A 288,358-nucleotide genomic window follows, 5' to 3' on the forward strand; every position below is an offset into this window, starting at 1 on the left:
ATACATATATACACATATATACATGCACGTATATACATATATATATACACACACATATAGATATACAGTTTTCTTTTTTTGTTGTTTGAGACGGAGTCTCACTCTGTCGCTCAGGCTGGCGTGATCTCAGCTCACTGCAATCTCCGCCTCCTGGGTTCAAGTGATTCTCTTCTGCCTCAGCCTCCTGTGTTGCTGAGACTACAGGCACGTGCCACCACACCTGGCTAATTTTTTGTATTTTTAGTAGAGACGGGGTTTCACCATATTGGCCAGGCTGGTCTCAAACTCCTGACCTCAAGTGATCCACCCGCCTCGGCCTCCCAAAGTGCTGGGATTACAGGCATGAGCCACCGTGCCCGGCACACTCATTTTATATATGGGGAAAATGAGGATTGCTAAGATTAAATGATGTGTTGAAATATATACCTTAGCAAGAGCAGGGACTCCTTAAGTTTTCCTCACCTAGGGAGCAAGGACCATATCTTATGCACTGACCTACTTAGTGCTTCATAAAGAGTAGTAACTTTTTTTGAATGGAATGAAAGGCCTTTCCTAATGATAAAAGCCAGCAGCACAAATCACATACGAGACACCCAGAGAAGCAACTCAACAGGGAGGGGACATGGACCAGGGCATTGCTGCATCCACTTTCTGTATATTTACTGATAACCCGCTAGGGTCAGTAAATCTCTCACCAATAATCAAAAAATAAGAACTTCAGGCCAGGCACGGTAGCTCACACTATAATCCCAGCACTTTGGGAGGCTAAAGCGGACGGATCACGAGGTCAGGAGTTCACACGAGGTCAGGAGTTCAAGACCAGCCTGACCAACATGGTGAAACCCTGTCTCTACTAAAAAAAATACAAAAATTATCCGGGTGTGGTGGCGCACGCCTGTAATCCCAACTACTCAGGAGGCTGAGGCAGGAGAATTGCTTAAACCTGGGAGGCAGAGGTTGCAGTGAGCCAAGATCATGCCACTGCACTCCAGCCTGGGCAACAGAGCAAGACTTCATCTCAAAAAAAAAAAAAAAAAAAAAAGAAAGAAAATAAAATAACTTCAAATTCCAACAGGACTATAAACTTTATCTGTGAGCTTAAGTTAGGGAAATGGCTGTCCTAAAATATTTGCACCTCACACTGAAATTCTTCCCTTCCATATACTTTGATATTCTTATTCCTTTATTCAACCATTTGGGAAATATTGATTGAGTGTTTACTATGTGTCAGGCACAATTACAGGCACTTTATCGACCCTCATTCTCTGCCTTCATTCATTCATTCCTCTATAAAGTCACTCATTACTTAACTGTGTGTAAGGCCTGGAATTTTCCTTGTTCTACATTTTTATTGAAATTTCTCTGGGATAATTAGCGAAGAAAGGAAGAAACCTAGGGACAACTTTCCCAGTCAGCTGCAAGAGCCTGTCCTATTGGGGTGTTGGGTTTAAATGCCTATAGCAGTGAAAGGAGCTGTGTCTCAGCTGTGCATTTTACTGGTTGGGTGATGTGGCGAAATCGCTTACCTCCTCAGAGCCTCAGTTTCATACTCTGCAAAACGGGGGTCACACCACTTACTGCATAGGGCTGTGGAGGATCATATGGGAAGGAATTCAACTACAAGCGTCAGCACAGGGCCTGGCATGGCCAAAGCTCTCAGCCCTCCACAGGGTGCTGATGTAAGTTCCCAAGCAGCCTTCTTCCTGCCAACACCAGCAGGCAGGCAGCTCACACAGGCGTCTTGACAGCATCAGGCAGCACATGATCTCCCCTGGTCACCTCAGGAAGGCTTCAAGGCAGGGTTACATTCGGGCAAAGCGAGTCCAATTGCAGCCTTTGTCTTTATCAGCCTGAGCAGCAACACAGTCTTGGGGGACAGGGCAGTGACATTCCAATTCTCTGACGGCACACTCAAGGGAAGGGATTCTTGGAAAGAAATGAGGGTTGCAGGGGGCAGACCCGCTTTGCTGCAGCTTTTTCTGCTTCCCTTGCATTTTCCTTTTGGGGAATTTCCATTTGCATCTCCCTCTGTTTCCAAGGCCTCCTAGGAGAGGAGGAGAGCTGCTTCTGTTTTCTGGCCTTTGTGATTCTGAAGAGCAGCTGAGGCACCAAGGGGTTGGTGGGGTGGGAGGAGTTGTGACTGGGTTCCGGTGCCCCTCCCTGGGTGATCTAATTCTTGTGTCACAGGAAACCCTGACAGGGTAGGGGGAATACATGGCTTCTACCACGTATGGAAGTGGGCAAACATCCAGACATCTAGGATTGTTATGAGTGAATTTTTGGGCTCCCTTCCACCCAGTTCATAGGTTGAAGCCCTAACCTCCAGTATGATGATTAGGAGGTGGGTTGTTTGGGAGGTAATTCTATTTAGATGAAGTTGTAAAGATGGAGCCCCCACGATGGGATTCATGCCTTATGAGAAGAGACTCTAGAGAGAAGTCTGTCTGTCATAAGAGCATACAGTGATAAGATGGCTGTTTGCAAGCCAGAAAGTGGGGCCTCAACAGGAATCAAATCAGCCTGAACCTTGATTTTGGACTTCCAGCATCCAGAATTGTGAGAAATAAATGTCTGTTGTTTAAATACCCAGCGCGAGAAGACTAAGACAAATACTGAGAGCAGAATTTTCAAGAGAAGCAAGGCATTCCTGTCCTTTGAAGTTCCCATCTGTTTTCCAGCTATATAAACACCACAGAGTGCATGCTAAGTATGTTTGCTGTGTGAATGCAAGAACTCTCCTCTGGGAAAAGTCACAAACAAGCTACTTCACCCATTGCCTGACACAAAGGCAGCCTCCCCCTTGAGTAATCTGGGATTGAAAATCAGTTCATTCAGCTATAAGCTCACCCAACAAACACCAAATTCAGCAACTGTGAGTAGTGCACTCTGTCCCTGCCTTTAATAAGTGAACAACGCAACTATCTTCTAGAAGAGTTGATCACTTTGTAATTTTGTAATGGAAACCCACAAAGGAGACCTCCAATAATGAGAACTTCGTCTGTAGCATGGTCTGGGCCACTCATCCCATAGAGCATGAAGCTCTTCAAGGTCTTCAGATTGGCGGTGGGAGAACGTGACTTTGAGCTTTCAGCTTTTTATCTCTCTAAAATGGGACAGAAAATCTCAGCTCTGATATTCTCTGTGGGATTCCAGAACAAATTCCTTTTGTCTTGGTTTCCCCATCTACGAAAAGAAATAGTCACAGCACCTACTACCTCATAGGTTTCTGGTAAGGATGGAATGCGTAATGCCTATGAGGGTGCCTTGCCAAATGTGCTACAGGTGTTGTTTGTGTGTTTTAGGGACAAAAACCCACCTTGAAGCACGCACCCTTCATGGGAATTGCCCTTAACTGATTGGATGACCGCAGGCAAATTAAATGAATTCACAGGGCCTCAGTTTCCTCTTCCATGAGAGGTCATTTTGAGGTCTTTCAAAGGGTTGTGAGAATTAAAAGAAGGGCGCCCAGCACCATGCCCGCCACGCACACAAGAGGTGTTCAATAAGTGGTTCTCTCCCCTGCACCACGTCTGGACCTCATTTCTCCACAGAGTGGGTGGTAGGAATTTTCCAAATCGGCTCGATGTCCCCACTCCATCGCTTCATGCACTGGCCCATGACACACCCACAGTTTGGTCAAGTGCAGATTTGGAGAAACTTGGGGGAGAACGGAACCCAAGGCCCAGCCCCGCGCACGCGCGCCGCGGCCGTCGCCCAGAGCAGCGTCTGCTAGTTACCTTTCACCTACTTCGCCGCGATTCGCTGCGCGGGGTAACTCCAGGTCAGACTCGGGGCCTAGCGCGCTTGCGCGCCGCCCGCCGCGGCTGGGCGTCTGGAGCTTTTATCTTGTGATGGTTTCGGTTCCGCTCTCAAATGGAGGGCGTCAGCTTTGCATACGTGCCCTAATTTCTGGGTCTGGAGCGACATTGGGCCCTCTGAGCTGTCACCCTGGCCCTGACGTCCCATTACCCCTCATTTCTTCCTTCCCCCATCTGTTGTCACGCTCTCCCTTTTCCCACAGCTGGCCCCTATTCAGCTGTGCCGATTGCCCCACATCCCTTCTTCCCGCAAAAGGCAGACGGGAAAGGAGCTCTGTCTGGCCTATTCCAGACAGAGCTCCGCGCTTCGGAGCGGAGCACAAGCCTGCGGAAGAGCCACGTGGGCGCAAACTGTGTTCCCATTCCTGCTGGGGAGGGGCCGGACCTAAAGACTGGGTTTCAAATAAGAAGGCGCACATTTTCTGGTTTTTGTCTTCCAGATGGCTAAGTTGAAGACAGCTGGGGCTGCTGCACGCCTCGGGGTTACTGTCGGGCACCCGGCGGGCGGGGCCGGCGCTGGGGCGGGGGAGGGCTTCCTCGCCCTCAGAAACCACATTCGCAGAAACGCTTTTAACTGTTTGGCAGGGTTTCGAGTTCCCAACCACAGCACCCTCAGTGATGGTTTTCAGAAGACTTTGTTAGCTTCTCTGCTCCAGAGACCCATCCTTCGCTGACATCCCATCGATTTGGGAGCAGGAAAAAACAGATTCCTGCAAAATACCTCTTCTTCCGGTGCCCTATACCCCTCTCTATCTACTTCGGGTCCCTGCAGTCCAGCAACAACCCCGAACGAGTGAAGGGAGGAGACATCGGTTTGTCCAGGCTCTGCCACCGACGGGTGATTTGGGTTAAGTCCGTCTCCAGTGGCATTGTCTTCAACTATAAAACATGAGGGTTAGTCCGAATGATCTCCAAACCCTTCAGCATTTAAGTTAGGTGATGAATCCTAAGATTTTGCAATTCTGTGGTGTCATGTCTCCTCCATTTCAGATAGGGCCCGCAGGGAATGTTGTTAAGGACAACCGCCATCAGTTATAAGTTTGTTCTGTGATTGGACAGTTTGAGGTCTTCTAGATTTCTTTGGCATGACGCATAACTATTTCAAGATACTAACATTTGGGCAGGGAGCGGTGGCTCAGGCCTGTAGTCCTAGCACTTTGGGGGGCCGAGGCGGGCAGATCACTTGAGGTCAGGAGGTAGAGACCAGCCTGGCCAACATGGTGAAACCCCATCTCTACTAAAAATATAAAAATTAGCCGGGCGTGGCGGCACATGCCTGTAATCCCAGCTACTCAGGAGGCTGAGGCAGAAGAATCGCTTGAACCTAGGAGGCGGAGGTTGCAGTGAGCTGAGATCATGCCACTGCACTCCAGCCTGGGCAGCAGAGGGAGACTCCTCAAAAAAAAAAAAAAAAAAAAAAAAAAGATATTAACATTTAAGGTTAAGAATGTAGGTCATTTCCCCAAAGAACTAACAGACTCGAGGGCACACACCCCAAATTTTATTTCTTTGACTCTGCCGTAGCCCCCAGAACAGTGTATAATGTAACCAATTGTTGTGGATTTACTCTTAATGAATAAAATAAAATTTGTGACTAGCAGGGATGGGGTCCTATGCTTTCATTTTAATATGAATAGAGTTTTTTAAAACTCACAGATAAATGTATCACATGAGAAAAAAATACAAAGACTGAACATAGAGCAGCAATGTTAATCTGATAAATCGTAAATGAGTCTATACATTTTAATAGAGATTAGTATAAAGACCTGTAATTAGTTTTTTTAAAAAAACTACCAACATCATTATAAGGAGAATGGAAATAATGTACCAATAAATAAGGAGCTTCCTTATATTTCTACCTTATGTAATCCTCATGGTGATGCTGTGAGTTAAGTGAAAACACAATTATGGTTTCCATTTCACAGAGGAAGAAACTGCAGCTTAGAGAAGTTAAGCATCTTTCCCAAGGTCATGCAGCTAGCATGTGATAGAACTGAATCCAGCTGGGCATAGTGGCTCATGCCTGTAATCCCAGCACTTTGGGAGGCTGAGGCGGGTGGATTGCCTGAGGTCAGGAGTTCGAGACCAGCCTGGCTAACATGGGGAAACCCCGTCTCTACTAAAAATACAAAAAAAATTAGCCAGGCATGATGGCACACGCCTGTAGTCTCAGCTACTTGGGAGGCTGAGGCAGGAGAGTCACTTGAACCCAGGAAGTAGAGGTTGCAGTGAGCTGAGATTGTGTCACTGCACTCCAGCTTGGGCGACAGAGCAAGACTCTGTCAAAAAAACAAACAAACAAACAAACAAACAAACAAAAGCCCTGAATCCAGGGTTCCTAAGGCCAGATGTTCTGCTTTAGGAGAGTGCATTTCAGTAATGTGTTTGTGTGTGTATGTGTTGGGAATGGGGGAAGATAGGGTAGTGGAGAGATCAAATTTGTCTAGAAGTGGGAGAAGACATGGGCATTTGTAAGTACTACTATTACATCTAATGTTTCTTGAATTTTTAATGTTCCAGATACTGGGTTAACATCATGTATGCATTAATTCATTTAATTCTTCTAACAATTTTATGAGATAAATAGTATTGTTGTCTCTTTTAGTGCAATCAATGATATCGTTGATTAAATAAGAGAACTGAGTTGCCTAAATTCTCATAAGAAGTGGTGAAGCAAGATCCACCCTGGGATTGACTCCAGAACTTAAGGGGGACCTTTGTTTTAGGGGTTTCCACTGGCTGAAAACCAGGAAAGAATCAGCAATACAATTTGGGTTCAAGGAGCCAAAGGCACCTCAGATTTCATAACTAGAAATCCAGGGTAAAGAATATAGTGGGTGATTTTGCTCTCCTGTGTTCTGATCAGATCCCACCTGGAAGGCTGGGCTCAGGTCTGGGCATCGTGTATGAAGACATCTACATTAAGATGGCAGCCAGGAGAACAAACAGCTTGGGGTTGTACAAGATGCAATTGGCTCCCTCAGGGAGGAGTTGCACTTGTCTCCTCTAATCTCTGTCATCACCTTGGGATACTTCAGATTCATAAGGCCAAGCACAACATATGAGGCAGTGTGGTGTAATGAAAACAGCGAAGGATTTGGCGTCAGACTGACATGCTCCCATGGTCTTGACTCTGCTCACCCCTTCCCAACTAGATGACCTTGAGTGTATTCTTTAATCTCTCTGGTTCTCAGTTTTCCCAGTTATAAAATTGGGTGGAATCAGACCTACCTTGCAGTACTGCTGTGAAAACTAATTGAGATAATGTGTGTTTAATAACCACCCTTGGCCAGGTGCAGTGGCTCACACCTGTAATCCCAACACTTTGGGAGGCAGAGGCAGGTGAATCATTTGAGGTCGGGAGTTCAAGACCAACCTGGCCAACATGGTGAAACCCCGTTTCTACTAAAAATACAAAAATTAGCCTGGCATAGTGGCTCATGCCTGCAATTCCAGCCACTCAGGAGGCTGAGACACGAGTCTCTAACTCCAAGAAGAAAAAAAAAATCCTCTTTTCCATCTACATACAAACACAAATGAGAATGAGTTTAATTTCTGACCAATAATTTAATGAAGTCCTTAAAAAGGATAATTTTTTAATCTTTAGCAAGGTTTTTGAGTGACAGAAGTAGTGGTCTTTAAAAGTTTAGCCAGGTTTTTCTTTTTTCTTTCTTTCTTTCTTTTTTTTTTTTTTTTTTTTTTTGGAGACAAGGTCTTGCTCTGTTGCCCAGGCTGTTGCACAGTGTTGCACTCATGACTCACTGCATCCTCAACCACCTGGGCTCAAGTAATCCTCCTGTCTCAGCCTCCTGGGTAGCTGGGACCACAGGTGCATGCCACTGCACCTAATTTTTTAATTTTGGTAGAGACAGAGTCTCAATACATTGCTCAGGCTGGTCTCAAACTCCTGACCTCAAATGATCCTCCCACCTCGGCCTCCCAAAGTGTTGGGATTACAAGTGTAAGACACTGCACCCAGCTGGCCAGATTTTTAAACAGCTGGTTAGAGAGAACTTAATGGATTGTTCTGCATTATGGAACAAGAATTTGGAGTCTGGGGCAATCTGGAATGAAGGCGTAAGGAGGAAAGATAGTGGGGGTTATGGTCTGAATGCATGTGTTTTCCCAAAATTAACATGTTTCAACTTAATCTCCAATGCAAGAGTATTAAGACATGGGGTCTTTGGGAAGTGATTAGGTCATGGGGAGAGATCCCTTATGAATGGGATTAGTGCCCTTATAAAAAGGACTAAGGGAGCTTATTTGTCCTTTCCACCATGTTAGGACACAGTGGGAAGGTACCATCTATGAATCAGAAAGTGGGCCCTCATCTGAACATGACCATGCTGGTACCATGATCTTGGACTTCTCAGCCTCCAGAACTGTGAGCAATAAATTTCTATTGTTTATTAATTACCCAGCATAAGATATTTTGGTATAGCAGCCCGAATGGACTGAGATACTAGGAAAAAGGAAGAGAGACAAAGATTAAGGAATTCAGCAGGAGGCCAGATCTTAAAATGTGGACCTGGTCCAAGGCCTTAAAGAATAGATATGACTGATACTGAATTTAAAGTTGACTGGGTTCCGGGAGGTGGAGGTTGTGGTGAGTTGAGATCGCACCATTGCACTCCAGCCTGGGCAACAAGAGTGAAACTCCATCTCAAAAATATGTATATATTTTAAAAAATTGATTGGGTTCTTGTAATGTAAAACCTCCTTTTCTCCAAACTTTAGTAAATGTCACTACATATGTGAATGCCTCGATAAGTTTCGTGTGAATATTAATTTGAGTTAAACATCTGTAAGACACAATGTGAACCACAGCAAAACAATCCCTTATGAGAATAATTCTGAAGAAGCTGGTGTTGGGAGCCTGAGCTAGTCAAGAAATATAAGGAACCCTTTGGAATTCAAAGAACTCTTTGGAAGATTATGTGGTTTACCATAATCCATAGAAAAGGAGGTCTAAACCACTTATCTCCATCTGAGGGGTCAGGATAACTCCAGCTGACATCTGAATTTCAGATGTAAGGAACCTGGCATAGAGTAGGCACTTTTGATCAAAAAGTAGAATTTAAACAATTTAATTGATCTAATCCTTATGGAACTTTTTTTAATGCCAGGAACAGTTCTAAGCACTTTACATATATAGCACTTTTAATCCTCATTCTAACTCTATATGTACTATTATTACCCCACTTGAAAGATGCATACACTGAGTCACAGAGAACGTACCACGGTTAGCAAGTGGTGATACCAAAGTTCAAATACAGGCATTTCTGTGTTCTAACTAATAACTATTCTGGTCTCTGTAACTGTAGCTAGTGTTACTCTGCACTGCCAAGCTGATGCAAGACTCCCTGTCCTCTGGGTGTAGGCACAATTTTAAGCTTATTGACCACTGATTATAGAGGAGGTTCCACCAGGCCAGGAAGTTATCAGGAGGGGAGGAAGTGGAGAAGTAGCTTCAAGCCTGGAGACTTTCTGCCCATGGAGTATGCCCGTTGTGGCCAAGGAAGACATTCTCTATCCTGGCTGTTTGTTCCCTAAGCTAGAAATTATCTCAAGGAGATAGTAATGTGCAAAAAGTGATTGACTTTCCTGGCTGAGATGTCCTGAGGGGGATGGAAGTAAACAGACTTTGAAGGGATGGGATACTTAGGATGGCTGGAAGGCAGACCAGGGGCTCTAAGGGGATACAAGAGAGGGCACTGCAAGGGAACAGTGATGTCACCAGGATACAGGGTCCCCCGAAGCCAAGGGAAGCAGTAGCTTAGTGGCTGGTAGGACTGTGCCACCCTTTTCCACTCCTAGCACTCACCCTCACTCCAGGCAACCTCAGATGGGCTCTTCAGGCTTTTGAGAGATGCCAAGGATCATGGAATTGGCTTGGAGGGAAAAACATTATGGAAACCTAGGAGATGCTTGGCAGAGATGCCCCTGCCCCCGCCCCTCCCCCCACCAAAAAAAAAAAAAAAAAGCTCTTTGCGGGAACTGTGGCCATAGATTGCCATTTGTTGGAAGACCCAAAGAAAGCTAGTATAGTAAAACAGACCCAAGTGTGGAGACTGTTGTTAATTAATTTTTCTAAGCCTCACTTATCTCAAGTATAAAATGAGGATAATGACACCTACCTCACAGGGCTATTTATAAGATAAAATCAGAAAATGCAGGTGAGGATGCTCTGAAACTATAAATACACCACAGAAATGTTATTTGCATTGCTGAGATAAACAGTGTTTGGAACATTGTTCATAATCAGTCAACTCAATTTCCAGCTACATTTTGGTTGTCAAAATCCAATCCCACCCCCAAAGAGAAATCAGTGTCCCCTCATCAAAACAGAAAAGAAAAACACTTCGATTTGTGATTGGCTTTCATCAGCTTATTCCCAACAGATATTCCATAATTTTTTACACTGGATCTTTCCCCTGTGCTGCTAGCTACAAAGAGATTAGATGAGCCATCTGGCTGATGGGGAAAGTGCTCTCTCATCTTTTAAAGTATCTTCCTCATCCATCAAAGGGCTTATCGTGATTGGATGCTTTTCTCATTTGCTCTCTCTTTTCTTCCTCTGGCAAGTCTCTGTGCCTTTCAAATTGTAAATAATTTCCCAGTCAGAGATTACCTTCTCTTGGGCCCTCCTGCACCCACCCCATCAACTGTCCTTTAGCTACTGATGCATTTTTTCCTGTCACATTCTGGCACCCCCAAGCTCCCAAATAAAGATATTTAATAGTCATTCCCGCTCTGTAACAAGAAATCAATATACTAAAGGAAAATATAGATTTTGGGGATGGAACAAAAAGGTTCTAGGAAGCAGAACATCTGTCGCCTACATAAATTGTGCCAAGGCTTCTCATAAATGAGACAGTAAGTTCAAAGTTTCCCCTTTGATCTCTTTCACTTCATAGACATTAAAGGTAAAGGGCTATGACTCCTTGTTTTGTACTCATTTGCTAGATTCAGTTACCAAATACATTTATGAGAAATATAGGAATTAAAAAACCTACAACTTGGAAACATCAGTCATGAATGCAACATCATTAAAAGGCAAGTTAATTATAATCAGAGTGTAAAAACGGTGGGCCTGAGGAAAAGATATTATCCTTTTTAAAGTTGATATAAATGAAGTCTACAAACTGATAAACACTCAAAGCAGTCAATGTAGGCTATTTTATTCTCGAACCTGCTGCTGCTTGGACGTTTACCAAGTCCGCTCTTCCATCCATAACCAGGATTTAATAATAGCTATAATTATTAAATATTTGTTCTGAGCATTGGGCTAGCATCTTATGTACTTTATCTTTTTCAGTCTTCATAATAATATCTTGTGAAGTATCAGCCTTGAAGATGAGGAAGTGGAGGTGATGGGCTGTTAACCACTTTGCCCAAACTCCCCATTCTGATATGGGCTGGCATGTGAACTCAACTTGTCTAACTCCAAAGTTCAGGCTCCGAAGTACTATTCAGGATTCCTTCCCTCATTCCTGACATTGTATCTTCATTCAAATTTCCCCTCCATATTTGGTTTCTGTACTCCTCACTCTAATAAATAACTTTTATAAATATTGCTTTCTTGAACAAAGCCAATAGTTGTAATTATAATAAAAACAACAATATCAGCTATCAATGGAGGGTTTACTGAATGTCTGTCCCTGAGCTGGACCCTCACAAACACAGTTAAATTCAGATTTGAGGAATCCCATACTCACATCTATTCTTCATTATCATCAATGTGCCAGGAAATCAGGGAAGGAAAATGAGAGAAAAGCGAAACAACACTGGACTGAGAATCAAAAGTCCTAGAATTCTTTACTTGCAAAATTAAAATAACAGTCACTTTCTGTTTACTTCACAAAGTAATTGTGAGGCTTAAATTAGATAATGCATTTAATCGTGCTTTGTAAACTGGTCAGATCTCTACAAGATGTTATAGTGAGCTATGTCAGTATTCAGTGTGTGATCTTGGCAAGCCATCATCTCTGAAGCTTGGTTTCATCACGTGAAATGGAAATCATAGTTCCTACCACTCAAGGTTGTTGTGAGGATTAAGGACTGCCTGGTCCACAGGGCAGGGTAATTGAATCTGTATTTCACTGATACTCTTTTAAAGTTTGTTTTCAAGACTGCTTTCTTTCCAAGTGCTTTTCTTTCTCTTGTTCCTAGTTATATTCTGGCAATTTCTTCCACTCTCATCCCTGAGTTGAAGCACTCAGCTTTCTGGCCACCTCTGCATTTGTTACAGGATGGAAAGTCTTGACTGTGAGTTGTCTAGGTTCTTGGCACATTGAACAAAGAATTGAACAAAATGCACAAACAAAGCAACAAAAGAATGAAGCAATGAGAGAAGACAGAAACAATGAAAGTGCAGATTTATTAAAGCAGAAGTTCACTCTCCACAGAGTGGGAGCAAGCTCCAGCAAGTGGCTCTAGAACCCAAACTACAATGTTCTTCTACTTGAGATGGAGTCTCACTCTGTCGCCCAGGCTGGAGTACAATGGTGTGATCTCAGTTCACTGCAACATCCACCTCCCGGTTGAAGCGATTCTCCTGCCTCAGCCTCCTGAGTAGCTGGGATCACAGGTGTGCACCACCACACCAGGCTAATTTCTGGTTTTTTTGCTTTTTTTTTTTTTTTTTTTTTTTGGTAGAGATGGAGTTTCAACATGTTGGCCAGGCTAGTCTCCAACTCCTGGCCTCAAGTGATCCGCCCACCTCAGCCTCCCAAGGTGCTGGGATTACAGGTGTGAGCCACCAAGCATGGCAGGATTGCCATGTTCTTTAGGGTTTTTATTAAACTAAAAGAATTTGGTAACACACCTAGGTGCCCTTTAGAGGCCTCCAATTGATTACACCCTATGAAGAATTGGCCTGTGGCCAATCAGAGGCTGAAGTGAAGACTTGGCCTGTGGTCAATCAGAGGCCAAAGTGGAAACTTCTATCTTGTTATCACAAGAGTGAGGATGTGGCCTGTGTGCTGCCTAATCTTGCCTAGAACTGGCTGCACCAGCTGTTCTTTTGCTCCTGCCTTAACCCTTGGTTACCCTAATTGCCTATTTTCCTGCCTTATGTTCACTTGCTTAAGGAGCCAACTGGCACACAGAAGCCCAACCATCACTTTACCTAGAAGACACCCACACCTCTAGTCTGTGATACCAAACTCCCCAGTTTCTAACTTTTTTCTTTTCTGAGATCTTCTAGCCCCATGCTTGAGATCTGTTACAATCCAGCTTCTGATTTAGCAGGCCTGGGGTTGAGCCTGATTTTGCAGTTCTAGCCAGCTTCCAGGTGATGTCCATACTGCTGGCCCATGAACTACACTTGAGAAGTGAGGATCTAGCTTACATGCTACACTAGAAATCACCTGACCAGCATCTCTCAGCTCCTGTAGTCTTCACAACCATTTACTGGATCTTTTCAACAAGGCTATCATAGGCTCTTAACCCTCTGGACTTGTGTGACAGAAGCCACTAGGCTCCTCCTAATTCCATCTCTTTCTCAATGGTGACAGAGCCTCTTCTGCCCCCATTTTTAGCTAGGCACTTGGCCATCCAGAATAAAACAAAAAGTGTCCTCGTCTTCCGTCCAGCTAGGAATGGCCATGTGACTACACTCTAGATACAAGCAGAAATAGTTTGTGATACTTTTGGAAAGTTTCCTTAAAGGGAGAGAATAGGCCATTTTCTCTCCCTTCCTTCCTGTTGGTTGCAACGGGGTCATGGTGACTGAATCTCAACAGTCATCTAAGGCCAAGAGGTGGGTGTGGCAAGCAGAGCTGTAGTGTGGAGCAAACCTGGCTTCTGCAGACTTCTTTCACACAAGAGGGAAATACGAGGCTTTTTCACTTAAACCGCTGATATTTGGGGTTCTCCATTTCTCACAGTTTAATCCTAACTAATAGATGCTGCTCACTGATGAACTCCCCTCCATGTCTCTGTCCAGCAGAACCAGCTCAAGTGTTCCACCCTCGCCTCTGAGGGGTATGACAATTTCAGCACTCCCCCAGCCTCTACCTGAGTCCTTCCCTCAGCCCCAGGTTTTGTCATTTTCTACAAAACTCTTTTCTCCTCCCAATCCCTGCCTCAGTTCTCCTCTAGGAATCACCTGGTAGCTTTGTTTGAAATACAGACTAGAGTTTCTCTGGTCCTGGGCCTAGCAGGGGTCCAGCAATCTGCATTTATCTGGAGTGATTTTGATGCAGGTAGCTTGTGGACCAAATATTGAGAAACACTCCCCAAAGCTGTTTTTTTTTTTTTTTTTTTTCTTTTTGGCTAATTTATAAAATTATGAAATATTTCAATCATACAGAGAAAAAAAAAAAGAGTAGCATAACAAATACCTTAGTACCTACCACCTAGCTTTGTCAAATTTTACTTATTTCAACTGTTGTAAGCTATGCCACACTACATGAATTAAGAAAAATGTATCTATTGTACTGTTGATGGACATTTGGTTTTTTTTTTTTTTAAACCAAATTTTGGCTATTACAAATAATGCTGGAATTAACATTCTTGAATGTAGCTCCTTGTGCACACTTGAGAACATTTAAAATATACTCCACATGCAGCTTATGCTTGCGTCACAATTATACAAGGCACTTTATATACATTATTCGACTTTGAAGTCTATTTTTTTTTTTTTTTTGAGACGGAGTTCTGTTCTGTCACCCAGGCTCGAGTGCAGTGGCGCAATATTGGCTCGCTACAACCTCTGCCTCCTCGGTTCAAGTGATTCTCCTGCCTCAGCCTCCCAAGTAGCTGGGATTACAGGCATGCACCACCATGCCCAGTTAATTTTGTATTTTTATTGACTTTGAAATTTTATAACAACCTTGAGAGAGGACACAGGAAAAGCCTTATGATCCTTATTTCAGGACAGTAAACAGCAGCTGAAAAACGTGAAGTGTATTTCTCAAAATCAACCTGCAAGAAAATAGAAGAAGCAGGACCTGAAGCCAGGATTATGGGGTCTGGGTCCTCTGCTTCTAGCCCAGCTCTTCTTCCTCTAATTGGTCTAATCACCAATCTACATGTTCTTGCTTGCACCAATACATTCGTGTGTCTCTATCATTCACATTTCAAACAACTAGTATGGTAGACATTGCTGGTTGCCTACCTAATATTTATTTGTCCTTTCTTCATTGTTAGCAGAGCTTTAGTTTTGTTTCAGATGGCAATATGCCTAGTTTTTATTTTTTAAAAAAGAAACATTACTCCCCGTTTCCCACAGTGCTGGGCAGGAGTCGGGGTGGGATGGAAGACTCTGACTCAGGTCTGCCCCTGAAGCTATGAGAAAGTCTGCTGGGAAGTTACCAGAAAGTCTTGTTTTTCTGATGTCTGTGTTGTCGTCCCCTTCCTTCTTAGCGTGTTTCTGCTGCTTTTCATCTGAAACAAGGATGAGAGGCCGGAGGTAGAGCCTCCACCTTGAATCATGAAACTAAAGCCACATGTGGAGTCTGTCAAAGCAAATCAACAGGGTATATCAGTTTGTTAGAGCTGCTGTAATAAAATACCACAGACTGAGTGGTGTAAATGACTCACAGTTCATGGAAGTCCAAGATTGAGGTGTGGGAAAGTTTGGTTTCTCCAGAGGCCTGACACCTTGTCTTACAAATGGTCACCTTTTTGCGGTGTTCTCACATGACTTTTCCTTTTTGTGAACTTTCCCCTGGCATCTCTCTGTGGGTCCAACTGCCCCATTAGATTGGATGGGGGCTCACCCTACCAGCCTCATTTGAATTTAATTACTACTTTAAAGGCCCTATCTCTAAGTAGGTCACTTTCTGAAGTCCTGGGTTTAGGACTTCAGTGTATGAGTTTGGAGGAGAGGGACACAATTCAGCCCGTGACACAGGGAGAACCCGAGTCCTGGGTGGCATCATGGGGCCTCCATACCAGCCTCAGTGCCCACCTGTAAGGCTCTGTGTACATGAGAGAAAGAAACTTGTTTTGGATTACGGCTTCGTAGTCGGGTTTTTGTTCAGGGCAGCCAAATACAATCCCTAACTGATACAAATAATTTCACTTCATTCATTTGTGTTTGCTCCTCTCTTTTTGAGTCCTTTATGAACTGGGGCCGTCTCTTGCATTAGATCAGGTTCTTGGACTATGCTGGTCTGTATATAGGTAATGACAGGTAAGTGTTTTAGGCTAATTAACTAAAATTTCCTCTTTAAGATGGCAAATTCCAGGCAATTTGAGGCCCTCCTAAATCCATTAAGTTGAATGATTCTGATTCTTTGCCACAAGATCATCTAATTTTTACTTTACTTTAATCTGGCTTTCAAAAAGTTTCTCTGGCTAAGAATGCAAGTGAGTTATCACATGTGAAATAATGATTTAAACATTGCCTTCATAAACTTACACAAAGGTCTAAGAGGTCTAAACATCTTTCAATGTTACTTTCAATGTTGCGGCTAACATTGAAAGTAAGATCCAATATAAAAATCACTTACTTCTTTGAAAATTAGGGTTCATTTCTAAGGCTGGAAATTCAAATAATACAGAAAGAGGTTTTGACAGTTCTGCTGAAATGTATCTAAAGAAACTTCTGTTTTGAATAAAGTGAATTATCGTTCATCGATATTTCACTTGAACCTTGTCAGCATCTTCCTGATAATTGCATACTTCTTTTTACGCTTGGCTTTAGGAACGCTGAGCTACCTCGCAGTAGGGCTTTGCTGAAATACTAATAATATGATTGGCATGCATTTTGTGCATATAAAGTACTACCCAAATGCACAAAATAATAATATGGCACTATCTAGGCAAAAACATGCTGTCATGCAACCCTGGAAGAGGCACTGAAGTATTATAAAAATAGTCATCTAGCTATGTTCAACGTACAGCCAAAGTTAAAATTCTAAATGTGTGTTTTGGAGACACCATGAAATCAATTATATTTTCTTTTTTCTTTTTCTTTTCCTTTTGAGATGGAGTCTTGCTCTGTCACCCAGGCAAAAATGCAGTGGCGCGATCTCGACTCACTGCAACCTCTGCCTCCCGGGTTCAAGCCATTCTCCTGCCTCAGCCTCCCGAGTGGCTGTGATTACAGGTGCCCACCACTGTGCCCAGCTAATTTTTGTATTTTCAGTAGAGATTGGGTTTCACTATCTTGGCCAGGCTGGTCTCGAACTCCTGACCTCGTGAACCACCTGCCTTGGCCTCCCTAAGTGCTGGGATTACAGGCTTGAGCCACCACGCCCAGCCAACTACTTTATTTTTAAATTTTAAATTGTTACTTTCTAGTAGTGTATAGTTTTGCCTGTAATTTAAACAATAACTCACTTAGGAGTACCAAGTTCATACTTAATAGTATAGTCATTCATACAGAATCAACTATACTATTATAAACAAATACTTAAAATTAGTATTAACAGTTTATAGATGGGCTGTTATTTACAAAAACAAACGTTAAAACTATTAAAATGGAAACTAGGGCCTGATTTCTCTTCAAATAAAGAATTCTTTGCTTTTCCAGCAACACAGAGTTCTTTTTTTTTTTTTTTTTTTTTGAGACAGGGTCTCACTCTGTCACCCAGGCTGGAGTGCAGTGGCACAGTAGCAGCTCACTACAGCTTTGACCTACCAGGCTCAAGTGCTCTTCCTTCCTCAGCCTCTCAGGTAACTGGGGCTATAGGTGTGCACCACCATGCCTGGCTAACTTTTAAAAAATGCTTAGTAGACATCAGGTCTAGCTACGTTGCCCAGGCTGTTCTCAAATGCCTGAGTTTAAACAATCCTCCCCTGCCTTGGCCTCCCAAAGTGCTGAGAATACATTGCACCTGGCCCAGTTAATTCATTAATTCAACAAATATTTAATGACTATTATATTTCCAGGCATGAGGAAAAGGGACTAAAGAGAGTTGTAGGGATTAAATGGGACAACATATATGAAAACATACTGTATGCTCTTGGTTGCTACTAATGAGAACCAATAACAGAAGGGCCTCAGAGAAATAGGCAGTCTAGAATAAAGATGGAAATAATGCAATAGTCTATTCTGATAAGGGCTTTGAAATGGAAAGTCAGAATTTGGGGACCGATTTCTATAACAGTGGACAAATTACTACAGTGCCTTAGGAAGGTAAGCGAGGCCACAGAAATATGGAAATGTAATGGGATGGAGGATTTGGGATAATGGATCAAAGAAGATGAACTTCCACCATGAAGAGTTTGAGAACCTGCTTGTCCAGTGATCACCAGACCTGATAAAGAGGACTTTAACTGACCATGAAGTGGGAGGGGAAAGATGCCTAGATAAACCTGTTAAACCTGTTACCATGGAGTAGGTATAGTTCAGAGAGAGGAAAAATGGTATGGGAGTTGCCTAGTGAGTCACATGAAAAAAGAAGTGGGATAGGACTTGGAAACAATAGTTTGAGTTTCATACATCCATATGCCAATGGGTGGTACCTAGGTAATAAACAATATGCACTAGAAATTATAACAAAGGACAGTAAATGGAATATTGTAAATAATAGAGTACAGTAAATGGAATATTTTAAAGTCTGTTGAGCTATGGTAGTATGGGAATCAACCTGCTGCGAGTTCCTATTGCATCACATAAGACGGCATCTATGACACTGAATGTGAATTACCTACCGTGGTGCCTAGCACAGAGTGGTTATTATTTGAAACAGAAAAAAAATAGCTATAAAGCCCTTGTAGATTCCTTATCTTCCCATCGCCCTTGCTCCTATCTCAGTACATACACCATAATCTATTCAATTTTGCAAGCCTAGAAACCCAACACTCTCCTATCTTTATGAAGCAAACACCAAGTCTTGTTGCTTCAACCTCATAAACTATTTTGGCATCCCCACATTTTTCTGCCTTCCTGTATCACCACTTTATTATAACACCATCATTTCTGGGGAGCCATTGTTTTAAAACAAAATCCATTCGTGTCACCTTCTACGTAAGACCCATCGCTATTTCCTATCACTCTGGGTAAAAACAAATACAACACTTGGACATAGCCTATAGCACCCAATTGCTCTGGCTGCCACCTGGTTCTCAAGCCTCATCTCTCTGTCATTTTCTGCTCAACTTTGATCTTAAAATATGCCAGGCTCCTTCTCGCCTTAAGTCTTTGCATGTGCTATTGCATTTGCCTAAAACACTTTCCCCTGCCATCTTTGCCTAGTTAATTCCTATTTATCTTTCAGATCCCAGTTTACCTGTTGATTTTCTTTGGCAAAGCCTCTCCTGACCACCTATAGTAAGGCAGTAATCCTATCATATACCTTGAGTATCTTTTGCTTTCCCTCATCATAGTTTATAACTATTTTTTTGTGAAATTATTTTTTATTATTATTATTTTTTGAGACGGAGTCTCGCTCTGTCGCCCAGGCTGGAGGGCAGTGGCGCGATCTCGGCTCACTGCAAGCTCCACCTCCTGGATTCACGCCATTCTCCTGCCTCAGCCTCCCAAATAGCTGGGACTACAGGTGCCCGCCACCACGCCTGGTGAATTTCTTTGTATTTTTAGTAGAGACGGGGTTTCATGGTGTTAGCTAGGATGGTCTCGATCTCCTGACCTCATGATCCGCCCACCTTGGCCTCCCAAAGTGCTGGGATTACAGGCGTGAGCCACATAAAATTATCTTTTCATGGATCTCTCTCCTCCAGACTACAAACAACATTAAGGGCAGGGATCATGCTTGTTTTGCTCACTGTCCTAGCCCTAAGACCTAGCAAAATGCCAGGCAAATGACGAGATTCTCACTGTACGTTCATTAAGTAAACACAGCACCTGTAATCTGTATCTGATTGAAAGATTATATAGTTTACAAAACTACTATAATACTAGACATTGCTAGAGGAGGAGGCTGTGCATGTGTAGGGCCTGGGAGCATACTGGAACTCACTGTACTTTCTGCGGAATTTTGCTGTGAACCTAAAACTGCCCTAAAAAACAGTCTTTTTTTTTTTTTTTTTTTTAGGTGGAGTTTCACTCTTGTTTCCCAGGCTGGAGTGCAGTGACATGATCTCGGCCCAGTGCAACCTCCGCCTCCTGGGTTCAAATGATTCTCCTGCGTCAGCCTCCTGGGTAGCTGGGATTACAGGTGTGTGCCACCAAACCCGGCTAATTTTTGTATTTTTTTTTTAGTAGAGACAGGGTTTTACCATATTGGCCAGGCTGGTCTCAAATGCCTGACCTCAGACAATCTGCCTGTCTCAGCCTCCCAAAGTGCTGAGATTACAGGAGTGAGCCACTGCACCTGGCCCAGAACAATCTATTAAAAATTAAAAAGAAAACTATTATGAAAAATTTATAGAAAATTAGGGAGAGGCCAGGCATGGTGATTCTGGCCCGTAATCCCAGCACTTTGGGAGGCCAAGGCGATGGATCACCAGAGGTCAGGAGTTCGAGACCAGCCTGGCCAACATGGTGAAACCCCCCTGTATTAAAAATACAAAAATTAGCCAGGCGTGGTCACGATTGCCTGTAATCCCAGCTACTTGGGAGGCTGAGGCAGGAGAATCACTTGAACCGGGGAGGGGAAGGTTGCAGTCAGCTGAGAGCTCACCACTGTACTCCAGCCTGGGCGATAGAGCGAGACTCCGTGTCAAAAAAAAAAAAAAAAATTGATAGAATAGTATAATTGATCCTCATGGACCTACTACCTTAGATCTTAATATAATTTGAGTGTTTGAGGAGACTCCTGAAATCATTTCTTTTTAAACTGACTTCAACATGACTGATACCACGAGAATAAAATGATTTACTTACATATCCTGTGCAAGTGATAAATGATAATTCCTTTGCCTTCTGAATTTTAGATTTTTGTGTCCCTGAAGGACCCTAGCACCCTTTCCCAGCTATCTGAGTTCAGTGGAACAGCAGGGCACGTGGCATTGACCACTTCACTATGTTATTTGGATATCAGAGTGCACTGGTCATCTCAAAAGCATTTGAAACCGACATGAAAACCTTAATTCATTTCAATGACCACTTACCCTTACACTTCAGCACTTTTGGACAAAAGCACCGACAATTAGCCACTGTGAGCTATTAAAAAAAAAAATAACGATTTGAAAACAGAATGACTAAGATTTTTACCCAAAGAAATACAGTTCCTTGAATGTTTTGGGCTGCATCCCACCCCCCAGGGTTTTTGTACTTGCTATACCTCTGTCCAGATGATGCTCCTGTCTGGATCTACCAAACCCCCATTTACCCTTCAGATCTCAATTTGAGTGACCCTTTTCCTGGGAAGGCACTGCCAATCCTCCTCCCCGCCCCCAGCCCTCTACATAGATGACCTTCTCTGTGTTCCAGAGTTACTCCTGGCTAACCTCTCACCTGTTTGTCTTCCCAGCTGCCTGTGAGCTATGTGAGAGAAGAACCACTGATCTGTGGGCCTTATAATGTAGGAATTAAGTAACCAGATACAAACTTTGGAACTTGAGGCCTGGATTCAAATATGATCCCAGCACTTACTGGCTTTAGGCACGTTCTTAAATGTGAACCTCAGTTTTGTCATACCTTATGTGAAGATACTAATACCCACATCACAGAGTTGTCATGAGGGTCGTGAGAAATTATGAGTATAAAGCAATTAGAAGAGTGAGTTCCTAGCTTAGAGTTAACACTCAATAAAGATATGCGGAATGAAAGAAAAAGAAAAAGACAGGAAAGAGGAAAAAGAGGAAGGGAGTAGAGGGAATGATTGCCCAGGCAAAAAGTCAACATGAAAAATCCCCGCAACTGAGAGATTCTAATCTTGAAGATTGCTCTTCTCTATTTAGCTATGACCAGATTACAGGAACCCTAACGCTTTGAAGTTCAAAGCATATAGTTTTCAAACTACATGTTTGCACTCAAGACTTTTACAGAGAAAAACACGATTTTCAATTCTTCTAAAGCCACTACCCTGAAGGGGAATGTGTGGGGCTACTTCCTCATTTCTCCTCAGGGGCTGATGGAATTTTCATCTTTCTGCTGTGCTTTTGTATTTGGGGGCTCAGCCATACTTAGATGGCCTCATATTCTTATTTATTTGAAAATTATATTGACTGGCCACCAATGAGTACAGAACATTACAGCTAAAACAAATAATGTGGTCTTTCCACTGCTAGGCACGGTGGCTCACGCCTGTAATCTTAGCACTTTGGGAGGCTGAGGTGGGTGGATCACCTGAAGTCAGGAGTTCAAGACCAGCCTGGCCAACATGGTGAAACTCCATCTCTACTAAAACTACAAAAAATTAGCTGGGCGTGGTGCTGGGTGACTGTGGTCCTAGCTACTCAGGAGGCTGAGGCAGGAGAATCACTTGAACCTGGTTGCAGCTGATATTGTGCCACTGCACTCCAGCCTCAGCAACAAGAGTGAAACTCTGTCTCTAATAATAATAATAATAATAATAATAATAATAATAATAATAATGTGGTCTTTTCAACTTTGCGTGCCTGTGTCACCCAGAGTTCGGCAACATTATGCGTGCATGAAGCAAAGTGGTGTTATTAAGAGATTCAATATGTGTAGCTGTTGGGAATCTCATTGCTGGAATGGTGGCTCTGAATCACAGATACTTTCATTTTTCTCAGAACAGTTCAACTTGCAGCACCTGCTATATGCCCCACGCTCTGACAGACTCTCAGGGAAGTTAAGGCCCAGCTCCTGCCTCAAAGAGCTGACCATCAGCTGCTGGGGATCAGACAATGAGAGAAGTCCAAGTTAAAGAAAGTGCCTCAGGAGAAACACAAGGTGCTTGAGGTTTCAAAGGAGGGAAAGGATATATCAGGTTGGAGATACTAACAAAAGACTTTATTCATTCATCCATGTATATTCAATGAAAATATTTATTGGGTGCCTACTATATACCAGGCACTAAGTTAGCTATCAGGAATAAGATATAAGTAAGCCATTATTCCTAGCCTCAAAGACTTCATAAAAAAGTAGGAGGAACACACATGTAGACAAACAATCATATTCATTAATTAATTCATTTATTCAACATTTAATGGGTATCTATTAAGTCCTAAGCTCAAGAGTGGTGAGAAGAAAGGTCTCTGTGTTAAAGGAACCCACAGTCTAGCTCAGAAGATAGGTGTATAAACAAAACATTTCTTTGTAGAGTAGTGTGTTTGGTGCTGTGACAGGTATGTTAAAAAAAAATTGCAAAGTCGCAAAATGGAGGGTGAAGGGCAATGAACCCTTTCTGGGGTCACAGAAAGCTTCTGCAGAGAACACAATGGAGCAGGTATTACAGGATGAAGGAGCTTTTCAGGTGATTGTAGAGAGGTAGGAGGAAGAGTATCTGAGGCAGGCTGTACCACTGTGGCTGGAATAAGAAGAGTAGAGATGTACCAGAGACAGAGGGTGGCCAAATGGCGCGGGGCTTTAGATCCCTGCAGCTGAAAGAATGGAATGTCAAGGTACAATGACCACTCAGAGGACCAGGTAAACAACTGAGCGCAGGGTGTGGATGGAATGCCAGGGAAAGGTTCGTGGTGGAGTACGTATCTGAGACTTTTAAGTAATGTGCAGAAGAAACAGCATTCCTCAGAATGGACTTTGCAGGTGAAAATAATGGAGAGAAGAAATGTCAGAAAGAGTCAACAACTTGAGTGAAAGCAAAGAAGCAAAAAGCCCACATATATACAATCAGGGAGAGGTGAGAGCCTGCGAAAGTGGCTCTTCAAGTATCTCAGCAAACTCTGTGTTTTTGCCCTGACTCTGCTCATTGTACAACATGGGGGAGGGGTCCTCCTTCCATCCCGTTCTCCTCTTCAAGGGTGACTCTTGGGTACTCAGAATTTTATGAAATCAGGAGACCACACTTGTTTTGTTTGTTCGTTTTTTTGAGATGGAGTCTTACTCTGCTGCCCAGGCTGGAATGCAGTTGTGCGTTTTCGGCTCACTGCAATCTCCGCCTGCCGGGTTCAAGTGATTCTCATGTCTCAGCCTCCTGAGTAAATGGGATCACAGGCCTGCACCACCATGCCAGGCTAATTTTTGTATTTTTAGTACAGACAGGGTTTCACCATGTTGGCCACTCTAGTCTCGAACTCCTGACTTTAGTTGATCCGCCAGCTTCAGTCTCCCAAAGAGCTGGGATTACAGGGGTGTGCCACCGCGCCTGGCCCAACCTTGTTTTTAACGCCTCCAGGTCAACATTGGCTGCTACAGGCTTAAAAGTACTGTGGCAAAAAAAGGGTTCTAGGCTCCAATGCAGAAGTGACCAGGCTGAGCTCCTCCTTCCAGACTACTGACTCACACCAAAGCCCTCTGCCCTAGGTTAGAGGCTGGGGACACCAAAAAGAACCATTCCTGGTGTTTCCTTCTGGGTTTGGAATTGACTGAGAAATAAGACCAGGAGGCAGAGATCAAAGTGTTAGCCTGATTTGTTGATAAAGCTGACTTGGACAGTATGGTTTGACCTGCAGCCAAATGGGTTTTCTGACACATCTTTCCAATCTTTGCTTACCCTGCCAGCTTCCCTGTGCAGGACAAAATGTGCCTGGCCATGCTCACCACAGGGCAGACCAGAATGAAAATCACCTGCGGACAGGCTGGTTGCAGAAAGGACACACAGGTGGGACAAATTTACCAATCAGGCTAGTCTCCCCTTTGTGGTGGAGAGAAGATCAGAAGTTTCTTCATGCTCCTGCCTTTCAGGGAAATGATATGGAAATTCCCTTCTCTCTGTGAAACACAAAAAGCAGGAAATAACTACGGAACATACACACACTAACTTGACAAAACTTCTTTCTTTTGTAAGATTTTAATTTTCTAGCACCTAAGCACTTGGTCACTTACTTAAGTGGGAAGTTTTATTCACTTCAAGTTTGCAAGCTCCTTAAGGTTGGAGAGCATCATTTTGTACTTTTAAAATCTCTCCCTCCTCCCCTGACACAAACTAGGAAGGGAGAAAGGAAGAAAGAAAAGAAGGAAGGAACCAAGAAAGGGAGGGAGGGAAGAATGAACCTGGTAGTGCTTTCAGTGGCTGCCTCCTCAGCTTTTCCCTGACTTCAAATGGCCCCCAGGGTTTCCTGCCCCGACAGCTGGAGTCAGAATTTTTGGCTGCAGGCTCTGGGACCAATTCTGAGGACCACGGCTTCTGGCCTAGTCTCAGGTCACCCTGTATTCTAGTTCCTAGAATGGGGGGCTCCTGCCTCCTGGGATTCCGTGAATTCTGTTTACTCCAACTGGCCCTTTTGGAGATGAAATCCTCTACCAGAACCTTCACTCTTAAGGCAGACTCCTTGTTTCTGGCCTCCTGTGTTGCACATTCGGGCTGGTTCCTGCCCCTGGCAGTGATACTCCAACACCTCTTCCCTCTCTCCAGGCTCCTGCTTCTTGACAAGACCTTCCCCAACAGTCTGTACTGTTCTGAGCAAGTCTGGCTGGTTGTTGAGCCTCTGCTTTCCCTCTCTGATTCGACCTGTTGGATTCCTGGTTCTGATACCAAGAGGCTGACAGCTTTGAACAAACACACTACTAACAAGCATCCAAATTGGGACTGTCATTTGAGTTACCTGAGAAGTTTGCATTACATGCCTAGTCCAGGGATTCTGCTATCTTGGAAGAACGTTTCTGAAATTCCTTTGTTGGAATTTCATGGGATCACAGACCTATAGACACCACCCACCCAGTTCTACTCTACACTTCGTATGTGGTGACACCAAGGCTCTGAAGCTTTGGAACCCACTGAGACAACACGTCCAATTCCAGGCACAGCTGAAACCTATCCTCTGCTTTCCTAAGACGTGACTTTCCTTCAGAGCCACTTTACAAGCCACAGAAATCCTAAGATTTCTTAGGATTCTCCTAAGAATTCATAAGATCTCCTGAATCTATAGCAGTGGTTGTTCATCTTTTTTGAATCATGGAGTCCCTGGGGAAAATCAGTTAAAGCTAAAAACAGGATCCCTCAGTAAAGAACACATACAGCCAGGTGTGGTGGCTCACGCCTGTAATCCCAGCACTTTGGGAGGCAGAGGCAGGTGGATCACTTGAGTTCAGGAGCTCAAGACCAGCCTGGGCAACATGGTGAAACCAGTCTCTACGAAAAATACAAAAAATTAGCCAGACATGGTGGTGCACACCTGTGGTCCCAACTACTTGGGAGACTCAGCTGGGAGGATTGATCCCTTGAGCCTGGGAGGCAGAGGTTGCAGTGAGCCAAGATAACACCACTGCACTCCAACCTGGGTGACAGAGTGAGACCCCCATCTCAAAAATAAATAAATAAACAAATAAATTTTGGCATGTACTAAAAACTTCCACAAACTCCAGGATGAGAACTCCTGCCCTATGTCAGCATACAAACTCCTTCCTCCAAATTTCAAATTTCAGCAGCTATTATGCAGCATGATCATCTTCCTCATACTCCAGACCTCCAGCCAAGTGACTTCTGGCTCTTCCCAGCTATCAGATCCCTAAAGGAACGAGATGTTCCTGTGCTGAGGAGGTCCAAAAGAATGTGCTGTAGATTCAAAAGCCACTTCCACAAGGAGCATTCCAAGGATATTTGAAGAAATCCAGGGTCCCTGGAAAGCACAGCTTCTCCAGATGACCACCTAGAAGAGGGTAGCATCTCTGTGCCTGTGTGGTCGGCTCTTAAATAATCAGTCCCTTTCCCAGGCAAAGCTCATGGGGAGCCTTTGGTGTGATAACTTCTTATATGCTAACACAATAATAGACAATTCCAAAGCTTAGCAGAGAGCTCCCATTAGCAGATACTGCCTTCTCCATTCAGGTTTTTGGAACCACGCCAGGCAGTTATATGTATCTGCCTTCCTGTTCCAAAACTTTGTATAAACATGTACCTCTATTTTCTTTTTTTTTTTTTTTTTTGGTTGGAGGAAGGTGTTGGGGGGCAGATGGAGTCTTGCTCTGTTGCCAGGCTGGAGTGTAGTGGAGCAATCTAAGCTCACTGCAACCTCCACCTCCCAAGTTCAAGCGATTCTCCTGCCTCAGCCTGCCGAGTAGCTGGGACTACAGGCATGGGCCACCACGCCCAGCTAATTTTGTATTTTTAGTAGAGACAGGGTTTCACCATGTTGGCCAGGATGATCTCCATCTCTTGACCTCGTGATCGGCCCGCCTCAGTCTCCCAAACTGCTGGGATTTCAGGTGTGAGCCACCGGGCCCAGCCTACCTCTATTTTCATCTCTACCTCTCCCAACAGACTCTGGGCACAGACATGAAGGTCAGAGACTGGACTATGCATTCATCATTTGTATGTCTATTTGACATGTATCGAAAGGCCACTACATGTTAGCATTTCTAATACAATGGTGAACAAAATAGTGCTGCAGCTTCTCAAGCAAGGCAGGCAGGCCAGGTGTGGTGGTTCACATCTGCAATCCCAGAACTTTGGGAGGCTGAAGCAGGAGGATCACTTGAGCCCAGAAGTTTGAAATCGGCCTGAATAACATAGTGAGACCTCCTCTAAATTTTTTTTTTTTAATTAGCTGGGCATGGTGGTGCATGCCTGTAGTCCCAGCTACTCCAGAGGCTGAGGTGGGAGAAGGATCGCTTGAGCCCAGGAGTCTGAACTTGCAGTGAACTATGATCACACCACTGCACTTCAACCTGGGTGACAGAGGGAGACCCTGTCTCAAAGAAATAAAGAAAAGAAAAAACAGGCAAACAAGCAATCATATAACAAAGTGTGGCTAACCCCATCCTTTGGGAAATACAGAATACTTTTTGGACAGCCTGGTGTCCTTGGGGGAAAGGAACCTTTTAACTTAAGATCTGATGTACATCTTTCCAGGGCCCAGCACAAAGTATGTGCTCAATTTGAAACATTACCCTAGGCAAAATCCTGCGGGCTTGCTGGAGAGGTCACTCACTAAGGGGCAATTGCTAGTCAATTTAAGAGTGATTGTGGTGAGCCAGGGGCTCAGGGCCTGAGCATTCAGAAAGCCAGCTAGCGTCAGGTGCAGCTGGTCACCTCCTTCAGCTCTTTCTGACACATTTGTGAAGTGGTAGGAAAAACAATAGACTTAGAACTCCTGTAGGGTTCAGTCCTGGGGTTCTGCCACTGATTACATTCGTGTGTTCTCACTTGTCCTTTTGTATAATGATGCCACCTTCCAGAGCAAAGGAAGCCATGAAAGCCTGTTGCAAATGTAAGGACATGGAATCTATCTAATCTATCGCCTGGCTGTCTCAATTTGCAGGGGGACGAAGAGGGCAGGGTCAACAATAAGTTTAGAAGAGCTGCCTCGTAGGGCCTGTGCCTCAAGCCTTTTGTTGTCTCGTATGATCTGGATTTGGCAAGGAGGGGGCAGCTTGAATTCCAGGCGGGCTAAAAGGCCTTGGCTGAGAAGGTCTAACGGATTTCACAACACAGTATGGAAAGGCTTCCCACGAAGCGATCGGGGTGGGGGATGGGGAAAGCTGCAATTCTGCAAACTGGGAAAGGGTAGGAGGTGGGAGGTTCCCGAAAGCCCCGATGGAGTAGCGATTAAAACCCTTGATTACTGACACTACTCAGCACCCCCAACCGACCCCCTCCAAATCTCTGCCTTAACCGACTCCCTCCAAATCGCAGCCTACAAGCAATGTTATCATAAACTTGCACCGCAGGCCCTACCTCTGAGCCCAGCCAGCCCTAAGGGATCAGCCAGCCCTTGAAAGGCGCAGGAGGAGCGGCCCCCACCTCCGCCAGCCGCGCATGCGCGCCGCTTACTCTGCGTTCCAACACCTTCTAACACTCATCAACGGTGCCCCGATCCGCAGATTAAAAGAGCCTTCTCCCCTTTTATCCCCGGCTGTACCCCATGCTCAATACACGGCAACTCCAGAGTCCGTAGGCAGCTGTGCAGTGTGGGGGCGGGAGAGGGGGGCAAAGGAAACGAGTCAAGAAGCTCTCGGGCTTGGCTCGAAACTACAACTCCCAGCAGACCCCGCACCGCACCGCCTTCTTGTGGGCGGGTCGAGGGCCCCAGGGGCTTAAAGCGGCGAGATCGCTACGTGTCCGGACGGCTGGGTGCATGCTCCGCGCTCTGTGAGCCGGCGGTGGGAGGATGGAGAGAGCGGTGGCATCTGTCTTTGCCTGTTGTACCTGAACTAGCAAACACCACAGTTGAAATAACCTCTGAGCGCGTTTAGAGGCGTCTCTCAGGTTCAGCAACTTGTTGCCCTTCACAAATTCTGCGTTGTTGGTTTAGCAAATGAGAACCTGAAAAATCGCCTGTATGTTAAATTTCTATCTTTCTTTCTTTCTTCCTTCGTTCTTTCTTTTCTTTTCTTTCCTTCTTTCTTTCTTTTCTTTCTTTTCTTTTCTTTTTTTTTTTTTTTTTGACGCAGTCTCACTCTGTTGCCCAGGCTGGAGTGCAGTGGTGCGATCTTGGCTCACCGCAACCTTTGCATCCCAGATTCAAGAGAGTCTCCTGTCTCAGCCTCCCAAGTAGCTGGTATTACAGGCACTCGCCACTACCGCCCAGCTAATTTTTGTATTTTTAGTAGAGACTGGGTTTCACCATGTCAGCAAGGCTGGTCTTGAACTCCTGACCTCAGGTGATCCACCCACCTTGAGCTCCCACAGTGCAGGGATTACAGGCGTGAGCCACTGCGCCCGGCTGACTTTCTGTAAAAATAAATTATTTTCCCTACCATGTCCAAGCAACACTTTTTTTTCCTAGTTTGCAGGTGTCAGTGGTTGATGTTTACTATCACTTATTTTCCCTAAAGACTCAACACACAAAAAAGAGGGGAGTCTGTTTAAAGAAATTTTGCAGTGAATCATCCTGAAAACTTAAAAGCTTGTTTTGATAAGTTTTATATTTTAATTTTCTAACTTTTGTAACGAAGTGTCTTTAAAATGCAGCACACTTGAAATCCTTTTTTAAAGTGCAGAGTTAAAAATCTGTTTTAAGTGGTATTCTAGTTTTTTAATAGGATGCAGAGAAGTTTAAACTTTAAAGAGGTTTAAGATCTCCTCTTTGCTTCTTGCTCATGATGCAAAACGATGGCTCTTAGAGGGCACGAGGGATAGCTACCTTCCAGAATAGTGCTATTGGCCTGCATGACTATAATGGGTTTCTAGAACGGAGTGGTTTAGACTGTGACTTCTTGCAGTCGCTAGTGAACATCCTCCACATGCTAACGATGAACTCCTTTTGTTTTTGTTTGTTTGTTTGTTTGTTCCAAACAAACACAATTTAAAGGCCTCCAAGGGAGTCATTTGGGAATTTGAATGCAGAATGGTTTAGAGTTGGATTTTTTCTTTGCTTTTGGAGTTAGCTTCAGCCTGCTGTTTTATGACTATGTATGTGTTCAATCTATTTAGTGTGGCATTTATGGATGTCATGAAATTGATCAACTTGGCCGAAAGTTAACAAGATATATAATCTGTTCTTTGTGTGGAGCAGCCCAGCAATAGGCATACTGAAAAATGGAAATAATAGTTGATGTATAGTGATTTTGATCGCTAGAGCAGCTATTGTGCTCTGAACAGACCCCCTATACATTGTGAAACATTAATAGGGAGGAAGCAATACTCCTGATATTTGGTAATATTTAGATTTTTCCTTTTTTTTTTTTTTTTTTTTTTTGAGATACAGTCTTCCCCTGTTGCCCAGGCTGGAGTGCAATGGCGCAATCTTGGCTCACTGCAGCCTCCACTTCCCGGGTTTAAGCGATTCTCCTGCCTCAGCCTCCTGAGTGTCTGGGATTTCAGACATGTGCCACCATCCCCAGCTGATTTTTTGTATCTTTAGTAGAGATGGGGTTTCACCATGTTGGCCAGGCTGGTCTCGAACTCTTGACCCTGTGATCCACTGGCCTTGGCCTTCCAAAGTGCTAGGATTACAAGTGTGATTCTCAAATCTTTTTTTTTTTTTTTTTTTTTTTTTGAGATGGAGTCTCACTCTGTTGCCCAGCCTGGAGTGCAGTGGTGGGATCTCAGCTCACTGCAACCTCTGCCTCCCAGATTCAAGTGATTCTCTCATGCCTCAGCCTTCCAAATAAGTGGGATTACAGGCACGGGCCACCATGCCAGGCTAATTGTTGAAGTTTCACTATTTTGGCCAAACTGGTCTCAAACTCCTGGCCTCAAGTGATCCCCCCACCTTGGCCTCCCAAAGTGTTGGGATTACAGGTGTGAGCCACTGTGCTGGGCCAGAAATTCTCTTTATAATCAGGAATGGAACAAGCTTTCTGGCTACTTGCTTTTCTATTATACATTTAATTTATCGAGTCCTAGCCCCCCACAGTAAGACAAGAAGTCATAAGATATAAGACAATGTTATTGTGTACAGGAAAATTTCAAGATAACTTACAAATTACTAACCCTTTTAAGGGAGAACAGCTGGGAGAAAAAAACTGCAATTATACAATCAATTTTATTTCCACCACCAACAAAGGACCAACATTAATTTGATAAAAGATACCATTTACAGTGGTTAAAAAAAAAAGATATGCAAAAGTTTTACAGAGCAAAATATCAAACTTTATTGAAAATCATAGGCCAGGCAAGGTGGCTCATGCCTATAATCCCAGCACTTTGGGAGGCCAAGGCAGGTGGACCACTTAAGGTCAGGAGTTTGAGACCAGCCTGGCCAATGTGGTGAAACCCCATCTCTACTAAAAATAGAAAAAATTAGCTGGGCATGGTGGTGGGTGCTTGTAATCCCAGCAACTTGGGAGGCTGAGGCAGGAGAATCGCTTGAACCTGGGAGGTGGAGGTTGCAGTGAGCCAAGATTGCGCCACTGCACTTCAGCCTGGGCAACAGAATGAGACTCCGCCTCAAAAAACAAATAAACAAAAATGAGTAAGCACACAAAACTTCTGTACATTAACAATAGAAAACATGAAGGTGAAAAGATAAGGCACAGATTGGAAAGATATTTACAACTCAAAGAGAGACAAAGGATTAGTGTTCAGAACATTTAACATTATAAATCAATAAAACAAAGACAAGTGATACATTTTAATGATACAATATAAAATGAAACAAGACATAACTTGGCAATTCCTGGAAGAGGAAAATTGAATGGCTAATGTGAGAAGATTTTTACCCTCACTGGTAATCATGGAAAAATACTAATTAAAACAACAAAAAGTTGTTTCACACTTATTTGATTGGAAACATTTAAAAGACCAATAATATCAAGTTTTGTCAGCCAGGTGTGGTGGCCTGAATCCCAGCTTTGGGAGGCTGAGGTGGAAGGATGACTTGAGGCTAGGAGTTCAAGAACAGTGGGGCAACGTAGAGAGACCCCAACTCTACGAAGAGAAATGTTTATATATGTAGTGTCAAAGATGCTGAGCCACAGAAAATCTCATCTACTGTTGATGTTAGTGTAACTTGATTCTATTTGGCAATATTATAAAAGTCAAGATTACAAAGCAAGTTCACTCTGGGCATACATTCTAAAGAAGCTCTTGTATATATGCATAAAAGGACATGTCAAAAATATTCATGACAGTTATGATGATGAGAGCCAAAAATAGAAACCAATATAAAATGTCCCTTAAGAGAAGAATGGATAGTTGATTAATTCATTCATTAGAATATTACAAAGCAAATGAAATTACTTATTTTATTTTGTTTTTTGAGACGGAGTCTCACTCTGGCCCAGGCTGGAGTGCAGTGGTGTGATCTCAGCTTACTGCAACCTCTGCCTCCCACGTTCAAGCGATTCTCCTGCCTCAGCCTCCTGAGTAGCTGGGATTACAGGTGTCTGCCATCACACCCGGCTAATTGTTTGTATTTTTAGCAGAGATGGGGTTTCACCATGTTGGCCAGGCTGGTCTTGAACTCCTGACCTCAGGTGATCCACCCGCCTCCGCCTCCCAAAGTGCACGGATTACAGGTGTGAGCCACTGCGCCTGGCCACTTGCAAATGAAATTACAAAGAAAATGAAAATTATAAAGAAAATGAGTAACTGCATTATCAACATGTATAAATCTCAAAAACATAATTTGTGCAAGAGCAAGTTACAGAATGATGTCTACAATGTCAGTATGATACCACATATAAAGACTGGAACATACAAAAGAATTCTAGTGGCCGGGCGCGGTGGCTCAAGCCTGTAATCCCAGCACTTTGGGAGGCCGAGACAGGCGGATCATGAGGTCAGGAGATCGAGACCATCCTGGCTAATACGGTGAAACCCCGTCTCTACTAAAAACTACAAGAAACTAGCCGGGCGAGGTGGCGGCGCCTGTAGTCCCAGCTACTCGGGAGGCTGAGGCAGGAGAATGGCGTGAACCCGGGAGGCGGAGCTTGCAGTGAGCTGAGATCCGGCCACAGCACTCCAGCCTGGGTGAAAAAAAAAAAAAAAAAAGAGCTGTATGTACAAAAGAATTCTAGTTATTGATTATGGACACTTCTATATAGAATATATAAAAAGCTTGTATGGGATTAATAAACACCAAATTCAGGGTAAAGGAAGGAAATAAAATTGGAAGGAACTTCAAACATGTCTGTTACATTTTTTTTTTTTAATTTCTTGAAATTGTCCATCAAAAAGAAAAAAAAGGAAAGAAAAGACTGACCAGTTTGGGGAACTGAAGTTACACTTACATTTTCTTTCTCTTTTTGTTTTTGAAACAGAATTTCTCTCTTGTTGCCCAGGCTGGAGTGTAATGGCGCGATCTCTGCTCACCGCAACCTCTGCCTCCTGGGTTCAAGCGATTCTCCTGCCTCAGCCTCCTGAGTAACTGGGATTACAGGCATTGTGCCACCACGCCTGGCTACTTTTGTATTTTTAGTAAAGACGGGATTTCTCCATCTTTCTTTGGTCAGGCTGGCCTCGAACTCCCAACCTCAGGTGATCTACCTGTCTCGGCCTCCCAAAGTGCTGGGATTATAGGTGTAAGCCACCGTGCCCAGCCACACTTATATTTTCAAATAACTTTCTGAGTTTGTCTTATAATTCAATCCAATGAGCCACCACTCACTACAGGATCTCCTCGGCACTGAGAACTAAAGCAGGTAGGATCTTGCTGACAGTCGTTTGCTCAGCTTTGTGTCTCTACATTCCTGCAACACAGTGGGACTAGTGGAGACAACATGGTTAGCTGACACTAAGGGTCCTAAATTTGGCCAAAAAAATCATTACGCTAGGAGTGGAGCAGGTACAAGGCTGAGAGCATGGCTTTCTACTACAGGTCTATGGTGAATGCAGATAGAAGGTGCAATTGTAAGCACTAAATACGTCTCTCCATTGGCGTCTTCAAATCAAAACGGCAGATTAATCTATTGGAATTATATATACCGGTGAGTTGGCAGTTGAGCCAAATTCTTACATGAGAGTCTCTTCTCTCCCTTGCAGTCAGTTTTCAGTTTTAGAAAAGATACTTTTTGTAGCTTTTTTTTTTATTTAAGGATTGAAACAGCAAGAGATCTATTTAACTAAAAATCCAGTTTTGCTAAAAAGTTTTAACCCTTGTTTTCTTATGATTTTGGTAACACATTGTCACTATAATAATTGGCTATTGAAAAAATGTGTCTTTTTTTTCGTAACAAGAACACATAGGACTTGTTTTCTGGTTTCCACCTTCAACTTTATACCTTGAATCACAGTTCCTCCTGGATTATCAATAATGTGTATGAGAATGCCTTTCCATTTATCAGCAAATAAGGCTTATTAATTAGGAACCCACATTTGCACACTATTCTACTGAGCACCTAATGAGTAGGTTTTATTTTATTTTATTTTATTTTATTTTATTTTATTTTATTTTATTTTATTTTATTTTGAGACGGAGTCTCGCTCTGTCGCCCAGGCTGGAGTGCAGTGGTATGATCTCGGCTCACTGCAGCCTCCGCCTTCTGGCTTCAAGCGATTCTCCTGTCTCAGCCTCCTGGGTAGCTGGGACTACAGGTGCACACCTCCACACCCCGGCTAAGTTTTTTGCATTTTTAGTAGAGACGGGGTTTCACCATGTTGCCCAGGTTGGTCTCGAACTCACGAGCTCAGGCAATCCGCCCACCTTGGCCTCCCAAAGTGCTAGGATTACAGGCGTGAGCCATTGAGCCCGGCCTATGAGTAGGTTTTAAAAAAGACACTGTCCTTACCTCATAGAGCCTAGAATTGTATGAACTTTTCAGTCTTCCTCTTTGGCCATACTGTTTTTGCTAATCATTGTATAACCTCTAAATTGTTGGGACTGTTTGAGGCCAGGACTATAACCCTGTTCATGCCTTGGCTGAAGGTGGTAGGAAAGAGTTTCTCTGTCTTTAGGGAAAGCTTGCTAAGCTTTTGGCCATGGGCAATTGACTTTTCACCTTCTCAGCTGGTTTACACACAAGATTCTCTGTGAGGCAAAAAGCCGGATACAGCCTGCTTCAATTGCCTCGCACCCGCACCCGGAGAAGGGAAAAGTGGTCCCTCTTTACACCATGGTATACAGCTGCAGCAAACAGAAAATATTCAAGGCAGTGTCAGCAGCTAATAACATCCACCCACACACATTAAATTCACTTTATGGGGCTTACTCCCATATGAAGTAATGCCAAAAAACATTGACCTGTATAAACATGATCAAGTTCTAGTATCAGATCACTGGAATAAACAGCAGCAGTTTAGGAAAAAAGAAAAAAAGAAAAATTCTTAGTTAACAGAACTATGATCAACATAGCTTTATGTGAGGGGCTCCATTTCTACCAACAAAGAGAGCGATGGTTTTAAGAGTGAATTTCTCGCTTAAACCTTGTTACTTTAGTTAGTTTATCAGCGTGTAGCCCCGGCTGCTGATCTTTTGGCTAGCAAGGCTTTCCAGGGCAGAGGTTTCAGACCCCCAGGCAGGTGAGAAGGACTTAGGTCTCTCTGAGAAATGATGTGGTAGAGCTTTCTCATTTGAAAGAACAGGAAATCAGGCAACAGAGGTTACTAAGGGTCAGGATGACTCATGCAGCCATATGCATGAGGGCTATATAGGGAGCTGTGAGTATGGAGGTGGGCGGAGCCTGCCAGTAAGAGGCACGCCTCACCACCTTCCCAGAGGACCACTTGAGAGATTGATTTGTTTCTCTACTTTTTGTTGGTGCGACGTGAAATACTGTTAATCGCCAAATGCTGACTATCCACATGGATAGTGGGAATAGTGGGAACCCTTGGGGTGGGGAAAAATTATTTCTTTGGGCTCATTCTCCAATCCAGAGAGCTGGGAAATTAGATGCTTCATAGCCTGGTCATTTCTGATTTCCAAGTACTCTGTCCACATGATATCAAAAAGAACTATTCCTTTTTTTTTATTTTTCTTATTTTCTTGTTTCCAGTCTCCCTCCCTCCCTCCCTCCCTCCCTCCTTTCCTCCCACCCTCCCTCCTTTCCTCCCACCCTCCCTTCCTTCCTTCCTTCCTTCCTTCCTTCCTTCCTTCCTTCCTTCCTTCCTTCCTTCCTTCCTTCCTTCCTTCCTTCCTTCCTTCCTTCCTTCCTTCCTTCCTTCCTTCCTTTTCCTCCATCCATTCATGCAGCCAGCAGCCATCCAATATTTACTGAGTACTTTCCATGGCCAGGTTCCTTAGGCAAGTGACTGTGGTCCAGGAATAGAGAGGGTCGAAGTCTTTTCCAGGGGGGCAGGGACAGAGTGACACAGAGAAGTGAGGGAGCTGACAAGAGGTGGCAACCAGTAGGAGGTGAAGGGTGATGGAGAAGGAGGAGCCAGGGATAACCTCTGACTGGAAGACATTTCCTCCCCATTTTGTATAGATCTATAGTCGCTGCTAGAAACTCTGAAACTTGGGTATCACCAGAAACAAATGAAATGTGAAAGATATTGTTATCTATCTGTCTGTCTGTCTGTCTATCTATCTTAAAATGCTTAGACACACTGCACCAAGGTTCTGCGGGGCAAAATTTTCACTTGATAACTGTCATCAATCAATATGCTATCATCCAGTGATTGTGTACCAGTTTACACATCAAAAGTTATCAGAAGCAAAAATGGCTTAACTGTATAAATGAGCCCTAAAAAAATCATACAGGACAAGCTAGTGAAACAGAACAGAGTCCAGGAGACCAAGTCTAAAGACAGAGAACACTGATGAAATAGAAAATGAATTGGGAATGAGATATGTAAAAATACCCTGGGACTAACTATATAGAAATGCCGAGGATATATCATTCATGAACCTGTAAAAGCATACAAGAAATATTTTTATAACAAAGAACACCTCAGTGCATGATAGTTAACAATGCATGACTGTCTAATAGGAGGATTTCTCTTGATCCACTGTTGGAGATACCTGCTCTAGCATAAGAGCTGTTTACAGGAAAAAGAGGCAGAGCTGAGAGTTGCAGAGAATGTATGCAGGAGGACAATTCAGTATAGATGTCTCTGTGTTGCTGAGTCCAATCACAGAACCGTATGTTGCTCTCTCAAGTGCTTGATTATTGAACTCAGTAAGTACATCTAAGAACGGAATTGTTAATGTTGCTTACAATAAAAAGTGTAAATAATTAAATGCATTAAAACATTGGTAAATCTATTAAAATATGATAGCTTGTGGAGGTGTAAAGCACCAGGGAAGGACAGGGAAGGGTGAGCATTCAGCTGGCTCCCCAGCTGGATACTGGGATACTGGAAGTTACCTTCCATATCCCAGAATGTGACAAAGAGGTCCCAAAGACTGAAACACCAAGGGCAGTTGATGTTTTCGTCTTGAATGTTCTACTTCCTATGGCAGGCGCATATCCTAAAGTAATTTTAGAAAGATTTCTAGTGATAAGAATAAAAGCAAAAGTACATTTGTCTTTAGTGCTAGAAAGGGGGATAGAACTAGCAGGAGTCACCTTAGGTCACTTGAATCGCAATTCAGTAGTCTTCCTTCTTCATCACACAACTTAAAATTTTACTTCATTTGTTTATTTTTAATTTTATTACAGAAAAATTCACTCTTTTTAGTGTGTATTTCCACGTGTTTTGAAACATACATACAATCATGGAATCACCACCAAAATTAAAACGCAGAATTGCTCCACACTTGGAAAAAGCACCTTGTGCTGTCTCTTTGTAGTCAACGCTTCCTCTCACCTTTAAACCCTGGAAACCACTGATGTATTCTCTGACACTTTAGCTTTGCCTTTTCCAGAATAACGTGAAAATGGAATCATGTAGTAATCCAGCATCTTTTAAACTAGGGAATTTAAAACAAAAGCAAGTAAACAAGCAAAAACAAAAACTAGAGCTCCAATTCCCCGAGTATTCTGGTTAAGTAAAATTTACTATGTCAGACACCTCACATCTTCGTAACGCTTCTCAAAATATTTTTCCCGGCCGGGTGCGGTGGCTCATGCCTGTAATCCCAACACTTTGGGAGGCTGAAGCGGGTGGATCACGAGGTCAGGAGATCGAGATCATCCCGGCTGACATGGTGAAACCCTGTCTCTACTAAAAATACAAAAAATTAGCTGGGGGTGGTGGTAGGCACCTGTGGTCCCAGCTACTCGGGAGGCTGAGGCAGGAGAATGGTGTGAACCCAGGAGGTGGAGCTTGCAGTGAACCGAGATGGTGCCACTGTGCTCCAGCCTAGGCGACAGAGTGAGACTCTGTCTCAAAAAAAAAAAAAAAAAAATGTCCCAATCAAAGCAACTTTTGTTTTTCTTTCTCTTGGTCCTTGCCCTCGATTACTTAAGAATTTGAGGAGAAGAGAGGGTAACTGCATTTGTTTCCTGTGTGATCATGACAGTAATTTGGCTGTACAGAGGAGACTTGCTTTGTAATATTTTTTCTGGGAGTGAGGCAATGTTGGTGTTTTTCTAGCAATTTTGTTAAATATAATCTGAACTAGAGAGGAAAACTCACTCCATGGTGTCCAGTTAGAATTTTTCTGAAGGAGAGAAGATAAAAAGGGTGTGGGATGAAGCATAGTTAGGCACATAAAAATTAGAAAAAACTCTAAGGACGCTCATTTGTGATTGTCAGCTTCCTACATAAAGGAATATAAAATTCCTGAAACATGAAATTGCAAGGCATGCGAGGGAAAACCAATGCAGTGTGGATTTGTTTGGATGCACACACAAATTCAACTGCCTGCTTCATTGAGGCAGGCAGACCAGCTCAAGGTGCAGCAGGAGTTAGTTGTTTTACTTTCCGTCACTCTTTCTGTTCTTATCTTCATGATCCAGAGCACATTAAATATAAAAATAAAGACCAGGTGTGGGGGCTCACGCCTGCAATCCCAGCACTTTGGGAGGCCAAGGCGGGCGGATCACCTGAAGTCAGGAGTTCGAGACCAGCCTGGTCAACATGGTGAAACCCCGTCTCTACTAAAAATACAAAAATTAGCCAGGCATGATGGTACATGCCTGTAGTCCCAGCTAGGAAGCTGAGACAGGAAAATCGCTTGAACTCAGGAGGCGGAGGTTACAGTGAGCCGAGATTGCGCCACTGTGCTCCAGCCTGGGCAATGAGAGCGAAACTCCATTTCAAAAAAGAGACAAAATCAATGTTACGAGAGCAAAATTTTACCTTCACTTTCCCTTCACAATTATTGCTTTTAATTAAAAAACAACAAAAAAAAAGGTGGTAGTGGTTGGAAATGTGGGCTTATTTGGTTTCATTCCATAAACTATGGAATTTACATTACATATTGGGGTCAGGGTGGGGTACAATATAATAATATAATATAGGCTGCTGCTGGCCTTTCCCGTCTTACTAGTTAGTATTTATTGTGCATCCACACTGGAATAGGACCGCTGCTGTTTGGCTGCTGCTATCTTGGTGCAATTTCTTTCTAGTATGTCACCTTGCTTTTCCTACCAATTATTAAATCATTTGCATCAACGCCTTGTGTATGTCTGAGGTTTAGGCTCTGCCTTTGTGCTTATCACCAGTATTAAACATAGGAGCAGCAAAGGACACCAAAGGAAACACCACACAAACACAGTGATGGATATAGTGGCATAGCAACCCATGGGGTGCAACACATGGGTTAGAGCCTCATGTTTTCTCAACTTTCAAGTTGTGATAGAATCAGGGCCCTCGCAAGCCATAAACATATATTTTTATCTGCAAATGTATTATATTCAAAGTCTTGCCCAAATCTGTTATGTTTTATTAATAAAAATAAAACTAAATTTAGTTCTGCATGCAATAAAAAAATCATAAAATTGGTGAATTTGATGTTCAGTCTGGCATCAGATGGTGAACAGATGGTCTGTAAACACATAGCACAGGAAACAGCATGGGTTTACTAAGAACAAGCCATGCCAAACTAACCTTGTTTCCTTTCATGATAGAGTTGACACTGAGAGAAGATAGATTTTTTAAAATAGTGTATCTTGATTTCAGTCAGGATAAAATGTTTCCTTGAGACAAGATGGAGTGAACTCAAACTGAATGGTAAGATGACAGATCCAGGTCAGGCGCGGTGGCTCCCGCCTGCAATCCCACACTGGGGGAGGCCATGGCGGGCTGCTCACCTGAGGTCAGGTGTTCGAGACCAGCCTGACCAACATGGAGAAACCCCATCTCTACTAAAAATACAAAAAAGCCAGGAGTGGTGGTGGCAGGTGCTTGTAGTCCCAGCTACTGGTGAGGCTGAGGCAGAAGTATGGCGTGAACCCGGGAGGCGGAGCTTGCAGTGAGCCGAGATTGTGCCACTGCACTCCAGCCTGGGCAACAAGAGTGAAACTCAGTCTAAAAAAAAAGATGACAGATCCATTGCTAATTAAACATTATTAATGGGCCAAATGCAACTTCAAAGGAGGTCTATAATGGCATGCCACAGGGCTCTAAAACTTTGCAGTTTTATCAATAACTCAAATGAAATGTATACATGCCCTTACACAACATTTTGAGGGACAACAAATACAATGAATATCAAGATTATATATATATATGTGTGTGTATGTGTGTGTATATATATATGTATGTGTGTGTGCATATATATATATATATATATTTTTTTTTTTTTTTTTTGAGATGGAGTTTCACTCTTATTGCCCAGGCTGGAGTGCAATGGCACGATCTCAGCTCACTGCAACCTCTGCCTCCCAGGTTCAAGCGATTCTCCTGCCTCAGCCTCTCCCAAGTAGCTGGAATTACAGGCATGTGCCACCACAGCCGGCTACTTTTGTATTTTTTTAGTAGAGATGGGGTTTCACCATGTTGGTCAGGCTGGTCTTGAACTCCTGACCTTGTGATCCACCTGCCTTAGCTTCCCAAGTGCTGGGATTACAGGCGTGAGCCACCACGCCCAGCCTATCTGTATTATTTATTCATTATTGTTATGTGAATTAACTTGAAGAATGCTTACTATTACTGCTAAGTATTTAACCACACCCCATGCCCATGCAGGAAGATAGTGAATAGTGGCCAAAAGGTACTCTAATTAGACTCATGAAATTAAGGAATATTTTTGTCTTGTACCTATTATGTGCCTTTAAGACTATGAAATCTATTTATTCAGTGATTTATTGGAATACCAAATAATCAAAGATCCCATGTGCTAAAGATTCTAATTTGTGCTAAAATTTTCCCTCAGATGTTCAGCTTTCTCAAATTCCCTGAGGGCTAGAACTTTGCCTTACTCATTCGTGTTTCCCAAGTGTCTAACGCAGTGCCTGACACATATGGGACCTCCAAACGCTTGCTGAATGTGTGAGGAAGGAATTAAAATAATGTACTGTCGGGCACAGTGGCTCATGCCTATAATCCCAGCACTTTGGGAGGCCGAGGTGGGCAGATCACTTGAGGTCAGGAGCTCGAGACCATCCTGGCCAACGTGGAGAAACCCCATCTCTACTAAGAATACAAAAATTAGCCGGGCGTGGTGGTAGGCGCCTGTAATCCCTGCTACTCGGAAGGCTGAAGTAGGAGAATAATTTGAACCTGGGAGGCAGAGGTTGTAGTGAGCTGAGATCAGGCCACTGCACTCCAGCTTGAGTGACAGAGCAAGACTCCACCTTGAAAAATAAAAATAAAATAAAATAATGTACTAACTGTACCCAGAACAGATTTTCCAATTCATTATGGACAACAAAGGAATCTGAATTATCTAATAAGGTGAATAAGTACATATTCATATATATATATATATATATATATATATATATATATATGTGTGTGTGTGTGTATTTACATACTTTTTTATAAACGTGTAAAAGTATATATACTTTTTTTTCTTTCTTCAGGTGGAAACGTCTCCTAGATTGTCACTGAATAAACATTAGCACTAACTATGGCAATCAAATCACATATTGATTGGTGTCGGAGAAAAATTGAACATTTGGCTCTGAGGCAATGTTATTTCTTCCATCTGCAAACACTCTGTCCCCCATCCCTTCTTCATGTATCCTGGAATCCAATTCATAAATAATGATAGAATTCTGCCAAGGGTATTTCTCAGAGGAGTGAAATCTCACTCCCTTTCCTGTGATGCACTGACTCACTAAGCAGCTACCCTTGTGAATTCCAATTAGCAATACTTCTTGCTACATCTGATCCAACTTTCAGACAAATCTAGTCTTCAGGATTCCTATAGCCATTTATAGGTGTGGATAGGAAGCATTCAGATATCCCCAGAGGTACCCGATAACCAACTGATCCATAACTGTCTGGCTTGGGCTTGGCCGGCTTGAAATCTTGACATTGTGGTTCTCCCCAGAGAAGGTGCCTTTTGGATGTGAGATAAAGACAATATGACTAGATAGTGCATGGTGAGGGTGTTTTTCTAGTTTTACCAAAGTGTTAATCTGTACAGCTGCTACCAGCACGCACACACATACACACACACACACACACTCACACACACACACACACACACACACATACAATTAACCACAGATATCCTCATGGGAAATTGTCTTAGGAAAGAATGGAAGCCAGGATTTTATATATAGACCACAGAAGGTTATGGTTAATGTTCTTGGAAGGGAGTTGACAGGCAATATCTATAAGTTAACTCAAGAAAGCAAAGAAAATCCCCAAAGAGCTAAGGGAAGGTTAGGGATTCTGCATTTTATCAGCAATTCATAGCTCTTAAGTTTCATACAGTCTTTAAGGCTCCCCTCTTCATATAGAACAAATGAAATTATTTTATAAATTGTTCCTCAGATTCATATCTGTATATTCTGAGGCCATGAGTTATAGCAGGATGTGATTTTCCTCATTCTGGGCAACTAAGTTCTACAGTTAACGACACTGAAACAAACCTTTAGTCAAATAAAGATTGGCATATTGTTTCTTCTCCCATAAACACTGAATGGTCCAGGAAGGGCCAGGCGCAGTGGCTCATGCCTGTAATCCCAGCACTTTGGGAGGCCAAGGCGGGCGGATCACCCAAGGTCAGGGGTTCAAGACCAGCCTGGCCAAGATGGTGAAACCCCCCATCTCTACTAAAAATACAAAAATTAGCCAGGCATGGTGGTGTGTGCCTGTAATCCCAGCTACTTCGGAGGCTGAGGCAGGAGAATTGCTTGAACCTGGGAGGCAGAGGTTGCAGTGAGCCGAGATTGGACCACTGTACTCCAGCCGGGGCAGTAGAGCAAGACTCCATCTCAAAAAAAAAAAAAAAAAAAAAAAGGTCCAGGAAGCAAAAGCCCACTTTTAGCTATGAAACCTATGTCAATAGCATCTGTTTTTCTTCATATTCCTTCCCCAAATCTCAAAATGGTCTCCATCTTTTCAGTGGAACTCATTCTTCCTCTGAACTTACTTTTCTTTTTTCTTTTACTTTTTTTTTTTTTTTTTTGAGATGGACTCTCGCTGTGTTGCCTAAGCTGAGGTGCAGTGGTAGTCTCGGCTCACTGCAACATCCACCTCCCAGGTTCAAGCAATTCTCCTGCTCAGCCTTCCAAGTAGTTGGGATTATAGGTACACGCCCCCATGCCCGGCTAATTTTTGTATTTTTAGTAGAGACAGGGTTTCACCATGTTGGCCAGGCTGGTCTTGAACTCCTGGCCTCAGGTGATCCACCCGCCTTGGCTTCCCAAAGTGCTGGGATTACAGGCATGAGCCACCATGCCTGGCCTGAACTTACTTTTCTTTTTGTTTTTTGTTTTGTTTTTTTTTGAGATGGAGTCTCACTCTGTCACCCAGGCTGGAATGCAGTGGCACTATCTTGGATCACTGCAACCTCAACCTCCCAGGTTCAAGTGATTCTCGTTCTTCAGCCTCTCAAGTAGCTGGGATTACAGGCACCCACCCCCATGGCTAATTTTTGTATTTTCAGTAGAGACAGGTTTCATCATGTTGGCCAGGCTGGTCTCAAACTCCTGACCTCAGGTGATACACCTGCCTCGGCTTCCCAAAGTGCTGGTATTAAAGGCATGAACCACCACACCCGGCCTGAACTTACTTTCCAAAATCTGAAACCATATTTTATGCTCTTATCCATGTTCTATTCACATTATGTGAACCTGTTACGTGCCAGGTGCTGGATATACGTTAGTTAACTAGCCACTGTCCTTACCTTCAGGAATGTACTAGGAAAACGGAAAGTGCTTCTGCCATGTATGGCCACATAAAAAGACACCCAAACTTAATACTGGAAACAAAAATAATAATTTATTTTGCTCACAAATCTCTAATTTGGGCAGGGCTCATCCCATCAACTCATTCCTGCTCCATGTCTTCTGAGGAAGTTTAAAGGCAGAGGGCTGGGGTCACCGGAAGGCCTGCTCAGTAACCTGTCTGTAGGCTGATGCTGGCTGTCAGCTGAGACCTGGCTGGTGCTGTGGCCACAAGACTGAAACGTAGTCTGTCTGCAGCCTTTCCCCTTCTTCACTGCAGAGTGATCAGGTTCCAAGAGAAACCTGCAGAAAGTGCATGGCTTCCTCTGACCTTGCTTCAAAAGCCACACAGCATCACTCCTGCTGGATTCCATTTCTCATGACAGTGACAAAATCTTACTCATATTCAAGAAGAGGAGAATTAGATTCCACCTCTTCACTGGACAAGTGTCAATATGCAGATGTGTTTTAAAACCACCACAAGAAAGTAGACAATTATCATGCAGTGGGAAAAGTGTTAAGTAGAAAGCGTAAGCAATGGGGTGTGGGTAGAACCTAAGAATAACACTGAACTCAATGGTAGGGGTCAGAGAAATTATATATAATCTAATCTCTGAGAGGTGAGTTGGAATGAGCCAGGAGAATGGGGGCAGCACAGTGAGAAGAGTGGTACTTGTGGAAGAAAGAAAGAACTGAGCAAGTTTACAATAGAGTGAATTTGGTAGAACCAGATGTAGATTACGAGAATGGATGGCAAGGCACGATGCTGGAGAGGGGGTTATGAATGACTTTGTATACCACTGTAGAGGTTTGGACTTTACCTTGCAGGCCATGGAGGAATCATTGAAATATTTTAAGCAAGGGTTGATAGTTATATTTACCTTTTATAAAAAACACTATTGCTATAGTGTAAAGAACTTAGTATGGAGGAGAGTTGGAGGTAAGACTAGCAATAAATGACCAGTTTAAAGACTGTTAGAGTAATCTGGTGAAAGGTGTTGATGAAGTGGGTTAAGGTACTGGCGAGGGGGGTGGAAAGAAAATGGCAAAGTCCGGAGATCTGAACAGTTAAGATTGATTGGACTTAGTGATTACTGATTGGTGGGAGAGGGAGACAGGAGCCAAGGATAGGAACAAGATTTCTGCCTTGAGTAACTGTGTGGTTATTCATAGGGGATGCAAGAAGGGGAATGGTTTTGGGACATGGGATAATGGGATGCTGATGGATCCTGTTTTGAGTTTGGAATGCTTATGGGACATCCAAGTGGAACTGTCCAGTAGGCTATTGGATATCAGTGTTTAGAACTCATATAGGAAGCCTGGCCTTTGAAAAAAGATCTGGGAGTCATCAGCGTGTTGAATTTATAGATGACAATAGAAGAGTTGGGTGGACAGGGGAAAATGAAGCCATGAAGAAACCCTGACGTTCACCAGTATTTGAAGAATGAGGAAAAGGAAGAGGACTCCACAAAATGAGTGATAAAATAAGTTAGAAAAGTCTTTGGAAAACCAGGAAGTGTGGCATCATAGAAGCCAAGGGAAGACTGTTTCAAGAAGAGGAGAAAGGTGACCGGTAATACAGGCTGTAGAGAATTGATGAGGCAGGCTCTTGAGTAACTGAGGCAATTGGACTCCTGACATTCTGTATTCTCCCTTATACTCTCTATAACGTGAATCTCTGGGCAATGGGTGTCCCAAATAACTGTCAAAATCAATGCCGATGTTATCAATGAATAACATGGAATTTTACTGAAGGTTTTGTGGGAGAGATAAAGGGGTAATTGCACACTACTGAAGAAAACTTGATAGAAATATTTTTTTACCCATCTCTGTTCTTTCTCCAAAATTTCTCTTCCTTTATCTCCTTTCTGCCTCTTCTATATGCATACACCCCTTTCTCCAGCTTCCTCAATACCACTACCTCCTAATATTTTATCTCTTTTCTTATTTTGTTCTCTCTCTCTTTTGTACTTTGTTCTAAGGGGTCATTAATAATTAATAATTTATTTATTAACAATAACAATTATATTTAGTAACCCAGAAGTTCATCGCTAACTAGACCAACAACAATTTTAATGTAGTAGTAGGGGTAGAGGGCAGGTTATAGTTGTTGAGAATAAACTAGACTTCTTATTAAACATGTTAGGCCAGGCACGGTGGCTCACGCCTGTAATCCCAGCACTTTGGGAGGCTGAGGTGGGTGGATCACCAGAGGTCAGGAGTTCAAGACCAGCCTGACCAACATGAAGAAACCTCATCTCTACTAAAAATACAAAATTAGCCAGGCGTGGTGGTGTGTGCCTGTAATCCCAGCTACTCGGGAGGCTGAGGCAGGAGAATCGCTTGAACCCAGGAGGTGGAGGTTGTGGTGAACTGAGATCACGCCATTGCACTCTAGCCTAGGCAACAAGAGCAAAACTCCGTCTCGAAAAAAAAAAAGAAAGAAAAGAAAAAAAGTTGGATTAAACATTTATTTTCTTTCCCTCTTCAAATGATAATGGTGGCTTCCATGGAAATGTACTTTTCAGAGCTTCTGCTCTAGAGAGTATAAGTCACCAGTGGCTTTAGCTGCTGCCTCTCTAGATTCACTGCACTTAGGTGAAGCGACACTTTCTGTGAGCTGTTTCTGATAGTGCATGGTGGGACTACTAATGCAAGCCCATTACTGTGAGACACAAGATTCCTCCAGTGAATGATGTTGGCCTGAAGCCTTCCCATTTGCCTGTCAACTTTTCCTTGGAACTGTAAGATAGTCCTAAACTCTTCCTACCCAGTCCTGATTTCTTCCTTTCTCCCTTCTGCAGGCATCCGACCTGCATTGCAGTCAGAGGCTGTCCTGCTTTCCCTTCCCCCAAATACATTTCTTATATATCTAATCCAAACATGGCATCTGCTTTTCAAAAGACTCAAACTAACACAGCAGTACAATTAAAAAGGCAAAAATTCATAAGGAAAAAGAGATAAGATGACCACAAGAGAGATATGTCAACAAAATTCTGGAAGATGAAAAGTTGGTGGATAAAGGTAACAGACTTGGAGAAAAGAAAGGTGGAGACTAGGAGCTGGCAGAGGGGCCAGTCAACAAGAAGGAAGCTGATTTGTGTGGCAGAATCTCCAAAAGACTCAAGAATTAGAGACAGGAAGCCCTGGTGAGCAGCTGAACATAGGAAGAAGATTGGTCAAAAAGTCTGCGTGAAGGGCAATAAATCACCCAGTTTCTCCCTTCATTACAAAAATCCAAATGAATTACTTCTCCCCCTACCCGGTAAAAAGGCCAGAGATGCCCATCTTGGGAATACCAGACCAGGGAGAGGGGGATTAACAGCAAGTATATAAACTGGTAAGAATGACTTCCCCAATTCCTAGTAACTAGCAGCTCTCTCCTTATGAGAGGTTCTCAGAATGTCAATAGCCAAGCTTTTATCTCCCCAGATAGGAGATTAAAGAATTGTTTTTCAGAGAAACTGGTCTATCCCAAATAAAATAACTAGAGATAGCATTATATGGAATCCCCCAAATGCAATCCTAGAGCTAGGTCCAATCATATAGTAAAATCCACCAGTTCATACACTGACCCTCTGAAAGAAACAAATAGACAAACAAAACATAAAAGCAACTCAAGAGAAAAGAGAGTAAGCAAGAAAATGCGAAGATCAGTAATCCAAATGTGATTAAAAGCAACATCCGGAATAAGAGCCAAAGAAAAAAAGTGGGGTGGGGTGGGGTGGGAAATAAGAGGAAGAAGAAGGACAAGGAGATGAAGGAGAAGAAAAGGGGGTATTATCAAATAGAAGAAAATGCTCCAGAATTGAAGTTCATGTTTCCAAAATAAAAGGTCTCACTGAGTGTCCAACACAGTGAATGAAGAATGACCTACACCCAGGCAAACTACTGTGAAATTTCAAAACACTGAATTAAAGAGATTTAAAAATCTTCCAGTGAAAGGAGAAGTAACAAGAAACCAATCATGTGCAAAGCACTTAGAACTGGAATGCCATTTAACATCTCAATAGCAACCCTAGACATTAGAAGACCATGAAGCAGTATCTTTGAAATTCCTAGGGAAACTGCTTTCCAACCTTAAATCCTCTACTCAAACTACCAGTAACATATGAGATTGGAATAAAGATATATAAGATCTTGAAAAATTTATTTCCAATGTTAACTTTCTCAAGAAGCTACTGGAGGATGTGCTCCACGGAAAAGAGAGTAAACCAAGAAAGACTAAGGTTGTTTTCAGGGAGATAGAGAGTGACCCACAACAGGAGAGACTTGAGTCTCTGTAATTAGAGGCCTCCAATAATCAACTTACCACAAGATACATCAGAGTCCCCCATCTGCTACCACTGATTCTTTTCCAACCCTACCTCTTGTCTGGTTCCAGCACTGCAAATTAGAGACCCTAATATTATGTAACTCTTATTGTCTAAATTCCTTTCTACCACTAATTCACTATTATAATAACCTGCAATTATTTCTTTCATTAATTTTTTCATTCACTCATTCACTGAGAGTATACTATAGTACAGTTGAATTTTCACAGAAACTATGGGAAAATAGGTATAGTCAAATTACTGTTGTAAACCATTTAAATCGCTGTTAAAACCAAGCTCTTGTAAGCTCAAAGGAAAAAACTTACCTTGTGTTTCTCTTTGCATTTTTGTTAAGCCTCCTTTTTCCATGAAGTAGTGGAGGCCAAGGTCTAATTTGAAAGAGGAACAGAGAGAGCGTAGGTAGGTAAAGGGATTTCTCCCTCTTTGAATTTTGCATAAAGTATGTGCAGTGTGGGACCCTCTGAATGTTCCAAAGCCCTAAAAAGTAGAAAACAATAAAATATGGCCTCTTTCTTCCAAGGAAATGACCAGGAAGCCAATACTTTTAATTTCCTAAGGTTTATATTTCTGAAATCTTAGCATTATCATTTATGTTCTGTACTTTTAAGTGCAGCATGTCTTTACCTTCAACCTGCTTTGAGTTTTGACAGGCTGAGTTATAGGAGGCCCAATTACTTAGCAATACTGGGGTCTACACATGGGTTTCATCATTTTGATGTGTATTCAAGATACTGTTGGCACTTGCAGGGTAACAGCAGATGCAGATGAAGCTCTGCTTCTCTCACCTCTGCCACCCATGCTCACTGGCAGCAGTTGCAGGCAGTTTCGAGAACATGGGCAGCTTCCCACCTTGCACACCTGCAACTCTGTTTTTCTCTGCCTAGGGGCTTTCTTGGCACCATGAGGAGCTGACAAGGCCTCAAACAGGATCAGTCCAGGAGTGCAGGGGGATTGGCACCTGGGGGGAAATTCACAACCAATGGGAGATGGAAATCAGTGGATACATCCTCAGTCTTCCTCTTCTTTCATGGCATGATGCTTAGCAGAGCTTACCTTGTTTTTGCATGACTTGAACTTGGCCTACCCTGAGAGTGAGTGTCTCCTTAGGTTTTTCTCCCTAGGCACCTCACTCACTCTACCCTAGTCCTGGCTCTGATTCTGAGGCAATTTCCTCATAGTTTCTGGGAGGAGGGTCCTGAGCGGAACCCCAAGAGCCCACAGTTCAATACTCTACTTATTAACATGCCTGTCAGAGTCCATTCAGGCTGCTAAAATAAAATACCAGAGACTGGGTAATTTATAAACTATGTATTGAAAAAATAAATTTTGTACAGTTCTGGAGGCTAGGAAGTTCAAGTTCAAGGTGCTGACAGGTTTAGTTTCTGGTGGGGGCTGCCCTCTGTCCCCAAGATGGTACCTTGAATGCTGCGGTCGTGGGAGGAAGGAACACTGTGTTCTCACGCGGCAGAAGACAGGATAAAAAGGATCAAACTCCCTCTGTCAAGCCCTTTTATAACAGCATTAATCAACTCATGAGGGCAGAGCCTTCATGATCTAAACACTTCCCAAAAGGCTCACCTCCCAACAGTGTTGCATGGGGGATTAAGCTTCCAACACATTAATCTTGGGGAACACATTCAGACCACAGCAACATCCTTTTCTGGTGTTTCTTCTTATCTCACTCTCTGCTTCCTTGCTGGTGCGTCCTTCAAATACAACACCCATACCCAATTCCTTCTCAGCTCCTGCTTCTGGGGGGACCCAAGCTAAGGCAGGCATTGCTTAGAAATGATGCCTACCCCCCCCACACACACACCCCCAACACACACACAAGTGATTTATTTAAGCTTCTTATCCATTTATGATATGATTTCAACAGCTATAGGGACTTATCTTCTTGAAGACAGAGCTAGGACTCAGATACTTCTGGTGCTCAAGTTAGGCAACTACATTCTTCCAAAGGCCTCTTTGTACAAGTTCAAACACATTCGTGTGCACTTTTTCTGTTTTGGTGACTGGGGAAGAAGGCGTTGTTTTTACTGGTGTGTGTGTTTGTGTGTGTGTGTGTGTGTGTGTGTGTGTGTGTATGCAGAGGCATTTGGGGAAGTATGGGGGAGATAAAGAGTATGGAAGGACAGGAAGGCAAGGTCTCACAGCTGAGGGTCTGGTTGTGAGTCCCTGTGGGAATGGCACCAGGGTGAGTAGCTGAGAAGCTGAATTCATGAAAAATTGGGGAGGCTTGCGATACACACAGTCCTGCTTCAGGACCAGCGTGGTCAAAGGCATGTGGCTGATGCAAGCCCTATGCCCTCCTTTCCACTGTGGCCCCAGCCCCAGTCCCCAGGCCATAGGGCTCATTCTGGCTCAGAGACTGGGCAGCAGAAATGTCTGCAGAACTCGATGGCAAATCAGGGAAGACTCAGTGGAGCTGCACTACCTGCAGGGCACAGCAGGTCTAAGAGAGTCTGCATCTTCCATAAGGGGCTGTGGGGCTACAGATAGTGCCTGGGCAGGACAAAGCAGAAGACCGTGGGTAGGGAAGCCTTTGGGAGGGGGATAAATTCTTGAATAAGCAGGTAAAGCTACATAGCTGACAAAGGTTAGGAGATTTTCATAATGCGACCTAATTTTTAGGCACAGGCAGGTGAAACCTGAGCTATTCAACTATGCAATGTTTGCTATAAATATGCTGGCATCTTTATGACTTAATCATCCTGTCTGCAGACTGCCTGGCAGTCAAATGTCCTAGACTCTACCTCTGTCACTGACAATGACCTTGGGCAAATCACTAGACTGCTCCGTGCCTCAGTTTCCCTCACCTTTTGTATGTCCTCTGATATAATCTGGCTGTGTCCCCACCCAAATCTCATCTTGAATAGTAGCTCCCATAATTCCCACATGTTGTTGGAGGGACTCAGTGGGAGATAATTGAATCATGGAGGTGGTTTCCCCCAGACTGTTCTCGTGGTAGTGAATAAGTCTCACAAGATCTACTGGTTTTACAAGGGGAAACCCCTTTCACTTGGTTCTCATTCTCTCTTACCAACACCGTGTAAGACTTAACCTTTGAGGCTGGGTTGCAGTGGCTCACGTCTGTAATCCCAGCGCTTTGGGTGGCTGAGGTAGGTGGATCACGAAGTCAGGAAATGGAGACCATCCTGGCCAACATGGTGAAACCCTGTCTCTACTAAAAATACAAAAATTAGCAGGGTATGGTTGTGGGTGCCTGTAGTCTCAGCTACTCAGGATCCTGAGGCAGGAAAATTGCTTGAACCTGGGAGGCAGAGCTTGCAGTGAGCCGAGATGGCGCCATTGCACTCCAGCCTGGGTGACAGAGCCAGACTCTGTCTCAAAAATAAAATAAAATAAAATAAAATAAAATAAAATAAAATAAAATAAAATAAATAAAACAAAATAAAATAAATAGATGCCTTTGGCCTTCTGCCATGATTGTGAGGCCTCCCCAGCCACATGGAACTGTGAGTCCATTAAATCTCTTTTTCTGTATAAATCACTGAGTCATGGGTATGTCTTTATCAGCAGTGTGAAAACGGACTAATACATGCTCACTGGGCAAGTGAAGCTAAGGCTTTTCCTTTTTTTTTTTTTTTTTAAAAGACAGAGTCTCACTCTATCACCCAGGCTGGAGTGCAGTGGCATGATCTTGGCTCACTGCAACCTCTAACTCCCAGGTTCAAGCGATTCTCATGCCTCAGCTTCCCGAGTAGCTGGAACTACCTCCAGCTAATTTTTGTATTTTTAGCAGAGACGGCATCTCACCATGTTGGCCAGGCTGGTCTCGAACTCCTGGCCTCAAGTGATCCAGCCGCTGTGGCCTCCCAAAGTGCTCAGATTATAGGCGTGAGCCACGGTGCCCAGCCCTAAGGTTCTTTTTAATATTAAGGTGACCAGAATTCTTTCACCAAAAAAGTGCTGCTGGATGCACTGAGGTTTAGAGAATGTCCCATTATTTGGTTCCTGCCCTTAGACTTCAGAAGTGACCTGTGGGTCTGGGATCACCTTTTTCTTTTTTTTTTGAAATGGAGTTTCACTCTTCTCACCAGGCACAATCTTGGCTCACTGCAACCTCTGCCTTCTGGGTTCAAGTGATTCTCCTACCTCAGTCCCCCGAGTAGCTAGGATTACAGGCATGAGCCACCATGCCCAGATAATGTTTTTTTTTTTATTATTACTAGAGATGGGATTTTGCCATGTTGGCCAGGCTGGTCTTGAACTCCTGACATCAGATGATCTACCCTCCTGGACCTCCCAAAGTGCTGGGATTATGGGCGTGAGCCATCATGCCTGGCCAGAAAGAAAATGTTTGTACAGTTGTACGACGTATTTGTTTTAAGCTAAGTGTTATTATGAATGAATCAGGTGGGGTGTAGTGGCTCATGCTTGTAATCCCAGCACTTTGGGAGGCCGAGGATGGAGGATAGCTTGAGTCCAAAGTTTGAGACCAGCCTGAACAACATTGTGAGACCTTGTCTCTACAAAATATAAACAAAATTATCCATGCATGGTGGTACATGCCTATAGTGCTAGCAACTCAGGAGACTGAGGTGAAAGGATTGCTTGAACTCAAGAGGTTGAAGCTGCAATGAGCTATAATTGTACCACTGCATTTCGGCCTAGGTGACCCTGCCTCAAAAAATAATAATAAAGGCTGGGCGTGGTGGCTCACGCCTATAATCCCAGCACTTTGGGAGGCCAAGGTGGGCAGATCAGTTGAAGTCAGGAGTTTGAGACCAGTCTGGCCAACATGGTGAGACCCCATCGCTACTAAAAATACAAAAAATTAGCTGGTCGTGGTGGTGTGTGCCTGTAATCCCAGCTACTCAGGAAGCTCAGGTGGGAGGATTGCTTGAACCTGGGAGGCAGAGGTTGCAGTGAGCCAAGATAGTGCCACTGCATTCCAGCCTGGGCAAAAAATAATAAATAAATACATACATAAATAAATACGTTTGAAAATTTAAAATGTTTATAAAGTTTAAAAGTTACAGTGAGCTAAGATTTAGTATTAAAGAATTTTTTTATAAATGTAGTATAGTGTAACTGTACAGTGTTAATAAAGTCTACAGTAGTGTACAGTGACATCCTAGGCCCTCACATTCACTCACCACTCACTCACTGACTCACCCAGAGCAACTTCCAGCCCTGCAAGCTCCATTCATGGTAAGTGTCCTATACAGGTGTGCCATTTAAAAAATCTTTTAGGCCGGGCGTGGTGGCTCACACCTGTAATTGCAGCACTTTGGGAGGCCGAGGCAGGCGGATCATGAGCTCAGGAGATAGAGACTATCCTGGCTAACATAGTGAAACCCCATCTCCACTAAAAATATAAAAAATTAGCCAGACGTGGTGGTGGGCACCTGTAGTCTCAGCTACTCAGGAGGCTGAGGCAGGAGAATGGCATGAACCCAGGAGGCGGTGCTTGCTGTGAGCTGAGATCACACCACTGCACTCCAGCCTGGGCAACAGAGCAAGACTCCGTCTCAAAAAAAAAAAAAAATCTTTTATACTGTATTCTTATTGTACATTTTCTATGTTTAGATACACAAATACCACTGTATTATGATTGCCTACTGTATTCAGTACAGTAACATGCTATACGGTTATGTAGCCTAGGAACAATAGGCTACATTGTACAGTCTAGGGATGTGGTATACTATACTATCTAGGTTTGTGTAAGTTTATTTTATGATGTTTGCATGATGACAGTCACCTAAGGACTCATAGAATATATTTGTAGTTAAGCAATGCATGACTCTATTGACTCATGAATCCTTACCACAAACCTATGTGGCAATACTATTGTTACCCTCATTTTATAAATGATAAAACTGAGGCACAGAGACAGTAAATAACGTGATCAGGGTCATTCAGCTACTCAGGGGTCAAGGCTGGGATTTAAAACCAGATCACTTGGTTTCAGAGTGTTCACACTTACCTACTACAGTGTCTCAAGAGCGAGGATGTTTTGGTTCACTTGACAAAAGAAGATAGGGACCTTTTTCATTATAAGCCTGTATCAGGCTAAAATAGAAGGGAAGCAGACACAGTGAATCCAGGCCTTCTAGCATGGCTCCTCAGCCCTTTCTGAGCTGGCCTGGGACAGCCTTCCTACCTCACTGATGCCATTTCCTACTGAGCGACTTTCCTGGACTCCAGCCCCAGTAAGTGACTTTGCCTGCACCCACCTTGTTTTGCCTGCTCCCTGTGCTTTTATGCATTTACCCATCCACCCTGGAAAGCTCTTCTAACCTTTGAATGGGTAAAGGCATAAAGGCACGCTGGAGAAATCCTCAGCTCAGGGCTGGGCGCGGTGGCTCACGCCTGTAATCCCAGCACTTTGGGAGGCCGAGATGGGTAGATCACCTGAGGTTGGGAGTTGGAGACCAGCCTGACCAATATGGAGAAACCCCTGTCTCTACTAAAAATACAAAATTAGCTGGGTGTGATGGCGCATGCCTGTAATCCCCCAGCTACTCAGGAGGCTGAGGCAGGAGAATTGCTTGAACCTGGGAGGCAGAGGTTGCAGTGAGCCAAGATTGCACCACTGCACTCCAGCCTGGGCAACAGAAGGATACTCTGTCTCAAAAAAAAAAAAAAAAAAAAAAAAAAAAAAAAAAAAAAAAGAAACCCTCAGCTCAGTTGTGAACTCCTCTATGAAACTTTCTCAGACTTTTCAGGCTGAGTCGTCGCTCATTTTTGCTTCCTCAGTTCCTGGCTTCTACCTTCATCATAGCTTGTTTCATGTAATATTAATTCTTCCTTTCTTTCTCCCTTTTCTAATCTGTGAGCTACTTCAAAGCATGGGTAGGACCTAGCACAGTGTATGGGACATGGGTGGTATCCCATAAGTGTTTACTGAAAAAAATGCCTAAAGCAATTGTTAACATCATCAGATAGATAATTATGGGCATTCAGAGATTCTGTCTTCAAGCTTATATAAAGAACTTTATTTTTAGCTCTAATTATCCTAATAATTTTCTCATTGCTTTCACTTATTGTAGCTTGTGGATAAATTGTTGACTTTTTATAAACATTTCACTATTTGACAATGATGATACTAAAATATGAATTAGGCCGGGCGCGGTGGCTCAAGCCTGTAATCCCAGCACTTTGGGAGGCCGAGATGGGCGGATCACGAGGTCAGGAGATCGAGACCACCCTGGCTAACGTGGTAAAACCCCCGTCTCTACTAAAAAAAAATACAAAAAACTAGCCGGGCGAGGTGGCGGGCGCCTGTAGTCCCAGCTACTCGGGAGGCTGAGGCGAGAATGGCGTAAACCCGGGAGGCGGAGCTTGCAGTGAGCTGAGATCCGGCCACTGCACTTCAGCCCGGGCGACAGAGCGAGACTCCGTCTCAAAAATAAATAAATAAATAAAATAAAATAAAATATGAATTAAGCAACCATTCTAAAGATAATGATGATGATAACATATACGCTGGTAACATCTTTATTTTCAGGCCCAATCATGGAATCCTCTGTTTCCATTCTACTACGTAGGCAAGTATGCAGGTAGAACTTGTGAGAGGATATGGTTTTTGTTTCCATCTTGGATATGACAGGCACTTGGAATTTTTGACATAAATGACGAACATCCGGGATTCTTAAACAATCTTTAAGAATGGAATGCCTTAAAAGCTGGGTGCAGTGGCTCACACTTACAATCCCAGCACTTTGGGAGGCTGAGGCAAGTGGATCACTTGAGGTCAGGAGTTCGAGACCAGCCTGACCAACATGGTGAAACCCCATCTCTACTACAAATACAAAAATTAGCCAGGTGTGGTGGCAGGCGCCTGTAATCCCAGCTACTTGGGAGGCTGAGGCAGGAGAATTTCTTGAACTCGGGAGGCCTTGGAGATTGCATTGAGCTGAGACTGTGCCATTGAACTCCAGTCTGGGCAACAAGAGTGAAACTCCATCTCCAAAAAAAAAAAAAAAAAAAAAAAAAAGGAATGCCTTTGGGAATTATTTATTTATAATTTATTTATAACATATAGACAAACCATTAGTTGATTTTACTAAAGAGATACAACTAATTGGCTGGGCGCAGTGTCTCACGCCTGTAATCCCAGCACTTTGGGAGGTGGAGGCCGGTGGATCACGAGGTCAGGAGATTGAGACCATCCTGGCTAACACGATGAAACTCTGTCTCTACTAAAAATATATATATATATATATATATATATATATATATATATATATATATATATACACAAAAAATTAGCCAGGTGTGGTGGCGGGCCCCTGTAGTCCCAGCTGCTACGGAGGTTGAGGCAGGAGAATGGCGTGAACTAAGCAGAGGTTTCCCTAAAAGTAATCTTCAGGATAAAGGCAGAGGAAGAGGCTCCATGACTGGGATTGGTGTTGAGGAGAACCAGAGAAGCAAACTACAGAAAAAAGATTAATATGCAAGAGAGTAAACAGCACAAAGGAAAAGCACCCAGTCAGGAAACACTACGTGTGAGAAAGGCATCTGTAAGGATGTTCTACAAAGCAAATGCTTGGATATTAATTCATTGCAGCAGGAGATGGTAAGCCCCATGACAGGAAAGGAGAAAAGATCAAAGAAGTCGAGGGCTCTGAGGCACTGACCCAGGTATCCTTGACTACGCCAGCAACTGTTTAGGGGGAGATTTGAGCTATACTTGTAGCAAAGGCAAAATCTGTAATTAGTTGTAATTCTTTTTTTTTTTTTTTTTTTTTTTTGAGATGGTGTTTCACTTTGTCCCCCAGGCTGGAGTGCCGTGGCCGATCTCGGCTGACTGCAAGCTCCGCCTCCTGGGTTTAAGTGATTCTCCTGCCTCAGCCTCCCAAGTAACTGGGACTATAGGCATGCACCACCATGCCCAGGTAATTTTTGTGTTTTTATTACAGACCAGGTTTCGCCATGTTGACCAAGCTGGTCTCAAGCTCCTGACCTCAAGTGATCCGCCCGCCTCGGCCTCCCAAAGCCCTGGGATTATAGGCGTGAACCACCACGCCTGGCCTAAAGAGATGTAATTCTTAGCAAAGTTTCACCAGGGAGTCTCTCCTCCCTCCCACCCCATCCTTCCCAAAAAGAATCAGGACAGTGTCTCTCCTACCCCTGCTGTGTCTCTGACTTTTTACTTTAAATCTCAGCAGAATATTTTACTTAATGTTTTGATGTGGTTGTATACAATCATCTCTGCTGACAAGGAAACACTTTTTGAAAAAAGTTTTCATTATCAAACAGTAAGTACAGCTGACTCCGGTAACCTTTAACCCATTTCTGAGTCTCTCCTCACTGGACTCGGGCAGAGGGGATTGGTACTAATAAAGTCAAATGCTTAATAATTTATGAAAGTGTTTGAAGAAATTTGAGGTTGAGTATTTCTATCATCTTGAAATGGAGAAGGAATCTGTAAACAGCAAAGCCAGAAGCCCTAAAGGAAAAGATTTATAGATTAAAATAAGATTGCAATCTGGTAAAAATATTTGCAACATATGTAACAGTGAGAAAGTTGAAACACTTGGTTTAGCAAGAGCTTTTAACAAATAAATAAGAAAAGAATAAACATTGGATTTTAAACACCGATAAACATGAAAATATGTTCAAATCTTTATTTAATCCATGTTGATTATTTTTCAGTATAATCAAAGAAAATATAAATCAAAACAATAATACATTATAGTGGGCATAAGTTAAAGACTGATAAGACTGTTGACAAAGGGATGAAAAAGTCGGCTTGCTTATACCTATATATATCTATTAGGATGGCTACAGTAAAAAATACTGAAAATATCAAGTGCTGGAAAGGATATGGAGCAATTGGAACCCTCAGACATTGCTAATGAGAATACAAAATGGTACAGCCACCCTGGGGAACAGTTTAGCAGTTTCTTGTAAAGTTAAACATGTGCTTACCATATGACTCAGCAATTTCACTCCTGGGTATTATGCTAGGAAAAGGAAAATTTATACTTGCACACAAAAAACTTGTAAGTGAATCTTTATAGCAGCTCTATTCATAACTGCCAAAAACTGAGAGAAAATGTCCTTTAATGTGTGAATGGATAAACCAACAGTGCAACAACCATGTAATGAAATACTACTTAGCAATAACAATAATAATAATAAAAACCCCAGAACTATTAATGTATGCAACAAATATGGATAAATCTCAAAAGCATTATGCGGAGTAAAAAAAGTCAGTCTGAAGGATTTAATACTCTAGGATTCCATTTATATAACATTATTGAAACGACAACATTATGGGGACAGAGAATAGTTCAATGGTTGCCAGGGATTTAGGTGTGTGGAGAGGGTGTGGCTGTAAAGGGCATGGAAGAGAGATTTTTTGGCAGATGAAACGGATCTGTATCCTGATTATGGTCATGGTAACACAAATCTATACATGTGTTATACTGTATACCAAAAGAGAGAAAGTCATTTTTACTCTCCGAAAATGAAAAAAAAAGCCTGGGCATTCTAACACCTAGTTCATGAGAGTACACATTGATGCCAACTTTTATGGTGGGCAATTTTGCTATGTGTGTCAATATGCAAAGTTTATCTGTTCTATTATTCAGCAATCCCAGTTTTGCAAAACAATGCTAAAGAATCTTTGGGGGCCAGGTGTGGTGATTCACACCTGAAATCTCAGCGCTTTGGGAGGCCAAGGTGGGTGGATCACCTGAGATCAGGAGTTTGAGACCAGCCTGACCAACATTGGGCAACCCCGTCTCTACTGAAAATACAAAAATTAGCCGGGCATGGTGGTGCACGCCTGTCGTCCTAGCTACTCGGGAGGCTGAGGCAGGAAAATCACCTGAACCCAGGAGGCAGAGGTTGTAGTGAGCTGAGATCATGCCACCGTGCTCTAGCCTGGGCAACAGAGTGAGACTCCATCTCAAAAAAAAAAAAAAAAAAAAAAAAAATCTTTGTGTATGTATGCAAAGAGAATACAAAGATGATCATGGCTGCATTTTTTAAATGACTATAAAGAAGAGGTACAACCAGCCAGGTGAAGTGGTGTGCACCTGTGGTGTCCCAGCTACTTGGGAGGGTAAGGTGAGAGGAACACTTGAGTCCAGGAGTTTCAGGCCAGGCTGGGCAACATAGTGAGACCCCTGTCCCCAAAACAAAACAAAACAAAACACCAGAATGTCTATCTGTAGGAATTTCTTTTCAAGTCGTGATACACAGGTACAGTGAAATATTATACATTCATTTAAAATGATGATAAAATCTGTATTTGTTTACATGAAAAATTGTCCACTATAATGTAGTGAAAATAATAGATTACAAATAATATATATGGAATAAACTTGTTTAGAAACAATTTCTAGAAGGAGGTACAATGGACAGAATTATCTCTGGGAAGTGGGTTTATAATGATTCTCATTTTCTTCCTGGTATCTTTTTTATAGTCTTTCTACTTTTGTTATGTCTGGACATTTGATTATGAGCATGTATTACAGATATATTTTAAAAATTTATTTTAATTTTTACAAAAACTCATGTAAAGCTTGAGGGTTCGTATTTTAGACCGTGTTAAAATTTTCCTGGATCAAAACAGATTTATTCAAATATTTTGTACCCCATCCTCCAAAGTTTCCTGCCAAAATACACTACAAAAGAGAGCATTTAGCTGCATATTTTTTGAACTGCTAAGATCAACAATATTATTTGCATAGCTTAAATTTTTACCCTCCAGTATGTGTGGGTTACAAACACTCTTCCACATTTTTGAGGCATTGCTTTTGATATTTAAAATGTAAATTCAGCCAGGCACGGTGGCTAACGCCTGTAATCCCAGCATTTTGGGACGCTGAGGAGAGCGGATCACTTAAGGTCAGGAGTTTGAGACCAGCCTGGCCAACATGGTGAAACCCTGTCTCTATTAAAACTACAAAAATTAGCCGGGTGTGGTGGCAGGCACCTGTAATCCCAGCTACTCAGGAGGCTGAAGCAGGAGAATTGCTTGAATCCGGGAGGCAGAGGTTGCAGTGAGCTAAGATCATGCCACTGCACTCTAGCCTGGGCAACAGAGCGAGGCTCTGTCTAAAAAAAAAAAAAAAAATACCTCAAATAATGTACCTTATTTAGCATAAAGCATAATTATTTTTATATGGTGATTGGGAGGATGAAATGGAAAGGTTATTTATTACTAACTTTAGAAATTATGTCTTGATAGATTGATGGTTGATTTAAATATAACTTCTTGTCAAGCATCTGTTTTTAGAATCAAATTACTGTGACTCTGCAGTTTCCTTGAAATCTCACATTTCTGTTTGCCTTTGCATGGTTTTAAGAAAATGAGGAGTGTGAAACTTCAAACTTCGTTTTCATTGTATTACATTTTTTATTTTTATTTTATTTTATTTTATTTTATTTTTTGCAGTGGGCAAAGTTCTGTTCTTTTGACAGTAGCCAAATGCTTAAGTCCCTGGTTTCTTGGGATCAATCATGGCCCAAGGTTAGTAAGAAGGCCAACAATGTTGTGAGCAGGATTCAATTTGTACAGGGTCATGGGGCATCATCCACCATGTGAAGGGGCTCCAGCAGGTTGGACATGATCAATACCCATCCAGACTAGGATCCTGATGCCCTTGCCAGAGCTCGGGTTCGGGCAGCTTTGGCCTCGTCTTCTAGCGCATCTAGGAAACGCTCCTGGGAAATCGAGTAGAAGGTGTAACCATAAATAGCTAACACCAGGGCCCCGATGCCTAGGCCGGTCACGATGTTCCGGGTCCGCCGCTGCGGTAGGACCTTCTGCCACTGGGCAAGCTGCGCCCGCCGCATGGAATACAGTTGCTCGGGTGTCAGCTTCTCCCGCGTCGGGTCGATACGCTGAGCGAACGGGGCCTCTCCACGCTTAGCATCCAGAGGGTCACCAGCTCCCGAAGCCGCCATGTCGCCGCTCCTCTCTTCGCGTTGCCGCCGCGCAGGGCTCGCTGGGAACAGCAGTCCTGGGCCACTGCAGTGGACTCCGTATTACATTTTTTAATGACACACTGATCATTTCCTAGAAATATAAGGTGACAAATATTTCACAGAAATATAAGGTGCTATTATCTCATTGAATCTTAGGTCACTCAAAATTCTTTCTCTCCCACACACTGAAGATTCATTTGGAAATGCTTTTGTCTTATTGTGCACCCCCAGTGAAGGGGTAGTGTTTCTCATTTTGCTTCCTTTGTTTGTCTACAGGGTTCCATTCAATAAACAAAGGCACTTGGTAGCCGGGCGAGGTGGCGGGCGCCTGTAGTCCCAGCTACTCCGGAGGCTGAGGCAGGAGAATAGCGTGAACCCGGGAGGCGGAGCTTGCAGTGAGCTGAGATCCGGCCACTGCACTCCAGCCTGGGCGAGAGAGCAAGACTCCGTCTCAAAAAAAAAAAAAAAAAAAAAAAAAAAAAAAAAAAAAAACAAAGGCACTTGGGTCAAACTTTAGGCTCTCATGGGTTTGGATGTAATCTTTGGTCTCATTTTCAGTTACCAACAGAGTGTTGCCTCTGATTTCTTTGACTCTTCCCTGCTGAATTTACTATGCCTTTGATATTGGTGAAGCGTGAGATTTTTGAGGAGTACTGTTGTTTTTGTTAGGAGTTGTAATGTCTTTCTTTGCTTTGTGATTCAAGTTGTGTTCAGTTACAATCATAAGCATGTGCCTAAAAAAATCAGATACAAACTAGCAAAAGTAGAAACTAAGGGTGACAATCTTTAAGAAAAAATGCAATTTTTGGCCCTGGGTGTGGTGGCTCACACGTGAAATCCTAGCACGTTGGGAGGCCGAGGCAGGCAGATCACTTGAGGTCAGGAGTTCGAGACCAGCCTGGCCAATGTGGTGATACCCAGTCTCTACTAAAAATACAAAAATTAGCTGGGTGTGGTGGTGGGTGCCTGTAATCCCAGCTACTCAGGAGGCTGAGGCAGGAGAATTGCTGGAACCTGGGAGGTGGAGATTGCAGTGAGCCTAGATTGCACCATTGCACTCCAGTCTGGGCAACAAGAGTGAAACTCTATCTCAAAAAACAAGATGTAATTCTTATTACTGTCACAGAAATGAAAATTTAGTTATATAGTATTGTAAAAGGACAATCAGCTAGGTTTAACCTTACCAAGATTTAGGTAATTCACTCCCCACTGCACTTATATTCTCAGCCACTTCCCTCATCACATTTTCAGGGTGCAGTATACACTAGCATCAACTTGTGTAATTGCCTCTACTCCCCATGAACTTCTAGGCCAAGGGGCCACAAGGGGTCAGGCATATAGTATAAAGGAGTAAGGCAGACTGTTGGAGAAAAACAGGGATTAGGCCAGGTGTAGTGGTTCACCCCTGTAATCCCAGCACTTTGGGAGGCTGAGGTGGGTGGATCACGAGGTCAGGAGTTTGAGACCAGCCTGACCAACATGGTGAAACCTGTCTCTACTAAAAAGATGAAAATTAGCCGGGCATGGTAGCGGGTGCCTGTAATCCCAGCTACTTGGGAGGCTGAGGCAGAAGAATTGCTTGAACCCAGGAGGTGGAGGTTGCAGTGAGCCAAGATCATGCCACTGCACTCCAGCCTGGGTGACAGAGTGAGACTCTATGTCAAAAACAAAAACAAAACAAAAAACAGGGATTAGTGAGGACTTTGCAAAGTGCAAACAGCATGCTCCATCTAAAGACAGCTTTTCAGTACCAGCTGATTGTTGCTGTGTGGAAATACATCTTGTGTGGTCAGATCTTCCACCTTTTCAAAAGAAATGAGAAACACAAACATTTCCATGTGACACTTCCAAACTTGTTGGCTATTTCATTTTTTTTTTTTTTGAGGCAGAGTTTCACTCTTGTTGCCCAGGCTGGAATGCAACGGCATGATCTTGGCTCACTGCAACTTCCGCCTCCTGGGTTCAAGCGATTCTCCTGCCCCAGCCTCCCGAGTAGCTGAGGCATGCACCACCACACCTGGCTCATTTTGTATTTTTAGTAGAGACGGGGTTTCTCCATGTTGGTCAGGCTGGTCTGGAACTCCCGAACTCAGGTGATCCATCCGCCTAAGCCTCTCAAAGTGCAGGGATTATAGGCGTGAGCCACCGCACCCGGCCCTTGTTGGCTATTTCAAGCAATATACTAACACTCTTCAGCCCAAACCACGTGTCAGAGAGCTGGGTGTGGCCAGTGGGCCCCTGGTGTGCAACCAGTCTTCAGTGATGCTACTGTGTGCTAGTGACAGCACAACTGACCCCTAAAAATATGGAGTACAATAGTGAACAGATTGGATTTCCCATATCTCTAGAACCCCAGAGCTTTGAGGCAATTCTGATAGATGGAGGGGGAGCGAGAGAGAGAAAGAGGAGGGACTGGTATCATATCAAAGAGATACTGGACTTTCCGCTAATAAATGTGTGAGTATTTGGGTGAGTAGATAGGAAATTAAAAAGAAATATGAGAGATGGGCATGGTGGCTTGTGCCTGTAATCCCAGTGATTTGGGAGGCTGAGGTAGGGGTATTGTTTGAGAACAGGAGTTTGAGATCAGTCTGGGCAGCATAGTGAGACCCCATCTCTAAACATAAAATTTTAAAAAATCAGCTAAGCGTGGTGATGCATGCCTGTCATCCCAGCTACTTAGGAGGGATATAGTATAAAGGAGTAAGGCAGACTGTTGGAGGAAAACAGGGATTAGGCCAGGTGTGGTGGCTCACCCCTGTAATTCCAGCACTTTGGGAGTCTGAGGCGGGTGGATCATGAGGTCAGGAGTTTGAGACCAGCCTGACCAACATGGTGAAACCTGTTTCTACTAAAAATACGAAAATTAGCTGGGCATGGTGGCGGGCGTCTGTAATCCCAGCTACTCGGCAGGCTGAGGCAGGAGGATCCCCTGAGCCCAGGAGTTAGAGGCTACAGTGGCTATGATCGTGCTGTTTTACACTAGCCTGGGTGAGAAATCAAGACTCCCACGTCTGAGAGAGAGAGGAGAGAGGGAGACCATATTTGAACTCCAGGCTGGTGAATGATTCATATTGATTAATTTAATTGAAAATATTAATTCAAAATTTGCAGACTGGAGTTTTGGAAAGGACTCACAATTATTATTGCTGGACTATGAGGAAAACATATTGTTGCTTAGGATAATATTTAATTATGATGATGATGATAATAAATGACAATAATAAAACAACTATCATTTACTGAGCACATACCATATACCAAGCACAGTACCAAGCAGTTCACATGTATTACACATCTAATACCCAGAGCAACCCTATAAGGCAGCTTCTATATATTGCTTCCATTTGAAAGATGAATAAACTGAAGCACAGAGATGTGAATTAACATGCTGATGGACACCCAGATATGTTCTGCAGATAAGAAGGATAAATCAGAAGATCAGATAAGCAGAAAGGTTTAAACACACAGGACTTTCATTTAGTAGTAAACTCTTATGATTGGTCTAAAATTCTATATTCTTTCACAGTTTACCTACTCATCAAATCTGTCTTAACTATTTTTGTCTCTCCAAATTCTCTTCTGTTCTTTGTTACTATGTACACGTGCTTTTAAAATATGTCAGGATTTGCTGTTTCCATGTGGTAATTTCTTGTTTGCCTTTCTGCATTTATAAACTATTTCCTCCTACTAATTATTGACAAATTCTATTTTTTTTGACAAACTCTATTTTTCATATCATTTTTCTAAATTAAAAAATAGCATATGAGGCTGGGTGCAGTGGCTCACACCTGTAATCCCAGCACTTTGGGAGGCTGAGGTGTGCGGATCACCTGAGGTTAGGAGTTCGAGACCAGCCTGGCCAACATGGTGAAACCCTGTCTCGACTAAAATTACAAAAAAAAAAGTTAGCTGGGCATGGTGGTGGGTGCCTGTTGTCCCAGCTACTCAGGAGATTGAGGCAGGAGAATTGCTTGAACCCGGGAGGTGGAGGCTGCAGTGAGCCGAGATGGGGCCACTGCACTCCAGCCTGGGCAACAGAGTGAGACCCTGTCTCAAAAAAAAAATGTGTATATATATAGTATGTATACGTGTGTGTGTGTGTATATATATATATAGAGAGAGAGAGAGAGAGTATGTGTTTTTCTTATAAATTTTGTAAAATACAGACATATATGAAAAAAATTACCTTTAATCCTACCATCCACAGGTAATTGCTGTTAGCACCTATCTGGGTTTTTTTTTTTTTTTAGTCTTTTCTAGGCACATATATTCAATGAAAAAGGTTTTCGATATAGTGACAGTTTTTCTAACTGAATGTGAATCATACACATAAATATAGCTTTGTTTTTATTTTCAATTAGCATTTACCATGAGCAGTTTCCTACATCACAGCTCTTTGAAAACATTATTTTCACTTTTCATGGCTATGTAGCATTCTATCATGTGAATTTATCAATGTGTATTTTAGAATTGCTATCACATGATTAAGTATTTTTTAAATGTTCAACAGTGACGATATTCTTGAACATAAGTTTTTTACCATACTATTGGATATTTCCTTAGTATAAATTCCTCCAAGTAAAATTAGCGGGCCAAATACTTTTTTTTTTTGAGATGGAGTTTCACTCTTGTTGCCCAGGCTGCAGTGCAATGGCGTGATCTTGGTTCACCACAACCTCCTCCTCCTCCCGTGTTCAAGCAATTCTCCTGCCTCAGCCTCCCAAGTAGCTGAGATTACAGGCATGCGCCACCACGCCTGGCTAATTTTGTATTTTTAGTACGAACTGGGTTTCTCCATGTTGGTCAGGCTGGTCTCGAACTCCTGACCTCAGGTGATCCTCCCACTTCGGCCTCCCAAAGTGCTGGGATTACAGGTGTGAGCTACTGGTCCCGGACCAAAGCCTCTTGATACGTCTTGCTAAACTGACTATCAGAATGTTGGGCCACTTTGCACCTTACTCACACCCTCAGTTTTTATGAGTATGGTTACATTATTTTCCCTCTTTTCCCCAACCTCCTATTCTATTTTCCTTAGATACCTTAAGTCTGCACCCCCAATTTAGCTTTCTTTTCTCATTCAGGCAGTGTGTCCAGCGCTTCCAATCCCAGTGGTGAGTAGGCAGATGTGGGGGCTTCCTGTTGGACCTCTGCTAGGTGATTGACCACTCAAGAGGAAACCAGCTTTGGGGTCAGCTCTATGGCAAGCCCAGGCCTCTATGAATGGAGCTCATTCTCCACTAATTTACATAGCAGGATAAGTAGCCAGCTAAGAAATTGCTCAGATTTCAATGGACATCAGTCACCAGAAACATGGAAATACAGAAGGGAAATAAAAGTCCTGCTCCCACAGTGGGGTCATAGCACATCTCCACATTTAACCTTTGATAAGGCAAAAGTATTTCTTTTGTCTAAACAATTTCAGAAGTCATAAAGAATACTGGGTAAGGATGGGTCAAAACAACACAGACTATTGAGGACAACAAAGGAAAAACCATGCACTCCTGAAGAAATTGTTCCCAAAACGCTGAAAGAGAAAGAGGATTATCTCTCTAGAAGTCTAATAGAAAAAGGTATCTGGAACGTTTCCTAGGATTTTTTTTTTTTTTTTTTTTTTTTTTTTTAATGGCTTACTCTCTTGTTAATATGTCAGGGAGAAGAAAATCTCCTGGCTAAGAAATAAAACAGTCCCTCATCCCAGAAATCACAACCAGGAATATGGATTCTTTTTTTTTTTTTTTTTGAGACGGAGTCTCGCTCTGTCGCCCGGGCTGGAGTGCAGTGGCCGGTTCTCAGCTCACTGCAACCTCCGCCTCCCGGGTTTATGCCATTCTCCTGCCTCAGCCTCCGAATAGCTGGGACTACAGGCGCCCGCCACCTCGCCCGCCTAGTTTTTTTTTTTGTATTTTTTAGTAGAGACGGGGTTTCACCGTGTTAGCCAGGATGGTCTCGATCTCCTGACCTCGTGATGCGCCCGTCTCGGCCTCCCAAAGTGCTGGGATTACAGGCTTGAGCCACCGCGCCCGGCCTGGAATATGGATTCTTAAGTGTCAAAAAAGTACTCTGAATAAGGAAAGAAATGCTGATGCACCACTTGTATTATAAGCGCTTGATTTCTTTTAATCCCGTGAGTCCAATTATTTTCTTGGCAAATTTAAGGGTACTGCCTTCTGTGAATCTATTGTTACACTTGATATTGGATCTGAGTTGGGGGTAATATTTGCCTATTAATTTGGATACTTAAAAATCTCTCTTTCTTTATCTACCTTCTATCTCACAACTTTCCATTTAATGAGGGAAGTGAATTCCTTACTTTTTTCTGCCCCTCTTTCCTACTGCTTCTAGAATAAAAGTGTAATAGGACGACAGGAGTGGAGATGAGAGGAAGGGTTTCCAAGCGATGGGAAAGTATGATGAGGACAGTCGTAAATTGGTAGAATGGGGGTGACTAAGGGGTGGGGTGTGGATGGAAGAGGATGGAGGAGGAAGCAGGTCATATGATCAGGCTTCAAAGGCCTTCCAATTTCGTGTTTTCAGAGCCTTTGTAGGTCTTCTTACAGAACTTTTGAGGGTGTTTTTCCTTTGTGAGCAAAGGAGAATCATAGTAAATTTTGAGGGATGGGCTGGGTGCGGTGGCTTATGCCTGTAATCCCAGTACTTTGGCAGGTAGAGGTGGGTGGATCATTTGAGGTCAGGAGTTCAGACCAGCCTGGCCAACATGGTGAAACCCCATCTCTACTAAAAAAACAAAAAGTTAGCCATACGTGGTGGTGTGTGCTTGTAACCCCAGCTACTCGGGCGGCTGAGGCAAGAGAATCGCTGGAACCTGGGAGGCAGAGGTTGCAATGAGTCGAGATTGTGCCACTGCACTCCAGTGTGGGAGACAGAGTGAGACTCCATCTCAAAAAAAAAAGAAAAATTTTTTTGGAGGGAGAAAAGATATGATTAGATTGTTTTTGTGTTGGTTTGCTTGTTCCCCCCTGCCCAAGCAAAAAAATCACTTTATTGCAGTAGGGAAGACAAATAGGAAGGGGAAGAAACTAGAGACAGGAACAGCAGTTTGGAGGTTCTGCAATACAGAAGTCCAGATGTTTGGCTTGGACTTAGACACTGCGGATGAAAAATAAATGCTGAATTAAAAAAATATTTGGGAGGTATACTTGACCTCACCTTAGTGCTTTCTCAAATGAGAAGAGAAGGATAGAGACAGATGAAAAAGTCAAGCAAGGATGACTATGATTTCCCATAGTGAATGTTTGGATGATGATGTCATCAAATGAAAAATTTTTAAAAGGCAGATGGTGGAAGGAGATTTGAAGGAAAGACGAGAGATTTGTTTGTTTTGTATTTACTTGTAGAATGACCTGCAAAATTTTGTCCTAATAAATGTTAACAAGTGGCTTACCATACAAAAACCAAACCAAACAAAACCCTGATGTAAATCAAAAATAAAAGCCTAAGGCCCCCCAACCATCTGAATGAACTTCCTCCTCTGCAAGGTCACGCTTAAAATTTAACATGAAAGACTGGTTCAGGTCAGGACGGGAAGTAGGGGTCGGACAGGCCTCATTATGCCTCTCTGGTATTAACATCAACACAGACCTTAAGTCTGATAAGAATTTACAATCTATTCTCTCTGAAGCCTGCTACCTGAAGGCTTCCTCTGCACACTAAGAACTTTGGTCTCCACAATCCTTTATCTTAAAACAGACATTTCCTTTCTATTGATCCCACATCTTTAGATAAACTCAACCAATTGTCAACCAGAAAAATTTTAAATCTGTCTATAACCTGGAAGCCCCCAGTTCAAGTTGCCCTGCCTTTTGAACTGAACCAATGAATTTCTTAAACTTATTTGATTGAAGTCTCATGTCTCCCCAAAATGTATAAAACCAAGCTGCACCCCGACCACCTTGTGTGCAAGTTCTTAGAATCTCCTGAGGGCTGTGTCACGGGCCAGGATCACTCATATTTGGCTCACAATAAATCTCTTTTTTTTTTTTTTTTTGAGACAGAGTCTCGCTCTGTCGCCCCCAGGCTGGATATTTTACAGAGTTTTACTCTTTTCATCGACACTGATTTGTATTGGATTTCTAGTGGTGTAATATTCATGCCATTGGCAGATTTCAAGCTAGCTGGTAGAGATATGCCAAAAAAAAAAAAAAATAGATATGCAAAAACAACTCTTGTGAACTTCTGTGCTGGCTCCAACACACCATGCTGCTGGATATTCTACCAGGCAGCACAGAGCACACGGTGGGTGAGCCTGGCAAGGAGGTAAGAGCTGGCAGTACAGGGCTTAAATGAGGCCAAGGGAGTGAATAATATTGATTAGGAGAGCAAGTAGAAATGAAAAGAGAAAACCAGTATTAGGAGATCTATAAAGAAAGAAGAGTCAGGAAAAGAGTAGTTAAAGAGGCAGAAGAATCAGAAGAGAACCAGATTCATGAAATAAAAGAGAGGAATCAGTTTCAGGAAGGAAAGTGTGGTCGGTAGTGTCAAATACCAGAGACTGAATAGCCTAAGGATTTAAAAGAGGTCAACAGCACTACCAATAAAGTGGTTTTTCTGAGCTTAAGATATTTTTTCTTTATTTTTCTATGTTAAAAATATTTTATAAAGAAAAAGAAAAAAAGAGATCTCATTTGCCCCCCAACCCGTCCCTGGCCTCTCTCTCTCTAAGGAGGTCATTAATGAATTTGAACAGAATAGATCCAGAGCTGTGAGAGTGAAAATCTGACTGCAGTGGCTGAGGTGTTAATAAAAGGGAGGGGGTAGAGATGAAATCTTTCCAGCAGTTTGGCTCTTAAGGGGTTAGCCTGAAAGAAAGAGGGTTGGAAGGGTGCTTTTAAAAAGAATTATCACTCACTAATCAACTAGAAATCCAGTGGACTATACAGTATTTATCTGTAATCCAGCAGGCTTTTTTTTTTTTTTTTTTTTTTTTTTTGACGGAGTCTCTCTCTGTCACCCAGGCTGGAGTGTAGCTGCATGATCTTGGCTTATGGCAACCTCCGCCTCCCAGTTCAAGCGATTCTCTTGCCTCAGCCTCTCAAGTAGCTGGGACTACAGGCATGTACCGCCATGCATGCTAAATTTTTTTTGAATTTTTAGTAGAGATGGGTTTCACCATGTTGGCCAGGCTGGTCTCAAATTCCTGACCTCAAGTGATCACCCGCCTCGACCTCCCAAAGTGCTGGGATTACAGGCCGGAGCCACTGTGCCCAGCCAAGGCTAACCTCTTAATCCCAATGACAAACGGAACAAACATCCTACTCAAGTCCAGAAGCAATAATACTTTTGAATCTTGCTTGCATGTCAACAGGAGCCACATTAATACAGAACAGGATCACATTGGTCCAATTAAATTGAATTGATTGAGAGCCTCTGCATACATGGTCTACTGCACAAATAATGATGGTTCCTGGTACATTTTTATTTGACCATTGATTGCTCGATTTGTTTCTATGTCTAACTGTGTATTGGAATTAAGCTGACTCAATTTGAACTGTAGGTCCTTTTATTCCCTCTTATTTGTTATTTATTTATTTATTTATTTTATTTTGAGGCATTTCTCACTTTCCAGAAATTCTCCAAGACTTCAGCTATTAGGTATTCGTCTTTTTTCTTTTTTCTTTTTTTTTTTTTTTTTTTTGAGACTGTCTCACTGGGTCACCTAGGCTGGAATGCAGTGGTACAATCTCAGTTCACTGCAACCTCCACCTCCCTGATTCAAGTGATTCTCCTGCCTCAGACTCCTGAGTGGCTGTGACTATAGGTGCAAACCACCATGCCCGACTAATTTTTGTATTTTTAGTAGAGACAGGGTTTCGTTATGTTGGCCAGGCTGGTCTCAAACTCCTAACCTCAACAGATCTGCCCGCCTTGGCTCCACAATGTGCTGGGATTACAGGCGTGAGCCACGGTGCCTCACCGGGTCTTCTTAATCATAATAAATTCATCTTAAAACATCATTTTAGAATACATTATTTTTTATTCTTCATTGACTTCCTGCATTACTCTATTTCAGAGTTTCTAGCAACCAGTATGAGCATCAACCAAAAAAAACTCAGATATAGCAAAGCAACCCCCAAGCAATGCCATTTAGGTAATCTCCAATTTAAAAGCCTCAATAGAATGACAAGACTGAGCATTTCTGTAGTTCCATGACCTCCAGCAGAGTCTGCAAGGCCACAGCTGCCTGAAGGTTGATTCTGTAATCAGAAGATGCCAGGGTCATCTCAGAATAGAACCTCAAGCCACCCAGGCTACATTTACAGAATCAGCCTCTCCAGAAAAACAGCAACAAAGAAGGGCCTTCCTGTGTATTTGGAAGGAGTCACCTAGAGGAGGTGCTTGGGGTTTTGGTGTTGGTGCCGGGGGCAGGGATGGGATGGGGAGGCGGAAGCTCATTGAAATATATTAAAAGACAAACCAATCTAAAGGCTGGAGGGAAGATAATTCACACTGGTAAGCTTCTTTTTCAAGGGGCATCTCTTAGGCTCTAGCTTTTGATATTCAGTATATGTTTTTTTTTTTTGAGTCTCACTCTGCTGGAGTGCAGCGGTGTGATCTCAGCTCACTGCAAGCTCCGCCTCCCGGGTTCACGCCATTCTCCTGCCTCAGCCTCCCCAGTAGCTGGGACTACAGTCGCCCGCCACCGCACCCTGCTAACTTTTTGTATTTTTAGTAGAGATGGGGTTTCACCCTGTTAGCCAGGATGGTCTCGATCTCCTGACCTCGTGATCCGCCCGCCTTGGCCTCCCAAAGTGCTGGGATTACAGGCGTGAGCCACCGTGGCTAGGCCAGTATTTTTGTCTTATAAAGATATTACATTTGTAAAGTATGAGCTTGGTGTCAGCAAACTTACATCCCTGTGTACAAACTGGCCGAATCACTTAGCCACTTTGGAGGTTTGGGCTTTTCTTTTTTTTTTTTTTTTTTTTTTTTTTGGAGACGGAGTCTTGCTCTGTCACCCAGGCTGGAGTACAGTGGCCGGATCTCAGCTCACTGCAAGCTCCGCCTCCCGGGTTCACGCCATTCTCCTGCCTCAGCCTCCGGAGTAGCTGGGACTACAGGCGCCCGCCACCTCGCCCGGCTAGTTTTTTGTATTTTTTAGTAGAGACAGGGTTTCACCATGTTAGCCAGGATGGTCTCGATCTCCTGACCTCGTGATCCGCCCATCTCGGCCTCCCAAAGTGCTGGGATTACAGGCTTGAGCCACCGCGCCCGGCCCGGGCTTTTCTAACAGTAGAGATCAACAAGAAAAATAAACATTTCAAACATTACAATGTGTTCATGTATTCACTGTGGGGGATGACCAGATTCTTGAAACCACAGGTTGCTCTTAGTGAGGCAAGTTTGGCTTGGGGCCATAGACTTATGTATTTAGAATCAATGGCTGTTCGTTCTCTGGGACTTTGATTTTTTTTTTCTTGGGCTCATCCCCTTTCTGTAGTATCTTAACTTTGTCTTATTTGTATAGGACCTTACTGTTGCCCATTCCCTTATTAGAGCAATCTAAGCAATTACCTTCATACCTTTTGGAACTATATGCTTCAAAATTCCAAAAAGAATGATTTTGGGCTGGGCACAGTGGCTCATGCCTATAATCCCAGCACTTTGGGAGGCTGAGGCGAGTGGATCGCCTGAGGTCAGGAGTTTGAGACCGGCCTGGCCAACATAGTGAAACCCTGTCTTTACTAAAAAACACAAAAAATTAGCCGGGCATTGTGGCAGGCGCCTGTAATCTGAACTACTCAGGAGGCGGAGGTTGCAGTGAGCCGAGATCGCGCCATTGCACTCTGGCCTGGGCAACAAGACTGAAACTCCATCTCAATAAAAAAAGAAAACAAAAATGAATGATTTTGGTGGTCGACTTCAGATAGGTAGAAGAGGAAGGAGAGAGGAGATAGAGGGTCAGGGAGACCTAATTACTCTCTAAAATCATGCTAGGAAAGATACCACCTTTTAATAACACTCTCTGCTTTTATAACACCATTCTGCCAAGGAGCTCAAAGGTTTCAACAAAGTTTATTTTCAGAAAACCCCTGTGAGGAAGACAGAACAGACATCTTCTCTCCATTTTAAAGATGAAGAAACAGGCCGGGCACAATGGCTAATGCCCATAATCCCAGCACTTTGGGAGGCTGAGGCCGGAGGATCCTTTGAGCTCCAGAGTTTGAGACCGGCCTGGGTAACACAGCAAAACCCTGTCTCTACAAAAAAAATACAAAAATTATATGGGTGAGGTGGCATGCACCTGTGGTCCTAGCTACTTGGGAAGCTAAGGTGGGAAGATCGCTTGAGCCCAGGAAGTCAAGGCTACAGTGAGCCGTGATTGGACCACTGCACTCCAGCCTGGGTAGACAGAGCAAGACCCTGTGTCAAAAGAAAGAAGAGAAAAGAAAGAAACAAAGAGAAAGAGGAGGGGAGGGAAGGGGAGAGAGAGAGAGGGAGGGAGGGAGGGAGGGAGGGAGAAAGGAAAGAAGGAAGGAAAGAAGGAAGGAAGGAAGGAAAAAAGATGAAAAAAGAAAAAAAAAAACAGATGAAACAGAGGCAGAAAGACTTTACCTAAATTGCTCATCATGTGGTTGTCAAGTTTGACCCCAAAACTCAATTTATTGACCAAGGTTATTCTTTGACTGAGGCAAGGGGGTCCCCTCTCTTGGGCTTTGGACTTTAGAAAGCTTATCTCTGGCCTTTCTGAGATCCATCCCTTTCTTTCTTTTTTTTTTTTTTCTTGACACGGAGTCTTGCTCTGCCACTCAGGCTGGAGTGCAGTGGCGTGATCTCAGCTCACTGTAACCTCTGCCTGCCAGGTTCAAGCGATTCTCCTGCCTCAGCCCCCTGAGTAGCTGGGATAACAGGCACCCACCACCATGTCTGGCTAATTTTTGTATTTTTAGATTTTTAGCAGAAACTGGGCTTCATCATGTTGGCCAGGTTGGTTTCGAACTCCTGACCTCAGGTGATCTGCCCACCTTCGCCTCCCAAAGTGCTGGGATTACAGGCATGAGCCACTGTGCCCAGCTCAGATCCATCCCTTTCTAAGGGCAAACAGTCCATGGTGCAAAGGGGCCATGCCACCCAGAGTTATGAGTACCTGGGACTCCAGAATTCCTTGCCTTGTGGCCTCCACGTGCACTTCCAGGGCCTGCTTGGGCCTCTTCTACGGGTCTGTCCTGAGTGTTGATAGAACCACTGATGTGGTTGAGCTGTAGCCTGGAGATCCTGTTGACTGTAGCCTGGAGGGGGCTTATGCAGCTGAGTGTCTGCATGCAGGTGGTGGGAGTTCTGGAATATAATGGAGCTGGAGGTGGGAAGAGAAGTAGGCTTGGGGCGCTCTCATGCCACCTCATTCTGACCAAAACTCAGGTCAAATTGTGAAGAGTCTAAATGTGAATCTGCCCTTCAAGGTGGTTACAAAGGTATCTTTGTCAAGGCAGGAGACATTTAGTTTGTTGGCTTGATGGATGACTTAAATATTTAGACATACAGTGTGTAGGAATGCATTCCTACTCTTGCCTTTTTTTTTTTTTTTTTTTTTTTTTTGGCCCCTCCAATGTTTTGGGTGGTTTTACTCCCTACAGACAAAGGCAAACAGAAGTTGGAGGTCTGGAGTGGCTACATAATTTTACACGACTGCAATTCTCTGACTGCACTTTACAAATGTATACAAGCTAAATACAAGTCCTGCGTTTTTATCACAGGGAGGCTGATCAATATAATGAAAATTAAAAGGGGGCTGGTCCATACTGTTCTGTGTTTTTGTCTGTTTTTTTTTTTTTTTTTTTTTTTTTTTGTGGCCTCCTTCCTCTCAATTTATGAAAAGAAGCAGTAAGATGTTCCTCTCGGGTCCTCTGAGGGACCTGGGGAGCTCAGGCTGGGAATCTCGAAGGCAGCAGGTCGCTATCAAAAACCAAAGTCAATGGTTTTGGGGGGGGTGGGAAACAAAAGCAGCCGGTTACCCAGAGGACCAGCCTAGGTCTTTGAAAGGAACCAAAAGACAAAATGATTGGCGTCCTGAGGGGGATTCAGCCTCGATCTCTCTCTCCCCCAATCCCTCCCTCCGGCTGAGGAAACTAACAAAAGGAAAAAAAAATTGCGGAAAGCACTATTTAGAGGAAGCAAACTCCACTGGTGCCCTTGGCTGCCGGGAACGTGGACTAGAGAGTCTGCGGCGCAGCCCCGAGCCCAGCGCTTCCCGCGCGTCTTAGGCCGGCGGGCCCGGGCGGGGACAGGGGGCGCAGACCGCGGACCCTGAGACACCTGATGCACCCTCCACCCCACCCCACCCACCTCCTCCCAACCCCCTAGCCGTTTCGCCGGCGGCTGAACGTCGCCCGTTTAAGGGGCGGGCCGCGGCTCCACGTGCTTTCTGCTGAGTGACTGAACTACATAAACAGAGGCCGGGAAGGGGGCGGGGAGGAAGGCGAGAACAAGCTTTGACCGATAGTAACCTCTGCGCTCCGGGCAGCCGAATCTATAAAAGGAACTAGTCTCGGCAAAAACCCCATAATTGCGAGCGAGAGTGAGTGGGGCCGGGACCCGCAGAGCCGAGCCGACCCTTCTCTCCCGGGCTGCGGCAGGGCAGGGCAGAGCAGGGCGGGGGGCTCCGCGCACCAACAGGACCAGTTCTCAGGGCGCTTTGCTCCTTGTTTTTTCCCCTCGTTCTGTTTTCCCCCCTTCTCCGGAAGGCTTGTCAAGGGGTAGGAGAAAGAGACGCAAACACAAAAGTGGAAAACAGGTAAGAGGCTCTCCAGTGACTTATTGGGCGTTATTGTTTTGTTTCGAGGCCAAGGAAGCTTCGGGAAGCGCTCGGTTTCGGGGACTTTGATCCGGAGCCCCGCATGCCCACCACTTGCAACTCAAATGGGACCCGGGGCGGCGTAAATGGGGAGAGGATGTCCTAGGATGAGCTCTGGCGACCCCAGGGCTGCGCTGCTGCGCTTGGGACTCGCCGGGCGGTGGAGACCCGGGCACAGTACCCCGGGCTCAGAGGGGTCGGGGGTGCCCGGGCGTGCTGAGGGCGCTGCTGCCGGGTGGGGAGAGTTGCAGGTCCGGCACGGAGCGCTTCTTTGTTCGGAGGGGCCTGAGTTGGCTAGAAACCCCTCTGGTTGCGGGTCTGCTAGTACCTATGGAGACAAATGCCAGCACTGAGTCCTCACTAGGTTCTTAAGAAGCTGGTCTGTTCTGACCTGGGAATCTGCTATATGCACCCCGGGACTGGAGCAGCGCGTCCTTTTTCCCCGAGAACTCGAGTTGGAGGTGTCCCAAACGGGGGCCGTGGTGCTATTACTCACTAGAGGCCTTGGGGCTTTGTTTGACCTGAGGGGTAGGGAGGTCCTGCCTAGTCTCCGTGCGCTCAGCCGAGCTGGTGTCCCTGGCGCAGAGCGCGGAACGAGTTTTGTTTCTTTTCTTTTTTTCTTTCCTTTGAGTCTTGCTCTGTCGCCCAGGCTGGAGTGCAATGGGGCGATCTCCGCTCACTGCAACCTCCGCCTCCGGGGTTCAAGCGGTTCTCCTGCCTCAGTCTCCTGAGTAGCTGGGATTACAGGCGTGTCACCACACCCAGCTAATTTTTGTATTTTTAGTAGAGACGAGGTTCCAACTTGATGGCCAGGCTGGTCTCGAACCCCCGACCTCAGGTGATCCACCGGTCTCGGCCTCCCAAAGTGCTGGGATTACAGGTGTGAGCCACCGCCCCCGGCCGAGTTTTGTTTCTTCTAAATACGAGACTTAGGAGAGCCTACGGAAACCCGGAGGTGGGGTGCCCAATCTTCCCTCCCCCACGTTCCCTGCCGCCCCATCTTCCAGACCCTTGCCGCTGGTCTCTTGGGGCAGCTTCTGCCTGGGCGCAGATGGAGAAGCTGGGGCGAGGTGGTGCCGTGGAATGACCGGGAATAACCCCGGCGGGCGGCGCAGAACTCGGAGCTCCGCCGCGGGCCTGGGCTGGGCTCTGCCTTGAGGGTGGGGGTGCTGGGCGCGCGGGCTGCAGTGGCCCCCGGAGACTGGCCCGCAGCGCCTCCTGGCCGGAGGAGCTAGGAATCGGCCGGCTGTACTAGGTGTCTTTGCTCGCTGTGAATCCGGTGAAGACCGGTGATTGCAGATGGAGAGGAACTATGAGGTTTTTTGTTGTTGTTGTTAGCGTATTTGCCAACTCCCAGGCCATTGGTAAATCAGGAAGGTTCTTGGGGCGGCGGACAGTGCCAGGGTTGTGTGTAGGTGCCTCTTTAGGTATATCTTTTATCAAAAAGAAGGAAATAAATAAGATTAAAAATAAGAAACTAAAGAAAAAAGTTGTCTGACACTGTCTGTAATTGGCCTGCCTTTGCAGCACTGACACCATTAGCTTTTAAAATCCGACTTTTCAATGACACCCCAAGAAGAGAATGGGTGGTATATACTCATTCATCTCACAGTGGACAAAGTTCATATTTAAAAAAACTTTCTGGGTACTGAAATCAGCAAGTCTCTTGTCCTCCATGGCCGAATCCCTGCTTCCCACGAAGAGAACCTCACAAAAATTTCCCCCAAGTTAAAGAGTGGAATTTTCTTTTTTTCTTTTTCTTTCTTTTTTTTTTTTTTTTTTTTGAGGCAGAGTCTCGCTCTATCGCCCAGGCTGGAGTGCAGTGGCCGGATCTCAGCTCACTGCAAGCTCCGCCTCCCGGGTTCACGCCATTCTCCTGCCTCAGCCTCCTGAGTAGCTGGGACTACAGGCGCCCGCCACCTCGCCCGGCTAGTTTTTTGTTTTTTAGTAGAGACGGGGGTTTCACCGTGTTAGCCAGGATGGTCTCGATCTCCTGACCTCATGATCCACCCGTCTCGGCCTCCCAAAGTGCTGGGATTACAGGCTTGAGCCACCGCGCCCGGCCAAGAGTGGAATTTTCTTGATTTTTTTTTTTTTCATTTTTTTAACGGCCATAGTTTAGAACCCAGACTTAAATTATGATCTTCTTTTCAAACAAAACTTAAAGTCCTTAAGTTTTCATCTTCCCTTTTATTTCAGCCTATTCTTCTCATACCTACCACAAAAATGATGGAGGCTTTCTGTTGAGAAACTTGCCGTTTCTGTTGAGAATATCATTCTCTTGAGAAACTTTCTCCTAAATCAGAGAAAGTATGGAAGCATGGAAAGTATTCCTGAGTAGAACCTCTACAGATATTACAATATTTTTCAAATACAAAGTTTCCATTGTCAGCCTGTTTCCCCAGTGCTTCCACAAACCATTAAATCATTCCACAAACCTTTAAAATAATTAATGCTAGGGAATTTTAGGAAAACATTGGATACACAGTATCTGCTTGAGAACCAACAGTATGATCAGAGCCACCGGGGAAGAGGGTCTTCAGCCTTCATGATGACTACAAGCCATTTAAGGGACTAGAATTGCTACTGTTGTCAGAGCAGTTTAGGAATCTGTATTTGAGCATCTGCACAGTGTTCCAGAATGACATATCTGACCGTAACCTGGACACCTGTGATATGTTGTCTCTTCTGCAGATGAGCATTTGAAATCTCCACTCTCATATTTCTACGAGTGCAGGCCTATAATGTACCCTGGACACATTTTTTTTTTCTTTTGAGACGCAGTTTAGCTCTGTTGCCCAAACAGGAGTGCAGTGGCGTGATATCGGCTCACTGCAACCTCCACCTCCTGGGTTCAAGCGATTGAGTAGCTGGGACTACATGTGCACGCCACCACGCCTGGCTAATTTTTGTGTTTTTAGTAGAGACAGGGTTTCACCATGTTGGCCAGGCTGGTCTCGAACTCCTGATCTCAAGTGATCCGACAGCCTCGGCCTCCCAAAGTGCTGGGATTGCAGGCATGAGCCACCACACTCGGCCCCAAATACATTTTTTTTTTTAACTATCCAGATATTAAATAAATAATATGATTATAATAGTTGTTACGGTCATTTAGCGTCAAATTTTAAAAGATCATTCTGAACACTTGTTTTGTTTATGCTGAGAGAAGGCCTACTCTAAAAAATGCAACTGGCCGGGCGCGGTGGCTCAAGCCTGTAATCCCAGCACTTTGGGAGGCTGAGACGGGCGGATCACGAGGTCAGGAGATCGAGACCATCCTGGCTAACACAGTGAAACCCCGTCTCTACTAAAAATACAAAAAAAACTAGCCGGGCGAGGTGGCGGGCGCCTGTAGTCCCAGCTACTCGGGAGGCTGAGGCGGGAGAATGGCGCAAACCCGGGAGGCGGAGCTTGCAGTGAGCTGAGATCGGGCCACTGCACTCCAGTCCGGGCGACAGAGCGAGACTCCGCCTCAAAAAAAAAAAAAAAAAAAAAAAAAAAAAAAATAAAAATAAAAAAAAATAAAAAATGCAACTATCTTCATGTCTACATGTGGATATCACCATGAGTGGCCAAAGTTATTGCAATGTTTAATAGATACATATTTAGCACTGTGTGGCAAGTACTATTTGAAATGTTTTTCACAAGTTTATTCATTTATTGTGTTTATTTTGAGATAGGGTCTTGCTCTGTTGCACAGGGTGGAGTGCAGTTGTACAGACAAGGCTCACTGCAACCTCAGCCTCCTAGGCTCAAGTGATCCTCTTATATCAGCCTCCTAAGGAGCTGGGGCCACAGGCATGCACCACGGCTCCTGGCTAAATTTTTAAATTTTTTGTAAAGACAAGGTCTCACGATGTTGCCCAGACTGGTCTTGAACTCCTGGGCTCAAGGGATCCTCCCACATCAGCCTCCCAAAGTGCTGGGATTACAGGCATAAGCCACTGTGCAGGTCATCAAATGCTAATTGAATTTTCACAACAAAACCATTTATTGTCCCTAGTTTACAAGATTAAGTAAATGATGAGGCTAATTTGTCTCTGGCCATATACCTTGCAAGAGGTAGAGCTAAGATTTGAACGCAGCCAGTAAACTCCAGAGTTCTTTTTTTTTTTTTTTTTTTTTTTTTTTTTGAGACGAAGTCTCGCTCTGTCGCCCAGGCTGGAGTGCAGTGGCCGGATCTCAGCTCACTGCAAGCTCCGCCTCCCGGGTTTACGCCATTCTCCTGCCTCAGCCTCCTGAGTAGCTGGGACTACAGGCACCCGCCACCTCGCCCGGCTAGTTTTTTGTATTTTTAGTAGAGACGGGGTTTCACCATGTTAGCCAGGATGGTCTCGAACTCCTGACCTCTCGTGATCCACCTGTCTCGGCCTCCCAAAGTGCTGGGATTACAGGCTTGAGCCACCGCGCCCGGCCAACTCCAGAGTTCTTTAACTCCCGTATTAACATTTCAGCTGCTGCAACCAGGGAGCTTTTCAAGGATGCTCACATTCATCTACATTCATCTGCTATAATCCTTATCAGAATCTATAGCCTGCATCATATTTTCCTTGTTGCTGTGAGTGGATCAGCCAAATTCTCTTTAACTTGAAACCTTGGTTGCGTAGGGATTGCAACATCCTGGAAATAATAGAATAAAATTTACTCAACTCGAATTTTTTACTTGGTTGATAATGAAAACTATGCTATTGCTTTAGTCAGATGGTTGTGAATAGCTGTGTGATCTCAAAACGTTTTCCCGTGTGATCTATAGAAAATGGAATGATAGAGTATTAGGCTGTAAGGGCATAAGAAACACAGGAAAAAGAGAAGTGAACTGTTAGTTTAGTTGTAAATCCTAACTTTGGTGATTGTCAAAATTTGTTATAATACAATATGATTCTTGCTTGTCCTATCCTTGATGATGTTGTGGACTTTTTGAAATAAGCTATTTCTCTGTTACTGCTGTTACTGTTTAGAAATCAAATTTAGTTTTTTCTTAAGAGATATATATATATATTTGGAAAATATACACAGTTTCAAAGTCTGCCTTGTTGGCTGGGTACAGTGGCTCACTCCTGTATTCCCAGCACTTTCGGAGGCCAAGGCAGGATGATCACTTGAGGTCAGGAGTTCAAGACCAGCCTGGCCAACACAGTGAAACCCTGTCTCTACTAACAATACAAAAATTAGCTAGGCATGGTGGTGGGTGCTTGTGATTCCCAGCTACTGAGGTAGAAGAATTGCTTGAACCTGGGAGGTGGAGGTTGCACTGAGTTGAGATCGTGCCACTTTACTCCAGCCTGGGTGTCAGAGTGAGACTCTGTCTTGAAAAAAAAATGTCTGCCGGCCGGGCGCGGTGGCTCAAGCCTGTAATCCCAGCACTTTGGGAGGCCGAGACGGGTGGATCACGAGGTCAGGAGATCGAGACCATCCTGGCTAACATGGTGAAACCCTGTCTCTACTAAAAATACAAAAAACTAGCCGGGCGAGGTGGCGGGCGCCTGTAGTCCCAGCTACTCGGGAGGCTGAGGCAGGAGAATGGCGTAAACCCAGGAGGCGGAGCTTGCAGTGAGCTGAGGTCCGGCCACTGCACTCCAGCCCGGGCGACAGAACAAGACTCCGTCTCAAATAAAAAAAAAAAAAAAAAAAAAAAAAAGTCTGCCTTGTAAAAGTGAAATAGGATGAGAAAGTGCCTTTCTTATTAATTGATATAGCAAATTAGAAATAAACTCTTTGAAAACACCTCTTGGTAAAAATAGTTACATTTACTGTTGATTTATGGTATGTTGGATATGTTTTTAAGTTTTTCATGTAATAACTCAGTTCATTCTCATGAGAACCATGTGAGATAGGTGGTGCTGTTATTGTCTTTATAGATGGGGAAACTGAGGTATAGGCAGGCTAGGTAGATGATTATGGAATTTGTAAGTAGTGGAGCTGAAGTTGCATCCCAGACAGTTTGGCTTCTGTGAGTTTACCAATCTCATGATAAACACTTTGTCAGACTATTACATTTTTGATGCATGAAATATTGGCAAAAGGCCAAAAGTGATTCTCTGTTTTCATTTGAGTATCTTCACCTGAAAATAGTTGCCTGAATAAGTAGCCTGCATAGAAAGGTACATTTTAGAAATACTTGAAGCCAGAGAATGAAAAGCTTACATAAAATTGATTTCCGGTAGGGCTTTCTGTTACTCTCCATTCTACGAAGACCACAAATAGCATTCAGGCAAAGAGCATTTATTCCAACAGCGGAGGAGCATGGGATTTTGTTCCCAAAACAAAACAAAGTTTGAAATCTGTCTTTCCCATGTTGAAAACAAAGTTGGTACAAAACCCGTTAGCATCTGCAAACCTCCTTTAAGACCCGATTTAAATGCTCCCCTCCTCATGAAGCTCTTCTGGATCCACTCCTTCCCATCACTGAGTTGAAAGTAACATCCCCTTCTTTTTACTTCCATTAGACTTGGATTACAGCACTCTTTGTGTCATGTATTTAATACTGTTTTTTATTATAGTTAACGTTTATTTGTCTTCCTCATGAGTGTATGCTTCTCTAGAGAGAGGTCTTTGATTCATTCTCCCCTGGCCTTAATTCATCCCACTTAATATGGAAAAAGTTTAATAAATGCTGACTTAAGTAAGTCCAACAAGGAGAGTGGGAAGCTCATGTTTGCTTCCTGTCTTCTAAAAGACTACTTGAGATAACAGGCTAATCACAGAAAAGCATTAGAAATAGAATTATGTGAGAAACAACTGTAGTTAAGGCTAGGTTTATGTTAGATTGAGAAATTTTAGTGCATACTTATTTAGGCCAGGTTACTTTTTGTAGAACAAACATTTCTGTTTCGTTCAGTTTCATTTCCGTTTCTGAGGCAGCTGTGATTTAAGAAAATGCTGTAGTCTGTGGCATTCCATATTCAAGTACTTTGAGTTGTATATTAATTTATTTTTGTTAATAAGAGTGAGATGACTAAGTAATTTAGATATTTAAACACTTTTTAAAAAAACAGTAACTTCATATGCATTGGATCTATTCTTCTCTAAAGTCTTTTCTTGGGGGGTGTTTAACATTCTCCAGTGTTTTCTATGCCAAATCCAACTTCCAAGAAGTATTTGGAAGTCAAAGCATTTTAACTGGCTAGTCTTAAAGTCCAGATATTTTGTGATAGTTGGTATTTAGTTTATGACATTTCCCAGGAAGAACTTTTTAGTAGTGGAACCATTTGTGAAAGACTTCCTTGAAGCTACCTTAGAGAGTTGATTTAGTTCTTCCTAAATAAGTAAATAGAATATATTATTAGTATTAGGACATCTTGAAGTGTAGATGCAAATATTGGTGGAAAAGAACATGGATATCAGAATCAAATTAATATAGATTGGAATTCTGGTTATTACTGATGGATATTTGACATTAGGCAAGTTGCTGATCACTCTTTGCCTCAGTTTCATCATCTGTAAAATAGGCATTTGCGTGTGTGTATAATGTGAACCATATAATATAATACTTGGCTATAGTGATGTTTATTCATACTAGTGTTTTCAGTGATTTTAAAAGCTTGCTTTAGGCCAGGCGCTATGACTCATACCTATAATTCCAGCACTTTGGGAGGCCAGGACGCATGGATCATGAGGTCAGGAGTTCGAGACCAGCCTGACCAACATGGTGAAACCCTGTCTCTACTAAAAATACAAAAATTAGGTGGGCGTGGTGGCGCAAGCCTGTAATCCCAGCTACTCAGGAGGCTTAGGCAGAAGAATCGCTTGAACTCGGGAGGCAGAGATTGCGGTGAGCCAAGATCATGCCACTGCACAGAGCGAGACTCCATCTCAAAAAAAAAAAAAAAAAAGCTTGCTTTATAGTTTACTTCCACATTAAATTATCTTTATCCCATGTTGCTTGCATTGATGTCCCAGACATGAAAAAAAAAAAAGATGATAACAATAACAGTTCTTAAATTAGGTTCCACTCTTATTCTAGATCACCAATTCATATTACTATTCAGACTTGGAACAATTGGATTTTAGTTAAACTTTTTTTCAAATATGCATATAATTGTCAGTGGTTACTGTATTTTGGGGAAGAGATTGTTGACTTCTTTGAAGAAAGATATGGATTTTCTCTTCAGAAAAAATACACATGAGCTCATATAATCCAAATTTTATGTGTAATTACAGGGTGTTCGTGAATGCCCACAAACCCATTAAGAAGCTGTGTGACCTTGGACAAGTCATTTTACTTTTCTGTTTTTCAGGTTGTTGGTCTATAAAATGTTACTACTTGACTTTTAAAGAGTCCTTCAAGCTCTTATGTCCTCTAACCCCAGGTCTGTATTTAGAAGAAGAGGTGATCCTTTAATTAGAGCCATCTAGAGATCTGAGGAACATGCTGAGCATTAGTGTAACATGCCATGTGGATTTTGAGAGGTAAAGAAGAAATATCCAGGGAATGCCTGAGAGCATTCCTGATTAGATCGATGACAGAAGAAAGGAATGAGAGGGAGGAGAGAAAGCTGTTGAAATTTCCTATTTACCTGCTTTGACTGAATGAAGATTTGAATCACAGAACCAGAAGGGGTTCTTATCTGAAATGCAAAGGAAGGAGGAGTTGGTTTAATTCAATAAGTTTCAGTTGAGTAAACATGATTTAGTGAGATACTGTTCTTGCTTCTGACTCACCATTTGGAAAATCTCTCTAAAATAAAATTGGACTCTCCATCTCAGACATCATTTTGGGTATAGGTTTTGCTTTTTTTTTTTTTTTGAGACAGAGTCTCGCTCTGTTGCCCAGGCTGGAGTGCAGTGGCGCAATCTCAGCTCACTGCAACCTCCGCCTCCCAGGTTCAAGCAATTCTCCTGCCTCAGCCTCCTGAGTAGCTGGGACTTCAGGCATGTGCCACCATGCCCGGCTAAGTTTTGTATTTTTTAGTAGAGATAGAGTTTTACTATGTTGGCTAGACTGGTCTTGGACTCCTGGACTTGTGATCCGCCCACCTCGGCCTCCCAGAGCGTTGAAATTACAGGCATGAGCCACAGCGCCCAGCCTAAGTTTTGCTTCTTATAGTGGAATCCTGTTAAGCCAATAGGTGATCAAAGGAAAACATAACCAACTCTTCAGGCTCATTCATCCTTCAATAATAGAATGCTAGTACCCATCCTAGGAGAAGAAATGACTATACCTCATGCGGATAGTTTTAAGTATCTCAGAAGACCGTCACTGGGGGTAGCTGGGTAAGACACAAAGCTTTCTAAAGCATTTTCCTGAATTTGTTTGAGAGATCATAACAAATTAAGAGAGGAGAAGGAGTAAAAGGAGGAAGAGGTTTCTGGCCAGGGGCAGGGAGGGGGAAGGAGCCCCTAGGGAGATGTTTGGATGTCATATCCCTGTTCACCCTTGCTTTGCAAACTTCTTATAGGATGCCAGGTTGGGAATAATTCTTTTTGACAAGAGTCAAGCCAAGCTTGTTTTCTGGAAGAAGCAAGTCTTTGGAGGGTGGTGGCTTGAAATCTGTTGGATCTGGTATTTAGGTGATACACCTTGACATAAAGGCAGCACTGATGCAAGCAGCAGCTTTCCTTGGAAAGGCAGGGAGAACGTGAAGGCCCAGACTGATGAGCTTACACTGACCTGCAGACCCTTCACTCCCAGGCATGTTTGGTGGCAGAGTTTACCTTAGTTGGGGTTGGGCTATTCTCTGGTACTGGGAGAGAGAAGGAAGAGGAAGATATGATATTAACAATACATATATATATTTTAAAATTAAATGCGTTAATACACAGACAGTGCTATTAAACAGAAATTTGTTCAGCAAATGTTTGTTAAACACTGTGTCCAGAATTGGTGGGTTCTTGGTCTCACTGACTTCAAGAATGAAGCTGCGGACCCTCGCAGTGTTACAGTTCTTAAAGATGGTGTGTCCCGAATTTATTCCTTCAGATGTTCCAAAGTGTCTGGAGCCTCTTTCTTCTGGTGGGTTCGTAGTCTTGGTATCAGGAGTGAAGCTGCAGACCTTCATGATAAGTGTTACAGCTCATAAAGGCAGCGTGGACCCAAAGAGTGAGGAACAATAAGATTTATTAAAAAGAGATAAAGAACAGAGCTTGCACAGTGTAGAAGAAAACCCAAGCCGGTTACTCCTGGCTGGCTCAGGCAGCCTCCTTTTATTCCCTTATCTGGCCCCACCCACATCCTGCTGATTGGTCAGTTTTACAGAGAGCTGATTGGTCTGTTTTGACAGAGTGCTGATTGGTGCGTTTACAATCCTTGAGCTAGACAGAGTTACAGAGTGCTAGTTAGCTAGATACACAGTTAGCTAGATACAGAGTGCTGATTGGTGTATTTACAAACCCTGAGCTAGACACACAATGCTGATTGGTGCATTTACAATCCTTGCGCTAGACAGAGCCACAGGATGTTAGTCCTCCAAGTCTCCACTGGGTTAGCTAGATACAGAGTACCAATTGGTGTATTGACAAACCCTGAGCTAGGCACAGAGTGCTGATTGGTGTATTTACAAACCCTGAGCTAGACACAGAGTGTTTTTTGGTGCACATACGGTCCTGTGGCTAGATATAAAAGTTCTCCAAGTCATCCTCCAGTTCAGGAGCCCAGCTGGCTTCACCGAGTGGATCCTGCACGGGGGCTGCAGGTGGAGCCCACTCTGCACTCCTCAGCCCTTGGGCTGTTGGCGGGACGGGGCCCCACGGAGCAGGGGGCGGAGCCGCGGAGCCACGGAGCAGGAGGCTCAGGCCGGGCGGGAGCCCACTGCAGGGAGAGGAGCTCAGACATGGTGGGCTGCAGGTCCCGAGCCTTGCTCTGCGGGGAGGCAGCTAAGGCCCAGCGAGATCTTGAGTGTGACGCCCCGGCTGGTAGGCACTGCTGGGGGACCCAGCGCAACCTCTGCAACTGCTGGACCGGGTGCTAAGCCCCTCACTGCCCTGGGCCGTGGTGCGGGCCGGCTGCTTCGTGTGCGGGGCCGCCGCGCCCGCGCCGCCTGCAACTCACACTGGCCCGAGCTTAGCCCCGGTTCCCGCCTGCGCCTGTCCCTCCACACCTCCCCGCAAGCAGAGGTCTGAGGCTCTGGTCTCAGCCATCCCAGAGAGGGGCTCCCATGGTGCCCTGGTGGGCTGAAGGGCTCCTCAAGCGCAGCCAGAGTGGACGCCAGAGTGGACGCCGAGGCCGGAGGCCGAGGAGGCGCTGAGAGTGAGGGCTGCTAGCACATTGTCACCTCTCAACACCATGTCCTGTGGAAAGTACTAGGTGCTGGACAGAGGTCGGAAGACTTAAGAATCTGCCACCATTGATGATCTCTTTTTGCTTGGCATTCAAGGCTCTTTGAAATAAGCCTGTGACCCATTTTGACAGTTTTGTCCTGGATTATAAGACACATGCTTGAAGGAACTATAGCTGGTTTTCTCACTAGACTGATTAACTTAAGTGTGGTTTGGTACCTGTTAAAGTAGTCTCTCTCTACAGGTTTTCATCTTCTACTTTAGGAACCCCTTCCTGGTATTGTTTGGCTCCTCATTGTTCTGGAATCTCATGTCCATCTCTTGTATTTGCCTCGGTTCACACTTGATCCTCTACTTATATTCCTCACCTACTGAAATTTTACTCATCAACCAGACCGTGGGTGATGGAACACAGCATGGGCTGGTTCTTCTTACATATGATCTCATTTAGTTTTCACTGGAACTCTGAGATAGGTAACATTTCGGCCCACTCAAGTTACAGAAATTGACTCACATTTTTGTAATCATCAATATATTTAAAAATAACTTTATATTTGACCTGTAATTGGAAAACCAGTATCAGTTATAAATGAAAGGTAATTTTAAAAATAATTAGGATGAAGACAAATTATTTTTCTTACAGTGTATGTATAAGATAAACTATTGGTTCCCAAAGGCCCCAGCTGACCATGAGACTTATCTTACTTTGTTGAAAAGGGAATTAGTAAGCATTAAAGAGGTGTCAAAAGGAAGACTAAACAAAAGCTTACTTCTTTTTTTTTTTTTCTGAGATGAGTCTTGCTCTGTTGCCCAGGCTGGAGTGCAGTGGCACCACCTCGGCTCACTGTAACCTCTTCCTCCTGGATTCAAGCGATTCTCTTCCCTCAGCCTCCCTAGTAGCTGGGATTTCAGGTGCATGCCACCACGTCCAGCTAATTTTTGTATTTTTCGTAGAGATAGGGTTTCGCCATATTGGCCAGGCTGGTCTCGAACTCATGACCTCAGGAGATCCACCCACCTCAGCCTCCCAAAGTGCTAGAATCCACCGCACCCGGCCGCTTACTCCTTAATGTAATAAGAATGTTATATAGGCTGAAGAAGTGCTGAAAAGAACCATATTTTCTCATGATGTGGTTCAATGTTTAATATTGTGCTTGTTCATCTCCTAAAATCCTCTGAATATCACTTAAATTCATCCTGTGTGACTCTCCCACATTTGAGGAAATACTGAGCTTGCCTATTATCAGCCCCATATTTCAGATGATGCACCTGACACAAAGAGAAGTTAAATAACTTGTTCATGGTTCCATATTTGGCTAATGGCAGAGCCAAAGATTCAAACTCTTGTCTGTCTGACTCCCAAGTTTGTGCTTTTCCCACTTGGCTGAATTTCTCATGCTACCTCCTCCATAGCACCTTTCCTAGAACTTTTAAGGAATGCTTCCCCTGTTCTCTCATAGCATTTTAATGTAAGTTGCCAAAGTGTCCCAGTTTGCACCCCTACCAGCAATGTGGGAGGAAATAGCAACATATTTTTGATGTTGGGGTCTAGTGTTACAGTTTCTTATGCTCTTTGGGATGTATATTCCATGGCTACTAGATACCCAAGTCCCAAGCAGTTTTCTTAGACTCAGAAGATCATCCACTTCAGCTTCTTCATCAAAAAGACTTGTTTTCTGGCTGAGCATGGTGGCTCACACCTGTAATCACAGCACTTTGGGAGGTGGAGGCAGAAGAACTGCTTGAATCCAGGAGGCTGAAGTTGCAGTGAGCCGAGATTGCACCACTGCCCTCCAGACTGGGCAACAGAGCGAAACTCTGTGTCAAGAAAAAAAAAGAAAAAAAAAAAAAAAAGACTTGTTTTCTGTTCCATTACCCACAGTGGTAGAATGGCTTGTTAAATTTATTCTCCAGATGCCATTAACTGGAAATTAAAATCTTAGTCTCTTGCCTCTTTAATCCAGGCTTCTTCATACTATATCAGAATTCAGGATAACTATTACAGCGCCCTTTATAGGAGAGAAAAAAAGAAATTGTGTCTCTAGACGTCTGTTCCTTTCAGCTTAAAATGGACACTCAAATGTTAAATGTTGGACTGGCTTCATTTATTTCTCCTGTCTGTTGGTCCAATTTGAATCTTAAGGCATTTTTTCAATTGGAATTTTTTGTTTCTCTCAAATAAAAATTGTTCTTTGTAAGTTTGAATCAGAACGAAATCCTGAATGTTGACGGTTTCCTAAAGGCTATTTCTTTATGCAAAAGCGTGGAACCTGGTGTTGATGTTGGCTGTTTAAAATTAACTGGGAATCAAGGCAGCGTTTTTATTTATTTTTTACTTTAATGATTGTGTTAATTATAGTAAAAACCTTAAGTTCATGATAAAGAAAGCCTTTGGTCAAGTATTGTTTATTCAGTTGTTAGTCTTGTTGCAGGATTTGCAAATTTAGTGAAATTAGTGCCATTTTTCAGTTTACAATTCCAGTCACATTTCACATGATCAGAGCGTGGCTTTCTCCTCTGTGGAGCAAATAGAGGGCTGTCTGACACTTGGTTCCAGTGGCTTCCATTAAGCAGAGTGGACATGTCCCTGGAGTCTGCAGAGAAGAGCATGGCACTCTGACCCCAGGTGGCACTCCATTTTGGGACATTGTCCAATTCTAGTTCATAGAGTGTGTGACCAACACCAGCTCTCACCTGATGAGAGTGCGTTGTTGCTTGGGGGATTGGATTGTGTGAATTTTTCAGAACTACGGTTGAGAAAAGGAGGCTAGCAAAAATGCAACCCAATAATTCAGTTTCATTTTTCCCACTTTGTTCTTTGGCACACAGAATGTTTGATTTGTGAAAATCTTAATAACAGTAGTTCTTTCTATAAGGAACACTCGGAATCTTGATAATATTGAAATAATACAGATCCTTTTGTAGGATCTTCTCAGACCTCATGGAGTTCGTGTTGTCAATGTTCAAAGAAAAACACCCTTAAGTTTTTGTTTTTCAGAATCACAAGTATGTGGATTTAAACCTGTGATCTTATTCCCCTTTCTTCTCTTAATTTAGTGAGGCAACCAGCGAGAAGGTTTGTTTTGGTTATTCTAAAGAAGGAGTTTGGTTGCAGGTTTCAGAGGGCAAGACTTAGACTCTGTGTCTCTGTGCTTGCCCTGGAACTTTGATTAAATTCTCACTAACCGAGTTAGCTGGCCCTCGCCGGGCTGCAGAAATAGAAGTGTCTTGCACATATGACATATGACTGTTTCAAGAGCTGGCTGGTGAAAGGACATTCTGGAGAAGGCTGCTGATACTGTATGAACTAGAACTGGACAAGAGCCTGGAGATTGGATAACTCAGTTTGGCACAAGTAAAGGGAATAAAGTGTTAAGGTGGCAAAATTGTATCCAGGTGTTGATAGGCTTCCTGAGTTCCTGACTTGAGCCTGTGGATTTAGAGTTCAAGACTCCTTACCAATGCTGACAGTCTTACATTCTAGATTGAACCTCCGGGGAAGGTGCCCTTGCTTGCTGGCATGTTTACCAGGGGTTCTAGAGCCTCAATCACAGATTCTCTCTAGCTCACATGAAGTTAATGAAAATGAATGTCTTTCCCTACACATTAGAGAGGCTTTGAGGAAAATCAGATTAAATGCACTCCTGCTTGTAGTTATGTTTCTTAGAACACAGCTGGAAATTTTGTCACCCAAACCTTTACTTTCATTGCAGTTTCTTGATTGGTTTGTTACTGTAGTGAATCTGCTTTAACTGTCTTATCCCTGAGGTTTTACTTCCATTCTAAGCATGTTTGTGGAGCACTGGGTCATCATGGGCTCAGTGTAGTGGCGAGTAGAAAGATGGTGAGACACAGTAGCTTGTTGCACATGGCTTAATCTATCAGGGATCACTGATAAGTTAGTATACTAGAGAATATTGTAGGCAGAGCTGAAAAGATGGAGGAATTATAAGGCTCAGATTTCTTTTTTTTTTTTTTCAGAGATGGAGTTTCGCTCTTATTGCCCAGGCTGGAGTGCAATGGCATGATTTCAGCTCACTGCAACCTCTGCCTCCCGGGTTCAAGTGATTCTCCTGCCTCAGCCTCCTGAGTAGCTGAGATTACAGGCACCCACTACCATGCCCAGCTACTTTTTTGTATTTTTAGTAGAGACGGGGTTTTATCATGTTGGCCAGGCTGGTCTCAAACTCCTGACCTCAGGTGATCACCTACCTAAGCCTCCCAAAGTGCAGGGATTACGAGCATGAGCCACTGCACCTGGCCAAGGCTCAGATTTCTAATAGAGATTTCTAATGGACAGAGAAGTTGGAAGAAATGGGATGGACAGGAAAACTGAGTCAGGTGCTAAAAACTTGTAGGAAGGTGGCAGTGTGCTATGAAAAATAAGAGCAACCTCTGTGAGAATGTAGAGAAAATAGGATAAGTGAGTGGCGAGGACCCCCTAGAGGGAGTTTTATAGTAAAACAATGGTCAGAAGTGGCAACAGGATACCCTGTAATGCTTTCACCTCTACCAATGCACTGGGTACTAGAGAGTGCTCCAGTTTGCTCTGGAAAGGCCCTTAAGAGACATAGTGTCTTTCTGTGGACAAAGATGACAGAAAAGAGATTCCTTTAATAAACCATCCACTCTCTGCCCCACCTTTGATGAATACTGCAGCATTAATCATGATAATAGCTACTGTACACTTACTTTGTTACAGGAACTGGATAAATGTTTTACATACATTATCAGCTCTGTTTTTTGGAGAAGATACAGGGGCTCAGAGTCCCTAGGGTGCAAGAGCTGGTAAGAAGCAGAGTCAGGATTCAAACCCAGCTTTCTCTGACCCTAAAACCTCCTTTCTTCCTGCTGAAACAATTAACTCAGGACAACAAAGGAGTAAGGATTTGGGGAGTTTTCTGCATAGTAGAATAGACCCATAGGAAAAGAAATAAAGACAGTGACTAAGATTTGGGTTTGCCTGTCCCCCCCAAATGCTTTGAGCACTTTCATAAATATAAATCCTTCAGGCTGAGAGAAGGTTGCACATCTGAAGATGCTGATTCTTCAGAGATGTAATCCAAACAAAATGATCTTTGGTGATACAGTCACTAAACCATTTCTCCCAAAATTCTCTTGGAAAACCATCCTATAACAGCAGGGAACATTATCCAACCAAGTTTTTCTGCAAATAAAGGATTGCTGATAGAGGCTTGCCTGCTTGTGTTTCTGTAGCTCAGGGTGTTTATGAATTCACTAATCCCTTCCCTTCAGATCTCTTTTATTCTGGTGTTATGATTGTGGCTGAAAAAAATTGATTTTTTTCTATGACATAGAATGTTGAAAGGTTGATATCTTTTCTAGAGGAAAGGTTCTTTTTTTCTATGTGCTACATACCCCTGACCAGGGAAAAGGCAAATAGTGGTATTGTTTGCTGAAGTCTTCCTTTGAAGGTTGCTCCGTGTTTGCTTAGTGGAAATCAGCAGGGGAAGAGAGCCTGTCTCTAACATTTTGTTAGAGTTTCTTCGTAGTTCTACAGTGATGAAACAAGGACTTGGGTACAGGACAGATCTGCTTTCAGAAATCCTGGCTCTTGTGAGGTTTAGAAGCCCTGGGACCATTTAGCTGGTGGCAATGGGAATGTTGAGAGTGATAAATAGGATCTTTGGTTGTCCAAGTATCAGTGACATGATATAGATGGAGTTAAACCTTTAGGATCTCCTTATTCATTTGTTTATTTTTGAGACAGGGTCTTGCACTGTCACCCAGGTTGCAGTATGGTGGCGTGATCATAACTCACTTCAGCCTCAAACTCCTGGGCTTAAGTGATCCTCCTGCCTCAGCCTCCCAAGGTGCTAGGATTACAGGCATGAGCCACCATACCCAGTCAGGATCTCCTGTAAAATTATATTGTTGACAGACAACATGAAGAATTATGCTTCTCAAAAGTTAGTTATAGATTTGTACAATATTCATGGATTTCTTGTTTCAGTTTTTACAAATTCATAGCCTTTATTTTGAAAATTAGCTGTTAGCAACAATTTTGTCTAGGAAATTGGATATATATTCAAGTGAAAGAAGGAGGTACAGTTACCTGTTATCTTATTATAACAAACAAGTAAGTATAATGCATTTGGTACTTTAAAAACTGCACCCAAGTTATAGATTATTGGAATTAATAAAATTCATTGGATCTATATTTTTTTAAATGGGCAGTGTGATAGCAGAACCTCTTTTAGAATGATAGAATTCCTCTGGAATGATTGGATAACTTCGCTTCATCCTTGACTTTTACCTTGGAGGATTTCTTACCCCTTTTGGCTTCTCAAATTTGACTATTAAAGTGCTGCCATTAAAAGTAGGAACATAGTTTTAGGGGAGAGTACCAGCCCATGACCCTTCTGCAAACTCCTAACCTCAAGGCAGTTTCCCTGGAATTGCGATCTATGGAATGTTTCAGGAGTGTGAGGAGGTGTCATTTAAGGCTATCCCAGCAAGGATATGCTTAAGGATAGAGGGCCCAGTAGCATCTGGAGACCAGAAAAGTTAAACTGAGGCAGTCAAATTAGCTTCAGACTCAATTAAGCTGATGGGTCAGCCTGGGAGAAATTGCAGGATGACTCAAAATCCCCTCCCACCCCCACAGCAGCCACGTTCCATCTTCAATCGTGGGTTCTTTCCAGGTCTCCTGGTCTTCTGTAACCTTGTTAGGCTTGTCCCTGAACGTGGCTACCGATCCAAAGACACATGATCAGAGAGGCAATTAGAAAACCGACCTTTTCCAAAGCAAGCATGTTCTGTTGGGCTTAGAAGTTTCATGTCCTAATATTGTAGGACCCTGTGCATCTCTCTGGAGATGAGGCACATGAGTCACATCTGTGATTCTTGCTTTTACATCAACATCTCATGAACAGGCAATCAGAGCTTTGGCACCAATGTATTTTCAGTTCATATCTGATATACTGAAATCCACCTCCTGCTTTGTAGTTTACTGGCAAGCTGTTTTTGATATAAGACATCTAGAACACTGTAAATATATAACATTTTTATTTCTCTATTATACCTCAATTACGAAAAAGACATCTAGAAGCAACCTCATCAAGAGAGATACTGAGGCCGGGCGTGGTGGCTCACGCTTGCAATCCCAGCACTTTGGGAGGCTGAGGTGGGTAGATCACTTGAGGTCAGGAGTTCGAAACCAGCCTGGCCAACATGTTGAAACCCTGTCTCTATTAAAAATACAAAAAAGTTAGCCGGGCATGGTGGCGGGTGCCTGTATTCCCAGCTATTCTGGAGGCTGAGGCAGTAGAATCACTTGAACCCGGGAGGCAGAGGTTGCAGTGAGCAGAGATCACACCACTGCACTCCAGCCTGGGCAACAGAGTGAGAGTCCATCTCAAAAATAAAATAAAATAAAATAATAAAAAAGAGATATATTGATAGCTGTTGTTGGAAATTTCAACTTCCATCTCACTTCTGGTAACTTTTTGGAAGTTTGAACAAAGTGGAATAAATACACACACACACACTCTCTCTCTCTCTCTCTCTCTCTCTCTTATTTGTTTAAGGTTTAATGAAATAGCCGTCATATGATCATTGTTTTTGAAAGATGAAAATTAGTTGCTAACTGTACATTTTGGGTATGTGAACTATTTGGATAGAACTCTGAGAAATGCTTTCAGAACAACAAACAAAATCATAGGAGAAATAGCCTAGTGGGAAGGGGCATATAAGAGTTGTTGAAAAAGTTACTTCTTGAGAAACCAGCTCTAATGCTGGGCAAGTCACTTGCTTTGGGGGAGGCCTCAGCTGCTCTCTCTATAAGATTGCAGCAGGGGTGTAGTGGGAGTGAGTCTTCAGAGATTTTATCTACTAATACGACAGTCAAATGGAGCATGACTTTGTGGAAGCCTCTTCTCTTCCACCCAGAGGGGCCAATTTCTCTGTCCCAGTGAGATGTGACACTTGTATGGTCCCTGCTTGGAGACTTCCCTCTTCTGGAACCTGCCCTGGCTCAGGCATGAGGGCTGACTGTCACCCTTAGATGGGAGCCCAGCACTAAAGCTCAGGTGTTGGCAGTGTTCTTGAGGGAAGGAAGAAGACCGGCCAGCCCTTTTGTTACTGCACAAGCAAACAGCTTCTGGTAGCTGTACAAACACATGTGCTTTCTTTCCTCACTATATTTCTCTAGACAGATTTAGTGCTGCAGAAGGGTAGAGGGCAGTCACAGGAAGGAGTTCCTGGTTTTCTTTTGGCTATGCCAGATGGGGAAAATTCCTCCTATCTTGTCTTTTTGGTGTCATCCTCTCTCCCCCTTGCTGCTGCTGCTGCTCTTTTTTTTTTTTTTTTTTTTTTTTCCCTGAGACGGAGTCTCGCTCTGTCGCCCAGGCTGTAGTGCAGTGGCGGGATCTCGACTCACTGCAAGCTCCGCCTCCCGGGTTCATGCCATTCTCCTGCCTCAGCGTCCCGAGTAGCTGGGACTACAGGTGCCCGCCACCACACCCCACTACTTTTTTTTTTTTTTTTTTTTGTATTTTTAGTAGAGACGGGGTTTCACCGTGTTAGCCAGGATGGTCTCGATCTCCTGACCTCGTGATCCACCCGCCTCGGCCTCCCAAAGTGCTGGGATTACAGGTGTGAGCCACCGTGCCTGGCCCCTTTCTTCTTCTTTATAATTCTCATCTCTCCTGGAAATGTGCATGTCAAGTTCAAAAGGGCACAATGTTTTGGTGAGGAAGAAGTGGGAGAACAGGTGCCAGATGGTAACTAGGGTCATCATTTTCCCTTCCCAGCCAGCTTCCTGTGAACGTGTGTGTGTGTGTGTGTGTGTGTGTGTGTTTCTTTTGCCAGCATCACTGAATCTCTCTGCTGTCTGGTATTCCAGGTTTTGGTTTAGGGAAAAGTAAAAATCATTTATAATCCCAGCTGTCATTTAAACCACCCCTTTGTGGGTAGCATATGGTCCACTGTCTCAGTTCATTGTCCTAAAGGTGCTTCATCAGAAAGGAATGACTTCCGCCCCATTACTCTCTGTCCCCTTACTTTGCTTTATTTTTCTTCATCAATCCTACCACCACCACCCACTGCTTGAACAACCCACTATTATTTGTCTATTTCCCCATCCCTGGTAGAGTAGGAGCCCCATGAATGAAGGAACTTTGCTTCTGTTGTTCACCACTGAATCTCTGAGGTCTGGAACACACCTGACATGTGATAGGCACTCGATAAATATTTGTTGTGGCTCATAGGAGCCCTGCAGAGTTAAGGCTGCAGTTGTTTGTGGAATTCATAAGTGGTAATGAATATTTATCTACTATTCCTCTTCCAAGGAGATCACACAATAATCAGGCTTTATACTATCCAGTTCTTAGGTCTTCTAAGTTATGACTTGTGAGGTATGTTAATTATGATAATGGAAGGCGGTTTATTTGGTTCAGATTTATTGACATGTAATTTACACGAAGTAAGACTTCCCCTTTACAAAAGTATGATGAGTTTTGAAATATGGATACACATATGTATCTGTCACTGCCATGCTCCTTTTCAGTCTGTTGTCCCCTCCACCCATGACCACTGGTCACCACTGCACTGATTTCTGTCCCCTTCTTTTCACCTTTTGCAGAATGTCATATAAATGGAATCATGCAGTATGTAGTTCTTTGTGTCTGGCTTATTTTTCTTAGCATTAGGCTTTTGGGATTCATCCAGGTTGTCACATGTATCAGTAGTTTGTTCCTTTTTCTTGCTGAGTAAGTGTCCTAGTTTTATTTATTTGTTTGTTTGTTTATTTATTTATGAGAAGGAGTCTCACTCTGTCACCCAGGCTGGAGTGCAGTGGCGCGATCTCGGCTCACTGCAACCTCTGCCTCCCAGGTTCAAGCAATTCTCCTGCCTCCCCAGTAGCTGGGATTGTAGGCGCCCACCACCGTGCCCAGCTAATTTTTATATTTTTAGTAGAGACAGGGTTTCACCATGTTGGCCAGGCTGGTCTCAAAGTTTTGACCTTAGGTGATCCGCCTGCTTCCAGCTCCCAAAGTGCTAGGTTTACAGGCATGAGCCACCACGCCTGGCCCGTTTTATTTTTTCACCAGTTGATGGTCTTTTAGACAAGTAGTTTTTCCAGTTTTTGGCTATTCTGTATAAGGCTTCTATAAATATTAACAAATACCTAGGATGGGATGACAGGGTCATATCATAAGACTATATATATAACTTTAGCAGAAACTGTCAAACTATTTTCCAAAGTGGCTCTTCCATTTTACAATTCCACAGTGTCTTGAGTCCCAGTGTCTCCATACACACGCTAGCACTTTTAATTTTTAATTTAGTGGGCATGTAATGATACCTCATTGTGGTTTTAATTTGCATTTCTCTGCACCTAATGATGAGTGTTTTTGTTTATTTGGGAAGGTTTTAATTTAGCAGTCCGTTGTATTCTGTAGATATTAAGAACTTCAAAATATCAGTGGCATTTGCAGTTAAAATTTCTTTAAAAAATTGGCCAAAGGTTTCCAGCAGTCACTTCTGCCATGCCCAAACTGTATGAAACAAGGCTGAGGTGTGGAGATTGTCACATTTTGGCAAGGGGTGATCACTTGGGTGACTGATGAGACCCAGAGAGAGTGTGCCTTGGGCTTGAGGGTGAGGACGGGCGGAAAGTCGACTGCATGGCCCTGCTGGCCTTGGGGGCTGCCCAGTCCTTAGCTAAACCTGGCGGTTATGGGAAGCAGACTTAGATTCTATTACATTTTTCAGGATGCCCCAGGAGTCACCTGGGAAGCTCAGCAGTCCTTTGTGACTTTCAAGCATATGGTAGAAGCAGCTGAACACAGAGCTCCCTCTCTGGGGATAATTTGCCCAAATCATTTAATCAAGCTTGAGAAATGAGTTACCAGAGGCCCAGGAGTGCCACCACCCTTGAATTCTGGCACCCTATTTCTCCTGTCCATCTCTTAATTAATTAAGCAGACATCCCCGAGTGTTTACGACAAGCCAGGACCCTTTTGCATACTAAGGAAAACAGGGATGAAGGAAACAGGAATGGTCCCTGCTCTGACTCAAAAGGTAGAAATCCTCTTTCTCAGCTGAGCCTTCCTAGGGAGCACGTAGGAAGGGCTCTGAACCCACATGTCAGTTGCAGGGGAGGAGATCAGGAAAGGACATTGAAGAAGTGGAGACCTAAGTTTGAGACCTAGGAGTTAGCCAGGCCAGTAGTGCTTGAAAAAGTGTCTTAAGACAAGAGAAGTCACCAGTGAAGTCCCAGTGGTAGGAGAGCGTGCAGCATATTCTGAGCCTGTACACACACCCAGGGCATTGCTTAGCGGGTGGGGAGTGGTGAGAGAGTAGTAGGCTGGAGTCCCAGAAGGGAGGCCAGGTAGACCTGGGTGAGCACTGGACTCTATGTTCAGGTGCTGAGGAGCTGGCAAAAGGTTTTAAGTGGGGGAGTGGCATATTCAGATATTTGGTCTAGCTGAGTAACTTTGCGTGCTCTGTGGCAAATGGGTGGGAGACCAGTGAGGTGGCGGTTGTGGTCATCTAGCAGCAGGATCAGAGTGGCCTATTGACTGGGATGACTGTGAAGTGGGATCCTTTCCAGCCAGTAACTGGAAATGTGTATGAAGGCAGAAGTGAGTGTGCTGCATTTGAAACATTGAGAAATCTAGTACATAGTACTGTCTCTTTTATAGCTTTCTTTTTTTTTTGGTTTTGGTTTGTTTGTTCACTAACTTGGAAAACTGATGTGGAAATATCCCTTTGGCTTCAGTTACCTGAGCAGAAGGGGCCAGGCCTTGCCAAACCCTCCTCTTAGGACAGAATTGCTCCCAGTATTGATCATTGTGTTCTGAGATGAGGGAGCAAATTGTGCAGGAGGCCAGGTCAGTGCCAAGGTGGGCGGGAGGAATTGGAGCAGCAAGCTTGCCTATTTGTGCCCAGCAAAGCCACGGTAGAACTTTCTACTGTGGCTCTATGCTACTTCTTAGCAACCTTCTCTGTGTGCTTCCTGGAGAGTCCTTGGAGTCAGAACCTTTTTTTTTTTTTTCTTTTTTTTGGAAACCCAGATACTTTACTTCCAAGAAAATGCTGGCCAGGAAAACTCATCCTTCCCTTCTTCTCATGAACGTTGTGTAGAGGTGTGTCTTCTCTTCCTTTGAGCTTCTCCACTCAAGGTTTAGGGGAGGTGATATTCTGTATTTGGGTTTGGCTGTGGGTACTGCACCATTAGGCTATTAAGGTTTCATCCTTCCTGCTTTGCCCCTCCTACCTTTCCGGAAACCCACAATGGATTTGCTAAAAATAATGGAAAGTCCTGTTTAGCCAGGATATAACCATTTCTCAGCTAGAGGATATTGTTGGAATGAAGAAAGATAAATGGGGAGAAGGGAACTCACATTGCTTTGGCACTTACATTAAGCCATGTACTGTGTTGGGAACTTATTTATATTATCACGTTGAATCCACAGAACACCATACAAGGTAAGTATTGTCATCCTCATTTTACAATGAGGAAACTGATGCTTAGAGAGCATAAAGCCTTGGCCAGGGGCACATAGTTGGGAAGCCAGGGCTAATTCATGCCTGGGCTCTTTCTGGTACTTTTCCTTTTTTAATTGTACCCTCCTCAGTGTTACCTTGGGGATCTGAAAAGGTTCATGTAGCTTCTAAGTCAACGAAGTGATTCCTGGAGAGCAACTTCCCTATGAGAAAAATCTGGCTAATTATTTCAGTGTTTCTGGAATGCAAGCTCCGTCCTGAGCCATTTAGAAAACAATTTGGGATGACAAGCATGTGTCTCACAATGCTGTTCTGGTTGCCAGTGCTGTGCTGCCAGTTGTCATCTTTGAACAAACTGATGCAGTGCTGCTTTAATTCGTCCTCTTTTTGGAGTAAGAAACTTTGGAGGTGTGTGTCCTTCTAGAAGTTTGCTGAGCAAATGGTAAAGAAAAGAAATAAGTCCTAAGGCTTACTATTTCAGAGAATTTCTTGATTTATTGGACTGTCAGTGAATGAATTAGAATACATAGTGGTAGGCTGTCTTTTCTTCTGAGACACTGCAATTTCCTCCAATCTCTTGACTTTTCTAGAAGTTTTAATCCAAGTCCTTGTTGGGTGGGAGGTAAAAGGATATTGTTCTACTAGAGACTGACCTTGGCATGGAGATCTCATTTGGACTCACAGATTTCTAGTCTAGTGCTTGATTTTATATCCATACCTTGTTACTGCATTCTTAGTTCCTTCTGCTCCTCGTTCCTCATGCCCAGTGTCCCACCCTACTCTTGCCCTGACTCCTCTAGAGGCCATAGTGATTCACTGAGCCATTTTATAAGCAGAGCTAGGAGAGTTCATGGCTACCAAGTGCCAGCGGGGCCGAATTTTCACCTGTGTGTCCTCCCTTCTTCCATTTTTCATCGTTTGCCCCCTCCCCAGCTTTAACTTTAGTATAACTACTTGGGACTATTCCAGCATTAAATAAGGGCAACTGCTGCATGGGTGGCTGGGACACACAGAAAGTAGTATCCCTTGTTCATGAGAAGACCTTCTTGCCCTAGCATGGCAAACAGTCCTCCAAGGAGGCACCTGTGACACCCAACGGAGTAGGGGGCAGTGTGTTCAGGTGCAGGTGGAACGAGGCCAGAAGTGTGCATATGTGCTGACTGTGGGAGCTTGTTTGTTGGTTTCACAGTGGATGCCCTGAGCCTGCCGTAGCAGACTTGTTTCTCCATGGGATACTGTTTTCTTTCCAGAGACACAGCTCTAGGGTTGTCCTCATTACCTGAGAGCCAGGTGTGGGTGGCATTTTCTTGGTGTTTACTCACTCACACTCATGTAAGGCATGTTGTGGCTTTCCAGATTATGAAACTGTGCTTTTTTTTTTTTTTTTTTTTTTTTGGAGATGGAATCTTGCTCTGTCGCCAGACTGGAGTGCAGTGGCACGATCTTGGCTTACTGCACCTCCATCTACCGGGTTCAGGCGATTCTCCTGCCTCAGCCTCCCGAGTAGCTAGGACTACAGGTGCCTGCCACCACACCCAGCTAATTTTTGTGTTTTTAGTAGAGACGAGGTTTCATTGTGTTAGCTAGGATGGTCTTGATCTCTTGACTTCATGATCCTCCTGCCTCGGCCTCCCAAAGTGCTGGGTTTACAGTCTTGAGCCACCACGCCTGGTCAATGGTGCTTTTTATCATTTGAAGGACTGAGTTGTGTAACCCACTGAAAATTTAGTCTGTAAGGAAGTTCAGGGAATAGTATAAGTCACCCCAGGCTTGAGGCAAAATTTGCAAATGCTGCTGACTTTCTAAGTAAGGGGAGGCATTTTCTTAGAGAAGAGTTAGGTCTCTGGGATTCCACTATGCCATTTCCATCCTCAGTGTTCTAGCCACCTGAGAGAGGTCTATTTTCAGAAATGCATTCTTCATTCCCAAATGATAACATCCATGGAACTAAAATGATTAGGACCATAACAACTAGCTCCTAGCCTGCTGTCGGAACACCTCCTGAATCCCTCTTTGTGGGTGAACCCAGAGGCTGGGAGCTGGGGACTCATGACCCATTGAGAAGCAGTCATGACGCAGAGCTGTGTGGTGGAGGTCTCAGCTGAGAGGGCTGGATTAGCAGTCCTCACTGATGTATGGCTTTGCAGCAATAACTGACGGCTGTTTCCCCTCCTGCTTTATCTTTCAGTTAATGACCAGCCACGGCGTCCCTGCTGTGAGCTCTGGCCGCTGCCTTCCAGGGCTCCCGAGCCACACACTGTGGGTGCTGGCTGAGGGAACATGGCTTGTTGGCCTCAGCTGAGGTTGCTGCTGTGGAAGAACCTCACTTTCAGAAGAAGACAAACAGTAAGCTTGGGTTTTTCGGGGGCGGGGGTTCTCTCATTCTTCTTTGTGATTTTGAGTTGGGAATTGGAGGAGGGAGGGAGGGAAGGAAGCTGTTTGGTTTTCACACAGGGATTGATGGAATCTGGCTCTTGGGGACACAGGACTGTGTGGTCCGGATATGGCGTGTGGCTTATCATAGAGGGCAGATTTACAGCCAGGTAGAAGTAGTAGCTTTGGTTTGTGCTGGTGCACAGGCATGAGTTCTGATCCCTAAGACCTGGCACCAAATTGCCTGACCACCCCACTTTTTCCTTTTGCCGCAGCCCTGGGAGCCACCTGGCTCTCCAAAAGCCCCTAATGGGCCCTGTATTTCTGAAAGCTGTGAGTAAAGCGAGTTAATAATGGCCCCACTCTTAGAGATCAATACTGGGTATCCTGGTGTCAATCTGGATTCTTTCCTTACAGATTTGTGTCAGGCCTGGAGGAATATAATAACTGAGACTTGTTTTATTTCTGCGGAGGGTTCTAAGCCATTCACTTCCCAGATGGGCCAATAATGCTTTGAGTAATCTGGAGATCATCTTTAATGCGCAGGTGAATGGAACTGTTCCACAGAGGGGTGTGAGGGCTGTAGGGCAGAGTGAACTCCCTGAAGCTCAGACGTCAGCTCTTTGTCTCTCTATCTCTGAACACCCTTTCTTAGAGATCCCATCTCTAGGATGCATTTCTCTGTAGTTAGTTTCTACGTCTCTTGTTCCTGTTCTGCCTTTATTATTATTATTTTTTTTACTGGATTCTAAGCCAGTATCCCCACTTGGCTATCTTAATGCAGCTTAACATGTCTGTTACAAAAATGATCATCTTTCTGAGATTCAAAGGGCTACACGGGACTTTGGAGAGAATTTCATTCAGTTTTCCTCAAACTAGAATAATGCTTGCACTGTCTGTAAAAGAACAAAAGTGTCAAAGCATCCTTTTGTTCACAAAATTCCTTTTTTATTATAGTGTTACTTAAATATGTACATATGTAAAAGTAGATATAAACTTCTTATAGGCTATTATTATACAATGACATGACCCACACATATTTACAAATTAAGTGCAAACAAAGTTATCCAATCAATACCATTCAAATTAATACCTTAAATGTGGTGAGGCAGTTGTTGTTCAGCCGAAACCAAATTATAAGTTGCATGGCAGTAAATGCTGTCGTGCTGAGCGTTTGGAGTTTGGCCAGTCTATATTATCATGTACTAATGATTGAATTCTCCACCCATGTTTCTACTTGTACGACCTTAATTTGATAGTATTTGGCTTTCATTGGGTCCAGTCTCATCTTTTATAAGTTGAGTCCGCACCTGTTCCATTCTCATGAATTTGCTACAATTATACTGGTGCCAACACAATCATAAACACAAATGTAAACTTGGGGTTTGAAATCTTGTGCCAGAACTTGGCTTTAAAGTAAGCATTTAAAAAATCCATATGTGTTTATTAGACTTGGTTTAGGTGATGATTGAAATGAAAATAAAGTGTTTAAAATCCTCCTAGAGAACTTAAATATAATCCCTCAGCAATGTGTATACAGGTCTTCATTTGAGAAAAACTGATTGTGTTCGGCATCTCCTGTTACAAATGGGGAACCTGAATTCTCAGGTCTCTAGTGAGAGAACAGGGACTAGAATCTATGGATCCTGTTTTCTGTAATTGTAAAGTATAATAAGATAATATTAATATAATAAAAGCAAACACTTAGAATGAGCTTCCATGTGCGAGGCACTAACTGATTAGGCATTATTAACTAGATTTATTCCTTTTAAGGCCCCATTATGTACTGTTATTTCCACATGTTGTAGCTGGGAAACGGGCTACTCAGAGAGGTTAAGTAACTTGTCTGAGGTCCGCACTACTAACAAGGAGCACAGCTAGGGTTCAAATCCAGATCATCTGACTCTGGAGCTAGCACTCTAACTCACTGTGCCAAATTGCTTTGCAGTGGTATCATTATTTTGCCTGTCCCCCATCTGAGAATATTGAAGTTCCTGATTCCTTCCTTGCCTTTCTCCCTGCCTTCCGTGGTTATTCCCACGTCTTGGTGTTCTAGTCCTATATGTCCGTCATTACTCTTATTCCTTCACTATGGTGTGGTCCAGGGCTCCTGCCCCTTCTTATCCTGGTGGAAGGGGCCCACTTGCTGGGAAATTGTCTCTGCCGTGGTTTATCCATGTTATGTGTCTATTAATGAGTAGTGGGAAGAATCATATCATCTTGGCAATGAAAGGAGGGCTATAGCTCTGGGGTACTGTAGTCTGAACCCCTTATTTTACAGATGAGAAAGCTAAGGTACAAAGCAGGAAAGGGATTTCCCCAAGGTCACCCAGCCAGCAACTGAGCTGCAACCAGAAGCTGAGATCCCTAGGACTAGGGCCAAGCCTCAGTCTGTCCCATCACAGTGACTTTTCTTCCCTCCTCCAAACTATTTTTGTTTTTTATTTTTTTGCAACCGCATAGCAACTTGAAGGTAGAAGAAAGGGCAGAGAAGAGGTTTTCCGTGCTTAGCCAGGGAAGGCATCTTGCAACAGGTTGTGGGGTTGGGTCATTCAAATTGGGCCAGACTCCACTGGTCTTGTTGCTTCTTGCTGGGTATTGCAGATGGGTTTAGAAGTGTTAGGATTAGAGAGATAGGCAGGTTTAGCTAAAGGCAGTTTGTAGCCTTGTGGCAGAGTTCTTGTTAAAGAAGGAAGTGGGAGGCAACACCCTGACACAAAGGGGCTTAAGTTGTTACACCACTGCCTGCTAGCCTGTTTTCCTTACCTCCCTTCCTGATTTCTAAAGGAAGTGTATTTTGCTGAATCAGAAAGAAATGTGATTTATTTCAGGTTGCTGATGCTTAGATTGTTAGAGTTGGAAAGATCTGGCTTGCGCCTTGTACAATTGACAGAACTGGGGTTCAGGGGGGCATAGGTGTCCAGCGTTGGTCAGTCAAGAAAGTAGCACCAGAACCAGTCTCCTGGTGGCCCTCCAGTTGCAGATCCTTTTTTGCTTTGCTCTCTCTGTATGCTAAAGCGCCTGTGTCTTGGAATCTCAAGTTTTGACTGATGGCTGCTTCCCAGTCCACCTGGTTTAGATTTCTAGATTATATTGTTTAGACATTAGAACCTCTTAAGGGTTGTGGGGCCACCTTGTTAGCTCACATAGTGAGAACCAGCCCTGCCCATTAGGTAGGGGAAGAAGTTAGCAGTCCATGATAGCTGTTGCCTGCAGTGTATGGAAGTTCATTGCGCAGTGCCTGCCTCCTGAGATGCTGGAGTGTATACGCTTGGCCTTAGAGCCCAGCACAGAGCCTGGCCCTTGGGACATGCTTAGTAAGTATTTACTGAATGAGTGGGAAATGTCATAAGGCCCATTAGTTTGCAGGCCTTGAGGAGGCTCCCTTGCACTAGGAAGAATAGTTAGAATACATAAAGTCTGCCTGCTGCTGCCAGGAATATAGAAACACTATGTTTGGCATGGAGCCGAACAGTATACCCCAGAGCAACCCTGTTGAAAGGCAGTGCTTGCCTTTTCATTCTGTGTCCTGGTTTGCTGGTAACTCCTGGGTCCCCCCCTCTCCTGTGCCCCCATTGTGCAGACTCACGGGGGATCATCAGCCAGGGTTAGTTTTCCGCTGTTTCTGTTAGGCAAAGAATAAATTGAATTGAGTTGTGAAAGTTGGGTGCAAAGCTCAGTTTGGTTCCAAAGTAACAGTTAACTTGTGTGGGTGGTAGGTATTCAGTACAAACAGGGCTGGGGACAGGAAGGGGAAGAAAACTTCAGAGCTTTCAGGATCCTCATCTGGTTTTAGCCTGATTCAGAGGCCAAGGTCCCTGTGGAACAAACTGGACAAAGTGAGAGTGGCCATATCGCCTCTTTTCTTTTGCCTTTATTATTAATTTTCTCAAATAGATCTGACTAGTCGTGTGGCTGGGAAAATAGTTAATTGTGATTTTTTTTTTTTTTTTTTTTTAAACTGAGTCTCACCCTATCACCTAGGCTGGAGTGCAGTGGCATGATCTCAGCTTGCTGCAACCTCTGCCTCCCGGGTTCACGCAGTTCTCATGCTTCAGCCTCCCGGGTTCAAGCAATTCTCATGCTTCAGCCTCCCGGGTAGCTGGGATTACAGATGCACAGCACCACACCTGGCTAATTTTTGTGTTTTTAGTAGAGACGGGATTTTAGCATATTGGCCAGGCTAGTCTCGAACTCCTGACCTCAAGTGATCCACCCACCTCGGCCTCCCAACGTGCTGGGATGACAGGCATGAGGCACTACCCCCAGCCAGAGTACCACTATTTGGGCATTCTTTAATGAAAAAGAATGAACTATCCAAAAATTAAAACTCCTCATTTATGAGCTTTTAGAGAATTTTGCAGAGTAGATGGAAACGCTCTGCATCCTTTCCCCACTTCTAGTTTCACCTGACACATTTCTTCCCTGTCCTTATTCCTGGACCGGCAGCAGTGGTCATGATTCCAATCCCAGCTGGGCCACCATCTGTCTCAATGGCCTAGGAAAACACCTTTCTCCAGAGCTTTAGTTTTCTCTTTTACGGAATGAAGAAAGTTAAAACAAATAGAAATTTATTGTTTCATTTGGATAAATATCTATTAAGCACCTATTACTTGTGGGATGGTTAGCTGGGTATCTAGTGGTGAAGCAGTCAGGCATGAGTACTGTTTTCATAGAGCTTACAGTTCAGTGAGGCCAGCAGATGTGAAACATATCATCATGCAAATAAAAATATAACTGTAAACTGTGATGAGGATTATGAAGGAAAAAACCCGACGAACTGTGGTACTGGTGTTAGATACTAGCAGATGTGGTTAGGGATTTCATTTAGAATGACAGATCGTGACATTAAAGCTGAGAGCTCTGAAGTTCGAGTAATGGTGAGCCAGGCAAAGATCAGAGGCCTAGAGATAGGGAAATCCATTCCAGGCAGAGAGACTGGGGGTGCCTGTCCCCTAGGTCAGGGAACAGAAGAAAGCCAGTGGCACTGGTGGAGTGAATAAGACTGACTGGGGATGAGTTGGTAATAGACATGACCAGATCATTCAGGGCCTTGAAACTGGGGAAGGAGAATTTAATTTAGTATTTATTTATTTATGTATTTATGTATGTATTTATTTAATTTCGAGACGGAGTCTAGCTCTGTCACCCAGGCTGGAGTGCAGTGGAGCAATCTCGGCTCACTGCAACCTTTGCCTTCTGGGTTCAAGCGATCCTCCTGCCTCAGCCTCCTAGTAGCTGTGATTACAGATGCCCACCACCATGCCCAGTTAATTTTTGTATTTTTAGTAGAGATGGGGTTTCACCATATTGGCCAGGCTGGTCTGAAACTCCTGACCTCGTGATCCGCCCGCCTCGGCCTCCCAAAGTGCTTGGATTATAGGCGTGAGCCACTGTGCCCTGCGAGAATTTACTTTTATTTTATATGCAAGAGGATCCCCTGAGGTAGTCAGGCCACGTTGTCTGGTGACTCTTGGGATAGAGGGAACCTGAATGACAGTGGCCCAAGAAAGCAATTGTAATCATTATATATACATGGACCATTTTATGCTCTATTTTCTTCTTTCATTTAACATTATTTAATGTGCATGTTCACATATTTCTAAATCATCTTCTTATTTAGAATAATGATTTCTGATGTGTAGGCTGTGTTTTATAGTTTTGAAAGGAATACTTTGATATCCATTATTTTCTTGAGTCTCACAGCAATTCTGAGGTGTGTGCATTGCAATTTCTGTTTCACAGATGAAGAGAGTATTGTTAATAAGTTAATGGCCGGGCATGGTGGCTCACACCTATAATCCCAGCACTTTGGGAGACTGAGGTGGGTGGATCACTTGAGGCCAGGAATTTGAGACCAGCCTGGTCAACGTGGTGAAACCCCATCTCTACTAAAAATACAAAAATTAGCCAGGTGTGGTAGCACTTACCTGTAATCCCAGCTATTTGGGAGGATGAGGCAGGAGAATTCGCTTGAACCCGGGAGGTGGAAGTTGCAGTGAGCCAAGATTGCACCACTGCACTCCAGCCTGGGTGACAGTGAGACTCTGTCTCAAAAAAAAGAAAAAAAAAGGTTGCTAAGAGGAGAGCTGGGATCTTTTGGCTCCAAATCTACTGTAGGATGATGCCTTTGACATTCCTGATAGCTTTGCAGTAATCTATCAACACAGTTTTTAGAAGTTCAAACCCTGTTGCCAACATTTAGATTGTTCCATGTGTGCTGCTACAAATAAATTACTATAAAGATTCTATACATTTAATCTTTCATTATTTTTGTATCATTGGTGTAGGCCAAAATCTGAGGAACAGGATTACTAGGTTGAAGGGAAATGGCCTGTGAAGTATATGATCAGATGTCTTTGCAGAGGATCCAACCAATTTAAGTAGCCACCGTCAATGTGTGAGACTTTGTGGTTCAGGGAAGGCAGGTCTGGTTTTAAAAATCGTTTCCCCTCTCTAGCATTTTTCTGATGTGATCCTTCAGATTTTGCTTTAGTTTTCCCAGGTCTCATTGGCATGTATGCTGTTAGGGATGGGTCTAAAATTAATTTGTTTTCATATTCATATTATGTCATCCCAGTGATTATTTAGTAATTAATCACTATTGATTAAATAGTGATTCCTTTTCTAGTTATTTTTGGGACATTTATTAAAACCTGGATATGGTGGCTCATGCCTGTATTGCCAGCACTTTGGGAGGCTGGGGTGGGGGATTGCTTGAGACTAGGAGTTCAAGACCAGCCTGGGCAGCATAGCAAGACCCCATCTCTATAAAAATAAGGAAATTAGTCAGGCATGGCCGTACTTGCCTGGAGTCCCAGCTACTTGGAAGGCTGAGGTGGGAGAATTGCTTGAGTCTGGGTGGTCAGGCTGCAGTGAGCTATGATCATACCACTGTACTCCAGCCTGGGCAACAGAGTGAAACCCTGTCTCAAAAAAAAAAAAAAAAAAAAAGTGTAGGGAGCAATTTTGGAGTTACTCATTTGGTTATTTGATATGTAGTTTTAGTTTTGGTGCTGATAGAGCCCAGAATGTGCCCTCAATTTGACGAACATTCTGATATATGCAGGAGCTCATTGTCCCCCATTTACCTTTTTGCCTTTCAGAATATCTTTTGGTATTTTCATCTATTTTTTCCCCATTGGGTGTTATTACCTTATGAAGCTCGAAAAAGTACCCTATCGCTATTTTAAGTGCAATTGTGCTAAGTCTATAAATTAGCTTGGGAAATTTGGATATTAAATTATCTCATCAAGAAGCAGAGCTTAGCTCTCCTGAATTCTCATCTTCCTTTATTTATCCTACTAAAGTTCTGTGGTTTTCTTTTATATAAGAAGCACGTGTGGCCGGGCGCGGTAGCTCAAGCCTGTAATCCCAGCACTTTGGGAGGCCGAGACGGGCGGATCACGAGGTCAGGAGATCGTAGACCATCCTGGCTAACACGGTGAAACCCCGTCTCTACTACAAAAAAAAACTAGCCGGGTGAGGTGGCAGGCGCCTGTAGTCCCAGCTACTCAGGAGGCTGAGGCCCGAGAATGGCGTAAAACCCGGGAGGCGGAGCTTGCAGTGAGCCAAGATCGGCCACTTCACTCCAGCCTGGGCGACAGAGCAAGACTCCATCTCAAAAAAAAAAAAAAAAAAAAAAAAAAAGAAGCACACGTTTGGCTAAGTTAATACCTAGGTTTTTTTGTTTATGTTTCTGTTCTCACTGTGAATAGTATTCTCTTTTCCCCACATTATGTTAATTTAACTGGTTTTCACAGGCTTATAGCAATGCTGTTATTTAGGAGAATTTACCTTGGTTCTGATTAATTTACCCATACTTGTAAATCATTTGCAGCTTTTTAGTTAACTTTGTGAGTTCTCTTAGATTTATGACCATGCTATAAACAGAAAGGATATTTTCATCTCTTCCTTTCTGATGTTTATTCTTCTTGTTTCCTTTTTCATGCCCCATTGTATTGTCAAGAATCTCTCAGTACTAAGAAATGGCGACTTCATTTTTCAGCATGGAGTGCATTATTTTGGCTACCATGATTCAGAAGCCTCTTGCCCAATGCCCAATTTTATTCTGCTAGTTTTCTCTGTTCTTTGTACATGGCCCTTGCGCTGCCCTAACCTTGAATAGACGTGGATAAATCTCAAGAATTTAAGAGCACCGTGACTGTGTCCTCAGGCTAGGTAGTGAAATGGGTTCAGAGTGACTGGATTGTGGTCTATGAACTTCTGCAGCCAGCAGCAAAAGTCAGGCATGAATAATCAAGTGGACAGTGAACATCTGTAGTGTGTGAGATGTTGGCATAACTATGAATGATGGTTCAAGAGTGGTTTGATACATATTGAATAACATGATGATAAGTACTAGACTCTGTGGTAAGCCTTCTATGTGAAATACATTTAATTCTGATAATAATTCTAAAGCAGTGGTTCTCAAGCGGGGGCAGTTATCCCCTTACCCCACCCCACCCTCACCCTTCCACCAGGGACATAACATCTGGAGATATTTTTGGTTGTCACAATCCTGGGAATGTATGTGCTGATATTTAGAGGTTGAGGTCAGGGATGCTGCTAAGCTTCCTAGAATTCATAGGAGAGTCTCTCACAACAACTATCTGGCCCCAGAAGTCAGTAGGGTCGCTATCAAGAAAATCTGCTCCAGTGGTGCCTACTCATATTATCCCCATGTTGAAATCACAAGATGGGAAGTGCAAAGTGGTGCTTTAGTACTCTTAGAGCAGCTTTGACTTTGTTGAGAAATGCCTTTGAAAACAATGTTTCTCCCCATCTTCCCGCCCCATGGGGAGGTATGGGGTTGGGTGGGTAGGTACCAAAGCATGGTTTAGAAGACTTTTCTATAGGAATTTATAATGGTAAAGGATCAACTTCATTTCCAAGCTATTTATGAGGGTTTATGTTTAGGAAAAGTGCTAAGCTTAGAGATGGAGGAGAAATCTGATTTTATTAATGAGTGTGGCCATAATGGCATATCCTGGCAGAAGTCAAGTTTGGTTTCTAGAGGGAGGCTATTATGAAAAGAAATACATAGAACATTCGCCTGGGTTTGGAAGGTGAGTTCTAGGTTCAATGATGGGAAGAATTTTAGAGGTCCAAGGTAAAAGGGCAAAGATTGAATTTTGTCTCTCGTGAGTTCTTTGGCTGAGGTGGCGTGAACTTTGGAGACAGTCTCTTTAATTCACTCATACATGCTAGTGTCTCAGCTCAGCAAGGGCTTTGAGAGAGCAGGCGTCTGTATGCTCTGGTAAGTGAAGGCACAGTGCTTAAGGAGGTTGGGGTCCATAATGGCGAAGAGAAGGAGCCCTTCAGTCAGAGTGCCTTTGAATCTTGGCTCTGCCATTTGCCAATCTTGGACCATCGGGCAATACTCTTTGAATCTCAGCTTCCTCTTCTGTAAAATGTGTAGGAGTACTAATTGGATTGTTTGATGATTAAATGAGTTAATGTATATAAATAAGCACTCACAACCCTGGTGCATAGTAAGACCTTTTTAAGTGTTAGCCATTATTATTATCATCATCAATTTTTTTTAACCTCTTTTCCTGATCTGCTTACACTCGCCATTCAGCTGCTGCAAATGGCTTGTAAGAGTTTTTGTTTGCCTTTTGCTGTCAGTTGCCATGGGGAAGATCCATTCATTTTTTTCAGTCAACCAACATATTTTGAGCATCTGCTGCCCTACAGGATCCTAGATATGGGGGCTGTAGAGATGTCCAGGAACATAAGCCTTGATTCATTGGGTCAGATCACTGCTCAGCAGGGCTGGCAAATGGTAGGTTTCTTTTAAGTGGCATACCTTAAAGGTTTATGTCCCAAATGTAGCTTTGTGATGGCAGCGTGGTGGGTACAAAAGCACACACTAAAGGGTCAGTAGATCTGGGTTCAAACTTTGGTGCAGTTTCTTATGGCTCATATCTTGTTCAAACCTCAGTTTCTTCACTTCTAAAATGGTAATGATACAACCTACCCCACAGAGTTATTATGAATTAAATACTGGAGATGAGATACACAAAACGTCCTGAGTACGCAGTCGGTGCCCAGTATTGGCTGTAAGTATTATAAATCTACAAGCTGTGAATTCATCTTACCTCTGTGGATCCTGTTGATATTTCTAGACCATGCCACCTATTGGGGCCATTTCCTACCTGAGTCTCCCGTGGTGTCAAATAGAATGTCATGTGGCCTCCTGAGTTGGGTAGAATTGGCCGCTTATCTCAACCCTGCTACTGACTATCTCTGTGATTTACCCTTCCTCCAGCTTTAGCCTTGCTACATATAAAATGAAGACAATAATGTCTCCTATCTCACACGGTTGACCTGGGGATTGAATTAAGTAATTAATTAAAAATGTGCCTTGTACATGTTGGGTCCTAAATAAACGGTAGCTACTATTTATCCTAAAAGTACAAATGGTAGTTTCAGAGCTTCAAGGTTGTGATGACTATTTATTTTACTCCTACTCTTTGTTTCGTTTCGTTTTTTTTCCCCTAATTTCATTAGTTCCTTCCTTCCTTCCTCCCTCCCTCCCTACTTCTTTCCTTCCTTCCTTCCTTCGATGAAATCTCGCATTGTCACCCAGGTTGGAGTGCAATGGAGCGATCTGGGCTCACTCCAACCTCTGCCTCCCGGGTTCAAGCAATTCTGCTGCCTCAGCCTCCCGAGTGGCTGGGATTACAGGCTCCCGCCACGAAGCCCAGCTATTGTTTGTATTTTTAGTAGAGATGGGGTTTCACCCTGTTTGCCAGGCTGGTCTTGAACTCCTGACTTCATGATCAACCCGCCTTGGCCTCCCAAAGTGCTGGGATTACAGGTGTGAGCCACCACACCCGGCCTCATTAGTATTTTCTATATTTATTTACAGTCATACCATTAAAAAAAAAGTTGTATTCCTGTCTTTGTTAAATTTGTAAGTGATTTTATTTAGCTACAAGTTTGGAACGGCATATAATTTTATGTTCTGCTTTTTTCACTTAATATTATATGGCTAATGATTTCTGTGTTTCATAAACATTGTTGTGATGATGGCATGATATATTGTTGAGTAGATGTACCATACTTTAATCTAATCATTTCCCCATTGCTGTGCAATGTTTCAATGAGTGAATAACTTTATGCATATAGCTTTTTGATATCTTAAGTTCAGTTTCCTAGGATAAATTTCCAGGAATAGTAATTGGGCAAATGGGATAAACATGGCTCTTGAATACATATTGTTACATTGCTTTCCCAAAGGGTTCAACTGATTTGTATTTCCATGTTCATTATTTTCTAAAGTTCAGCTCATTTACTTACTCACCAAACATTTTTAAAGCCATTGTCATGTGGTAGGCTTAGTAAGAAGAAAGTGATCCTAAGGGAGAAGCTCATATATAAATAGGGTCTCTGGTGTACCAAGAGCTGATACAGATACAAAGTACCTGGGGAAATTGAGATGAGGGAGTCCTGGCTCAGCTGGGAGAAAAGTTTCTTTACTTTTTTTTTTTTTTGAAACAGAGTTTCACTCTTGTTGCCCAGGCTGGAGTGCAATGGTGTGGTCTCGGCTCACTGCAACCTCTGCCTCCCGGGTCCTGGTTCAAGCAGTTCTCCTGCCTCAGCCTCCTGAGTAGCTGGGATTACAGGCACGCGCCATGATGCCCAGCTAATTTTTGTATTTTTAGTAGAGCCGGGGTTTCACCATGTTGGCCAGTCTGGTCTTGAACTCCTGACCTCATGATCCACCCGCCTCGGCCTCCCAGAGTGCTGGGATTACAGGCGTGAGCCACCGCGCCTGGCCTGAGAAAAGTTTATTTTCATAGAGTCGTGGTTTTGTTCTTTGGCAGAAAGAAAATTGCTTTCTTCCCCACCCCCACCCCCAGCTTTATTGAGGTATAATTGACAAATAAAAATTGTGTATCTTTAAGATATGGAATGTGATGTGTATCTGAACTTAAAAAATAAGCTATAGAATAAAAAGGTGTTTGCTGTTAAAAAAGAAAAGGAAGAAAAGGCTGAATGTCATTCCCAAGCTTGGAGTACGTTGTCTCTTTGGGATTATTTACAGAAATATTAGCAAGACCAGCCCCATCTTTGGTCTTGAGTACTCCACTGTCAGCATGCTTTCTTCCAGAGAGGGATCCATTTGCCTTTATTTTTCATTCTGTTGTGCTGTCTATGCAAACTATTCTTGATAGTTTTATGGTAACAGTGTTTTTTGTACCACGAGAAATTTATACATGCTCATTGTGGAAAATTTAGAAAAGACAGGAAAGTATTAAAAACATCACCCATTTTTTTTTTTTTTTTTTTAAATTTAGAGACAGAGTCTTGCTCTGTCTCCCAGGCTGGAGTGCAGTGGCACAATCTTGGCTCACAGCAACCTCCGCTTCCCAGGTTTAAGCAATTCTCCTACCTCGGCCTCCCAAGTAGCTGGAAGTACAAACATGCACCACCATGCCCAGCTAATTTTGTATTTTTAGTAGAGATGGGGTTTCATCATGTTGGCCAGGTTGGTCTCAAACTCCTGACCTCAGGTGATCCGCCTGCCTTGGCCTCCCAAAGTTCTGGGATTATAGGCACGAGACACTGTGCCAGTCACACCCATATTCTTATCATTCTAGTACATCCACTATTTATCTTGCTATATTTCTTTCTGCCCAGTCTCTGATCACGCAGTGGCATGATCTCGGCTCACTGCAACCTAGGCCTTCTGGTTCGAGCGATTCTCCTACCTTGACCTCCTGGGTTCGAGCGATTCTTCTGCCTTGGCCTCCTGGGTTCAAGAGAGTCTCCTGCCTTGGCCTCCCAAGTAGCTGGGATTATAGGCGTATACCCCCATGCCCATCTAAGTTTTGTATTTTTAGTAGACAGGGTTTCGCCATGATGGCCAGGCTGGTCTCCAACTCCTGACCTCAGGTGATCCACCTGCTTCAGCCTCACAAAGTGATTACCGGCATGAGCCACTGCGTCCATCCCCGAAAAGATTTTTTAAACGAGTTTAATGTAGAACCTTATCAGAGGTCTTTGGAAATAAAAAACTTTTTTTTTTAATCAGAAATAAAACAACAAATAAATAAATAATAATAAAAAAACCTACCCAAAACAATCTGAAGCACCAGCAATTGAGCAGAAAGTTTAAATTATGATCTCTTCACAGAGTGGAATATCAAGTAGACGTTACAAGACATGTTTTAAGAGCATATTTTATGTCATGGGAAATGCTCTCCCAGTATGATGTTAAATGAAAAAGCAGAATACAAAAGTATATGTGCTGCATAGTCTCAATATTGTAGAGAAAAAATATTATTTATGTAAGCATGAAAAAAGACAAACGATATTAATAGAGAACCATTTTTAGTTCAGTTTACTAGAGATTATCTCTTAGAGGTAGGATTAAGGTGGTTTATATTTACCGTTTTAAACTTTTCTGTATTTTTTTATTTTCAAATTTTCTGTAAAAATATAAGGACTTGAAGATCAAGAAAAATTTCTGCATTGGCTGAGTGCGGTGGCTTACGCCTGTAATCCCAGCAGTTTGGGAGCCCTGGGGCAGAGGATCACTTGAGCCCAAGAGTTTGACGTTACAGTGAGCTATGATCTCTAGATCATACCCTAGCCTGGATGGTGGAGCAAGACCCTGTCTCAAAAAAAAATTTTTTTTGCTTTTTTGCTTTTTTTTTTTTTTTTTTTTTTTTTTTTGAGACACGGTTTTGCTCTGTTGCCCTGGCTGGAGTGCAGTGGCACAATCTCAGCTCACTGCAGCCTCCGCCTCCTGGGTTCAAGCAGTTCTGCCTCAACCTCCCAAGTAGCTGGGATTACATGCACCCAACACTATGCCCAGCTACTTTTTTTGTATTTTTAATAGAGACAGGGTTTCACCATGTTGGCCAGTCTGGTCTCGAATTCCTGACCTTAGGTGATCCACCCACCTCGGCCTCCCAAAGTGCTGGGATTACAGGCATGAGCCAGTGCATCCGGCCCAATCTTTTGCTTTTTTTAAAAAAATAAGACAAAAAGGGATTTCATACCAGTGTTCTTTTGGCTCTGTGACTCTGAAGCCACAGTTATAAGTTATAATTACTCTTAAACACAAGGCCCCGTGACTCTTTTGGGCTCTTTGGTATTTATGTTGATTACAATGTTGAAATACCGAAATGAAAGGAATGGGAGAGGTGATAGACTTCAGGCAATGTAACTAGTTGTCTGAACACTACTGGCTCAGTTACATTACGTCTAGTGATTTCCGTCTTGTCCTTGTGCTGATTTATCCCCTAGTAACTCACTGAGGCAGGGTTTTCCTTTGGAGGAACCTCATTGCTTTAACCAGTGTATCATGCTTGCTTGTAAGTTCAATGATCTTTTAACTCATTGGAGAAGATGGTGACCAGACCTGGACAGATGGGGAAGGACTTCGCCCTCTCTCTTCACAGTCCTGCATGCACACAGGTCAATATGGAACTATGTGTGAATTTTCATTGTTGAGAGCCCTCTTCTTTGCCCCATAGGGAGCAGCTTTCTGTGCAATTAGAGGAGCAAGGGTTGTGTGTATTTAGCACAGCGGGTTGCCCTGGTCCTCTCCTTTCAACATAGTCACCACGTACCTGACACTGTGCTAAGGCTGGGGATGCAGAGAGACTCGGATGAGTGCCTGCTTTCAGAGTGCTCAGTGTGCTGAGGAAGCCAGCAACAGAAACAGATGATTTCAGGAGCTCCAGGAAAATGCTACAGGAGGAGTGTGCCTGGGGTTACTGGAGTAGCACGGGAGAAGGGCTTCTAGCTCAGGCTGAGATTTTAGTAAAGGAAATTATGCCAGGATGCATCCTGAAAAATGAGTAGAAGTGAACCAGATAAAGTAGGATAGGAAGCATCTTCCCTTACCTAAGGGAAGACACAGAGGTTTATGGAATGGTGTATTAAAAGGTCGGAACTCCAAACAGTTCTGTTAAAGCTTAGAGAGTAGTGGGAGAGACTGGAGAAATTGATTAATTAGTAAATGAAATTTTCTGTGGATTTTCTAAATCCCAGTAGCATTGGACATCCATGTTATTTTGAAATTTACAGTGTTCTGTCTTATTTTCCACTTAGTGTCAGCTGCTGCTGGAAGTGGCCTGGCCTCTATTTATCTTCCTGATCCTGATCTCTGTTCGGCTGAGCTACCCACCCTATGAACAACATGAATGTAAGTAACTGTGGATGTTACCTGAGACTCACCAGTGGCAGGGAAAATCCAGGCAATGAACGTGGGCTAAATTGGACTTTTCCAAAGATGCCATCTTTAAGAAACATCACACATGGTTTGGATCAGAAAAACCCAGGCTTCTCATTTTTTGATAAGGCATGAACTTAGGAGACTATTTTCAGTCCTAGTGAATGGTGATACTTGTAATTATAACAATAGCCAACATCTCTTTTACACATTTTTAAATCAAGAAAATAAAATAACCTTACTGATAATTTTAGAAAGTGGTGATTCAAAAGCACATTTAAGATAATGCCTTAACACCTAGTCTTTTCCATATGCATGATGTCTTAATCACACGTTGCAAATCATGGAACACATCATTTTAAGCAACATTTGTGTAGAACTTCTCAGTTTTACTAATATTATTTTATTCTCATAACAACCTTGAATAGAACTCAGATCATCTGACTGTCAATCATGTATTTTGATAACAGCCTTTACAGTGAGCATAGAAAATACAGCAGTGGCTAAGAACGCAAGCTCCAGATGTCAGGTTACCTGGGTATGAATTCTGGTGTCAGCATTCACTAAGCATATGACCTTGGACAAGTGATTTCAGCTTCTTTTTAAAAGGGAATAGTAATACCTACCTCATATTATTATTGTCAGTGTATCATCTTACAATCACAGTCTTTCTCTTAGGTCTGGGCTCAGTGGGTGGATTGACACTGCAGAAATGGCTAAATCTAAAGGATCAATATTTATGAATGTAGCTGGGACTTCAGTTTCACTGCCCCGGTGATTTTTCCTACTGCTAAGCAGCTCAGTCCATACCCCTATGAGACCCACAAGCTTACGAGATACTGTTCTTCCAGGAAAGCAATGGGACCAGGGCCACCTTTTAATTGTGTTTCTTGGCCTGGTCCCGTCTTTCTCACAATACATAGCAACAGTATTTACTTGCTAATTATCTACTGCACATCACACATAGTCATATGAAATACACACACACACACACCCCGCTCAAGAAACATTTTCTCAGACATGATTTCCTGATTTCACCAAAAAAGAAAAGAGTGGGCCAGCACAGTGGTTCAGGCCTGTAATCCCAGCACTTTGGGAGGTCAAGGTGGGTGGATCACTTGAGGTCAGGAATTTGAAACCAGCCTGGCCAACATGGTGAAACCTCATCTCTACTAAAAATACAAAAATTAGCCAGGCGTGGTGGTGCACACCTGTAATGCCAGCTACTGGGGGGGCTGAGGCAGGAGAATTGTTTGAACCCGCGAGGCTGAGGTTGCAGTAAGCCGAGATCAAGCCATTGTGCTCCAGCCTGGGCAGCAGAGTGCGACTGTGTCTCAAAAAAAAAAAAAAGAAGCATAAACTGAAATTTATACACCATTTATATGCCTGTGAGATAATTGTTTTCTCTTTTGGAACCCCAAAGAGATTTTTTTGATTGATGAGCAAATACATATTAGATTTCATATAAGCATTATGCCAAGCACCACTGAAGTATAAGTTTCAAGGGCAAAATCAGTTTTTTCATCTACTGGACTATTCTTTCTGGAATGATTACAAGCAGGCAGGATGGTGTAGTGGAAATAGCAAATGTCTTTGGCATCAGACAAGTTGGAGTTTGTTTGTATCCTGCCTCTGCCATTCACTGAGGTTGTGATCTTGGGCAAGTTGTTGAGTTTTAACCTAGATTCCTCTGACTCTAGATCATAACTTTTCAGAAAAGTTCTGAAATTCTTGTATATATAGATGGTAAATGAGACTTTTCCTTACATCTATGCACTTCTTTTGTTTGTTTGTTTTGAGACGGAGTCTCGCTCTGTCGCTTAGACTGGAGTGCAGTGGTATGATCTCCGCTCACTACAACCTCTGCCTCACAGGTTCAAGCGAGCCTCCTGCCTCAGCCTCCCAAATAGCTGAGACTACAGACATGTGCCACTACATCCGGCTAATTTTTCTATTTTTAGTAGAGACAGGGTTTCACCACATTGACCATGCTGGTCTTGAACTCCTGGCCTCAGGTGATTTGCCCGCTTCGGCCTCCCAAAGTGCTGGGATTACAGGCATGAGCCACCATGCCCGGCCACATCCATGCACTTCTTGCAACCTTGCAACTTTACCTTTTGTTCTCATCACCCTCCAGGGACCTAGTTGGAAGAGCAGAGTTAAAAGTTAAGGCGAAACTTAAAGAGGTGTCTTGTCCCTAAGAACAAAGGATTGGTGTGAAATTCTTCTCTGTAAATCTTCCCCAGTTCAAACCAGAGTTATCAAGGTCTTAAAACCTTCCCTGGGTCCTGAGAGTCCATTATATTATTTGTCTTCCTGTGTACCCACTGCTTAGTCCTGATCCTACTTTTGTTTGCAAATAGGATAGGGTACAACGTACGAGGAAGGGCCTTTGCCGCCCCTGCTAAGGGATAACCTGAAATACCTTCACCATCACTGCCCTGTGCTGCTTTTCACCTATGCCACTCTGTCTACATTGCCAGTATCTCCTGGCGTTGAAAGGGGAGAATCTTTTGGTTCTTCGAGTATTTGGTTGGGTTACATAAATCTCCCCAAATGAAGAGCAGCTGACTTAGGCAAAGGGGCCTTGTTTGGTTTTCCTTGAACTATTAACAGGAAGATAGGGAGATTAACTGTGTAAATGTTCAATAGGCCAGAGTCCCTGCAGAGGGTGGCCACAGTGATCAGATCTTGTCACATCCTTGCTTTGGATGTTGCTTCTCTGGTTGGAGTATGGATAGAAGAGAAAGACCCTATACTGAAATGCAAAGTGCAGCAAGTCCTGACTTTGGGTTAACTTCTGGGGAGACTCAGCCCATTTGTATGAAAATAAACAGATGAATAAAACAAGGTTCCCATTTTGGAGGGAGGTGGTAGCTGTGAGATGGAAGGAGTGTTCCTGTTGGGCAATAGCAGAGTAAGTGCTGTGGTAGATTCACTCCCACAGTGCCTGAAAAATCCTCATAGGCCCATTTGTGGAGCCTTTGTCCTGCACCAGGCACTCTGCAAAAATGCTTTGCCTGCAAAACCTCATGTGATGCTCACCACAGCTCTGTGAAGTTAATCGTACTTTTATCACCACTTTACAGATGACAAAACTGAGGGTATGGGGCCAGTGACTTGGCCAAAGTCGCTGCTTAGCAAGCTGTAGGGATTGGATGTGAATTCCAATTGGTTTGTGAAGCTACTTGTTCTTCACCACCTAGAGCTGTGGTTCTTGATAACTGTGAACTCTTTTGGGGTCACAGATAACCCTGAGAATATGATAGAAGCTGGAGCTCTGGCCTTTCTGTCCACACCTGAACAGGTCCTTGGGTTAAGAACCCCTGGTCCAGGGCCTATTAATCTTGATCCTTAGAAGCAGCATCCGTGTGTTACGGCCACAAACCCAACTGTGCCAAATTGAATCCTAGGACTGAGCCCAAATATGTCCCATCATCCTTTTGGTAAGAAGCTCATTGTAAGAAAGAAAGAAGAGAGCAAGAGGATGGGGCCTCGTTGTTTTAATATAGGGACAAAACAACAATAGTAACAATGAAACACCGAAGCTTCACAGACGATATCAGACCCCAAGCCTGCGTGTTTTTCTGGTGCCCTTGAGGAGCTTTATAGTTGGCAGAGGAGGTGAAACTGACAAATCTTTGGCAAACTGAGGAGAGTACCAGAGAGGTTTGTTATGAGCTAAATTCCAGTCTAACTGCAGGTGTGAGGAAGAGGCTTGGATTGGGACCATGGAGATGGGGGTTCTACTCCCAGTTGTGCCAGCTGACTCCGCGAGTGTTCTTTGTCAGTCACTTTATCTTATTTATTTATTTATTTATTTTTTGAGATGGAGTTTTGTTCTTGTTGCCCAGGCTGGAGTGAAGTGGTGCTATCTTGGCTCGCTGCAACCTCCACCTCCTGAGTTCTAGCGATCCTCCTGCCTCAGCCTCCCAAGTAGCTGGGATTATAAGCGCCTGCCACCGAGCCCATCTAATTTTTGTACCAAGCCCATCTAATTTTTGTACCAAACCCATCTAATTTTTGTATGCTTAGTAGAGATAGGGTTTCACCATGTTGGCCAGGGTGGTCTTGAACTCCTGACCTCAGGTGATCCACCCATCTTGGCCTCCCAAAGTGCTGGGATTACAGGCGTGAGCCACCATGCCCGGCCCACTTTATCTTACCATAGTTACCTCCTTAGAGTATGAAAAAATAGGCTTAGGGCACCCCCAAGTCCCCTCTATGTCTGAGAGCTGAGGCTGGTCATCAAGAGGAACTAAGGGTGCTATGGGATTTCTGCTTAGGACCTCTCTCATCACTTCTCCAACGCTAGTGTCATGAACTCCATTCTACAGATGATGTCCACTAGATTAAGAATGACATCTAAGGCCAAGTTTCCACCTGAGAGTCAGATTTATTCAGAAGAGACAGGTCTCTGGGATGTGGGAAATGGGACGGACAGACTTGGCATGAAGCATTGTATAAATGGAGCCTCAGAATCGCTTCAGAGAATTAATGTTTTCCTTGTGTTTTTCTACTCCTCGATTTCAACAGGCCATTTTCCAAATAAAGCCATGCCCTCTGCAGGAACACTTCCTTGGGTTCAGGGGATTATCTGTAATGCCAACAATCCCTGTTTCCGTTACCCGACTCCTGGGGAGGCTCCTGGAGTTGTTGGAAACTTTAACAAATCCATGTAAGTATCAGATCAGGTTTTCTTTCCAAACTTGTCAGTTAATCCTTTTCCTTCCCTTCTTGTCCTCTGGAGAATTTTGAATGGCTGGATTTAAGTGAAGTTGCTTTTGTAAATGCTTGTGTGATAGAGTCTGCAGAATGAGGGAAGGGAGAATTTGGGGTATTTGGGGTATCCATCACCTCGAGTATTTATCATTTCTGTATGTTGTGAACATTTCAAGTCCTGTCTGCTAGCTATTTTGGAATATACTATATGTTGTTAATGATATCATTCAGAGACGTGCATCTGAATGGGCTGGCTCTAGGAGCTAGGGGGTAGGGGCTGGCACAGAGACGCACGCTGGAAGGGTCCTTGCCCATAAGGAGCTGACAGCCAAGGCTAGGGGAGTTCTGTCTTCTCTGCATCAGATCACCTCTCTCACCTCTGTCACTGCCCCATCAGACTACAGTGTCTGCAGGTCTTTCTCCCCTGAGTGTGAGCTCCCTGAGCAAAGCAGGATGCTGCCCCTTCCCTTTGTATTCCTGGCTCCTGGCTTCAGTGCCTGTACATAAGTATGGGCATAATAAATGTCTCCCAAATGAGACATCGAGGTTTCTTCAAATGCACAGGACCATGAGTAAGGTTGCCTGAGGACTATGGGATGTGGCTCAGGACAATCCTGAGGAAGCTGCAGCTGTGGCACGCAGGGCCACACTGTCATGTTCATGGACCCTAGACTGGCTTTGTAGCCTCCACGGGCCCCTTCCATACAACAATATTAAAAATTATATTTCATGACTGCATTGGTATAAAGATGAATACAATCCAGATCAGATTCATGATTACTTACACATTTTTAGTGTATTAACTTTTAATTCTGCTTTTAAAATAAATTAAAACATTTTAATATGCCCTTAAGAGTATCCCAGGCCCAGGCCACTGAGCCTACTGTGCCTCATGGATAAGTCAGCCCTGGGGGCATGTGTGTGCATGCATGTGTGTGCACACGCATGATGAGCCAGGCCTTGAAGAGTGGTAAGATTTGGGTGTGTTGACCAATGGAGAAGGGCATTTGGGGCCCTGATGATGGGTGGGGGAGGGAACATGGTGATGAATGGAGCTGGGTGTGGGGAGCCATGGGAGTGGGCCAGGGCCAGACTGTGAAGGACCTGGGAGCCAGGCTGAGTCATGTGCACTTGGCAGTCACTTTTGTCAAGCAGCAGAGGCAGTTGGCCTAACAAGAGCCTTTCTCCTTTTCTTGTACCCTTTACAGTGTGTCTCGCCTGTTCTCAGATGCTCGGAAGCTTCTTTTGTACAGCCAGAAAGACACCAGCATGAAGGACATGCGCAAAGTTCTGAGAACATTACAGCAGATCAAGAAATCCAGCTCAAGTAAGTGAAAACCTTCTCTGCATCAGTTTATAATTGGAAATTGACCTGCACCAGGGAAAGAGAGTAGCCCAGGTGTCTGGGGCTTGTTCCCATTAGATCTTCACCAAGGGGTTTTTCTCCTTGGTGGCTGGCCTCTGGGGCTCCTCTGCAGGAGGCATTGGTGAAGAAACTAGGGGAGCTGGTTGCCACAGACAGTGATGTACTAATCTCCTCTGGGAAGACGGAAGAAAAGTCCCCAGAGAAGAATATTACAGTCTTGGCCTTAGGGACAGCTAGAGGTGCGGGTTGCTGCCTACTGCATTTTTTTGGAGTTGGCCATATGGTTGCAATGAATGGATAGATTTATAGACAGGGTATTTCTGTGCATATAAGAGCAATTAAAGTTGCAACTTGATATGGATAAGTGAAAGTTAAGCACTTATGTCTAAAAAGAGCATGCAATTCATTTTCCCCTAGTCATTTCAATTAGTCTGATGCGCATTTGAACTTGTTATCTTTAAAAAGTGAAATCTGTACCTCTGATCTGGTAAGTATCCAGGCAATTTATTGCGTGCCATCCAGGAAGTGTCTGAGGAGTGGGCATTTGCTGACTGAGGCATTGGCTGCCATAGCATCAGAGCAGCCTCCCAGGCAGTGGCCTGGCAAGGGGACAGAGGCTGGTGGGAACAGCTGGCTGAGTGCAGTCAGTAATGGCATGTGCATGGTCTGTAGAGAATATAGAAACAATAATGAAGCCGAGAAAAGTTGGTTTGCATTTTATTATTACTATGCGCCGGTTGTTCTAAACAATGTCAGTGATAAATTACTCCTCCCCATCATGGACCAATGACTACCACGGTTCCAGGGAAGTGCTTTTTATTCTGTTTGGTTCTTAGGGAGGGATGGAATTGGCTGGCCTTTGCTGAAAGACCTACCAGTTTGTTTTCCATTTGGCAAAAGAAGAAATGGTAAAGCTAGAATTTAAACCAGACTCAGATTTGAGGGATTTTTTTTAAGGCATACAGAACTGTGCTTTCCTCAGGCAGGAGAAGAGGCAATGGGCAATGTGGACCTGATGACAAAGGGAAGCAAAGCTGTCTTAGGGGTGGCATGGAGGAGGTGCTGCTTCACAGCAGAGAGAGGTATGGCTGTGCTTGGAGCTTCCACTTACACCACTCCTGGCTGCACAGCCAGGCCATGGAGATGCTGTTTCCTGGACCTGCAGGTCCTGGTCTTGCACATGGGCGTTTCTTCTGGTGCAGGAGACAGAGAGGTAGCAACCCCTGAACAAAGCCTCAGTCCTTCCTTATTTACTGGAGAGCCCCTGCTGGTTGACCAGAGGCAGAACTGGGGATATTTCCTTTACTTCTGTAGCAAGAGACAGCATGGTGCAGAGGAAAGAGTGCTAGCACACATTGCCTTGTGGATGCATGACTTTGTGAATAAGTTAAGTTAGCACCCTTTCAGACACCTCTTCTTACCTGTTAATGAGATAAAACATGTAATTGCTTAAAAACAGTATTTGGCACATAGGAATCACTTACTGAATATGAATTATGATTTTTTTGGAGTGGTGACATCTCACCCAAGCCATTTAACCCCTCAGCCTTAATTTCCTCAACTATAAAATAGCAGCTAACTTGAAGTGTAAACTATAAAACCTAATGCAGTATCTGGCACATAGTAGATTCCCAATAAATGAGAGCCAGTATTCTTATAAGACAGCCATGCATTTCTAAGCATCTGGCCTTGTTCTTCTGCCTTGCAGTTTGTGTGGCAGTTGAAATAGACTGGCTGATGGGTTAAGTAGTCAAGCAGACTTTCTGATCTTAGTGGAGGAGACTGCCTTAAAATACCACTAGTTTTCTTTTCTTCTTCTTCTCCTTCTCCTTCTCCTCCTTCTCCTTCTCCTTCTTCTTCTTCCTCCTTCTTCTTCCTTCTTCCTCCTTCTTCTTCCTTTCTTCTTCTTCTTTTTTTCTTTATTTTTTGAGACAGAGTCTTGCTCTGTTGCCAGGCTGGAGTGCAGTGGCGCGATCTCGGCTCACTGCAGCCTCCGCCTCCTGGGTTCAAGCGATTCTCCTGCCTCAGCCTCCTGAGTAGCTAGGACTACAGGCGTGTGCCATCATGCCCAGCTACATTTTGTATTTTTAGTAGAGACGGAATTTCACCATGTTGGCCAGGGTGGTCTCAATCTCCTGACTTCATGATCCGCCCACCTTGGCCTCCCAAAGTGCTGGGATTATGGGTGTGAGCCACTGCACCTGGCTTTCTTTGAGAAACTGGAGACATGAGTTAGGTGGAGAAGAGAAGCCAAATCTGTGTCTAAAAACCCTACAGTTGTGTGCACAGCTTTGAGGAGAGCAGGTCCCTTGGATTTTGAGTGTATTATTATGTTGGTGCTTGTTTCATATCTCTCTCTTCACTCAGTATGTCCCCTTTACTGCCCTGCAGCTGTTTGTTTCTTTTTTAACTTTTTTTTTTTTTTTTGAGACGGAGTCTCACTCTGTCACCCAGGCTGGAGTGCAGTGGCATGATCTCGGCTCACTGCAACCTCTGCCCCCGAATTCAAGCAATTCTCTTCCCTCAGCCTCCTGAGTAGCTGGGATTACAGGCGCCTGCCACTGCGCCCAGTTATTTTTTGTATTTTTAGTAGAGACGGGATTTCAACTATGTTGGCCAGGCTGGTCTTGAATTTCTGACCTCATGATCCACCTCCCTCAGCCTCCCGAAGTGCTGGGATTATAGGCATGAGCCACCAGGCCCGGCCTAGCTGTTTCTTAAATTCCTTCTTTCTTTGCTTATCTTGTAGCACAAAGCAGGCCTTAGTATAGGGGGAAATACACAGAAACACTGCCTTTTCCTACAGGAAATCAGTAACTTTTTGCTGATTTTGTTTTTATTTACTTATTTATTTGCTTAAATTTATTTTAATTTTTAATTTTAATTTTTTAATTTTTTTTAGAGACAGGGTTTCTTTCTGTTTTCAGGCTAGAGTGCAGTGGTGCACTTACAGCTCACTGCAGCCTCGACTTCCTGGGCTCAAGTGATCTTCCTGCCTCGGCCTCCCAAAGGGCTGGGATTACAGGCATGAGCCACTGCACCTGGCCAACTTTTTGCTGATTGTGAATAGCACTCTGCTGATTTCAGAGAGAAGCTGAGACTGGCGTATGTCAGTATGGATTCCCACTTAGAGACCTGTGTTTATCTGCACTGACACCCCATCACAGCATGATGAACTTGACCCTCCTGTGCTGTCTGTCTCAGGGCTGGGAGGATCCTTGAAACTGATCTGGTTTGGAGCTTTGTCCTCATTCACCTCCTTCACCACACACCCACCTTCCCAGGGCGGGGCCTACCGCTCACTAAGTAGCTCACTCTGGGTGTTGACATCTCTAATTGTTAGAAAATATTCACCACCCTGTTATGCTTTCTAGAGAACAAGTCTAATTTTATTTTCCTTGAAATATTTGAAGATAGCTCTCATGTTTTTGTTTCACTGTTTTCCCAAAGTCCATGATTTTTTAGGCGAAATGGCCTCCTTTCCTCTTCTGGAATGTTTTTCCTTCCCATTTCTGCCTCTCTGGTTGTGTCTCAGTGTGTCTGTGTGCTTCTTGAAGTTTACTGGAAATTACAAAAGTAGTCTGGCACAGAGGAGAAAGGGATTTTTGCCTCGCTTGTTCTGAGTGCTGCATTTCCGTTAATGCAGTCTGAGATTGCGTTAGGCATTTTGGCATTCGCGTCACCTTGTTGACTCATGTTCCATGTGCACTCAAACAAAATTGTGATGATTTTCAATATGCAGAATTGCAAGTTACTTGGTCTCCATTACTTTGTTGTATTGTTGGCTTTTTGGACTAAAGGGAAAAATGTCTTTTTTCTGTTTTACATGTTTAGATTCCCTATACCATCCTCCCAAAACCAGTTTAGATTCTGATTTTGCCGTGTATTTTATCAGCTACTCCTTTCTTGTCATCTAGAGATGTGATAAACAACTCTCTTTGGCCTCATTCAAGTCATCAGTAACTGTAGGACAAAGACTTGAAGCTTGGATCAGTCCAGTGGAGACCAACCACTCCTGTAGACTCTACCGCTCAGGCCTATGCTGTAATCAGTGCTGGGCCACTGGGCTCCTGCTTCTGTGCTCCAGCTGGAAAGTTTATCTTGTTCTTTCCATCAGTTGCATCTGCTAAATTCATTGGACTATCCCCAGATGATCTGTAGATATGGGGGTCTCTACTCAGATACTCTCATGATTTCCTTGGCTAGAGCGTCGTTTTATTTCCACTTATTGGAAGAGACCTTAGAGACCGGTGATTTCATTTATAGATAAATGAGTTGATTGAATCATTCGACCTTTATTTATTGAGCATCTCCTATATGCCAGTCACTGTTCTAAGTGCCGAGACACAGAGGTGTCCAAAACAAATATGGCCTCTCTCCATATGGAATTTCTATTCTAGAGAAGAATCTGACCCAGAAGGGGGAAGTGACTGTCCCAAGTCTACACAACCCACAGAAGGGATATTTTGGGAATAAATCATGGCTAAACTCCCTGGCTGCTCCAGGCAGTTCTCCTTCTACAGTACTCTATTGTGCTGTTTTAATAATCTTTCAACTGGGAAGAACTCCTGTTTCAGGAATTAAGCCATGGACAAATCTTTGAATTATCCTTGAAATCATCCTAATAAGAAATCCAAGGAGGAAGTCTTACAGGGTGCCTCACCCACTTTTCTCATCACTGGAACCTTTTAGACATTTTATTACTTTCTTCCTAAACCAGAGTACAGGCACACAAGTTGAGTGGTGACTAAATTAATGTTTGCAAGGCAGTGTGAAAAGCATTCATTCATCTTAAATCCCTGTGATGACTGCAACTCAGATGTAAAAATTGGATAAATCCTCAGAAACCCTAGGGAAAGTGACATGCTTGTATTTTGTCTCTGTGAGATGCAGAGAGATAAGTGTTTCTCTGGGTGAGTTTTGTGTGGTATCTGGGATGATTTTAGGCAGTACGTGGATGAGAACTTTTAATTTTAACCCACATCAAATTGCAATTTTATGGAAATTATCGCTTAGGAGGATGTTCAGCAGGAAAAATATAATTAAAGTTAATTCAAAAGAAACATTTTATGTGAATATGGTAAAACTTGTGAGAGTAGTTTGTGAATGATTGAAGATTGGAAAACATTGTAATAAAAGTAAGTGTGGGGCTTTGTATTAAGATTCATTTTGGGAAGAAATCCATGCTCCATCCCTCATTAAGTGTGAACTTTGGGCATGTGTTGATGCTTTCTGGCCCAGAGTTTACCTGAAGATTAGTTGCCCTAAGGGTCACTGAGCATTAAATTAGATGATGTCTGTGAATGACTGATAGTGAAGCTCATAGCCCACAGTTGACACATAATAAATTCGAGTTGCTTTGCTTCTCCTTCTGTTCCTGGCTGACTCTTTGACCTTTGCCATTTGTTCGGCCTCTCTGGGCCTTAAGTTTCGTTGCCTTGAAATTGGAACTTTGGTGAAACAACCAGAAAATGCTTCAGCCCAGAAACTTGGTCAGTACTTGCATGGGGGATCACCTGGGACTACCCCAGGATGTGGGCTGTCTGCTACCCTTGAGGGCAAGGTGGGCTCCTTGTTCATGGTTCCATCCCAAGCCTCAGCACAGTAGTGGGTGCATGGTGAGCCATTAGTGAATCGTTGTGGAATGAAGGTGGGAGAAAATAAAATACCTGCCCTTCACACGGCAGGGTATTGTGAGGGTCAAGTAAAAGTGCTTTAAAAAATTGTATTATAAAGTTTATTCCCTTGTGTGAACCCAGGTCAACAGAGCCTACGAATAATAATGATGACAGAAGTTCTTCAGAAAGTCTTGGTCTTCTTTCTTTCACAAAATTGCCTCCCAGAACTTTACTAGAAGGGCAGCCATGAACCTAGAGGCCTAAAGTAGATTTACTGGGAAGCTAAAAATATTTTATTTTTCATAGCCCCTTTTACTTTCAAGGTCCTCTCTGGGGGTCTTAGCAATATGTTTACATAGAGGTATGTTTTTATAAAGTTTGCAAAAGTAGGATTAAAAAAAAAAGAGAGCCCTCTACCAACTTGTGTCAGCTTCAGGCCCTCACCTGCATCTGCTCCCGCCAGGGCATGGTGGGGCAAGAAGCACTGCTACCCTTCCAAAGCTTCCTCCCTTGCCCTGGAGTCATCCTCACTCCCCACTCCAAGCCACCTGCCATCGCTGTGCCCCCTCTCTGGTGAATCTGGCATTCTGAGGTGGGGTGAGAAGCAGACTGACCCAAGCTAAGGCCTTTCTGATGGGGTTGTTGCTGCTGAGAATCATGGCTGGGCTGGAGAAGGAGAGGACCCTTTGCTGTCTTATTTTTACTGTATATTTCCTTTTCAGCTACTTAAAATGTATTGCTTAGTGATATCTAATGGGTCCATTAGCCTGCTTCCTACTGAACATTTCTGCTCAGATATCCACTTGGTCCCAAGGCCTGCTCCTCTCCCATATCCTGAAATCTTGACTACAGACTCTCCTTCAACTCCAAGTTGCACTGTGCACACAGTCCCCTCTTGAGCAGGTACCTCCTTACAGTGGTTGGGACGTCCTACTTGGCTTATAGTTGGGAAGTGCATATGCTGGAGCTGAAGCCTCTTGCCTTCCTGGGGTAGGCCATCCTTACATCCCCTCTGAGAAGTTCCCCAGCTCCTGTGTTTCCCGTTTCCACATTTAACGAGGCCCTTGTCCACCGCTGCATCCCCCATAGCCACTCCTTCAGCCTTGCCATTGCTTGTGCTGGTCTGGAAACAGAACCCAGACTTGTGGGGCACCTGGGGAAGTTCTCCATCTTTTTATAGCTGGCATAACCCAAGTGGTGTGGGCAGGGCTGTGGATTCTGTGGTGTGGCTGGAAGCCAGGTAGCCTCTCTCTCTACTGTACATGGAACTCAGCAACTTCTGAGTCAAGATCTTAGCTCTGCAGGTGTCTTGTCCTGTCCGAAGTTACGGCCACACCAGTACCTTTTAACTCCAGAAGTCCAGTGAGTGCTGTGTGGGACCGCAAAGGTCATTTTCTAGACCTGCTGAATTTGGCTAGAACAGGTAGGGATGGCTTTCAAACTGTTCCTAGGGCTGACAAGCCGTTTCTGGGGGTACATACATACCGCAGTCCGTGTGAATGGCACGCTGCGTGAGAACTGTGATGATTTGAGTTGGATAGCGTACAACATACATGGTTCTCTTCCATGGCCTGGAGTTCCTTATCTTGCCTTCTCCAGTGAGGACTAGGGCTGCAACTGGCCTGGTATGGCTCCTGATTTGGGGGCTTCTGAAATATCTTTTTTGTTTTTAAGGACGTGAAGCTCTCTGGAGCTTATAAGGATTTTGCCAGGAAAAGATAAAAAATATCTTTGGACGTTTTGTCACTGAGCTGGAGATGACCCCTTTGGAGGACATATCACCTTGTTGAGGTCAAGGGGCGGCAAGGGACAGGACTAGCAGAGAGATCCGGGGCAGCAGCCTGCCATCCTGACTTGGGTCTGGAGTTTCTCTCTCCCTTCAGCTGGACTTTTGTGTGGACTCAGTGGCTCAGCTGCCACTTCCCTTATGTTCATGGCATGAATCTGGCTTGTTTGGCCTTTCTTTTTCTTTTTCTTTTTCTTTTTTTTTTGAGATGGAGTCTCGCTCTGTCACACAGGCTGGAGTGCAGTGGTGCGATCTCAGCTCACTGCAACCTCTGCCTGCCGGATTCAAGCGATTCTCCTGCCTCAGCCTCCTGAGTAGCTGGGATAACAGGCGTGTGCCACCACACCCTGCTAATTTTTGTATTTTTAGTAGAGACGGGGGTTTCACCATGTTGGTCAGGCCGGTCTCGAACTCCTGACCTCGTGATCCACCCACCTCAGCCTCCCAAAGTACTGAGATTACAGGCATGAACCACTGCGCCTGGCCTTTTTTTTTTTTTTTTTTTTTTTTTTTTTTTTTTTTTTTTTTTTGAGACGGAGTCCCACTCTGTCACCCAGGCTGGCGTGAGTGCAGTGGCACGATCTTGGCTCACTGCAACCTCTGCCTCCTGGGTTTAACCAATTCTTCCTGCCTCAGCCTCCTGAATAGCTAGGATTACAGGCACTCGCCACCATGCCTGCCTAATTTTTATATTTTTTAATAGAGACGGGGTATGCCATGTTGACCAATTGAACTCTTGACCATGTTTGAACTCCTGACCATGTTTGTCATGTTAAACTCCTGACGTCAGGTGCATCAGCCTCCCAAAGTGCTGGGATTACAGGTGTGAGCCACCATGCCCAGCCTGTTTGACCTTTGTGATACGGCTCTGACTAATACTTTTTGAAAGTTAGTCCCCGGGGTTATACTGGATTTTACTTAGGGAAAAGGGTCAAGCCTCTCTGGCTGTCGGATTTACTGATAGTACTAAGGACTCAGTGGGGTTTGATTCTGGACCTTTGATTCTGGTTTGATTTTTGAAAATCAAAAAGATATGAGCTCCAGGGAGCAGGGTGGCTTCGGTGACATGGCAAGGTAGTTGGCTGTGGCAGGGAGTTGAAGGAAGTGGGTAGAAAATTAATGTCTTGTAAATACTCCCTGGGAAATACAATTTGGTGTTAAGAGAACAGACTTGGCAGCCAGATTGCTCTAGGTTCAAATCTTGGCTTGATGCTTATCAGCTGTGTAACCATGGATAATTCCATACATCTCTGTGCCTCAGTTTCCTCAAAATGGGATAACAGTAGTACCTCCCTCAGGACTGTTGTGGCAAATTAATGGACTAATAAGGGGAAGCACTTAGTACAGTGCCTGGCCCAGCATAGGTACCAGGCTTGTTCTTTAGCTCACTGCTTTTTCACAATCATCATAAAATGTAGGGGATACTCACATGAAGGAGCTGAAGTTCAGAGAGGCCAAGTAACTTGCCGAAGAAAGCATAGCTGGCAAGCGGCAGTAGTAAGACCAGAATTCTAGTTTCTCATGCTCTGTTGTTGTTATATCCTAAAGAGAGCAGCTCTGGGTAGCCAGAAGCTTCCCTAAAGTCACAGGACATGGGGTATGGGCTCGCTGGGATGAGAAAGGAGACCAGAGGGCTTTGGAAAGAAATGCCAGATTCACTCCCCTTCCTGTCTTCAGGCACTGTTGGAATGTTTCCCAAGGCCCATCTAGAAAGAACAACCTGTGACTCACAGTCACTTCTCATTTTCCGCTAAAGTTGAGGTTGCCACCTCAGACTATATTTTCTTTCCTTGTGGACCCCCAGTGTGTCATCTTGTTGGGACATCTGGTGACACATGTGTGAACATTATGTCATCAAAATGGAAATTCTTTGAAATCTTTAGGTGATTGCAATTCACGTTCTATATGTATGCTCTTGTCAAAAGTTTTGATTTGAGGCCTTAGAATTATATATTTTGAAACCTTCCCACGTACCATGAGTTTTCCCAGACCTGTCAAAGCCAGGCTACATCTCAGAAACCAGGTCCTTGATTTCCATCCAGGGCAAGGGCCTGGCCCCAGCTGGCTGTAAGCAGGTGGGGGTGGGGTGCAGTGCTCCACTGCAATGTTGAAATATTGCTTGAACGAAATCAAATCAAAGGTCAGCTTTACTCAGACACGAATAGAAAACACAATTGCATTCGATTACAGAACAGCATGAACCCCCACAAATATCAGACTGCCTTTAAAAAGTTTTGAATTCTTAACATCAAGAACAGTGTTGCATGTCTCCTGCTTTTCCAGCATCAGGTTTATTTATTCTGTGGGTGGCAAAGAGCAATTTGGGAGTCTAGTTTGTTTCTCATTGAAAGCTTTCCCATTTCTGGTCCTCTCGTCACTGTTGCATTGAGGCACCAAAAGGCAATCTCAGTGACACTGTTCAACAGACTGAGTTGCACCGGATAATGATGCCATTTTGCACTTTTCATATATTATTAGATCGAAGACTTCAAACAGCACTAGCAGGGGCAAATTGGTATTATTATCTCCATTTCATTGGTGGGGAAACTGAGGCTCAAAAGGGTAATCTCTGTTGCCCAAGATTACAGAGTAAAGCTGTACATTGAATCGGGGTCTGTCAGGCTCAGCATTTTCTCCCCACACTATGCTACCATGTTGCTTATTCCAACATTAGGAAGCATAGGTGCTATCCCCAGCTTTTGAGGCCAAAATCGTGATGAAGCATTTTTAAAACATTTCATTACATTGCTGATAGAGTGGAAAGAACCAAAGTTTTGCAGTCAAAGCTGTTTGGGTTCAAATTTACCACTTGTTTGTTCTATGACTCTGAGCAAGATATTCTCCAGATCTGTTTCCTCATTTGAAAAGTGGAAATAATAATAATACCTTTGTTTACAAGCTGTTCTTAAAGATTCTGGAAAATAATGCTAATAGTGTGCCTAATGCTTAGTAAATATGAGTCACTTTTCTATGCCCACAACGCACTACTATGTCCCTTAATACATTTTGTTGATTTAATTAAATTAATTAATTAATTTGTTTTTGAGACGGAGTCTCACTCTGTCACTCAGGCTGGAGTGCAGTGGCCGGATCTCAGCTCACTGCAAGCTCCACCTCCCGGGTTTACGCCATTCCCCTGCCTCAGCCTCCCGAGTAGCTGGGACTACAGGTGCCCGCCACCTCGCCTGGCTAGTTTTTTCTGTTTTTTAGTAGAGACAGGGTTTCACGGTGTTAGCCAGGATGGTCTCGATCTCCTGACCTCGTGATCCGCCTGTCTCGGCCTCCCAAAGTGCTGGGATTACAGGCTTGAGCCACCGCGTTCGGCCTGTTAATTTTAAAAGTTAAAAAAAAATTAAACTATTTATACATTGTGCATGTTAATTCTTCCTAGGACCAGCCTTAGGAAGGATCTCATCCCTAACTTGTAAACTCATCTTTTTTCCATTCTCTTTGTGCCTGGACTTCTCAGGGCCATGCAGGCTGATTCTAGTCCCATGTTGTGTGGTGTTTTGAAGTGTCTGGCCCCTTTTTTCAGTCAGAGACCACCTCATCCTTGAGAACTGAATGCCTCAAACTCTCTTTTCTTTTTCTCTCTGCCCCTTCTGTTTGATGTATCTTTCCTGATTCTGGACTGTATTTCTTCATACTTTCTATCTCTTACCTTCTCTTCACTCCTTTTGTCTTCCACGTGTCCTCTCTCATCTTTCTGCCTCTCTGGTCTTCAGGCAGAGTTTTCTTCTCAGCTATCTTCTTGCTTTTTCTGATGTTGGTTCTTTGTTTCTTCTTCTCTTTCTGTTCAGATCCAAAATTCATTTGGGTCTCAATGTTATGTCTGAGTGTTATCTTCCACTTCCTTCTGAGCTTCAAAGCCAGCCTGACTGTGCCCTTCCACGCCCTGGCCAGTGTGACCAGGACATCGTTTCCCTCTGGGGCTGCACTGGCTCTTTGGGGCACTTGTTACATTCAGGGTCTTCAACCCTCATTCTACGGGCTTCCAGTAACCTCTCCCACCTTCCCTCTTCTCAGTAAGACATGGGTATTGTCTTATTCTGTTTGTGCTGCTAGAAGAAAATTCTTGAGACTGGGTAATTTATACACAATAAAAATTTACTTCTCACAGTTCTGGAGGCTGGGAAATCCAAAATCAAGGTGTTGGCAGGTTTGGCGTCTGGTGAGGGCTGCTCTCTGCTTCCAGGATGGTGCCTTGTCGCTGCATCCTTAGGAGGGGACAAACACCATTTCCTCAACCCGCAGAAGGGACTGAAGCCACTCCTTGAAGCTGTTTTATAGGGGCCCTCAGAGAGCCTAACTGACTTTCCTGAGGCCATATAACTGGAACTTTCTGGAACTGAGTTTTTTCAGGTATGTCTTGGTATCCCTTGGCAAGCCTTCTCTTTAGAGAAGGAAGCGTCTCCTGGGTTGCAAAGCCCAGGCTGGGATGAACAGCGTGGGTGTCCTTAGGCTGTGTGCACCACACACCCCTGGCCTACTCTCCCCTGCCCTAAGGAGTCACCTGAAGGAGCAGCTGCATCACTCTGCCTCACCCCTTCTCCTGAGCACCCACCAACCTGGTCTTCCCAGAGAGTGCTCAGCTATTGGTGAAGCAGGCAGCATCTGTTCTTCAAGAAGACAGCAGAGCATCAGGAAAACAAAACACCAAAAAATACCATAAAGCCACTGGACTGTATTTGTTACCAGCTCTTGTATAGCAGAGAAGTTTCAAGGTCTTATTTATAAGGCTGGACAAGCTCAGTGATTAAAACCATGAGTTAGAATTTGCCTCCCCCTCCCAGGCCCTGCCCAGTTGACAGCTCCAAGCAGGCTGGGAGACTCCCCACCCCACCCCCCACCCCCACCCCCACCCCCACCCCAGGGGGTACATTGAAGAAGACCATCTGGGCCTGGGATACTGATGTGATTTTCCCTACTTCTGTTTTTTCATTTGCCTCCTCCACCCACTTCTAAAGCAGCTGATTGCTTTGGTTCCTTTTCATGTTGAGCAAAAGAGAAGACAGAGATCTTGAAACCTGAGCTGGGGACTGGAGGGCACTGACCGAGAGTAACCCCGTCTGGCTCAGCTCAGCTCAGCTCAGCAAAGGGCTTCCCTCCTCCGCCTTCCTGAGCTGCCCTCCCTGCTCTCCTCTCCTCCTTCTTCTCTTGCCTTCCCGCAGGTCCTCCACCCCTTTCCTCCCTCTCTTCCCTCCTCCCACCTTCCTTGTGAAGGAACACTGAATGGCTGGGAAAGCAGGACCTGGCCCCCACCCTGCGTCACACCCCTCCGCCTGCACGTGCAAACGCGTTCCTCACCTTGGTCCCAGAGGCCTAGATGTGTGGCAAGAAGCTGTGGGTTCTGCCTCGTTTCTTCCCCAGCCCACAAACACACATTTCACCTGTGCTTTGTGCTTTTTCCTTTCCTTTGCCCCACTTCATGGTGCACACAGCGAAGCTCTTGGCTAGTTGGTAGGCCACTGTTTGCTCCTCCAGGCAAAACCAAGGAGGCTGAGCTCAGCAGATCAAGTATTTTGCTCTGTATTGAAGAGACTGTGGTGGGAGAGCTCTCTTGACCTTCTGCTGGATAGTGACTTTCTCTTCTGCTGGCAGCAGTAGCCCAGCTCCGCATCCTGTGACAGAGGTCATACCTTCCAGTTACCCGAGCAAACACTTGGAGCAAGTCAGCTTTTTCCCCTGAAAGAACACGTGAAAGAGCATGTTCACGTTCTTGATCTTTGGTTTGCGCAACAACCTGTGAATGTTATCAGCCCCATTTTTTTTTTTTTTTTTTTGGGAGACAGAGTGTCACTCTTGTTGCCCAGGCAGGATTGCAATGGCGCGATCTCAGCTCACTGCAACCTCTGCCTCCTAGGTTCAAGCAATTCTCCTGCCTCAGCCTCCCGAGTAGCTGGGATTACAGGCATGCGCCACCACACCCGGCTAATTTTGTATTTTTAGTAGAGATGGGGTTTCTTCATGTTGGTCAGGCTGGTCTCGAACTCCCAACCTCAGTTGATCTGCCCATCTTGGCCTCCCAAAGTGCTGTATTAGCCTCATTTTATATCCAAGGAAACTGAGGCTTAGGGAGATTTAAATAAGGGGGAAAGTGAGCTTCATGATTACACAGTCAGGAAATGGCAGAACTGACTCTTGAATTCAGACCGTCCGATGCTGCATCCAGTGCTGATTTTGTTTTGCCTTGTGTTCCTTTCAATGTCAGGTTGAGAAGACCTCGGAGATCATCTTCTCCAACCCACACATTTTACTGATTATAAAATCCAGGTCTGCATTAACTTGTTAGCCAAAGTTAAATGGCTAAATGACTATCCTGTTCAGGAAGTATTCCCTGTCTTGTGTGGAATGATTGGTCTTTTGTCCAGGTCACCTTCCACCTATATCCGTCCTTCCAGTGACTGGCAGATATGATCATTCCTGGTGATTCCCTGTAAAATACTAGATTTATTTATTCTTTTATAAAGTTATGAATAGACAAATCAGTCAGCTTCAACCTTTCCTTTACCTTATAGATAGTATCAGCAGACAGAACTCAATAATTCTGTCTTAGGAACTCAGCCAGGCTAATATGTATTATAATACACGCATACATATGCACACACATACACACATGTGCATACGTTAGATCACAAATTCAACATCTCAACTTAGCTGCCAAAGCCACTTCTGTGTCTTGTCTATTCTGAATATGCTTTATGGTTAAATTAGCCACAAATCTGTTCAGATCAGTCATTCCTGAAAATGAAGATACTAGCCATCCTTTACCTGGTACCTTACTCATTGCCTGGATTATACTAGGTCTGCAGGTACATTTTCTCATTTAACACCTAGCTCAGCCCAATGAGGCAGATGCCATTGTCATCTCCTTTTTATCATTTCATCAACTCAGCCTTCCTCTGTCCTGTTGACCTGGGCTGACGCGCTGAGTGGGCTTAGCGGAACTCTTGTGTCCTCTTCACCTGGTTTGTTTCAAGTTCATGTCCTGCTTCATCTTTTCCCTAACTCACTGCAAGGTGAGTTTACTTCTCTGCAACTGGCAGTTCCCCAAATCACATCAGGTCATTAATTTATTCACTCATTTGTATTCATTCATTTATTAGTTCATCCATTCATCCATTCATTCATTCCTCCAGTTCACTGAGTGCCTCCTCTGTGCCCGGCACTGCTGGCTTTGGAAATACAAATTCTGGCCCTCAAGGAGTTTCTGTTTTTCTGGGAGCAGGATATATCACGGGTGACTGCGGCTTGATCTATGTGGTACTAGGGGGAAACATAGGATGTTGGGCACAAAAGAGTCACAAAAGGCTGAGTGCGGTGGCTCACACCTGTAATCCTAGCACTTTGGGAGGCCAAGGTGGGTGGATCACCTGAGGTCAGGAGTTCAAGACCAGCCTGGCCAACATGGCGAAACCCTGTCTCTACTAAAAATACAAAAAAAAAAAAAAAAAAAAAAAAAAATAGCTGGGTGTGATGGTGGGCACCTATAATCCCAACCCAACTACTTGGGAGGCCAAGGCAGGTGAATTGCTTGAACCTAGGCGGTGGAGGTTACAGTGAGCCAAGAGCGGGCCACTTCACGCCAGGTGAAAGAGCAAAACTGTGTCTCAAAAAAGAAAGTCACAAAAAAGAGCCAGCCCTTAACCCAGCTTGAGGGTGGGAAGGCCCGGGCAGGCTTCCTGGAGGAGGTGACTCATGGGCCATGTCATGAGGATGGGGTCAGAGGAGAAGGTATGTTTCAGACATCTGACTTTCTAGATATTCTTGGCTTTCCACCCATTTTCCTGCCAGCAACATAGTGGAGAAGACTGAGACCAGCAGGTACAAAGCCACTGTACTCTGTCCTCACCCCCTCCTTTTTTCTCCCCTTCCTACCACCCAAATCTGAGGTTTTGAGAAATCTCCCCTCTAATTATCTGCTTGTTTATTCATTTGTTGAGAATCTACTATGTGCATATAGCATTATGACCACAAAATGTCCTGGTCATTGTCATCATGAGAGGTCTTGCCCCTTCCTGTCCAGCCACAGCTCCCAGTGATTTTTGACTCTGTCCTTTTCCAGAACTTGGCTCCAGTCTGGTTGCTCCCCATAAAGCACTTACAGATAAACCTCATCTTGGGCCAGCGCTTCCATTTACTGTCTCCTTTTGGCTTTCTTATCCTTCCTTCTGCCTTCTCGAATTGATTTGCCTCTTTATCTCCCCTTTCAGCCTTGAAAGTTCCTCAAAGGCAGGGACTGTCTTTTCTATAAATGGCATTTATAGACCATCTTTTCTATAAATGGCATTGTCGTACAGTGGTAGAGTTGAATGAAAGAATCTTTTTGGTAATCACAAATTATTACCATATATTGAGCACTTACCATGATGAATATCTCTGGTCTTCATATCTTTGAAATGTGGATACTGTTACCTTCACTTATTTGGTAAGAAAATTTGTGCTCAGGGAGGTAAAGTCACTTCCTCACAATCACACAGCTATTTCACAGTGGAGTACAGCATCAAATTTAGGTTTTTCTGGTCCCAAACCCTGATGTTTCTTCCACATCACTGTTTCTCAGACTTGATTGGAATCACCTGAGAAGTTTTATTAAATTCTTTTTTGGAGACAGAGTCTCGCTCCGTTACCCAGGCTGGAGTGCAATGGTGCAATCTCTGCTCAGTGCAACCTCCGCCTCCCAGGTTCAAGTGATTCTCCTGCCTCAGCCTCCCAAGTAGCTGGGATTACAGGTGCCCACCACCACACTCAGCTAATTTTGATAGGTTTAGTAGAGACAGGATTTCACCAGGCTGATCTCGAACTCCTGACCTCAAGTGATCCACCCACCTCGGGCCTCCCCAAGTGCTGGGATTACAGGTGTGAGCCACCGCGCCCAGTCAAGTTTTATTAAATTCTGATGCCTGGGTCTTACCCTACCAGTTCTCATTAGTTGCTCCATGGTGTGGCCTGGGCTTTGGGATTTTTGTGAAGCCCCCAGCTGAGTCTAACAGGCAGTCATGTTTGAGAACCAGTATACTACACCATGTTGCCTTCCTGTTTTCACACAGGGTGGTGCTAGTGCGTGACTCTAAGCCTACACGGGTGGATTTCCACGTGATCAGGCTGCAAGTTCTTTGTAGCTGAGGATCTTTGGCCCTCCCTGCTGCTTCCCCACCCAGCGAACCTACCATACCACGCACGTGCACAGCCAAGGGTTGTTGACTGTTTAATCAGCCTCTGGGTTCTTATGTCTTATCGGGGGATTCACTGATAGGAGGTTGAAGCTTGATCACATCCAGATGTTCTCATCTTCAGAGCCTGTTGACATAACAGAATAGTCTTATAAACATGCTGAGCACACTCACTGGTCTGGAGAGTGTTGCAGGATGACCTAGGCCCATTGCAAGGGTGGCCTGGGTCACCCTCCCACACTTCTGCCACCCTGCTTAGGAAGGAGGGAGCTGTTTCGAAGTTCCCTGGTGCAATATGATGTATTGCTCTGGCTCTGCTCAGGAGGACTCTATGGCCCACCTAGTCAGTGAGCGTTAGCTAATACGTGTATTCTGTTTCTGTTGAGGTTTCACAGAGGTCTTTTTTGACCCTTCGTTTTATAGGTAAGGCAGTGGAGGCACAACTACATGAAATGGCCCGACAAATAAATGGATATAGAACCCAGGTTTCTGATTCCCGGGGTGGTGCTTTATCCACGGTTGTACAGTGATCAGTGTCTACCTTTTCACACCAGTCCTCAGCTGAAGCCACCAGCTTACACCTTCCTTCCTAGTTCTCCCAAGAACAGAAAGTGACCCCGGATGTCGCTTTCTGTTCCTGGGAAGGCAGTTCTAGTGGTTAGCCGTCCTGTTCACTCCTGGGGTGTGGCCTGGGGATGGTCCTGACATCCCTGGGCTCTTCCTGGACCTGATCAGCTAAAAGGAAATCTCCTGTGATGGTGCTCAGATACTTTTGGAACCTTGTCAGCCCTAATCCCATCTCCTAGTATTTAGTATTCAGCTACCCTTCACTGGGCAGTAATTCTGTGCCAGGTCTGATCTGGGCACTGGTGGTACTGAGAACACATATTCCCTATCCTGTAGGCACAGTCTGGTGGAGACAGCATGCAAGTAAAACAATGTTTCTTAAACTGTGGTTCCACACCTCCCTCCCCGAACATTAAAAGTGCAAGGGATACTTATTCAAATGTAGATTCGTGGTTTCTGCATTCTAGACCCACTATTTCAGAATTTCTGGGGACTGGGCCCAAGAAACTGCATTTTAGCATGCTCCCTAAATGAAGCTCAGGTGCTCTGAGGTTTGACAGCTGTAGTAGAGAACCCAGTGGTAACAGTGTAGAGTCATATGTGATGGGAAGCATCAGGTACGTAGCAGTTTGCAGGAGCACTGGTTCTGAGGGACACTAACTGGGTCTAGGAACAGCTACTGGCTGTCATGAGGGATGACTAGGAGCTAGCCATAGAGGGGTAGCAGTGAATCATTTCTCTAGCGATGTGAATCTTGCTCAATGTATCCTGTCTATATAACTCAAGATTACTAAAGTTTGCCTAAAGCAGAATACACCTGGGTCATGCAGCATTGATGAGAGACTGGCTGGGCTGTCAGGCCCTCCTGCTACTTTATCTCTGCGTGTGACCTTCTTAGCTCTGAGGATTAACTCCTGTCCTCATTAAGCCTCACACTGTAGCCCCATTTTCAGATCAAACCTGTTTCTCTTCTGGTAAATGATTTCAGTTTGCAAAGTTTGCCCTCTAGAGGTTGCTTAGTGCCTGGCCCTGTGGACTCAGTTTGTGTGGTCCTGATGAGCTGGTTTCATCGTTATTACAAAGAAGTTAAGCTGTTAGGAGAGTGGGTTGGAAGGAGGAGAGGTAGACAGTCAAATGAGTCAGGGAAAACTATACTGTTTCGGAGTCCTAGAGCTGCTACCAAGCATCTGGTCAGAAACCTCTCATTTTGGAGATCAAGAAACTGAGGTTCAAAAAGATGACATGAAGTACACAGTGACGCCACCAGACACAGCCTCCAATTCTAGGGACTACAATTCTGGATTCTTAGTGGTGCTTTTTCTGTTTTGCTGCACTGGATTGAAGCCTTTTCTAAATGTACCAAGAGGTCCTATTATTTAGAGAGATTCTGTATGAAATCCTTTAGCAATCAAATCATTCAATGGGGCTGATTTGTAATATATGTTTGTGTGTTTAAATATATGTTTATGTGTTTTCCTAAAGCCTGGCAGACCTGGGTTTTAGAGCTTTGTATCACATGTTTTATGTTTGGAATTAAAATGAGACCACGTCTGTGAAGGCATTTTGATATGCATAATGCGCTCTGCCAGTGTTTGCCAAAACATGGTCCCCAGGTCAGCTGCATCAGCATCACCTGTAAGTGATTCTCCTGTCGCATCCCAGGGCTGCTGTATTAGAATCTCTGGGGGTGGGGCCCAGCAGTTTGCAGTTTAACAAGCCCTCCAGGTGATTCTGATGCATACTTAAGTTTGAGAACTGTTGCTTGCTTTGCATTAAATAGGAGATCAGTCTCTGCAGCTTGTGGGAATAAGGCTTTAATCTCTCCAATGTTAGCTCTGTGAGATGGCACTGGGGAGACGGGAATGAATGGACTAGTGTGACAAAATTCAGGTGGGATGGGCGAGATCATTTCAAACGTTTGACTTCTTGCTGGAAAAGCAAGGAAAGGCTGGGTGCGGTGGGTCACGCCTGTAATCCCAGCACTTTGGGAGGCCTAAGCAGGTGGATCACAAGGTCACGAGTTCGAGACCAGCCTGCCCACATGGTGACACCCCCGTCTGTACTAAAGATTAAAAAAAAAAAATTAGCCAGGCATGGTGGTGCACAACTGTAATCCCAGCTACTTGGGAAGCTGAGGCAAGAGAATCTCTTGAACCCGGGAGGTGGGGGTTGCAGTGAGCTGAGATTGCACCATTGCACTCCAACCTGGGCTACAGGGCGAGACTCCATCTCAAAATTTAAAAAAAGAAAAGGAAAGGCTGTGTTTGTGTGTGTAATGGCACCATCACACTGTTTGAGTTGAGGAGCACATGCTGGGTGAGGCTCAACATGGTACCAGAAAGCAATATTTTCATGCCTCTCTTGATACGGCAATGTTCCCCTGTCTCATTCCTGTATGCGCTTAGCCAGGCGACTGTTGATTATCAATATTATGATATGTTTCTCCACTGTCCCATTGTGCCCACTTTTTTCTTTTTCTTTTTTGGAGTTACTTACTAAATAAAAATGAAACACTATTTCTCAATAGACTTGAAGCTTCAGGATTTCCTGGTGGACAATGAAACCTTCTCTGGGTTCCTGTATCACAACCTCTCTCTCCCAAAGTCTACTGTGGACAAGATGCTGAGGGCTGATGTCATTCTCCACAAGGTAAGCTGATGCCTCCAGCTTCCTTAGTGGGGCTGATGGCAATTACGTTGTGCAGCTACTGGAAAGAAATGAATAAGCCCTTGTCCTCGTAATGGTGGTGAAGGGGAGGGAGGTAGTTCGAATTCAACTTCACTTAATTTTACTTCCCTATTCAGGCAGGAATTACCAAACCATCCAGGAGTGGAATATGCAACCTGGCGTCATGGGCCAGCTGGCTGAAATAAAATTGATTTCTGGCTTGTCACTTGGCATTTGTGATGACTTCCTCCCACAAGGGATATATTTTAAGTTGAATTAAACTTAAAAAATAGTCACAGTTCTGAGACAATAACCATGGTTAAGGATTATTGATCTGGAGGAACTCTGTCTAAAAAATTGAAGACAGGAGACTTTAGACAAGGGTATATTTGGAGACTTTAAGAATTTTTTTTTTTTTTTGAGATGGAGTCTCGCTCTGTCACCCAGGCTGGAATGCAGTGACATGATCTTGGCTCATTGCAAGCTCCACCGCCCAGGTTTATGCTGTTCTCCTGCCTCAGCCTCCTGAGTAGCTGGGACTACAGGCGCCCGCCACCAAGCCCGGCTAATTTTTTCTATTTTTTTGTAGAGATGGGGTTTCATCATGTTAGCCAGGATGGTCTCGATCTCCTGACCTTGTGATCTGCCTGCCTCGGCCTCCCAAAGTGCTGGGATTACAGGCATGAGCCACTGTGCCCGGCCTACTTTTAAGAATTTTATAAAATCAGGGCCAGATGCAGTGGCACTGAGTTGAGAACCGTTGCTTGCTTTGCATTAAATAGGAGATCAGTCCCTGCAGCTTGTGGGAATAAGGCTTTAAATCTCTCCAATTTTAGCTCTGTGAGACGGCACTGGGGAGACAGAAATGAATGGACTAGTGTCACAAAGCTTAGGTGGGATGGGTGAGATCACTTCAAAGGTCTATAATCCCACGTCTTTAATCCCAGCACTTTGGGAGGCCAAGGCAGGCAGATCACTTGAGGTCAGGAGTTCGAGACCACCCTGGCCAACATGGCAAAACCCGTCTCTACTAAAAATACAAAAGTTAGCTAAGCATGGTGGCATGCACCTATAGTCCCAGCTACTTGTGAGGCTGAGAGAGGAGAGTCATTTGAACCCGGGAGGCAGAGGTTGCAGTGAGCCAAGATCCTGTTGCGGCACTCCAGCCTGGGTGACAGAGCGAGACTCCATCTCAAAAAAAAAAAAGGAATTTTTATAAAATCTGGAAATAATATTAGTGTTTATGTTGAATTTTAACTTTAGAATCATAGAAAACTTCCTCTGGCATCATTATTAGGCAGCTCTTGTGCAATGGGTAGCACCAGACCCAGCTTGCATGGTTATTGATTTTTCAGAGATACTTTTCGAGCATATTCTCTGGCAGAAGGGGGAACTGCTTCCTCCCCTGTCTCATGTCTGCACACTAGCTTGTCTTTACAAGAAGCAGAAGTAGTGGAAATGTTTATTCTTGAAAATAACCTTTTTGCTTCACATGATCTAGAATTTTTAAAATTAGAAAAATGTGCTTACTGCTTGCCCTTCTGAAACTAGGAAAATATGCCTTATGTTTACCAATTGTGTGGTCAGGAGAGGGGCCAAAGGCATCAGGCTTTTGAAAGCAGTTGCATTTAGCATAATTTCCATTGCCCTCTTCCAATTTCATATCTGTCGGATCTAATTAGTTTAAAATAAGGGGCATCCTAAGCATGGAGATGGTCCTTTAATGGTCCTTGGAGTTTCTGTGTTGTCAGTATTCTTTTCTTTGAGCACACAAGACATTTATTGAAAAATTCTTGGGATCAGTACTTGTGTAAGGAAAGGAAAGGGAACAAAGCATGATTGGGCAGAGGCAGAAGATAACATCAACAAAGGCCCTCTGTTGTTAGTATTCTTTTTTTTTTTTTTGAGTTGGAGTCTTGCTCTATTGCCCAGGCTGGAGTGCAGTGGCATGATCTCAGCTCACTGCAACCTCTGCCTCCCAGGTTCAAGCGATTCTCCTGCCTCAGCCTCCTGAGTAGCTGGGATTACAGGCATGCGCCACCACACCTGGCTAATTTTTGTGTTTTTAGTAGAGACGGGGTTTCTCCATGTTGGTTGGCCAGGCTGGTCTTGAACTCCTGACCTCAGGTGATCCGTCCACCTCGGCCTCCCAAAGTGCTGGGATTACAGGCGTAAGCCACTGCACCTGGCCTGTTGTCAGTATTCTTAAACACAGACGCTAACTGTAGGCTGACAGCCTAGCAGCAAGGACCAGTTAAAGAAACAAGTAGAACTGAAGTGTGCTTGAGTGTCTCTGGCAGTCAGCAAAAACTTATTGGGAATCATGGTAGGCCAAATGCTCTGCTGTGTTTCAAAAGCTGCAATGGGTTTTGAGAGGCTTTTGGTCCATCGCTTACCTTAGGTTGTTTTTTAAGCACAGCAGCCTGCACCAATTTAAACTAATGGGGCAGTTAGTAATGGTGTAATAAAGAGTCTGCATTGTTCATTCATTCAACAAATACTGGCTATAATGTTTCAGCACTATAGATGCAAAGTGAGCACGATAAATAGGCTCTTCTTCTTTCAAAGCTTGTGGTCCATTAGACCACGTATGAAGAAGAATTGTTGAGGCCCAGAAAGGCAGTTAAGTAAAATATGACCAAGAAGAGGTTCTCTAGTGGGTTTGGTATAAAGAAAAGATAAGAATGACTTAGAATTGGCCTCTCAATGAGATGATAAGAGGCCTGGCTTTCTGGCACTCTGCTCTAGGGCAAGTAAAATGGAGAATTCCAAATTCTGAAATTGTTAGAACATAGTTCTGTGTCTTAGTTAAATATCTATACTTACAGATAAACAGCATAAATGCTTTCTCCCCATATTTCAGCCCAATACTACTTAAAGACAACATAAATTGCAAAATAGTGAGGATGTTACTCCTCTAATAAAAGTAGTTCCAGGAATTCAGACTCTGGATTCCTATTTGCCAAATCATGTGTCCCACTCTTAAGAAAATGAGTTGGACTCTGGATTTTTCTTTGCAAGAGGGACAAGAGTGTGGGAGGTATTGAGTTAATGCATCCTGCAGGTTTTAAGTGTCCTGTCATTGTGCCTTGTGCTTTGATACATTCTGAGGTTCAGTAAAGAGACCTGATGCATTGGATTGTTGCAATGGTACCTGTTTTAAGATCTTCAAAGCTGTATCGATAAGAAGTTCTCCCAAAGACTTCAAGGACCTAGCTTCCAATCTTCATAATCCTGTTGTGCTTGTCTCTCTTTGCATGAAATGCTTCCAGGTATTTTTGCAAGGCTACCAGTTACATTTGACCAGTCTGTGCAATGGATCAAAATCAGAAGAGGTGATTCAACTTGGTGACCAAGAAGTTTCCGAGCTTTGTGGCCTACCAAGGGAGAAACTGGCTGCAGCAGGGCAAGTACTTCATTCCAACATGGACATCCTGAAGCCAATCCTGGTGAGTAGACTTGCTCAGTGGAGAAACTTCAAACACTAATGCTTTTGGAATGTGAGGTTTTTCCTTGGACAACATGACTTTGTTTTGTAGAAAAGTACGGCTGGCTGGGAGTTTGTGATATAATTTAGTTCAGTGGTATTCTAAGTGTTCTTAGTGTTCTTTCAGACTTTTGGGCCATCTGCCAAAGGGTGAATCGGAGGAATAAGCTGGGCATGGCTGAGTTTAAGCCAAAAGTTTTTTGTGCTTATTTCCATCAGAGAAGACCTGCTTTTTCATGTTTTTACTATTATAATACTAAGCAAGAGCTCTTTTGAAAACAGGGTTCTTCATATTTAAAAAAATAAAGTCTTGAAACCATTGATGGTAAGATGGATATCTATTTATGTTTAAAAACCCATCATAAAGATGACATTGTGGGCTGTCAACAGTTGGAAGGCCCTGGAATTAGATGAGACCACACTAATTAGCTTAATTAGTAATAAAATTGCAAGGAAAAATTCTGACAAAGTTTTTTCAGCCTAGGAATCAATAGTTCAGAGAAGCACTCTGTGAGAATACCCATTCATTCTTAACCAAAAAATGCAGGTGAGCCTGAGCAGTTTGGCCATCAGAGTGTTTTGTATAGTTCCAGAACAAATGTCTCTAGGTGTTCTGAGAACTCTGGTGAAATTCCTCTCCTTACGCCAAACATCATCATTTAATATCCAGGATTCTGGTTTTCTACTCACCAGATAGATTCTCTTAAAACCAGGGGAAGATTCCTGGAGGAAGAATGTATCTGGAAAGAGATGTTCCTTATTATAATAAAATGAAATTGTAATACTCTTGGATTGTATATAGCACAAATTCTTTGTAGAGAGGTGGTCCTCTCAGGGAATTAAGAATATTCAGTTTCTGGACCCTGTTGCCAGATCATACCCTAGAATGTGACCTTGGAAACATACCTCAGGATTCATACCCTTGATTGACAATCAAAAAGTTTTTGTATTGGCCAGGCGTGGTGGCTCACGCCTATAATCCCAGTACTTTCAGAGCCCAAGGCGGGCAGATCACGTGAGGTCAGGAGTTTGAGACCAGCCTGGCCAACATGGTGAAACCCTGTCTCTACAAAAATACAAAAAATAGCTGGGCGTGATGGCGGGTACCTGTAATTCCAGCTACTCGGGAGGCCTCTGAGGCAGGAGAATCACTTGAGTCTGGGAGGCGGAGGTTGCAGTGAGCTAAAATCCATCTCACTCTGTTGCCCAGGCTGGAGTGCGGTGGCGCCATCTTGGCTCACTGCAACCTCCGCCTCAGGCTCAAGCGATTCTCATGCCTCAGCCTTCGAGTAGCTGGGACTACAGGCGCCTGCCACCATGCCCAGCTATTTTTTGTATTTTTGGTAGAGATAGGGTTTCACTATGTTGCCCAGCTGGTCTCAAACTCCTGAGCTCGAGTGATTTGCCCACCTCGGCCTCCCAAAGTGTTGGGATTAAAGACATGAGTCACCGTGCCCGGTCCCATGTTATAATATAAATTAAGATATATTTCTCTATGGGGATCTTTGCAACCCTAAGTGACTGGCCTAAAATGTTAAGAGAAGCTGACTTGTGCAGATATTTGCACAAGTCTTTTTTGTGCTGTGAGTCATAGAGGGTCAAAGGTTATTATGAATGGAACAAAAATTCATTATGAAATCATTTTCTTGGACTGTTTTGGGCTGCTTCACTACATGACCGGAATGCTCACCCTTTCAGTTGGAATGATTGAAATTTTGGAAAAGATGGGTGTTGTTAGAAGATGTCATAATTTGTTCTGGTACTGTGCCCATTCATTCCGTTTCATTTGTATTTACTCATTAAACACCTATTGTGTACACAACCCAGTAAAATCCCTCCACTCCCATAATGCCTGAATTATGCTCATAGTAGAATGACTGTTTAGCCCTCATCATCTGACAGTTAACAGCTCACGTTTCAACCTGACAGTAGCTCTCTGGGAGTATTAGCAGCATGACAGAGTGCAGGGAAATAAATGCACCTTCAGAACCATCAGCCACACTGCGTCCCATCCTGCTGTGTTGTGGTTGTGCCTTGTGGATCCATTGGTTTATGACCAGGTGTTGATTAAGGTGGCTGTGACCAGGTGATTTCTGCACATCTCTTGGGTTTGTGGAGCATCTCAGGTTCTGCTTCTATCCCTCTGCTGTTACCAAGAGACCTCTCTTCAAAATGGGGCTCTTGAGTTAGAATAGAATGAGTGATCAGGATTGTTTTGTGTAGAGATGATTTTTGAGGAAGCCTTTGGGATGGAAGGACTTCCAAACATTTTGAAATGTGACTCTTACTGAATTAAGCATGGCCTTAATTGGAATGCAGGGACTGATACTTGATTTGCATTAAGCAGCCTTTTTCTATTGCTGTTTGTTTGAAATTTCAACATGTGTGACGGTAGATGGATGTGACATGTGGTAACTTGCACATGGACAGTTAACTGCGCCAAGAACAGCAGCAGTAGCAGCAAGCAGATATAAGGCCCAACATGACAGGGAGAGAAACTCTTCTTTCAACATGTGCTTCTGAACCAAAAGTGGAATTTCATAAGAGAGATATTTTGAAACATTTCTACTTCTTTTGTGTGTGTATGTGTGTGTTTCCCTGTTTCCAGCCAAGGGTATTGTGACTTTCTCCTGGGCCTCCTTCAGAATCTGGGTGCTCTAGAAAGCAGTGTTTTGGCAACATGGGGAAAGTGTGGCAATGTGGGAGGGTCTGCTGGATCTGGGTTTGAGTATCGCATTTGAATATTTACTAGCATTGACATTGGATCAGTTATTTAGTCCCCTTAAGCCTCAGTTATCTCTTCTTCTACATTCATTTAATATATTTGACCCTTTGTTGTGATTATTGGTTATACATATGAAGAGCCTGGCATGGGGCCTGGCACACAATAGGTGCTCAATAAATAGAAGTTGATAATTTAATTGACATGAGTAATAGAAATTATGTCCTTGAAAACAGTTGCTTCAAGATAGAAGTTTTCAGCCAGGCACAGTGACTCACGTCTGTTGTAATCCCAGCACGTTGCAGGGGCTGAGATGGGTGGATCACTTGAGGCCAGGAGTTCAAGACTAGCCTGGTCAACATGGTGAAACCCCCTCTCTACTAAAAATACAAAAATTTGTTGGGCAGGCATGGTGGCACACACCTGTAATCCCAGCTACTCAAGAGGCTGAGGCACAAAAATCACTTGAACCCAGGAGGTGGAGGTTGCGGTGAGCTGAGATCACTCCACTGCATTCCAGCCTGGGTGACAGAGTGAGACTGTCTCAAAAGAGATGGAAGTTTTCTTCTGTAGATCATTGTTAGATCATACCAAGCAAAGTGGTCCTGGCGAATATTTCCGTGAAAAACTGCATTCTTGCTCAGATATCGTCAAGGCCTTTCACCCAAAGATTCTTATTTATGCCTTAGTCTGTACCTTGTGTGAAAATTAATACTGGATGTCAGAATGCTGTTGTGTTTTTAAAGTTCCCTGGGGTTAAGAGCAGTTTCCATTAGGTGTTCTCTGCTTTTTACTTAAAAATCTTACTCATGCATTGAGCAATATTTGTTGAGTTCTTATTATGTGTCAGGTATTTTCTGGGAGCTGGACTCAACTCACAAGATATCCTTTTGATGAGAACAAAGGTAGGTGGATATATGAAATATTATCTGTGGGATAAATGCACTTAGTCATGAGGGAGACTTGTTACGGAGTGCTCATTGCATTTGTACTGTTGAGTTAACAACCTCTAGGAGGACCTCAGGGCCACCTGGCAGGAGCTTCTATTGTCTTGCTGCTCAGCAAGGTGTATTTGGCTATAGGGTGTGCTGGGCAGGTGAACTTTTCCTAACTTTCCCTTGGGTCCTTCCTAAAGCAGCATATACCTTTCCCAGAGTGAGGACAGGGCCACTATCCTGTCCCACAGAAACCTCTAATCTGTTTTGGACTGCAGGAAGGAGCCATAGTAGTGAACTAGCAAATTTTGGCCAGAGAGGTTGATTTGCTTCTGTTGTCAGGGTCCTCACTGATTGTATTTTTAAATTTTTTTTTATTCCTGCTGTAACAAGTCACCAAATACTTAGCAGTTTATAACCACACAAATTTATTATTTCACAAGGCCAGAAGTCTGGGTACAGCAGAGCGTACCTAGGTCTACTTCTTAGAGTCTCACAGGGCTGATATCAAGGTGTTTGTGGGGCTCTGTTTTTTAGGGGGACTCTGAAGATGAATCTGCTTTGAAGCTTATCCAGGATATCAGCTGAATTCAGTCCCCTGCAGTTGTAGGACTGAAGTCCATTTCCTTGCTGGCTGTAGGCAGGGGCTGGTTTTTGCTCCTAAAGGTTGCCGTCATTCCTTCTTACGCTTTTCGTGTGACCCCTCTCCCACAAGTGGGTTGAGTGTCTCTCACACTTTAAATCTCTGACGCCTCCTGTCACATCTGAACTGTCTCCAGTCAGAGAAAGTTCTTTACTTTTAAGGGCTCAGGTGTTCAGTTTGGCCCCATTCACATAATCCAGGATAATCTCCTTATTTTGAGGTTCATAACTTTAATTACATCTACACAGTGCATTTGCCATGAAATGTGCATATTCACAGACTCCAGGATTAGGGTGTGGACATCTTTGCGGGGGATATGCAGCCTGCTACAGCTTTCTTGATGGGAAGGAATAGTTTAGCATGTATTTGAAGTGTTCCCTCAGTGCCTTTGGCTTTTATTGACCCCTCTGCAGCTGTCCACTTTTTCTTGCCCATATTCAGAAAGTGACTGTAAAGCATAATAAGTATTACCTATTAGGGTTTTTAATGTACAAACCAAACAGAGGTGACTTTGGGAGCAGAGCATCTCTGAACAAGGTATGAGACATTCATTGAAAAAAATCCATCAAATGTTTATTGTATGTCGGTTTTATACCAGCACTGTTCTAGGCACTGAAGTTCAACCACGAACAAGGCAGATGTGATGCACTTGGAGTTTTCATTCTAGTGGACACTGGGAACCAGGCTGAAGGCTGAGTCTGGGAATTTGAGGAATTCTTTGTAGGTCCTGGGTCTGCAGAGTGAGAGCTGTCCTCTCGTTCCAGTTTCACTGATGACCTCTCGACCAGCTCCCTCACGGCAGTCTTTGCCAACATGGACACTGTGGGCTGTAGTGGGAGGAATGTTGGGTTGAATGAGCTAGATTTGGGCTTTATCCTTGACTCACCATTGCCTCAGTGATGTGAAAATGGTGTGTGCTCCTTAAGGCTGGAAGCCCAGGCTTGCAGATTTATCTCCAACTCAATAACGTGGGGGAAAAAAGGAAGTTGTTTTCGTGGAACCAGTGGTTCCACAGAAACTGTCCACGTGTCTTCCAGTGTGCCCAGCACATTCCCACCAAGGTGGATCTTGGTTCATGAGAGAAGAAGGTAAAGTGAGGGTGCCCTGAGGCTCCCAGAAGACAAGTAATGTCACAGCTGGGCTGTGTATAGATCGAAGAAGCAGATGGATGAGGAGTGAACAAAGTCATCCTTGTCTTGAGGGGTCTTTATTTAGCTTCCTCTTGACTGTTAGACAAGGACCCAGAATACACATGGGGCTCGTTGCTACCTTCAGCCTCGTGGCTTTTTAGGGCTAGATACTTCAACTTGTTACATGCAGTCCTTAAAGCGTCTGTGTGGGTTTTTGCAGGAGAGAACACCTGCTCTTCGTGTTCTCCTCTCTGGAACCCAGACATTGTTGGAAAGTATCAGATTTTGTTTGGCTTTGTGTGGTTTTACTGCCCACCTGTTGACTTGCTTTCTCCCAGCAAGCAGCCGCAGTCCTCATCGGTTGGTCATTGGTGGAATGACACACTGTGTAGATTTACTCTTCAGGCTCTGTGTTCACCTGATTCTTACGGGAAAAGAAGAGCGCTAGCTGGTAGATATAGCAATGTGTTAATATGACTGCTCAACTCCATTTATACAGACATTTTCACCGCAGTTATGCTATTTCTTCAATGAAAATTGTTGCCATATCTAAGATACAGGTTTAATTTTTTCCTCTGAATTATGTGGTAGTAGATGTATTTAACTATGTTTAGAAACAGCAAACAATGAAGTGTTTGGATGCCTTAAACACATTTAATTTAAAAGTTAATATTTAGATTGTTGAATTATTTATTAAAAGTTTAGGATGTTCCTTAGAAAAGTAATTTTATGATTTCCTATTTGAATAAAAAATATTAAAATGTTTCCCAGAGGAAATCTTTACTGTCATAGAAATCACCAGGAGATAGCGATGACTTCTGGGTGGTGATAGTCTTTGATTTGTGGTTTACTTGTTTTCAGTTTGAACTAAAACATACTAATCCCAGCCTGAGATGGATTTTGCATGTGGGCAAAGTGAAGTAGAAATTTGTATCTACTTTATGAAGACATTTAAAGGACATTTGAAATGTTCCAATGGACACATTGTAACATGCATTCCCAGGAGGAAAACAAAATTGTGTATTGTGTTGAAAATATTATTCCAATATATGTATACCCACTTCTCATTTTGTCATAGAATTCCTGAAAAATTGGAATGTAGATGAGATTTTTATAAACTGAAAATATTTTCAGTTGCATTTTAATTACACAGATGTGTTTTCTACTTCTATTTGGCTGTGCCTCCTAATGCATTAGTAATATTATCTTCCAGTGTTCATTTTGTGTAGTGATAATGGATTAACAAACACATTCATTCACTTAGCAAACGTTTATTGAGCCCTAATCAGTGCCATGCTCTGGGCCAGGGAGGCAGTCATGTGCAAGGTCCAGCCCTCTCTGTTTCTGTCCTGGTTGGGGAATGGGTGGGACAGACCAGGAAAGGAGCAGCTGCTGTATAGAGCAGCTCTGCGATACAGGCCCTGAGGGGGCCTCCTACTGTGTGGTCTTTCCAGTCAGAAAAGAAGCATCCTCTAAGTGGGGACCTAAAGAATGGATGTCAGTCAAGTAAAGAACAGGGAGTAGAATGTTCCAGGTAGAGGACATAGTATATGCATTGGTCCAGAGAGGAGAGGGAAGAGAAGGTGGCATTTAGGGGAACTGTACCTAATCGAGATAGTTCAGCATGGAGAAGAAATAGCTGTGGGGAGTTTGATGAGAAGAAGGAATGATGAGATACGATGCTGCAGAGGTGGGCAAAGATCGGCTGAGGCAGGTCTTTCTTCACGAGCCATGTGAGGATATAGGGCCTCATTCTCAGAGCAAGGGGAGCCATTAAAGGCTCCACAGGCTGAGTGACTTGATGAGGTGAATACGAAACAGAGCATTTCTGTGAATGTGAATGGTCTTTGGAGCAGAACTCACATTACTCCATCTTTCATCTACTCATGCACTTCTCCCTTCTTTTTCATTTTTCTTCTAGAAACACTTACTGGGTATCTAATTGTTAAGTGCCCAGAACTGTGCTGCATACTGAGTTGAAATAAGACACCGTCTCAAAGATTAAAGCCAAATTGACTTTGCCAGCTTATAGCCTTTAAACAATTTTTCAGTCCTTCTCGACTTAACTCATAAGCTAATGAGGATGGAAAGAATATAATGAAGCCATCTGTTAGACCCAGAAAGAATGGGGCACAGCAGCCTTTGTCTTTCTGGGGCCAGTGTCGCAGAACGTCATGCTTTTAGGAAACGTTGTATGTTGTGATTAACACATTTTGCGGAAGTGGGTGGGAGCTTTCGAATAATAACAGTAAGCATTTGTGCATTCTTCCTGTAATGACATTGTAGTTATGATCTAACTGTAATGAGTTATGATCTAAAAATATTGAGTCATACATAAATTATGTATAAAAACTTACACATAAATAAGTTAAATAGCTTAACTCAGAAAATATAGTCCCTCACTAAAGGTTTTATTTTCCTTCTTTTTCCCATTTCCTTTACTTCGTATAAGAAAGTCACTTGCCTCCTGGGTGCAGTGGAGACCTGTATGAGTTCATAGCCAAGAGAATGTTTTTGGTTAGAAAAATAATCGTAGGAATTCCAAGCTGTGAATTGCTTACTGAAGCTCTTTGGAAATAGGATTTGGCAGGGTTATGTCTGCCTTCATCAAGTAAGCGTGAGCAGGAGACCACAGTGAATAGTAGGTGCAGACACATGATTCTCAGGCTGTATTTTGTGGTCTAGTTTCAAGGCATGAATTCTTTGCTGGGGTTAATTTTATTCAAGGAAGTTACCTGTCTGTTAGATCTGATACGTGCTCAGGCCAACATAGATTCTTTACCCTTCCTTTCTTCCTGCTCAACTATCCTTCCTCTTTTATCTTTTCATTGAAATGAAAAGAAAATTATGAAATAGTTTCAACATGAAAAAAGGTACATCTACAATAACATAAAGAACACTTCTGGCCAGGTGTGGTGGCTCCTGCCTGCAATCCCAGCACTTTGGGAGGCCGAGGCAGGCAGATCACTTGAGGTCAGGAGTTGGAGACTAGCCTGGCCAACATGGTGTAACACCGCCTCTACCAAAAAGACAAAAATTAGCCAGGCATGGTGGCATGCACCTGTAATCCCAGCTGCTTGAGAGACTGAGGCAGGAGAATTGCTTGAATCCGGGAGGGGGAGGTTGCAGTGAACTGAGATCACACCACTGCACTCTAGCCTGGGTGACAGAGTGAGACTCCATCTCAAAACAAACAAACAAACAAAAACACTCCTGTACCATCATCCATCATGTTGCCATGCTGACTCCAGGTTCTATTTAAGAAATGAAACATTACAGGTACAGCTGATGCCACCTCTGTTTCCCTAGCTCTTTCTTCAAAGATAACTCCTGTCTTGCAATTGGATGTTTTAATCCTCTATATCATGTATACTTACATTCTATGAATAACACTATTTGGTACTGGCCTAAATGTGTTCACATTGTGTAAGCGTGCATATTGGCCTGCCACTTCATTCGGAATTATGTTCTTGAGATTTATCAGTGTTGATACATGTGGAATCTGGTTAATTTTTGCCATAGTATTCTATTTTTATACTAAACTTTAAAAAAATCCATGCTTCTAGTCTTTGGCTTATTTTTTCAGGTTATGTTATGTTTTGTTGCACAGAAAAGTAAAATTAAGTCATGAGCAAATATCTGGATAATCCAAGCTTTCAACTTGATGCTGAATTTGAATCATGTGTGTTTTGTTAACCCTGTGATATCAATCTATGCCTGATTGTGTAACTCCAACCAATATTCCTTTGAAAATGGAAATTTGTTTGTATGACTACAGATTGCCGATATTATGAGTGAATACTGAGCACTTAATCTCAAATAAATAACTAGTTTAAAAAGGATTCTAACCATGGCATTGATTGTTCTACCATATTACTTATGGGTGGGTTGAGCCGATGTTTCTGTTAGAGACCAAAACCAAAAACAGTCAAGTTAAACAAGCAATCAAACCCAACATACAGACTACTGATAAGGAGGTCATATCATAAGATATGGCATTGAATTGGTGTCTGCTAATGTAAAGTTCTGATGCCCTCAGCAAATTTAACGGGACCTATGTTTACATCCATGGTCAACTACATTCCCGGGTTAAACAGTCAGGCTGTAGGCCGTGCTGTGTGCCTGGAGTTTTGCTGAAGTGTGGGGCTTTTAAGACAAGAAGAATAAGCTTGCTCCAGAGTTAAATGTAAACTAAAATGTAAACTAAAAATCCTAAAGATGTTGGAAAAACTATTGCCCTTGAAGATTTAAATTTATTCAGATGGAGAAGACATGTTGTAAAAACAACAGACCCATTCACTGATTTGTACCCTTGAGGAGACAGATGACTGGTAATGGTGACAATGGGTGAATGTTGGGCTTGGGGTTTTTAGAAACATCTGCACTTGGTGACTACTGTATCTAATTGGTGTGATAAACCTGGCACCCCATGTGTTTGGCACCATCTTGGATCCTACTCAGGGCCAGGTGAACGGAGTGGCCTCTTCACTGCTTCAGAGTCTGAAGCAGATTATAGTATGTGGACCAGACACAGAATGTACCACCAAGCACATTGGCGCAAAGCGTACTGGGAAGGGAGACTTTGTGAATGTCGTGCTGGTTCTCAAACCTCAGCGCTCAAAAGAATCTCCTGAGGATTCCTGGATCACACTCTTAAACTTCTCATCCAGTAGGTCTCAGGTGGCTGAGAATCTGCGTTTTTTTTTTTTTTTTCTGAGACCGAGTCTCACTCTGATGCCCAGGCTGGAGTGTATTGGCGCCATCTTGGCTCACTGCAACTTCTACCTCCCAGTTTCAAGCAGTTTTCCTGCCTCAGCCTCCCTAGTAGCTGGGATTACAAGCACATGCCACCACGCCCAGCTAATTTTTATACTTCTAGTAGAGAGGGGGTTTCGCCATGTTGGCCAAGCTGGTCTTGAACTCCTGACCTCAGGTGATCCACCCACTTTGGCTTCCCAAAGTGCTGGGATTACAGGTGTGAACCACCATACCCGGCCTGAATCTGCATATTTAACAAGCACCACAGGTGATTCTGGTACAGTAGCTCCCCAAACCTCATGGTGTTAGCGAATCCCAGTCATTCACAACTCTGTCATGATTTTGGTCATATTCAAGTGCAGCTGGTACCATTTTTAGTTAATATATTTTTTAAATAAAGTCACTTCTTTTGGATAATTACATTTTATTACAAGGGAAGCTATACCACTGCTGTAAAAACATCACCTGCTTTAAAGAGAAGGTGCATAATGAATATACATTAAGATAAAAATGTGTATCTCTGTGTGTGTGCACATATAAGCATACACATACCTATCATAGGGAATGAGTTTTCCTTCAGGTTTTTCAACTTAAATGTCAACTTTGAGGTCAGTTAATATGTGTAAGATATATGTGTGTATATATGTCTATACATATAAGCCTATACATAAATACATACATGAATACATATAGTATATCTATACACAACCTATTATGCATATCATGTATATTTCATCCACTTAGTATTATCTTTTATTTTGCAGTTTGGCAAATGCTCAGTAAAAGAAAAGGGTTAGAAGGGGAGAAAGGCATTTTATCCCAAGCCTTCAGGAATTAGGATGAGGATGTCTTCACCTTGCGGTGAGGAGTAATTATACTATTAGAGACAGCACATTGGAGTGTGGCTGATGTGCTGTGTGATGGTAGTTGTAGTCTCTGCCTAGCAGAGGAAGGACATTTCAATAGAAGAAAAAGTTCAAGACCTTGCCGAGAAACAGAGAAAGGATTATAAATCATGCTGCTATAAAGACACATGCACACGTATGTTTATTGCGGCACTATTCACAATAGCAAAGACTTGGAATCAACCCAAATGTCCATCTGTGACAGACTGGATTAAGAAAATGTGGCACATATACACCATGGAATATTATGCAGCCATAAAAAAGGATGAGTTTGCGTCCTTCGTAGGGACATGGATGCAGCTGGAAACCATCATTCTTAGCAAACTATCACAAGAGCAGAAAACCAAACACCGCATGTTCTCACTCATAGGTGGGAACTGAACAATGACATCACTTGGACTCGGGAAGGGGAACATCACACATCGGGGCCTATCATGGGGGGGGGGGGGGGAGGGATTGCATTGGGAGTTATACCTGATATAAATGACGAGTTGATGGGTGCAGCACACCAACATGGCACAAGTATACATATGTAACAAACCTGCACATTATGCACATGTACCCTAGAACTTAAAGTATAAAAAAAAAAAAAAAAAAAAAAAAACACACACACAAACTTGAAAACCCTGTTTGCACACAAAAGCCCTCCAGTTTTGGCAGTAAACTTTCATGCAAGGGAAGAAAAAGGCAGGGGATGACATTGTTGACAATTGTGAGCACTTACCATGCGCCAGGCACTGTGTGAGGGGCTTTGTACATATCCTCCAGTTTTAGTGCTCATAAAAACTCTGTGATATGTGCACAGCATTGTAAACTTTGCTGTATAGTTGAGAAAATGGAAGGATGGGGAATTTGAGTCATTTGCCCAGGGTTCTATAGCTACCCCAGGTTCCCATGAATGGAGAATTGGGGCACAGGGTAGCAGGGGAGAGTGAGTGACAAGAATCCTAAGAATCTTATCTCCATTCAGTCTTTATAAAAGAAGTGGATTAACTACCACATTTTGTTTTTACTTAAATTTACATTCCATCAATCGGGCATTTCTTGTTTTGTCCTGGGTTTGTTTTGTTTTTGCTATACAATCTTGAACATCTGTCATCTTGTAGGCCTAATGTTAAACACAAAAACACTTTACCTCCTATAGCTTTCAATTAAGATCTCTCAGTTTGTGTTTGTAGTAGTTTTTCAGGCATATTCTCCGTAGGTTCGGCTTCTAGTGTGTTAACTTTTAGTTATGAAGTGAACCCAAAGAGAGAAAGTAGAAACAAAACACCTCATCTGTTTTTTGCTCATGAATTACTTCCTATGGAAGGAACAATCATGAACACCTCTGTGTATCACAGAGGTCTACATGAGTCTGGCATTTAAGGGAGATCACGTGGGTCCCTTTGAGGACTGTGAATGTGGGAATACTGGGACTCTGGTGAAGAACCCGTTCCAGAAGAGATGAATCAGCTGGACAAGTTCTTTCATAGAACCTTTAGGCAGGTTTTCTCAGAAATGCACATTCAGGATTATGCTTGGATATTGTGATGATCAGAAGGATACTCAATCCCTTCTGCATTTGGAGTTCTCTTTAAAAGAAAACATCCCAGGCTGCTATTTCTCAAGAGATAGTGAGTCCCAGCCACTTCTAGACATTTTCTTGTGTAGTCTACATTATAATTTCACAACAGTCTCTGATACTATAAATGTCAAAATAGCCCAACCTTCTCTAAACTTCAGAGATGTCTGATATGATATTGAATAAAACAATGCTCATAGAAACATCAAGAAAGGTGGATTTTCCCTGGATACTTTTTTCCTACTTGACAAATAAGAATGATGAAACTGACTCATGTTTTTTTCTCTTTGGAAGCCTGAACACTCAGAACCCAACTTGAGGCTCCTCAGCTGTAGCAATTCTGACTTCATAATCTGTAAATTACTGTTCTTTTTTTTTCTTTTTTTTCTTTAGCTTATGCTTTCTGCCCTAATTTATCTTTTCCCTGTTCTAATGAATTATTGTCCTGTATCTGCTATGCAGTTAGGTGACATATAACAGCAATTAAATATATGAATTGGCACATACAAAGATTTGACTAAAACTCGATGTAAAACTAAATGTTCTACGTTAAATTTCCAGTGTTAGAAACAGTGCTGACTTGAACAGAGTGACAGAATTCCATCTTTCCCTATTTTTGACAGCTTTAAACTTTATATTTTCTTCCTTTCTTGTGAGCCATCATTAACTTGTTTCTCAAAGCCATTCCCATATCACCTATCTTGCGGACTCAGACAGATTTGGGAATTTGCGGTCAGAGTTGTATTGGACACATCCCCCCAGCCCACATGAGATCCTTTTTATCTATTACATATTAACTAGTTTTAAGTACAATATTCCTGCTTCATTTAAAACCATTAATCAAACAATGAGTTTGAAAATAAACAAAATGCAAACTTACAGTTAGAAATAATTGTAGTGTCTAGTTTTGGTTAGGAGTCGGTGTCTTGTTAAACTCAAGATTGTGAACAGTTTTAATTCACTTGTTTATTTCCAATAGAGATTTCAGGTTTACATTTGAACTCAAAAACAAAGTTTTCTTTCTCATTACAGAGAGGACTAAACTCTACATCTCCCCTCCCAAGCAAGGAGCTGGCTGAAGCCACAAAAACATTGCTGCATAGTCTTGGGACTCTGGCCCAGGAGGTAAGTTGTGTCTTTCCAATACCAGAAAGCAGACCGTTCGCTGTATCATTTTTTTCATTCCTGAGTTTGGCAAGAGGTCCTTTGGATTTGAATATCACATGGGTTGTAATATCAATTTTCGAAGTATAAGTGATGTAAAAAATAATATTTTGATTTCCTTATTTTAGAAATGAAGCAATCAAAACTCATAGATGTCTCAGAGCTAATTAGTTAGTGGCTAACAGCTGGATATCTAGTTTAGCCCCTTCTCCCTTTTTTCTCTTTGCCCCTAGGTAATCATACATTTGTAAAGAGGAGAATTCTCTCTGTCACCGCCCATGCACTGCTTTTGTCTGACCAGCAACTTCTTCATATTGCTCTTCAGTAGCAAGGCCAATCATTTTACCAACACACATGCTTGCTAACTAACAGGAATAAGGTGGTACCCCTATTTCAGCCCTTTCCCTTGTAGGCATCTGGCTTCTGAGGTTCAACTGTGGGAATATGATCTCTTAATGAACATTAAGTTGACTTTGCCTTTTAGGTTCACATGTCAACAAATATATCAGAGTAATCTCTGTCCTAGGATCAGAGGGCCTGTAGGCACTTGTAAAAGCAGTTGGCTCTGACTCCCAGTCAGTGCACACTCCACTTTTCTGACTCCAGCCTTGTTTCAAATTAGACTTGGAAGCGAGGAACTGTCTGGTGTCCCCCTGCATGAGAAGCTGAGCCAGGGGGCAGTGGTCACAAACAATACAGACTTTAACTTATAGGACATTGGAAAATAATAATTTGTGGGGAAATTGTCTCAGACTTGGTCCACCCTTATTTTTAGCTGCTTCTCTAATTCATTTTTCCTTTTTTGGTGTTTGTATCTAACCTACCCATTTTTTGGTGCTTGCATCATGTTTTCAAATATCAAAATGAACTTTATGTTTTCTAACAATGAGAGTATTGCCCGTTCATTGTGGAAAATGCAGAACACTTGGAAAATACCAAAAATGCTGAGATTAAACACTATTGACCCGTTAGTGTATTTCTTCCTGTCCTCTTCTATTTTCTTTCTTTGAATTCTGCTCACATGTTTCTGACTGGCGAGGTTTGACTTTTGGGTTCCCTTTCCAGAGGAAAAGCCTTCTTTCAGCTTGCCATTTGTTACCCCGGTTATGAAGGCTTGTGACTTTTTTTTACTAGGTAGAGAAGCTGGACCAACTAGGGTTTTTCCAGGGGGAGAATGAGAAGGATAAACTGTTTTGCAAGTCTGTAGCTGTTTCTCTAGGGCCCTGTTAGCTGACATTGACATGCCTTGCCTTGCTCTGCAGACCCCCTCCCAGCCCTCTGTCCCTTGTTCATTTCTGGCCTTAGAGAAAGCAAAGCAGAGGCTGTAACGGGGGAGGATGCCTCTAAACTCAGGGTTTGGTTACAGCTGTTTTCACTTACATCACTGGCCCTGTTTTTTTTTTTTTTTTTTCCTGGCATTAAAAAAAAAAACTTGGAAACAGGTGATGTCCCCATTGCTGATGTGCTGGAGACTCTCCAAGTGAACAATATACATTTTTCTTGGCAGCTGCTTCTTGTGCCCTGCTTGCTCCTGGTCCAGGACAAGCAAGGACCATCTGCTTCTTTCAATAGAACACCTCCAAGTCCCTTTGATCACAAGTTACTCATTGTCTAACTTGCTATTTCTGTGAGACAAATAGGAGAAGATCAGTAAATGCCCTTGTGCGTTCAGTCAGTGTGTGGAAAGTTGATAATTTTGACCAAAGCACAACTCTTGAAAGGAAAAGAAAAAGGGAGTGAATGTCTTCTGAGGAGCTGCCTTGGTTCAGGCAGTGTCGCTTATTTCCTTGTATACTCCACATGACAAACCTGAGTGGGTCTCATTGTGTCCATTTTGCAGATGGCACCAAGGCTCAGAAAAGTTAGGCAACTTTTCCAGTCACCCAGTGAGTTAATTGACAGAACTGGGATTCGAACCCAGAATTGTTGGATTCCAAAGCCTGTGTTGTTGCCTGCTTCATGAAAAACTCCAGTAGCAACTGGAATAGAAAGGAGACCCTTCCAAGAAAGAAAATATGCACTAGCAGAACCTGGAAATAGAGAGGAAACGAGGACTTGAGGAATAAGATGAATGAAAGCTGACATGAGTTTCACATCTGGGTGATGGGAAGGGAGGACAGGGAGGCAGCATCTCAGATGTCCACCCAGCACCGACCAGCTGCCTGGCATTGCTAGGTGTTGGGGACTTAGCAGTGAACACGCTAACTTCTCTGCTCTCTTGGGGCACATATGGAGTGAGAGACAGAAACAAACAGGTCAGTTTACAATGCCACAGGAGGGTTATATGCAGTGAAGAAAAAGCAGGGTAAGGGGGATAGAGCATGAGAAGGTGCTATTTTAAAGGGGGTGATTAGGGAAGCCCTCTTGTGACAGTTGAACCTGAAGGAGATGAAAGCATGTCTGTGGAGAGGGAAGGAAACTCCAAGCAGGAAGAATGGCAGATACAAAGACATTGATGCTAGGGCATGCCTAAGGAATGTGTTTAAGGACCAGGGAAAGTGAGCAAGTGGTGCGGGGAGGAGAGGAGCTCAGAGCAGGAGGAGGTGAGTGCCATACAGGCCTGGCAAGACTTTGGATTCCTGCTGGGTGAGATGGGAATCCAGTGGAAGGTTGAGGGAGGGGGACATGGTGTGATCTAGAGTTTAGACTGTTTACACTCTGGTTGTTGGATTGAGAAGAGACTGGGATGGGGGAACGGGAGGACAAAGGACACTGTGCTGGATTGAGAAAGCAGTAAGTCAGTTTCATTCATTCACTCAACTGATGATGTTCAAACATCACCATCATCTGTGGGCTAAAGGATGAAGAGCCATCCCTCCCTGAGAGTCAGCCCTTCCCAGAAAAGTCTGGAGTGTGAGCTGAGGTGTAGGAGAACCAGTAAGAGTTTGTCCCTAAAACGGGTGCTGGGAAGAGCCAATAGTTTGGAATAACTCAGTAATTTATGGTGCTTCTTTAGAAAGATTTGTTGGCTTTATGTGGGAAGAAATTTGTTTTTTTGATTGGGGAGTGGTGGAATGGTGGTGAGGCTGCCTTTGGAAAGAGAAATGAGTGCTTTGACTCACTATTGTTTAAAAATCTCTAGGGCTGTTACAGGTTATGAAAAGTTAAAGTTGGGAAAAGCTGTCCACCTCACCTGATTGGGTTCTTGTGGAGTGTGCTAGATGCCCCCTCTCTGGAGAAAAAAAATCCTTGTGGCCTTTGACCCACCTCTGGAGAGCCTAGTTCCCATCGGGAGGCAGAAGGCAAAGCTTAGGACCTAGAGAGTGCTGGACCATGCCACTTACAGGAACCAGCAGGCTGTGAGGTCGAAAGCTAGGCATATAGAGCTTTCCAGGCTGGGTGCAGGGCCTCATGGCCCCTCCCCTCTGTGCTCTATAGCTCAGTCTTCCCAGGCGGTGTGAACATGCAGTGACATTTCAAGGAATGCAGGGATTTATTAATGATTTATTGTGAAATGTTTGGAAATACAAAGTGCTCTATAAATATTTCATGATAGCATTGGGGCCGAGAACTCCACAAAGTGCCGGAATACATTTGTATGTAAGACAGAGCGCCGCCGCCCGGCTCATTGATGTTTGTTGAGTTGGCAGTCACAGACGCACCCCGGCTGCCTGGGGTTTCTGACTCGCCCTGTTGGAGCTGTTCTCTGCAGGGCACCCTCATGTGTGGCATAGGATTTATGCCTCACCACACACTGTTTTAGCTTTCTTGTCTTGATGATGAATAGAGGGCAGTGTCCAGACCATAGCATAAGCATGTACTGCTCCCCAAGTCTACCAAAACCAAGCCAAGTTGTGTCTCAGCGAGCTCCATGAAAGATGGAGAAGTTGAGCACTCAGAGACATGGTGTGACCTTTCAAAGACTGTAAACTGACGAGGGACATAGCTAGGGTTCAGACTCGAGTTTTTCTTTTTTTTTTTTCTTTCTTTCTTTTTTTTGAGACAGAGTCTTGCTGTTGCCACCCAGGCTGGAGTGCAGTGGCACTCTGCTCACTGCATCATCTGCCTCCTGGATGCAAGTGATTCTCCTGCCTCAGCCTCCCTAGTAGCTGGGATTGCAAGCACATGCCACCACGCCCCGCTAATTTTTGTATTTTTAGTAGAGAGGGGGTTTTGCCATGTTGGCTGGGCTGGTCTTGAACTCCTGACCTCAGGTGATTTACCCTCTTCAGCCTCCCAAAGTGCTGGGATTACAGGTGTGAGCCACCGCGCCCGGCCTAGACTCGAGTTTTTCACCTTATGCTTTTCCATTGCCTGACACTTTACTGAGACCGAGATAGGGAACTTCACATACGGTACCTTTTCTCCCAAGGGGGACACGGCTACTCAATTTCCACACTGGAGTTCGAGGAGTTTTAGAAGTGAGTCAGTTATCGAGGCTGAGAGCAGTTCCTGATAGGCTCAACAACACTCAGATGTAGCTGTTCAGAGAAAGCATTCTTATCTATAAACTGGAAGATAATCCCAGTGAAACAAAGCCCAGCTCCAGGGGCTTCACTAACTCCAGGCTGTGCTTCTCAAACTTTAGTGAGCACAGGAATCACCTGGGCATCTTGTGGCGCTGTAGATTTGAATTCTGCAGGTCGGCGGAGGGGTCTCAGAATCTGCATTTCCAACAGTGTCTCCAGTAATGCTGATGCTGCTCGTTCCTGGACCACAGATTGGGTAGCCAGGTTCTGGCAAGCTCATGCCAAGGCTTTGAGATGACATCTAACAAAATATGTTCTGGGACATGGCTTTTGAGAGGTCAAGAAAATAAGATGTTTCTTTCTCTTCTCGTCCCAAACTCTTGCACTGCCCTTTTCTCCCTTCCCCTACCCGCCTTTTTCTCCCCATCCCTGATGCCAGCTGTTCAGCATGAGAAGCTGGAGTGACATGCGACAGGAGGTGATGTTTCTGACCAACGTGAACAGCTCCAGCTCTTCCACCCAAATCTACCAGGCTGTGTCTCGTATTGTCTGCGGGCATCCCGAGGGAGGGGGTCTGAAGATCAAGTCTCTCAACTGGTATGAGGACAATAACTACAAAGCCCTCTTTGGAGGCAATGGCACTGAGGAAGATGCTGAAACCTTCTACGACAACTCTACAAGTGAGTGTCTGTGCAGACCCCAGACCTGTCACCAACCCCATCCCTACCTTAGTTCTGGCCTTGGCCTGTGTCGTCTCCTCCCTCTGTAGCAGCATTAGATGTCTACATGCCCATTTGCCCACCAGACTGAGCTCCCCCTGGAGGAGAGAGGCTTCTCTTGATTAGCTACCTGTGCCCAGTACTCTGAATGCAGCCTGGCACTTCTCAGGTGCACAGTAGTGTGTATCAATGGAATGAATGATTGACAGCCAGCCTCCTGGTTTTCTGGGGGATGTAGAAAGGTGGGTTCCAGAGTAGTCAAGAATGAGATAATGGCAGAGGGAGAAATCCTGCAAGATCTCACTTATATATGGAATATATATAAAGTGTACAAAGTGTCAGTTTCACATGATGAATAAGTTCCTGAGATCTGATGTACATTGTGATGACTATAGTTAGTAACACTGTATGGTATACTTGAAATTTGCTCAGAGAGTAGATCTGAAGTGTTCAGACTACACAAAAAAGGTAACTATGAGGTGATAGATTTATTAACAGCTTGATTGTGGTGATCCTTTCACAGTGTATACAGAAAACATCACATTGTATACCTTAAATATATACAATTTTTATTTGTCAGTTATCACTCAAAAAAGCTGGAAGAACATTTTTAAAAAGGATGATATACTGGTTTTAATATTACCATCGAGATAAGCTTTATAGTAACGTAAAAGAAATAACACTAATGATAATAGCAACAACAACAACAAAAAAACTAACATTTAAGTAGAATTTCTTATGCACTATGCATTCTGTTTAAGTTATCTCATGATAACCCTGTAGGGAAGGTTCTTTAACCCCACATTTCGTAGGCTCAGAGAGGTTAAGTGCCTTGGTCAGAGCCACATCAGAGTTAATCCACAAGAGCCAGGATTCAAGCCCAAATCTGCCTGGATCTATGCTCTCTAAAATAACTGTTAGTGGTGTTGTGTATGTTCTCACAGTCAGACATTTGATCTGCTCTTTGTTTCTCATTCTTAGCTGCAAGGCAGTGTTAAAGAACCTTGTATCTCCATATCCACTCCCCACACTTAAGCACTTTTGTGGGCACATGTGCCATATGCCTGGTGGCAGCAGGGATCCAGTGTTACAGTTTTAGGCAATGGCATCCTTTTCCTTGAAAACTTGATGCAGGTGAACCTTTCTCCATTTCCAACCACAGGTGTGTCTTTCAGACACTGAGTGAGGCGGGTTTTGTAACACAAGAACCTTTTCTTCTCTGGAGTAAAGCACTCCAGACATTCGCAAATTGCTTTACAAGCCCGAAGAGGATGGGATTGTAGGCAGCTTTAATGAAATCCCATCTTCTCCTGTCCCCCAGCTTGCGAGTTGACCCAAGGAAGCCTTCATTTCCATGACAGACATAATTGTGAGGACAGCCTCATTAAAAAAAAAAAAAAAAAAATTCTATTATCTTTCCAGCATATAGAGGACACTTGGTATCTAAAAAACCCTGAAAAACTTAGAATGAATTTTTAAAAATCAGGGATCCTGCTGGATAATCAAACCCATTTGCCTGTTACAACTTTTGTATTTGGGTTTTTGTTAAGTGTACATATACTGGCTTATGTTAATCAAAGAGAATTTTTTTTTTTTTTTTGGAGACGGAGTTTTGCTCTTGTTGCTCAGGCTAGAGTGCAGTGGCACCATCTCGGCTCACCGCAACCTCTGCCTCCTGGGTTCAAGCGATTCTCCTGCCTCAGCCTCATGTGCCACCACGCCCAGCTAATTTTGTATTTTTAGTAGAGACAGGGTTTCTCCATGTTGGTCAGGCTGGTCTTGAACTCCCAGCCTCAGGCGATCTGCCTGCCTTGGCCTCCCAAAGTGCTGGGATTACAGGTGTGAGCCACGGCGCCCTACCCCAGATTTGGTTTTTGCTTGAAAACTGAGGGCTGAAGTCAGCCTTCTGGTTGCCCCTCAAGAGTTAGTTTAAATGTTGGTCATGTTGTCAGTGAAAACAGTGGCAAGGCTGTCATGAGAGTGTGAATCTGGAGTGGGAGAGCTTGTGCTTTGTGAAAACATTTTTCCAGATCAGCTCAGTTGTGAGTTATCCATCACTGATGTTATAATGAGCTCTGATTATTTATCAAGCTGCATTCTTTACAGATAATATCTCAGTTTAATCTGAGGTAATCTCCACATCTCTCAAAATAGATGTTATGAATTTTACTTTTACAGAGGAGCCAAATGAGGGTCAGATAAGTTACTTATTATATGACTGTTAGTGGTAGAGCTGGAATTTGAACTCAGAACTGTCTGGCTCCAAAGCCCTTGTAAGTTTCTATCAGTATATGACCATGCATATGAGCATTTGTCTCTCCTATTCTTTGTAGCTCCTTACTGCAATGATTTGATGAAGAATTTGGAATCTAGTCCTCTTTCCCGCATTATTTGGAAAGCTCTGAAGCCTCTGCTTGTTGGGAAGATCCTGTATACACCTGACACTCCAGCCACAAGGCAGGTTATGGCTGAGGTAAGCTACCCCCAGCCCAAGACTCCCTCCCCAGAGTCGTCCCAGAACTGGGGGCAAAAAACTCAAGGTAGCTTCAGAGGTGTGCACTAAGTGTTTTTATGGCTCTTCTGGGATTCCCAGAGTGAAAACCTCAAGTCTGATGCCGACCAGAGCTGGGCCAGCTCCCCAGCCCTAGGTATAGAATCATAGTTATAAGCAGGCATTTATTGGCGATGGGGGAGGACTGGCACAGGGCTGCTGTGATGGGGTATCTTTTCAGGGAGGAGCCAAAGCGCTCATTGTCTCTGCTTCTCCTCCTTTTTCTGCGGTCCCTGGCTCCCCACCTGACTCCAGGTGAACAAGACCTTCCAGGAATTGGCTGTGTTCCATGATCTGGAAGGCATGTGGGAGGAGCTCAGCCCCAAGATCTGGACCTTCATGGAGAAAAGTCAAGAAATGGACCTTGTCCGGGTGAGTGTCCTTCCTATTATTAACATGTGCCTGCTTGATACTGGAGAGGTGAGTTTCTGGTCACTTTCCCAGGTGTGACTGAGGTGAAAATTCTTTCAGTTTATCTAGCTGGGGGAATGTAATGAGCATAGGTAAAGTCACAGGGCACCACCTCTCCAGAAGTACAGGCTGTGGTGCAGAGAAAATATTGTGCATCTCAGCATCCATGCCACTCGTGGTCAAATAGCAGTTTTCTGCTATTTGAAGTAGAGTTGGGTAATTGTAGGGCCCTATTTTCATTTTTGGCTGCGGCCTCTCAGCCAGCCACAGCATCTTCTTTACCTCCCTATGTCTTGGTAGGTTTTGGAAAGAGGTGTGGGAGCAAAAGCATCATGTTACATGTAGACTGGCCTGAGAGACTCATTCTCAGGGCACTGTGTGAATGATGAGCTGCTGTTATTGTGTGGAGGGGAAATGCACTTAATGCTTCAGAGCCACTTGCAAGGGGTAAGTGCTCTAGAGACAATTGGATTGAAATGTGGAGCAGGCTGAGCAAGAACAGAATGTCTCCCTTCCCTGAGCCTGAGTGCTGTTTAATCTCATCTTCCTGCCTTGGGCTGAGTCAGAGAATCATTAGACTATTTCCTATTTCCATGGTGAGGGAGGCCTCTTCCTTTTGTCTCTGCTCCCCTTGAAAAGCAGGCGAGGATTTTGCCAGGTTTTTTGTTTTGAACCTTACTGACTTGAAGGACAGCTGGGTTTTAGAGGCTGTACCTACCTGGAGGGAACACTTCCGAAGTTTAGTACTATTCCCTGATCTGCTGGGAGGCAGGTTACTGAGGAAGTCCCTTTAAAAACAAAGGACTTTATGCTGAGAAAAGCATGAACGATGATTTGTATGGATTCACTCTGACTAATAATAGTAGCTCATGCCATTCAAGTGTGGGTCTCTCCACTAAAGGAGTGTTGTATGATCTAGTCCCGTAGACCTAAGTATGGTTTCAGGCCTTTTCTCCCTGGTCTTTTTCTTGGAATTCATATTTCTACTAGTTGGACTTTTTCTCTTTGGCTCTCAGAGGATGATAGGAGGCCCTGTGAAGTGACTCAGTGAGTTTTGATCTGTGGGCAAATAGATGCTTCCCTAGTCTAAAATTGAGAGCTTGCCTTAGATGCGCCAACTGTTCGCAAGTTCCCAGTTCTTAGAGGACAAGACCCTTGTCAACATGGCAGTGGCATTCATTAGGAGTCTACCTGGGAAAATCAAGTGTGTGCGCTTGGAAATGAGGGAGCTGGGGCTGGAAAGAAAGGCATGGGCATGCCTTGGAGGGACTTGTGTGTCAAGCTGAGGACCTTTACTTTAAGCTCTAGGGGACCAGGCAAGGGGACATGTAGATACATTACTCTGATGGGGTGGATGAATTGAAGGATGAGGGAAGAATAAAGGCAGAGACCAGGGAGGAGGTTCTCCAAGTGGCCAAGGCATAAAGCAAGAAGTGAGGCCTGGTGATTGCTTAGTTGTGGAACAGTGAAAGAGAGGGAGGCATCAAAGCAAGTCTTGATTTCTGGATGGATGAATGGTAGGGATGTCTAGTAGGCCAATGGCTACTGGGGTCTGCAGTGGAGGAGGGTAGTTGGGTTGGAGATAGGTGATGAGGGAGTTGTCAGCCTGTGGGTGGAAGAAAAGGGAACCTCTTCCAACTGTTTTCTTCTCTCTCTCTTTTTTTTTTTTTTAAAGACAGAGTCTTGCTCTGTCACCCAGGCTGAAATACAGTGGCATGATCTTGGCTCACCACAGCCTCCGCCTCCCGGGTTCAAGCAATTCTCCTGTCTCAGCCTCCAGAGTAGCTGGGATTACAGGCACATGCCACTGTGCCCAGCTAATTTTTTAATTTTTAGTGGAGATGGGGTTTCACCATGTTGGTCAGGCTGGTCTTGAACTCCTGACCTCAGGTGATCCACCTGCCTTGACCTCCCAAAGTGCTGGGATTACAGGCATGAGGCACCACACCTGGCCTTTCTTCCCTCTCTTAACGAGTGTTTATTTAATTCCACAAACATGAGCTTGTCACCCCCTGCAGCTTGGCATCACCTACACGAGGTGATGGCTGAGGTTTCTGCTTCTGCTGGGGGGTAGCTCTGATCTCTCTGCTATCTCTGGTACTGTCTACCCCTGTTGCCTCACCCCATCGGTCCCAGGGCACCTCTCTCGGGCGAGTCATGGAACCCTCTGACACTGATTTTGCTCTCTTTTCTAGCTGCTTTTAGCCCCTCATCCTTGGACCTTGATTTCTCGCTGTCTCCAGTCCCACGGGCAGTCTTAGGTCTCCTGCCCTTCACGAGCACCCTAGAGGGGCCACGTACTTAGCGAGCTCAGTGGGCACATCTTTCTAGCCTTGCTGTTCTTTTTAGAAGCCATACTGGGCAGGGCTGACTTCACCCTAAAGGCTGCGTCTCTTCACTCTGCTTTTGTTTGTTCCCAATAAAGTGGCTTCAGAATTGCTAACCCTGGCTTCTGTGAACTTGTGAGGTACAATTTTGTGTCTGTTATGTTAACAGAAATACACGCATATCTTCCTGGTGATGGTATAAATTGCTGTTCTCTACTGGAAAGCAATTTGGAATGAAAATTTCAAGAACCATTTTAAAACGTGCTATCCTGCATACCTCCATTCCACCCACCCCCAGGGATGTAGCCTACTGAAATAATTTTAAAGAAGTCACCGTATGAGAGAAAATGTTATTGCTATATTGTTATTGTGAGAAATTGGAAATAGACTAAATGTTCAGCACTATAGGAATAATTAATGAAATTATATATACTCTATAAAATCATTATGCTCCCATTAAAATAATAAATACAAAACCGCAAATGGGGAAAAGCTTATAACGTTAGTGAAAATAAGACCGATTTTTTTATAAAGCAGCAGTTTTCAGACCCTTGGAGACTCCAGTTCAGTAGAACCAGGGCTTCATCTTCTCTCTCGACGCTGTGACAGGAGTTGCGTCTCCTTTTTGCTGAGTTTGCAGCTGCTGTTTTTCTGGCAGCACATCTGTGCAGGCCTCTGCCTCGGCCCCTCTGGATCTGCTGATTGAGCAGCGGATTGATATGTCCTTCTCTTTCGCGTTGACCCATGTGAGGAACCAACTGGCAAGGGAACAAGAAATGGAAATAGGCCTTGTTTGCATCATGACCTGTACATCCTGCAGTTGGAAAAGATTGTACTTTAGTTGGTTTAACCAGCAGCATTATTTTTCTAAACTAAGCAGTAAGAAGGAATTGAGTCTAGGGTTAGGGTTTTTATGTGGATCAACAGACTGGGTCTCAGAAGAGAAAGGTGATAGAACACAGTGGGGAGGGGAGGTGCACTGGAAACAGAGGGCTTATGCTTTCATTCTGGCTTTGCTACTTAATAGCTGCATAACCTAATCTTAGAGACTTAACCTCTCTGAACTTCAGTTTTCTCATCTATAAAATGGGAAATATTAAAAGGATACTCACTGTGCTGGTGGCTTGTGCCTGTGAGTATCCTTTGGGAGGCTGAGGTGGGAGAATCACTTGAGCCCAGGTGTTCAAGACCAGCCCAGGCAATGTGGCAAGACTCTGTCTCTATGAAAAATTTTAAAATTAGCCAGGTATGGTGGTGTGCACCTGTAGTCTTAGCTACTTGGTAGGCTGAGATGGGAGGATCACTTGGGCTTGGGAGGTCAAGGCTGCAGTGAGCGGTGATTCCATCACTGCACTCCAGCCTGGGCAACAGAGCGAGACACTGTCTCAAAATAACAACAACAAAAGGCAAGAAAATAAAAGTACCCTCTTCATGGACTTGTGTGAGGTGAAGCATATAAACCATTCAACATAGTAACTATATAAGGGAAGTGTTGTTACTGTAGTTAATACTGTTAAGTGAGCTGTTTGGTATAGTGGAAAGCACGTGGACTGTGAATTCAGACTCGTCTGACTTTGAGTCCCAGCTCCATATCTACTAATATTATGACCAAGTCCCCGTTAAAATCATACTCTTTTTTCTTCAACCCCAGTCTTCTCACATATAAAATAGGGACACTGTCATCTACCTCACAGTTTTCTGTGAGGATAAAACAATGACAGTGTTATATGCAAGTATTTTGTAAGCTATATAGTGCTCATCAAGATTTAGTTGGTGTTTACTTCTTGTGCTTTCTCACTGGAATGGCAGATGCTGTTGGACAGCAGGGGCAATGACCACTTTTGGGAACAGCAGTTGGATGGCTTAGATTGGACAGCCCAAGACATTGTGGCATTTTTGGCCAAGCACCCAGAGGATGTCCAGTCCAGTAATGGTTCTGTGTACACCTGGAGAGAAGCTTTCAACGAGACTAACCAGGCAATCCGGACCATATCTCGTTTCATGGAGGTGAGAATCTGTTGCTTGGATCATTTAGAAAAGACTTAACGGCTGCTTTCTCTGAGATGCTACAATAAGGTTCAGGCAGGAGGCACTTTTAGAAATAATGTATAGTCTCATTTACAAAAGTATCCCTCAAGCCTAAGGCAGGATTTGGTAACAAAAGGCACTCAATAAATGTTAGTTGAGTGGTTGAATGAGTGGATAAACTCTAGCTGTAGTAAATGAACTCTAGCTTTATTCTATATCGGCTCAAGAGAATGTTTCTACCCATTTTCTTGTAGGTTTTCCTATCTCAGTGACTAATGGCAGCAAAGCATTCCCTTAATAAAAGGCATTATTTGTGAAACCTACCTAAAATCTAATTCAGGTCCAATTTAATTTTTTAAATTTTATATTAAAAATCATATCAATAGGGATGGGTAAGAGGTGTTTTGGTCTGTTTGGTTGGCTGGTTAGTTGCCATGACTCAGAATTGCTAAGAAAACAGAAAAGTAAGATAAGATCATTGTTTTAACCTCTTTTCCTCCATAAAGTCAATAAATAACATATCTCTAAATTATTCTCAGAATTTCTCTTAAATTACAGTGAAAAACCAAAATCCTCCATCCTTGGTTGACGATCGGAAAACTACGTTAGAGAGAATTAGAGAGAGAGGATAAGCAGTCATGTAGTCAGCCCTTGCCTCCTAGGGTAGGATTTGTCTCAGCCACTGCTTGCTGTCCTGGCTGCCAATGTTTTCACGAAGGGTATTCTTCTACCAGTGTGTCAACCTGAACAAGCTGGAACCCATAGCAACAGAAGTCCGGCTCATTAACAAGTCCATGGAGCTGCTGGATGAGAGGAAGTTCTGGGCTGGTATTGTGTTCACTGGAATTACTCCAGGCAGCATTGAGCTGCCCCACCATGTCAAGTACAAGATCCGAATGGACATTGACAATGTGGAGAGGACAAATAAAATCAAGGATGGGTAAGTGGAATCCCATCACACCAGCCTGGTCTTGGGGAGGTCCAGAGCACCTACTAGGAAAAGAGGTACTTTAAGAATTTGGTAGAAATTTCAACAACAACAAAAAAACTCAACTTGATGTCATGATTTTGGTGTAATTGGTACATGCCTTGCTGGAAGGTTTTTCAAAGCTCATAAAATGTCAGTACCTTTTGATTTAGCATTTCTACTCAAGGGAATTAATTCCAGGAATTTTGGTGGTAGGTGCCTGTAATCCCAGCTACTCAGGAGGCTGAGGCAGGAGAATCGCTTGAATCCAGGAGGTGGAGGTTCTAGTGAGCCGAGATCATGTCATTGCACTCCAGCCTGGGCAATAAGAGTGAAACTCCATCTCAAAAAAAAAAAAAAAAAAAAAAGATACAAAAATAGAAATAGGGGCTTGGTAAGGCTAGCAGGGTTTTGTGTGATTGGTTTTTTTATTGTATGGTTCCAAAGGAATGGTTGATTACCTGTAGTTTGGTTTTAGGTACTGGGACCCTGGTCCTCGAGCTGACCCCTTTGAGGACATGCGGTACGTCTGGGGCGGCTTCGCCTACTTGCAGGATGTGGTGGAACAGGCAATCATCAGGGTGCTGACAGGAACCGAGAAGAAAACTGGTGTCTATATGCAACAGATGCCCTATCCCTGTTATGTTGATGACATGTAAGTTACCTGCAAGCCACTGTATTTAACCAGTTTATACTGTGCCAGATGGGGGTGTATGTGTGTGAGCGTGTGCATGCACGTGTGAATGATCTGGAAACAAGATGCCTGATGTAAGTTGTCAACAGTTGCAGCCACATGACAGACATACATATATGTGCACACACTAGTAAACCTCTTTGCTTCTCATCCATGGTTGCCACTTTTATTTTTTTATTTTTATTTTTTTTGAGATGGAGTCTTGCTCTCTCGCCCAGGCTGGAGTGCAGTGGCTCGATCTTGGCTCACTGCAACCTCCGCCTCCCAGGTTCAAGCTATTCTCCTGCCTCAGCCTCCACAGTAGCTGGGACTATAGGCGCATGCCGCCACGTCTGGCTAATTTTTTGTATTTTAATAGAGACGAGGTTTCACTCTGTTGCCCAGGCTGGTCTCAAACTCCTGAGCTCAGGCATTCCACCCTCCTTAGCCTCCCAAAGTGCTGGGATTACAGGCATGAGCCACCACACCGAGCCCGCCACTTTAATTTTTTACACTCTACCCTTTTGGTCAAAATTTGCTCAATCTGCAAGCTTAAAAAGTGTCATGACAAACACATGCAAGCACATACTCACACATACCTCCAGATGCAGAAACAGAATCTAAACTTAAAAAAGCACACTTTATGTAAATGTGTGCACTTCTCCCTAGGTGGTAAACCACATTTCAAAACAACCCAAATAAAACTGAACAAAGCTTCTTCCTCTTAGACTTTTTAGAAAATCTTTTAGTGCTGAGTCACTAAGCTGCCAAGTTCTCATTGTGGGAACTATGCCTTTGGATGTAATGATTTCTTCTAAGAGAACGGGCAGAGGTGTAGTTATTGCAAACATCTGAAATATGTAATGTGTCTTCCAGATTCTGGAAATTCTGTTATTCCCTGTTATTGTTGGCGATGGTGGTGGTGATGGGATGTGTGTGCTTGTGTGTGTGTGTGTGTGTGTGTATGTAAGGATCAGGATGCAGGAGGAGCAGGGTTCTCCTTTTATTGGCTGTCTGTTTTGCATTGAACGGTCTGTTTCCTTGTGTGGCTATCTATAGCATTTCCAGGTCACCAGAAATTATCCTGTTTTTTACCTTCTAAACAATTAGCTGGAATTTTTCAAAGGAAGACTTTTACAAAGACCCCTAAGCCAAGGTTTACTCTAGAAAGGATGTCTTAAGACACGGCACAGGAGTTTATAGGCATTAAGAGCTGGTGGCTGTTGTCATGTAGTGAGTTTGTGCCTGCATGATAAAGCTTTAACCTGAGCCTCAAGTTCAGGGACCAGAATCTGTGTCCCTTTTACTTTGCACATCTGCATTTTCTACTCTAGCTTGGAATCTGCAACATTACTGACAAGAGCTGCCTGAAGTGTATGTCTGTGCTGTGAGTAGAGTTACGATAAGCAAGTCAATAGTGAGATGACTTTGGAGATGTTGAACTTTTGTGAGAGAATGAGTTGGTATTTTGTTTTGTTTTTTAGTACTTTAAAATAATCTACCTTTAGTTTAAGTATGGCTCACAGTTACCTAGTTACTGAAGCAAGCCCCCAAAGAGATTTGGTTTGGCAACATTTTGTTAGCTTTGTTTTTCTCTCTACATTGCATTGCTTATGAAGCATTGGGTCATATGTACATTTCAGAGTCCAGAGCGCCTTTCCTTCTGTGGCCCAGATGTGGTGCTCCCTCTAGCATGCAGGCTCAGGGGCCTTGGCCCATCACCCTGGCTCATGTGTGTCTTTCTTTCTCCCCTTGTCCTTCCTTGGGGCCTCTAGCTTTCTGCGGGTGATGAGCCGGTCAATGCCCCTCTTCATGACACTGGCCTGGATTTACTCAGTGGCTGTGATCATCAAGGGCATTGTGTATGAGAAGGAGGCACGGCTGAAAGAGACCATGCGGATCATGGGCCTGGACAATAGCATCCTCTGGTTTAGCTGGTTCATTAGTAGCCTCATTCCTCTTCTTGTGAGCGCTGGCTTGCTGGTGGTCATCCTGAAGGTAAGGCAGCCTCACCCTGTGTTCCCTGCCGGGGAACTCCAAAATAGCTCAACACAGGGTAAGGGAGGAGAAGAAGAAAAAAACCTGAAGCCTCATGTAGAGAAGGGGTCATACCTATCATTTTCTGCAACTTCGTCAATTTGTAGTTGGGGAAAGTGAAGCCCAGGGAGGGGCAGTGACTTGCCCAGGGTCAACCCAGCTGGGTAGCAGCTAAGCAGGACGAGAGTACAGAGTTCATGCTTTCCAGATAACCACATGCTCAATTGTGCCATGCTGTCTAGTTGGTAGTGATTCATGGCAGCATCTGAGAGCTATTTATTTTCTTAGATATATTGGGTGGCGATTCTTCCCAAGTTTCTAACAACAGTAATCAGCAGGATATATATTGTTGCAGGTTAGACTGTCTGGAAGCAGAGGCTGAAATAGAGTTTGATGTATGGGTATTTACGAGGGCTCAATACCTATGGAAGGGATATGGAAGATGGAAGATGCAGGATTGGGCAGAGGGAGGAGTTGAACTGTGATACAGGGCTAACCCCGTGGGGCAGTCTAGAGAATATGCAGCTTGTTGGAGTTGTTCTTCATCGAGCTGAAACATCCAGCCCTTTGTGCTCCCCCAGTGCCTCCCCCCTGACACCACCTACCCCAGCCCTCTCAACCAATTGTTGGATGTGGGCTGCCCTGGGAAGGTCATGCCCCAGGGCCTACATGGCTCTCTGCTGCTGTGATAAACCCAGAGTTGCTGATGCCTGAGGCCGTCTACGGACAGCTGGGCAACATGCCTTCCCTGAATGGGGACTCTGGGCAGTGCAGTTTTGTGTCTGCACCATACATTAATATATTTATATCCAAATTTTCTTTCTCTGCAAGCATTTCATACAAAGATGCATCAGGTAAAAATAAATGTTTTTAAAGCAAAGGGAGTACAAAGAAATAAGAACTAACTAATTTAATGCTAGCTACCATCTGTTACAAATAGTTCCTACTGATTGCCAAGGACTGTTTAAACACATCACATGGGCTGTCTTATTCTATCCTCACTAACCCTTTTAACAGATAAGGAAATGAGGCTCAGGAAGGTCAAGGACTTTATTGAGGTTCCACAGTAGGATACAGTTCTTGCTGAAAGCAACCCCTCCTCCCTGCTCCGTTATCTAACTGCAAGGGCGAGGTCAGTGGCAGGGGTGGTGGTCCCATGATTGGTGCATAAGAGCTGCTCTGAGACAACTGCACGCTGGTGGGTCCTGCAGATGTCTACCCATCAGCCAGAGATAAGCTCAAAATATCCACAAGAGTTTGGATGATTGTGGGAATGCAGAATCCACAGTGATCAAGGGGGAAAGTCAAGTTGCCGGGCCATTTCCCTTGACTTTTAGAGAGAAAAGTTACGTGGGACATTATCTCCCACAGCTCTTCTGTGGTGCCACTAGTTTTAGTCCTTATATAAGAAGAAACCAGTTAAAATTACCTATTGAAGAAACAAAGAGCAAACTCGCCCACTGAGATGCGTAGAAAGCCCTGGACTCTGTTGTATTCATAACTCTGCCATTATTTTTCTGTGTAGTCTTGGGTAAATCACTTATCTTCTTTATGATGGTTATGATCAGTTTCCTCATCAGAAAGATGAACAGCATTACACCTCTATTGTCTCTAACATGACTAGGAATAAACCCTGTCTTTTTTCTGTAGATCATACAAGTGAGTGCTCGGGATTGTTGAGGCAGCGCATTTGATGTGTCTCTTCCTTTCCAGTTAGGAAACCTGCTGCCCTACAGTGACCCCAGCGTGGTGTTTGTCTTCCTGTCCGTGTTTGCTGTGGTGACCATCCTGCAGTGCTTCCTGATTAGCACACTCTTCTCCAGAGCCAACCTGGCAGCAGCCTGTGGGGGCATCATCTACTTCACGCTGTACCTGCCCTACGTTCTGTGTGTGGCGTGGCAGGACTATGTGGGCTTCACACTCAAGATCTTCGCTGTGAGTACCTCTGGTCTTTCTTCAGTGGCTGTAGGCATTTGACCTTCCTTTGGAGTCCCTGAATAAAAGCAGCAACTTGAGAACAGAATTGATAGTCTCTTTCCAATGGGACATGAACCTTTGCTCTAGATTCTAAGCTCTTTAAGGGTTAAGGGCAAGGATTGTGTTTTATTAAATTGTTTACCTTTAGTCTTCTCAGTGAATCTTGGTTGAATTGAATTGAATGGATTTTTTCCGAGAGCCAGACTGCATCTTGAACTGGGCTGGGGAGAAATGGCATTGAGGAATGGCTTCAGGCAACAGATACCGTCTCTGCCCTTTATCTCCCAGCTCTGTTGGCCATGTTAAACTCATGACAAAGTCAAGGCCACAGATAGAACTGAAAAGTCTTGAGGTCAGAGATGGCCTCTCTTGTCTTCCTTGTGTCCAGTATGCTGTTTTGCTTGAGTAATATTTTATGAACTAAACACAACTGAGGAGCAGGTGCCTCATCTTCCCACACATTCCTGACTTGGACCCTTCCTTCCCTTGTACAGAGCAGGGGGAAATCTTGGATGGTGTGTGAGCCCCTGCAAGTGCAAGCTGTCAGATGTCCCCAGGTCACTTACAAGGAAAGCTATGAATCACTCATAAGATGCTCCTGATGCCTCAGTCTGGGCTCCATGGGCATCAGCAGCCCCAGACAGGCACCTCTGATCCTGAGCCATCCTTGGCTGAGCAGGGAGCCTCAGAGGACTATGGGTATGCACACATGTGCGGGGGAATAGGATTGCTAAGCCTTGGGGCATCTCTGGAAACATAAAGTTCTAAAAGTTTTATACTTCATTGTACATGCATTTCTGAAATGTTTGTGTATAATGAGTGGTTACAAGTTGAATCATTTTATATGTTACTTGGTGGCCCACCACTCCCCTAAGAGGACTCCATAGGTAAATACTACTTCTGCACCTTATGACTGATCCATTTTGCAAATTCAAATTTCTCCAGGTGTAATTTACACTAGAAGAGATAGAAAAATGAGAGAGACCAGAAAATGGATAGGTGACTTTGCCTGTTTCTCACAGAGCCTGCTGTCTCCTGTGGCTTTTGGGTTTGGCTGTGAGTACTTTGCCCTTTTTGAGGAGCAGGGCATTGGAGTGCAGTGGGACAACCTGTTTGAAAGTCCTGTGGAGGAAGATGGCTTCAATCTCACCACTTCAGTTTCCATGATGCTGTTTGACACTTTCCTCTATGGGGTGATGACCTGGTACATCGAGGCTGTCTTTCCAGGTACACTGCTTTGGGCATCTATTAGGAAAATGTGACTTCTAGCTATTTTCCTTTCATTGTGCTAGAATCTCTGCAGTGCATGGGCCTCCCTGGGAAGTGGTTTGGGCTATAGATCTATAGTAAACAGATAGTCCAAGGACAGGCAGCTGATGCTGAAAGTACAATTGTCACTACTTGTATAGCACTTGTTTCTTGAAAACTGTGTGCCAGGTAGCATGCAAAATGTTTTATACACATTGCTTCATTTAATTCTCACAAGGCTACTCTGAAGTAGTTACTATAACAACCAGCAATTTTCAAATAAGAGAACTGTGACTCAAAGATGTTAAGTAACCAGCTGTGGCCACACAACTGTTAAGTGTTGGTACATGGAGGAGAATCCACTTCGGTTACACTGGGTCAATAAGCCCATGCGAATCCTCCCAATGCTCACCCAATTCTGTATTTCTGTGTCCCCAGACGGGGTACAACTAGGAGATGTTCTGTTTCCTGAGTACAGGTTGTTAATAATTAAATATACTAGCTCTAAGGCCTGCCCGTGATTTAATTAGCATTCAGTAAAAATTCATGTTGAATTTTTCTTTAGTACTTCTTTCTTAATACATCTTCTTGACCAAGTCCAAGAGGAACCTGCCTTGGGACAAACTTTCATATGAGATCAAATTCTGAAACAGCAAGATTTAACCCTTTTTGGTTCACCTTCTGATCCTCCCCTAAGGAGGTATACATGAAATATTTATTACTCCTGCCTGAACTTCATTCATTGAATATGCATGCAGATTCTGGATTTAAATTCTCAGTCCTGAACTTACTGGCCGAGGGACCTTGGATAGGCTCCTTATCCCTCACTTTCCTCATCTCTAAAATGGGGATGGCACCTGCCCCGTGGGTTGTTGCAAGGACTTACTGAGGTGCAGAATGTACGTTGTACATAGCAGGTTTCAGCAAATGTTTGCTTCCCCTTTCCCCACATCCATTCCAATCTGTTCCTTCCCCAAAGGATGTGTCAAGGAGGAAATGGACCTGGCTGGGAAACCCTCAGAATACTGGGATGGTGCCGAGCTTGGCTCATACCTGTGCTTTGCTTTCAGGCCAGTATGGAATTCCCAGGCCCTGGTATTTTCCTTGCACCAAGTCCTACTGGTTTGGTGAGGAAAGTGATGAGAAGAGCTACCCTGGTTCCAACCAGAAGAGAATGTCAGAAGGTAAGTGCTGTTGACCTCCTGCTCTTTCTTTAACCTAGTGCTGCTGCCTCTGCTAACTGTTGGGGGCAAGCGATGTCTCCTGCCTTTCTAAAAGACTCTGAAACCACTCTAGGGGCAGAGAAATCACAAGCAGTGTCCCTTTCCAAATCCTCCTATGCCAATTATGTCCAATGCTGTTGACCCATTGGGAGTTCATGATCTGGATCCCTGAGGGACATTTTCTTTGTTGTCTTGGCTTCTAGAAAAGTATCTTTTACTTGCCCCCTCCCAAACGCACATTTCATGCTCTCCTAACAAGCTAGAAGAAAGAGGTAAAGACAAGCATGATTGTGGAACCGTAGCCTTGTTGCCTACCTTGTCATGGTGACCTGTGTGTGAGCCTGTGTGGCCTGAGACCAAGTGACTACCACAGAGCTCAGCCTATGCTTCGTAACGTAATCACCCTTCATTACCCAGATCCCTAATCCTCTCTTGGCTCCTGACTGCAGGCAGAGAAATCCACAGCTCATCAAAGGCTCTGGGTTCTTTGTGCTTAGAGTGGCTTCCTAAGTGTTTAATAGGTCCCTTTTCTGCTAGTCTCTTCTGTGCCCATCCCTTGATTGCCCTTGGTAAAAGTATGATGCTCCTGAATGTAGCGCGCTTGCCTGCTGTTCCTAATCATCTTCTCCTACCTCCTCTCTACACCTAGCTCATATTTCGGTCACCTGGAAATGCTCACAGTTGCTGGAATATGTCATGTTCTTCCACACCCCCATGCCTTTGTATGTACTGTTTGCTCTCACAGGAGAACCTTCTCTCTAACTTGCCTGTCTTCTCAATTCCTCCTTTCTCTCCAAGATCTAGTTCAGGATCCCCACCCCTGAGCATCCCTCCTTGGTTCTCAGGTAGTCAGTCACTCTCTACCCTGAACTTCCATGGCACATGAAAGAAAATCTTGTTTTTTTAAAACAATTATAGACTCACAAGAAGTAATAAAAGTTACATGAGGGGATTCCCCCAATGGTAGCACCATGCGTAACTATAGAATAATATCAAAACCATGAAATTGACATTGGTGCAATTCACAAACCTTCTTCAGATTTCACTAGCTTTATGTGCACTCATTTGTGTGTGTGTATGTATTTAGTTCTATGCAGTTTTATCATGTATGAATTCATGTAATTACTAGCTCAATCAAGCTGCAGAAATGTCTCATTGTCACAAAGCTCCTTCATGCTACCCCTTAATGGCCACAGCCATCTCCCTTCTTTCTCAGTTCCTGACACCTCTCAACCACTAATGTGTTCCTCATTTTTACAGTTATATTATTTCCAGAATGTTACGTAAATGGAACCATACAGTAGGTATCCTTTTGATACTGGCTTTTTTTTTTTTTTCCACTCAGCACAATTCCCTTGAGATCTATCCAACTTGTATTGTCAACAGTTCATTCCTCTTCACTGCTGAGTAGTGTTCCCTGGGAGGGAGGTATCACAGTTCCATGGCATTTTTAGATGTATTTTTGAAACAACTTTTCAGCATCCTGTATTTTAATTGTTTATCAAGTCCTTTTTCCAATAGACTCTGAATGCTCCTGTATCATTGTATTCCCATCACCAACATCAGTATCCAAATAGGCCTTACATAAACATTTGTAGCCTCCTGCCTGCCTGTGAAACCAGGGTGGACATGGAGAGAAGGCATTGCTGAGAGTACGAGCGCAGCGCCATGCGTCCTTACCCTCCACTCCTCAGTGCTTTCTGTGGGTTCATTTCTGTCTTCTCTCCTGTCACAGTCTGCATGGAGGAGGAGCCCACCCATCTGAAGCTGGGCGTGTCCATTCAGAACCTGGTAAAAGTCTACCGAGATGGGATGAAGGTGGCTGTCGATGGCCTGGCACTGAATTTTTATGAGGGCCAGATCACCTCCTTCCTGGGCCACAACGGAGCGGGGAAGACGACCACCATGTAAGAAGAGGGTGTAGTTCCCACAGAATCAGCCACAGGAGGGTTCTGCAGTAGAGTTAGAAATTTATACCTTAGGAAACCATGCTGGTCCCTGGGACAAGGGCAGGAGCACATGAGGAGTTGCCGAGTGTGAAAATGTTATGTAATCACGAGTGTCTTTCCATGTGCTAGTTTTCTAGATGTTATTTCTTCAGCCTAAAACAGGCTGGGGCCTCTAGATGTTATTTCTTCAGCCTAAAGCAGGCTGGGGCCTCAGATGACCCTTCCCATGTAGTTCACAGAATTCTGCAGTGGTCTTGGAACCTGCAGCCACGAAAAGACAGATTACATATGTTGGAGGGAGTTGGCAATTCCCAGGAACTCTGTCTCTAAGCAGATGTGAGAAGCAGCTGGGCAGCTGGCTTGACTGCCTTCCCTGGGACCTCAAGGACCTTACAGCAGGTAGTGTCAGGAGGGATCAGGGACTGTAAAGCACCAGTGTTAGCCTCAGTGGCTTCCAGCGTGATTCCTCAACCATTCCAAAGGGTATATCTTTGGGGGGTGACATTCTTTCCTGTTTCCTTTTAATCTTTTTTTAAAACATAAAATTAATGTATTATGAGCTTTTCAGAAGATTTTTAAAAGGTAGTCAGAAATTCTACTACCTAACATAAAAATTATTTTTATCTTTGAATAATATGTTCTTGTTTGTCCATTTTCCATGTGTGCGATGTTAGGCATAGAAAATATATTTTTTTAAAGTATACTTCATGGCAAATTGGAAACTTCATTTAAAAAATGCTCACACTAAAATTGGCATTTCTAACACATGGGCCCACTTGTAGTTATTTACTAAAGTAGAAGGACTGCTTTGCTTTGTTTGGGTCTGGTAGGGTTCATTAGAAAGGAATGGGGCTGGTGGGAGGGTTGGTTTTCTGTTCTCTCTGCAGCCTGAATGGAGCATCTAGAGTTAAGGGTAGGTCAACCCTGACTCCTGTACTTCTAAATTTTTGTCCTCAGGTCAATCCTGACTGGGTTGTTCCCCCCGACCTCGGGCACGGCCTACATCCTGGGAAAAGACATTCGCTCTGAGATGAGCACCATCCGGCAGAACCTGGGGGTCTGTCCCCAGCATAATGTGCTGTTTGACATGTGAGTACCAGCAGCCTGTTAAGAATAGGCCCTTTCTGGATGTGTGTGTCACGCCATCGTGGGAGGAGTGGGACTTAAGCATTTTACTGTGTTATGTTTTTGTTTTCTCTCTCTCTCTCCCTTTTTTTTTTTTTTTTTTTTTTTTTTTTGAGACAGAGTCTTGCTCTGTAGCCAGGCTAGAGTGCAGAGTGGTGCTCACTGCAACCTTGGCCTCCCAGGTTCAAGCGATTCTCCTGCCTCAGCCTCCCGAGTAGCTGGGACTCTAGGCACACACCACCATGCCCAGCTAATTTTTGTATTTTTAGTGGAGACAGGGTTTCACCATGTTGGCCAGGATGGGCTCAGTGTCTTGACCTTGTGATCCGCCCACCATGGCCTCCCAAAGTGCCAGGAACACAGGCATGAACCACTGTGTCTGGCCGCATTTTACTTTCTTTGAATGTGGCAGGCTCACCTCCCTGAACACCTTGAGACCTAGTTGTTCTTTGATTTTAGGAGAAGTGGGAGGTGAATGGTTGAGCTGGAGAGGTGACTTCACCCCAGCCAGTGGATGGGGGCTTGGGAAACGTTGCTTTCCATTATTGTCATGCTGGAGGGCCCTTTAGCCCATGCTCTCCCCCGCCACACTCCTTATTGAGGCCTGGAGTAGACTTCCCAGACCTGGTAGTGCTTCAGGCCTCTGGTATGATGGACCTGTATTTGCTGCTCAAGACATTTGCTCCCACTCAGGTTGTCCCATCAGCAATAAGGCCCCCAGGGAGCCCAAGTGATGGAGCCAGAGAGTGACCTGAGCTCTGCAATCTTGGGCAAGGCTTTTCCCTTATGTTTCTTCTTATCTAAAGTGAACAGGTGGGGCTTATATGCTCCCTCCTCATCTAAAGTGAACACATGGGGCTCACGTGCAGGGTCCTCCCTGCTTTTAGAGCCTGAGGTCCCCTGAGGTTCAGGAGGGCTGCTCCAGGTGAGTGCTGAGCTGACTTCTTGGTGGACATGCTGTGGGGACAGCCCGTTAAAGACAACATCTTGGGGCACTGAAATTGAAAGTTGGAACTGCCTGGTGCATGGTGGCCAGGCCTGCTGGAAACAGGTTGGAAGCGATCTGTCACCTTTCACTTTGATTTCCTGAGCAGCTCATGTGCTTGCTCACTGTTGTTCTACCTTGAATCTTGAAGATTCTTTTTCAGAACTTGATAAAGTAAAAAAAAAAAAAAAAAAAAAAAAAAGTGAGGGAGAGGAAAATATGCCCATTCTCATCTGTTCTGGGCTAGGGGACACTGTATTCTGGGGTATCCAGTAGGGCCCAGAGCTGACCTGCCTCCCTGTCCCCAGGCTGACTGTCGAAGAACACATCTGGTTCTATGCCTGCCTGAAAGGGCTCTCCGAGAAGCATGTGAAGGCAGAGATGGAGCAGATGGCCCTGGATGTTGGTTTGCCATCAAGCAAGTTGAAAAGCAAAACAAGCCAGCTGTCAGGTGCGGCCCAGAGCTACCTTCCCTATCCCTCTCCCCTCCTCCTCCAGCTACACACACGCAGAGGAAAATCAGCACTGCCCCAGGGTCCCGGGCTGGGTGAGGTGGGTAATAGAAACTTGTCCCTGGCTGTGTCCCCAGGTCCTCTGCCTTCACTCACTGTCTGGGGCTGGTCCTGGAGTTTGTCTCACTTTTCTTTTTGTAGGTGGAATGCAGAGAAAGCTATCTGTGGCGCTGGCCTTTGTCGGGGGATCCAAGGTTGTCATTCTGGATGAACCCACAGCTGGTGTGGACCCTTACTCCCGCAGGGGAATATGGGAGCTGCTGCTGAAATACCGACAAGGTGCCTGATGTATATTTATTCTGAGTAAATGGACTGAGAGAGAGCGGGGGGCTTTTAAGAAGTATGGTTGTGTCACATGGCTACTCTTCTGTGAAGCCATGGGATTCTCTTCTGTTATCACGGAAGAGATAAAGGGCATCGAGAGTGAGATTCCTGAGAGGAGATGCTGTGTCTTTATCCATCTTTTTGTCCCCAACATGGTGCACTAAATTTATGGTTAGTCAAAAGGGTGGATGCATAAATGAATGGCATGGGAGAGGGGCAGGGAGACGATTGGGCTCTCTGGTTAGAGATCTGATGTAATACAGTATGAGGAGCACAGGCAGGCTTTGAGCCAACCCTGGCTGGTCCTGAGACATTGGAAAAGTCACAACTTGCCTCACTTTCTTTGCCGATAATAATAGTAGTGCTTATGTCATAGATTAAATTAAATAAGAATGCACACAAACCACCTAGCACAATGCCTGGCATACAACAATTTCCCAAATAAATGCTACTGTTCTTACCTCTGTCAGGATGCGGTACCTATATACATATCCAAAGCTTTGCCATTCTAGGGGTCTTAGCCATACAGGGTTAAAGGTGGCTTCCAGGTCTCTTTGCCCTGCTTACCCCTGCTAATATCTCTTTAGTCCCTGCCACTGCGATAAATGAGAACTGAGAGGCCTCACCCATCCCACATCCTTGTGTTTGTACCTGGCAGGCCGCACCATTATTCTCTCCACACACCACATGGATGAAGCGGACATCCTGGGGGACAGGATTGCCATCATCTCCCATGGGAAGCTGTGCTGTGTGGGCTCCTCCCTGTTTCTGAAGAACCAGCTGGGAACAGGCTATTACCTGACCCTGGTCAAGAAAGATGTGGAATCCTCCCTCAGTTCCTGCAGAAACAGTAGTAGCACTGTGTCATACCTGAAAAAGGTGAGCTGCAGTCTTGGTGCTGGGCTGGTGTTGGGTCTGGGCAGTCAGGACTTGCTGGCTGTGAATGGTTTCCCCACCTCCACCCCTTTTGCCATGTTGAAGCCACCATCTCCCTGCTCTGCCCCTTGGAAATCATATCATACCTCAGGCATGGAAAGCTAAGGAGCCCTCTGTTCCCATTGTGCTAGTTCTGTTGAATCCCGTTTTCCTTTTCCTATGAGGCACAGAGAGTGATGGAGAAGGTCCTTAGAGGACATTATTATGTCAAAGAAAAGAGACTTGTCAAGAGGTAAGAGCCTTGGCTACGAATGACCTGGTGTTCCTGCTCATTACTTTTCAATCTCATTGACCTTAACTTTTAGACTATAAAACAGCCAATATTTATTAGGCACTGATTTCATGCCAGAGAGACTCTGGGCATAAAAGAAAATAATGATAATCGTTAATTTTATATAGCATTGTTACCATTTACAACCTTTTTTTTTTCTTTTCTTTTTTTCTTTTTTTTTTTTTTTAACCTCTAACATCTGAAAGTACAGAGAAACCCTGGGAAGAAGGTAACTATATTTATTATCCCAGATGAGGGAAGTGAGGCTTATAGGGATTTGGTAGCTTATTCAAGGTCACCCAGCAGGTAAATAACAGTGGTAGGACCAGACCCAATTACCAGGTATGTTTTCCCCTGTACCGCAGTACATGCCTGAGATTTCTTTGTGTGTTGAAGCCAGTGGTACCTAACATATTTACTTCCCAACCTTAAACTTCTATCCACTTATTTACCTTTTAATGAGCCTCTTGACTCAAGTGCAGTCTGAGGACCAGCAGCATCAGGATCACTGGGAACTTGTTAGAAATTCAGCATCTTGGGCCCAGCTCAGACCTACTGAATCAGAATCTGTGCGTTTTAACAAGGTCCTCAAGTGGTTGAACACACATTGAAGCTTGAGAAGCATTGAAGTAGACATGTAGCCAGGTAAAGGCCTTGCCTGAGATGGTTGGCAAAGGCCTTGTTGCAGCATTCATTGGGAGGCCACAGTTCTTTTGGCAACTCTGCTTCCTGACCTTTCACCCTCAGGAAGTGAGGCTGTTCACACGGCACACACATGCCAGACAGGGTCCTCTGAAGCCACGGCTGCCAGTGCATGTGTCCCAGGGAAAGCTTTTTCCTTTAGTTCTTATAAAACAGAACTGCTTGGAAGCCCTCCCTGGCGAAGGTGCTGGTGGCTCTGCCTTGCTCAGTCCCTGACCCATTCTCACTTCCTTCTTTGCCATCAGGAGGACAGTGTTTCTCAGAGCAGTTCTGATGCTGGCCTGGGCAGCGACCATGAGAGTGACACGCTGACCATCGGTAAGGACTCTGGGGTTTCTTATTCAGGTGGTGCCTGAGCTTCCCCCAGCTGGGCAGAGTGGAGGCAGAGGAGGAGAGGTGCAGAGGCTGGTGGCGCTGACTCAAGGTTTGCTGCTGGGCTGGGGCTGGGTGGCTGTGGGGGCGGGTGCAGCTTGGTGGTGGGTTGGCCTAATGCTTGCTGGGGTGCCTGGGGCTCGGTCTGGGAGCTAGCAGGGCAGTGTCCCAGAGAGCTGAGATGATTGGGGTTTGGGGAATCCCTTAGGGGAGTGGACACTGAATACTGGGGATGAGGAGCTGAGGGCCAAGCCAGTGGGCTGGGATTTGAGCCTAGTATATAAGAAGAGTGAGAGCCCAGGAGATCAGGAACAGCCTTACAGATTTTTCTTGGGTAGCGTGTGTAGGAGGCCAGTATCACCAGTAGCATATGTGGAACAGAAGTCTTGACCCTTGCCATCTCTGCTGAGTCCTAACAGCTGGCTTTTCCCAGGAAGAAGACTTCTGCTTCCATGAACTGTTAGATTAACCCTCTATTTAGGTAAATGAGGGAGCCTACTTTTCAAATATAGGAAAGGGTAAAGAATCTTTTAAGATTTCCTTTACTCAAGTTTTCTATTGAAGAATTCCAGAGCTTAGGCAATAAACACCAGACTTTGAGCCTCAGTTATCCATCCACCCACCCATCCACCCACCCACCCAACCTCCCATCCACCCATCCACCCATCCTACACTGAGTACCTACAATGTGCCTGGCTTTGGTGATACAAAGGTGAATAAGACATAGTCCTTTCCTTTGCCCCCAACCCTCAGACCAGAGATGAACATGTGGAATGACTAAAATACCTGGAACAGGTGTGGTGTATGAGCAGCAGGCTTCTGAGGAGAGGGTGGGGGATGGCCAGCCCTCACTCTGGAGCCCCTCTGAGTTGATTGAGCCGTCTTTGCATTCTGGTCCCTGCAGATGTCTCTGCTATCTCCAACCTCATCAGGAAGCATGTGTCTGAAGCCCGGCTGGTGGAAGACATAGGGCATGAGCTGACCTACGTGCTGCCATATGAAGCTGCTAAGGAGGGGGCCTTTGTGGAACTCTTTCATGAGATTGATGACCGGCTCTCAGACCTGGGCATTTCTAGTTATGGCATCTCAGAGACGACCCTGGAAGAAGTAAGTTAAGTGGCTGACTGTCGGAATATATAGCAAGGCCAAATGTCCTAAGGCCAGGCCGGTAGCCTGCATTGGGAGCAGGATTATCATGGAGTTAGTCATTGGGTTTTTAGGTCATTGACATCTGAGTAATGTTGACCCCTGTTAGCCATTTAAGATGATGGTGGGAGACAGCAGGAAAGAAGTATTTTCCTCTGTACCACAGTACATGCCTGAGATTTATTTGTATGTTGAAACCAGTGGTACCTAACACATTTACATCCCAACCTTAAACTCCTATCCACTTATTTACCTTTTAATGAGCCTCTTTACTCAAGTACAGTGTGAGGACCAGCAGCATCAGGATCACCTGGGAACTTGTTAGGAATTCAGCAACTTGGGCCCAGCTCAGACCTACTGAATCAGAATCAGGAGCAATTCCCTGGTGTGACTGTGTCACAGCCAGGTATCAACTGGATTCTCATACATAGGAAATGACCAACATTTATGAATGGATAGTCTACTTATGCCAGGTGCCGAGATTTGTTTTTGTTTTTTTTTTTTAAATCACTGTGACCTCATTTCATTCTCATAAAAAGATGAAAAAATGAACACTCAGGAATGTTGACATGAGATTCAGAATCAGGGATTTGGGGCTTCAAAGCCCATCCTCTCTTTATCCATGTAATGCCTCCCCTTAGAGATCCAACATCACAGACCTTGAGGGCTGAAGGGGATATAAAAGCTGTCTGGTCCAGTGGTCTCTAAGTTTGACAGTGCAGCAGAATCACCTGGGGATGTTACTAAAAGTAAACATTCTATCTAAGGTTTGGCTTCAGGCCCTGTGCATCAGAATTTCTGGAGGTAAGGCCTGGAGGTCTGTACTTCTCTTGCATGCTTTGGATGCAGTGGTCTATAGACTAGAGTTTGGAAATTATTGCGCTCATTCAGGTTCTCTTCTGATGTTTGAATCTCTGCCATCATATTTCTAGTCCTCCATTTCCTCCTGCTCATTCTGTATTGGATAACTTGTCATAGTGCTAGCCTACGCAAAGATTTAGAGCCACAATCCTGAAAGAAGCCACCTGACTCATTCCCTGTAGGTTCAGAACAAATTTCTTCTGCTGCAGTGTCCTACTGTCATAGCTTTTTTTTTTTTTTTTTTTTGGATGAGACAGGAGTTTTGCTCTTACCGCCCAGGCTGGAGTACAGTGGTGCAATCCTTGGCTCACTACAACCCCCACCTCGTGGGTTCAAGTGATTCTCCTGCCTCAGCCTCCCGAGTAGCTGGAATTACAAGCATGTGCTACCACGCCCGGCTAATTTTGTATTTTTAGTAGAGACGGGTTTTCTCCATGTTGGTCAGGCTGGTCTCGAACTCCCGACCTCAGGTGATCAGTCCGCCTCGGCCTCCCAATGTGCTGGGATTATAGGCATGAGCCCACCGCGCCCAACCATAGCTTTAATTTAAAAATGATCGTCTAGATTGATAGCTCTCACCACTGAGGAAATGTTCTCTGGCAAAAACGGCTTCTCTCCCAAGTGACTCTGACAAAGTGTTATTAAGAAATGTGACTTCTACTTTCTCTGTCTTAAGGGGCTAACATGCCACTCAATAATGTAATAATCATGGCAGTGATGACTACGTTCGTAATGTTGGTGCTGATAATGTTCTCACCTGCTCTCATTTTGCAGATATTCCTCAAGGTGGCCGAAGAGAGTGGGGTGGATGCTGAGACCTCAGGTAACTGCCTTGAGGGGGAATGGCACACTTAAGATAGTGCCTCCTGCTGGCTTTCTCAGCGCACGAGTATTGTTCCTTTCCCTTTGAATTGTTCTATTGCATTCTCATTTGTAGAGTGTAGGTTTGTTGCAGATGGGGAAGGTTTGTTTTGTTGTAAATAAAGTATGGGATTCTCTCCTTGTGCCTTCAGATGGTACCTTGCCAGCAAGACGAAATAGGCGGGCCTTCGGGGACAAGCAGAGCTGTCTTCGCCCGTTCACTGAAGATGATGCTGTTGATCCAAATGATTCTGACATAGACCCAGGTATGTTAGGGCAAGATCAATCAGTGTCCCACTGTTTGAATGTGAAAGTCTCTCTCATTCTCCCAGCTGTTTTCTTGGGATGGCCTTTAGCCAAGGTGATAGATCCCTACAGAGTCCAAAGAGATGTGAGGAAATGATAAAAGCCCCTTGTTCTTTGCAGCATCGTGCATGTGATCAAACCTGAAAGAACCCATCCATATCACTTCCTTTAAAGACGTAAAGAGGATGCTTCAATCCTCTGAACCCATGTATTTATTATCTTTTCTGCAGGGTCCTAGTTTCTTGTATATATTAGGTGTTTAATTGTTGAACAAATATTCTTTCAAGTAGATGAATTATTTTGAAAGAGTGAGAAAGGGGAATTTGCTGTTAGAGGTAATTGTACCCTAAGACTTATATATTTGAGGCCGGGCACTGTGGCTCACGCCTGTAATCCCAGCTCTTTGAGAGGCCGAGGTGGGTAGATCACCTGAGGTCAGGAGTTTGAGACCAGCCGGACCAACAAGGTGAAACCCCATCTCTACTAAATACTAAAAATTAGCCGAGTATGGTGGCATATGCCTGTAATCCTAGCTACTTGGGAGGCTGAGGCAGAAGAATCGCTTGAACCTGGGAGGCAGAGGTTTCAGTGAGTCAAGGTTGCGCCATTGTACTCCAGACTAGGCAACAAAAGTGAAAACTCCATCTCAAAAAAAAAAAAAAAGACAGATATTTTAGATGAGTGTGTCTTTGTGTGTTCAACTGAGATGGAGAGGAGAGATAAGACATCAAACAAATATTGTTAAGATGTAAAAGCATATCAGTTAGGTATCATTCATTTAAGACAAGGATTTCTAGAAAATGTTTAGGAACAGAAAACTTTCCAGTTCTCTCACCCCTGCTCACAGGAGTGTATGGCTCTTACATTATATATAATTGCCTGACTTCATACAGTATCAGTACTTAGATCATTTGAAATGTGTCCACGTTTTACCAAAATATAATAGGGTGAGAAGCTGAGAAGCTAATTGCCGTTGTGTGTTCTCAGATATGTCAAGCTATGTACATGGCCTGTTTCATAGAATAGTCTATAAGAAATTGATGACTCAATTCATCCGAATGGCTGGCTGTAATACCTGGTTATGCATGAACACATCTTTTCAGTTGTCTCAAGACCCCTTTGTTTTCTGTACTTATCAGACAAGGACTGAAAGGCAGAGACTGCTACTCTTAGACACTTTGAGTCATAACTCTTCCTTGGACATAGCTTTGTCATGAAAGCCCTTTACTTCTGAGAAACTTTTAGCTTCAGACACACACCTCCAAGATAGTTGTTGAAGACACCAGAAGAAGGAGCATAGCAATGCCGAAAATACCTAAGATAATAGGTGACCTTCAGTGTTGGCTTCTTGCAGAGTCCAGAGAGACAGACTTGCTCAGTGGGATGGATGGCAAAGGCTCCTACCAGGTGAAGGGCTGGAAGCTTACACAGCAACAGTTTGTGGCCCTTTTGTGGAAGAGACTGCTAATTGCCAGACGGAGTCGGAAAGGATTTTTTGCTCAGGTGAGATGTGCTGTTTTGGCTAGAGACTCTGGCTTCATGGGTGGGCTGCAGGCTCTGTGACCAGTGAAGGCAGGATAGCATCTTGGTCAAGATATGGATGCTGGACCCAGATTTATCTGTATTTCAATCCCAGTTCTATTCCTTGCCAGTGTTGTATCTGCTGGCAAGTTACTTCTCTATGCCTCAATCTCCTCATCTGTAAAATGGGGATAATAATATTACCTGCAATACAGGGTTGTTACGAAAATAAAAACGAATAGGTGCTTCGAATGGGGCCTGACATTAGCAAGTGCTTACTTTTGTGTGTGTATATGTTATTTTGGAGGAGAATATAAAAAGGACAAAGTATAGAAAAACTGATCCGGTGTATTCAGCTGTCATAACATGGGAGTTATTACACCCAGATGCACTTGACATGTGAACTTATTAGAAAGTTGATGTTTAACTCAAACTGGTAGAAAAGGTAGGTCAGAATATAGTTGGCCAACAGAGAAGACTTCTTACACTATTGTCTGCGTGTCAGTGTTTGCATGCTAACTTGCTTAGTTAGAAGGGTTAAATTTTTTCACTCGATAAAATCGAGAAATGTAGAGAAAAGGTCTGCAGAGAATATTCCACACTGATGATGTGGATACTGTTAAGAGCAGGAGTTTGGAGCATACAGAGCTGGAGTTGAATCCTGACTTTGCTACTTATTGGCTGTATGACCTTGGGCAAGTTGCTTAGTCTCTCTGATCCTCAGTTACCTTTGTTTGTTGATGATAATCATTGATAACACAACCATAAATAATGACAACAGAGATAATTCTCATTATAGTACTTATTATACAGACTTATTCACTCAATGTAAATTTTCTGCATTGAAATCCCAGAACATTAGAGTTGGGGGCATTGTTTGAATCTTTAAGGTTATAAGGGATACATTTCTCAACAATAAATGGGAGGAGCTTTGGGTTTACTTACAAAGTATGCCCAAGTCATTTTTTTTTTTTTTCCAGAGAAGATATGGTAGAAAGTCTTAGGAGGTTGAAGAAGGAATTGGATATTTATTCTTTCTGAGACTATCACGGGAGACAATGACTATGGTTGTCCGTGATTGGAGCCATTGCTGTAGAGGTGGTTTTATTATAGTGTAGGATTTGAATGGGCCATGTGTTCTCAGACCTCAGATTAAAGTGAGAAAACTGAGGCCAGTGGGGAGAATGACTTCACATGGGTGCACTTGTATTAGAGACAGAACCAGGATTCAGGACTTCTGGCTCCTGGTCCTGGGTTCATGGCCCAATGTGGTCTTTCTCAGTCTTCAGGAGGAAGAAGGGCAGGACCCAGTGTTCTGAGTTACCCTGAATGTGAGCACTATTTACTTTGTGAACCTTTTGGCTTAGTGCCTCTGCTAGGTGGCCATAGCCTCTGGCCTTGTGCTGCCAGAGAAAAGGTTTAGTTTTCAGGCTCCATTGCTTCCCAGCTGCCAAGAATGCCTTGGTTCAGCACAGTCATAGGCTCTGCACTCCTCATTGCCGTGCTGGTTGGTCGGGGAGGCTGGCTGGACTCGTAGGGATTTACCCCTTGGCGTTGTTTCTAACACTTGCCATTTTCCTGCTGTCCCCCTGCCCCCTCCACTGCCTGGGTAAAGATTGTCTTGCCAGCTGTGTTTGTCTGCATTGCCCTTGTGTTCAGCCTGATCGTGCCACCCTTTGGCAAGTACCCCAGCTTGGAACTTCAGCCCTGGATGTACAACGAACAGTACACATTTGTCAGGTATGTTTGTCTTCTATGTCCCAGGAGGGGATAAGATTCAAGCAGACCAAAGATGTTTACGAGGGCCAAGGGAATGGACTTCAGAATTACACAGTGGAATAAATTTTACTTCTGTGACTCAGGTCCTTGTATAAGCTAATACTGCATGCATAGAACAGCAGCGAACTAACCCTGAATAATAGGCCAGTCTTCTGTTGAGCCTTTCAGCCTCTCTCTTCTTTATCCTACTGTTGTCAGGAACAGCCACATGTGTTTTAGATAAAATAATCTGCCCTTGCAAAAATCCACGATTAAGTTATAAAATATTTGAATGTGTGGAGCTGTGTTTTAATTCTGTAATTGACTCACAGGGCACACTATGAAAGCGTAGAACCTCCAGAGACTTGTTTTCTGCAAAGTATAATTCATATAATTATTATCTATTCTGTTTGGGATGTTTGGGATGTTAGCTAGTGTTTGTTCTTTAGTCAAAAATTTCCTCCACTCCATAACAATACATTACATCAAAGAAAAGGATAAAGGATTTTTCTGGGTCTCGTTAGCAGGAGCTTTCTTCAGTCCTGAAGGATTTGTAGACCTGTAGATGGGGGAGCTGTATCGGTGATACAAAAGGGAAGCATTAAAAAAACAAATATATATATATTTATGTAAATGTGAATTGGCCTCTTTTTCTCTAAGCCCATGTTTTCTTCTTACATAGTTCAGGTTTACTTTATTTTTTCCTTTCCAGCTGCTGACCCTATATTGCCCGTGGTTGTGGAACATAGCATGTGTTTGTGACCTGTGCCTGTTATTTTTGTGCTTTCTAGTTGTGCATGCAAAGAGTACAAAGTTTTCTTGCCCTTTCTTGGAAAATTCTGCTTGTCTGTGCCAAAGGGATAATTGTAAAAGCACTTTTGAAATACTTAATGAGTTGATTTACTTCAAATTTAAAAAATATATAAATGTATATATTTCTATACATGCATGTACACATACACACCTTTATACATATAGCCCATTTATACAAGCTCCACTTTGGAGTGCTCTATGTCACCCTGATGCCGAATACAGGGCCACAGTCTGAGATCCTTCTGGGTGGTTTCTGTGTTTTGTTCATTTCTGTTTTAAGAACCTATCACAGAGAAATGCTTCCTAAAATGTTTAATTTATAAAACATTTGTATCTCTTGATTACTGGTTTTAATGAATTACTAAGCTGGTTGCCTCTTATGTACCCACAGCAATGATGCTCCTGAGGACACGGGAACCCTGGAACTCTTAAACGCCCTCACGAAAGACCCTGGCTTTGGGACCCGCTGTATGGAAGGAAACCCAATCCCGTGAGTGTCACTTTAGCCATCAGCTGGCTTCTTGTGCTTGTCACCTGGTTTGATTTCTAATATGCTGCATTTATCAACTGCATGCCACATTGTGACCACCAGCATTTGCCCTTTGAATTATTATGATGTTTTAATTACAAAAGCCAGTGTAGTAACCTAACTAAATTATCTAGGAACAAACGTTCAGAGAGTCTTCTAACACCATGCAAAGCACATCATTACAGACATTTGTTTACTGATTTAGAACACGAATATTTAATTTAAATAGCACTTTAGACTTACTGATCAAATGCTTTTCCTTTCGTTCTGTCCCATTCCCTGTACTTAAGTGCTTCAGTAGGCTCTCATTATATATAATTTTCAGGTTTTGTTTATCAGCTTCTTTGCTTTTATAATCTGAAAAGATGGCATATGAATTTTTATAAAAATGACACTTTCTTCTTTTCAAATTGAATATTTTTATTGTACTTTCCTTCAAAATCCCCTTTTAAAAAGTAGGCAGTGGATAAATAAATTCAGTGAAGCATCCATATGACTCTTAAGTGTGTGTAGGGGAAGGGAGATCACTAGATCGCTGTGAGTAAAGATGGTGGAGAGGTGAGGATCTTATGAGGCAGTGCTCAAGGCTAGTAGAGGTGGGTTAGTGTTTCCAGGCTTAGGCAGAATCTCAGCTGAGGTCATGAAACAACAGTGATCTCTGAAAAATTATGGCAAGGTGGGAAGGTGCTGGAGAGTTGGAGAGAGGGGCAAACTTGACTTTCAAGTTTTAACAGGAAGATGGGTGACTCTGCACACCACAAAACAGTGAGCATGATAACCTGTTTATACAAGGTTGTAGAGACGATTTCTAAATGGGTAGCTACTGTGTGCTTGTTTGTTCTTAGTTAGTATTGGATAGTTACTAAATATTTGTTAGTACTTAGTAGTTAGTACGTGATGGGTGGTAAATCCTAGCAGCCAATATTGGTTCCTAAATAACCAGATGGCAAGGATAGAGAAGGACACAGATACGGCCTATCTGGATTTCATGGTGCCTTTGATTTTCCACACGAAGGTTGTGTAGGAAAGATAGAAGCATGAGATGAGATGATAATACAGTTATCTGGATTCATCACTGGCCAGCTGAACCGTATGAACTCATGGATTGATGCCAGCTTAGGAAGGCTCTGTAGGAGCCAGAAGTGGGCTGAGAGCCAGCCCGTAGAGACAAAATAGGCCCAGCCCTGACATCGGAGGGTTCAAACAGCCCCACCTACAGTCTGCCAGAGGTGGTTGGAAGGAAGGGCTTTTATCCTGGCAACTCTTACTGAAATTCAGATTTTTAGGTTTTGCAAAAAAATGGTAGACATGAAGGAAATTTGACAGGAGCATGTCTCAGCAGTATTTAAATTTGTCTCAGCCAATCCCCTTCTGAATGTTCAGAGTGTGAGCTTCAGGAGTGTCTTCACACAGCATGTCTTTGTATGACTTTTCCAGTCAGTTCAGGTGCTTTAAGGAGACAATTAGAGATCAATCTGGAAAACTGTTCATTTGAATTTTTAATACATAAGAAAACAAGAAATAGTTTTAAAATATATATATTTATATAATATTTATGTGTGTGTGTGTGTGTGTGTGTGTATATATATATATATATATATATATATTTTTTTTTTTTTTTTTTTTTTTTTTTTTTGAGATGGAGTCTTGCTCTGTTGCCCAGGCTGGAGTGCAGTGGCTCAGTCCTGGCTCACTGCCATCTCTGCCTCCCAGGTTCAAGTGATTCTCCTGCCTCAGCCTCCTGAGTAACTGGGATTACAAGCATGTGCCACCGCACTGGCTCATTTTTCTAATTTTAGTAGAGATGGAGTTTCACCATGTTGGACAGGATGGTTTTGAACTCCTGACTTAAAATGATCCACCTGGCTTGGCCTCCCAAAGTTCTGGGATTACAGGCATGAGCCATTGTGCCCGGCAATTATATTTAATATTTAATAATAAGGAAATAATTGCTGTAGCTTTACTTTAAATTGTGGAATTCCGAAACTGGAAGGGAACTGGAAATGACTTGTTGAATCAAGTCATTTTAAACTTTTATTTTGCCAGTGGAAAAAATTAGCCCCCAAAAGAGCAGGGAACCTGCTGATGTCCCACAGTAATTCACAGCTGGAGACAAGGCTTTGTGTCTTAATCTCCAGGGAAAATTTGTAGACAGCCTAGCTCTTTATGTGCCGAGCACTCTCACCCCAGGCATCCCCCAGTTCTCCACTCATTTGAGAACATAAATTGGATCTTGCCACTCTCTACTCATTTTTCAGCACGTCGAGCATAAGATCCAGACTGTCTCTGTCATCTGGCTTCTCTCCTCCTCGTTTATCATTACTCATCTTCATAGCTTATCCTACTCCAGTCGTGCTGTCTTCCTGTTATTCCTCAAAAATAGAAACGCATTTCTTCCTAGGGCCTTTGTACCTGCACTTGCCATCGCTTTTGCTCAGAATGTTCTTTTCGTCAAATCTTTGACCAGCTTGTTCTCCATCATTGTTTATGTTTGACTGAAATGTCTTCTCTTCAGTAGGTTCATTCTCCCCAATCACTGTCTTTTAATTTTGCTTTATTTTGGGCCATCTAAGGTTATCTTATTAGTTTATTTGTTGTTCGACTCCTGCATGGCCATACACCTCCATGAAGACAGGTATTGTCACCTTAGGCCCTCAAATACACTGGACAGCATCTGGCGCATAGTAGATGCTCAACGAATATTTGTTGTGTGAGCAAATGGTTGGTTGATTGGATTGAACAGAGTTCAGTACGTAAACGTTTAGGGCCTCTTTGCATTCTATTTTACTTATGTATAAAATGATGATACATAATGATGATATAAATGGTGTCACAGTGTACAAGGCTGTAGTGGGATCAGGCAATCAAATGAGATCATGCTTGTCTTTTCCAAATGGTGAGGGAATAGATGCATGTTTGTGGTCGTTATGGAATGATCCTGTGCTCCTGAGGCAACAGAAAGGCCAGGCTCTCTTGGGTAATCTTCCTCTTACTGTCTTCCCTTTGCAGAGACATGCCCTGCCAGGCAGGGGAGGAAGAGTGGACCACTGCCCCAGTTCCCCAAACCATCAGGGACCTCTTCCAGAATGGGAACTGGACGATGCAGAATCCTTCACCTGCATGCCAGTGTAGCAGCGACAAAATCAAGAAGATGCTGCCTGTGTGTCCCCCAGGGGCAGGGGGGCTGCCTCCTCCACAAGTGCGTCACTTTCAGGGTGTGACTGGGCAGAAGGGGTAGAGGGTGGGCTGGTTGGGAGGATCTGTCTTTTTTCTCTTTTTCTTTGAGGCGGAGTCTTGCTCTCTTGCCCAGGCTGGAGTGTAGTGGCATGATCTTGGCTTACTGCAACCTCCCCCTCCCAGGTTCAAGCGATTCTCCTGCCTCAGCCTCCCAAGTAGCTGGGATTACAGGCACGCACTACCATGTCCGGCTGATTTTTCTGTTTTTAGTAGAGATGGGGTTTCGCCATGTTGGCTAGGCTGATCTGAAACTCCTGACCTCAGGTGATCCACCCGCCTCAGCCTCCCAAAGTACTGGGATTACAGGTGAGAGCCACTGTGCCCAGCCCTGTTTCAGTCTTTAACTTGCTTCTTGTCATAGGAAAAAGCATGTGATTTTTGAGGGGAGAGGGTTTGGACCACACTGTGCCCATGCCTGTCCCACAGCAGTGAAGTCACAGGACAGACTGTGACAGGCCTGGCCTCCAATCTTGGCTCTGCAACAAATGAGCTGGTAGCCTTTGACAGGCCACTTTAACTCCCTGGACCTGTTTCTTCACCTCTGAATTAGGGAGGCTGGATCAGAAAACTCCTGTGGATCTTGTCAACTCTGGCATTCTTGGAGACTCTGTTTGGGAAGGAGTCCTGAGCCTTTTTTTTTTTTTTTTTTTTTTTTGAGAATTTCAGGAAGAGGAGTGCTTATGATAGCTCTCTGCTGCTTTTATCAGCATCCAAATTGCAGGGTGAGGACAAGCAATTCTAAATAAGTACAAGAACTAAAATAAGTCTTGGTTACCACTCTTTAAAATAATAGCTAGGCCAGGTGCGGGGTGGCTCACACCTGTAATCTCAGTATTTTGGGATGCTGAGGCGGACGAATCACCTGAGGTCAGGAGTTCGAACCAGCTTGGCCAATGTGGCGAAACCCTGTCTCTACTAAAAATACAGAAATTAGCCAGACATGGTGGCACGTGCCTGTAATCCCAGTTACTTGGGAGGCTGAGGCAGGAGAATTGCTTGAACCTGGGAGGTGGAGGTTGCAGTGAGCCAAAATCACGCCACTGCACTCCAGCCTGGGCAACATAGTGAGACTCCATCTCAAAAAATAAAATGAATAAAATAACAGCTAATCTAGTCATCGGTATAACTCCGATGAACAAAAGATTTATTAGGCATAGGGAATGATGATGCTATAGGGAATTACAAATCTCTTGACTACAAAGAATCTCATTTCAATGTTTATTGTTAGATATTCAGAATAAATTCTTGGGAAAGACCTTGGCTTGGTGTAAGTGAATTACCAGTGCCAAGGGGCAGGGTGAACCAAGTCTCGGTGCTGGCTGACTGAGAGCAGTGTCTGGGGCCTGTAGTCAGGTTTCTGGTCGCACTGTGGACATGGTCACTGTTGTCCTTGATTTGTTTTCAGTTTCAATTCTTGTCTATAAAGACCCGTATGCTTGGTTTTCATGTGATGACAGAGAAAACAAAACACTGCAGATATCCTTCAGGACCTGACGGGAAGAAACATTTCGGATTATCTGGTGAAGACGTATGTGCAGATCATAGCCAAAAGGTGACTTTTTACTAAACTTGTCCCCTGCCTTATTATTACTAATTAGAGGAATTAAAGACCTACAAATAACAGACTGGAACAATGGGGGAAGTGCCAGATTATGGCCTGATTCTGTCTATTGGAAGTTTAGGATATTATCCCAAACTAGAAAAGATGATGAGAGGGACTGTGAACATTCAGTTGTCAGCTTCAAGGCTGAGGCAACCTGGTCTAGAATGAAAATAGAAATGGATTCAAAGTCAAATTCTGCCACTTAGTAGCAACTTGACCAGGTAACTGTTTATCCTTTTAAAGCCTTAGTTTATCTAAATTGTGATATTAATGTTGCTCTTATAAGTTTGTCATGAGGACTAAATTAAATGATGTACATAAAGTGCCTTGGCTGCTCTCTGATAGGGGACTCCATGATAATTTGTGGTCTCATGGAGGGAGCCCTGGGAAGGTTTAGGAGCCTGCCTTGAATGTGGAGCCTTGGGAGAGCCGTCTAGCTTCCTGGGACATGGCAGTCTAGTATTAAATGCTTAGCTCAGCAAATGTTTGTTCTGGTTTCCTTCCCATCAACTTGGTCAGTTGGGGTCTTTCACTTAGGAGTTTCTCAGTGACTTTAAATGCCACGGGCATGCTGGAATGATAGTGACCATGAGTTTCCAAGAAAGAAGCATAACTTCTCCTTATGTCATCCACAATTGAAATATTATTAATTGAAAAAGCTTCTAGGCTGGGCACAGTGGCTCACGCCTTAATCCTAGCACTTTGGGAGGCCAAGGTGGGTGAATCACTTGAGGTCAGGAGTTCAAGACCAGCCTGGCCAACATGGGGAAACTCCATCTCTGCTAAAAATACAAAATACGCTGGCTGTGGTGGCACATGCCTGTAATCCCAGCTACATGGGAGGCGGAGGCAGGAGATTGCTTGAACCCGGGAGGCGGAGGTTGCAGTGAGCTGAGGTCGTGCCATTGCACTCCAGCCTGGGCAACAAGAGCGAAACCGTCTCCCAAAAAAAAGCTTCTAGTTCACTTACATCTTGGTCTATAAGGTGGTTTGTAAATTGGTTTAACCCCAAGGCCTGATTCTCATATAAGTAATAGGGTATTTATGATGGAGAGAAGGCTGGAAGAGGCCTGAGCACAGGCTTCTTTTCTCTGGCACATTCTAAGATTCTTTCTGTCCCTTCCTTATATGCTCAGGTGGGTATTTACTCCTTTTGCATCATCAGGAATAGGCTCAGTGCTTTCTTTGAACTGATTTTTTTGTTTCTTTGTCTCTGCAGCTTAAAGAACAAGATCTGGGTGAATGAGTTTAGGTAAGTTGCTGTCTTTCTGGCACCTGTAGCTCAGGAGGAAGATGGTGTTGTAGGTGTCTTGGATTGAAGAAAGCCTTGGAGATTGTCACTCACACACTCACGGGTGCCATCTCACTGTAAGGAGGACAGAAGCCCTGTGAACGTGTGGAGCACGCAGGGGCACAGACAGATTTAGATTAGGTCTGCTTTATAGAGCTTCTGCCTAGAGCATCGTAGCTCAAGTGCCTAGTGGCCCCTCTAGAGGCCTCTGAAATATTTGATGTACTGATTTTCTTGAGGAGAATCAGAAATCTCCTGTGGATGTCTAGGGATTTCAAGTAAGTAGTGTTGTGAGGGGAATACCTACTTGTACTTTCCCCCCAAACCAGATTCTCAAGGCTTCTTAAGGACTCAAGGACAATTTCTAGGCATGTAGCAAGTTACTAAGAAGGTCTTAGAGGAAATAAGAAGCACCAAAACCTTCTCTCTGCACTGTATTTCAACCCATTTTTCCATCTGGGTTTTGAAGGAACAGGTGGGACTGGGGACGGAAGAATTCTTGAGGCCAGTTTGTCCATCATGAAAAATGAGATAGCCGATGTGGCTACCTCAGAGGGCCCGACGGCTCCTTGTTACTGATTTCCACCTTTTCTCTCTGCCTTTTCCCCAAGGGCCAGGACCCTTGGATCTCTGGGCAGAGCAGACGCAGGCCCCTATAATAGCCCTCAGGCTAGAAAGGAGCCGGGACCTGCGTATAAGGCCAGTGTAGCCTACTCTGGACAGTGCGGGGTTTCCACTCTCCCAACTTCCCATCTGCTTGCCTCCAGACCCACATTCACGCCCGAGTCGCTGGGTCAGAGGAGCATCTGTGAGATGAAACACCATTCTTTCCTCGGTGTCTCAGCTATCTAACTGTGTGTGTAATCAGGCCAGGTCCTCCCTGCTAAGCAGAAACCATGGGAGTTAAGAGATTGCCAACATTTATTAGCGGAAGCTGACGTGTAACTTCTCTGAGGCAAAATTTAGCCCTCCTTTGAATAGGAATTTGACTCTGAACCTTGTACACACTTGCACTGAGTCTGCTGCTGAGTGGTATGTGCACCCCACTGTCTGGGTTTTAATGTCAGGCTGTTCTTTTAGGTATGGTGGGTTTTCCCTGGGTGTCAGTAATACTCAAGCATTTCCTCCGAGTGAAGAAGTTAATGATGCCATCAAACAAATGAAGAAACACCTAAAGCTGGCCAAGGTACCATATCTATCATGAGACATATCAGAAAAATGGGCGGGTAGCTGCTGGGATGTAGGAGTAGTTGGCAGGTTAAATGGATCACCTAGCAGCTCATTGTTCGGAATATGTTGGCATACAGAGCCGTCTTTGGCATTTAGTGATTTGAGCCAGACAAAACTGAATTACTTAGTCGTACATTTAAAAGTGTAGGTCAAAAACAAACCCAGAGGCCAGGTGCCATGGCTCATGCCTGTAATCCTAGCACTTTGGGAGGCCGAAGTGAGTGGATCACTTGAGGTCAGGAGTTCGAGACCAGCCTGGCCAACATGATGAAACCCCGTATCTACTGAAAATACAAAAAAAAAAAAAAAAAAAAAAAGCTGGGCTATTGGTGGCACACACCTGTAATCCCAGCTACTTGGGAGGCTGAGGCAGGAGAATCGCTTGAACCCTGTAGGCAGAGATTGCAGTGAGCTGAGATCACACCATTGCACTCTAGCCTGGGCAACAAGAGCAAAACTCCATGTCAAAAAAATTTTTTTTTAAATTCAGAGATTTAAAAGCTCTCAGCGGCCAGGTGTGGTGGCGTATGCCTGTAATTCCAGCACTCTGGGAGGCCGAGGTGAGCAGATCACAAGGTCAGGAGTTTGAGACCAGCCTGGCCCACATGGTGAAACCCTGTCTCTACTGAAAAAAATACAAAAATTAGCTGGGCATGGTGGCGTGCAACTGTAATCCCAGCTACTCGGGAGGCTGAGGTGGGAGAATTGCTTGAACCCGGGAGGTGGAGGTTGCAGTGAGCCGAGATTGTGCCACTGTGCTCCAGCCTGGGCGACAGGGCAAGACTCCGTCTCAAAAAAAGCTCTCAGAACAACCAGTTTTACAAATTTGGCCATTTGGTAAATAAACTGGGTTTCCAACGTACTTTGCTGAAACAATCACTGACTAAATAGGAAATGAATCATTTTCTTTTTGAAGCTGGCAGGCTGGTCTGCAGGACCTGGTAAGTACTCACTTCATTTCTCTCTGTCTCAAGTTTCCCATTTTTAAGTGAGAATTAAGGGGCTCCGATAAAATGGACCCTAGGATTGTGGACAGCAGTGATAGTCCTAGAATCCACAGCTCTGCTTTTGAGTGATGGACCCATGTATCTGGCACATCTGCAGGCGGAGCATGGTTCTGGCTCTTCAGATGATGCCGGTGGAGCACTGGAGGAGTCCTCACCCCACTGTGATAACCAGACATTAAAATCTTGGGGCTTTGCATCCCAGGATTTCTCTGTGATTCCTTCTAGACTGGTGGCATCATGGCAGTATCACTGCAGTAGATTTCTGGTCACTTGGTTCTCAGGAGCTATTTATTTAGTGGCTTCACATTTAATTTCAGTGAATAAGGTAGTAGTGGCATTGAGCTTCACAGGGCCATCCTGTTGTCCGCAGGTTCCAGATTGACTGTTGCCCCTTATCTATGTGAACAGTCACAACTGAGGCAGGTTTCTGTTGTTTACAGGACAGTTCTGCAGATCGATTTCTCAACAGCTTGGGAAGGTTTATGACAGGACTTGACACCAAAAATAATGTCAAGGTAAACCACTTTCTTTGTTCTAGTAGCTTTTTGATGAACAATAATCCTTATGTTTCCTGGAGCACTTTGAACTCATGGTAAAGTTGGCAGGGGCATTCACAACAGAAAAGAGCAAACTGTTAGCTTTACCAGCGAGGCAGTACTGTATAGTGTAGTGATTCAGAGAATTTGCTTTGCCACCAGACATAACAGGTAAACTTGACTAAGTCACTTAACCTATCTAAGCCTCAGTTCCCTCATCTGTGAAATGGAGACAATAATCATGGCTATCTCTAAACTGTTGTGAGAATTCAATGAGTTAAAGGTATAAGGTCCTCCCCACAGCGCCTGCCCACATAGTCAGTGATCACTGTGTCCTCTACACTATAATTACTTCGCCATGTTCTCTGATCATAGTGTTTTGCTTTGGTACATGACTAGAATTTCTTTCTGAGGTTTACGTGCATGGTTGGTGTGTGTGCATCTGCCTGCAGGAGCAGGGTTTGGGAGCATTACTTTGTACCGGGTATGTTTTATTTCAGGTGTGGTTCAATAACAAGGGCTGGCATGCAATCAGCTCTTTCCTGAATGTCATCAACAATGCCATTCTCCGGGCCAACCTGCAAAAGGGAGAGAACCCTAGCCATTATGGAATTACTGCTTTCAATCATCCTCTGAATCTCACCAAACAGCAACTCTCAGAGGTGGCTCTGTAAGTGTAGCTGTGTCTGAATGGATGGAGTGGGGCAAGGAGAGGGTCATGGAGGAGGGCAGAAAAATATGAAGCTCATTGTAGGGGAACAGCTGCAGAGACCATTACATTATGATAAATCTGGGTTGATCCAGGCTCTAGGCAGAAGTGATAAGTTTACGAATTGGCTGGTTGGGCTTCTTGAACTGCAGAAGAGAAAATGGTACTGATACGTAAAAATCATAACATTTAGTGAATTCATATAAAGTGAGTTCAAAAATTGTTAAGTAAATTATAATTTAATTATTAGTGTTTAATCAGTTTGATTTGTTTAAAAACCACTGTTTTAAACTTGGTGGAATATGTTTTTATTAGCTTGTATCTTTAATTCCTAAGTTAAGCTGTGTGTGTGTGTGAGAGAGAGAGAGAGAGAGAGAAGTTTAAAGCCAGGATGAGCTATTTTAAAGTATGCAGGCTTTGGAGTCATACAGATCTGGGTTTGAATCTGGTCTCTAAACTTTATAGATGTATGATTTAACTGAGGCAATTCATGTAAATTGCCAAGCCCAGCACTCAGCACAGAGTTGATATTTAGCACACATTAGATGCCTTTCCTGTGTATGGAGCATGGCAGTTCCTGTTTCTGCTTAACTCCTATAGGATACTAATAAAGGATACTAGGATCTTTATACCAAGACCCCGTGTAATGGGCTTACAAGACCATTCTTCTTATAAGAATCTGATAAAATTTTTGTATGTGTTAAATCAATAGGCTACATACTGTTATTTTCAAGTTGATTTACAGCCAGAAAAAATTAATTTATTTGAGTAGTTGCACAGTAATATTTCTGCTCTCATTTAGTTTTCAAGCCCCACTAGTCCTTTGTGTGTGAAAATTTACAACTTACTACTCTTACAAGGTCATGAACAGTGGACCAAAGTGAATATCATTAACCACTCTGACTTCCTTCATTAGTTTTATTGTGGCAGTGGTATCACAATTTGACCTCAGTAGTGTCAGTTTGGCATTTATATTGTCATATTAGTTGACTTAAAAGTAATCATCTTAACCCAGAATAAAATGTGTCTGCTGAACAGATGTTTTTCCTTGGGCTGTGCCTCAGATATCTGTGTGTGTCCGTGTCCTCACTGATTGAGCCCCAATTGCATCCAAGACCCCTCACATTTTCATATCCTTTTTCTTTCCAGGATGACCACATCAGTGGATGTCCTTGTGTCCATCTGCGTCATCTTTGCGATGTCCTTCGTCCCAGCCAGCTTTGTCGTATTCCTGATCCAGGAGCGGGTCAGCAAAGCAAAACACCTTCAGTTCATCAGTGGAGTGAAGCCTGTCATCTATTGGTTCTCTAATTTTGTCTGGGATATGGTAAGGACACAGGTCTGCTGTATCTTTGTAATGTCTGTCAGGGCCATGGATTGATAGGGATAAGAAAGAAAGAGCCCTGGCTATCATCAGGAAATGTTCCTGCTACTCTAAAGATGTATGAAAAAGGAAAAGCCAGAGGCAGGTGATCACTTTCATGACACCAAACACAGCATTGGGTACCAGAGTTCATGTCACACCAGAGGGAAAAATCTGTACACAATGATGAAAATTAATACCACTGCCACTTAAGTTCCTATGTGAGAACTTTCCCAAGAATCAGAGAGATGCAAGTCAAAACTCCAAGTCAATGCCTCTAATTTTTCTGATGGGTTTTAACCTCCAGAGTCAGAATGTTCTTTGCCTTACTAGGAAAGCCATCTGTCATTTGAAAACTCTATACATTTTATCAGCAGCTTATCCATCCATTGCAAATATGTTTTTGTGCCAGCTACAATATATTGCTTCTATGTGGACCAATATGGGGGACTTGAAGGAATTCTAAAGTTCTAATTATTGTAAAGTACAGTTGAAATATATCTCCCTGTAACTTCCATTAACTATAAGCTACACAGAGCAAATCTAATTCTTCTCCCACTGAACAAGTCCCTGAATATTTAAAAACAACTCGCATACTCTCATTTAACCTGAGTATTCCCCAGATAAGATGATATATGAGAATATATCTTGTAACCTCCAAAGCACTGTACAAATGTGAGCAGTGATGGCGAAGATGATGATGAGGTCTTTGTTGTTCATACCAAGGCTCTTAGACTTTGTCACTCTTCTGATTCGATTGTCCTTGTATGGCCATGCTCTATATTGTTAATGTCCCGTTTCAAAAGCAAAGCCAAGAATTAACCTCATGTTCAGGCTGTGGTCTGAATGGTTATGAGTCTAGAGGGAGTTAATCTTCAGCCCACACTTCTATTACTACAGCACAAAGACTTTGCATTTTGGAAGGAGCACTGTCTTACTGGCAACTTAGTGGTAAACCAAAAACCTCCATTTCACACAAATGATTGTGAAATTCAGGTCTCCTTCATTCTATACAAATTCATTTTTTTGGAACCTAAACTTTATATTTATCCATATTAAATTACATGTGTTTTATTTTTGTTTTAGCTTGATTCAGTAATTACTCCAGTCAGTAAACACAGACTGAATGCTATGTGTCTGCCTTATGCCAGGCATAGGTGATTCAGAGATGAAAGGTCAAGTCCCTGAACCCATCTCTTATCTTCCTGGGTATTATCTGTAGCTCCTGAAATTTGCTAGAAGCATGTCTTCATCTAAGTTGTTGATAAACACATCAAGTAGCACAGGACTGAGGCAGAGCCCTGTAGTCAGAAGCTGCAGTTCTTCTAGCAGCTAATAAGCTCACTATCACTTCCCTGCCTGTGCTTTGCTCTGCCGGCTATGAATTCTCATAATTGTCCTATCGTCAAGTCTTTATTTCTGCATTTTACTGCTTGATACACTGTCAGGACAGACTTTAAAATTATTCTCAGTGCGATGAAACAATTCTGACATTCATGTTATGAACAGTTACCTCATAAATAGATTACATGTGAGATTGAACTTGGGCAGACTGTAATATAGCATTAATGATGAAAACAGACACAATCATCTTCGGGAAGAAGAATGGAAGCTTATTTGCTGCCTGTGAAATGGAAATTACTCTGACTGGGAATCCATCGTTCAGTTTACTGAGCGTGACACCTTGGCTTGGCTGTTGGAAAGACAGAAAGGGCATGTAGTTTATAAAATCAGCCAAGGGGAAAATGCTTGTCAAAGTGTATTGTCCGGTATTTTGATTAATAGTTCATGTGGCTTCATTAATTCAGAGTTACTTTCCAATATGTTTATGTGCCCTTTCTTGTCTAATGATGGTGAAGACTTGTGTGATGCATTGTATATTTGATTTAGGGGTAAACTGTATGTCTTTGTTTTCACTTTTAGTGCAATTACGTTGTCCCTGCCACACTGGTCATTATCATCTTCATCTGCTTCCAGCAGAAGTCCTATGTGTCCTCCACCAACCTGCCTGTGCTAGCCCTTCTACTTTTGCTGTATGGGTAAGTCACCTCTGAGTGAGGGAACTGCACAGTGGATAAGGCATTTGGTGCCCAGGGTCAGAAGGAGGACAGGGGACTCAGTAGACACTTACCTTTTTGTGTCTCACCAGGTGGTCAATCACACCTCTCATGTACCCAGCCTCCTTCGTGTTCAAGATCCCCAGCACAGCCTATGTGGTGCTCACCAGCGTGAATCTCTTCATCGGCATCAATGGCAGCGTGGCCACCTTTGTGTTGGAGCTCTTCACCGACAATGTGAGTCATGCAGAGAGAACACTCCTGCTGGGATGAACATCTCTGGGAGCCAGAGGACAGGGTTTACTTTTACTCTACTTGTCGGTGGCATTGGCGCTGCTGACTGCCTTGTCCTTTCTGCAGAGTCTCTCTTCCCTGAGAAGGCAAAGCACCTTTCTTTCTTGCTGTGCCGCGCATTTTGCTGGTCAAGCCTTTCAATTTCTTTTGACAGTTGTTTTTTCTTTCTTTTTTCAGTGTTGCTTTTACCAAGAGTAGCTCCTCTGCTTTCCACTTTGCACACGAGATCTGGGCGACGCCATTCAATCCCAGGACTTTTACCATCACCCTTCTTGGTGTTTTTATTGTCATCTCTAAGATCTATGCCGTTAGCCTTGTTCATAACCTTGAACTCTAATCTCACGTTCTCACTTGCCTAGTGGATTGCTCCATTTAGATAGTATATAGATACTCCAAACTGGACATGTCCTAGTTTTCTTCACCCCTGGAACATAATGCTTTTCTTACCATCCCTGTCACACTCAGTGGCACTACCATCCACTCGGTTGCCCAAGCTGACTCTTAGAGTTATCCTCGATGCTCGCTTTGCTGTTGCAGATTTCCCACATTCGACTGGTTGTGTTGCCAGTTCTTCCAGGTATGGACCTCTAAAATAAGGCTTCCTCTCCATTCCGGTTGGCATTGCCTTTGTCCAAACACAGCACACAAGGCCTTTTATAGTTGCACAACTCTTCCTGTCCGTCACCACACCCTTTCCCAGCTGTAAGCTTCAGATGAGTTGTCCCCAACCACCATGCCTCCTGTAAGCCTGGTTTGAAATGCCCTTCTTCTGTCACAGGGTCCGGTAGTACATCTCTTACCCTTCAAGATTTAGCTTAAATGTGAAGCTTTCCTTACCTGCTGGGAGGTGTTCTCTCTTTTCTCTGTGCTCTCAGAGTCCTCAGTCCATGCCTCCAGTACAGTGCACATCCACTTACATGGTAATTTCCTGTTTACATACTTTTCCTACTCGGAGTGGAGTCTGTTTCTTACTAACTTTTGCCTCTCCCATGCCCTAGCACAGTGCATCCAGCATATAGCCCCTTACTCAGTTGCTAGATATTTGGCCACTGTTGTCTTGTGGGGTCATAAGTTCTGATGTATTTGAGAAGAATTTCTAAAATTCTGACAAAATCCTGAAACTCAAATATTGACCCAGACATGAGCAATTTGCTTTTAAAATGCTAAGGGATTTTTAATGGAGTTGCTTCTGATTAAATATAGCCTGTTTCTAAGCTTTATTCATTATTTCTCCATACTCAGACCATTTCTCCAGATTTTCTAAAGAAGAGAATTTTATTGCTACATACCATCAACTATGCCTGCTGCTATTTAACTGGTATCTGAATTAAAAGGTCCAGTTTGTCCCTAGAGAATCAAATTTTTCTTTACTCCCATATTTCGGAATTTGATACATTTTTAGGATAAACCATGAATGACATCCATTTTCTTCTCTTCTCCCTCGCCCTTCCTTCCCTCCCATTTTTTTTTTTTTTTTTTTTTTTTTTTTTTTTTTTTTAGAAGCTGAATAATATCAATGATATCCTGAAGTCCGTGTTCTTGATCTTCCCACATTTTTGCCTGGGACGAGGGCTCATTGACATGGTGAAAAACCAGGCAATGGCTGATGCCCTGGAAAGGTTTGGTGAGTGAAGCAGTGGTTGTAGGATGCTTTAATGGAGATGGCACTCTACATAGGTGTTGGTACCCTGGACTTTGTTCTGGAAAGAAGCAGGTGACTAAACACAGGATGTTCCCCCACTCCCATGCCCAGTGATAGGGCTCATGCCAACACAGCTGGGGGTGGCATGAGTTTTGTGACACAGTCATTTGTCTGTGTCTCCGATAGCATTGAGAAAAGTGAAAGGGCAGTTTTGAAGGTAAGGATAATAGTGGCATTTGCTTGGATCCATTGGCTAATGCCACTGACTGGGTTGGTCAGAGGCCCTGGAAAAGTCAAACCACAGCTTTGAGAATTAGAAGATCAGGGAATCAGAAGGAAAGATGCTGACTTTGGCACTATTAGGCGAATCATGTTCCTGCAGATGAGGTCATATATTATCTTTTACACAGTCTATAAAATGATAATGTATTACATCTTTTTCTACCTTTAGAATGGTTAAAAATATTTCTCCTGTAGCCATATGATTATTATTCATCCACTGGCTAATATAGTCAAATGGGCCATATTATTTAGTGGTCATAGAAGAGGGGCTTTTTCCAACTTGGGGTACAAAGGAGATATATAAGAAATGTAAGGAATATTTACATGGAACTAGATTTAATGGAATCTAGTGATTAAATTGATTCATTAGGATGTATGCTCCTGAAAGGAGCATCTGCTTAAAGTGCTAATATTTCTTATTACTAAAACTTAGAATTTCTTAAAAATAATGTAAAAATTCCTTGGGTTGTAAACCCTTTTTAAAAGGATTTTTGGCATGTTTCATTAAAAAAAATACTAGATATCTTCAGTGAAGTCACAAATCTAATACACATTAGCTCTGAAATTCTGATTGCTACTGGGCCATAAAAAGTTTTCCCATATCAGACTTGGAAAGTGATCACTCGCTTGTTACGTTTTTTCCCTCCTTGTCATGGGTGATAGCTATTGGTGTTTATTGGAAGATCGGTGAATTTTTAGGAACATAGATCCAAATTTGAGGAAGGGCCATGGTTTTTGATCCCTCCATTCTGACTGGATCTCTGCATTGTGTCTACTAGGGGAGAACCGCTTTGTGTCACCATTATCTTGGGACTTGGTGGGACGAAACCTCTTCGCCATGGCCGTGGAAGGGGTGGTGTTCTTCCTCATTACTGTTCTAATCCAGTACAGATTCTTCATCAGGCCCAGGTGAGCTTTGTCTTAGAACCCATGGAGCACGTGGCTGAGGGTCACAGGGGAAGCGCACAGGGAAACACTCACCGATGGGGGTTGGATTGAACCGAACTCAAAATATGTGATAAAACTGATTTTCCTGGTGCGGGCATCCCGCAGCCCCCTCCCTGCCCATCCTGGAAACTGTGGCGAGTGGGTTTAACCCCGTTAGAGACTGAATCTTTGTCCTGAAAAATAGTTTGAAAGGTTCATTTGTCTTATTTTTTCCCCCCAAGACCTGTAAATGCAAAGCTGCCTCCTCTGAATGATGAAGATGAAGATGTGAGGCGGGAAAGACAGAGAATTCTTGATGGTGGAGGCCAGAATGACATCTTAGAAATCAAGGAGTTGACGAAGGTGAGAGTGTAAAGGTTACAATAGCTCATCTTCAGTTTTTTTCAGCTTTATGTGCCGTAACCCTGCAGTTTGCTGACTTGCTTAATAAAAGGGCATATGTTCCCAAAATGTACATCTGTACCAAGGTTCTGTCAGTTTTATTTTAAAAACACCATGGAGACTTCTTAAAGAATTCTTACTGAGAATACTTTTGTAATATGAATTCCCGTTCTTGAATATATTGGTTTTATATGCTTACATTTATGTGTTAGTTATTAAAACATACTAGTATTGTATATCTAGTCAAAACCGAGGTAGGGAGAATAAATGGTTGATTTTGAGTTTCATAGTCCAAAAAGCTGATATATTGCCAGTGCCCAAGAGGGTCTATATCAGCTCTCCAGAGGCCGGCATCTCCAAATTTTACTTTTTTGTAATCTGTATAGTATTTGCAATATTTTTATTACAAATTTCTACTCTGTGGAATTTAATTTTTAAAATACCTGCAACACATTATATGTTGAATAAATGAAAAATTATGTAGATATTGATGAACAATATGGTTCTAAAGAGACAGGTTACAAAGTAAGTTCACTTTTATTTTGAGCTTCAGAATCATTCAGAAGCCAGTTGCGACAAACACAGACTAAGGCTCTTAGCACATCAAATTTGCCTATGGCTTAGGCTTATTGACAAGTCTTATGTTGTGGTGTATGTGGTTTACAGTCCTGCCTTCCACAGTTGCTTGGGAGAGCTGTGAGTCACTGAGGCTCACAAATGTTTACATTTTGTTTGTTGCAGATATATAGAAGGAAGCGGAAGCCTGCTGTTGACAGGATTTGCGTGGGCATTCCTCCTGGTGAGGTAAAGACACTTTGTCTATATTGTGTTTGTCCCTATTAATTCAGACTGTCTCTACCCAGTCAAGCGACAATGCTTGAGACGGAGTAAAAGCGGATTTTAAAGGCTTCTCTATTTATATAGAGCAATTAGTCATCGAGAAGAAAGGGACCCTGTATGTCAAGAGAATGATTTTAGAGAATCAATGCAATTTAAGAAAAAGCATGGGGCTGGGTGCGTGATTCCTGCCTGTAATCCCAGCACTTTGGGAGGCCGAGGCGGGCGGATCACGAGGTCAGGAGATTGAGACCATCCTGGCCAACATGGTGAAACCCCGTCTCCACTAAAAATACAAAAATTAGCCGGGCATAGTTGTGTGTGCCTGTAGTGCCAGCTACTCAGGAGGCTGAGGCAGGAGAATAGCTTGAACCTGGGAGGGGGAGGTTGCAGTGAGCCGAGATTGCGCCGCTGCACTCCAGCCTGGTGACAGAGTGAGACTCCGTCTCAACAACAACAAAAACAGAAAAAGCATGCACATCTAAAACATGCTTTTGTGATCCATTTCAGATGGTGATGACATTCAAATCGATTTTTAAAAATAGATTTTCTCCTTTCTGGTTTCTGTTTGTGTTCTTTCATGCACTTTTGCCAGAGTAGGTGGTGCAATTTGGATAGCTGGCTTTCATTACTGTTTTTTACACATTAACTTTGGCCTCAACCTGACAACTCAAATAGTATTTATAAATACAGCCATACTTAAAATGGTCCCATTATGAGATACATATTTAAATATCTATATGCTGTCTTAAAACCAAGAAAATATTTGATTATTTGCTGATATTTAAGAATGAAGGTTTGAGGTGGTTACCTGTTAGGGGCATTTATATTCATGCTTTTAGAGTTTGCTTATACAGCTTAATCTTTCTTTTTCAGTGCTTTGGGCTCCTGGGAGTTAACGGGGCTGGAAAATCATCAACTTTCAAGATGTTAACAGGAGATACCACTGTTACCAGAGGAGATGCTTTCCTTAACAAAAATAGGTGAGAAAAGAAGTGGCCTGTATTTTGCTGCAAAGACTTTGTTTTTAGTTTATTTAAAGAAATAGATTGTGATTTTTGATTACAGTGGTACTTTTAGAGTTCATAAAAATGTTGAAATGTAGTAAAGGGTAAAGCAGCACATAAAATCATCCATAATTTCAGTATATAGAGATAATCACAATTTACATTTTCCTTTCAGTCTCATTCTCTTCTTTTAACAGTTTTATTCAGGTATAATTTACATACCATATAATTTACTTGTTTTTTTAAGAGTACAATTCAGTGATTTTTGGTAAATTGAGAGTTTCGCAACCATCATCACAATCCAGTTTTAGAACTTTTCCATCACCCCAAATCTATCTTATATACACATATAAATGTGCCATAAAATTGAGATCATACTGTATATAGAGTTTAAAATTAGCTTTTATTGTTAATGAGTGTATTATGAATATTTCCCAATGGGTTACATTTCCTAAGATACAGAATTTTACATTGCTACATAAAATTTCCCTCTGTACATGTACTTATAATTTATTTAATAAATTCCTTATAAATGTTGGACACATATTAGTTTCCATTTTTCACTATGTAAATATGTCCCTGTATACATCTTTTATTATTTCCTCAGGAACAATTCCTACAAAGTAAATTGCCCTCTCTAAAGAGCATACAAATTGACGGAGACACCATTAGGCCATTTTCTGAGACTGCACAGGTCACAAAGCAATCTGATCTTTGGGAATACAGCTACATTTTATAGGCCTCTTAGATAATGTTACTCTAAGTGCTTTACGTGGGGCTTCTCTGGGCTTTTTTTTTTTTTTGAGATGGAGTTTCGCTCTTACTGCCCAGGCTGGAGTGCAGTGGGGCGACCTTGGCTCACTGCAAACCTCCACCTCCCAAGTTCAAGCGATTCTCCTGCCTCAGCCTCCCGAGTAGCTGAGATTACAGGTGCCCGCCACAATGCCCGGCTAATTTTTTTGTATTTTCAGTAGAGACGGGGTTTCACCATGTTGGCCAGACTGGTCTCGAGCTCCGGACCTCAGGTGATCCACCTGCCTCAGCCTCCCAAAGTTCTGGGGTTACAGGTGTGAGCCACTGTGCCCAGCTTCTCTGGACTTAACTATGTGGTGAGATAGTATAAGGCAGTGGCTTTCAAAGTTTTCTGGCCATGACCCTTGTGGGAAATACATTTTGTATCTCACCCTCGTATGTACACACAGACATGTAGACACTCAAATGTATAACCTAAAATTTCATAAAGCAGTACCTACTGTTACTAATTGTAGTGCACTCTGCTATTTCTTATTCTACTTTATACTGTGTCATTAAAAAGTGCTGGTCACGACCCACTAAATTTATTTCCCAACCCACTAATGAGCAATGACTCACAATTTGAACACACTGGACAGGGGGATAGCCAATAAAATTGAAAAGAGCAAGGAAATTAGTGTATTCATGATCTCCTCTCCTGTCTCTTACATTTTTGCAGTAGCAATGTAAAGGAGTCCTAAGAGAACAGACATTCTGGGAATAGCAAGCCTACCGCTGCACAACTGCTTTCCTAGGCTTGCCCCTAGTACCAAGCTCCTGACGCATATAGCAGTGGCAGTCATAACCAGCTCATAGTAAGGTTTGTCACAGGGACTGGTTGTAAGAACTGATTTGGTTGGTATAGCTGTGAGGGCCTGGCACGGTGTCCATGTGTGCCTCAATCCTAATTCTGAAAAAGGCTGATCCTGGGAGTGCTAATTAGATACACAGAGAGGAATGCATGCTGCCAAAAGGCCAAGTTCGTGGTGATGCTGCTGTGGCTGAGGTGCAGTCATCAGTCTGGAATGTGGACACGGAACTTCTCTCACATCTGATTCTTCACTTGACTGGATTCATAGAACCCAAAAGCCACCCCACCAACATAAATTGTGTCTCTAGGTTCTGTGTTGGCTCACACCCAAAATTTCTGGGCCTTCTCACTTGGTGCGTATGAATGGTGCATATGAGTGAAGTCTAGGATGGGGCCTTAGTGTTAAAGCCCCAGGGTAGTGTGACTGAGATTGTTGGTAAAGAGTGTGCAGTGGTTGGCATAACCTCAGAAATTCTGAAATGGGACTGCACCTGCAGACTGAAGTGTTGAGAGAGCCAGGGAGGTGCAAGGACTGGGCAGGGTAGAGGCAGGAACCCTGCCTGCCAGGAAGAACTAGCATCCTGGGGGCAGAAAGGCTGTCCTTTCAAGTAGCAGCAGATGTACTGGTATTTTTGTAATGGAGAAGCATACTTTCCAGGAACATCAGGCCAGATTGTCTGACCAGAGTATCTCTACCTGCTTAAAATCTAAGTAGTTTTCTTGTTCTTTGCAGTATCTTATCAAACATACATGAAGTACATCAGAACATGGGCTACTGCCCTCAGTTTGATGCCATCACAGAGCTGCTGACTGGGAGAGAACACGTGGAGTTCTTTGCCCTTTTGAGAGGAGTCCCAGAGAAAGAAGTTGGCAAGGTACTGTGGGCACCTGAAAGCCAGCCTGTCTCCTTTGGCATCCTGACAATATGTACCTTATGGCTTTTCCACACACATTGACTTCAGGCTGTTTTTCCTCATGAATGCAGCAGCACAAAATGCTGGTTCTTTGTATCTGCTTTCAGGGTGGAAACCTGTAATGGTGGTGGGGCAGGGCTGGCTGGGCAGAGAGGGAGTGCTTCTCCCTGTTTTGGCTCCTCACCAGTTGTTGGGTTACGATGATAGAATCTAGTCCTACTCAGTGAAAGAACTTTCATACATATATGTGTAGGACAGCATGATAAAATTCCCAAGCCAGACCAAAGACAAGGTGCTTTTCATCACTGTAGGTTGGTGAGTGGGCGATTCGGAAACTGGGCCTCGTGAAATATGGAGAAAAATATGCTGGTAACTATAGTGGAGGCAACAAGCGCAAGCTTTCTACAGCCATGGCTTTGATCGGCGGGCCTCCTGTGGTGTTTCTGGTGAGTGTCACGGTGGACTGAAAACTGTTGTTCCGGCCTGAGTGGAAAACATGACTTTTCAGAAGTCCTATACGTCCAGGGCTGTTGTATGATTGGCTTGTCTCCCACCAGGGACAGCAGAGCCACCTTGGAGAAGCTGAGGGAAGCTTCTCCCTTGGCACACACTGGGAGCACTGTACCATGCCTGCAGATGTTCCCAAATAGAGACACTCCAAGCACCTTGTTTCTGAGTGTGATTGAGGCTGGATATGTGATTTGATCTTTCTCTGGAACATTCTTTCTAATCATCTTTGTGTTCATTCCCTGAAAATGGAGAGTGTGGACACAGCTTTAAAATCCCCAGGGTAGCCACTAGGTCATAGTTCCTTACACATGGATCGATGAAAAACAGATCAGACTGGGCAGTGGCGCTTGACCCTTTTTCTTTTGTAGACCAGAGCATTGATGTTATTACCAGAAGAAGCCTTTGAGGCTTTTATGTATTCCAGACCACATGGGTCTGAAATTTGTTTCTGTAAGGCTAACAATTGCAATATACTAGGGTAATCTGAGTGAGCTGGAATAAAAAAAAAAAAAGGAATTTCACCCCAATCTTATACTGACTTCAATTCAATAGAGATTTCAGACAAAAAGTTGTTTTAGTATATACTTATCAGTCATGAAAAGATAATTACAGTTAAATGGGCTTTTTCGTTCCCTATTTATTTGGAGAAATTTGTTTAATTCTATAAAAAAGTACTCAGAATATTTGAGTTTCCTGCATCAATAAGACATTTATAATAATGACCTTGTTTACAAATGAATTTGGAACTTACTCTAATTCTTTGGTCCATCAAGAAATAACCAGAATGGTAAGTTAAAATTTAAGCTGTTTCAAAGATGCTTCTTCATTTAAAAGCAAATTTATCTTTGATTTTTTTTCCCCCCAGCAAATAAGACTTATTTTATTCTAATTACAGGATGAACCCACCACAGGCATGGATCCCAAAGCCCGGCGGTTCTTATGGAATTGTGCCCTAAGTGTTGTCAAGGAGGGGAGATCAGTAGTGCTTACATCTCATAGGTCCGTAGTAAAGTCTTGGCTTCTACACTGTGGGATGTTTTAACTTTCCAAGTAGAATATGCGATCATTTTGTAAAAATTAGAAAATGCAGAAAAGCAAAGAGTAGAACAATTATTACCTGAAATTATACGACTTGGAGACAACTACTATCTTCACTGGACTATTTATGTTTGCAGAATTTTCCTGTGCAAATCTGTGTGTGTGTGTGTGTATTCTTAGAAAAATGCAAGCCCAGTATAAATATCACTCTTCTTCACTTAACATATTGTAAACATTATTCCAAGTCAGTGCATTTAGGTGTCATTTCTTATAGCTGGATAGTATTCCATTAGGCTATACTCTCATTTAACTATTCCCCTTTTTGTAGACATTTGGATTCTTTCCAACTTGTTCACAATTGTAAACAGCACCACAGTGAACAGCATCATCCCTATATCCACATGTACTTGTAACAGGATATGATTCCCTAGGAAGCTGGAATGCTGGAAGTCATGGTGATGTTCTGATGGGTATAGAGAACCTCTCTAAAATGAAAACCTCTTTCTTTTTCACCGCAGTATGGAAGAATGTGAAGCTCTTTGCACTAGGATGGCAATTATGGTCAATGGAAGGTTCAGATGCCTTGGCAGTGTCCAGCATCTAAAAAATAGGTAACAAAGATAATTTCTTGGGGATAGTGCCTAGTGAGAAGGCTTGATATTTATTCTTTTGTGAGTATATAAACGATGGCTCTAAAATAAAGGGAAATAAAACTGAGCAAAATGGTATAGCGGAAAAAATGAGGGCTTTGAAGTCAGAAGTGCATTCAAATTCTGTCTTTACCATTTACTGGTCTGTGACTCCTGGGCAAGTTACTTAACTTCTCCAAGAGTCGATCTCCCTGGAAGATCTACCTCCTGGCTTTGTTCTATAGATGAAATGAAAAAAAATTTACATGTGCCAGTGCTGGTGAGAGTGCAAACTTTGGAGTCAAACACAAATGGGTTTGCATCCTGGCCCTACCGATTATGAGCTCTGAGCCATGGGCAAGTGACTAACTCCCTGGGCCTCAGTTTCTTTGTAACATCTGTCAGACTTCATGGGTCCAGGTGAGGATTAAAGGGGATCATGTATTTACAGCACATGGCGTGGCGCTTCACATGAAATAAGTATTTCGTAAATGATAACTGGTTCCTTCTCTCAGAAACTTATTTCTGGGCCTGCCAGGGGCCGCCCCTTTTCATGGCACAAGTTGGGTTCCCAGGGTTAAATATTCTTTTAAATAGTTTCCTGGAGATCCTCCATTTGGATATTTTTTTTTCCTGCTTTCAGGTTTGGAGATGGTTATACAATAGTAGTACGAATAGCAGGGTCCAACCCGGACCTGAAGCCTGTCCAGGATTTCTTTGGACTTGCCTTTCCTGGAAGTGTTCTAAAAGAGAAACACCGGAACATGCTACAATACCAGCTTCCATCTTCGTTATCTTCTCTGGCCAGGATATTCAGCATCCTCTCCCAAAGCAAAAAGCGACTCCACATAGAAGACTACTCTGTTTCTCAGACAACACTTGACCAAGTAAGCTTTGAGTGTCAAAACAGATTTACTTCTCAGGGTGTGGATTCCTGCCTGTACACTCCTGCCCATAGGTCCAAGAGCAGTTTGTATGCTTGAATCAGTGCTTGAATTCCTGATCTACTATTACTGGCTATGCTTTTTACTAAACCTCTGAACCTGAAAAGGGAGATGATGCTTATGTACTATATGGGATTATTGTGAGAATTTATTGCAATAACCATAATAACTACCATTTAGTGAGTACCTACCATGGGCCAGGCATTTTACTTGGTGCCTAATCTTATATAAATTAGATTTAAAAAGTACCAAATCGGTCCTGACACTTAATAGATACTCAGTAAGTATTTTCTTCCCTATTCCCTTTAATCAAGACTGTATGTGCCAAAGTAAATGGATGACTGAGCAGTTGGTGATGTAGGGGGCGATATGTAAAGTCAATTGTTGGCGGGCATGGTGGCTCATGCCTGTAATCCCAGCACTCAGGGAGGCCGAGGTGGGCAGATCACAAGGTCAGGAGATCGAGATCATCCTGGCCAACATGGTGAAACCCCGTCTCTCCTAAAAATACAAAAATTATCTGGGCATAGTGGTGCCCACCTGTAATCTCAGCTACTTGGGAGGCTGAGGCAGGAGAATCGCTTGAATCCAGGAGGCGGAGGACAGAGTGAGACTCCATTTCAAGAAAAGAAAAAGAAAAAAAAAAAAGTCAGTTTTTGAGTTGTTACTGCTTTTTTCAAGTATTCTTGCCTCCTTCACACACAGTTTTCTAGTTAATCTATTTATGCAATTCTGTATGCTCCTACTTGACCTAATTTCAACACCTGGAAAAAGAGAACTAGAATAAACAAAGAACAAGTTGAGTGGTATTTACAAAGGTCCATCTTGATCTTTTAACAGGTATTTGTGAACTTTGCCAAGGACCAAAGTGATGATGACCACTTAAAGGACCTCTCATTACACAAAAACCAGACAGTAGTGGATGTTGCAGTTCTCACATCTTTTCTACAGGATGAGAAAGTGAAAGAAAGCTATGTATGAAGAATCCTGTTCATACGGGGTGGCTGAAAGAGGAACTAGACTTTCCTTTGCACCCTGTGAAGTGTTCCGGAGAAAAGAGCCAGAAGTTGATGTGGGAAGTAATAAACTGGATACTGTACTGATACTATTCAATGCAATGCAATTCAATGCAATGAAAACAAAATTCCATTACAGGGGCAGTGCCTTTGTAGCCTATGTCTTACATAGCTCTCAAGTGAAAGACTTGAATTTAGTTTTTTTACCTATACCTATGTGAAACTCTATTATGGAACCCAGTGGACATATGGGTTTGAACTCATCCTTTTTTTTGTTGTTCCTGTGTATTCTCACTGGGGTTGCAACAATAATTCATCCAGTAATCATGGCCAGTGATTATTGATCAAAATCAAAAGGCATGCACATCCTCATTCCCTAAGCCATGCCATGCCAGGAGACTGGTTTCCCGGTGACACATCCATTGCTGGCAATGAGTGTGCCAGAATTATTAGTGCCAAGTTTTTCAGAAAGTTTGAAGCACCATGGTGTGTCATGCTCACTTTTGTGAAAGCTGCTCTGCTCAGAGTCTATCAACATCATTAAATATCAGTTGACAAAATGGTGCCATGTGTGGCTAACATCCTGCTTTGATTCCCTCTTTGATGAGCTGTTCTGGTGGCAGTAACATGCAACAAAAATGTGGATGTCTCTAGGCACAGGAAACTTGGTGCCATTGTTATATTGTCCTGTGCTTCGAGCCATGGGTCTACAGGGTCATCCTTATGAGACTCTTAAATATACTTAGATCCTGGTAAGAGGCAAAGAATCAACAGCCAAACTGTTGGGGCTGCAAGCTGCTGAAGCCAGGGCATGGGATTAAAGAGATTGTGCGTTCAAACCTAAGGAAGCCCGTGCCCATTTGTCCTGACTGTCGACTCACGTGGTACACTGCATCTCAAGATGTTTCTTACCTGACACAAGTATATTATTATTTCTGGCTTTTTGAATTAATCTAGAAAATGAAAAGATGGAGTTGTATTTTGATGAAAATCTTTGTACTTTTTAATGTTATTTGGAATTTTAAGTTCTATCAGTGACTTCTGAATCCTAAAATGCCCCCTCTGTAGAACCCTGTGGTATAGAGGAGTATGGCCACTGCCCCACTATTTTTATATTCTTATGTAAGTTTGCATATCAGTCATGACTAGTGCCTAGAAAGCAATGTGATGGTCAAGATCTCATGACATTATATTTGAGTTTCTTTCAGATCATTTAGGATACTCTTAATCTCAATTCATCAATCAAGTATTTTTTGGGTGTATGCTGTAGCTGAGAGAGTATGTACGTATGTATAAGGATAGAGAGAAATTAAGTCTCAGTAGATTGTGCCATGTTATTCAGCTCACTGGTTTACAAATACAGGTTGTCTTATGGTTGTAGGAGCCCACTGTAAACAATATTGGACAGCCTTTTTTTTTTTTTTTTTTAATTGCAACAATGCAAAAGCCAAGAAAGTATAAGGGTCACAAGTATAAACAATGAATTCTTCAACAGGGAAAACAGCTAGCTTGAGAACTTGCTGAAAAACACAACTTGTGCTTATGGCATTTAGTACCTTCAAATAATTGGACACTCCATTAAATCTGACAATCTCAAATTTTTCATCTCTTCAATCACTAATCAAGAAAAATATAAAAACAACAAATGCTTCCATATGGAGCATTTTTCAGAGTTTTCTAACCTGGTCTTATTTTTCTAGTCAGTAAACATTTTTAAAAAATACTGTTTCACTAATGCTTACTGTTAACTGTCTTGAGAGAAAAGAAACATATGAGAGAACTATTGTTTGGCCAAGTTCAAGTGATCTTTCAATATCATTACTAACTTCTACCTTTTCCAAAATTGGAATATTAACTCTAAAGGCGTAAGACTTCAGATTTCAAATTAATCTCTCTATATTTTTTAAATTTACAGAGTATTATATAACCCACTGCTGAAAAAGAAAAAAATGATTGTTTTATAAGTTAAAGTCAATGTTGATTTTAAATATAAGTAATGAAGGCATATTTCCAATAACTAGTGATATGGCATCATTGCATTTTATACTATCTTCAAAAATATAGAATTTATAGAATAATTTCTCCTCTTTTAATATTTTTCAAAATCCAACTTCCGTTGGTTTTCTCATTTTACTAAAATCATATTCTAATTCTTCATTATAGTAAATCCATGAGCAACTCCTTACTTCAGTTTCTCTGACTTCAAGGCCATATTTTAAAAAATCAAAAGGCACTGTGAACTATTTTGAAGAAAACACAACATTTTAATAGAGATTGAAAGGATCTCTTCTGAAGCTAGAAACAATCTACGGTTATACATCTTCATTAATACTGTGTTACCTTTTAAAATAGTAATCTTTACATTTTCCTGTGTAAACCTAATTGTGGTAGAAATTTCTACTAACTCCATACTCAATCAAGCAAAATTTCTATGTATTCCCTGTGGGATATAACTATGTGAGTTTCAGAAATTCTCAAAATACGTGTTCAAAAATTTCTGCTTGTGCATCTTTTGGACACCCCAGAAAACTTATTAACAACTGTGAATATGGTAAATATAGAAGAAAATAATAAGCCCTCTATACCTAAATGCCCAGCACAATTCATTGTTAAAAAACAACCAAACCTCACACTACTGTATTTCATTATCTGTACTGAAAGCAAATGCTTTGTGACTATTAAATGTTGCACATCATTCATTCACTGTATAGTAATCATTGACTAAAGGGATTTGTCTGTGTTTTCTTCTTGTGGTTGTATATATCAGGTAAAATGTTTTCCAAAGAGCCATGTGTCACGTAATACTGAACCACTTTGATATTGAGACATTAATTTGTACCCTTGTTATTATCTACTAGTAATAATGTAATGCTGTAGAAATATTGCTCTAACTCTTTTCAAAATTGTTGCATCCCCTTTTATAGAATGTTTCTATGGCGATAAGGATTTAGGTATGCCATTATCCCTTCTTGTACCCCAAGATGAAGCTGTTTGTGTGCTCTTTGTTCATCATTGGCCCTCATTCCAAAGCACTTTACGCTGTCTGTAATGGGATCTATTTTTGCACTGGAATACCTGAGAATTGCAAAACTAGACAGAAGTTTCACAACAGATTTCTAAGTTAAATCATTTTCATTAAAAGGAAAAAAGAAAAAAAGTTTGTATGTCAGTAACTTTATATGAAGTATTAAAATGCATATTTCTATGTTGTAATATAATGAGTCACCAAATAAAGCTGTGACAGTTCTGTTGGGCTACAGAAATTTACTTTTGTGCATTTGTGGCACCACCTACCGTTGAAGGGTTATAAAGCCATTAGAAAAGTAGAGGGGAAGTGAGTTGGATCAAAAGGAAAAACTTGAGAAAAGATTCAAATGTTCCCTTAGTCATAAAAGAGAACTGAGGGGACTACTCGTAAATAAAAGGTTGTTTTGTATTTTCATGTTGGTTAAGATACTGAGTAACCGGTATTAAGTGTTAGAGGTTTTTAGATAAATCCTCTGCTTAATGATTATGAAGCTGCACTGAGATTTCTGAAAATGCTCTGTAGCTGAGCTTATTTAATAAATGTTCACTTGGTATAGGGGAAGCTACAAAGGCAGCCTTCAGTGCCCTTTTTTTAATTCAACCAAAAATAGAAGGACACGATGTAGCAGGTATACTGACAAGGTGCTGGGGGTGGTGGCAAGGGTGAGCAGGAAGGAGTATAGATGTGGAAACAGAAATGATACTAATATCAGTGATTCTTTTCTCCTGTAATAAGTGCTATGCAGACAACATAGGAGTAGTGCTGAGACAATGTAAATGTATTTTTCATAGCTCATTAGAAATCAGTTTCAGAAAAAGATGTCTGCTTATTTTGCTACTTGAAGAATCCCTGTCAAACAGTCCTTTTGAGGCAGTACAAGAGGTTGGCTCTATTTGTGACCTCTTGGGAATGGCTGTGACAAAGTGTCGTGAGCAGTCCTTTTTCTGTGGCACAGATCTGAACTTTGTGTGCAGAAAAATCTTGGCTTCAAGTGAGCTTGAAGTGAGCATCAGCATCACAACTTCATCCTCCTGTCTTGAAGTTTATGTTACAGTGACTCTAATGAAATCATAGAACACTGTTTCTTCGTGAACAATGACAAGGGAGAAGAAAAAACTTTATTGAAAAATAAAAAGGCAGGTAATTTAGATGAAAATGTTACCCATGAGTTTTGTTTTTGTTTTTTTGAGAAACAGACTCTCGCTCTGTCATCCAGGCTGGAGTGCAGTGAGTGGCATGATCTTGGCTCACTGCAATCTCTGCCTCCCAGGTTCAAGCAATTCTCCTCAGCTTCCCAAGTAGCTGGGGCTATAGGCATGCGCCACCATGCCAGCTAAATTTTGTACTTTTAGAAGAGATGGGGTTTCACTGTATGTTGGCCAGGCTGGTCTCGAACTCCTGACCTCAGGTGATCCGTCCACCATGGCCTCCCAAAGTGCTGGGATTACAGGTGTGAGCCACCTCGCCTGGCCCTACCCATGAGTCTTGACCAAAACATTCTTCTCTCTGTAGAAAAGCCCAAAAGAACTTTCCCAGATTCAAAAAACTTGACACTTTGTAATGGTAATGTCTACATTAAGTACGAAAAATAAGGTAAAAAGTACCATTTTACATATGAGTAAATTACAGCTTCGTGGATAAGAAACTCATCCAAAGGTACAGGGACAGTCAAGTGGCGGAGGGTTCTTTTTGTTGAAGTTAGGTATCAGTTAAAATCGACCTTGTAAAATCACATCAGCATCAATATACATTAACAAATAGTTATTGAACTTTATTGTATGCCAGCTACTTCTCTAGGTACTGGGGGTACAATGTAGAAGAAAATAGAATTCCTGCTCTAATGAATTTATATTTCAGTGGTGAAAGATGACGTGTGGATAAACACATCTAATATATTTTGACAGCAATCGGTGCTAAGAAGAAAATAAGACATGGTCATCGGATAACAATGGAGAGAAGGCAGAGATGGCCTTTTCTGAGGAGTGACATGCTCAGAACCGAATAAAAAGCAGGAGCAACCTTTCAAGGTGGGTGCGAAGAATATTCCCGCAAGAAAGAATAAGTGTTGCAAAAGCCCAGTGGGAAAAAGCTTGGCAAGCTGAGGGGGTAAAAGAGGTATCTGTACTAATGTCTCTTGTACTGGGTTAGCAAGGAGAAGAGTGGCAGGGGGTGGAACTGGAGCGATAGCAGGGACTACCTCTCACAGGATCTTGCCAGCCTTTTTAAGGTATTTGGATTTTATTGTTAGTGCAACAAGGAGCCACTGGAGAGTTTTAAACAGTAGTGGTATGACATTACTTTGTTTCAGAAAGAACACTGGCTACTATGGGAAGAAAGGATAGTAGGAAGACTAATAGATAATGGGGGATTGGACTAAGATGGTAGCAATAGATAGGGAGCTATGGTAACGTTCAGTATCCACTTTGGAGATAGATCCAGCAGGACCTGCTGACGGACTCCATGAAGGGACCGAGGGAAAGAGAGCTAGCAAGGTGACTTCTAGTTTGTGACCTGAACTAGGTAGATGGCTGTGTTAAAAATGCAGTTGGTATTTCAGTCTGAAGCTCAGGGGCAATGATGGAAAATGAGATAAATGTGTGCAAGTTGGCTGGGCATGGTGGCGCACGCCTATAATCCCAGCACTTTGGGAGGCCGAGGCAGGTGGATCACCTGAGGTCAGGAGTTTGTGATCAGCCTAACATGGTGAAACCCCGTCTCTAATAAATACAAAAAAATAGCCGGGCATGGTGGCGCATGCCTGTAATCCGAGCTACTCTGGAGGCTGAGACGAGAATCGCTTGTACCTGGGAGGCGGAGGTTGCAGTGAGCGGAGATCGCGCCACTGCACTCCAGCCTGGGCAACAAGTGTGAAACGCCATCTTAAAAAAAAAAAAAAAAAAAAAAGTGCAAGTTATCGGTATGTATATATTTAAGCCTTGGGACTGAATGAGATTACCTGGAGAGAATGAAGAGAGGGAACATTCTTGAGCCTAAGATCCTATAACATTTAGAAGACAAGCCAGCCAGGGAAATGGAGAGGGACTGGCCAGTGAGAAAGGAAAATCTGAAGAGTATAATGCCATACGTTGTAACCCAGAGAATTATTGTTTCAGGAAGGCAGAAGTTGTCAATTATATCCAACGCTGCTGAGAAGATGAGTAAGGAATGTAAATGAGTAAAGGCAGGAATGGCTATTGAATTTGAGAAGACAGTGGTCCTTGGTGACCTTCAAAAGAGTCATTTCAGAATGACAAGGATGCAGACCTAACTGGAATAGATTTTCAGGGAAGAATGAGAGGCAAGGAAGGGGAGACTGCAAATACACACAAATCTATATTTTTGCTTTGAAGGGAAGCAGAAAGCAGGACAACAACTGGTTTACAGAACTTCTATTTGGATCATTTCCTTGTCTGTTAATAATATAGGCTGCACTTGGGCATCATCTTGCCCTTCCTTTTTGATTTTGCTGTTTTGCTTTTAATCCTACAGGCATTTCTTCTGGCAGGAGGCTTGTATACAATCTGGCTGGTTCACAACCACTACGGACTTGCCCTTTCAAGGCAGAAGCCTATGATTCAAAAACTTCCATTTCTTCCAAACAACTATTATAAAACTCATTTTGTCTAATGCCCATACTCCTTTACCTCAGGTTCCTGGGCCAACTGTCCGTCACTAAAGAGAACAAACCATTTCCTTCTCCTGGGGGAATGTGCTTCTTTCAAGAAGATGCTTAGAGAACAGACATTCTAGGTGACAGCAGTTACGAAAGAGGTCTCGCTAATGAATCTAACTCTTCTTCCAACATACTCCAGGTTCACACTCCTTTGATGACAGAAAGTGCTACAACTTCAGTTGCAACACTAGTCAGGTTCATAGGATTTACTCAGTAGGTTAAAAGCTGGTGCTGAGAATGAAGTTCAGAGTTTGAGTCTACAAGTGGCATTTGCTTATCCTTTGGGAGTTCTGTGGCAGCAGGTAGAACGGAATCAGATTGGTTGCATATCTGTTTCTCTTCCTGGAAATACAATTCAAATACCTTTATAGTCTGTGACAGCAACTTATAACCAACAGGCAATGGTATTATTTTTATTGATGGCACCCCCCCCATAGCCAGAACTTCTACTGAGTCATTCGCCGTGTCTTCCAGGAATACTTTCCAAATGTAGTAGTGAGGCACCTCCAATAACAATTACGTAATCTACTGTTAACGGTGGCACAAAATGAGAGTGGAGGAATGATGTACTTCTTTTTCCAAACTCACACATCTCATATGTTAATTCAGCCAACAAGTACTTAGGGCTTATCACATGCTAGGCAAGGGTAATATGAAAATAATGAAAACAAAAACCCTTGCTGTCATAGAGTTTGGTTTCTAGTGGGAAGAGACATACATTAACAAATCATATATAAGTAAAACATTAATTACGGTGATAACAGAAAAATAAAGCCGGGAGAGGTATAGTGTCTTAGTTCAGGTTGCTGTAACAACAGTACCATAGATTGGGTGGCTTAAACAACAAACTTTTTTTTCTCACAGATCTAGTGGCTGAGAAATCTAAGACCAGGGTGCCAGCATTATTAAGTTCTGGTGAAGGCTTACATTCTGGTTTCCTCACAGTGAGGACTCTTTATGCCCTTACAAATGCACCGATTCTCTTACCCACATGACCTCATCTAAAACTAACTCCCAAAGGCCCAACCTCCTATGTTGAGATTAAGGCATCAACATATGCATTTTCGGGGGACAAAAACATTCGGTCTCTAGCAGATAGGGGCCACCGTGGGAGGAGATTACAATCTTAAATAGGGTTGTCAGGGAAGGCTTCATGGGGGCAAAGACCCGAGGAAGCATGGAAATGATCCATGCAGATGCTTGTCTAGGGAAGAGCATTCCAGGCAGAAGCAGTGGGAATGGACCCTCAGGTAAGAGCATGTTTAGCAGGTTCAAAGAAAAGCCTCTTAGGCCAGGTCTGGAGTGAGGATGGAAAAGGTAACAGGACAGATCATGTAAAGACTTGTAGGCCACAGTTATAGAGGCTTGGACAATTACTCTGAGGAAGAGACGAAGGTATTGGGAGGGGCTGTTGAGCAGAGGAGTGATATGATCTGGTTTATATTTTAGATTATTCTGACTGCTATGTTGAAAGTAGGGTTGAGAGCAGAGGGGAAGGGCAGGACACCAGTTAAGAGCACTTCCCAAAAATCCAGATGACGATTGGCTTGAACCAGGATAGTTGCTATAGGGATGTGAAGCAATCAAACTCTAGCTATCTGGGATCTGCTGACAGGTACACAATGGTGTGAGAGAGAAAAGGCAGTGTGAGAATGACTCTGAGGTCTGTGGCCTGAGCAAAACAGAAAGCTGGAGTTGCCATTAGCTGAGATAAGTTTCTGGGTAAAGATCAAGAGCTCAGTTGTGGACAAGAGGGGTGTGAGATTTCTAATAGACCTTCAGGTGGAGGTGTGGGGAACACACCTGGATGTGATGAGCCTGGAATTCAAATTCACATGTGTGAATTTGAAAAAAGAAAAGAGGTGTGGACTGGAGCCATCCACGCACACATAGCATTTGAAGTCACAAGACTGGGGGTGATGACATAGGGAGTTAGTATAAAAAGAAAAGAGAAGTGGTCCAAGAACTCAGTCCTTACATTGGAGGTCAAGGAGACAAGGTGGGGACTAGGAGATACGAAGGCCTGTGCAGTCAGTGTTTCAGAGAAACGAAGAAACTGTTTCCAGAAGAAAGGAGAGGTCAACTGCTAACAGGTCAAGTAAAATGAGAACTGGGAAATGAGTTGACAAGCGCAATTTGGCTGGCGTGATCAGAGAATGTTTAAGAGATAATGTGAGGGAAGAAGATGGAGGCAGGAAGTATGAACTACTTTTTTGAGTCATATTGTAAAGTAAAAAAAATGGGGTGATTTTATTTTATTTTTTTATATAGGAAAAATAATAGTATATTCGTATGCTGAGGAGAAGAATCCAGTTGAAGGGGAATACTGTGGCTTCAGGCGACAAGAGAGGAAAACTGCCTGAGCCACATCCTTCAGCAAGTGAGTGTTCAAGTGGAGGGTTTGTGTTTGCTTGGCGCACGGGTCATTCATCCACAGTGAGAGGAGAGAAGGCAGGGCATGCAGGGTTGGCTGCAGAAACAGGGCAGAGGTCGGGGTGGGAACTTATGAAGACTGTTCTGATTGTTATTTTCTCTGTGAAGTAAAAGGAAAAGTCATTGGCTAAGAATGAAGATGGAAGAACAGGTGCTGGGAGTCATTGAAGAGAATGAAAGAATGAATAAAATAGAGAAAAACATAATGCTATGATATAACCCTGTACATGTAAATTACTTTCCTCTTCAAATTAGACCCCCTGGAAGGCAAATCTCTGTCATGTTAAGTTGTAGAAAAAGTCATAATCTACTTGGAGCTAAGTATGAAGAATATGGTATATGATTTAAACCATGTAATTCTAGTTTTGCTTAATCCAGGGAAGCCTTTAAGATAACAAAGAGTGTATCTATTAAAAAAGATAAAAATGTCAGCTTCCCCTTCCTTTTAAATAAGGTATGGATAAAAAATAATTGATATTCATAACCCTAAGGTACTATAACATTCTGAAGCAAAATATTAAATGTCTTCTGTAGTATTTTAGTTAACTTTTAATTTTAATTGGTCATTTATGTGTAATTAACCACATACTTAGGCTCCAACTATTTCACGTAAATGTGAGATGTCTTAGGCCTCTTTGAACTCTGCATGGAAAAGAATGCTGAGGCGGCATGTCTGTTTAAGCTGCCACTGCCTGCCTCTCATAAATAATATCTGACATTGCATAACAGCCCAGATAAACTGCAGATCGCTGACAGCCTGATAAATAAGAGGAAACTGTACATTTTGTTTTCCAAATTTCCCTTGGACAGCTAATTCACAATTTACTATTTTATAGCTATAAGATTTTAAAAATATAAAATAATATAGCTGTAAATATAGACTATCAGGAGACAGTCTGTAAAAATGTAAAAATAATATAGCTGTAAATATACACTATCAGGAGTACCAAATCTAGTTTTATAAGGTAGACGCATCAAGTAAAATGGAAATGAAAGATGTTTCAAGGAAAACTCCAGGACATCTGTCGCAGTACTAAAGAAACCTTCCTTCTCAGGTTCCCAGCATGCTATTTTATTGATGCAACTTAACATTTTCAATAAAGTTGGTAAATTATCACTATATTACTGTCTTATAGCAACATAGTAAGAGCTCTAGAGATCATATAAGTATAAAATGTGAATTTAAAAAAACAATGAATATGTAGGATTTTTATTAGGGCAAGCATTTCCATAACCACAAATATTTCTTTAAAACAAATAAATGGCAGGGGGCGGAGCAAGATGGCCGAATAGGAACAGCTCCAGTCTCCAACTCCCAGCGCGAGCGACACAGAAGACCGGTGATTTCTGCATTTTCAACTGAGGTACTGGGGTCATCTCACTAGGGAGTGCCAGACAATTGGGGCTGGTCAGCTGCTGCAGCCCGACCAGTGAGAGCTGAAGCAGGGCGAGGCATCGCCTCACCTGGGAAGCGCAAGGGGGAAGGGAATCCCTTTTCCTAGCCAGGGGAACTGAGACACACAACACCTGGAAAATCGGGTAATTCCCACCCCAATACTGCGCTTTAAGCAAACGGGCACACCAGGACATTATACCCACACCTGGCCGGGAGGGTCCCATGGCCACAGAGCCTCCCTCATTGCTAGCACAGCAGTCTGCGATCTAACCGAAAGGGCAGCAGCGAGGCTGGGGGAGGGGCGCCCGCCATTGCTGAGGCTTAAGTAGGTAAACAAAGCCGCTGGGAAGCTCCAACTGGGTGGAGCTCACAGCAGCTCAGGAAACCTGCCTGTCTCTGTAGAGTCCACCTCTGGGGACAGGGCACAGCTAAACAACAAAAGGGGAAGCAGCAGAGGCCTGTGCAGATGCGAACGACTCTGTCTGACAGCTTTGAAGAGAGCAGTGGATCTCCCAACACGGAAGTTGAGATCTGAGAAGGGACAGACTGCCTGCTCAAGTGGGTCCCTGACCCCTGAGTAGCCTAACTGGGAGACATCCCCCACTAGGGGCAGTCTGACACCCCACACCTCACAGGGTGGAGTACACCCCTGAGAGGAAGCTTCCAAAGTAAGAATCAGACAGGTACACTCACTGTTCAGCAATATTCTATCTTCTGCAACCTCTGCTGCTGATACCCAGGCAAACAGGGTCTGAAGTGGACCTCAAGCAATCTCCAACAGACCTACAGCTGAGGGTCCTGACTGTTAGAAGGAAAACTATCAAACAGGAAGGACACCTATACCAAAACCCCATCAGTACGTCATCATGATCAAAGACCAGAGGCAGATAAAACCACGAAGATGGGGAAGAAGCAGGGCAGAAAAGCTGGAAATTCAAGAAATAAGAGCGCATCTCCCCCTGCAAAGGAGCGCAGCTCATCGCCAGCATTGGATCAAAGCTGGACAGAGAATGACTTTGACGAAATGAGAGAAGAAGGCTTCAGGCCATCAAGCTTCTCAGAGCTAAAGGAGGAATTACGTACCCAGCGCAAAGAAACTAAAAATCTTGAAAAAAGAGTGGAAGAATTGATAGCTAGAATAATTAATGCAGAGAAGGTCATAAATGAAATGACAGAGATGAAAACCATGACACGAGAAATACGTGACAAATGCACAAGCTTCAGTAACCGACTCGATCAACTGGAAGAAAGAGTATCAGCGATTGAAGATCAAATGAATGAAATGAAGCGAGAAGAGAAACCAAAAGAAAAAAGAAGAAAAAGAAATGAACAAAGCCTGCAAGAAGTATGGGATTATGTAAAAAGACCAAATCTACGTCTGATTGGGGTGCCTGAAAGTGAGGGGGATAATGGAACCAAGTTGGAAAACACTCTTCAGGATATCATCCAGGAGAACTTCCCCAACCTAGTAGGGCAGGCCAACATTCAAATTCAGGAAATACAGAGAACACCACAAAGATACTCCTCGAGAAGAGCAACATCAAGACACATAATTGCCAGATTCACCAAAGTTGAAATGAAGGAAAAAATCTTAAGGGCAGCCAGAGAGAAAGGTCGGGTTACCCACAAAGGGAAGCCCATCATACTAACAGCAGACCTCTCAGCAGAAACTCTACAAGCCAGAAGAGAGTGGGGGCCAATATTCAACGTTCTTAAAGAAAAGAATTTTAAACCCAGAATTTCATATCCAGCCAAACTAAGTTGCATAAGTGAAGGAGAAATAAAATCCTTTACAGATAAGCAAATGCTTAGAGATTTTATCACCACCAGGCCTGCCTTACAAGAGACCCTGAAGGAAGCCCTAAACATGGAAAGGAACAACCGGTACCAGCCTTTGCAAAAACATGCCAAAATGTAAAGACCATCGAGGCTAGGAAGAAACTGTATCAACTAACGAGCAAAATAACCAGTTAATATCATAATGGCAGGATCAAGTTCACACATAAAAATATTAACCTTAAATGTTAATGGACTAAATGCTCTAATTAAAAGACACAGACTGGCAAACTGGATGAAGAGTCAAGACCCATCAGTCTGCTGTATTCAGGAGACCCATCTCACATGCAGAGACATACATAGGCTCAAAATAAAGGGATGGAGGAAAATCTACCAAGCAAATGGAGAACAAAAAAAAGCAGGGGTTGCAATCCTAGTCTCTGATAAAATAGACTTTAAACCATCTCAGATCAAAAGAGACAAAGAAGGCCATTACATAATGGTAAAGGGATCAATTCAACAGGAAGAGCTAACGATCCTAAATATATATGCACCCAATACAGGAGCACCCAAATTCATAAAGCAAGTCCTTAGAGACTTACAAAGAGACTTAGACTCCCATACAATAATAATGGGAGACTTCAACACTCCACTGTCAACATTAGACAGATCAACGAGACAGAAAGTTCACAAGGATATCCAGGAATTGAACTCATCTCTGCACCAAGCGGACCTAATAGACATCTATAGAACTCTCCACCCCAAATCAACAGAATATACATTCTTCTCAGCACCACGTCGCACTTATTCCAAAATTGACCACATAATTGGAAGTAAAGCACTCCTCAGCAAATGTAAAAGAACAGAAATTATAACAAACTGTCTCTCAGACCACAGTGCAATCAAACTAGAACTCAGGACTAAGAAACTCAATCAAAACTGCTCAACTACACGGAAACTGAACAACCTGCTCCTGAATGACTACTGGGTACATAACCAAATGAAGGCAGAAATAAAGATGTTCTTTGAAACCAATGAGAACAAAGATACAACATACCAGAATCTCTGGGACACATTTAAAGCAGTGTGTAGAGGGAAATTTATAGCACTAAATGCCCACAAGAGAAAGCTGGAAAGATCTAAAATTGACACTCTAACATCACAATTAAAAGAACTGGAGAAGCAAGAGCAAACACATTCAAAAGCTAGCAGAAGGCAAGAAATAACTAAGATCAGAGCAGAACTGAAGGAGATAGAGACACAAAAAACCCTCCAAAAAATCAATGAATCCAGGAGTTGGTTTTTTGAAAAGATCAACAAAATTGACAGACAGCAAGCAAGACTAATAAAGAAGAAAAGAGAGAAGAATCAAATAGACGCAATAAAAAATGATAAAGGGGATGATATCACCACGGACCCCACAGAAATACAAACTACCATCAGAGAATACTATAAACACGTCTATGCAAATCAACTAGAAAATCTAGAAGAAATGGATAATTTCTTGGACACTTACACTCTTCCAAGACTAAACCAGGAAGAAGTTGAATCCCTAAATAGACCAATAGTAGGCTCTGAAATTGAGGCAATAATTAATAGCCTACCAACCAAAAAAAGTCCAGGACCAGATGGATTCACAGCTGAATTCTACCAGAGGTACAAGGAGGAGCTGGTATCATTCCTTCTGAAACTATTCCAATCAACTGAAAAAGAGGGAATCCTCCCTAATTCCTTTTATGAGGCCAACATCATCCTGATACCAAAGCCTGGCAGAGACACAACAAAAAAAGAAAATTTTAGACCAATATCCCTGATGAACATCGATGCAAAAATCCTCAATAAAATACTGGCAAACCGGATTCAGCAGCACATCAAAAAGGTTATCCACCATGATCAAGTGGGCTTCATCCCTGGGATGCAAGGCTGGTTCAACATTCGCAAATCAATAAACGTAATCCAGCATATAAACAGAACCAAAGACAAGAACCACATGATTATCTCAATAGATGCAGAAAAGGCCTTTGACAAAATTCAACAGCCCTTCATGCTAAAAACGCTCAATAAATTCGGTATTGATGGAACGTACCTCAAAATAATAAGAGCTATTTATGACAAATCCACAGCCAATATCATACTGAATGGGCAAAAACTGGAAAAATTCCCTTTGAAAACTGGCACAAGACAGGGATGCCCTCTCTCACCACTCCTATTCAACATAGTGTTGGAAGTTCTGGCTAGGGCAATCAGGCAAGAGAAAGAAATCAAGGGTATCCAGTTAGGAAAAGAAGAAGTCAAATTGTCCCTGTTTGCAGATGACATGATTGTATATTTAGAAAACCCCATTGTCTCAGCCCAAAATCTCCTTAAGCTGATAAGCAACTTCAGCAAAGTCTCAGGATACACAATTAATGTGCAAAAATCACAAGCATTCTTATACACCAGTAACAGACAAACAGAGAGCTAAATCATGAATGAACTTCCATTCACAATTGCTTCAAAGAGAATAAAATACCTAGGAATCCAACTTACAAGGGATGTCAAGGACCTCTTCAAGGAGAACTACAAACCACTGCTCAGTGAAATAAAAGAGGACACAAACAAATGGAAGAATATACCATGCTCATGGATAGGAAGAATCAATATCGTGAAAATGGCCATACTGCGCAAGGTTATTTATAGATTCAATGCCATCCCCATCAAGCTACCAATGAGTTTCTTCACAGAATTGGAAAAAACTGCTTTAAAGTTCATATGGAACTAAAAAAGAGCCCGCATTGCCAAGACAATCCTATGTCATAAGAACAAAGCTGGAGGCATCATGCTACCTGACTTCAAACTATACTACAAGGCTACAGTAACCAAAACAGCATGGTACTGGTACCAAAACAGAGATATAGACCAGTGGAATAGAACAGAGTCCTCAGAAATAATACCACACATCTACAGCCATCTGATTTTTGACAAACCTGAGAGAAACACGAAATGGGGAAAGGATTCCCTATTTAATAAATGGTGCTGGTAAAATTGGCTAGCCATAAGTAGAAAGCTGAAACTGGATCCTTTCCTTACTCCTTATACAAAAATTAATTCAAGATGGATTAGAGACTGAAATGTTAGACCTAATACCATAAAAACCCTAGAAGAAAACCTAGGTAGTACCATTCAGGACATAGGCATGGGCAAGGACTTCATGTCTAAAACACCAAAAGCAACGGCAGTAAAAGGCAAAATTGACAAATGGGATCTAATTAAACTAAAGAGCTTCTGCACAGCAAAAGAAACTACCATCAGAGTGAACAGGCAACTTACAGAATGGGAGAAAATTTTTGCAATCTACTCATCTGACAAAGGGCTAATATCCAGAATCTACAAAGAACTCAAACAAATTTACAAGAAAAAAACAAACAACCCCATGAAAAAGTGGGCAAAGGATATGAACAGACATTTCTCAAAAGAAGACATTCATACAGCCAACAGACACATGAAAAAATGCTCATCATCACCGGCCATCAGAGAGATGCAAATCAAAACCACAATGAGATACCATCTCACACCAGTTAGAATGGCAATCATTAAAAAGTCAGGAAACAACAGTTGTTGGAGAGGATGTGGAGAAATAGGAACACTTTTACACTGTTGGTGGGAATGTAAACTAGTTCAACCATTATGGAAAACAGTATGGCGATTCCTCAAGGATCTAGAACTAGATGTACCATATGACCCAGCCATCCCATTACTGGGTATATACCCAAAGGATTATAAATCATGCTGCTATAAAGACACATGCACACGTATGTTTATTGCGGCACTATTCACAATAGCAAAGACTTGGAATCAACCCAAATGTCCATCTGTGACACACTGAATTAAGAAAATGTGGCACATATACACCATGGAATATTATGCAGCCATAAAAAAGGATGAGTTTGCATCCTTTGTAGAGTCATGGATGCAGCTGGAAACCATCATTCTTAGCAAACTATCACAAGAACAGAAAACCAAACACCGCATGTTCTCACTCATAGGTGGGAACTGAACAATGAGATCACTTGGACTCGGGAAGGGGAACATCACACATCGGGGCCTATCATGGGGAGGGGGGAGGGGGGAGGGATTGCATTGGGAGTTATACCTGATGTAAATGACGAATTGATGGGTACTGACGAGTTGATGGGTGCAGCACACCAACATGGCACAAGTATACATGTGTAACAAACCTGCACGTTATGCACATGTACCCTAGAACTTAAAGTATAAAAAAAAAAAAAAAACTGTCAAATCCCCTCATTAACATGCTAGTAACAGACCTCACAAAGGAAGCCTCCATATCCTATGTTAGCCTTCACTAGCATGAGTGTCCTTATCAACAAAATGCTTATATATGATGTACCAGGACCATTCTGATTGCTTGAGTCAAATAAATTAAACTGAAAAGTAAAAAAAAAAAGAAAAAAATAACAACAACAACAACAACAAAAAACAAATAAATGTCCCAAGATCTCTGTTAGTGATCCAAACTAAGTAGAAGTTAGTAAAATTAATTATAAATGAACAATTTCAGCATATAAACCAACAAGACTTTCTAGATTTTTGACACTGTGTCCCAACTGCATTATTTTCCAAGTTAGAATGACTAATAATTAATGTAAAAGCAATAATTACTACAGATGACATTGTACTTTTCCACAGTAAAGAAATAATCTAATATTTTTATAAATCCCATTTGATATCACAAAATAAACGTCACTAAGCAATTTTTAAAAAAAAACTCAGGAAAAGTAGATATGATGAAAAGAGAGATATTTTATATAAATAATTCAAAAATACTGTCGGGCAAGGAAATGTAAAATCCTTATTTGAATAAAAGAAAATTCTATAAAGCAATGAGTTATCAAAATACAGAAGAGGTATTCTAAAACAAATGAAAAACCAAGTAGTGACAACAACTTCTAATGTGTAACATACTGAAATGCCAAGGTGAAAGTGAACTGAACTATTTCTTAAAGCAGTGGAGAAGATGTAACTTTCAAAAATGCAGGAAGCATAGCAAATTAACTAATTAACTTACCACCTCCTTCAAATAAAAGTGAGAACCTCTTGGGAGAATTTAAGCACCATTAGCAGACACATCTTAGAGCAGTTAATGAAATGTTTTGTATTTCAGCAGAAAATTATTTCAACGGTGAAAATGATGTAGGAATCAGAAGCATATTCTGCTGAGATACTAGGTAGTTGACACTTTCCCGAACTGGAAAAACATTTCATAAGAAGGCATACAATTATTGACTGAATCACATTTGTTCTAAAAATAATTCATGCCTAGTCAAACAGCTTACCAGCTGCCACAACTCTGGGATCCTCATGGGACTTATGTCTCCCAGCTGCACGACTATCTGCACTCTTGTTCCACCAAAGAACATGAACTGCAGAAGCAAACCACAAGTAGTTTCTGAACTATATGGCAATAGCAAATAAGAAATATTGAAAAAATGAATCAGAAATGTTGTCTTATTCTTTAAATCAAAATAGTGATATCAAGAAGGTAAAACTAAACATGTTAGTGATAAGATTTCAGAGGGATCAGAAATTTGGGAGATAAATTTGTAAGTTAAACTGGAAACATAAGGCTGAAGAGAGAATGCAAAGAAACACAGCTTAAGGTACAATTAAGACTAGACCCAACTTCCTACTATTTTTTTCTTAAAAAGCAGATTAAAAAAAATTGTTTACTGTAGAAAATTTAGGTGATACAAAGAAAAAATAAAAATTAGTATAACCTTAAGTGCCTAGACAACCCTTTATCAACATATGGCGTGTTTCCTTTAAAAAAAATGAGTAAAACAAATTAGGGTCTTACTGTATATTATACTTAGTAACAGATTTTTAAAAATGTTAGAACAATGTGATAATTTTCTATGTCAATGATATTAATTTTGAATGACAAAGACAACAAAAACAATCATGACAAAAACAAAAATTGACAAATGGTATCTAATTACACTTAAGAGCTTCTGCACAGCAAAACAACACAAAAAACAACAACAAAAAAAACTATCAATAAACAGACAACCTACAGAATGGAAGAAAATTTTTTGCAAACTATGCATCTGACAAAGGCCTAATATCTAGCCTCTATAAGGAACTTAAACAAACATATAAGAGAAAAACAAAGAACCCCATTAAAAAGTGGGTAAAGGGCATGAACAGTCACTTTTCTAAAGAAGACATACATCAGGCCAACAAACTTATGAAAAAATGCTCAATATCACTGATCATTAGAGAAATGCAAATATAAGCCACAACTAGATACCATCTCACACCAGTCAGAATGGCTATTACTAAAAAGTCAAAAAATAACAGATGCTGGTGAGGTTATGAAAAAAAGGGAACACTTATACCCTGTTGATGGGAGTGTAAATCAGTTCAACCACTGTGGAAAGCAGTATGGTGATTCCTCAAAGAGCTAAAAGCAGAACTGGCATTCGACCTAGCAATCCCATTACTGGATATATACCCAGAGAAATGTCAATCATTCTACCCTAAAGACATGTACATGTGAATGTTCACTGCAGCACTATTCACAACAGCAAAGACTTGGAATCTTTTCATGAAAACCAATATGCCTATCAACAACAGATTGGATAAAGAAAATGTGGTACATACACACCATGGAATACCATGCAGCCATAAAAAAGAACCAGATTATATCTTTTGTGGGAACATGGATGGAGCTAGAGGCTATTATCCTCAACAAACCAACGGAGGAAAAGAAAATCAGATACCACATGTTCTAACAGGTGGAAGCTAAATGATGAGAATTTATGAACACAAAGAAGGAAACAACAGACACTGGGGTCTACTTGAGAATGGAAGATGGGAGGAGGGAGAGGATTAGAAAGATAATAATTGGGTACTGGGCTTAATACCTGAGTGATGAAATAATCTGTACAACAAATCCCCATGACATGGGTTTACCTAGGTAACAAACCTTCACATATACCCCGTGAACCTAAAATAAAAGTTTAAAAAAAAAAAAAACAGCAGTTCAGCATTTGAAAAAGGCTCCATAAAGTATTAACATTGTAAAAAAATAAGATGTAAAATAAGATGTTTATAGGTTTTTTCAGTCCTATAAACAACAAACTCTAAAAATTTGGAAATAAAAATTAAAACAGGTACCATAATGAAAAAGAGAGACAAACTGATCTAATATATATGGCAACTTCATAGAACAAATGGACAACTGTACCTCTGTTGAGTTCTCCATATTCTGTGTGGAAAACACCAACTACTTTTGTGTAGCCTAAATTGACATGGGCATTAATTGCTCTTTTAAATGCATCACCCCACAGAGCTGGTCCACCAGGTTTCATCTGAAAAACAGCTAGTTCGTAGACTCCTAGAATAGGGAGAAAAATAATTATTTTACAGAAGACATTCAAACAATATCTAACCAGGTTTTCTTGATTCCATTAGAAGGCTAACCAATGAATTTAGAGGATAATCCATGTATACATACATATGCACTCATATTTATTAATTCTCTGCATTATTTTTCTTTGCTTTTATGTTTAGAAAGTCTTTGTCCATGTGGAAGGGTCAGTTGTTAAAATTAATCATAAAGAAAATAAAGAAAAAGGACTGGAAGCTATATATATAAACTACACTCTGAAATATTTTTAATCTATAAAATTTGTCAAAAACACAGATATTGAGAATTTATAATGGAGCAGAATTTTCAAGCTGCCCCTCTACACTTTTAAAAAAAGAAATGAGTAAGAGAAGTACTTTCTGATATCCTACATTTCCTTCTCCTTTTCAATTTTGAGAGGAAATAACTTTTTCCTTTGTATTATTTTCCCCTATAGGATTCTATTTCTAGTTGACCCAAAGTCACTCTGAGCCTTTAAGGAAAAAAAGAAAACCCTCAAGGAGATGGTTTTATTCTTCTTAAATATCGAGGTAAATGCTTAAAAACCATTCTACCTTCTGGCCAGACGTATAAGATGGGTGGAGAGAAAGAAACCAGAGGACAAGGTAGATTGGAGAAGAAAAAGGAAAGAAATACAAAGTTACTAAAGAATTATGAACAACATAGAGGAAGGGAACTATTTATAAGACCTGACACTGCGAAGCCAACTGTTTTACTTAATGCTGAAAGCTAAGGGGAGTTTTAAGTACATTAGAATCCAAACAAGACTTTTCAAATCTCTTATAATCTAAAATAAAATACAAAGTTGAGTTTATGGGAGACATAAAATGAAATTTGAATTAGTTTATGCTTTTTGAATCTGACCTCTGTTTAAAATTAGACTGAGGCAATTATTTCCTTTAGTGAGCAAGAAGTAAAATCAGGAAGAACACAAATCTTTCCAAAGTGAGAAACAAGAAAGAGGAAGACACAAAAGTTAAACTACAATAATGTAGCTTAACAGTGTAAGTTAATTTATTCCCTCAAAACAGTCAGTTTACAAACAAAGATACACTTAATGATTTAAGATTAGCTGAATTTGTGGAAAAAATACTTTTATATTAAAGGTTTATACATTTTAAAACTGTGACAAAATTTCATAAACTACGACTCATCTACCTACACCTGTTTTCCTAGCTCCCAAGCCCTACTTTTTCACCTGTACTGACCATGTCAACTTTTGTTAGGCATCTGTTAGATTTCAATTCGGAAAAATACTTCACGTTTTTGTGCTCAATGTTTTAAGGATAAGCAAAGAGCTCTAGAGCTCCAATTCTCTCTCTCTCTCTCTCCTTTTTTTTTTTTTTTTTTTTTTTTTTAAGATTGAGTCTCGCTCTGTCGCCCAGGCTGAAGTGCAGTGATGAGTGATGCGATCTCGGCTCACTGCAACCTCTGCCTCCCAAGTTCAGGCAATCCTCCTGCCTCAGCCTCCCGAGTAGCTGGGACTACAGGCATGCACCACCACACCCAGCTAATTTTTGTATTTTTGGTAGAGATGACACTTCACTACATTGACCAGGTGGATCTTGAATTCTTGACCTCAAGTGATTCGCCCGCCTCGGCCTCCCAAAGTGCTGAGATTACAGGTGTGAGCCACCGTGCCCAGTCTCTAATTCATTTTTATCTCCAGACTCATCATATATTATTATAGAAAACAAAGAATTATATATTTTTTCCTATAGAACTTTACTTCTTATAGCTTTAGATCTATAGTATTTTACTCATTAAAACTCATAGTCTATAAGAGGGAAGAACTCACCTTCTTTTGGAGGCTTTTCTAATTTGGACCATGGTATCAGGTAAGTAATTTCCGTCTCTTGTTTATCAATGTGAGCCAAATTTGGAATGATAGATTGTTCTTGCCATTCCTTACAGTTGGCTAAGGCTTTCCAAACTTCAGCTCGATGAGCAAAATTATCTATGGGAGGAAAACAATTAAGAAAAAATTTTTTTGATTTAAAATCGCCCATATTTTTACGTAAATTTTATTCAGTTCAGCAAATGTGCAAGGCCATATGGGAACCCCATGTTATTATGTCACTGGAGATGCCAACATAAATATATGTGACAACTGCTCTCAAGTTACTCATGGTCTAAAAGGGGAGTTGAAATGTAAAAAATGAACTTAATTGACATAGAATGGGCTTTATAGGCTCTAAGACTTTCTTAGGAAGTTGTGTGAATTAGGTTCATTATTCAATCTTTCTGTGCCTCAGTTTCTTATTCTGTGAAGAAAATAGTATAACACCTACCTCCAGGGTTGTTGTGAGGATTAAATGAATTAATACATGAAAAGAGCTTGGAATGGTGTTTGGCACCTTAGTTAGTACTCAGTATATGTTAACGATTCTTATTAATAAATGGAAGCATTTGATTTATAAAGACAATTTTTCCTTGGTGGTCAGTGATTAAGTCAAGGTACACTTTGAATCAAATGTAACATAAATGAAATTAAGATGCACTTTTTAAGCCTCTTTTTTGAACAACAGCTCCCAATGAAATAGTGCTGATTCTTTTATTTATTGTCAGTAATTCTTTTTCTCTACAACTTATTTCTCTTCTTTCTAAGTTACCCAAACAGGTATATACATTTACCAAGATGTGGGCCTTGTATAGTCAGCCCTCCCTCTCCACAGGTTCTGCATCTATGGATTCAACCAACTGCAGATTAAAAATATTTTAAAAAATACAAGTGAAATAATATAACAACTACTTACATAGTATCTATATTGTATCAGGGATTGAAAGTAATCTAGAGATGACTTACAGTATATGGAAGGATGTGTGTGGGTTTGATGGAAACACTATGCTGTTTCATATAAGGGACTTGAGCTGATTTTGGTATCTACAGGGGTTCCTGGTACCAACCTCCTGCAAATACAGAGGGAAAACTATAGTATATTTACTTTTAGGGCCTCCTAAGACTAACAGTAAATGAATTATATAGTTTATGCTGAGGACAAGTAATAACACCTATCTTACAACTTAAGTCAATTATAAAGACTTTATGAGCAGTTTAATGGGACATGATTAAACTTGTGGCTCATCTAACGCACATAAGTGGATTATATATGTGGTTTATCTAAAGCATATAAATGAATTATAAAGACTTTATTAGTAGTTTTTTCAATGGGATATGTTTCAACTTATGGTTTATCTAAAGCATAAGTTATGTTTTAATAGGGTCTGTTTTATTATAACAGGGAAAAACTAAAGAATTACGTCAAGTATAGAATGAACACTTTTCATATTAAATTACTTTATGACTATTAACTTTGGACACTGATCACTAAACAGTAAATGAAATTATTAAAAGTTCTTTAGGTACCCTCAAGTCATGATGTGGACTGTTAAGAACAGACATGGGAATAACAAACATTCTGGGAATTCTTGTCACTTGTTATCCTTCCTCCACTAAATCGGGGTAGGTCAGCTCCATATGGGAAGAACTCTCTCTCATTCCTTTTCCTTACCTCCCTAGGGTAGTATGAAAGTGAATTCCTTGAAACTCTGGGGTACATAAATGAAAAAAAAAAAGTGGTCTCTAAACATAACAGAATTATTAAATCTCAGAGTTGGGTAAGGCTTAAAAGTTAACGATCATCCTTTCAAAATCTCCATTTTTATAAAGCTCCCAAATGGGTGAATTATTTCTGCAAAAATGCTGATATCCAGCCCTAGCCGTAATAATAATAAGAAAAAAAATTCTCTTATCCTAATGATACCCCTTTACCCAAGAACTGCAATTAGGAGTCTCACAAATTTGCAAAGCATTCTCCCTTATTTAGCCAGTATTCCATCGTAGTCAATACCATATATATTAGTTACACATTTAAAACATTTTTATTAAATATACATGTCTTTTGGCAGGCCCAACTGTGCTCTTAACCCACTTGAACATTTACAATTACTGCTTTAAATTTTCACGAACTATCTTTATAGCAAACGATTCTAACATTTTTCTGAAGATTAAAGTCTAGTTCACAATTTTATGGTTTGATATATGAGACTCCATGTTTTCTCATTTATGATAACATGAGAGTTCAAGCAAGGGGTGGTTAGAGGTGAACCACTGGGAAGCAGATCTGCTAATTTATTTTTTTGGTATTGCTTTTAAAAAGTCTTACTTAACCTGTATGTATCTATAGTAATATAGATCCAAGAACTAAGTCTTATGTTACATTTAACAGAATGAAAATCTATACTGAACACTAAAACTGGATGACTCTTTACCATACTTCCAAATATGAAACACTTTATTCATTCTGCCCCCAAATTCTACGCTCCAGAATCCAACCAATTCAGAGTGAGCTGTCCGAAGATGAATGGTTTTCTTAAGATTTTCCATGAACGCATTCATTTTTGAAGGTTTAAGGTAATAAGTACGAAATTCATAGAATGTTCCATCGTATTGTCTGGGGCCTGTAGCAAAAGATGAGCACACCTGAAGAAGATAAGACAAATGTAAATATCCTGGGAAGGTAGAATTACAGATTTTGTTACAACCAAATCTGAGTCTGGTACAAGGAACACACATAGACTCATTATCCATTGTTTACTTTTGTTATCAATTCTCCATAGACATTTGTTTACATAGAGATGTCAATAAAAATAACTACTCTTAATTCTGATGAATATATAGGGACTGTTTCCTAGCAGGGGTCTACCTCTAGCCATTGTTTCACTAGAATTTGCTTTATAAGAAGGCCGTGGGATCATAATGATAGTCCCTTACCCAAGAAGTACATTTAAGACTTAGTCTCATTAATTTACAAAAGGTTTTCCCCTGTTTAGCCAATATTCCATCTTAGTCAATACCATATGTATTAGTTACACATTGAAAAAAATTTATTAAGTACACATGCCTTTTGGCAGGCCCAAAAACATGTTTACTAACAAAAACCTCTTTTTTTTTAGGTTCCTAAAAAAATAGGAAGGGCTATTCAGGTCAAAGTATTTCTTGAATCCACTGACGAAGACTACTGGTCAAAAACAGGACTGGAATGTAACTAATATAAAAGGAAGCTATGACTTATCCAATTGCATTGTACTATGGGCGTATACTGCATAAAGGCTGAAAAGGAAAAAAACACAACAAATCAGAATTGTCTCCATCATTGTTTCTAATTACAGATGCAATATCAAGAAGTACGTACATTTAGTGCACCCAATTATACCAAGTTTATGGAACTATCCTTTAAGACCACCCTTCGTAATAGTCATACACCCAATAGGTAAATTCTCTGTCCTATTCTGGCCCTCTGAGCCTGAGTGAACTTAATGTTCGGTAGCAAATGCCCTGTCAGAAATTATCCAGAGTCTGTCTGTGTGTATGTACATGCAAATATGTATGTAAACACACGTGGATACACAGACCACTCCTGTGGCATTCTAGTTTACAAATCCATTCATTTAGATATGGTTAGCATGTGACAACTTCCTGAGGCTCACTACTCAGAATAATCTATCACAACAGTTTCAGTAGGCATCTTTCACTGACATATTTTTGGTTACAACATGCAAATGTCTATGTAGTTTGTGTGCATAACGTCTTAATTATAATTGTCTGTCTTGAGTTCATCTCCAGTATGAGTTATGCCCTTACTGTCCAAGTGTCTTAGTTTCCTTGGAAAACCCTTCTTCACACCAAAAAAGAACTGCAACTGTCCTTTCTTTTGATGGCCATTTTTTTTGGGTCAATTTAATCAAATTCTGAAAATAAAAAACTGCTTAGTATCTACAGTTTAAAAATATTATAAAATATAAACATTTCAGAAAATGGGCCAGTGAGGTATTTGAAACAACTGTTTTTAAAGTTAATTTTCAGAGTTTTGTATCTGGAGATGTTATCCGAAAAAAAGATATTAGAAAAAAATTATCTACAAACATGTTGTGTTTACTTGGGAATGAGAAATGAGGATTATAGATACAAATGTATGGGATAGAAAGCCATCAGTGCATCCAGTCAGGGAAAGGTAAAGGGAAGCTTTTATCAGCAAAAAGCGAGAGAGTCACATAGGTTGCTTACAAACAGAGTTGTTTGGTTCCAGAGACTCAAGGCCAGAGTTGTCAGTTCAGTGGTAGAGATGCTGTTACCAGGAAAGCGGTCTTTCAGGAACATCTTAACTGAATTACTGCAGTCCTAAAGAACGCCTAATGATAAACTTTGTCAAAGCAGGAGATGGGTGTAGGATGTGAAAGGATTTCCTGTAGGGGTTTTGAAGTCCTTGGGCTGGGCGCTGTGGCTCACGCCTGTAATCCCAGCACTTTGGGAGGCCGAGGGTGGGGCAGATCACTGGAGGTCAGAAGTTCCAGAACAGCATGGCCAACACGGCGAAACCCCATCCCTACTAAACACAAAAATTAGCCGGGTGTCGTGGCGGGCTCCTGTAATCCCAGTTATTCTGAAAGCTGAGGCAGGAGAATCGCTTGAACGTGGGAAGTGGAGGTTGCAGTGAGCCGAGATTGCACCACTGCACTCCAGCCTAGGTGACAGAAAAAGCCTCTGTCTCAAAAAATTAAAATTAAAATTAAAGTCCTTGGAAACAGCTCTTATCTCAGATATGTAAGCACCAGCCTCCTCTCTTTCTGCCTTCCCAGCCTGTTCTGTCTGGATCTGACAAGAGTGATTTCATCCGGGTATCTGCAACTTTCACAGAAAATAGGTGGTCAAATGGACAGATTTTTATTCTCTTTCCCGGGAGAAATATATAATAGAGAAGCTCAGGAAAGGCTAACTGCAGGGAGAGAGAGATATGTGTGGGGCGGTGAGACTTTCCTTGCACAGCAAACTACCTACTGGAGGCAGAAATCATAAGTTCTCCAGGCTCCCTTATCTCCAAGTTAGGGCTCATTCCCAGCACAATGACCTCCACTTCACTTAAAAAAGAACTGGCAGACATTTTTAAAAACTCAGCCAAGTTCAGAATAACGCCATAAGGAAATAATTCTTGGCCCTGCGCCACGAGAGAAAGAATATTTAGGGTAAAGACTGCATTGTTAATCCGAGGTGAATTGACATTAGCTGCTGTTCTTTAGTGTTCCTCAGTCTGTCTCTAGGATAGGTTAATCCACTTCCTATCCTGCCCCTTCAGAAAGGAGTAAAGTCCTAAACGTGAAAAGGAAAAGACATTTTTGGTTTGGAGCCACAGAATAGGCCAATCTCGAAAGTTAGGGCAGAATCACAAGCTCCATTTTGTCCACTTCTCGTCTAAGGTTAAAAAGAGTCTGTCATCGTCCTGTTTGCTAGGAGGCTCCTGTCCGAGCCTGGCTGGGGGAGCGACCGCACGAAGAGCGGGTGGCGGGCAGGGTCCAGCCCCACCGGGACCCTGGGTCTCCTCTTCAAGGGTCTCCGCGAAATGCTCAAAGTTGTTTCATTCAAAAGGGGAAGGCCTGTTCCACTGCGAGCGGCTGGTTGGCCATTCCCTCCTTCAACCTGATGTTTAGAGATGGGGGTGGCTTGGAAAGCCACAATTCCACCGGCGGATCGATAGCGCCAGGTGACAACGTGGGAGCGCTCCCTGGGCCGCAGCCACGACTTAGCTGGGCGGCAAAAACGCAACAGCCGGCGCCACGGAGTGTCCTGGGGGTTGTGGCATTTAGGCTAGAAAACAGCCGGCATCAGGCCGGACGCAGTGGCTCATGCCTGTAATCCCAGCACTTTGGGAGGTCGAGGCGGGCGGATCACGAGGTCAGGAGTTCGAGACCAGCCTGACCAACATGGTGAAACCCCGACTCTACTAAATATGCAAAAAAAAAATTAGAAGGGCGTGCTGGCGCAGGCCTGTAATTCCTGCTACTCGGGGGGCTAAGACAGGAGAATCGCCTGAACCCGGGAGGCGGAGGTTGCAGTGAACCGAGATCGCCCCACTGCACTCCAGCCTGGGCAATACAGCGAGACTCCGTCTCAAAAACAAAACACACAAAAACCCTGGCATCCAGCTAGAAAAGCCCTCTGACTGCGACTGCCGGCGGGACGATCCCTGCCTGCAGCCCCCTCCTCGCGCGCCACACGGCTCCGGAGACCGAGCTAGAACTTCGGTGTCGGCGCTGGGCCCCAGGTCTGGGAGCGCCTGCGCGTGGCTCGCACATGCGCGTGGCTTGCACGCTCCTGAAACACCCCCCCGCCCCACCCATCCCCTCGGGCAAGGGCTCGGGCGCGCCCCCGCGGCCAGTACCCGAGGCGCCAGCGTCCGAGAGGCAAGCGCCCTGGTCAGGCCGCTTCTGAGGACTAGCATGGCGTGGATTCGGCGTTGAGAAAAGCGGCCAGCCGAATCCTTTGTGAGACTTCTCTGAAAGCTTCCCGAGTGGAAAAAAGCGGCTCCTGGACCACTGGCGGACGCAGGCAGGGGCGGGGCTCGGCTGGGTCAGCTCCACCCCGGCCCTGGAGGCGCGACAGGTCCTGTAGCTTGGCGTCTTTCTCTTCCGCGCTGAGCCTTGGTGCCCCTTGGTTTCCTGAAACGTTCTTGCCCCAGACGTTAGAGGTGACATTAGAATTAGCTGAAGGCTGGGATCGTTCCCGCTCCACCTTTCTGGGCTCTGACCTCATTCGCTCCAATGCGCAGTTGTGTAGATTTCGTAAATGTGCGGGGGTTCTGCGTGTGTTGCCCCTGGAGAAGGAAGGGGAGGTGTTGAGCGTGTGCATGTGCAGTGCTTTGCATTTAAAGTCGAGATGTTGTCAGGGTTAACTTGTTTGTTTGAGACGGAGTCTCGCTCTGTCACCCAGACTGGAGTGCAGTGGCGCGATCTCGGCTCACTGCAAGCTCCGCCTCCGGGGTTCAAGCGATTCTCCTGCCTCAGCCTCCCGAGTAGCTGGGACTACAGGCGCCCGCCACCACGCCCGGCTAATTTTTGTATTTTTTAATAGAGACGGAGTTTCACCATATTGGCCAGGCTGGGACAGGGTTAACTTTTATACGTCGTGATAGACGTGTATTTGTAGACCAGTGAAACTTCGCTTTTCTGCATTGTGTTATCTGTCCCCATTGCCACCCCAGCGTGATCTTGGAAGACTCCTAATAAAGATTTAATTTTCCATGAGCTCAGAGGACTAGCAGCACCGAGCCTGATAGGAAAAAGTCGAAGTTAAACATGGATAATTTGAAACTAGATTGTTCTGTAAGCCTTAACAGCAAAACCGCCGACCTCTGGTCTAGTCCTCCCAGTCCCGGAGTACTGGTCCCCAGACTAACCACCTTCAACATTTTAAGCTGTTTCTTCTAATACCTGTTTCCGTTTTTTTTTTTTTTTTTTTTTTTTTTTTTTTTTTTTTTTTTTTTTTTTTTTGAGACAGAGTCTCGCTCTGTCTCCCAGGCTGGAGTGCAGTGGCGTGATCTCGGCTCACTGCAACCTCTGCCTCCCGGGTTCACGCCATTCTCCTGCCTCAGCCTTCAGAGTAGCTGGAATTACAGGCGCCCGCTACCACGCCTGGCTAATTTTTCTATTTTTAGGAGAGACGGCGTTTCACCATGTTGGCCAGGCTGGTCTGGAACTCCCAACCTCAGGTGATCCGCTCGCCTCGGCCTCCCAGAGTGCTAGGATTACAAGCGTGAGCCACAAGGCTCGGCCCGTATTTTTAAATAATAGGCATTTTCTGCTATTTCTTGCATTTTCAGTTATGGATAGCATGTGCTGACTTCCTTCTGTGGCAGATGAGGATTTATGTCTCATAGAAGCCACTGCCCCCAAATTCACTTTGTGGGGGAGTGGCTTCTATGAGACATAAATCCTCATCTAATAATGCTTGCATTAGTTAATTTACAGTAATTGATTATATGAATTTCACAGAAATCTCCATTATGTTAATGTTTGCATTATTTTAATAATTACATTATTGCACACGTTAATGTAACACTGCTTCCATCATGAGGACTAGGGAATTTTGTGGAAGGGCTTTGGAATCATCAGTTTGAAGGAAGGGAGGCTCTTTAAAATTAGTAATTCCAGAGGAGATGCCTTAATTTTTGCAGCTAAGGGATACCCATTTCTAACCAAGTAAGACTAAACAAAATATAATTTGTGTCAGCACTAGATCTATATGATTTATTTTCTTGGACTTGTTTTATTTTTCTTTGAGGTGCAATCTCAGTCTGTCGCCCAGGCTGCAGTGCAATGGCATGATCTCGGCTCACTGCAACCTCCGCTTCCCGGGTTCAAGCAACTCTCTTGCCTCAGCCTCCCAAGTAGCTGGGATTACAAGTGCGCGCCATCATCCTGGCTAATTTTTTGTACTTTTAGTAGAGACAGGGTTTCACCATGTTGGCTAAGCTGGTAGTGAACGCCTGACCTCAAGTGATCTGCCTGCCTCCCAAAGTGCTAGGATTCATAGGTGTGAGCCACACTGCGCCCACCTATTTTCTTGGACTTTTTAAACCCTGGAATTAATGCATTCACTCATTTAAACAGTATTTACCAAATTCCTTCTATGCTCTTTTCCTGAAACTGGGGTACAGAACTGAACAAGACAAAGTTCCTGTTCTCTTGGAATGTACAGGTTGGGGGAAGGAGATGAATAAATGAAGAGAAAATAGATCAGTGATTAATAAATAGTATGAAGTAAAGTACAGTAAGATATGGAGAACAGAAAGTGGTGGAAGGAAGTAGCACAGACTCCTGGCTGTTTCTCAATATCTACTCTCCCCTAGCCCAACACCTGCCCTTTTTAAAAATTAATAATAGAATCTTTGCAGTTTGTTGTGGCCCCCGCACTAAATCCTGGACAGTGGAAAAATGTCGGCACATTAATGACCTGTAAGTGACCTTAAAGGAGTGCTGGAGGGGTTGTTACCTTGTTTCTAATTTCTGCTTGCTGGAATATGGATGTAATACCTTGAGTTCTTGGACTACGAGGTAGAAGGCCTATGTTGATGATGGTGGAACAAAGAGAAGCAGCCTTGGTTTCTGACACCATGGAACACCACACTAGGAATCCTGGGCTGCCCTTCCCTGGACTTCTTTTACATGTGAAATCGCCTTCTAGTTTAAGCCACTGTTGTATGGCTTAAACCTACAATTTTAGTCAATACAAGGGTGAATATTTCTTCTCTCTCACTCTCACTTGTTTATATTGTTTTTCTTTTAGCTATCACTTACTAACTACCAAATTATTTGCCAGAAGTATAAATTTTCTCCGTGATTAAAATTGTTAATCAGTTTCAGTTTCTTCTTTTGGAGTTAATCTTTCCAAAGTCCTAATTCTCTTGCTTCAGTGTGGACTAGTTCTCTAAGATGTCATGGCCGTAATTCTGGGATCTCCTTTTACTGATATGCTGGGGAATCTCATTCACCTCTTGTTGGATCCTGTTTCAGGATGTTAAAGCTTTTTTTTTTCTCCCAGATTTTAGCAGAGGGTATTGAAGCTTGTATCTCTAATGCCTCTATCCTGCTAACCCTCTTGATTCTCAGTTTGGATGGGTATAAAATTCTATGTTGGAAATATTTTTTTCTCATATTTTTTAAGGCAGTGGTCCACTATGTTATAGTTTCTGGTGAAAAATTCATACCATTCTGAGTGCCGATTGTTTGTATGGGACTTGTTTCTCTCATTGGAAGCTTTTGTGTTTTTGTCTGTGTCCCTGGTATTCTGAAATTTCACAATGACGTGCCTTGGAGAAGGTGTTTCATCTATTGTGCCTCATTCAGTAGACATATGGACACTCCTCAGTATTGAAAAATATATTGTATTTATTGGACTTTTTTCTCCCTGTGTTGATCTCAACTTATTCAAACATGTGCCTCCACTTGATTCTCTAATTTTTTTTCTACTTTTTTTTCCTCTATGTTTTCTGTCTAGTTTTTTGGAGGAAAATACCATATTTTTATCTTATAACTATTGAAATTTTAAATTTCGACTTTCACTGTATTTATTTCCAAGAGCTTCTTCTGTACTCCATTCCCAGAAGGTTAATGTATTTTCCTCTCTGTTTTCAGAAAGAGTATCCTCTTTTTGCTTTGTGAATTCAATATTTCTATCTCTTTGAGGATGTGAATTACTGGTGTTTTATTTTTAAAATAGTTACTGTTTTAGGTCTTCTCCCAGCTTTGTTTCTGTTTTGTTCAAGTTGTGTTACGTTTTCTACTTATTTATGTTCTGCCTTTGGTACTAAAGTTTTTCTTAAAATATTTTTGTGTTCATGATCATTGGGAATCAGCTTTTTTTTGGAGACAATAATAAAATTTGAAAGCTCTTTGAACATGAGTGGCACCTGTTAGTGGACTCCAGTGTAGGGTTTCCTAAGTAATCTCTTTTTGAGGTGACCCTCCCACTCCATTATTATCTGTCATTTCTCCTAGTCTAGTCTGTTACCCTTTGTGGAAACTTCCAGTGTCCAATGTGTCCGATATAAACCTTGTTACAGTTTCCTGTGACTGAGGAGGGAAGGAAGCTGGCTCAGTATTTGATATTTGGTAGATACTTTCCCCTGTATATGGTATTCTTGCATGTGGTTCAACTTTTCAAGACCGTATTAATTAGGATAGGCTAAACTGCTGTAACAAGTACAGTTGACACTCCGTATCCTATTAATTAGGATAGCCTAAACTGCAGTAACATATACAGGTGACACTCTGTATCCATGGGTTCTGCATCCATGGATTAAACTAACTGGAATAGAAAATAATTGGAAAAAAACTAATACAAATAAAAAAATACAGTATAACAATTATTTGCATGGCACTTTCATCGTATGAGGTATTATAAGTGATCTATTATTATAATTTAGTTGATGGGAAGATGTGCTTAGGTTATACGAAAATACCACATTATTTTATGTAAGGCACTTGAGCATATGTGGATTTTGGTATCTGCGAGGGTCCTAGAACCAATCACCCATGGATACCAAGGGATGACTGTAGAAACTATATTTGTCTCAAACACAATAGGTTTTTATTTCTTATTCCTTAGGAATCTAAAGTGGGTTTTCCTGGTCAGCAGTCAACTCTTTACATGGTGAATTAAAGATGCAAGCTTTTTCTGCCTCCTGACTTTGCTATCTCTGGAGCCTCTTCATTAACTGCATCCAGCCAGCAAAAAGGTAGAGGGAACATCTAAGAGGAAAATGCTTATAAGTAGTGAGGAATAAAATTCATAGCTAAAACTTAGAGAGGAAAAACATTGCTAAGTACTGCTAGGTGCCTAAGCCAATCTTCTAATCATTTTCTCATGGGTTTTAATTATCCTCAAAGCTCTCTGAATTAAGTTTTGTCTCCATTTTATAAAAGAGAAAACTGAAGTTCTAAGAGAGAAACAATTTTCTCATGTTCACGTCTGCTAAGTGGCACAGTCAGGGTTTGAAGCTAGACGGTAAAATCACTTATTTTTAAAAGATATGTTATTATTATTATTATTTTTTTGAGACAGTGTTTTGCTCTTGTTGCCCAGGCTGGAGTGCAGTGGCGCGATCTCGGCTCGTTGCTACCTCCGCCTTCCGATTTCAAGTGATTCTCCTGCCTCAGCCTCCTGAGTAGCTGGGATTACAGGTGCCTGCCACCATGCCTGGCTAATTTTTGTATTTTTAATAGAGACGAGGTTTCACCATGTTGGCCAGGTTGTCTTGAACTCCTAACCTTGTGACCCGCCTGCCTCAGCCTCCCAAAGTGCTGGGATTACAGGTGTGAGCCACCGTGCCCAGCCAAGATACATGATATTTAAGGTGGTTTTAGATTTGTGGTGGAAGAGAGCTTTTAAACGCATTGAAAAAGAATGTTTTTCTGTGACTTCTTTTTTGGTATAAATCCCTAAAAAGTCTCAAAGATATACAGGATTAAGTATTTTGAAAATTATTTTTGCATATACTGAACTTCTGACAATTCCAAAGGATAGGTAATCCAAAACTAAATAAATCATACCAAAACATTGGATTATTAAAATAGGCTAACATGATATAGAGTAACTGGGTAGTTATTTTAGATAAGACAGACTAAGACAGGTAACCTGAAGCATTTATCATAGGTACAAAAGTGTATACAGGCACATCTTGTTTTATTGCGCTTTGCTTTATTGCACTTTTACAAAATCTCAATAAACACATACAACCATCCATTTTTTTCCTTAATTTCTTCCATTAGTGGTTGGTTTAACCCAGGGATGCAGAATCCACAAAACAGAGGGCCGACTGTATATTGTTTTGGTTTGCCTGTTTTAGAACTGGGATCAGATTATTTAATTGACAGAATAATTGTACATATTTATGGGGTATATGGTGATGTGATGCATATAATGTACAGTAATCAGATCAGGGTAATTAAAATATCTATCATCTCAAACATTTATCATTTCTTTGTGTTGAGAACATTCAATATCCTCCTAGCAATCTGAAACTACATATTATTGTTAACTATAGTTATCTTAAAGTGTTATAGAGCACTAGAACTTATTCCTCCTATCTAGCTATAATTCTAAATCTCTCCCATCCTTCCTCCTAATCCTTCCCATCCTCTAGTATCCTCTGTTCTACTTTTTATTTCTGAAATCAACTTTTTTTAAAGCTTATACATTAGTAAGAACATGTGGTGTGCAACTTTCTCTTGTTGGCATATTTCACTTAACATAATATCCACCAGTTCCAGCCATGTTGCTGTGAATGACAGGATTTCATTCCTTTTTACTGAATAGTATTTTGTTTATCTATTAATCTTGCTGGACACCTAGGCTAATTCTGTGTCTTGGCTATTGTGAATAGTGCTGCAATAAACATGGGGGAGGGAAGATGTCTTTTTGATATACTGATTTCTTTTCCTTTGGATAAATGCTCAGTAGTGGGTTATCCTATTTGCAGTTTCTTGAGGAAACTCCATAGTGTTCTCCATAGTAGTTCTAAGAGTTTACATTCCCAACAGTATATAAGATTTTCCCTTTCTCTGCATCTCACCAGCTTTGTGTTTTGACTTTTGTAATAGCCAGCCTAACTGGGGTGAGATAATACCTCACTCTCACTTTCCTGATGATGAGTGATGTTGAACATTTTTCATATATTTATTAGCTATTTGTATGTCTCCTTTGGAGAAATATCTGTTCAGATCATTTGCCCATTCTTAAATTGGCTTGTTTGGTTTTTATTGCTGGTGAGATGTTTGAGTTCCCTGCATATTCTGGATATGAATCCCTGTCAGATGAATAGCTTGCAAATACTTTTTTTCCCCATTCTATAGGTGTTTTCACTCTGTTGTTTCCTTTGCTGTGTAGAAGCTTTTTAGTTGGACATAATCTCATTTATTTTTGCTTTTGTTGTCTGTGCTTTTGAAATCTTATTCGTAAAATCTTTTCCTAGTTCAATGTCTCGAAGCGTTTCCCTATATTTTCTTCTAGTACTTTTATAGTTTCAGGTCTTACACTGAGCTCTTTGACCCACTGAGCTGAATTTTTGTATCGAGTGAGAGGTGGGGGTCTGGTTTCACTCTTCTGCATGTTGATATCCAGTTTTCCTAGCACAATTTTTTGAAGAGACTGTCTTTTCCCCAATGTATGTTCTTGGCAACTTTGTCAAAAACCAGTTGGCTATAGATGTATGGATTAATTTCTGGGTTCTATATTCTGTTCCACTGGTCTGTTTTTGTTTCTATTCCAGTACCATGTTTATTTGGTTACTATAGCTTGTAATATATTTTGAAGTCTGGTAATGTGATGCCTCTAGCTTTGTTCTTTTTGCTTAGGACTGCTAAAAGCAAATTCTTGATAAAGAAATAGACCTATTCTTTATAAGATATTAAATAACAATATCTAATGGTAGGTGTAAGAGGTATCATAATTTTGAAGTAGTGATGAAGGTAAAATAAATTTTCTGTATTTGCAACAACTACAAATAGAGTTTGACAATATCTATGATTTTTATTGACTAAAAAGTTGCAGGTCTTGCTAATATTATTGTGGTTTGTTGCCTACCTTCTCAAACAAAGGAAATGCTTAGAAGTTGGTGCCAATAAAGATGGAACTTTTACCCATCCAAGTTATCAGACTCTGAATTTTATCCATAGACTCCTTCAGGATTTGTGTACAAACCACTACTCTAGAGTATATAATTAGGAATGGAATTGCCAGGTCATAAGTTAAGTACATATTCATCTTTACTAAATCGTGCCAAACTGTTCTATAAATGCATTTTCTCAATAGCAGTGTATGAGGTTTTCCTGACCAATTTCTTATTATTGCCCATCTGATCTGATGAGTGTGAAGACGCATTTTTACACCTCTTATAACAAATAGGTATTAGTTGAAGGATGGTGGGAATTATAAGAAGTGGGCAAAGGGAACAATCTACGTGATGGTGTTCTTGCATTGTTTTTTTTTTTTTAAAGGTCAGTCTCATGCAAAAGCAGGAGAGGTGTATGCAATGCTGGCCCAACTGGGTAGTAGGATAGCAGCTATACATGTAAACTCTAGATGCTTAAATTTCCTGAGTGAAAACTTTCCAAATAAACACTGAGATGTAAGACTCTTAGACAAAACTCAGAGCCAATGCCTCTAACTTCTGTGATAGATTTTTACCTCCAGTGTTGGGTCTTCTTTGCCTTAGTAGGGAACTCATCTGTCCTTTGAATCCCAGGGAGCAAGATAAATGAGGGGTGATTATACTTTCTGCTTTTCCAATTTCCCTCAGATAGCTAATTCATAATTTACTATCTTTGCTATATGTAACAGCAGTGTAAAATAGAAATATAAAATAACATAGAAATGTAAAAATAACATACCTGTAAATATAGATTTCATAGTCTTGGAAGTACCAAATCTACTTTTAATAGGAAACACTCAATTAAAACAAAAATTTAAGTTGTTTATAGGGAAACTCTACCACATCTGTGACAGTACTAAAGAAACTGATTGTGGGGTTAGTGGCATGCAATTTTCTTGAGGTAACAATATTTATAGTAAAGATGGTAAATTGGTACTGTCTCATTACCTTATAGTAACACAGCAATAGCTTCAGAGAAGATAAATATATAAAACTCTTTTTTTTTTTTTTTGAGATGGAGTCTCGTTGTGTCGCCCAGGCTGGAGTGCAGTGGCGCGATCTCGGCTCACTGCAAGCTCCGCCTCCCGGGTTCCCACGCCATTCTCCCGCCTCAGCCTCCGAGTAGCTGGGACTACAGGCGCCCGCCACCACGCCCAGCTAATTTTTTTTTGTATTTTTAGTAGAGACGGGGTTTTACCGTGTTAGCCAGGATGGTCTTGATCTCCTGACCTCGTGATCCACCCGCCTCGGCCTCCCAAAGTGCTGGGATTACAGGCTTGAGCCACCGCGCCCGGCCAAAACTCTTAATAAAAAGAACCAGAATGTATATGTAGGCTTTTATTAGGGCAAACATTTCCATATCCGTAAAGATTTCATTAAAACAAATGGATGTCTCGAGTATCTTTGTTAAACAGGATCCAAAATGAAGTAAATATTAGTTAAAATTAATTATAAATAAAGACATTTCAGCATATAAACCAACAAATCTTTTCTAGATTTTTAATACTAGGACCTAACAGCATCATTTTCCAAGTAAGTGACAAATAACTAATGTGAAAACCGTATTTAATATAGATGTCACAAATGACAATGTGGTTTTCCACAGTAAAGAGATATATTAATTTTCATGAATGCTATTTGGTATTACAAAATAAATTTTACTGGACAAACAAAAAACAAAAAACAGGAAAACAGACATGATGGAAAGGTTGATAAAATATATTAATAATTTAAAAATGCTGTCACAAGCATGGAAATGTTACCATTATCATTTGAATACAAGAAAATGCTATAAAGCAAAGAGTTGTCAGAATACAGTAGAAGAGATAATCTGAAACAAATGAAGAGTCAAGATCTTAAAAGAGTGACAAGTATTTTTAATGTATGACAAATACTGAAATACCATGGAGAAAGTAAACAGAACTATTTTTTGAAGTGGTAGTTACAAAGCACAGATATAGCCTTCAAAATGCAAGAAACATAGCAAATTAACTTACCACCTCCTTCAAATAAAAGTGAGAACCTCTTGGGAGAATTTAAGCACCATTAGCAGACACATCTTAGAGCAGTTAACGAAATGTTTTGTATTTCAGTAGAAAACTATTTCAATGGTGAAAACGATGTAGGAATCAGAAGCATATTCTGCTGAGATACTAGGTAGTTGACACTTTCCCGAACTGGAAAAACATTTCAGAAAGGCATATACAGTTACTGACTGAATCACATTTGTTCTAAAAATAATTCATGCCTAGTCAAACAGCTTACCAGCTGCCACAACTCTGGGATCCTCATGGGACTTATGTCTCCCAGCTGCACGACTATCTGCACTCTCGTTCCACCAAAGCACATGAACTGCAGAAACAAACCACAAGTAGTTTCTAAAAAACAGGGCCTTAACAAATAAGAAATAACAGAAAAACGAATCAAACCCATCCTATTCTTTTTGTTTTTTGAGACAGAGTTTCACTCTTGTCACCCAGGCTGGAGTGTGGTGGCGCCGATCTCAGCTCGCTGATCCGCCTCCTGGGTTCTAGAGATTATCCTGCCTCAGCCTCTGGAGTAGCTGGGATTACAGGTGCCCACTACCATGTCTAGCTATTTTTTTTTTTTTTTTTTTTGTATTTTTAGTAGAGATGGGGTTTTGCCATGTTGGGCAGGCTGGTCTTGAACTCCTGAACTCAGGTGATCCGCCCACCTCAGCCTCCCAAAGTGCTGGGATTACAGGCATGAGCCACTGTGCTTGGCCAAAACCATCTATTCTTTAAATCAAAATAGTGATATCAAAAAGGTAAAACTAAATATGTTACTGATAAGATTTCAGAGGGGTCAGAGACTTGCTAGAGAAATTGATAAATTAATCAAATTGGTTTTATAGATGAAATAGAAGGCTGGAAAAGGGAAGTACTAAAGTCAAACAGCTAGAGGCACAATCAAGACAAGACCCAAATTTTATGATTTCCTACTATAGTTTCCTTTAATTTTTTAAAAATCAAAATTATGAGGAAATTGTGTTTACTATTAAAAATGTACAATATACAAAGAAGAAAATTAAAAGTGGCATAATGTTAACAGTATAGAGAAAACTTCTATGGAAATTTATTGTATTTCCTTTGGAAAATATGAGTAAAACCAAATCAGGGTCTTATTGTATACTATAATAACAGATTTAGTAACAGGTTTTTAAAAATCAACAGTATTTTCTATGGCAATATTAATTTTTAATGGTTATATAAATTCCTCCTTACAGAATCAGCAACTTATTATGCCAGCCCCTTATTGTTGACTATTTAGACTATTTCCAATATTTCAGTATTCTATAAAATACTGGAATAAATGTTCTTCTTGTACAAAATTGCTTATGAAGTTTTTATAATTGTAATATATAAATGTTAGATGTATAGGAAAATGCAGATAAAAAACTGTAATCATTTTATTTTTGGTGTATCTCTTTTATATTTGGTGTATCTCTTCTGTATTTGGTGTATCTCTTTATTTGTGTATATATGTATTTTTATTTTTTAATTTTTTATTTTTGTGGAGACAGGTTCCCACTTTGTTGCCCAGGCTGGTCTCGAACTCCTGGCCTCAAGCAATCCTATTGCCTCGGCATCCCAAAGTGTTGGGATTACAGGCATGAACCATCATGCCTGGCATGTATTTTTATATATAGTTGTGTATTTATACAAATAAACATATATAAGCATATTTGCTTATGCTTATATAAGTATATGATATGCTGTACATGTATATCGATTTCTGTATTACATATGTATTACATAAAGGTCATACTACATTTCCAATATTTCTTTAATGTAAACAATATTAACATAAACTTCATTTGAGCACAACTATATGTTTATAATAATACTTTCGATGACAACTACTGATGTTTATTGAATGACAACTATGTGTCAGGCCTAGTTTTAAGCATTTTAATGTATTAACTCATTTAATTCTCATAATAATCTAGGTCCTCATAATAATCTATCATTTTATGGATGAAAAAACTAAGGTATGGTGACGTTTACTTACCCAAAGTCAAAAAGTAAGTAGTATACCTGGGATTTAAACCCAGGCAGTCTGAATCTGATTATTTCCTTAATATAAAGTAGAATTTAAGTTGAGAGAACTGAAAAGCATGTCTTATATATATATATATACTTACACACAGTGTATATAGTATACACTGTCCTCCAGAAATGATATACTGATTACCAATTCTCCTAACACTGAGAATGAATTTAAGATGAAAAAGTGTATGAACACACATTTTCAGTAGTTTTTTTTAAAAATAAAAGTTATATGTGTGCAGTATAGAAAATTAAGGTAGAGGCTGGGCATGGTGGCTCACGCCTCTTATCCCGGCACTTTGGGAGGCCGAGGCAGGCGGATCACCTGGAAGCAGGCGGATCACCTGTGGTCAGGAGTTTGAGACCAGCGTGGTGAAATCCTGTCTCTACTAAAAATACAAAAATTATCTGGGCGTGGTGGCACACACCTGTAATCCCAGCTACTTGGGAGGCTGAGGCAGGAGAATCTCCTGAACAAGGGAGGCGGGGGTTGCAGGGTGCTGAGATCGCATCACTGCACTCCACAGAGCATGGCTCCATCTCAAAAAAAAAAAAAAAAAAAAAAAAAAAATTAACATAGAGACTTAACCATTTATTTCACTGAAATATGACTACTATGTATGTTATATACTTTCAAATTTCTTTTCTATATAATTTGGCACACCTATACACATACACACCCAGGCATATTTTCTAGAAGTAATACTGGCAAAAACAATAAAAATAAGGCTTTTATTTGTATTGTCAAATTTTGGGGAAAGATTAAGCTAATATGAACCCTGCAGAGTATTTGAGTACTTATTTTTTCCTGACCTAATACTATATCCATGTAAGTATGCCTTTTATTAGGTAAAGAAATGGCATCTCATTATTGTTTTAATATGCATTTTCTTTAATATATATTTAGTAGCCATGTGCATGTCTACTTTTGCATAAATTTTTATTTTTATTTTTGCCTTTGAATTTCATTTATGGTGATTTTCAGGCATCCAGAAAGTTTGAGCCTTTGTATAACAAAATCATAAGTTGATTTTTTTTTTCTTCATAGTTTCTTCATTTGCTTTTGGCTTACAAATATAGTCCCAATCCACATTATTAAATAAATTCATCTACATTTTGTTTCACCAATTTTATGGATTAAATTTTTTTTTCATTAAAATATACAAAGCAGCTTGACTTTATTTTCACATATGGTGTGAGACAGGCATCTAATAATTTTCATAACAGTTTCTCCTCCATGTATTTTCCAACCTGAATATACATCTATTTTTATATATTCTATTTTCTTATGATAGATTATTACAAGAAGTTGAATTTCTGCATAAAGATGGGTATATTAGGTTTGAGATGTCCATTGGACATAAAGAGATAATAGAAAGGCAACAGGATATTATGATGAGTCTTTCAAATATTTGTTAGCTATTCTTAGACATTTATCCTTTCTTTGTTACTTTTTTTTTTTTTTTTTTTTTTAAGAGACAGGGTCTTACTATGTCATTCAGAGGCTGGAGTACAGTGGTGCAATCATAGCTCACTGCAGCCTTGAAATCCTGGCTCAACAGATCCTCCCACCTCCACCTCCCAAGTAGCTAGGACTACATGTGTTTACCACCATGCCCAACTAATTCTTAATTTTTTTTTTTGTAGAGACAAGCTGTGTTGCCCAGGTTAGTTGCAAACTCCTGGGCTTAAGCAATCCTTTAGCCTAAGCCTCCCAAAAGTGCTGGAATTACAGGTGTGAGCTGCCTCTTCGGCTCTTTTATCCTTTCAGATAAACTTTACAAATGTTTTTCTGAATTTGCCACAAAAAATCTTGAAATTCTGATTGTTTTTCAACATTACAAGTTAAATACCCCAAATATGTGTTTTATTAAATAAATATATCCATATATAAATTTACCTCTCTATATATACATATTTACTATATCTCTCTATATAGATATATATAAAACTGCGGTGGAAAATGGGTAAATTTTTATGAGGGGGCTTTAATTTTTATACAAAACATATTACTTTTTTACTTAGAGATAATCTCCCTACCTCAAGTAATATTATTTTTAAAAAATCAGTAAAAGTACATTCAGAGAAAAAGAAATGATGAAAGTAACAGATTATTTCTTGAAGTTCCTTCATTTTTTTTTTTTTTTTTTTTTTTTTTGAGATGGAGTTTTGCTCTTGTCACCCAGGCTGGAGTGCAATGACATGACTTTGGCTCATTGCAACCTCCGCTTCCTGGATTCAAGTGATTCTCCTGCCTCAGCCTCCAGAGTAACTGGGATTACAGGCCCCCACCACCATGCCTGGCTAATTTTTTCTATTTTTGGTAGAGATGGGTTTTCACCATGTTTGCCAGGCTAGTCTCCAACTCCTGACCTCAGGTGATCTGCCCCCCTTGGCCTCCCAAAATGCTGGGATTACAGGCCTGAGCCAGGTGATCCGCCCCCCTCGGCCTCCCAAAGTGCTGGGATTATAGGCCTGAGCCACCGTGCCCAGCTGAGGTTCCTTCAGTTTAAAAATTTTAATCACTTTGATGTATCAGGGAAAATAGTTATTCACCATTTGAAAAAGGTTTCATAAGTTAACATTCTACATAAATAAGGTGTAAAACAGATTTTCTCAATTTTAAAAATTACAAAAAACTAAACATTTTGCAATAAATAATAAGATATACTCTAATGAGAAAGAGAGAGAAACTGACCCAAGGAACTTAGGTCACAATATATATTACAATTTCATATAAGAAATGGACAACTGTACCTCTGTTAAGTGCTCCGTACTCTGTGTGGAACACTCCAACTAGTTTTGTGTAGCCTAGATTGACATGAGCATGAACTGCCCTTTTAAATGCATCACCCCACAGAGCTGGCCCACCAGGTTTCATCTGAAAAGTGGCCAGTTCATAGACTCCTGCAACAGGGAGAAAAATAATTTTTCAGAAAACATTCAAGCAATATCTAATCACGTTTCTCAGTGAAAAGTCTTTCACTATCTACACACACAGATTTGGAGGATGAGACATGCATATGTATTATGTAGACATGTTTATTATATTTGCACTGTCTTTCTTTGCTTTTATGCTTAGAAAGTCCTTGCCCACGTTTAAGAGTGAGTTGTTATGCTTAATCATACAGATGACAAAGAAAAAGAACTGGAAGCTATTATAAACTATTATCTAAAATATTTTTAATCGATAAGATTTGTTAAAAAACTGTTGAGAATGTATAATGAAATAGAATTTTGAGCTGCATGAGTCTATGCTTTTAGAAAATAAAAGAATAAAAGAAGAATTTTCCAATCTATATTTTCATTCTTTCCAATTTCCACTATGTTTTTCTTCATATAATTTCTCCCTATAAGTTTCCATTTTTAACAGGAACACCAAAGCAAAGAGTGGACCCGAAGTGATGTCTCTGAATTTTGGAGGAAAAAAAACCAAACCTAAAGAGATGGTTTTATTTGTCCTAAATATCCAGGTAAATACTTGAAAAGTATTGTACACTTTGGACAGAAGTATAGGGCTGGTGGAGAGAAAGAAACTCTGGGACAAGTAGCAAAAACATGCAAAAATTTCCAAGCAATGATGTACACAGAGGAGGAGAACCAAGATTTGACACTGTCAGAGAAGTGAACTATTTTATTTAGATAGTACTGAGAACTGAGGGGACACCTAAGTAGGTAAAGATCCAAAGAAGAGTGTGTAAATTTTTTTGTAACCTAAATATACTACAAAATTGGGAATAATGGGGGAAGTAAAATAACATTTAAATGAGTTTATGCATTTCTAATCTGACCTTTGTTTAAAACTGGATTGAGGTAATAGTTTCTTTAAGTCAGCAAGAAGTGAAATCAGCAAGAAGACAAATCTTAAGCAATTACTTTGAAACTGAGAAACAAGAAAGAAGACAAAAAAGTTAGACCTTTATAAAGTAATATAGCTTGGCAGTTTCACTTAATCTGTTTCCCCCAAATAGTCAATGTTATAAGCAAAGCTGTATTTAATGATTTAAGATTAGTTATAATTTATGGAAATACTTTTACATTTTAAAGATCATATTATTTTAAAATTATGGCAAAACTTCATATGCTATCCCTTACCTATCAACACGTTCCCTGCTCCCAGTGCACAAATTCTCAACTTCTAATGACCATGTCAGCTTTTTCTATAACACAGTTAAGCTTACAAATCTGCAAGGTCTCAATCTGAAAAAATCTCATTATTTTATGCTCATTTTTTTTAAAGGATGGGGTAAGAGCTCCCATTTATTTTTACCTCAACAATCACTGTATGTTCCTATATAAAACAAAGGATTAATTTTATTTTTTTTCCAAAGGAACTTCAGTTTATATCACTTAAGTTCTTTAGTATTTTGTTCATCAAAACTCAGTGACTAAGAAGGAAGGACTTACCCTCTTTTGGAGGTTTTTCTATTTTGCACCATGGTACCAGATAAGTAATCTCACTCTCTTGTTTATCAATGAGAGCCAAATTTAGAATGAGAAATTGTTCTTGCCATTCCTTATCTTTGGCCAAGGCTTTCCGAACTTCAGTTCGATGAGCAAAATTATCTGTGGGAAGAAAAGAATAAGGAAAAATAAAAAAATTCAGTTTTAAATCACCTGTACTTTGCTGGGTTTCATTCAAATCAGCAATGGTCATTGATGCCATATAAGAACCTTGTGTTAGGCCTTTGGCAACACCAACTAAACAGATGTGACCGTCTGCCCTGAAGTTGCTCAAGGACAAAAAGGGCAGCAGAAATGCAAACTAATTGTAATGTCACATAATAGGCTTTATAGACTTGACCACGTAGTAGGCAGTTTTGTGAATTAGGTTAAGTTATTGAATCTTTCTGTGCCTCAGTTTCTGTGACATTGAGATAATAAGATATCTACCTCCAGGGTTGTATGAGGATTAAATTAACACATGAAAAGAGTTTGGAATAGTGGTTGGCACCTAATTAATACTCAGTATATATGAACTATTCTTACTTGATTGAGGCATTTAACTACAGTGCTGGTTTAGAGAAAGACTGTTTTCCTTCGGTGGTGGTGGGTAGTGAAGTCCAGATACACCCTGAATCAAATGTAATGAGTGAAGTTAAAACACCTTGAATCAAATTTAACATGAGTGAAGTTAAACTGTACTTTTTAAGCCTCTTCTCCTTTGAACAAATAGATTTCAAAGAAATAATGCTGATTCTCTTATTGTCATCCATTCTTTCTCCCCAGCACTTATTTTTCTTCTATTTAAGTTACCCAAACAGTTATATACATTTGCCAACATATGGGCCTAGTACTATATTTACTGTTAGGACCTCATAATACTAATGGTAAGAGAGTTTCATATGGTTTACATTGGGATAAGGAAGAATACCTATCTTACAACTTAAGTGAGGTATATCAGAACTTAGGTTTTTTAAATGGGCTGTGATACAACTTGTACCACATCTAAAGCATAAATTGTATTTTAATGAGGCTTTTTCTATTATAACAGGGAAAAACCCTAAACCAAACACTAAATGAAATTATTAAAAATTCTTGAGGTATCATCAAGTTCTGATGTAGACACTGGAGTAACAAGCATTCTGAGCATTCTTATAACTTATTCTCCTTCCTCTACTAAACCAGGCATAGGTTAGTTTCAACACGGGAAGAACTCTCCCTCATTCCTTTTCTTTTACCTCCCTAGAGTAGTGTAACAGTGAATTCTTCAAAACTCTGGGGGTACAGATATGAAACAAATGTGGTCTGTAAACATAACAGAATTATTAAATCTCAGAGTTCAGTGAGGACTGAAAGTTAACCATCATCCCCTATAAACCTCCATATTCGTAAAGTCCCTTAAATGGTTGAATTATTTCTGCTAAAATACTGATATACAGTCCCCTAGCTTCAAAAAAAGAAAAGGTACTTCTCCTTTCCTTTTGTGATCTTAACCCACTTGGACTTTAAAAATTGCTGCTTTAAATTTTTCATGAACTATCTTTACAGCAAACCATTTTAACGTTTTTCTGAGGTTTAAAGTTTAGGTCTCAATTTTATGGCTTGATACATGAGACGCCACGTCTTCCAATTTATAATATAATATAATGTAATGTTTAAGCAAGGGGTTAGAGGTATACCACTGGGAAGAATAAGAACTGAATTTACTTTTTTGGTATTGCTTTTCAAAAGTCTTAGTTAACCTGTATGTATCTATAATAATATAGATCCAAGAACTACGTTTTATGTTACATTTAACAGAATGAAAATCTATACTGAACGTCAAAACTGGATGACTCTTTACCATACTTCCAAATATGAAACACTTTATTCATTCTGCCTCCAAATTCTACGCTCCAGAATCCAACCAATTCAGAGTGAGCTGTCCGAAGATGAGCGTTTTTCTTAAAATTTTCCAGGAACTCATTCATCTTTGAGGGTTTAAGGTAGTAAGTACGAAATTCATAGAATGTTCCATCGTATTGTCTGGGTCCTGTAGCAAAAGATGAGCACACCTGAAGAAGATAAGACAAATGTAAATACCTTGAGAAGAAAGGATTCATTATACTGTGTTAAAACTAAATCTGAATCTGGTACAAGGGACATTCATAGACTCATTACTCAAGTTTGTACTTCTGTTGTCAATTCTCAGTATGTTACTGATGGAGGGTGTCCAGGTTCTTGGTGTTTGAACAAAGAACTGGACAAAATGCACAAACAAAGCAAGGAAAGAATTCAGTAACAAAAGCAGAGATTTACTGAAAATGAAAGCACACTCCACAGGGTAGGAGTGGGCCTGAGCAAGTGGCTCAGGAGCCCTGGTTACAGAATTTTCTGGGGTTTCAGTATTCTCTAGAGATGTCCCATTGGTTACTTGGTGTAAGCCATATATAAATGAAGAGGATGACGTAAAGTTACAAAGTCATTTACTCTGTGTACAGCCTATGTAAATGAAGATGATATTTCTTGCATAGCTGAAGTGTTTTAGTTCTAGGAAGTCCTTAGGTTCCCTGCCTCGAGGCCCTATTCTCCTGCCTCCCATATACATTTGTTTACATAGAGGCGTCAATAAAGACAACTACTCTTAAATATGCTGAGTGTATGTTACTGTTTCCTAGTGGGGGTTCACTGTCAACTTTAGCCACTTTTTCAGAAATTGCTCATAAGAAGGCGCTGAGATCTTAATGGTACTTCTTTATCCAAGAACTACAATTAGGATTCTAACAAATTTACAAAAGTTTTCCTATTAGCCAATATTGCATCTTTAGTCAAGTGCATATGTGTTACAGTTGTGCACATCAAAGAACTTTATTAACTACGCAAGTAACTTTTTGCAGGCATAATGAAAAAAATGTTTACTAGCAGAAAACTCCTTTAGGTTCTTGAAAAAAATCGAAATTACAATTCAGGTCAAAGTGTTTCCTAAATGCAATGAAGTAAACCACTGATCAAAAATAGGACTGGAATGTAACTAATGCAACAAAAAGCTCTGACCAATCCAATTGTATTGTAATATAGTGGTAGAACATGAATGCTGAGAAAAAAAATTCAGAGTCAAAATTTTCTGATTATTAGTTTCTAATTACGATGCAATGTGAACAATGTTTAATGAATCCACTTATACCACATTGATGAAAATATCACTTAAGAACCATTAATTCCTTTTGTAATAGTCATACACTCACTGTAAATTTCTAATTTGTGTTCTGGTTGAACTTTCTGTAAGAAATACCTCACCAAAGGTTATCCTCTATGTAGGTATCTATGTGTAATATGTATACACACACACCCCCACATATATATGTACACGCATGGTATACACACAGGCACTCGTGATATTCTTATAAATCCATCTTATGTAAGTTTGATTAGCATGTGCCATTTCCTGAAGTTGATTACACTGGAATAATCTATGAAGACAGTTTTGATACCTACAAAGCTATGGACAAATTAGGGCTTATCTAGCCAGTATGTCTGTTTGAAAGCAGTAGGCTTTTGCTCCGATATATTTGTTTACAAAATTCAAAATTATGTAACTGTGTATGATAAGGCTTAATGATAATTATCTAGAGTTAATTCTGTTCATTTGAGCAATAAGAATATAACTCAGACATGAGTTATATTCTTACTGCTCAAATGACTAAGCCTACCAACAAAAACAACTGCAGCTGCCCCTGACTTTCATGGACACTCTTTTTGTGCTTTTAAACCAAACTCTAGTAACAATGTTGGTAGAGAAACAAGTGCTTAGTATCCATAATTTCAAAATTATTGTAATAAAATGTATCAGGAGATAGGCCAGTGGGGCATTTGTGACAACTGAATTTCAGGTTGATTTGAGGAATTTGTATTTGGAGGATAACATAGTTGATCAAAGGTACACATTTTTACAATTTTTGGCAGTATTAATATATAGTAGGGAACCTACAGTGAGAGAGAGAGAGGTGTGGACAGGTGGTGCCAGAGAAGGAAGACCGCAGGGGGAGCAGGGTATGGTGGGGGACCCGGATGGGAGTTGAGAATTTTGCTGCAGGGATGACTTTTAACTACTAGGGCAGAAATCATGAGTCGTCCATTCTCCCTTATCTCCAAGTTAGGGATCATTCCCACCAGCAACGACCTCCACGTCACTTACAAGAGAACAACTGATGGACATTTTTAAAAACTCAAAGTTTAGAATCATGCCATAAGGACGTAATTCCTGGCCCTGCGCCACTGGAGAATCATTAGGGTAAAGACTGCATTGTTAATCCGGGGTGAGTGGACATTAGCTGCTCTTCTTTAGTGTTCCTTAGTCTGTCTCTAGGATAGGTTAATCCCCTTCCTATCCTGCCCCTTCATAAAGGAGTAAAGTCCTACACATGAAAAGGAAAAGAAATTTCTAGGTTGGAGCCACAGAATAGGCCACTCCCGAAAGTTAGGGCAGAATCACAAGCTCCATTTTGTCCATTTCTCATCTAAGGTTAAAAGAGTCTGTCATCGTCCTATCTGATAGGAGGCTCCGGTCCCACCTGGTTGGGGGAGTGGCCACACGGAGCGCGGGTGGCGGGCAGGGTCCAGCCCCACCGGGACCCTGGGCCTCCTTTTCAAGGGTCTCCGCGAAATGCTCGGAAGTTGTGTTTCATTTAAAAGGGGGCGGCCGGTTCCGTAGCGAGCGGCTGGTTGGCAATTCCCTCCCCTCCTTCAAGCTGATGTCTAGAGAGGGCGGAGGCTTGGAAAGCCACAACTCCACCGGCGGCTCGACAGTGCCAGGTGACAACGTGGGAGCGCTCCCTGGGCCGCAGTCGCGACGTAGCTGGGCGACAAAAACGCAGCAGCAGCGCCATGGGAGTGTCCCGGTGGGTGTGGCAGCCAGGCTAGAAAAGCCCTCTTACTGCGACTGCCAGCGAGACGACCCTGGCTAGGGGTATACCCCTAGCAGCGGCCTCCTCCTCACGTGCGTCCCGGGGACCACTGTCTCCGGGTTCCCGGGCTCGCGCTAGAGCCTCGGCGGCGGCGCGGAACCCCAAGTCTGGGCGCGTGTGGCAGAGAGCGCATGCGCATGACTCGCACCATCCCGGAACAACCCCTACCTCCCCTCGGGTGAAGGATTGGGCGCCCCCGCGGCCAGTACCTGAGGCGCCAGCGTCCGTGAGGCCAGCGCCCGAGTCAGGGCGCTTCTGAGGACGAGCATGGCAGGGCTTCGGCGCTGAGAAAAGCAGCCAGTCGTGTCCTTTCTGAGACACCTCTGAAGGTTTCCCGAGTGGAAAGGAGCGGCTCCTGGACCATTGGCAGACGCAGGCTGGGGCGGGGCTCTGCGGGGTCAGCTCCACCCCGGCGCGGGAGGCGCGGCGGGTCCAGTAGCTTGTTGCCTTCGTCTCCTGCGCTGAGCGTTGGTCCACCTTGGTTTCCTGAAACGTTCTTGCCCCAAATGTTAGAGGTGACGTTAGAATTAACTGAAGGCTCGGATCATTCCTGCTCCAACTTTCTGGGCCCTCACCTCATTCGCTCCAATGCTCAGTTGTGTAGATTGGTAAATGTGCGGGGGCTGTGGGTGTGTTGTCCGTGGAGAAGGAAGGAGAGGTGTTGAGTGCGTGCACGTGCAGTGCTTTGTATTTAAACTCGTGGAGGTTTTTTCTTAAGTTTTAGATGTTGTGATAGACGTGTTATTTGAGCCTGACCTCTCTGCAATAAATGTGTTCTCCATCTTATAAGGCTGCTAATAAAGATTTAGATTAAATTTTCCACGAACTCAGAGAAATGGCAGGCCCGGGCCTGATACAGAAAAGTCAAAGTTAAACATACCCTAGTCTAGTCCTCCTAGTCTTGGGAGTATTAGTTTCCAGAGTAACCACCTTTCAACATTTTAAGCTGTTTCATTTAATGCTTGTTTCCGTATTTTTAAGTAAGAAGTATTTTCTGCTGTTTCTTGCATTTTCAGTTATGGATAGTATGTGTTGACGTCCTTCTGTGACAGATGAGGATTTATGTCTGTCTCATAGATGCCACTGCCCCCAAATTCACTTGTCATCCTGCATGTAATAGTGCTTACGTTAATTAATTTACAGTAATTAATTACATTATTAATTTACAGTAATCTATATTAATGTTTACATTATTCTTGCTAATAATTACATTATTGTACACATTAATGTAATATTGCTTACATCATGAGGACTAGGTAGGTATTACAGGCCCATGACCTGTGATTGTATTGGTTGTGCCTTGTGGAAGAACTTTGGAATTGTCTGTTCATAGGAAGGGAGGCTTTTTAAAATTAGTTATTTTGGAAGGGTTGCCTCAGTTTTTCTAGAAGAGAGACAGCCATTTGTAACCATGCAAGACTAAAGAAATTATTTGTATCAGATCTGTAGGAGTAAATTATTTTATTAGACCTTTTTTTTAACCCTGTAATTGCCAATCCATTTATTTATTCAACAGATACTTACTAAATTCCTTCCATGTTCCAGGCACTTTTCCAGAAACGGGTACAGAATTGAGCAAAATTCAAAGTCCCGTCCTCTTGGAACATCCAGGTTGGAGGAAACAGATAAACAAATGAAGAGTAAATATATCAGGGCTTGTCAAATAATATAAAGAAAAATACAGTAAGATACGAAGAATAAAAGTGCTAGTGGAATTCTAAAAGTGCTTAGGATTCTAGCTATTGACTTGAATATTTAGGATTTAGATTTCTTCATACCACTCCCTCAATATACACTTTCCTTCCTGCATCTATTGATGTTTACATTAAAAGTATGTTTTGGGGTGAGAAAAAAAATGTTAAAAGCACTGTAAGCACAGGTGAATCTCTTCAAATAGTGGGCTTCACTGTGAGGTGATCTGACCTGGGTATTTCACTGAAGGCTGTATCCCCTCCCCCAAACTGTTATCTGCAAGTTATTTATCTGTGTAGTCGGTGTTAGGGACGGGAAACTTCCAGTATCCTATCTGTGTGGGAAACACCTTGCTGCCAGTTTCCTGAGGCTGAGGAGGGAAGAAGGTCAGAATACTCAGCATTTGATAGTATCTTTTAACTATATGTTAATTAGGGTAGGCTAAATAGCTCTTGCAAATCAACACACAAAAAGTGTATTATTACTCAAACACTATAGGGTTTTATTTTTTTATAAGAATACAAAGTGGGTTTTTCTAGTTGGCTGGTAGCTCTTCTATACACAGTAAATTAGGGAGCCAGGCTTCTACCCTGTGGCTTTGCCATTCCCTAGTCTCATCATAAACTGCATCCATCCAGCAGAAAGATACAGGGAACTTCCAAGAGGAAAATACAGATTTGGGCAAAATTCATAGCTACAATTTAGAGATGGCTAAACATTGTCAAGTGCTACTAAGTAGCTAAAATATTCTCCTATTTGCTTTCTCACGGGTTTTAAATATCGTCAAAATACTATGAGTTAAGCTTTATCTCTGTTTTGTAATTGAGAAAGGGAAGTCCGAAGAGAGAATTTTCTCAGGTTCATTGCTGCAATGAAAGTCTGTTCATTGGCACAGACTTTGAAGCCCAATTGTAAAACTAGTTCAGTTTACCATTTATTATTAAAAGATATGTGATTATTAAGGTAATTTTAGATTTGTAGTGGAAAGTAGCTTTTAGACAGAATAAAATGTAATGTTCTGTGGCTATTTTAAAAAACATAGCCCTAAACTGCCTGGAAAATGTATAGGATAAATATTTTGAAAATTATTGTTGCATATCCTGACATTCTGACAAATAGTCCAAAGGATAGATAATTCAAAGCTAGAAAAATTATACCAAAAAAAACTAGATTATTAAAATAGGCTCATATGATATAGAGTAACTGGGTAGTTATTTTGGATTGGATAGACAGAGATGACCTAAAAAGGTAACATCAAACATTTATCATAGGTGTGAAAGTGTACATGAGATATCTGTACACTTTAAAGAAGAATAATAACGTGAATATCTGTGCTCTTTCCACAAGGCTTAAGAAAAAGGGTATTGCCAGCAACTCAGAAGCTCAATATATGTTAATTCCTGACCACATTCTTCTTACCACCCTCTCCTGCAATTCCCTCAAGTAACCATGATCCCAAATTTTGTGTTATTACGTTGATTTTTTCTGAAATAATTCAACTACATTTGTATATAACTCTAAAGAGTATATTGCTTTGGTTTGCCTGTTTTAGATTGTTTATTAACTATTTTTATTATTTTGTTACATAATTGTTAGTTGTAACTTTAGGATTTTGCAAATCACCCACATTAATGCAGTTGTAATAATTCACATCCATTTTATATGCTATTCTATTACATGAAAATACCTTGTTGTTTTGTCCGTCTGATTATTATAAACAAAGCTGTTTGAATTTATTCATAGATGTCTCCTGGTTCTGCCAGAAGAATTTCTCTAGGGCAGGTATTACTAACCTGTTTTTATGTCTTAAAGTCCTTTCAAAATCTTGTGAGCCTATGGACCCCAAATGTTTTTAAATGTGTAACAAATACATAGGGTTGCAAAGAAAACAAATACAGTGAAAAAAACTTGAACTAGAATAATCAAAATACAAAAAACAAATATGAAAAATTGAACTAGAATAATGAAATATAAAAGAAAGCTTTTAAAAAAGAAATAGACATGCTTCTTTATTCGGGCACTAAATAACGGTATCTAATGGTAGGGGTAAAAGAGGTAATTTTGAAGTAGTGATAAGTGTGGAAGAAATTTTTATGTATTTGCAACAACTATAAATGGAATTTGACGTTTCTATGATATTTATTGGTTACAAAGTCACAGGTCCTGCTAATATTGTAGTTTGTTGCCTACCTTCATAAACAAAGGAAATGGTTAATTTTAGTTAGAAGTTAGTGCCAATAAAGACAGAACTGTTATCCATCCAACTTATCAGACCCTCTGAATTCTATTCATAGATTCAGTCAGGATCTGTATACTGGAGATTACAAATCACTACTCTGGATTACATACCCAGGAGTAGAATTGCTGGGTAATCAGTGATGTACATATTCATCTTTACTAAATAGTGCTAGACTGTTTGATAGCAGTGTATGAGGTTTTCCTGACCAATTTTTTATTATTGCCCATCTGGTCTGATGAGTGTGAAGATGCATTTTTTTTTTTTACCTTTCATAACAAATAGGTATCCATTGAAATGTGGTGGAAATCGTATGAGGTGAGCAAAGGAAACAGTCTACTTGGTGGTGTTCCTGCTTGGTTTTTTTCAAAGGTCAGACTTCTGCAGAAGCAAGCAGGTAGACCCAATTCTGTCCTAACCGCATAGGCCAGGTAGTGCCAATGATGGCCCAACTGAATAGTAGGGCAGTAGCTCTACATGTAAACTCTAGATGCTTATATTCTGGTACTACATCTCTGGGTATACTTTCTTTTGGTGCTTTATTATTCTGCAGCCACTAGATGGTGGCGTAGACTCACTTTTCCTTCATTAGGTGTCAACTGTGCGCATATGTCTATTTCTGTTACTTTTGAGTGCCTGTAAGTTATAGGTATTTATAGAGTGGACTTAACTTAGTTTTTTTGTGTGTGATACTGGATTGTGTATAGAAGAAAAATTTCTGTAAAGGCAGGTTACTACTAATAATAAAGTGGGTCAATAATAATAAAAGGTAATAAAAATACAAATCAGTGTTTTTCAGTTTTCTTTAAAAAGAGACCTAAAATATCACCAAATATTTGTTAAGCACCTGTTGTATGTTGAACATTGAATTAAATGCCTTAACGAAGAAAAAAGAAAAACCACCACTGCTTCCTTCTTTCCGAGGTGGTCAGCATGTCTTGATATTTATTAGTCTCTTTTCAACTAGAGTTCTTAGAGTAAATAGCAGTCAAGACTTGTGAATAGCTAAATATTTAAATATACTAGAAATTTATTTAAATTTTTTCTATTTATAAAGTATTTTTATTTCTAAAACACATAAACATGTTTATATATCTATTACCTCTTTCTATATATAAAAATTGACTTTCTTTACGTTTTCCATTGGAAAATGAATTTTAGTACCAATGACATTTTAAAACCTGACATCAGTGAATACAATTATTTCCTAAAATAGGCTTTGGAGATCTTTGAATAATCCCTGTGCCTCACAACTGGAGTTGGGGAGAAATTTTATTAAACAAATACTCCTGAACTTTTTAACATTTGTTTCAGATTTTCCTTATTAAATATGGCTTTTTTTTTCTAGGTGTTTAAGTCGAGACATCTTCTAGCTTTAAGCACTTATACACTTTATTTGTACATATTTTTTTCATTAAGTTCCTCTTCCAAATGAACACTCATTATTCAATGCTCTCCAATGTTTTCTTTACCTCCACAAGTTGTCCCAGGTACCTGCTAGCTGGGTAATTGATTAACTTTCTAATCTGAGTTAGATTTACTTGACCCTCATTGATTGTTTTTATAGCATTTTTAAGTTGGTTGTATTTTATTTATTCTCAATGTTGTATTGAGAGCTAGAACTTTAATGCAAGGGGCAAGTAGGCTGTGTCCAACCAAAAGGGGCCTATTGCCTCTTTTGCTCCTTGTTAGGTGTTTCAGGATACTGCCTAAGATTTTCCCATACATTCTTTCTGATGTAAGTTCAAATGCCTCACTATCTCTTTTGAAGGTTAACAAATAGTCTGTGGGAAACTCGAACTTCTCAGATTAATATTCCCTCTGAGAAACATTCTAAGTTGTCTTTTCATGATAACTTAATCGTGCTTTAGAAGTCGCCTTCCTATCCAAAATTATTTTCTTCTCATATAAAGAGACTGAGTATTAAAAAAATACATTTCCTGCCGGGCGCAGTGGCTCACGCCTGTAATCCCAGCACTTTGGGAGGCCGAGACGGGCGGACCATGAGGTCAGGAGATCGAGACCATCCTGGCTAACACGGTGAAACCCGGTCTCTACTAAAAATACAAAAAATTGGCCGGGCATGGTGGCGGGCGCCTGTAGTCCCAGCTACTCAGGAGGCTGAGGCAGGAGAATCGTGTGAACCCGGGAGGCGGAGCTTGCAGTCAGCCGAGATCGCGCCACTGCACTCCAGCCTGGGCGACAGAGTGAGACTCCACCCAAGAAAAAAAAAAATACATTTCCCAATTTCATACTCCCTTGGAGTCATCTGAAGCTTTCACTTAGCACAAAATGAAAACTGGGAAGAAAGTTAATAAGTCATAATTTTAGAGGGTACCTCAGTATGTCCTGTTTATTTTTATTAAAAATCAGTTGGTCTGCCCAGGTGCTGTGGCTCACGCCTGTAATCCCAGCACTTTGGGAGGCAGAGACCGGCAGATTACTTGAGGTCAAGAGTTCAAGACCAGCCTGGCCAACATGGTGAAACCCTGTCTCCACTAAAAATACAAAAATTAGCCAGGTGTGGTGGCAGGCACCTGTAATCTCAGCTACTTGGGAGGCTGAGGCAGGAGAATCGCTTGAACCCAGGAGGTGGAGGTTACAGTGAGCCAAGTATGCACCACTGCACTCCAACCTGGGTGAGAGTTTCAAAAACAAACAAAAAAAATTGGTCCTTTGCCTCTTTGTTGTTTTTTGTTTTCTCTTTTTTTTGTTTTTGGAATGAAGCATATTTGTTAATCCATATTATTAAAGTAACAAATATGTATATTGAGAACTGAGCCCTCTTTGGTTAATTCTCATACCTACTTGGCTGCCCAAAAGGCAAGGTTTTAAAGGTTTAAAGGGTTTTAAAGGTTTTAATAAATATTTACTTAATATTCTCAAATCATGTGTTTGGTTCTCATCCCTTTTTTTCTCAGAGAACGTCAGTGATGCCTATTTACTGACAAGGGATCAGATTTTATTATATCTGATATTTCTTATATGCTGTTATGTAGTATGCCTTTTACTTAAGTCCTTTCTTACTCTCTTTCATTTCACTTTGTAAAGCTGATATTTACATTTTAGACTAAAACACACAGCAAACAGGAAGCTTAAAGAAGTTAGGTGGTTTGGCCGGGCGCGGTGGCTCAAGCCTGTAATCCCAGCACTTTGGGAGGCCGAGACGGGCGGATCACGAGGTCAGGAGATCGAGATCATCCTGGCTAACACGGTGAAACCCCGTGTCTACTAAAAAATACAAAAAACTAGCCGGGCGAGGTGGCGGGCGCCTGTAGTCGCAGCTACTTGGGAGGCTGAGGCAGGAGAATGGCGTAAACCTGGGAGGCGGAGCTTGCAGTGAGCTGAGAAGATCCGGCCACTGCACTCCAGCCCGGGCAACAGAGCGAGACTCCGTCTCAAAAAAAAAAAAAAAAAAAAGAAAAGAAGAAGTTAGGTGCTTTGCCAAAGGTAAAAAAATAAGCCATTGAGAGCTGGTTGGCTCATTTTAATTGCTCTCTTACAATCCAATATTTGAGCATATTGAAACTTTGTTCCTCTTTCCTCTTTTGATACTTAAATATTCCCACGTGTTTATAAATAATTTGGCAGTATGGTCATTTTCACAATATTGATTCTTCCCATCCATGAGCATGGGATGTGTTTCAATTTGTTCGTGTTGTTGATGATTTCTTTCAGCAATGTTTTGTAGTTTTCCTTGTAGAGATCTTTCACCTCCTTGGTTAGGAATATTTCTAAGTATTTTATTTCTTTTTTTTTTTTTTGTAACTGTTATAAAAGGTATGGAGTTCTTGATTTGTTTCTCAGCTTGGTTGCTGTTGGTGTGTAGCATGCTACTGATTTGTACATTTATTTTGTATCCTGAAACTTTACCGAATTCATTTATCAGATCTGTGAACTTTTTGGATGAGTCTTTAGAGTTTTCTAGGTATACGATCACACCAGTGAACAGCAGCGATTTGACTTCCTCTTTACTGATTTGGATTCCTTTCTGATTTCTCTTGTCTGATCGCTCTGGCTAGGACTTCCAGTACTACGTTGAATGGATATGGTGAATGTAGGCCATTTCCTTTTTTTCTGAGTCAGATTCTTAGTGTATTAATTTTTAATCTCTCGTATTTTCTAGTGTATGTGTTTGGCTGCAGTATTTCTTTATCTCACAAATTTTTATGGTAATTATTGTCAAGTTATACATATTTTGAAGTGTCTATCATGCTCTTTTTTACTTGTGGATTATTTAAAAGTATGTCTTTAATTTCCACATTTAAAAGACATTCTTGGGCTGGGCGAGGTGACTCACGCCTGTATTTCCCAGGCGTGAGTCTGGTAGGCCAAGGTGGGTGGATCACAAGGTCAAGAGATGGAGATCCTGGCCAACATGATGAAACCCCGTCTGTACTAAAAATACAAAAATGAGTTGGGTGTGGTGGTGCACGCCTGTAGTCCCAGCTACTCAGGAGGCTGAAGCAGAATTGCTTGAACCCCGGAGGTGGAGGTTGCGGTGAGCTGAGATCGCACCATTGCCCTCCAGCCTGGCGACAGAGAGAGACTCTGTCTCAAAAAAAAAAAAAAAAAAAAAAAAAAAAAAGACATTTTTTAAGTTTCTTTTTTCAATATGAATTTCTAATATGTTGTATTTTGGACATAGGTTGTGATTTGAATGATATTGATTCTTTGGTATTCAATGAGACTTGCTTCCTTTCCCAATGCATCCTTAGTTTTATAAACATTTCATTGGATTTTAAAACAGTTTCTACTATTTGAGCAGAGTTACACACACACATACAGATTGTTGAAATTTTTAAGATGGGTGTTTAACTTAATGCGATCTCTACTTAATATATTTGTAATCCTCCTGAATAGTAGAAGGATTTCAAAATGTTTATCTCTGATTTCTAACCCCTGTCATCATATTCCAAGTTATTTGTATCTCAGATTTCATTTTTATCTTGTTTTTAAGTCCCCTAATTGCTCTCTCTCTCTCTTTCACAGTCAGTGACAGTTTGGATTTACCCATGTATTTATCAATTTCCTTATTTTCTATGAAAAGTGATTTCCATTCCATTCATTTTATTAAGGGACAGTTTCTTTCAAGGGTTTTCTGAGTGTCAAAAAAATCGTTTTTTTTCCAAAATTGTCTTTATTTTGCCTTCTCTCTTGAAAGATAGTTTTATACAGAATTCTAGTTTTCATTGCTTTTGCTTAAACAATCTAAGATAGTATTCCATTGATTTTTGCCTTCTGTTTTAATTGATGGCATTTTTACTTTATGAAAAGTATTTTAGAAAATAAACACTGTATGCTATATGATATTAAAATATAATAAGATTATTCATTATGAAGAGCAGACTATGCTTCATTTATTAGAAACTGTAATAAATAGTCTGTGTGGGAAGCATGATGACATTCTTAGACCAACTTCCATATTTCCTTTTAGATACTCATTTTATCATTTTGCTTACTTATAAATATGGTTATATATTTATATATTCATTTAAAAAAGTGATATACTTTATTGTAAACATTTAAAAATATTGAAAAATATTTATTGAAAACCACTTTTTGTAGGTTTTAGATTTTGAAATTTAAGTGTGCCTGCCAAATAAGACTGCAAAATCTAGACTGACTGACAGGTGTAAAAGAACAAAAAGGAAGGTATCTTCTGAAGTATCTTTATAGAGAAGTTTATTCTGATGATTATCATTTTTCTTTTTATATTATAAAAATAAAAAGGAGGCTGGGCACGGTGGTTCATGCCTGTAATCCCTGCACTTTGGGAGGCCGAGGTGGGTGGATCACCTGACGTTGGGAGTTCCAGACCAGCCTGCCAACAATGGAGAAATCCCAGCCCTACTAAAAATACAAAATTAACCGGGGGTTGTGTCCGGTGCCTGTAATCCCAGCTACTCATGAGGCTGAGGCAGGAGAATCGCTTGAACCTGGGAGGCTGAGGTTGCTGTGAGCTGAGATTGCGCCATTGCACTCCATCCTGGGCAACAAGAGTGAAACTCCATCTCCTAAATAAATACATTAAGAATAAAGTAAATTCTGTCTTTCATAATTCAGTCTCTTAGAGAAGAGATTTAAAGCAAATACTAATGTCATAATATACACACATATTGAAACATAATGCAGTTTTGCATACACTATATATGTCTGCTCAATCATTCTTAAGACTTTCAATACTTTCACTGTTGTGGTAAGATAACTAGTTCCAAAATGTGGTAAAATTTTCCAGCCTAACCCAAAGCTAAGAAATATAGAGTTTGCCTTGTGCCTTTTATATAGAATTATTTTACTTGTCTCTGTTTCCACTGTTTTTTAAAGTTAGCTTCTTTTCCAGAATTTCAATTTACCTATAAGAAAGTTAAAGACTTTAAACACAGAGATATATAAATCTGCATGTTTTTCTCAAGACATATTTTCCTTCTGAATCAAGATAAATATGATTTATGGTCTTTGCCATTTAATTGTCTTGATTGATCTACTTCAATAATTTCTCTTGTTTGTTATTCAGCGACTGAATTATGCCTTTTTGCTATTTAAAAAATGCTTTGAAATTTAAAGCTTTTGATCAAAAGTGTAAAACTTATTCTCAGTAGTCCTTTCATCACTAATACTAGAGGTGCTCACTATATTGAGTAAAGTTTCACTTCCGATTTTAAAATAATCTTATAGATTATGACATGCATATTAACATTTGTATTCTTTACCTGAATCATTATTATACTACAAATACTATTTACTTACATTACCCTTAACCAATATTGCCTCACATTTTAAATCATTTTGTGTCCCACATCTGGTGTGAAAATATGAGTAGTAGCATAGGAAACAGTTCAGCCAATTTAGAGATTACTTGAATTGAACTTCAGCTTTTTAATTTTTATTAAGGTTCCAGCCTGGAAAAGGCCCCGGGAAATATGAATGATTGTGTAATTGTGTATAAATTCATTTTTAATTTTTAATTTTTGTTAGTACAGAGTAGGTATATATATTAATGGGGTCATAAGATGTTTTGATACAGGCATGCAATGTGTAATAATCACATCATGGAAGATGGGGTATCCATCCCCTCATTTAGCCTTTGTTATTGTATATCAATCTTGTAGCAATGTCACAAGATTTGTAAGAGGCCGGGTGCGGTAGCTTATGCCCGTAATCCCAAGCACTCTGGGAGACTGAGGCAGGCAGATCATGAAGTCAGGAGATGGAGACCATCCTGACTAACACGGTGAAACCTCGTCTCTACTAAAGTACAAAAAATTAGCCCAGTGTGGTGGCGGGCGTCTGTAGTCCCAGCTACTTGGGAGGCTGAGGCAGGAGGATGGCGTGAACCTGGGAGGCAGACCTTGCAGTGAGTGGAGATCGCACCACTGCACTCCAGCCTGGGAGACAGAGCGAGACTCCGTCTCAAGAAAAAAAAAAAAAAAAAAGATTTATGAGAAATTATCATGTGGATATGTAGAAATGGCATTATCAAAAAATTCATTGTTTTCATTGTATTGAAAAGGTGAAATTGCAGAATAAGTGTTGTAGGAGAAAATACATTTCTTTTTGCTAAGGTTATCTGATACGCCTGAGGAATCAGTAATCCCCTCAGAAATAGCCAAAAATATATGAAGGAATATCACAAAAAGCACATTATGCCAAAAATTGCTGTTTTCTTTTTTCTTACTACATTACAACCTGATTCTGGTAAATCTTCTGATGTATTTCCTTTCTCCTTTCCCTCTCCTCCCTTGTACGCATCCTCCAGGAATAGCAATGGAAACCCTGAAAAGCATTCAGTATAGGAAATTAAGTTTCACAGGGACCATTAAAATTTATTTTTGATTTCTCTCTTGTAAGAGTTGTAAATAAACTATTAAAAAGTTTTACCCTTTTAAACTAGAACTTTTTCCTAAAGTATGTTTAAGATAATTTATAATACCATTTTTAATCCAATTTCTACCCTTGCCTCATTTACTCATACAACATTCATTCAAGAGCTGTATTCTTGACAGGCTTTTTTGTTTGTTTGTTTGTTTTTTTACTATACTTTAAGTTCTAGGGTACATGTGCACAACGTGCAGGTTTGTTACATATGTATACTTGTGCCATGTTGGTGTCCTGCACCCATCAACTCGTCAGCACCCATCAACTCGTCATTTACATCAGGTATAACTCCCAGTGCAATCCCTCCTGCCTCCCCCCTCCCCATAATAGGCCCCAGTGTGTGATGATCCCCTTCCTGAGTCCAAGTGATCTCATTGTTCAGTTCCCACCTATGAGTGAGAACATGCGGTGTTTGGTTTTCTGTTCTTGTGATAGTTTGCTGAGAATGATGGTTTCCAGCTGCATCCATGTCCCTACGAAGGACACAAACTCATCCTTTTTTATGGTTGCATAGTATTCCATGGTGTATATGTGCCACATTTTCTTAATCCAGTCTGTCACTGATGGACATTTGGGTTGATTCCAAGTCTTTGCTATTGTGAACAGTGCCGCAATAAACATATGTGTGCATGTGTCTTTATAGCAGCATGATTTATAATCCTTTGGGTATATACCCAGTAATGGGATGGCTGGGTCATATGGTACTTCTAGTTCTAGATCCTTGAGGAATCGCCATACTGTTTTCCATAATGGTTGAACTAGTTTACAATCCCACCAACAGTGTAAAAGTGTTCCTATTTCTCCACATCCTCTCCAGCACCTGTTGTTTCCTGACTTTTTAATGATTGCCATTCTAACTGGTGGGAGATGGTATCTCATTGTGGTTTTGATTTGCATTTCTCTGATGGCCAGTGATGATGAGCATTTTTTCATGTGTCTGTTGGCTGTATGCATGTCCTCTTTTGAGAAATGCCTGTTCATATCCTTTGCCCACTTTTTGATGGGGTTGTTTTTTTCTTGTAAATTTGTTTGAGTTCTTTGTAGGTTCTGGATATTAGCCCTTTGTCAGATGAGTAGATTGCAAAAATTTTCTCCCATTCTGTAGGTTGCCTGTTCACTCTGATGGTAGTTGCTTTTGCTGTGCAGAAGCTCTTTAGTTTAATTAGATCCCATTTGTCAATTTTATCTTTTGTTGCCGTTGCTTTTGGTGTTTTAGACATGAAGTCGTTGCCCATGCCTATGTCCTGAATGGTATTACCTAGGTTTTCTTCTAGGGTTTTTATGGTATTAGGTCTAACATTTAAGTCTCTAATCCATCTTGAATTATTTTTCATATAAGGAGTAAGGAAAGGATCCAGTTTCAGCTTTCTACTTATGGCTAGCCAAATTTCCCAGCACCATTTATTAAATAGGGAATCCTTTCCCCATTTCTTGTCAAATTGTCCCTGTTTGCAGATGACATGATTGTATTTTTAGAAAACCCCATCATCTCAGCCCAAAATCTCCTTATGCTGATAAGCAACTTCAGCAAAGTCTCAGGATACAAAATTAATGTGCAAAAATCACAAGCATTCTTATACACCAATAACAGACAAACAGAAAGCCAAATCATAAATGAACTCCCATTCACAATTGCTTCAAAGAGAATAAAATACCTAGGAATCCAAGTTACAAGGAATGTAAAGGACCTCTTCAAGGAGAACTAGAAACCACTGCTCGGTGAAATAAAAGAGGACACAAACAAATGGAAGAACATTCCATGCTCATGGATAGGAAGAATCAATATCATGAAAATGACCATACTGCCCAAGGTAATTTATAGATTCAATGCCATCCCCATCAAGCTACCAATGAGTTTCTTCACAGAATTGGAAAAAACTGCTTTAAAGTTCATATAGAATCAAAAAAGAGCCCGCATTGCCAAGACAATCCTAAGTCAAAAGAACAAAGCTGGAGGCATCACACTACCTGACTTCAAACTATACTACAAGGCTACAGTAACCAAAACAGCATGGTGCTGGTACCAAAACAGAGATATAGACCAATGGAACAGAACAGAATCCTCAGAAATAATACCACACACCGACAGCCATCTGATCTTTGACAAATCTTGACAGGTTTTAAACAGTTTTTTCAACACTCTATTATGAAAAATTTCAAACATAAAGCAAAACTGAAAGAATTTTACATTGAACATCATATACCAACCAACTAGATTTTACCACTAACATTTTACTTGATTTGCTTATATCATTTCTTTCTTTCTTTTTTTCCAGAGTTTTGCTCTTATTGCCCAGGCTGGAGTGCACTGGTGGAAACTCGGCTCACTGCAACCTCCGCCTCCTAAGTTCAAGCGATTCTCCTGCCTCAGCCTCCTGAATAGCTAGGATTACAGGCGTGCACCACCATACCCAGCTAATTTTGTGTTTTTAGTAGAGATGGGGTTTCACCATGTTGGCCAGGCTGGTCTCCAACTCCTGACCTCAGGTGATCCGCCCACCTCAGTCTCCCAAAGTGCTGGGATTACAGGCGTGAGCCACCACACCCAGCCTCATATCTATGTTTCTATTCATCTCTCTGTCCTCCCATTAAATTCATATTAATTTTGGATGCTTTTGAAGTACATTGCAGATATTGTACACTTTAAATACTTTAGCGTGTGTATCATTAACTAGAGTTTAATATTTGTTTGTGGTTTTTTAATTTAAAATTTATATACATGAAATTCATAAATCCTAACTATTCAATTTTGACAAATACATCCCTTTGTCACTCAAATTGCTACTGAGATATAGAACATTAACACAACCTCAGAAAAGTGCCCTCATTCCCCATTCCCTTTGATACCTGCTGTAACTCTTCCTCCACATGGGCAGCCACTGTTCTAATTTTTAAAGCACCATTAATTCATTTTTACCTGTTTTATAACTTCAGTTTACGCCCTTCTAAAAACACTTTGGCTGCTGTGCACAGAAGGAATTGTAGGAGAACGAAAGGGGAGTCAGGGGTGTGATTTGGGAAGCCATTGCAGTAGCCTACATGAGATGATGATGGCTTGGACCAGGGCGGTAACAGTGGAAGTGGTCAGACTTAGAGTAAATTTTGAATATAGAACTGATAGAATTCACTAGGGGATTGGATGTGAGTGTATGTTGATGCCACTACCTGAGATGGGGAACACTTGGAAGAGAAGTAGTTTGGGGATAGGAAAATCAAGGTTTCTATTTTGGACATGTTATATTTCAAATGCCTACTAGAGTGTTTATCTCAGGGCTAGAGATACATATATAGGAGTCACTGTTCTATAAGTTAATATTTTATTTTGGTCATTGTCAAATTGTAAGCATAATAAAAGTAGTTCACAGATTATATCTATGTGTAACTAGGTTAGGTGGACTTTGCTGATCTGTTACAGTCAAACCTCTGATGCCCAGAATAAACAAAACCATATATACAACAAAGGAAATATTATTTTAAGCAGGATTATTGCTAGCTATGTGTATTACATACAACACAGTCACATTGCTCTTATTCTATGAAAAGAAAATTCTCTTAATAAACAAATAGACTTTATACAACAAAGCAAAATGCAATGATCCAAAGAATGTATTCATTGAACCCCACTGTTAACATTTGTGGTATTATATGGACACATAACTCACAGCCTCTGTGTCTGATGACCTTTGAATAAAATAACAGACGTATTGTATATATAATTGAAGGAATAAAAAATACAAAATCATAATAAAAACATAATAAACACCCCAAAGCCTAAGTAGATTGTATAAGAAATTAACTTAGAGGAAGATAAGGTTGAGTCTTGCTAGGATGATTTAAAAAGGCTTTAAAGTCAGAGGAGACTTTTTTTGAGGAGAACCTTGAATTTTTATAGTAGATTACGGGGATGGCAATTTTAGGTGGAGAGAATGGTATTAGCAAAAATGCAGATGCAGCAATCATAAGGATTATTCGGGCAATGGCAAATAAAATGGTTTAACTTCGCATAAGAAAGACAATCACCCATTCACTCATTCAACACATTTACAATAAATGCTTATTTTGTTCTGGGTACCAAAGACTCTTACGTACTTACTACTTTCATATCTTTCCCTCAGGGAACCCCCTCAGTCTGTTAGGCAAGATAGATATATATGGAGAAAGGTAAGGGGAATGTATATTTTTTATTGCATGACATTTAGTTAAACACTGAAGAAGGCATTTTGCATTTTTTTTTTCCTTATTCAATTCCCGTAAGACCCCTTAAGCTAGGGACTAAATGCCACATTTTATGTCAAGGGAAATGGAGACTCTGATAGGTTAAAGTTTATAATCCTAGTAAACTACAGTGTTAGAGTTTGTCCCCATTTCTTCCTTTTAAAAAACTATGCCACACTGAATAAATACATTATAACAAAACGTTTAATAAAGTCACATTATAAAATGTTATTTTTGCTTAGTCTTGCTTTGGCTATGTGGGCTCTTTTTTGGTTCTATATGAATTTTAGAATTGTTTTTTATAATTCTGTGAAGAATGATGGCGGTATTTTGATGGAGATTGCATTGAATTTGTACATTGCTTTTGGCATAAGCATTGTCATGCTTATGGTCATTTTCACAATATTGATTTTATCCATCCATGAACATAGGATGTGTTTCCATTTGTTGCTGACATCTATGATTTCTTTCAGCAGTGTTTTGTAGTTTTCCTTGTAGAGATCTTTCGACTCCTTTGTTAGGTATATTCCTAAGTATTTTATTTTTTTCGCAGCTATTGTAAAAGGGGTTGAATTCTTGATTTGATTCTCTGCTTGGTTGCTGTTGGTGTACAGAAGAGCTACTGATTTGTGTACATTAATCTTGTATCCAGAAATTTTGCTGAATTCTTTTTATCAGTTCTAGGAGTTTTCTAGAGGAGTCCTTAGGGCTTTCAAGGTAAATAATCATGTCGTCAGCAAACAAGTTACAGTTTGACTTCCTCTTTACCAATTTGGATGCCCTTTATTTCTTTCTCTTGTCTGGTTGCTCTGGTTAGAACTTCCGGTACTATGTTGAAGAGGAGTGTTGACAGTGGGCATCCTTGTCTTGTTCAGTTCTCAGAGGGAGAGCTTTCAACTCTTCCCCATTTGGTATCACATTGACTGTGGGTTTGTCATAGATGGCTTTTATTACATTGAAGTATATCCCTTATATGCCAATTTTGCTGAGAGTTTTAATCATAAAAGGATGCTGGATTTTGTCGAATGCTTTTTCTGCATCTATTGAGGTGATCATGTGATTTTTGTTTGTAATTTTGTTTATGTTATAACATTTACTGACTTGAGTATGTTAAACCATCCCTGCATCCCTGATCTGAAACCCACTTGATTATGGTGGATCATCTTTTTGATATGTTGTTGGATTTTGTTAGCTAGTATTTTATTAAGGATTTTAGCATCTATGTTCCTCAAGACTATTGGTCTGTAGTTTTCTTTTTTGGTTATGTCCTTTCCTGGTTTTGGTATTAGGGTGATAGTGGCTTCATATAATGAATTAGGGAGGGCTCCTTCTTTCTCCATCTTGTGGAATAGTGTCAAAAGGATAGGTACTAATTTTTGTTTGAATGTCTGGTAGAATTCTGTGAATCTGTCTGGTCCTGGACTTTTTTTGTTGGTAATTTTTAAATTACCATTTCAATCTTGCTGCTTGTTATTGATCTGTTCAGGGTATCTAATTCTTCCTAATTTAAGCTAGGAAGGTTGTATTTTTTCAGGAATTTGTCCTGAATTTATTCTTGTAGGTTTTCTAGTTTATGTGCATAAAAGTGTTCATAGCCTTAAATGATCTTTCATATTTTGGTGGTGTCAGTTGTAATATCTCCTGTTTCATCTCTCAGGAAGGTTATTTGGATTTTCTCTCTTCTTTTCTTGGGTAATCTTGCTAATGGTTCATCAATTTTATTTATCTTTTCAAAGAACTAGGTTAGGTTTTTGTTTAATGTATCTTTTGTGTTTTGTTTTGTTTCGTTTCAATTTCATTTAGTTCTGTTCTGATCT

General features: G+C 42.2%; 3 protein-coding genes, 1 long non-coding RNA gene and 1 pseudogene across 6 annotated transcripts; 2 read left to right on the forward strand and 3 right to left on the reverse strand.

Moving 5' to 3' along the window:
* Positions 1-60,914: 60,914 nt before the first annotated feature.
* Positions 60,915-61,456, reverse strand: LOC104654213 (annotated as a pseudogene). Its single transcript, XR_746798.2, has one exon. The product of XR_746798.2 is annotated as a cytochrome c oxidase assembly factor 3 homolog, mitochondrial pseudogene (transcript).
* Positions 61,457-75,877: 14,421 nt separating this feature from the next.
* On the forward strand, positions 75,878-224,606 carry ABCA1 (ATP binding cassette subfamily A member 1). Of its 2 annotated transcripts, none has more exons than XM_010353310.2 (50): positions 75,878-76,200; positions 102,137-102,294; positions 117,397-117,490; positions 122,054-122,195; positions 123,448-123,566; positions 143,277-143,398; positions 146,689-146,865; positions 160,593-160,685; positions 165,573-165,813; positions 168,186-168,325; positions 168,659-168,775; positions 172,951-173,148; positions 173,904-174,109; positions 174,615-174,791; positions 176,585-176,807; positions 178,560-178,781; positions 179,846-180,050; positions 181,142-181,255; positions 183,030-183,201; positions 184,201-184,332; positions 185,662-185,804; positions 186,007-186,144; positions 186,848-187,068; positions 188,344-188,416; positions 189,375-189,577; positions 191,252-191,300; positions 191,491-191,604; positions 192,999-193,147; positions 194,781-194,905; positions 196,128-196,226; positions 199,275-199,464; positions 200,960-201,054; positions 202,325-202,357; positions 203,477-203,582; positions 205,074-205,148; positions 205,670-205,839; positions 207,028-207,205; positions 209,165-209,280; positions 209,391-209,535; positions 211,093-211,216; positions 212,296-212,425; positions 212,686-212,806; positions 213,587-213,649; positions 214,559-214,665; positions 217,026-217,167; positions 217,518-217,652; positions 218,612-218,715; positions 219,273-219,365; positions 220,027-220,270; positions 221,168-224,606. In XM_010353310.2, exons 2-50 carry the CDS (start codon positions 102,229-102,231, stop codon positions 221,306-221,308), a joined length of 6,786 nt encoding a protein of 2,261 aa, XP_010351612.1. In that variant the 5' UTR covers positions 75,878-76,200; positions 102,137-102,228; the 3' UTR covers positions 221,309-224,606. The 2 variants fall into 2 exon arrangements, with proteins under 2 accessions (XP_010351612.1, XP_030775322.1); XM_030919462.1 differs by lacking the exon at positions 188,344-188,416 and adding an exon at positions 188,444-188,522.
* A 5,368-nt stretch (positions 224,607-229,974) lies between these two features.
* On the forward strand, positions 229,975-231,801 carry LOC115893971. The gene is made up of 3 exons (XR_004054019.1): positions 229,975-230,137; positions 230,316-230,424; positions 231,746-231,801. It is a non-coding gene; the product is annotated as an uncharacterized LOC115893971 (long non-coding RNA).
* Positions 231,802-237,900: 6,099 nt separating this feature from the next.
* Positions 237,901-249,610, reverse strand: LOC104660726. The gene is made up of 8 exons (XM_030919193.1): positions 249,080-249,610; positions 248,387-248,702; positions 247,149-247,228; positions 245,354-245,564; positions 242,880-243,038; positions 240,899-241,048; positions 238,986-239,072; positions 237,901-238,897 (listed from the first exon to the last, which is right to left on the reverse strand). The coding sequence occupies exons 1-8, from the start codon at positions 249,608-249,610 to the stop codon at positions 238,821-238,823; spliced, it is 1,611 nt and encodes a 536-aa protein (XP_030775053.1). The 3' UTR covers positions 237,901-238,820.
* An 8,778-nt stretch (positions 249,611-258,388) lies between these two features.
* NIPSNAP3A (nipsnap homolog 3A) lies at positions 258,389-271,008 on the reverse strand. Its single transcript, XM_010361172.2, has 6 exons — positions 270,730-271,008; positions 267,421-267,631; positions 265,542-265,700; positions 263,892-264,041; positions 259,330-259,416; positions 258,389-259,241 (listed from the first exon to the last, which is right to left on the reverse strand). Exons 1-6 carry the CDS (start codon positions 270,787-270,789, stop codon positions 259,165-259,167), a joined length of 744 nt encoding a protein of 247 aa, XP_010359474.1. The 5' UTR covers positions 270,790-271,008; the 3' UTR covers positions 258,389-259,164.
* Positions 271,009-288,358: the final 17,350 nt, after the last annotated feature.

Source organism: Rhinopithecus roxellana, chromosome 16 (assembly GCF_007565055.1).
Source record: "Rhinopithecus roxellana isolate Shanxi Qingling chromosome 16, ASM756505v1, whole genome shotgun sequence".
NCBI lineage: Eukaryota > Metazoa > Chordata > Mammalia > Primates > Cercopithecidae > Rhinopithecus > Rhinopithecus roxellana.

Bases quoted from the DNA above. Each gene is read 5' to 3' on its own strand.
- LOC104660726 (XM_030919193.1), bottom strand. From the start codon at position 249,610: ATGTCACCTCTAACGTCTGGGGCAAGAACGTTTCAGGAAACCAAGGGG. The intron at 248,703-249,079 runs GTCAGAGGGCTT...CACAACCCCCAG, and splicing joins TCGTCCCGCCGGCAGTCGCA to GACACTCCGTGGCGCCGGCT. The intron at 239,073-240,898 runs GTACAGTTGTCC...TTGCTTCTGCAG, and splicing joins ATATGGAGAACTCAACAGAG to TTCATGTTCTTTGGTGGAAC.
- ABCA1 (XM_030919462.1), top strand. From the start codon at position 102,229: ATGGCTTGTTGGCCTCAGCTGAGGTTGCTGCTGTGGAAGAACCTCACT. The intron at 203,583-205,073 runs GTACCATATCTA...TGTTGTTTACAG, and splicing joins AACACCTAAAGCTGGCCAAG to GACAGTTCTGCAGATCGATT. The intron at 209,281-209,390 runs GTAAGTCACCTC...GTGTCTCACCAG, and splicing joins CTTCTACTTTTGCTGTATGG to GTGGTCAATCACACCTCTCA.
- NIPSNAP3A (XM_010361172.2), bottom strand. From the start codon at position 270,789: ATGCTCGTCCTCAGAAGCGCCCTGACTCGGGCGCTGGCCTCACGGACG. The intron at 267,632-270,729 runs GTACTGGCCGCG...TATCTTCTTCAG, and splicing joins CACGGACGCTGGCGCCTCAG to GTGTGCTCATCTTTTGCTAC. The intron at 259,417-263,891 runs GTACAGTTGTCC...TTGTTTCTGCAG, and splicing joins GTACGGAGCACTTAACAGAG to TTCATGTGCTTTGGTGGAAC.